Source organism: Bufo bufo, chromosome 4 (assembly GCF_905171765.1).
Source record: "Bufo bufo chromosome 4, aBufBuf1.1, whole genome shotgun sequence".
Taxonomy (NCBI): Eukaryota; Metazoa; Chordata; class Amphibia; order Anura; family Bufonidae; genus Bufo; species Bufo bufo.
This window is the reverse complement of record NC_053392.1, coordinates 407,375,648-407,619,440: the sequence shown is the minus strand read 5'-3', so window position 1 is coordinate 407,619,440 and position 243,793 is coordinate 407,375,648. Positions and strand designations below refer to the sequence as shown.

General features: G+C 43.9%; 1 protein-coding gene across 1 annotated transcript; it reads left to right on the top strand.

Annotated features, from left to right (window-relative positions):
- The first annotated feature begins 544 nt into the window (after positions 1-544).
- On the top strand, positions 545-224,383 carry C4H6orf118 (chromosome 4 C6orf118 homolog). The gene is made up of 10 exons (XM_040429291.1): positions 545-670; positions 57,945-58,644; positions 72,257-72,379; positions 85,170-85,229; positions 85,334-85,458; positions 111,232-111,296; positions 115,885-116,081; positions 167,980-168,033; positions 222,317-222,378; positions 223,376-224,383. Coding segments are annotated over exons 1-10 (1,437 nt in total). The 5' UTR covers positions 545-668; the 3' UTR covers positions 223,425-224,383.
- Positions 224,384-243,793: the final 19,410 nt, after the last annotated feature.

Sequence of the window (243,793 nt, the reverse complement as noted above, 5' to 3'; positions counted from 1 at the left end):
CATGCTCCTATTCACTTCTATGGGAGAGGCAGGGATTAGCGCTTGGTGGTGGATGGACACTGCGAAATCTGGGGTCCTCCAGCCACAGCGCTGCCGCTCTGTTCTCGATATAGGTGCGGGTCCCAGCCGTGGGGGCACATTATAGCGATATGCCCCCATTGTCTAAGATGGGAATACCCCTTTAATATCAGATTGGTGAGAGTCCAATTGCTGGCACCCCTGACACTCAGCTGTTAAGTGCAGCTGCCAGTCACAAAGCAGTGGACAGACAGAAGGTAGAATGCCCCTTCCTCTGTGTACTGCAGCTTTAAGACAAATGACTCTCATTGACACCTGGCTGATACTGTAACTGTGAGAAGGTTGCTCCCCCTGCTGGTAAAAGCCCATGTTACAGACGTAATAAGCTTCATACTATTCAGAGTATACTCCCAGCGCTTCCAGTAGCTGGCTCCAGCAGGACAGTATAATGTACTGGTCCGTGATCAGCGGCGCACAGCATGGACTGCACAACCGGAAGGAAGAGGGCGCCCGCTTCTGGTTACTTCATCACCATGACTACCGCGCAGTCAACTAGCTGCCAGCAGGGGAGGCTGCGTCCTGGTTGTCAGTGATTTCTTCCAGGGGAGACGTACGGTGCGGGCACTGCAGGATCGGGCACTGCCAGGCTAATGTAAGAACCTTAGTAGATTATATGGCAGCTGATCTGCTTCAACCACTGGGGGAGTTTGTTCTATGAGGGCTTCCTAAATGCAGACAGAGGCACTTCCTGCTGCCAGCACCCTGTGTTATTGGTGCACTTACAGCCCCTTTCTCATGGCATAATACGTGCGGAAATACACATGAGAAAATGCAATGTGAACATACATTAATATAATCACAAGGTTGCTTTAGCAAGCTGGAAATTTTAATAATTTTTATTATTTATATAGCGCTTTACACTTAGGGGTTTCAAGTGAAACATAACATAGCAGCAAACAGGTCAATAATTAAAACACAAGGAATGAGGGCCCTGCTCGCAAGAGCTTACAATCTATGGGGAGATAGAGGTGAGACAAAAGGTAACAAGTGCTTGATTTGTGCAATGGTCGGCCATCTTAAAACACTATAGGGGCAGATCTAAAGGCTGTATTAAACTGGCTGATGATCGGCCAGATAATCGCGTTAACAATGATCTGGCAGTGTAGTACTGCCACCAATTACCCGATGAATGAGGAAATGCTCGTTCATTGGGCAATCCAGGCTTTAAGCAGGTTTAAAAATCCTAGTTTGTCGGCCTAAAGCCTTATGCACACGACTGTTGTGTGTTTTGTGGTCCGAAAATTGCGGATCTGCAAAACACGGATGGCGTCTGTGTGCGTTCTGCAATTTGGGGAACGTCACGGACAGCCATTGATATAACTGCCTATTCTTGTTTCCGGACCACAGAATGGAGCAGCGTATGCGGACAGCACACGGAGTTCTGTCCGCATCTTTTGCCGCCCATTGAAGTGAAACCACGGTCGTGTGCATGAGGTCTAACATCGTGCCGTCTAATCACAATCTGCTGTCAGCAAACAACTAGTCAGTATGGGGACGAGCGATGGCATTAGCAATCACTCCTCCCCATATTCTGGAGGAGATCATTGCATGTAATAGCAGTAGTATTCTCCACTAATGAGCAGGCGATTGCCGGGAAGGAACGCTTCTTACCTGACAATCGCCTGCAAAATCTTTTAATGTAACACAGCCCTAAGGCCCCTTTCAGATGAGCAAGTGTCTCGCTGCAGACTCGCAGAGAGAGCACCCGGCCTGAACTTCCGGCACTTCTCGGGTCACATAGCATTAGGGATCGACCAATATTGATTTTTTAGGGCCGATACCGATAATTTGTCAACTTTCAGGCCGATAGCCGATAATTTATACCGATATTCTGGGTATTTTTATTTTTGAGGAAAAAAATTTTTTCCTACACAAATCTGCTGAAAATTTATGTTTATTGTTAATGTGTATTATTATTTTATTTTTTTTGTAAATCTTTTTCATTTATACTTAATATTTTTGTGTTTTTGTTTTGTTTTACTAACTTTTAGCCCCCTTAGGGACTAGAACCCTTGTCCTATTCACCCTGATAGATCTCTATCAGGGTGAATAGGAGCTCGCACTGTCCCTGCTGCTCTGTGCTTTGTGCACACAGCAGCATGGAGCTGACTATGGCAGCCAGGGCTTCAATAGCGTCCTGGCTGCCATGGTAACCGATCGGAGCCCCAGGCTTACACAGCTGGGGCTCCGATCGGAGGAGCAGGAGAGAGGGGATCCTGTGGCCACTGCCACCAATGATTAATACTGGGGGGGGGCACACTGCGCCACCAATGTTTTTACTATGGGGGTGGGGGGCGCACTGCGCCACTAATGATTAATACTGGGGGGCTTGGGGGGGGGGGGCGCACTGCGCCACCAATGTTTTTACTATTGGGGTGGGGGGCACACTGCGCCACCAATGATTAATACTAGGGGGCTTGAGGGGGGGGGGGGCGCACTGCGCCACCAATGAAGATACCTCTCTTTCACATACAGGAGGCGGGAGCTGGCTGCAGAATCACATAGCCGGCTCCCGACCTCTATGAGCGGTAGCTGCGATCCGCGGCACCTAAGGGGTTAACTACCGCGGACCGCAGCTGCTGTTCATAGAGGTCGGGAGCCGGCTATGTGATTCTGCAGCCAGCTCCCAGCTCCCACCTCCTGTATATGAATTAATGAAAGACTCATTTTCATTGGTGGCGCAGCGGCCACAGCCCCTCCCCTCCTCTTGTCTCCTCTCCTGCCATTGGCAGCAGCTGCATCACAGGGGGAGGAGACACTGCTTCCTTCTCCCCTGTGCTGCGGAGGGAACACAGAACGCGCTGAGAGCAGCGCGTTCTGTGTTCCCAATACGTTATCGGAATATCGGCAAAATAGATGCCGATACCGATAACGTTCAAAATCCTCAATATCGGCCGATAATATCGGTAAAACCGATAATCGGTCGATCCCTACATAGCATTATATTGATTTAACCCTTAGGCCCCTTTCACACGGGCGAGTTTTCTGCGCGGGTGCAATGCGTGAGGTGAACGCATTGCACCCGCACTGAATCCGGACCCATTCATTTCTATGGGGCTGTGCAGATGAACGGTGATTTTCACGCATCACTTGTGCGTTGCGTGAAAATCGCAGCATGCTCTATATTGTGCGTTTTTCACACAACGCAGGCCCCATAGAAGTGAATAGGGGTGCGTGAAAATCGCAAGCATCCGCAAGAAAGTGCGCATGCGGTGCAATTTTCACGCATTGTTGCTAGGTGACGTTCGGGATGCGGACCCGATCTTTATTATTTTCCCTTATAAAATGGTTATAAGGGAAAATAATAGCATTCTTAATACAGAATGCATAGTACAATAGGGATGGAGGGGTTAAAAAAAAAATTCAACTCACCTCATCCACTTGTTCGCGCAGCCCGGCTTGTCTTCTTTCTTCTTCTTTGAGGACCTGGGAGAAAAGGACCTTTGGTGACGTCACTGCGCTCATCACATGGTCCATCACATGATCCATCACCATGATGATGGGCCATGTGATGAGCGCAGTGACGTCACCAAAGGTCCTTTTCTCCCAGGTCCTCAAAGAAGAAGAAAGAAGACAAGCCGGGCTGCGCGAACAAGTGGATGAGGTGAGTTGAATTTTTTTTAACCCCTCCATCCCTAATTTACTTTGCATTCTGTATTAAGAATGCTATTATTTTCCCTTATAACCATGTTATAAGGGAAAATACTAAAATTTACACAACACCGATCCCAAACCTGAACTTCTGTGAAGAAGTCCGGGTTCGGGTCTGGGTACCAAACATGCCGATTTTTCTCACGCGCGTGCAAAACGCATTAAAACGCTTTGCACTCGCGCGGAAAAATTTTGCATTTTCCCGCAACTCACCCGTATCCTATCCGGCCCTCACACGAGACGCCCGTGTGAAAGAGGCCTTACAGTTCTGGAATGTATTGGATAGCAGTGACAGCATTATGCCAGTGTCATCTAATACATTCCAGAATTGTAAGGGTTACATAGCATCATAAATTAATATAATGCTATGTGACCCGGGCAGTGCTGGAAGTTTTGGCCGGGTGCTGTTATACTCACACTCCGAGTCCGCAGTGAGACACTTGCTCGTCTGCAAGGGGCCTAAGGGCTCATGCACACAAATGTATTTTCTGTCCATGTCCGTTCCGTTTTGCAGACCATATACGTAACCATTAATTTCAGTGGATCCACAAATAAAAGGAAGTTACTCCATGTGCATTCCGTTTGTGTATGTCCGTTCCACAAAAGAATAGAATATGTCCTATTATTGTCCGCATTATGGACAAGGATAGTACTGTTCTATTAGGGGCCAGCTGTTCCGTTCCGCAAAATACGGAATGCACACGGATGTAATCCGTATTTTTTGCGGATCCATTTTTTGTGGACTGCAAAATACATATGGTCGTGTGCATGAGCCCTAAGGCTGAATACAAAGGGTGTGCTGGATATCTGACATGGATCAGGTTCAGAAGAATGATTCTGAAGTGGGGGAGGTGGAGAATGAGGAGAGTTAATCATGGCATGTGATAGGATAAGAGGTGTCTTTAGGAAGCACCTAAAACTACTGTATTGAAGTTATGGATTAACCTAATTGCTTCTGGTAGGGCATTTCAGAGAAGTGGTGCAGCTCGGGAGAAGTCTTGGAGCGTGAGAGGTTCGGATTACAGTGGATGTTAGTCGTTAGTCATTGGAGGAAATTTATCAAAACTGGTGCGGAGGAAAACTGGCTTTGTTGCCCATAGCAACCAATCATAGAAACATAGAAACATAGAATGTGTCGGCAGATAAGAACCATTTGGCCCATCTAGTCTGCCCAATATACTGAGTACTATGGATAGCCCCTGGCCCTATCTTATATAAAGGATGGCCTTCTGACTATCCCATGCATGCTTAACCCTTTCATGACCAAGGGTCATTGATGCCCCAGTGTCCAGGTCAAAATTTACAAATCTGACATGCGTCACTTTATGTGGTAATAGCTTTGGAACACTTTTACTTATCCACGCCATTCTGAGATTGTTTTCTCGTGACACATTGTACTTCATGATAGTCATATATTTGAGTCAATATATTTCACCTTTATTTATGAAAAAATCCCAAATTTACCAAAAATTTGGAAAAATTCACAATTTTCCAAATTTCAATTTCTCTGCTTCTAAAACAGAAAGTCATACCTAATAAAATATTTATTACTTAACATTCCCCATATGTCTACTTTATGTTGGCATCATTTTGGAAATGTCATTTTATTTTTTTAGGACGTAGAAGGCTAGAAGTTTAGAAGCCATTCTTACAATTTTATAAGAAAATTTCCAAAACCCCACTTATTAAGGACCAGTTCAGGTCTGAAGTCACTTTGTGGGGCCTAATAGTGGAAACCCCCATAAATGACCCCATTGTAGAAACTACACACCCATCAAGGTTACTCAAAACTGATTTTAAAAACTTTATTAACCCTTTAGGCGTCTCCACAAGAATTAAAGGAAAATGGAGATGAAATTCTCTAAATTTCACTTTTTTGGCAGATTTTCCATTTTATATTTTTTTTTTCTTTAACACATCGATGGTTAACAGCCAAACAAAACTCTTTATTTAATTACCCTGATTCCGCGGTTTACAGAAACACCCCCACATGTGGTCGTAAACTTCTGTACGGGCACACGGCAGGCCGCAGAAGGAAAGGAATGCCATACGGTTTTTGGAAGGTAGATTGTGCTGGATTGGTTTTCTGAACGCCATATGTTTTTTATTTTTTGTGCCGATCGTCTTGTGCAGGGGCTCGTTTTTTGCAGAAAGTGTTGAGGTTTTTATTGTACCCATTTTTGGGTAAATAGGATTTTTTTTGATCATTCATTATTACACTTTATGGGGCAAGGTGACCCAAAAATTGGCTGTTTTGGAACAATTTTCATTTATTTATTTTTTACAGCGTTCATCTGAGGAGTTAGGCCATGTGATAGTTTTTATAGAGAAGATCGTTACGGACGTGGCAATACCTAATATGTATACTTTTTCTTATTTATTTAAGTTTTACACAATAATAGCATTTTTGAAACCCAAAAAATGATGTTTTAGTGTCTTTATAGTCTGAGAGCCATAGCTTTTTTATTTTTTGGGCGATTGTCTTAAATAGGGTATCATTTTTTACGGGATGAGGTGACGGTTTGATTGGTTCTATTTTGGGGGTCATAAGCCTTTTTGATCGCTTGCTGTTGCACTTTTTGTGATGTAAGGTGACAAAAATAGCTTTTTGGGCACTGTTTTTTAATTTTATTTTTATGGTGTTTATCGGACGGGGTCTATCATGTGATATATTTATAGAGATGGTCGTTACGGACGCGGTGACACCTAATATGTGTGTTTTATTTTTTCATTTTTTTATAGGAAAAGGCAATTTTCTTTTTTCTAATTATACATTTTTATTTATTTATTTTTACTTTTATTATTTTCACTTTTTTTTATCAGTTCCCTCTTGGATCTTGAAGATCCAGTGGGGCTGATAGTTGTACTATACTTTGCAATGCTCTTGCATTCCAAAGTATAGTACTTCCAGATTGCCTGTAGGTGGCAGCACTGGACCGCCTTTGTCATGGCAACCGGACGCTTTTGCAAAGCGTCCGGTATGCCATGGGCAACCATCGGGTGCTGCAATCACAGCGCTGCCGCCCCGATGGTGGAGAGAGGGAGCTCCCTCCCTCTGTTAACCCCATGGATCTATAGGGGTTACAGGAGAGTGTCAGCATAGAGCTGACACTCTCTGCTGATGGCGGCGGCTCAGTAATGCAGGGGGATCGGGGGAGGGCAGCACTGGAAAGGGGGGGGTTCGGGAGGCTGCCCACAATATCGAGGAAGGCTGGGGCAGGAGGGGCGGCTAGAAAATTAATGCAGGGGGCGGACCGCAATGCCATCAGCGCAGGAGAGGGGCACAGATCGTCGGGGCACAGATCGTCGGGGCACAGAGGGGCACTAAGGGCTTGGAGGGGCACAGATCGGGGGGCATGAGGAACACTATCGGCTTTCAGGCTCTGATCTGCAGAGCGCAGATCAGAGCCTGAAACCGGCATTTTAACACTGCCGCGATCCGATTGGTTTGTCTGCACAGACTAACCAATCGGATCGATTGCCGGCAAGGGGCCACTCTGATTGGCCCTTTGCTGGCATTACTAGACTGTATGCTGTCCGTGACAGCAGCAGGGCAGGGGCAGAAGCTTTAATCCAAGCGCTTTGCAGCGCTTGGATTTAAAGAGCTGCCATGACGTCTATACACTGGTAGCTGCACGGGGTATGTGCAGCTGTCACGTATATATACAGATTGCGGTCGTGAAGGGGTTAAACTCCTTCACTGTATTTGCAGCTACCACTTCTGCAGGAAGGCTATTCCATGCATCCACTACTCTCTCAGTAAAGTAATACTTCCTGATATTACTTTTAAACCTTTGCCCCTCTAATTTAAAACTATGTCCTCTTGTAGCAGTTTTTCTTCTTTTAAATATTCTCTCCTCTTTTTACCTTGTTGATTACCTTTATATATTTAAAAGTTTCTATCATATCCCTTCTGTCTCGTCTTTCTTCCAAGCTATACATGTTAAGGTCCTTTTAATCTTTCCTGGTAAGTTTTATCCTGCAATCCATGTACTAGTTTAGTAGCTCTTCTCTGAACTCTCTCCAAAGTATCAATATCCTTCTGGAGATATGGTCTCCAGTACTGCGCACAATACTCCAATGAGGTCTCACTAGTGCTCTGTAGAGCGGCATGAGCACCTCCTTCTTTCTACTGGTAATGCCTCTCCCTATACACCCAAGCATTCTGCTAGCATTTCCTGCTGCTCTATGACATTGTCTGCCTACCTTTTAAGTCTTCTGAAATAATGACCCCTAAATCCCTTTCCTCAGATACTGAGGTTAGGACTGTATCACTGATTTTATATTCTGCTCTTAGGTTTTTACGCCCCAGGTGCACTTATTTTGCACTTATCCACATTAAATTATTAGTTGCCAGATTTTTGACCATTCCTCTAGTTTTTCCCTAAATCCTTTTCCATTTGGTGTATCCCTCCAGGAACATCAACCCTGTTACAAATCTTTTGTGTCATCAGCAAAAGACACACCTTACCATCGAGGCCTTCTGCAATTTCGCTGATAAAGATTTTAAACAATATGGGTCCAGAACAGATCCCTGAGGTACCCCACTGGTAACAAGACCATGGTCTGAATATACTCCATTGACTACAACCCTCTATTGTCTGTCCCTCAGCCACTGCCTATCCATTCAACAATATGGGCGCTCCAAGCCCAAAGACTGCAATTTATTGATTAAGCCTTCTGTGTGGGACAGTATCGAAAGCCTTACAGAAGTCTAGATAAGCGATGTCGACTGCACCTCCGCCATCTATTGTTTAGTCACCCAATCAAAAAAATCTATACGATTAGTTTGACATGATCTCCCTGAAGTAAACCCATGCTGTTTTTCATCTTTCAATCCATGGGATTTTAGATGTTCCACAATCCTCTCCTTAAGTATGGTTTCCATTAATTTCCCCACTATTGATGTCAGGCTTACTAGCCTATAGTTGCCCGATTCCTCCCTACTACCTTTCTTGTGAATGGGCACAACATTTGCTAATTTCCAATCTTCTGGGCCGACTCCTGTTGCCAGTGATTGGTTAAATAAATCTGTTAATGGTTTTGCTAGTTCACCGCTGAGCTCTTTTAATAGCTTTGGGTGTATCCCATCAGGCCCCTGTGACTTATTTGTATTGATTTTAGACAGCTGACTTAGGACCTTTTCCTCTGTAAAGACACATGCATCAAAAGAATTAGTCTTCTTTCCTAACTGAGGTCCATTTCCTTAATTTTCCTTTGTAAAGACTGAACAGAAGTATTCATTGAGGCAGTCAGCTAGTTCTTTATCTTCTTCCATATACCTTCCTTCTTTTGTTTTTAATTTGGTAATTCCTTGTTTTAGTTTCCTTTTTTCATTTATGTATCTGAAGAATGCCTTATCGCCTTTTTTCCCTGACTGAGCTAATTTCTCTTCTGCCTGTGCTTTAGAAGCTCTTATAACTTGTTTGGCCTCTCTCTGCCTAATCTTGTAAATTAGCCTGTCATCCTCGTTTTTTTTTTTTTTTATAATTCCTAAATGCTATCTTTTGGTTTTTAATGATTTTGGCCACTTCTGCTGAGTACCACAGTGGTCTTTTCCTTTTTTTGCTTTTACTGACAAGCCTAATGCAATTTTCTGTTGCCTTCACTAGTGCCTTCAATAGTTGCCTTCAATTTTCTGTTGCCTTCAATGTGTGGGACTTGCTCGTCTGAAAGGTGCCTATGTCTTTGGAGGCTCCAGTCCTGGTTTTGGCTCACAATCACTGATAGAAATCACTGACGTGTGAACGAGGCATAAGGGTACTTTCACACTTGCGGAAATCTGGACGCAAACGGATGGCATTTGTCAGACGGATCCGGATGCAGATCCGTCTGACAAATACATTAAAATACCGGATCCGTCTCTCCGGTGTCATCCGGAAAAATGGATCCGATATATATTTTTTTTTACAGATTTAAAGGTCTGTGCATGCGCGGACCGGAAGAACGGATCAGTCAATGCGGCAATTTTAATCCGGAGAAGGCACGAATACATTTCAATGGAAATTAATGCCGGATCCGGTATTTTCTCCAGCCAAAAAACGTAAGAGGTACTGAACTGATGCATTTTGATGCATACTGAACGAAATGCTCTGCATTCAGAATGCATAAGGATAAAACTGATCCGTTTTTTTCTGGTATTGAGCCCCTAGGATAGAATCTCAATACCGGAAAAGAAAAACACTAGTGTGAAAGTACCCAAAGTCTTACTGAAAAGCTACGTCTGGTTGTACAGAATATTGTGGCTGCTTTTTGACTAGAATGCATTGGACAATTAGAGCTCCACCGCCCCCCCCCCCCCCAAAAAAATAAATAATTAAAGTAAAAATATTCCGCCCCCCTCCCCCCAAAAAAAATAAATAATTAAAGTAAAAATATTCAGCTTTGCAAGGCTGGATTTACATGTTTTTGTTGCAGTAAAAGAAATGTGACTAAAACATAGCAAAGAAACTCGTTACCGGACTGTTGTGGTTTTGTATTGTGGCAATTGTGTTTTTTTGTGGGTGAAATGCATTGATTCAAATCACAATCACATATTTAGCTTGGTGTATTATTGTTGTGTTTTTTTTTTTTTTTTTTTTTTTTTTGGCAACAAAAACGGCTGTGTGAACACCCACCCTCAGGTTATATGCCATGGTTTTCAATGCAGTTGCAATTTTTACTGGGGAAACTTCTAGGCAGCCGATCACATAAATCTACCCACGTGTCCATTATGGCCAATCAGCAACCTCCGCTGTGAACAGACACGTAGCAAAACATTACTGAATTTCTCCCATTGGCAGGGATACTCAACTGGCAGACCAGGGTTTGAATCTGGACCACAGATCCCTGCTGTCCTGACCTGGAGTAGGTACCTGCATATGCCACACAGCCTCCGGAATCATCCTGACATCCGGATCATATCATGAAGAAGGGAAATCCCTCCACTGCTGCAGCAGCACATAAGGCTGTGTTCACATCACATCAAACGGATGCATCTGTCACCATAGGGGTTCTTTTGTATATGTTAAACTCGGTACAAAAAAACAGCCCCAATAGCAGACTTTTGCCATGGGTTTTAGCTTCCTCTATGTTGTTAAAGGAAGACTGTCACCAGTGACCTCCCTATCCAACTGTCCGCATAGACACATAACTGTGGTTTACCTGATTTTTCTTAACAAGCAGATTAAGTCTTTGGTCCCTCCGTGTCACAGTTGCTTTTGTTGCACCCAGGCTCCACTCCTTTCTGTGGCCAGCCACTTCCTAACGTAGTGTCACGTAGGGTTGGGCGATATCACAATTATTCAGACGATAACGATATTAAGAAATTTATTGCGATAACGATATATATCGTGATAAATACCCATTTAGAAGAAAAAACACAAGGTGACATTATACTGTATGGGGGCAGCCACAGGGAGACATTATACTGTATAGGGGCAGCCACAAGGAGACGTTATACTGTATGGGGGCAGCCACAAGGAGACGTTATACTGTATGGGGGCAGCCACAAGGAGACATTATACTGTATGGGGGCAGCCACAAGGAGACATTATACTGTATGGGGCAGCCACAAGGAGACATTATACTGTATGGGGGCAGCCACAAGGAGACGTTATACTGTATGGGGGCAGCCACAAGGAGACATTATACTGTATGGGGGCAGCCACAAGGAGACGTTATACGGTATGGGGGCAGCCACAAGGAGACGTTATACTGTATGGGGGCAGCCACAAGGAGACGTTACTGTATGGGGGCAGCCACAGGGAGATGTTATGGGTATGGGGGCAGCCACAGGGAGACGTTATGGGTATGGGGGCAGCCACAGGGAGACATTATACTGTATGGGGGCAGCCACAGGGAGATGTTATGGGTATGGGGGCAGCCACAGGGAGACGTTATGGGTATGGGGGCAGCCACAGGGAGACATTATACTGTATGGGGGCAGCCACAAGGAGACATTATACTGTATGGGGGCAGCCACAAGGTGACGTTATACTGTATGGGGCAGCCACAAGGAGACGTTATACTGTATGGGGGCAGCCACAAGGAGACGTTATACTGTATGGGGGCAGCCACAGGGAGACATTATACTGTATGGGGGCAGCCACAAGGAGACATTATACTGTATGGGGGCAGCCACAAGGAGACATTATACTGTATGGGGCAGCCACAAGGAGATGTTATGGGTATGGGGGCAGCCACAGGGAGACGTTATACTGTATGGGGGCAGCCACAAGGAGACGTTATACTGTATGGGGGCAGCCACAAGGTGACGTTATACTGTATGGGGGCAGCCACAAGGTGACGTTATACTGTATGGGGGCAGCCACAAGGTGACGTTATACTGTATGGGGGCAGCCACAAGGTGACGTTATACTGTATGGGGGCAGCCACAAGGTGACGTTATACTGTATGGGGGCAGCCACAAGGTGACGTTATACTGTATGGGGGCAGCCACAAGGAGACATTATATTGTATGAACAAGTTTTGACCCCCCCTCAGTATAATAAGGTCATGTTGCACATGTATGGAGGACTCATTATTGCCTAATGCCTGCTATTATAGATCAGTGTGAAGACTGCAGCTTGCAGGCCGGAAGGAAGGACCAGGCCACAGGGCCGCAGAAGACAGACAGACATAGCACCTTTATGTATGACACCCACGCCGGTTCTATTCTATGTTTAAGATCTCTTCTCTCTCACTCCTCGCAGGCCAAACTCTGTGTGTGGGAGTTGGAGAGACTTTTCCCGCCTGGCTGTTGTGCTTGCCTCTGCTGTTATCCGATTCCGACGTCGGTGGGTGGAGACATGAATATGGGGAGCTAGGATGAGCCGGGGGCCGCTGCTGCGTGCAGTAATGTGGTTGTGAGTACTGTTATGCAGGATGCAGGGGCGGACGGACACAGATTTAGAAGCTGTCAACGCACATGTGACTACTTCTGACGTCACAAAATACTGCGATTATTAGGAAACAGCGATATCGCCATATTGCTGTCTCTTAATACTACGGTATATCGCTGACGGTCAGTTTACCACTCAACCCTAGTGTCACGTCTCTAACGTGACAGGTGTCCAGAAGATCTGGCTGCACGTGATGTGATCGGACAGCCTCTTTGGTTTCACTGGTTTCAATGGGTTGCTGGTAATGACCACCACCATCTTATCTCAGGTGTAGCTTAGTGGTCATTCCAACTCCCCTATTTAGTCTGGCTTCACCCATCATGCTATGTGGTTGTTAGTTCAGTTTGGTATTGAAAGTGCTGGTGTAGGTCCTCTTTTGAGTTCCTGCTCATCCATTTACTTCAGAAGTTAAGTGTTACTATTCCCCTTTATAGTAGTTGGTTTCCCCTCTTGTCTTTTGTTACTTAGGCCTCAAGGAGACGCTTGTTCTTTCAAGCCCATACACTACTCCAGGAAATTCAGGGGTTTTCCAGGGTCTCGGGTTCCAGTGTATGAACATTCCTACCCTCAAGGTCCGTTCATATGGATAGGAGTCAGGGCTACGATTAGGGTTTCCCATAGGGGGTGTCCGTTTCCCTTTCCCTAGCTTTGAGGCCTAGTTCCTTTTCCCTTCCTTCCTGTTGTCAGTGTGGTGTTCCTCCGACATCACTACGTGACATTATCAATCGCTGAAAACCGTCATTTTTGTTTGTGTTAGTATGGATTCTATCGCTGCACTGGCTAGACAATTGCTAGGTCTGTCTTGGAGCTAGCCGTCCACCGCACGCAGATCCAAGGATCACAGGCTGCTGGTGCCAGTAGTAGTTACCAGTCCTGAACCTAAGGTCTGCACTTCCGGACAGATTTTTTTTGGGGAAGCGATAATTTCATTTGGTTTCAGAGAGTCGTGTAAATTGTACTTAAGTTACGGACGCTCTCATCAGGGGATGAGAGTCAGAGTTGGTGTGATCGTTTCGTTTCTTAAAGGGGACGCTCAGTCTTGGGCTTTTTCTCTACTGACCGGATCACAGTCCACCGGTTGGTAGATACATTTTTCAGAGCTCTAGGTCTTATCTACGATGATCCGGATCGGATCTCTCTAGCCGAGACTAAGTTACGCGGTTTATGGCCAGGGAGAGCGTTCTGCAGTGATCTATTGCCTCAGAATTTAGGAGATGGGCTTAGGGTTGGGCGATATACGGGTATCACGATATACAGCGGTATTAAAAAACCGGTGGATATGGCGATATTGCTGTTTCCTAATTACCCGCAGTATTTTGTGACATTCATAGAAGCGGTCATGTGCGCTGACCGCTTCAAAATCCGCGGCCGCCCGCCCCAGCATGATCCATACCAATTGCTGCCAGCAGCGGTTACCCCGGCTCCTCCATGCAGGCTCCCATAATGCAGTCTCCGCCCACTGACGTCTGACGTCGGAATCAGATGACAGGCGAGGCTGCGCAGCGCAGGACAGGAGCGCCACCAACACTTATGCTTACAGCCTGCAATACACCCTCTAGTAGGAGATGATACACAAGATTAAAACCACTCGTTCTGGTACAGAATTAACCCTGTAATGTTTTTGTTGTTACTAGAAGTCAATTAACTAGTTACAGATACCCGAAATGGTGAAAAATGACATATAAAAGTATAACAATTAACTCCTTGTGGCCTCCTGGCTGTCCCCATACAGTATAATGTCTCCTTGTGGCTGCCTGGCTGTCCCCATACAGTAGAACGTCTTTCTTGTGGCTGCCTGGCTGCCCCCATACAGTATAATGTCTCCTTGTGGCTGCCCCCATACAGTATAACGTCTCCTTGTGGCTGCCCCTATACAGTGTAAGGTCTCCTTGTGGCTGCCCCCATACAGTGTAACGTCTCCTTGTGGCTGCCCCCATACAGTGTAACATCTCCTTGTGGCTGCCCCCATACAGTGTAACGTCTCCTTGTGTCTGCCCCCATACAGTAAAGAAAAGCCAAAAAAGGGGGTCAGTCAGCACTTACCAAACCGCAGTAGCACATTGCTATGGCAGGGAACAACATTAAAAGACAGAAACATGCAATGCGACAATAAACTGTAATATAAAGTACAAAATTGCGTAATAATAACAAGTGCTACACTATAAGTGCGAGATACTTGGCAAATCGTTTTGTACAAAATTATTTGAGTACAAAACGATTTGCCAAGTATCTCGCACTTATAGTGTAGCACTTGTTATTATTACGCAATTTTGTACTTTATATTACAGTTTATTGTCGCATTGCATGTTTCTGTCTTTTAATGTTGCCCCCATACAGTGTAATGTCTCCTTGTGGCCCCAAGTGTTTTTTTTCTTCTAAATGGGCATTTATCACAATATATCGCGATAAATTTCTTAATATCGTTATCGTGGGAATATTTCTGATATCGTCCAACCCTAGATGGGCTACGGATATGGAAGGGGACATTTTGTTAATGTGTGCCCTTACGTTTAGCGTCAAGGTGAAAAAATTAATTATTTTTTAATCCCCATCTTACTCTTGGTGGTGTGGATGGGAAGTCGGAGAACTTACTTTTCTAATTTACTGGTAGTACCCGTAGTGTACTACCAGAGTCCAAAACTGTGGGAATTGAGGTGTTTATTGACAGTGGGGCACAAGTGCATTAGAAAAAATATTTCGGTGTTTGCAATTGACTCCGCACCACTTTCTCAGAAGTGTTTGTTACAGATGGTGCAGGACATCCGTTTAAGAGTAGGAGATTTCCATCAGGAATCCATTTCGTGTTTTGTGCTGGAGGGTCTGCCTGTTCCGTTGGTCCTGGGTTTACCTTGGTTATGCAAACATAATCCTACCATTGACTGGCAAGCGAGACAGATTCTCAATTGGAATGATTATTGCATAGACAACTGTCTTAATACATCTCTTTCTGTCTTAACCACTAAGGCTCCATTCAGACGTCCGTAGAATGAGTCCGCATCCGTTCCGCAATTATGCGGAATGGGTGCAGACCCATTCATTCTCTATGGGGCCGGAAGAGATGCGGACAGCACACAGCGCGGCCCCGTTCTTCCGGGCCGCAGATCTGGAAAAATTAGAGCATGTCCAATAGGCATTTCTATGGGGTGCCGGCCTGGTGTATTGCGGATCCGCAATGCACTACAGACATCTGAATGGAGCTTAAGCTGTACCCACTTTTATTTCAGATTTTTGGATGTATTTTCTAAAAAGTGGTTGCCAGATTTACCCCACATCGGAATATGATTGTCCTATCAATCTTATTAACAGAGCGAAGTTGCCCAAATCTAGTTTATATAACCTTTCTGAACCCGAAAGAGGGGCCATGCGAGGGTATATTGCCGAAACTTTGGCTAAGGGACATATTAGACCTTCCAAATCCCCACTGGCGGCAGGGTTTTTCTTTGTAAAGAAGAAAGACGGAACTCTTAGGCCATGTCTGGACTTCTGTGAGCTCAATCGGATTACGGTCCGTGATCCGTATCCCCTTTCTTTGATTCCTGACTTGTTTAATCAGATTGTTGGTGCCAAGGTGTTCTCCAAGTTGGACTTAAGGGGGCATATAATCTGGTCAGGATCAAGGAAGGGGATGAATGGAAGACGGCGTTTAACACCCCAGAGGGTCATTTTGAGAATCTACTCATGCCATTTGGGTTAATTAATGCTCCTGCGGTTTTCCAGCATTTTGTTAATGATATCTTTCATCATCTGTTGGGTAGGTTTGTTGTGTATCTGGATGACCTAATTTATTCTCCAGACATGGAGACTCATCATGATCACGTGAGACAGGTGTTATTGATCCTAAGAGAGAATAAATTGTATGCTAAAGTGTGTATTGCAGTTCAGGAAGTAGAATTCTGGGTTACTTACTCTCTTCTTTAGGTTTTCGTATGGATCCAGTGAAGGTCCATGCTGTGTTGGACTAGGATCGACCCGAAATTCTGAAAGCGCTTATGCTGTTTTTGGGGTTCACAACTACTACCGTAAAATTCATTTTGAACTACTCGATTGTAGTTAAACTTTTTAACGAATCTGACTAGGAAGGTTTGGATGTCTGTCTGGTCTGATGAGGCATTTACAAGCCTTTTCAGCAGTGAAGGAATGTTTTGCTTCTGCTCCTATACTGGTGCAACCGGATGTGTCACAGCCATTCATTGTGGAAGTTGATGCATCCGAGGTAGGGGTAGGAGCAGTCTTGTCGCAGGGTCCTTCACCTAGTAAATGGCTCCCATGTGCATTCTTCTCTAAGAAGCTCTCAGCTGCAGAAAATAATTATGACGTGGGTAATATAGAATTGCTGGCCATTAAGTTGGCTTTTGAGGAATGGCGTCATTGGTTGGAAGGAGAAATTCATCCTATTACTGTGCTTACTGATCACAAAAATCTTGCTTACCTGTAGTCGGCTAAGCGACTGAACCCAAGGCAGGCCACATGGTCGTTGTTTTTTACCAGATTAAATTTCATTGTCACCTATCGCCCTGGGGTTAAGAACGTCAAGGCTGATGCTTTGTTGCGTAGCTTTCCTGGGGGGGGGGGGCTTTGGATGATTCGGAAGATCCTGGTCCGATATTGTCTGAAGGAGTAGCCCGACCTTGAGGCAGAAGTGTTGGGGTCCCAGGGAGATGCACCGGATTCTTGCCCTTTGGGGAAGTTGTTTGTTCCTTCTGAATTACGTCACAAGGTGTTCGAGTAACATGTCACAGGACACCGTAGGAGCAGATCAATTGTCGATCTCATCTCTTGTAGATTCTGATGGCCTGGGTTGCGTAAGTGTGTTGAGGACTATTTGTCAGCCTGTAGTACTTGTGCACGTGCTAAGGTGACACATACTCGGCCTTCCGGATCTTTACTTCCGTTGCCCATCCCGTCCCGGCCTTGGACTCATTTATCCATGGATTTTAGCATAGATTTACCGAATTCTTCAGAAAAACTGATTCTGGTGGTTGTTGATTGCTTTAGTAAAATGGCACACTATATAGTATTGCCAGGTCTACCTAATGCTAAAACTCTTGCACAGTGTTTGTCGATAACATTGTGAAATACATGGTATGCCTTCTGATGTGGTGTCTGATAGGGGACTCAGTTGTTTCCAAATTCGGGAATGCGTTTTGTACTTGTCTGGGGTACAATTGTCCTTCTGTTCGGCCTTTCACCATCAGTTGAACAGACAGACTGAACGCACTAATCAGAATCTGGAGACTTCCTTGAAATGTTTTGTCTCGAAGAATCAGGAGAATGGTCCTCATTTTTGTCTTTAGCGGAGTTTGCCATAAATAACCGTAGACAGGAGTCCACTGATAAGTCGCCGTTTTTTTGCGGCATATGGTTCCACCCGCAATTGGTACATTTATGGTACGAGACTTCTGATATACCTAAGAGGAGCAATTTTCCTTTGTCATCTATTTGGCGGAAAATTCTAAATAATCTGGAAAAGATGGCGACAAGTATAAATATATATTCAAGTTATATTTGCGCACATTAATAGGACAAGTTCTAGCTTTTAGTGTAATGGAAATATGGAAACGGAATGCACATGGAGTACATTCTTTTTTTTTTTGCGGAACGATTGAAATGAATGGTTCCGCATACAGACCACAAACGGAAACCGCAAAAACGGAACGGAAACAGAAAAAAAAATATAAGTTTGTGTGAAAGAGGTCTAATAGCAATCATGAACTGCTGTGTAACTTTCAATTAATACTAGGCAAAAGACGAAATGAATATACACCTGCCGAATTTTACATCTAAAAACAAACAAGCTTGATAAATGGGCCCTAGTATCTGTCTAGTTTTGTCTGGTCACTGTGGGGTTAACTCCCCAGTCGGTATAACTGTATGTATTCATATCTGCCTGAGTCTGCGGGGTTAACTCTCCATCTGTATCTGTCTTAAGGCTCATGCACACAAACGTATTTTCTTTCCGTGTCCGTTCCGTTTTTTTTTGCAGACCGTATGCGGAGCCATTCATTTCAATGGGTGTGCAAAAAAAAATTATGGAAGTTACTCCATGTGGGTTCTGTTTCCGTATGTCTGCATGTCCATTCCTCAAAAAAATAGAACATGTCCCATAATTGTCCATATAACGGACAAGGATAAGACTGTTCTATTAGCTGCCAGCTGTTCTGTTCCGCAAAATATGGAATGCACACGGAAGTCATCTGTATTTTTTGTGGATCTGTGTTTTGCGGATTGAAAAATATATACGGTCGTGTGCATGAGACCTTAGTCAACTGTTGCCTCACCTGTCTGTCACCAACTTGTCTGTTTCCCTATTTAGTTCCTGGGTTGTCTCAGGGATTAGCAAAGCGAGCTTTGGATCCAAGATCCAAAGTCGCTTCCCTCCAAACATTGTTTTAATGCTGTACGGAGTGTAGTTGGCCAGCTAAGACCTGTCCTAGGTTGCTAGTGTAGCTTATATGTGTATACAGCTAAACCTGCCAATAGCCTTAATACAGTTCCTATGTTTATGTGTTAAAGACAAAAGCAGAGTTTACTGTGATATCATGTTTTGGATGTCATATAACTGTTATATTTCACAGAAGCAGAAAAAGATAATATGCCTTTAAGATTCATTTGGTAATGTAAGGTAAACTCAATGACACAGCAGAAACAACAGAAAGCATAGTGTTAATCTGTTGTTACTGGGCAGAAGTCTAGACCAATCACAGCCAGCTTCTCATACAGCAAAAGTTTTCATTTAAAAAAAAAAAAAAAAAAAATTATTTAAATTTAATTTTCTTCAATGATAGTTACAAAAAAGCTATTAAACAGAGTGGAAGGAACAAAAATAAGCCAAAAATATAAAAAGAAAGACAAAGCTTATACACATATGCCAAAGATGTTAATATAATTTCAACATTATCATAGCCAGTAACATTCAATCCAACACTGGAAACTCAAGCCTAATACCTTTTAAGCCCCACTGTTCCCCCTCTTTCCCTCAGCTGCTGTCGCTGATAGCCCGGACCCCGTATCCCCCCCCCCCCCCGTATACTCCACCCTTCAAGCTGAACTAATCAATTCACCTCACTTCTGCAGAGCAGCATAATAACGCATGCCTCACCTACTCCGCCTCTCAACCTCCTCCTAGAGCTTTATTTGGGACATGGTCCGTCTCCACTCCTCAAGTACAGGGGAAATGGGGGAACCCCATCTCTTGACTATCAGCACCTTTGCAATCAAACAGCCCTTCAGCCAAGCTAATTGATGTACGGAAGGGTTAGGACTGTCAGGTATATAAACGCCCAAAATTGCCGAGATCATATCTGGTGCAGAGGATTGGGGAAGATCCCCCTGCAATGCTGTAAATACCTGCTCCCAAAAACGCTTTATCACACTGCATTCTCATAAAAGATGGATATATCCAACATTGCGTCTGCCGCACTTTCGACAGAAAAAAATCACGTCCTCGGTTATTAACAAATTTAGCCTGCATTTGCAGTGTATAGTATAACCTGTGAAGAATCTTAAACTGGATCAAACTATAGCTGGCTGCCGATACTACCTTTTTCATATTTTTAAAAATCTGTGACCAGGGGAGGGGGGAGATTTTCTAATTCCTGCTCCCATTTAGGTATACTTTTAAAAGGAAACACCGTGGACAGGGAATATCGCATTTTCTAGTAAATCTGTGCCATTTTAATCTTTTTCCCTGCATGAGAAAAACAATAATCAAAAAATGAATGTTGTGCAGTAATCATATATGTTTTGTTAAGTGTGCCGTCGTATGCATGTTTTAAACGTGCGTACATAAATAGATCTAAGAAAGTGTTTGTGAAGTTAAAGTCTCCTAAAACTTTAAAACGATCTACAACAAACAAAGGAGCCACTCTGGTAATACCCCTACAACTCCAATAAGTGTAATCGGTTATTTTCAAAAATTCCCCTAAATTCCGATTTTCCCACAACGGGGTAAAATAAAAAGCGTGTCACCTGCAAGGTCGTTTTCAATGTGTCCCAAACCTGTAGCATTCTCGCGATTGGGCATCTAGTGTCCAAGGTTCCAAAATGTGTGGTTTCTAAGTGCATAAAAATATTATCCAATGACCTACCTAATACCCTAGTTAAGTACTGCCCTAGTGCATTCTCTCCAGCATTACAACATCTTTGTAACTGCGCAGAGAAAAAATAGCCTTGAAAGAAAGGGAGTGATAGTCCCCCATCTGGCTCAGCCAGCCACAGATACCTCTGCTTTATGCGGACCCTCTTCCTCCCCCAAATTAGGTCATTTATTAGGACTTCCAATCTATAAAAAAAGCATAGTCTATCCAGATAGGGGAAGCACAGATCGGATACAAAACCAGCGGTAATATGATCATTTGTACTAATGCCAGACGATCGGTTTGCGATATTACCAATTTTTGCCAGGCTCTAATTTTCCCCTTTACTTTATCTATTACCGGGGAAAGATTTAACTCATAAAATCTACCTATGGGGACACCTATCTTTATCCCCAGATAATCCAGGGAATCATCTGTAGACAATATCCGAACCCCGGAGCCTCCGTCGGGAGCATTTCGATTTAGCGGGAGGAGTGAGGACTTAGCCCAGTTAATTAAATAACCAGACAGTTGACTAAACTCCTCTATCACCTGCATAACGTAGGGGACAGCATTCCAGCCCTGATCCAAAAAGAGTATGACGTCGTTGGCGTAAAGCCTGATTTTGTCACTCTCTCCCGATACCCCGAACCCCCGAATCTGACCGTCCAAACGAATCCTGCAAGCCAACGGCTCCATAAATAGCACGAATAATAAGGGAGAAAGGGGACATCCCTGTCTCGTGCCACGTTAAAGCTCAATACGTTGTGTATCGAGCTTCAAAACAGGGAAAGGCTGCCCCGGTCTTATAGACCATGTATGGCAAAAACACGGGGGTAATAAAAAATGCCTGGGTTTTGCTGGAATTGAGGTGATTCCACCTATGACACAAGGAGGTGATAGGCATCGTCTCCTGTTACAAAAGAAGCGCGATGGATAATTCACACAGATGCCATGGGACCCCTAGGTCTAAATGATCGGAATGATCTTAGTGTATTCATTTGAGATGTTATTGATTGCTTTGAATGAATTTCAATTGACTACGCACACAAGTGATGCCCATTTTGCGATTGAGAATCGTATACCCCTTATGGGGTTAATCTCACGCTCCTCCTTAAATAGGCTGGCACACCTGTGTGCGTCACACAGGTAGCCGGAAGAAGCACAAGCGTGCGAAACGGCCGTCGCTGCCGTACACCGCTTAGGCGGTTGTTGTTTCAAGTGAATGGTTGTCCACCCCAGCCCAATGTTGTGCACGTATCTTTAATCAAAATAAAGAATGGAACGATGATATTCTGCAATTGGCGAGTGCCGCTGATTTCTTCACTTCTTCATATGTGCTCAATAATGGAGGAATTAACCCCATCAATATTAACTCGGGCGATTGGTTGGGTGTATAACAGTTGAGTCATTGCAATGAAGGTAGACCCCAGTCAAAAGTGAGCCATAGTCCGCCACAAGAAGGACCACTCTACCCTGTCGAACGCTTTGGCAGCGTCCAAAGACAGGATAGAGTGGTCCGGTCCCCCCCCTACCGACAGGTTCAAATACGTCCCATACAGATTCGCCTGGATCTATCTCCCAGGTATAAATCCTGTTTGATTAGGATGAACCAGGGCTGCAATCACCCGTTTCAGACGGTGTGCTAAAAACTTTGAAAAGATCTTATAGTCAGTATTAAGGAGTGATATGGGACTATAAGATCCAACCTCACTACCATCCTTATCTTTTTTTTAAATTAAGATGATGATTGCCTCCCTAAAAGATGGAGGGAGAGAACCATATCTATGAGATTCACTTAACAACTGCAACAAAATAGGGAGGAGTACTTTAGCGTGATATCTATAAACTTCAAATGGCAAACCGTCCGCCCCGGGGGATGAGTTATGTTTAACTGACCGAAGAGCATCTTCCAATTCTGCCTGTTGTATGGGGTGATCGAGCATTCCAGTTTCCTGAGGTGAAAGAAAGGGCATTTCTAATTGGTCCAAATAGTCAACGATTTTAGAGGAACTACATACCGTTTCGGATCTATATATAGTAGACTAGTAGTTGGCAAATTCCTGTCTAATCAGATCCGGATCCTTCGCTATCTGGCCCTGATTATTCCTAATATACCTGATTTTGGTCCCACCCCTTTGATTGGCAACCAATGCGGCTAACAATTTACCTGTTTTTCCCTCCTCCCTAAAACGTCTCTGTCCTTGAAAAAAGAGTTTATGTTGGGCTTTATTTACCATAAAAGACCTATATTGTTGATTAGCTTCTTTCAGTTGTATACGGAGTGAATCCGTACCGTATTTAGTCAACGCACCCTGCAACCTCCTAACTGTCTCCCTCATTGCATTTTCCTGCTTATGGAACTCCGCTCGTTGTCTTTTTATTTTACTACAATAAAGGTCCCTAATGTAGGCCTTCAAAGCGTCCCATACAAAATGGATATGAGTGGAGCCCTCATTACGGTGCCAAAATTCAAGGATATCTTCGTTGATCAAATCCCGCTCACCAATAACCTCCAACCAATAAGGGTTCAGTCTAAAGGCTCTATTGGGACGCGTATTTAAAACCAAATTGAAGTCACCTACCTGCAACATCGGGCACGGGGATTTACTGCAAATGAACGTAGACAACAAAGATAGGACAGTGGATGCAAAAGGGGGAGGGATATAGACAAAAGCTAAGAGTCTCCTGTCCATTCCACTGACCATGGAGAAAAACATATCGACCCGCCCTATCCACCCGAACATCCAACGGGTGAAAATCAACCCCATGATGAATATACACACTCACACCCCTCGAATATGATGAGAGGCATGAGTGGTATTCCAGTTTCACCCATCGCCTCTTTAATTGGGGGAGCTTCTCAACCATTGCGTGTGTCTCCAATAAGGCCACTATTGCCGGGAGGTGCCGCGCCATAACATCAAACACCACTGTCCTTTTAATTCTGTCCCCCAGCCCTCGCACATTCCAACACAGGACCCTACGCGTCATTATAAGCTATCACAGGACGAAGCCTTCCGCAGACCGGCAGGAGAGCGGAGAGCGGTCCCCTAGGCCCAGCGACAGCATCTAACCCCCCCACCCCTTCCCCTTCCCTAATACCCATCCCCCACCCATATCCATTACCTAAACCCACCATTTGGCTCACAGAGAATATTATCCCCATCAACCTCTTCCACTATCGCCAACCCCGCTCCCAATCAAACCCCCCTCCTCACTCCACCACCATATAGCCAACGTGTAAAAGTACAAACGCCATCAAAATATAAATTAGAGATCCCAACAAGAGCTATAAACCAGTCAAATCAAGCCACTGTACCGCCTCTGTAGGTGTAGAGAAAAATTGCACAGAGTCGTTGTAAACAACCCTTAGTTTGGCCGGATACAGCATTGCGTACTTTATATGTGCAGAAATTAATCTTTTTTTCACGTCATAAAAAGAGCGCCTTTTATTTTGTGTCTCTCGACAAAAATCCGGGTATATTTGAATGTCATTACCATCAAAGCCAGTTTTGAGGATCTCTCTTTTGCGTCTAAGTACCCAATCCCGGTACTTGGAGCAAACTAATCTAGCTAATAGAGCTCTGGGGGGAGCACCTGGAGGGGGCTTCCTCAGAGGGATTCTATGCGCTCGCTCTACACAGAAGGTAGAAAGATCGTAATCTGATCCCAGTGTTTGCACCAGCCACTTTTGCACAAAGTCCGCTGGGTTCTATTGTTCCACCCCCTCAGGAAACCCCATCAGTCTTATGTTATTCCTCCGGGATCTATCCTCCAGATCTATCCGTTTATTTTTCAACCCAAGACATTCTTGCTCCACACCCTCAAGGTGTTTTTTTGTTAAACCCAACTCCTTATTCACAGCTGCTGTCTCCAGCTCCAAATCTTTCACTTTTACTCTTAATTTTGTAATTTCATCGCTAATTATAGTGATGTCCCCCTGTAGAGCCGCCATTGTGATTGTTAATTGAGATACAGTGCTATTAGTCATATTCACTGCCCCCAAAATTTCAGCTAATTTATTATTAACACAATCCAGGCACACAATCCTGTCAGCCTCCCTAGAATCCGCGGAAACCGACATTGAAGCGGCTGGCTTATTTCCCGCCGCCTCAAGGTGGCCTCCCGTTTTTTGGGACCCCCCATAGTTTTGGGCGTAGGTGACCACAAAAATTTATCTAAGCGTGCTTGGGGACTAGTCCTGGGGCCTCCTTTCGGGGGGGGGGGGGGGGGCTTACCCCCCCCCCCCCCTTCCCGATTTCTGAAACTTAGGGGGCATTATAACTAAGTGTAGTAGCACCCTATATCAAAAGGTGTGAGCGGAATTTACATTTGCTGATGCACAACCTAGAGAGAAGATGGAAATTCAATTCATGCAAAATAAGTCAAAAGCATACAACTGTAGCCATCTTTTCGGGGCATAATAGACAACCGCACATTACAGAAAAAGAATAGAGGTTAAACTGTGTAAAAACATAAGTGTTGTTATGAAAAATATGAACACTCCATTCAATCCAGGTTAATCAAAATTAATCAAAGTTAGTATCTGTTGAAGCGTATATTAGGATTTAAGGTTGAATAGTGGAAAAATAGTGGTCATGCATCCCACACTAAAGCAGGGCGACCCCTGCAGATCTCACCAATCTTCAGCCCTTTTCTCTCTGTTTTCAGGGAGGGGACAGCGTAAGAACTGCCAAACGGGCCTGAAAGGTTCCAATAATATACATCACTACAGTTCAATGTAGTGCAGGAAAACACAGGCAAAAACACTTAGGCATGAAGGTCTCTCCCTCTCTCACAAGGAGCCAATCTTCATCCCCATCAGAGGTAGTGCAGAGGTCAGGACGGCCTATTAATTGCGCAATTGGAACAAAACTGGAACAAAACCGGAGGCAAATACAAGGCCGTAACTGGGCTTGGGGCACTCTTGCTCACACCAAGTGCGCCCTTCAGCTCTTCCGCCCAGGACACTGGCACCCTCAGGGCCACACAGGTCCCCTACTCCGCACACCCACACCTCACACCAGTGTTTAAAGGGACTAAGCGAGTTTGCCCAATGTCTATGTCCTTGAACCGCCGCAGATTAACACTGCCCTGAGAGCAAATAGGCGCTGCATCTGAGTCCGGCAATATAAGCCCCCCTCTATGTCCAGACCACCACGAAGGCTCAGATCACGCTGGCACACGGGTCATGTGACCAATCCCACTTGCCTCCAAAAATGCTCCTGTAGTATGGTGACTCAAAAAGCCCTGATGTTAAATCTCCACCTCCTTAAACTACTATCCACGGTAGAGGATAAACGACTGAAACGCTGGAAAAGACATCAAATAAAGGGCCCAGACCAAGCTTCACCCAGACATCCGGCATCCATCAGAAGACTCACTGGTGGTAGACCTGCCATCAGCAGAAGGTCACCTGGGCATCTGGATCGGCATCGGCGAGCTGCAGCAGGGAAAAAGAGGCAGTGAAAAATCCCACACCCGCGCCAACCGTTCATCCGGCATCCGACATCCCACAAGGACAGGCAGTGGAGCGATGGAACAATCAAGGCAGCGGTAAGGCGGTGGGGCGATGGAGCGTCCAAGCAAGGAGCGAGGGGGCGGGGGCGCGGCACGTCCTACGCCATGCCGCTACGCTTTTGATACAGCAAGAGTTTTCACCAATCACATCTAGCCTCACAGACAGGCTGTCTGGGAATTCCCCCAGCTCCTGCTGCTGGAGTCATTATTCACCAGAGACAGGAGCTGAAGAGACATTCACTCCACTGAGAGCTGAGTTTTATGGGAATACGAGGCCAATATAGGTATTTAAAATAAGTTATATAATGTTCATATTGTTAGTATTGTGTTTAGAACTGTATACTGAGCATACTAATATATATGTGTTTACATACAGTTCCACGAATTGCAACCATACAAATTCAATTGCAAAGTACAAATACAAATTGCTAATTGCAAGCAACAGTTGCAAACTGTGAACTACTACAATTACCATACAAACATATTGCAATTCAAACTGCATACAACCATACCATATCATACTTAACCAATCTGCAAATAGTCACTGCTAACTGCATACTGCAATTGAACTATTCGACCTCAGATATACCTCTCAGAGAGATCATAAAGTGCTTAAAGGGATTTTGTCACCTCTTTTTACCCTATAAAGAGGCGGACCCGAACGGCTAGATCGCTGCTAGCATGTCCGCAATATACCTGTCCCATATCTCTGAGTGGTTTTATTGAGTGTAAAAAATGATTTTATATATATGTAAATCAGCCTGATAAGGAGCCCAAGGGGCTGTACTAACCGTTCTGGAGCCCAGCCATGCCCCCCTATGAAAGAGCCCAGCACCGCCTGTATCCACGAATCTCCTCCTTGCTCACGAAGTCAGATCGCCATAATCTTGCGATGTGCGAGCTCGCGCATGTGCAGCGCCGGCATAGTGTTCCTTCCCTGTGCTGGTATCAGCTTCAGGGAAGGAACTGCGCATGAGCGAGCTCGTGCACCATGAGATTACGGCGATCTGACTTTGTGAGCAAGGAGGAGATTCGTTGATACAGGCGGTGCTGGGCTCCTTCACAGGGGGGTGTGGCTGGGCTCCAGAATGATTAGTACAGCCCCTTGGGCTCCTTACCAGGCTGATTTACATATATATAAAATAATTTTATTACACTCAATAAAACCACTTAGAGATATGGGACAGGTATATTGCGGACATACGAGCTGCGATCTAGCCGTGCATGTCTGCATCTCTATAGGGTAAAAACAGGTGAAAGAATCCCTTTAAATAACTTAAAATGATAGTACAGATACTCGAGAGAAATATATCCACCATTTTATGACAAGATTGAACAGTTGAACCACCATCTTATGCATACCGCCATTTTGTGATCTCTTTTCAACACGTGTTTTGTACATGGACTATCTGTAGAACACATAGTGCAACAGCACTCTACAAACCAAATAAAGTACAAAGGTATATTGTATTGCAGATGCTATGCTAATAAATTAGAGATGCTTAGCAAATACATTTTGTACAAAATTATTTGAGCCCGTCTGCCGCACGCCAAGGCGATCTCTATAAGACGGGTCCTAACACTAAACCTCACCTGTTGGGTGCCATAACAGCGACCATGAAATTCAGGAAGTGTAGGTCCCACATGCATGCTGGGCCCCTTTTGGTTTATATTTCTATGGTGCCAAAATGGCCTCCAATGAATCCAGGGACTACAAATACCAGCATGCATGCTGAGCAAACTATGTACTCATGCTAATTAAAATCAGCCCATGACGCAAAACAGGCCACAGGAGTGCCCGACCAAATAGGAGTCAGCCACAACTCCCATACAAACTACAAAACAAGAAAAGGGGGGGGGGGGTCAGCACATCCCAATGCGCAGGTGCACGTTTGAAAATACATATAGAACACATAGTGCAACAGCACTCTACAAACCAAATAAAGTACAAAGGTATATTGTATTGCAGATGCTATGCTAATAAATGAGAGATGCTTAGCAAATACATTTTGTACAAAAATTTATGAGCCCCACTGCCGCACGCCAAGGCGATCTCTATAAGATGGGTCCTAACACTAAACCTCACCTGTTGGGTGCCATAACAGCGACCATGAAATTCAGGAAGTGTAGGTCCCACATGCATGCTGGGCCCCTTTTAGTTTATATTTCTATGGTGCCAAAATGGCCTCCAATGAATCCAGGGACTACAAATACCAGCATGCTGAGCAAACTATGTACTCATGCTAATTAAAATCAGCCCATAACGCAAAACAGGCCACATGGACTATCTGCTGCGGAGGCGGCAGTGTTATATATGAAGAAAAGTTGAAGTTAATAAAGAAGTTATTTGAAGCATTTGGTGTGCTCTTTTAACCTACTGTTTCCATAGAACGACGCTAGAGGAATTAGGCTACTTTCACACCTGCGTTCGGGTGTCTGCTTGTGAGCTCCGTTTGAAGGGGCTCACAAGCGGCCCCGAACGCATCCGTACTGCCCTAATGCATTCTGAGTGGACGTGGATCCGCTCAGAATGCATCAGTCTGGCAGCGTTCAGCCTCCGCTCAGCAAGCGGACACCTGAACGCTGCTTGCAGAGTTCGGGTGTCCGCCTGGCCGTGCGGAGGCAAACGGATCTGTCCAGACTTACAATGTAAGTCAATGGGGACGGATCCGTTTGAAGATGACACAATATGGCTCAATCTTCAAACGGATCCGTCCCCCATTGACTTTCAATGTAAAGTCTGGACGGATCCGTTCAGGCTACTTTCAGACTTAGATTTTTTTTTAAACTATAATGCAGACGGATCCGTTCTGAACGGATACAAACCTCTGCATTATAGGAGCGGATCCATCTGTGCAGACATCAGACGGACCCGCTCTGAACGGTAGTGTGAAAGTAGCCTTAGGCCTCTTTCACACTTGCGTTGTTGGGATCCGGCATGCACTTCCGTTGCCGGAGGTGCCTGCCGGATCCGGAAAAACGCAAGTGTACTGAAAGCATTTGAAGACGGAACCGTCTTCCAAATGCTTTCAGTGTTACTATGGCACCCAGGACGCTATTAAGGTCCTGGTTGCCATAGTAGTAGTGGGGAGCGGGGGAGCGGTATACTTACAGTCCGTGCGGCTCCCGGGGCGCTCCAGAATGACGTCAGAGCGCCCCATGCGCATGGATGACGTGATCCATGTGATCACGTGATCCATGCGCTTGGGGCGCCCTGACGTCACTCTGGAGCGCCCGGGGAGCCGCACGGACGGCAAGTACACTGCTCCCCCGCTCCCCACTACACTTACCATGGCTGTCAGGACTTTAGCGTCCCGGCAGCCATGGTAACCACTCTGAAAAAGCTAAATGTCGGCTCCGGCAATGCGCCGAAACGACGTTTAGCTTAAGGCCGGATCCGGATCAATGCCTTCCAATGGGCATTAATTCCGGATCCGGCCTTGCGGCAAGTGTTCCGGATTTTTGGCCGGAGCAAAAAGCGCAGCATGCTGCGGTATTTTTTCCGGCCAACAAACGTTCCGTACCGGAACTGAAGACATCCTGATGCATCCTGAACGGATTACTCTCCATTCAGAATGCATTAGGATAATCCTGATCAGGATTCTTCCGGCATAGAGCCCCGACGACGGAACTCTATGCCGGAAGACAAGAACGCAGGTGTGAAAGAGCCCTTACAGAGTAACAGACAGTCTGGTTAGACTAGAAGTCAGCGATATCAAAATTCATCTAATGCCACAGCGCAAAAGGCACTTCATAGTGCTGCACCTGCCACACAGAGATCCGTCTCCGTACAGCGTTAAAATGTATGCGCTCCAGCGAGGCAAAGTGAGTTATCACCAACGTCTCGCGGGACTTCGGTAAATAACTTCAGTATTTGGTTATTAAACTTGAAAATCATTTTAAAACAGGTATCCGAAGTTGGCTTTTGTACCGATTGGTACCTCAGTACAGAAACCAACTTCAGAACCAACGGATCTCCGTACAGCATTAAAGGGTAACTGTCATAATTTTTTTTATTTGCTAGTTTATTAGAGCTAGGCATGTATACCTGAGTTAGTCAGTCAATGATTGCCAAAAGATCTGTAATTGCCTTATAATTACAGCTTTCATTAATGTCCTCTGTCCCTTTCCACTGCTCCCTTAACTCCTTAAGGACCTCAGCCGCATATGTTTAGCAGAAGTCCGGTCCCGTGCTGCGGGCGCCATAGTGCTGGGTTTTTGCTATTTAATAGCAGAGACCCGCGGCACATGTATGTGATCGGCCATAAGGCTGATCGCATACATTTTACCCTTCAGATGCCGTGGTCAAATTTGACCACGGCATCTGATCAGTCCGTAAGCGCAAGTCGCTCGCTTCCGCTCCGGTAACAGCATTCCCCGACTGAGATCGGGGAACCTGTTACATCGCTGAAATATACCGAAGCTTTAAGCAGGCTTCGGTGTCTATTTCAGGAATATACCAATACAGGCCACTAGGTGGCAGCATTGTATTGGTATAGTGCAAATTAAGTGTTTAATGATGGCTATTTAGCCATCAAATAACACAATGGGCAATCTAATGATTGGCAGTTATTGTCACCCAAGGTTGCTAATATAAAAAATAAAAAGTTCAAATCACCCCCTTTCCTTAAAATAAAAATACCTAACCAATAAAAAAATAAACATCATGGTCATTGCCGCCTGCGAAAATGCCCATACAATTAAAATATAACAATATTAATGGCATAAGGCAAACGGCGTAATGGGGGAAAAAAAAATGGCCAATTTGCCATTTTTGTCACTTCAACTGCCCAATAATTTTTTTATAAAAAGTGATCAAAAAGTTACACACACTTCAAATTGGTATCACCGAAAATAACAGATCGTTACGCAAAAAATTAGCCCTCACACAGCCCCATAAACATAACTGCTAAAAAGTTATAGGGGTCAAAATATGGTTATAAAATGTATTTTTTTTTTCCTCAAAGGTTTTATTCCCCCCCGCAGTATTAAAACGCAAGAAAAATTATACAAGTGTGGTATCGTTGTAACCATACTGACCTGAAGAATGAAGATAACAGGTCAATTTTACTGTATAGTGTACAGTGTAAAAAAAATAAAATAAAAACCTTTATCAGAATTGCGTTTCCCCCCGCTTCCTACTGCATGGTATGCAACCGTAAATGGTGCCATTAGAAAGTACAACTTGTCCCGCAAAAAATAAGCCCTCATAAGGCTATGTAAATGGAAAAATAAAATAGTTAAGACTATGGGAAGGCGGGGAGTGAAAAACCGCGACGTAGAAGGGGTTTGTTGCGGGTGAGAGAGCAATGCCTTGCACGGCATCGGGACCTGTCTTCTACGGGTGCCGAGGAGATCCATCCTCAGGCTGGGTCTCCGGACCTAGGCAACCTGTTAGGCCTATTGCACACGACCGTATGTCTTTTTCAGTGTTTTGCGGTCCGTTTTAAACGGATCCGTTGTTCCGTTTTTTGTTTCCGTTGTGTTTCCGTTTCCGTTCCGTTTTTCCGTTCCGTGTTTCCGTATGGCAAATACAGTATACAGTAATTTCATAGAAAAAAATGGGCTGGGCATAACATTTTCAATAGATGGATCCGCAAAAAACGGAACGGATACGGAAGACATACGGATGCACTTCCGTATGCATTCCGTTTTTTTGCGGACCCATAGACTTTAATGGAGCCACGGAACGTGATTTGCGGCCAAATATAGGACATGTTCTATGTTAAAACGGAACGGAAAAACGGAAAAACGGAAACGGAATGCATACGGAGTACATTCCGTTTTTTTTGCGGACCCATTGAAATCAATGGTTCCGTATACAGACCGTATACGGACCGCAAAAAACGGCCAGTAAACGGGAAAAAAAAACGGCCGTGTGAAAGAGGCCTTAGTGTATTACTCTGTATAATATGCTAACAGGCAAGGCATTACAATACAGATGTATTGTAATGCATTGCAGAGGGGATTAGACCCCCAAAAGTTGAAGTCCCAGAGTGGGACAGAAATAAAGTTTAATAAAAAAGTTTAAAAAAGTGTTTTTAATTAAAACAAAATATAAAGTTTAACCCCTTAAGGACACGGCCATATTTCACCTTAAGGAGCAGGCCATTTTTTGCAAATCTGACCAGTGTCACTTTATGTGGTGATAACTTTAAAACGCTTTGACTTATCCAGGCCATTCTGAGGTTGTTTTTTCGTCACATAATCATGACACTGGTAAAATGAAGTAAAAAAAATATCATTTTTATTTATAAAAAAAAATACAAAATTTACCAAAATTTGGGGAAAAATTAGCAAATTTCCAAGTTCCAATTTCTCTACTTCTATAATACATAGTAATACCTCCAAAAAAAGTTATTACTTTACATTCCCCATATGTCTACTTCATGTTTGGATCATTTTGGGAATGCCATTTTAGTTTTTGGGGAAGTTACAAGACTTAGAAGTTTAGAAGCAGACCAGTTCAGGTCTGAAGTCACTTTGTGAGGCTTACATAATAGAAACCACCCAAAAATGACCCCATTCTATAAACTACACCCCTCAAGGTATTCAAAACTGATTTTACAAACTATGTTAACCCTTAAGGTGCTCCACAAGAGTTATTGGCAAATAGAGATGAAATTTCAGAATTTAAATTGTTTGCCAAATTTTCTGCTTTAATCAATTTTTTCCACTAACAAAGCAAGGGTTAACAGCCAAACAAAACATTATATTTATTGCCCTGACTCTGCGGTTTACAGAAACACCCCATATGTGGTCGTACACTACTGTACGGCCACACGGCAGGGAGTAGAGGGAAAGGAGCGCCGTGTGGTTTTTGGAAGGCAGATTTTGATGGACTGGTTTATTTACACCATGTCCCATTTGAAGCCCCCCTGATGCACCCCTACAGTAGAAACTCCCTAAAAGTTGCCCCATTTTGGAAACTATGGGATAAGGTGGCAGTTTTGTTGGGACTATTTTTAGGGTATATATGATTTTTAGTTGCTCTATATTAATTTTTTGTACCAAAAATTGAAATTCTAAAATTTCATCTCCATTTGCCATAAACTGTTGAGGAACACCTAAAAGGTTAATACAGTTTGTAAAAACAGTTTTGCATACCTTGAGCGGTGTAGTTTTATTAGATGGGGTCACTTTTATGGAGTTTCTACTCTAGGGGTGCATCAGGGATTCTTCAAATAGGACATGGTGTAAAAACAAAAAGGTCATAAAAATCTGCCTTCCAGAAACCATATGTCGTTCCTTTCCTTTTGCGCCCTGCCGTTTGGTCATACAGCAGTTTACAACCACATATGGGGCGTTTCTGTAAACTGCAGAATCAGGGTAATAAATATTAAGTTTTGTTTGGCTGTTAACCCTTGCTTTGTTACCGGAAAAAATGGATTACAATGGAAAATGTCCCAAAAATAGCTGTTTTGGCACCGTTTTAAATATTTTTTTTGGACTGTGTTAATCTGGGGGGTTAGGTCATGGGGTATAGAGGAGATTCTTATGGACGCGGCAATACCTTTATATGTCTACTTTTTTTATTTATTTTAGTTTTACTAAATATCATTTTTGGAAAAAAACATTTTTTTGGGTGTCTCAAGTCTGAGAACCATAGTGGCTAAATTGGGGAAGGGGATTATAAATTTAGTACTCCATGGAAGTTTGGTACTCCCTGAAGCAACCAATAATGCAGAGGCCCGGATGATTGGGGCACGTGTCACACTGAGTGTTGGTGTCCTTTCGTATCCTCCTTCTGTGACACACTCTGCACATTTTTTGGGTCCGTCCCTTCTTTCCAGTATGGGGAACCACACCTGGAAAGTGTTGGCGAGGGACGATCCGGGCGCCTCCAACTCCCAAGGTACTCCCGCCTGCTCTTTCCCGGTCAGAAAAGATCACAGCCTTGAGCACTGCCTCATAGAACTGAAGGAATTTCCCTGTGTTTCCAGCGCTCTGGGACAGTACAAAAGAGTTGTACAAGGCAACCTGCACCAAGTAGACCACAACTTTTTTGTACCATGCCCGGGCGTATGGCGTTATATGGCTTGAGGACTTAATCAGAGAGATCAACTCCTCCCATATAGTTGACGATACAATCGGGCTTGAGGACCGTTGCCGCGGTACCTCGCACAGGGACAGCAGTGATGCCGTTACCGTGAATTGTGGACAGTACAAGGACATCCCTCTTGTCCTTATATCTGACCAGCAGCAGGTTTCCACTGGTAAGGTACCTGGAGGGGGTAGGTAGGGAGGCCGCACTGATTTTTCTGCATGGTCCCACAAGCGGACGTGGATCTGGCGGCGAGGGACTGGAACAAGGGGATACCAGTATAAAAGTTATCCACTATCTGCATAATGCAGGCATTTCCGGATGGCCTTAAACCGGGTACGTGTAATGGCCATACTGTAGAGTGGGGTCTGGTAGAGGACGTCCCCACTCAAGTACTGCCTGACACTAGGTTTTTTGACTAGGCCCATGTGCAGCACGAGGCCCCAAAATGTCCTCCTCTCGGCTGCACTGACCGGAGTCCAGCCTCCGGCCCTAGCCAAAAGGGAGCCCGCATGTTAAGCAGCAAACTGTTGGGCGTACAGGTTTGTTTGCTCCACCTTCAGATTTACAAAGTGGTCACTGAAAAAAAGACTAAAGTAGTCGTATTCAGTGAAGCCCACTGTGGAAATCTGGATTCCTGGTTGGCCAACAAAATCACGAATCACAGGCTCAAAATGCTCTGGGGTACACCAGACAAGTTCACCGGCAGGGGGCTCAGGTGGACTGATCTGGTGGGCCAGAAAACTAGTATGAGCCCCAGAGCTGCTCATACTAGCGGGGGCCACAGGATCCCTTGCATGGAGGTCCCCTTGATCCGCCTGGCGGCGTTTCCGCCGCCTTGGGGGCTCATCATCATCGCTAGATGAAGAGGAGGATGCGGATGACAACAGGAAAGTGGGGTCATGCTCGTCCTCACTGGGGCTCTTGGACTCGGAGGCAATCAGAGCCGAGAATGTCCGGTGGGCCATAGGGGAGCATGTGTGTGTGCGTGTAAATCTTTATTCAGTGTGCGTGTGTGTGGGGGCACGGGTGTTCGTGAACTTTGCCCTACAGCTAAGAAAAACTAACAAAAAAAAAAATCTAAATAAGTGTAAAAAAAAAATATAAGAAAGTTACAAATGCGCTGTGGGGTGGGCGATGCGCTAACAGTGGCTGGACGCAAAGAGTTGCGGCCACAGTCAGAGCATGCAAAAAAAAAAAAATTGCGCCCAAAAAAAAAAGTGTGTGGGGAGAGGGGGGGGGGGGGGGGGGGCAAGCTGCAGCACCCCTGAGGGGGTCTAGGTTCACACAGTTAAGTGCAGTAGACCCTAGAAACCCGATCAAAGTGCTAAAAGTGCTTTAGAAAAAAAAAAAAAATTCCCCCTATCTATCCCTCACTATCTCTACCGAAATCCACCTATCCCTACCTGCCCCTACAGGCTACAGTGCCTGATGGCACAAAAAACGCACTTTTTTTAGGGCAGCACAGGCGGAGCTCCGCTCTCTCCCGCTCCACGGATCGGTATGAGCGGGGAGAGGAGCTCCGGCAATTCAAATTTGCCGCTCCGCCCACCCGCCCAGCCTCCCTGCCAGCCAATAGGATGCGATCCTGAGGGACGTACCAGGTACGGCATGATGTCCCCGCACTTTTTTTAGGGCAGCACAGGCGGAGCTCCGCTCTCTCCCGCTCCACGGATCGGTATGAGCGGGGAGAGGAGCTCCGGCAATTCAAATTTGCCGCTCCGCCCACCGGCCCAGCCTCCCTGCCAGCCAATAGGATGCGATCCTGAGGGACGTACCAGGTACGGCATGATGTCCCGGTACTTAAGGACACATGACGTACCGGTGCGTCATGTGTAGTTCCGATCACTGCCGCAGGGCGGGCGGTGATCGAAACCCGGTGCCTGCTGAAATCAATTAGCAGTCACCGTGGGACAATGCCCAGGGGGGTCCTGTGACGCCCCCGTGTCGGTGATGGCAGCAAACCGCAGATCAATTCAGGCTGGATCTCACAGGCTCGTCACCGGAAGGCAGCGCTGATGCCTAAGGAAGGCATCGCGCTGCCTTCCATGCCATTGGGCCCCCCCTAGAACCGAATGGGGACCCAATGGCACCACCTGCGGCCGCCACAACCGCAGGTAAAAGCCGCAAACCGCAGGTCTAAATTGACTTGCTGTTTGCTGCGATCGCCGATGCGGGGGGGTCACATTACCCCCCCCCCCCCCTGGCATTGTGATAGGACATCCTGTTCCGATTAACCCCTGCCGCGCCGCAATGTAGTTTTAAATTTAGGACGTACCGGTACGTCCTGGGTCCTTAAGGACTCGGCAAACATGGCGTATCGGTACGTCCTAAGTCCTTAAGGGGTTAAATCTTGTGGAACACCTAAATGGTTAACAAAGTTTATAAAATCAGTTTTGAGTAACTTGAGGTGTGTCGTTTCTACAATGGGGTCATTTATGGGGGCTTTCTACTATGTAAGCCTCACAAAGTGACTTCAACCCTGAAATGGTCCTTAAAAAGTGGGTTTAGGAAATGTAAACATTTTAAGAATTGCTTCTAAACTTCTAAGCTTTCTAACGTCCTAAAAAAAATATAATGACATTTACAAATTGATGCCAACATAAATTAGACATATGGGGAATTTAAGTAATAAATATTTTATGAGGTATCACTTTCTGTTTTAAAATCAGAGAAATAGAAATGTTGAAAATTTTGAATTTTTCCAAATTTTTGGTAAATTTGGGATTTTTATCATAAATAAAGGTGAAATATATTGACTCAAATTTATGACTATCATGAAGTCACGAGAAAACAATCTCAAAATGGCTTGGGTAAATAAGTGTTCCAAAGCTATTACACATAAAGTTAAATATGTCAAATTTGCAAAAAAATGACCTAGGCAGAAGGGCGAAAACTGGCCCGGGGTTAGAAGGGGTTAAACAGCCGTAACTAAGGGAAAAACTCAAGGAAAACAGTGGTATGTAAACAAACTGAAGATTGCTTTATGCATAATGCTGCTGCTGCAGCAGTAACATATGCTAAAATAGATTTTTTGATGAAAACATTACAGTTACCCTTTAAAACGAAGTTTGGAGCAAAGCGACTTCTTGGATGTGGGGCTCGCTTCACTCATCTCTAATCCAGACCCTAGGTGTGTGACAGGGCATAGTATTTCTGATGCCTGTTCAGCTTTTTTGTCTTTTGTCTGTTTCTGCTTTGTCTGTGTTTATGAACCTGGTCTTATGTTTTCCAGTATGTTCAGGGTTCCTGTTATTTTGTCTGAACAGTGTCCTATGATTGTATGTCTGTTCTGCTAGTCTGCCCGTGCTCTATAACTCATCCATACGTCACACACTGCATTACATACATTACACACATCCATACGTCACACACTGCATTACATACATTACACACATCCATACGTCATACACTGCATTACACACATCCATACGTCATACACTGCATTACACACATACATCACACACTGCACTACATACTGTACATTACACACATCCATACATTACACACTGCATTACATACATTACACGCATCCATACATCACACACTGCATTACATACATTACACACATTCATACGTCATACACTGCATTACAGACATTACACACATCCATACGTCACACACTGCATTACATACATTACACACATCCATACGTCACACACTGCATTACATACATTACACACATCCATACGTCATACACTGCATTACACACATCCATACGTCATACACTGCATTACACACATACATCACACACTGCACTACATACTGTACATTACACACATCCATACATTACACACTGCATTACATACATTACACGCATCCATACATCACACACTGCATTACATACATTACACACATTCATACGTCATACACTGCATTACAGACATTACACACATCCATACGTCATACACTGCATTACACACATACATCACACACTGCACTACATACTGTACATTACACACATCCATACATCACACACTGCACTACATGCATTACACACATCCATACATCACACTAGGGTTGTTTCAGGTATCGAACTTTCAATACCCAATCGATACTTTTAACCCGGTATTGATACAATACCGGGATTTGTCTTTTATCGATACTAAATTGTACTACTGCACAGCCTAGTATCGGAGAATATGGATCGTGCTGCTCCCAGCAGCACAGGGAAGAAGGAAGCAGTCTCTCCCTCCCCCCTGTGCTGCTGCCCTGCCTCCAATGAGAGCTCAGAGGGGTGGAGGAGGGGAGGGGCTGTGGCCACTGCGCCACCAATGATAACTTACGTTTAATACATTACAAATGCAGGCGGCAGAAACACATTGCCGGAACCCTGCCTCTGACAGGGCGCTGCGATCCGCGGCAGTTAACCCCTCAGGCGCGGCACCTGAGGGGTTAACTGCCGCTGATCGCAGCGCCCTGTCAGAGGTCGGGTGCCGGCAATGTGTTTCTGCTGCCGGCTGTATTTGGACACTGCTCAAAAAAATAAAGGGAACGCAAAAATAACACATCCTAAATCTGAGTTAATTAAATATTCTTCTGAAATACTTTGTTCTTTACATAGTTGAATGTGCTGACAACAAAATCACACAAAAATAAAAAAATGGAAATCAAATTTTTTAACCCATGGAGGTCTGGATTTGGAGTCACACTAAAAATTAAAGTGGAAAAACACACTACAGGCTGATCCAACTTTGATGTAATGTCCTTAAAACAAGTCAAAATGAGGCTCAGTAGTGTGTGTGGCCTCCACGTGCCTGTATGACCTCCCTACAATGCCTGTGCATGCTCCTGATGAGCTCCTGAGGGATCTCCTCCCAGACCTGGACTAAAGCATCTGCCAACTCCTGGACAGTCTGTGGTGCAACGTGACGTTGGTGGATAGAGCGAGACATGATGTCCCAGATGTGCTCAATTGGATTCAGGTCTGGGGAACGGGCGGGCCAGTCCATAGCATCAATGCCTTCGTCTTGCAGGAACTGCTGACACACTCCAGCCACATGAGGTCTAGCATTGTCTTGCATTAGGAGGAATCCAGGGCCAACCGCACCAGCATATGGTCTCACAAGGGGTCTGAGGATCTCATCTCGGTACCTAATGGCAGTCAGGCTACCTCTGGCGAGCACATGGAGGGCTATGCGGCCCTCCAAAGAAATGCCACCCCACACCATTACTGACCCAATGCCAAACCGGTCATGCTGGAGGATTTTGCAGGCAGCAGAACGTTCTCCACGGCGTCTCCAGACTCTGTCACGTCTGTCACCTCTGTCACGTCTGTCACATGTGCTCAGTGTGAACCTGCTTTCATCTGTGAAGAGCACAGGGCGCCAGTAGCGAATTTGCCAATCTTGGTGTTCTCTGGCAAATGCCAAACGTCCTGCACGGTGTTGGGCTTACAGCCCAACCCCCACCTGTGGAGGTCGGGCCCTCATATCACCCTCATGGAGTCTGTTTCTGACCGTTTGAGCAGACACATGCACATTTGTGGCCTGCTGGAGGTCATTTTGCAGGGCTCTGGCAGTGCTCCTCCTGTTCCTCCTTGCACAAAGGCTGAGGTAGCGGTCCTGCTGCTGGGTTGTTGCCCTCCTACGGCCTCCTCCACGTCTCCTGATGTACTGGCCTGTCTCCTGGTAGTGCCTCCATGCTCTGGACACTACGCTGACAGACACAGCAAACCTTCTTGGCACAGCTCGCATTGATGTGCCATCCTGGATAAGCTGCACTACCTGAGCCACTTGTGTGGGTTGTAGACTCCGTCTCATGCTACCACTAGAGTGAAAGCACCGGCAGCATTCAAAAGTGACCAAAACATCAGCCAGGAAGCATAGGAACTGAGAAATGGTCTGTGGTCACCACCTGCAGAACCACTCCTTTATTGGGGGTGTCTAATTGCCTATAATTTCCACCTGTTGTCTATCCCATTTGCACAACAGCATGTGAAATTGATTGTCACTCAGTGTTGCTTCCTAAGTGGACAGTTTGATTTCACAGAAGTGTGATTGACTTGGAGTTACATTGTGTTGTTTAAGTGTTCCCTTTATTTTTTTGAGCAGTGTATATTAAACGTTAATTATCATTGGTGGCGCAGTGCGCCCTCCCCCCAACCCCCTCGCTGACCCCAGTATTAAAAACATTGGTGGTGCAGTGCGCCCCCTCCCCAATATTAAAATATTAAAATCATTGGTGGCAGTGGCCACAGAGTCCCCTCACCTCCTCTTATTGGTGGCTCAGTGGCAGCTTCAGTGGCAGATCTGCCGGTTACCATGGCAGCCAGGACGTACACACAGCAGCAGGGAGAGTGTAAAGTCCTATTCACCCTAATAGAGCTCTATTAGGGTGAATAGGACAAGGGATTAAAAGATCCCACGTTCTAGCCACTAAGGTGGGAAATAGTGTGAAAAAACACACCAAAATATTAAGTATAAATCACCCCCTTTCCCAATTTTACATATAAAATATATAAACAATAAATAAATAGAATATTACATATTGCCATGTCCGAACAGTTCAAACTATATAAAATATTAAAAAATATCTCTTATGCGGTGAACGCCGTAAAAGAAAAAAAAGAAAAGAAAAACTGCATGATATATATTTTGTTTTTTTAGTCACCTTGTCCTCCCCCAAAATAGCATAGGACTGTTCGATTATGGGCCGCACGTTCGATAAAATACGGAATGCACGCAGCTTTCTTTGGCATTTTTTTTTTTTCGAGTGGCATCGAATGATATAGACTCAGAGTATCGCAATACTTTATGATATCGAAACCGAATCAAAATTTTGGTATCGGAACAACCCTACATCACACACTGCATTATATAATTACACACATACATACATACATCACACAATGCATTGTTACCTTGTAATACACATAAACTGGATGTCTCTCCAGGCTTGACTCTAGTTATCCACCACTCCGGAATCTACTTCAGCTCCACTGCCGCCATGTTTGCCTTTGTCCCTGAGCAAAGCTCACTGCTCCCCCCTACTCTCCAGTTACAGCAATGGCCTGGAAGCTAATGCCTCCTTCCATCAAGTACAGCTATTATTTCCACCATGATTATCCCTCCCTATCCGGCAGCCCGCCCAAACCAACCAATTACAAAGCTCTTTGCTGTACAGAGCTTTGTTATTGGATACATCATACACCAGCAGTATTGCTGTGCTGCTTGTGTGTTTACAGTGCATACTATGCTCATCAATGGCAGGGAAAAGCCTAGTGCGTATTGATATGTGTGAAACTTTTTTTAGGGAGTAAAAATACCTGAACAGGTGTCTATGACACTACAATTGTTCAGGCATTATTGCGATCTGTGTAAGGAACAGTTTATTGCTGCCAGAGGGGAAGATGTTATCTGTCAGTATAATAGTAGTTTGTACCGATAAACCACAAACTAGCACACGGCTTCACAGTTATGTAGAAAAAATACATCTTTAGTGAGTGCACATGATTAAAAAGAACAAGTACATGATATCGACAGTCAAAACCACTTGGAAGTGCATAATTACTGGTCACTTTTAAATAGTAAGAAAATATGAGCAGTAAATATAAAAAGTAAACACCACACTGTGGTGCTGCAAAAACACTTACAGCACAGTAAACAGACCCAGAGACAAACACCACCTCAACATTTTATTGGAAGACTAAAGTACTCGCTACACCCCTCGATAAATTCCTTGAGGGGAAGTTTCCAAAATGTGGTCACTTATTGGATGTTTGGCTGTAGGGGCTCTTCGAATGCCCTGAAATCATTCCAGGAAAATTTGCCCTCCAGAAGCCAAATGGCGCTCCTTCCCTTTTGAGCTCTGCTGTGTGCCCATGCAGTAGTTCATGACCACATATGGGGTATTGCCATATTCATAAAAAAAATATTTAACAAATTATGGGATGCTTTTTCTCCTTTTACTCCTTGTGAAAATCAAAAACTTCTTTTTCACAACCAAGTGTTTTTAAATTCTATGAAACTCCTGTTTGCTCAAAGCGCTCACTACACCCCTCAATACATTCCTTAAGCAGTGTAGTTTCCAACTGAGTGGCATCACTTTTGGGTTGTTTCCACTGTAGTGGTACCTCAGGGTCTCTTCAAATGCAGCACGGCATCCAAAAACTATTGTAGTAAAATCTGGAAGGGTGTAGTTTCTCAAATGGTGTTATTTATACAGTATGTGGTTTTTATTATGTAAGCCTCTCAAAGTCACTTTAGAAATGAATTGGTCCTTTAACCTCTTAAGGATACATGGAGTGCCTGTACGCCCTGTGTATTTCCAATCACCGCTGCGCAGGCACCCTGGGACAATGCCGAGGGGGGTCCTGTGACCCCCCCCCTTCCTTATCGGCGATCGCTGCAAACCGCAGGTCAATTCAGACCTGCGGTTTGCAGCGCTTTCGGAAGTTTCTGATCATCCCGCCTGCCCCCTCCCATTTCCAGGATGGCCGAGCGGTTAGCAAGCAGATTGTCAGCACATTGCTGACATTCTGCTTGAAACGGCTGACTTCTGTGCTGTGATATCAGCTGTTTAACCCCTTCCCATGCCGCAGTCTGTAAGGACCGCTGTATGGAAGGAGTTATCAGGGAGGGAGCTCCCTCCCTCTCCCATTGGGCCCTGCTGTGCCTTTTCAGCCCCCGATTCTTGACGGGATCACAGAACCGGACACCTTCACAGGCTCAGACTTTGTAAAGTGAAAAAGCAGTAGAGTACACTATATAGTGTACTGTACTGTATTATGCAGACATCAGACCCACTGGATCTTCGCGAACCAAGTGGGTCTGGGTAAAAAAAAATTAAAAAAAATTTGAAAAAAAATAAAATAAAACATTTATCACTGATTAAAAAATAAAATGCACTACACATATTAGGCATCACCGCGTCCGTAATAACCTGCTCTATAAAAATATCACATGACCTAACCCCTCAGGTGAATACTGTAAAAGGTGTAAAAAAGCCATTTTTTTGTCACCTTACATCACAAAAAGTGTAATAGCAAGCGATCAAAAAGTCATACACACCCCAAAATAGTGCCAATCAAACCGTCATCTCATCCTGCAAAAATCATACCCTACCCAAGATAATGGCCCAAAAACTGAAAAAACTATGGCTCTCGAACTATGGAGACACTAAAACATAAATAAAAAAAGTTGACATATTAGGTATCGCCACATCCGTAATAACCTGCTCTATAAAAATACCACATGATCTAACCTGTCAGATGAATGTTGTAAATAACAAAAAATAAAAACGGTGCCAAAACAGCTATTTCTTGATACCTTGCTTCACAAAAAGTGTAATATAGAGCAACCAAAAATCATATGTACCCTAAAATAGTACCAACAAAACTGCCACCCTATCCCGTAGTTTCCAAAATGGGGTCACTTTTTTGGAGTTTCTACTCTAGGGGTGCATTAGGGGGGCTTCAAATGGGACAAATGTGTAAAAAAAACTGTCCAGCAAAATCTGCCTTTCAAAAACCATATGTCATTCCTTTCCTTCGGCGCCCTGCCGTGTGCCCGTACAGCAGTTTACAACCACATATGGGGTGTTTCTGTAAACTACAGAATCGGGGCCATAAATATTGAGTTTTGTTTGGCTGTTAACCCTTGCTTTGTTACTGCAAAAAATTGATTAAAATGGAAAAATTGCTAAAAAAAAAAATCGAATTTCTGAAATGTTATCTCCAACTCTTGTGGAACACCTAAAGGGTTAACGACGTTTGTAAAATCAGTTTTGAATACCTTGAGGGGTGTAGTTTATAGAATGGGGTCATTTTTGGGTGGTTTCTATTATGTAAGCCTCACAAAGTGACTTCAGACCTGAACTGGTCCTTAAAAAGTGGGTTTTTGAAATTTTCTGAAAAATTTCAAGATTTGCTTCTAAACTTCTAAGTCTTGTAACATCCCCAAAAAATAAAATGGCAATCCCAAAATGATCCAAACATGAAGTAGACATATGGGGAATGTAAAGTAATAACTATTTTTGGAGGTATTACTATGCAGGGCTCCAGACTAAAAAAAATATCAAGGAGCCATTGGCTCCTAACCTGGAGCCAAATTAACATTTTTAGTCGACAAATTTAAAATACATATAATTACGGTATATTAAATAAAAAAAAACACATGTCTTACCTAGGGTTGTCACGATACCAAAATTTTGACTCTATGTCGATACCATAAAAAAGTATTGCGATACTCAATACCATGTGAAAAAAATAAAACGCCAAAAAAGCCGGGTGCATTCCACATTTTATGGAACGTCTGGACCATAATAGAACAGTCCTAACCTAATTTTTGTTGGGACAAGGTGACAAAAAAATGGCAAATTGCACGTTTATTTTTTATAATTTTTTTTTGTTACGGCGTTCACCGCGTAGGAGATATTTTAAAATATTTTAATAGTTCGCACTTTTTCAGGCGTAGCGATATGTAATTTTTTTTATTGTTCATATATTTTATATGTAAACCTGATGGGTTAATAGCGGCGGATTGCAGCTCGCAGTCATAGAGGCTGGGTGCCGGGTATGGGATATGTCTGGCACCCGCAGCCTGCGTTTGTATTAAGCAGAAACGATATTCATTGGTGGCGCAGTGGCCATAGCCCCTCCCCTCCCTGCTATCATCCCCCATTGGTGGCAGCAGCGACACAGGGGGAGGGACTGCCTCCGTCTCCCCTGTGCTGTTGAGAAGAACAATGCACACGCTGACAGCAGCGCGTGCCATGTCCGTTTGTGAAAGCGGCAGAGCAGCGGCGGGTCTAGGCGCAAATGGCGACAAGACTGCAAAGTCTTGTCGCCATTTAGCAATTATAAGTCGAATTTGCGACCATTTTGGTCGGCATCTGGAGCCCTGCTATGTATTATAGAAGTAAAGAAATAGAAACTTGGAAATTTGCAAATTTTTCCACATTTTTGGTTAAATTTGGTATTTTTTTATAAATAAAAAAGATTTTTTTTTTACTCCATTTTACCAGTGTTATGAAGTACAATATGTGACGAAAAAACAATCTCAGAATGGCCTGGATAAGTAAAAGTGTTTTAATGTTATTCACACATAAAGTGACACTGGTCAGATTTGCAAAAAATGGTCTAGTCCTTAAGGGGTTAATAAGTATGTTTAGAATTTTCTTGAATTTTTAAAAAATTGCTACAATTCAAAGCCTTCTTAAAATAAAATGATTTTTTTTTTAAATGATGCTTACATAAATTAGAAATATGATAAGTTTGTAAGGCTGAAACTCAGCCTGCATTTGTGGGAGGGGCTTGAGCCTTTATAAGCCCCTCTCATCCTCACCTGGTAGGCGTTCTGGTCTTGGAATTTCGTGTTGGACATTGACGTGTGTTTCTGCTTCGTTGTGCAAGTGGGTAAGTTTGTATTCCGATCGGGCATGCCGAGCAGGGGACAAGGGGACAGCGGCAGTCCTGCCAGCACACACACACTTCAGCAATCGGCGGGTGCATTCCAGCGTGGAACGCACGCGCTTCCTGTTCCTAGAGGCCGGCGAGTCGTCCTTCCGCCATGGGAACTGGCGGCACTGCGGCGGCGGTGTGCGTCCCACCGTGGAGCACACGCGGCCCTCTCATGGCTGGGACAGGCGGTGGCACGGTTCTGAAGGGGCACTTAGGACCACAAATGAAATTGTGCATTATTATTTTCAGTAACTTTAGTGGGTTGTGTCATGTTATATTAATGTTTTGAAGGAAATCCTCATCGGAACGCACGCGCCTCCGAGCGCAGGCAGCATGTTTGTCCCACCCCCTTGCCGGTTGCCGTGGCTACTGCAGGGGCGTGCGTTCCACCGTGGGGCGCACGCGCACAGTCGTCTAGGCTGGCGATGGGGGGGGGGGGGGGGGTGGACCAGCTTGACTGCCCTGCGGCATGGGTAGGCTGTCTGGTCGAGCACCGGTCCTGGGGGAGCGGCGTGCGTTCCACTGTGGAGCGCACGCGGCTCCTCCTCCTGCCTGCAAAACCCCTTCATGTAAAACTACTATCAGTGCGTCCAAACCATAGCATTAATCTTGTTGTAATGCTTAGGACCAGGTTCACTTGCGCATGGGCTCCACGTACTAGCGTCCCAGGTGGGGTGCCACAGGGTTTCTGCCATACTCTTGGGGGGCCATAAAAAAAAAAAAAGGGGGTTGTTCTCCTGTAGTAGTTAAAAAAAAAAAAATTATACACCACCGTAACCGCTAAGGTGGCCATCCTGTGCAGGATTCGCCCTGCTTCTTTTCACTTGCTTCTACCTGGTTGCGCCCAGGCCTGTCTCGTCTTCCTGGTGCGCCCAGGCCTGTCTCGTCTTCCTGGTACGCCCAGGCCACTGTTGTGTCATAGCCACTTAGATCTTTTTCACCAGGGCACAGTCGGGGATCTTGTCTTGTCACAGTGTCTCCCCTGGTTCGCCCAGGGTACGGTTCATCCCTGGTACGCCCAGGTCCTCATACATTTTCCTTCTCTGATACGTGGGTCGTGGCGCACCTTTCCGCTGGCTTGTCCTTGTTATCTTGTTCTGTCTAAGGGGCCATTCTCCGGCTGCTCCCCTAGTTGTTCTACGCTCTTTTCCCCTGACACAGGTTCTCCATGTCAGTCTGCCGCCCTTCGCGGGCCGCTGCTACGCGCAGCCTCTATCTCATGGCAACGTGCCATCACTCCTTTTACCCACCTGGTACGCTCAGGTGGTCTTCTTCTGTCAAATAACCGGTCAGATACGCTCAGATTGTTTACTTGACTTAGGGGTGCGCCCCATCCTGGCCAGTTCGCCTGGTTCTAACAGGTATGGGTTCATCCGTTATTCTGCACTCTCAAATTTCGCCTGTTGCTTTTATTTTCAGGATTTTCCCTATTCCCAGGTTCCTATCGCTCCTGTACAGGTAAGTTCGCACTGACTCCGTCAGCGTACCCCTCGGGTCAATGTTCAAGGTTTAATTGGTTTCTTCGTCTGTCCGGCTAGGTCAGCTTCTGCTAGTCCGTGTCATGGGTTCTTTTTCCGGTACGTGTTTTTCTCCGTCTTGCACCTCTTCGATCCCGTTACTCACCTTTTTTTTATTTTTTTTTATCGCCGTTTATGTTTCAACAGCTCCACCATGTCTCGGGCCTCGGATATGGATGACAGCCTATTTGTCTCCAGGTCGGTCATGTCGGGCCAAGGGGGTCCATCATCCTTAAGGAGTTGGACCATTCCGAAGTTGTTGGAGAGGCATCCCGCACTCATTCTGCCGTCACTTTGCTGGCCTCAGGGCACCCACCTGCGCAATGTGCCAGTCTATTTTTCACTCGTCTGAATGGTGCCCAAATAGCGCTCACCCGTCTCAGGACAGGGCTCTCCCGGGAACCTTCGGGTCTCTGCCGGCCAACCCCTCCACTGACAAGCTGGGCCGACCCATTGTCTACTTGGGAAGAAGTCAGACCTGCAACAATTTTAATTCAGGGGGTTGCTCCTATGCCAGTTGCAGATCTCTCCACGTGTGCTCCCTGTGTTTCAGAGCCCATCCGCGGTCCGCCTGTCCTAAAAAAGCAGCCAAAGGATCCCGACTAGCCGACATTAACGTGGACCTCTTGGCGGCTCTCCTTCGGGATCACCACGATCAGAACTTAGTGGCATTCCTGTTGGCAGGCTTCTGGCAGGGGTTCCACACAGGGCTCATTACTCTGCCACAGGTTCCCTGGGCGGGCAGGAACCTGCTGTCAGCCACCCTGGACCCACCAGCGACTAGCGAGTTGCTCCGGTCTGAGGTGGAAAAAGGTTTTCTCATGGGCCCTTTCCCGCTCATCCCCTTTGCATCTTGGTGCATCAACCCTATCGGCCTAGTGTCCAAGAAAAACACTAATAAAAAAAGGTTGATTTATGACCTGTCCGCCCCTCACGTTTCTGCGATTCCCAGCCTCAATTCCCTGATTCCATCGGAGGAATTCGCTATGCGGTACTCCTCCATAGACGATGCCATACGAGCCATTCTGTTGCATGGCAGGGGCGCTTGGTTGGCAAAGGTTGACATCGCCGATGCGTTCAAGCACCTTCCCATCCAACCTCAGTTGTGGCGGTTCTATGGCATCGAGTGGGCTTGCCAGTATTGTTTTGCCAACAGACTCACTTTCGGATCCAAAAGTAGCCCCTGGTTATTCGACCAGTTTGCCAAAGCGCTACATTGGATCTTGGTCCATCACGGTGGCCTTCAGTCGGTCATCCACTACCTAGATGACTTTCTGGTCGTGGAGGACCCGCAGGGCGGATCTGGCATTCTCGCCGTCCTCCTTGAGATGTTCCGGTCACCCAGTCTGGATGTTCCGGTCGCCCAGACCAAGACTGAGGGTCTCGTTCCTGGGCATCATCCTGGATTCTGTCAGCCTGCAGGCCGGCCTCCCGTTAGAGAAACTCGCTCAGTGCCGAGAGGTCATTTCCCACGCTGCCTCCTCTGGGTACCTCACTAGGGTCGAGTTACAATCTCTTCTGGGCAGGCTTAATTTCGCCTCTAGGATCATGCCCCAGGGGAGGACATTCGTGTCGAGGCTACTCCAGCTTCTTCCCTCGGCACCCGAACAGGACAGCGTCATCCATTTGGACGGCCAGGCAATGGCAGACCTGGCCATGTGGGAGTTGTTCCTCTCCCAGTGGAACGGCATATCCCTCTTCGTCCCTCCGTGGTCACCCTCCTTCCCGACTATCTTTTCAGATTCCGCTGCAACCTGCGGTTATGTAGCCATTTGGGGTCCCCATTGGCTGGTTGACCGTTGGCCCATGTCCATCCTGGAGAATGTCCATCCATGTCCATCCTGGACCGTTGGCCCATGTCCATCCGCACCTCAACCCTGTTGGAGTTATACCCCATTGTCACAGCTGCTCAGGCATCGGGTCATCTCTCGGCTAACTCGCCGGTGATGTTTGTCACGGACAATCAGGCCCTAGTCGACATCTTAGCCAAGGGTAGGGCTAAGTCCCAAAAGATCATGGCTCTATTGCGCCAGCTGGTATGGCTGGCCCTGTCACACAATTTCCATTTACATTGCAGCCACATTCCGGGTCAGCAAAACGTAGCGGCTGACGCGCTATCCCGGTTTAATTTAACCCTCTTTTTTCAGGTCATGCCGGAAGCCGATCCACTCAGATGTCCCACCCCGGCATTCAGTTCCCTGACAATGGGCTAAGTATGCTCGTTTCCTCGGCAAGAGACCTGGCGCAGCAGTCCCTCGCCCCAAATACAGCCAGGAACTATCTATCAGGCCTAAGAACCTACCAAGAGTTTTCAAATCTGCACCCGCAGGGTGGCCTGGTGGACATCCCATACATCATGGCCTTCATTATACCTGGTGGGCGTCCAACACCACGCCATGCTCCACAACCGGGGGGGGGAGGGGGGGAGGGGGGGGGGGCTCCATTTTTTCTGCACACGCGGTCAAGGCCACCTTGCGAGGGGTCCAGAAGGGTAGGGTCAATCCCCCGTCCCGTAGACAGGCCGTCACATTGGAGATGTTCCGGATGTTGTCTTCAGCCCTGGATGGTGCTCCTTTTGGGCCCTTCTCCAGCTTGGTCTTTAAAGTTGCTATGTACTTGGGCTTCTACAGGTTCCTTAGGCCAGGCGAATTCACTTGCAGTGCGGCAGGGCGTTGCAGTCTGTACAAGGAACAGCTGGTGCGGGACCAGGACCATTATACGCTTAAGTTAACATCCACTAAGACAAGCCAAACAGGTCCCCCGGTTGAGGTTAATTTTTTCCAGTCTGGCAATGAATGGTGCCCGGTACAAGTGTTTGGCCAGCTCATGCACGCCATCCATGATGCTCCCCCTCACAGCCCACTGCTACCGCATCTTAATGGCGCTCTCACCTCCATGCAATTCATCAGCCATATCCGTACTCTTGCCGCTGGCTTGGGGTTTGACCCCGGCTCTATATCTGGCCAGTCCTTCCGCATTGGAGCGGCTTCCGCGGCTTCCCGGCACAGGGTCCCCGCTCATGTCATCCGAAGGATGGGAAGGTGGCGCTCGTCTTGCTTCGCCAGGTATATACCTAACCCACAGGTTGAGATTTTGCAAGCTTTTCAGTCTCTGGTGTTATGAGGTAATAATAAATTCTTGAATTAACTATCTTGGTTTCCTTTTTGCCCCCTTATAGGCTGCTCTCGTACCCGGCTCCAGGCACAGCTCAGCCGGTTTAGGTTCAAGGCGGGCACGCATGCCCGAGTTTGTATTTTAGCCACGACCACAAGTTTGTAAGGCTGAAACTCAGCCTGCATTTGTGGGAGGGGCTTGAGCCTTTATAAGCCCCTCTCCCCCTCACCTGGTAGGCGTTCCGGTCTTGGACCCACCCACCCATTCCCCTTATTTCAAGGCTCCTCCTTTAGGGCAGCCCCCTTATAGGCTGCTCTCGTACCCGGCTCCAGGCACACCTCAGCCGGTTTAGGTTCAAGGCGGGCACGCATGCTCGAGTTCGTATTTTAGCCACGACCACAATTAATAATATATAACTATTTTAAGGGGTGTCACTATCTTACATAAAATGCAAAAAATAATTTGAAAATTGCACATTTTCCCTAACGCCTCCACAACGGCACTTATTGGAGGAGTGTCTCTGCCTCGGACAGGAAACAACGACGTAGAAGCAGAAGATTTAAGAACCTCCTCCCCTTTACCTAGTCAGTCGTTGTTTCCTGTCCGACGGAAGACGTGGAAGCCGCTCCTGTAGCAGGAGTATCTTTTCTTCCGCCCGGCCTCACCTCGGTCCTGGGGTTCTCCCCACTTTCATGTGGGAGGGCTGGAGCAGGGAACGGGCCCTCGGGGACGCATCGCCTCCCTTCCCGTTCCTTGGAGTAAGTCCTGGTTGCAGGCGTCCCCGGGCTCATGCGCGGTAGTTTCCATGAACTATCGCGGGATCCGGCGTATGACGTCAGCGGGTGAGATTCTCCTTGGGCAAGAGGATCTCGCGAGAAGGCGGAGCTCCAGGGCGCGGTTTTTAAAAAAGGAGTTCCTCATACACAGCGTCCTCGTGCTGCGCATAACGATGCAAAGCCCTGGAGATATGGACACCGCTAGGAAACCCGTGGATCCTTCAGCTTCTGCCCTCAGCCTGGTAAGCCTCCTCCCAGAGGAGAAATATGCTTATAAATGTGTGTTTCTTATTCTTACCTAAAGTATATACACACTTGGTGCCTGCTGCTTTCCACCACCGGTGATGGGTCTGGTCTCTTAAAACAGCAGTCACTACTGGTCTCTCTAAATATACCCCATTCTTTTATGTTGATCTTAGGCCAGAGAGACCGCGACCCTGAAACCGCCTGGTGGAGATTTGGCACAGAAAAAATGTGGCATTTGTCGCAAAGCACTCTCCTCCAAGTCAAAAAAACCTCTGTGCCCCAAGTGCACAGAAAAAATTGTCTCTGAGGAGTCCCCTTCCCTTCTTGAGTCCATGAGGGCAATAATTAAGGAAGAAGTAAATGCGGCAGTAGACCTAAGAATGCCGTCATCCCCAAGACCATCCACCTCTCAAAGATCCCTAACCTCTGACGCCGGATTTGAATGGGATGAAGGGGAGATCTTTTCTGAGGTAGTCTCCTCCTCTGAAGACGACTCGGGTAAACCCCTCTTTCTGCCGGAAGAGACAGATGGATTCTTAAAAATCATCCGAGCAACTATGAACATCGAGGAGGTGAAGGAGGCTCACTCTGTACAAGACCGAATGTACCAGGGATTAGGGGAAAGGAGGAAAAGAACCTTCCCCATTCATAATAACGTCAAGTCCCTTATTGCTAGGGAATGGATAGATCCAGAAAGAAGGGTTGCTGTATCGGGTGCTTTTAAACGCAAATACCCCTTTGATGATGCTGATTCTAACCTGTGGGAAAAAAACACAAAGGTAGATGCACCTGTAGCTCGGATCTCTAAAAGAACCTCGCTACCCTTTGAGGATACTGGCCTCCTCAGAGACCCCATGGACAAAAAGTGTGAGAGCCTCCTAAAGAAATCATGGGAGACTAACACAGCTATGCTGCGACCAAGTATAGCCTCCACCTGTACTGTGAGAACCCTCTCAGTATGGCTGAACCAGCTAGAGGATCACCTAGCGGCGGGTACCCCGCGAGAGGAAATCCTGGCTTCCCTACCAGCTCTAAAGAAGGCGTCTAATTTTCTTGCCGATGCATCCGCAGATTTAGTAAAGTTTTCTGCCCGGTCAGCAGCCTTATCTAATGCCACAAGAAGAGCTGTCTGGCTCCGCACCTGGTCAGGGGACGCAAGCTCAAAGAATCGCCTATGCTCCATCCCCTGTGAAGGCGATAGACTATTTGGGTCCACCTTGGATGATATTCTAGATCAAGCGGCGGACAAGAAGAAAGGCTTCCCTATAGAGAACCGCTATTTCCATCAGAGGCGCTCCTTTCGGAATCAGAAAGGAAAGCCCAAGGGAGATCCTAAGAAAAGAGAAAGTTCAAAGAGGTGGCAGCCCTCCAGAGGTAGGGGTAGAGGGTTTCTCTTTAACCCCGAGAATGCTTCATCCTCAAAACAATGAAGCTAAACATCAAGTGGGGGGCAGACTAATCTACTTTGCTGCCGTCTGGGAAAATATAGGAGCATCTCCCTGGGTAGTGGACACCCTAAGTCATGGCCTAAAGTTAGAGTTTCTGTCAATACCCACAGATCATTTCATGATCAACAAAATCCTGCCTCATCAAGAAAAACAATCTTGCCTAGAGTCAGAAATTACGTCACTCATTCAGAAAGGAGTAATCTGTCAGGTTCCTGCGGAAGAACAGGGAAAAGGGTTTTACTCCCCTCTCTTCTTAATCCAAAAGCCCAACAAGACCTATCGACTAATAATTAACTTAAAAGGTTTAAACAAGTTTATCGTTTACAAACGCTTCAAGATGGAGTCAGTGAGATCCACCATAAATGTCCTGCCCCAAGACTGCTTCATGGCGACCATGGACCTTCAGGACGCCTATTACCACGTCCCGATTGCTGTGGCCCATCAAAAGTATTTGAGAATCGCTATCTATTTAAATAACCGGCTCTGTCATTTTCAATTCATAGCCCTTCCCTTTGGGCTTTCCTCAGCCCCAAGGGTGTTTTCAAAAGTTATGTCTGATGTCGTCAAAGCCCTTCACCTAAGAGGCATCCAAATTATACCATACCTGGACGACTTCCTGGTAGTTGCTCCCTGTGAAGAGACCCTTCTGTCGCACCTAGCAGACGTTCAGAAATTTTTTACCACCCTAGGGTGGATAATAAATTTCAAGAAGTCAGACTTAAATCCAGCACAAAGCAAAACCTTTTTAGGGGTAACATTAGACTCCCATCGATTAATGTCTTTTCTTCCACAGATCAAACAGATCGGGCTCCAGGAAAAAGTCTCGCTTTTCTGCAGTCAAAGATCCACAACGATAAGGAACCTCATGACCATTCTAGGTATCCTTACATCCACGATCCAGTCAGTAAGGTGGGCCCAACACCACACAAGACCACTTCAGGCGTTCCTCCTATCTTCCTGGGATGGCACCTCCTCGGCCCTAGAAAAGCGAGTATTGATTCCGAAATCGGTAAAAACATCTCTTCTGTGGTGGAGAATCAGAAAACACCTTCAGACGGGTGTTTCCTGGAGACAAGTAGATCAAATGATCATAACCACAGACGCCAGCAGCATCGGCTGGGGGGGTCACTCAGGCGGGAAAGTGGTCCAAGGCACTTGGGGAGCGGATCTACTACAAGCCTCCTCCAACTTAAAAGAACTCTCAGCGGTATACAAAGTCATGGTCGCTCTTTTTACGCCTACATCACCAAAAAGTATAAAAGTCTTCTCAGACAATACTACAGCAGTCGCCTATTTAAACAAACAGGGAGGAACCAGGAGTCGCTCCCTAGCAGCCGTAAGCGAAAAAATCTTCTCCTGGGCAGAGAGCAACCTGATTTCCCTTACAGCCTTACATATCAGAGGAGAAGAAAATACTTTGGCCGACTTCCTCAGCCGTCAAACTCGGAGAGAAGGAGAGTGGTCCCTAAATCCACAAATATTTCACCAATTGTGTCTCAAGTGGGGGACTCCAGAAATAGATCTGTTTGCGACAAAGTCCAACAAACAGACCAAACAGTTCTGTTCCCTCTCCCAAAGGGACCAGCCACTATGGATAGATGCCCTATCCCGACCATGGCCAAACTGCCTTCTCTATGCCTTTCCTCCCTTCAGCCTAATAGCGAAGACTCTGATAAAGGTACAGGAAGAGAAGGCCAAGGTAATCTTTATAGCCCCTCACTGGCCGAGAAGATCCTGGTTCCCCTTGCTACTTCACCTTTCAGCAGGGGAGTCCTGGGTCCTCCCATCCATTCCGGATCTCCTTCATCAAGGCCCAGTAGATCACCCAAGCGTCAAAAATTTGAACCTGAGGGCCTGGAGACTGAACGCAACACTTTAAGAAAAAAGGGACTCTCGGATTCAGTTATCTCTACTCTTATGCTCAGCCGGAAACCCATAACATCCAGAATTTATATGCGGACCTGGAAAGCCTTTCAGAAATTTGCGGGTGACGCGATTTTGCCCAACATTCCTCAAATTCTGCAGTTCCTTCAAGCCGGACTTGACAAAGGCCTCAGGCCAGCAACCCTTAGAGTGCAGGTATCAGCCCTTAGTGTGTTTTTGGACGTCAAGTTGTCAGAATCCTCTTTAATAAAGCGTTTTCTCAAGGGCGCAACGAGAAAGACTCCTGTAGCCCGTCCTACCATTGCCCCCTGGGATCTTAACTTAGTACTGTCTGTACTAATGTCTCCCTCATTTGAGCCTATTGAAGATATATCCTTGAGACTTCTAACATTGAAGACAGTATTCCTTACGGCCATTACAACGGCTAGAAGAGTCGGGGAGATCCAAGCCTTTTCATATAAACCTCCTTATCTGACAATCTTCGATGATCGCATAATTCTGAAACATTGCCCAGCCTTCCTACCTAAGGTAGTGTCTAGATTTCACTGCGAACAAGAAATATCGCTGCCCTCGTTCTGTCCTTCACCAACCTCGGAAAAGGAGAAGAATTACCACAACTTGGATGTAAGAAGAGTGGTAATCTGCTACCTCAACAGAACTTCATCATTCAGGCACTCAGACCAACTGTTCTTACAGTACCAAGGGCCCAACAAAGGTCACGGGGCAAGCAAACCTACGATATCCAGATGGATAAAAAATATGATTCAGCTAGCTTACCTGCAGAAAGATCTCCAACCCCCGGTTGGAATAAGGGCTCACTCCACCAGAGCAGTATCATCCTCATGGGCGGAGGCAGCATCAGTACCATTAGAACAGATATGTAGAGCCGCAACCTGGGCCAATCCTATGACTTTTTTCAATCACTATAGGCTGGATATCCTTAAGAACCAGGACTTATCATTTGGGCGCAGGGTACTTTCTGCTGCTGTCCCTCCCTAGATCTTATTACTCTGTTAATCCTTCAATAAGTGCCGTTGTGGAGGCATTAGGGAAAATAAATAATTACTCTTACCAGTAATTGGTTTTTCCAATAGCCTCCACAACGGCACTGGGATTCCCTCCCTAAAATATTATTACATGGGTCTAAGTTTGTAAAGACTTGTTGTTTTCCTTCTAATGATGTAATTGTCCTTGGTTATTAATACATGATTTTTCTTGGCATCACTTCCGTGTCCTCTCTTATTGACTGACTAGGTAAAGGGGAGGAGGTTCTTAAATCTTCTGCTTCTACGTCGTTGTTTCCTGTCCGAGGCAGAGACACTCCTCCAATAAGTGCCGTTGTGGAGGCTATTGGAAAAACCAATTACCGGTAAGAGTAATTATTTATTTTTAAAAAAAAATTCTGTAATTTTGGGGTTTAAAAAATAAAATAAAGGTAAAACATATCGACCCAAATTTACCACTAATGTGAAGTACGTGTAACAAAAATACAATCTTCGAATTGCTTGGATAAATAAAAGCATTTTAAAGTTATTATCGCATAAAGTGACACGTCAGATTTGCAAAATTAGGCTGGGTCCTGAAAGGGTTAAGGCACACTGTGAAAGCTTAAAGAATTAAAATAAAAATTCCGCAATTACTGTTGTTTACTCATTCCCCCCTTACAAAAAAAACATAATTGAAAGTGACCAAAAAAGTAGTATGCAACCATAAATGATACAAATGAAAACATCAACTTACCCTGCTGTCACGGTGTGGTTCACTGTGACAGTTGTGTTGTGTGGGCTGGCTGCATGCTCTCTCACGTACTGGTTGCAGGCACCTGTGTATGCTGGTTGCTTAGGGCTGCATGCTGGCTGCGGTTTTGTGTGTGAACTGTTGCCTGTGTTTGTGTCTCCCCACATCCATATCTCTGTGGTTCTTGTCACTGGTGCCGTGCAGACTGGCTGCATGCACTTTGTGTACTGGCTGTGGGTGTTCCCATGTGTGCTGGTTCTGTGATGCGTGCTGGCGGCGGCCTTGTGTATGAGTAAGGATACTTTTGTGTTTGTATCACAGAGCAGTTCTGTCACTCGTTGTGTCAGCTGGCTGCCTGTAACCTCATACTGGCTTCAGTTATCCTGTGTATTGCAGCTATTTTTATCTGTGAGCTGTGGGGCTTGGGTTCAGTTCTGTCTTGTGCCTTGCTGGGTGTAGCCCCATGCTGCTGACTCAGGTTTTTTTGCAATTTGCCCTTCTGTGTGGTGTTGCCTGGTAAAGCATTGGTGTTGTAATATCCTTGTCCATGCCTTGCCTGATCTTCTGTACTTGTTCCGTGTCTTGAACCACTCTGCTCCATGTTTAGCCTAGCAGTGTTCTAACTGCATCTGATAGCTTGGCAGTGCTAAACTGCTTCTGATCCTGTCTGTTCTATGTCCAGTCTTGCAGTGCCTACTACTTTTTATCCAGTCTGTTCCACGTCTTGACTGCAGTGCTTTACTGCTTCTGTTCCTGTCCTGTGTATGTCCTGCCTTCGTGAGAGGGCTTCTGGGTTCTACAGAGGGAGGACATCTAGTCTGTGTGCAGCTCTGCCTGTGACCGCCATGCTCCCATTCCGCATGGGGTCCAGGCATCTGGTTGTGTGCTGGTTCCCATTTGTCGTCTGTTAAATGTCTTGAGTTGGTTTAGGTTCCAGTCCTGTTGTTGTCTGTGGTTCTCTGCAGGTTGCAGCCAAGTGTACCAGGACCTTTCTGGAGGTGCGACCAGTGAGCCCTCGGCCAAGTTCATCCCCACCACCAGGGGCTCTGTGAAGAACGGGGCTCGCTGGTTCTTCGCCCTCTGGGGTTTGCCTCTGGTCTACCGGTGCACTTGGTTCTGTGGTAGCAATACCACTATTGCATAACCTGCTTTTCCTTACTCTAATGTTAATTTATTACATGTTTAATAAAGTACTCTGTTGATCCTTGGTTTGTTTATGCCTGTCAACTGTTTGCAAGACGTCCCGGAGGTTTTGGGTCTTATATTATGACGATACCAAAGCAAATGTTAAAATATTTAAGGCTTTATTCACACGTCAGTGATTTTCATCAGTGGTTGTGAGCCAGAACCAGGAGTTGAGCCTTCTCAGACATAAAGTATAATGGAAAGATTTGCACCTATTCTATGGTTTTGACCTACTGTACATCTGGTTCTGGCTCACAATCACTGGTGCAGTGCAGTGACCAAACACTGACAGTGTAAAAGCTGCCGAAATGTTGCACATTGTTTATACTGCTCTCAAAATGTACAGATTCTTCACTATAAAACCCTGTGCATCTGTTCTCCAGGCCTGATGGTACATGTGTTTATCGGATCATAGATTCAGAAACTGCTAATATTATGTTAAAGACAAAGCAGCAAGCCAGAAACATTTCCCTTGATGTACTTTTGGATAGTGTGGAGCAAGCAAACAAGAAAGATTCTTGGGATTATACCGGTGGACATCTAAATCATAACCATATTTTTAAGCCACCCGTTCTAGAAGAGAAGTGTTTCTGGATAAGTGGAAAAAAGCCAGATCAGCAGAATGAAAAAGTTAAGAAAACGACCTCTATAAAATTTAAACTCAAGGCAAGTTTAGTAGATGAGGATCCAAAAGTCAAGTCATTTTGTGTAAATCCTTCAGTCATGAAACAAACTGGCCCATTCACTCCAATAAACACACCATTTGCAAGTTCTATTGTAGACTCTCGTTCCCAAACAACATTCCAAGATACTCCAGAACACACAGAATACAGAGAATCACCACCAAAGTTTAAAGAGCTTGAACTGCCTGAATTAAAATTACTGAGCTTTGGAGAACCACAGACATCCAAAGATAAAAGGAAGGAATATCGGTATCTTCCAGCCTACTTCATTGGTCTCACAAAATCTGACCAGTTTAATATGTTCTCACAGTATAACAGAGAGATTCTTCAAAAGCAAGACATATCAAAAGACTTCTACAAGAATGTTGCAGTTGAGTGTTATGAGAAGAAGCTAACCAAGGTATGAAAATAAATGTAATGAACTTAAAGCTCCATGAACACACACACACATTTTGTCTTGCATTATTTTTTGGGCTGTAAAAATGCCTAAATAACCACATGCAATTTTATTTTGCCACCTGTGTTTTTTGTTGTGTTTTTGCAATCAGTAGCCCAGATAGCCTAGTCCTATAAATGGCTTAAACTTAGGCTGAATGCACACGGCCGTGTTCCGCGGCTGTGAGCGGTCCGTGGTAACACGGCCTGGATTCCTGCTGACAGCAGGAGCGCACGCACGGCGTCATTGGTTGCTATGACGCAGTGCGCTTCATGCCGCCGCTGCACTACAGTAATACACTCGTATAGATCATACGAGTGTATTACTGTAGTGCAGCGGCAGCATGAAGCGCACGACATCATAGCAACCAATGACGCCGTGCGCTCCTGCTGTCAGCAGGAATCCAGGCCGACATACCACGGACCGCTTACTGCCTCGGAACACGGCCGTGTGCATTCGGCCTTAGAGTGTCTAATCCTACACCAGATGTATTACAGGGTCTAAGGCTGGAGGATAAATCTTATGCAGGGATATACACTTTTGTCTTGCTCTAAACCAACTAATGGTTGGCTTACATTGAGATGGAATTTTACTCCAGATTTGGGGCGCAATGTTGGAGAAAACCGCACATCTTAGGCCATGTTCTTTTCCACATAAGTGTACTTTCACACTAGCGTTATTCTTTTCCGGTATTGAAATCAGGTAAAGGGTCTCAATATCGGAAAAATCAGTTTTGTGTGCAAATGCATTCTGAATGGAAAGCAATCCGTTCAGTATGCATCAGGATGTTTTCCATCCCTTGTACGGTATTTGACCGGACAAAATACTGCAGCATGCTGCTGTATTTTTTTCCGGCCAAAATCCCGAAACACTACCGCACTTGCCCGATCCGGCATTAATTTCCTTTAAAATATATTAATGCCGGATCCGGTACCAAGTGTTCCGGAAATTGCCATATGGCCGGATCCGGTTTTTTGGTCTGCCCATGCGCAGTTCTTTCTAGCTTTAAAAATATTTAATACCGCATCCGTTATTCCGGATGATACCAGAAAGACGGATCCGGTATCTCAATGCATAAGTCTAACGGATCCAGAAAAAAAAGATATCCGTTTGCTTGCGGATTTCCGGATCCGGCAGGCAGTTTCTGCAACAGAACTGCCTGCCGGATTCTTCTAGCTAGTGTGAAAGTACCCTAAAGCACTCCCCCTTTCCTATATGTTCCACCTCTTTTCAAGCAGGTTGGAAAAAAAATGTAAAAACCCTAGTTGCGCTAAAATTGCACCAATTTATTGCACTTTTAGGCTACTTTCACACTAGCATTTTTACTGGATACGGCAGGGTTCAGCAAAAACGCTTCCGTTACTGATAATACAACCATCTGCATCCGTCATGAATGGATCCAGTTGTATTATCTTTAGCATATCTTTAACATTGCCAAGACGGATCCGGCATTACCCCCATTGAATGTCAATGGGGGACGGATCAGTTTTCTATTGTTTCAGAGAAAACAGATCTGTCCCCATTGACTTGCATTGGGGGTCATGCCGGATCCGTCTTGCTCCGCATCTCAAGACAGAAAGCAAAATACAACATGTTGCGGTTTTCTCTCCGGTCTGGGAACACAACTAAATGGAAGGGAATGCATTTTGGAGCACTATGTTCTGTTCAGTTTTGTCCCCATTGACAATGAATGGGAACAAAACTAAAGCATTTTTTTCCGGTATTGATCCCCTATGACGCATCTCAATACCGGAAAGCTAAAACGCTAGTGAGAAAGTAGCCCTAGACAGATTTCAGGTGTCTACACATTATCAAGTATGAGCTAATGCGTTTTTCCCCTTATAAGGCCTCTTGCACACGACCGTGTGTATTTTGCGGTCCGCAAAAAACGTATACCGCAAAAAAATACGGATGACATCTGTGTGCATTTCATATTTTGCGCAACTGAACAGTTGGCCCCTAATAGAAGAGTACTATCATTGTCCGTAATGCGGACAATAATAGGACATGTTCTATATTTTTGCGGAACGGAAATAGGGAATGCACACAGAGTAAATCCCGCTTTTTTTTTTTTTTGGCGGACCCATTTAAATGAATGGTTCCGTATACGGTCCGCAAAAAAACCCGAAACGGACATGGAAAGAAAATACGTTCGTTTGCAAGAGGCCTAAGGAAAATATCTGAAAAAGTGTCAAGAGCAAACAGCATGTCTCATTTTTGAAAAGAAGCCAGAAAAACAACAAAACAGAAAATGCCTCCAAAATATAAAAAATACAGGTACTAAAAACACAAGTGCAGAAAAACGCCAGTAAAATTCTAAAGAACCCTTAGAGAGCAGTATTTGAAGGGATTTTTTTTTTTTACGTATTTATCGCAAATTGAGGCATAACAAAGCACAATTTCTAAAATGGTTTCTGCCTCCGTTTTTGAAACTGCAATGTTTAATTTGCTGTAATTTTAGATAATCACCCAAAATTTTTGTAAAACGTAGACTTATAAATCTTATAGAAGAATCCAGCTAGACATATAAATCTTGTAGAAGAATCCAGCGCTGCAATAGTCCTTTTAAAATCAGAGCTTTATTCATGTCATATTTAAAAGTGCATGCAGGAAAGTCATATATCGCTTATGCATTTTGAGCAGTTACTGCCTAAGGCTACACAGGCAGTCAGGTTTTGATCAGGTTTTCAGATGCAGTTTTGAAGGAGAGATATGTAGTATCAGGGCAAATTCTACTTCTCCTCTTTTTTGAATATACAGCCAGGTCCATAAATATTGGGACATAACACAATTCTAAAATTTTTGGCTCTATACACCACCACAATGGATTTGAAATAAAACAAACAAGATGTGCTTTAACTGCAGACTGTCAGCTTTAATTTTAAGGATATTTACATCCAAATCAGGTGAAGGGTGTAGGAGTTACAACAGTTTGCATATGTGCCTCCCACTTGTTAAGAAACCAAAAGTAATGGGACAGTTGGCTTCTCAGCTGTTCCATGGCCAGGTGTGTGTTATTCCCTCATTATCCCAATTACAATGAGCAGATAAAAGGTCCAGAGTTTATTTCAAGTGTGCTATTTGCATTTGGAATCTGTTGCTGTCAACTCTCAAGATGAGATCCAAAGAGCTGTCCCTATCAGTGAAGCAAGCCATCATTAGGCTAAAAAAACAAAACAAACCCATCAGAGATATAGCAAAAACATTAGGTGTGGCCAAAACAACTGTTTGGAACATTCTTAAAAAGAAGGAACGCATCGGTGAGCTCAGCAACACCAAAAGACCCGAAAGACCGCGGAAAACAACTGTGGTGGATGACCAAAGAATTATTTCCCTGGTGAAGAAAACACCCTTCACAACAGTTGGCCAGATCAAGAACACTCTCCAGGAGGTAGGTGTATGTGTGTCAAAGTCAACAATCAAGAGAAGACTTCACCAGAGTGAATACAGAGGGTTCACCACAAGATGTAAACCATTGGTGAGCCTCAAAAACAGGAGACCAGATTAGAGTTTGCTGAATGACATCTAAAAAAGCCTTCACAGTTCTGGAACAACATCCTATGGACAGATGAGAGCAAGATCAACTTGTACCAGAGTGATGGGAAGAGAAGTGTATGGAGAAGGAAAGGAACTGCTCATGATCCTAAGCATATCACCTTATAAGTGAAGCATGGTAATGGTAGTGTCATGGCGTGGGCATGTATGGCTGCCAAAGGAACTGGTTCTCTTGTATTTATTGATGATCTGACTGCTGACAAAAGCAGCAGGATGAATTCTGAAGTGTTTCGGCCAATATTATCTGCTCATATTCAGCCAAATGCTTTAGAACTCATTGGACAGCGCTTCACAGTGCACATGAACAATGACCCAAAGCATACTGCAAAAGCAACCAAAGAGTTTTTTAAGGGAAAGAAGTGGAATGTTATGCAATGGCCAAGTCAATCACCTGACCTGAATCCGATTGAGCATGCATTTTACTTGCTGAAGACAAAACTGAAGGGAAAATGCCCCAAGAACAGGCAGGAACTCAAGACAGTTGCAGTAGAGGCCTGGCAGAGCATCACCAGGGATGAAACCCAGCGTCTGGTGATGTCTATGTTTTCCAGACTTCAGGCTGTAATTGACTGCAAAGGATTTGCAACCAAGCATTAAAAAGTGAAAGTTTGATTTATGATTATTATTCTGTCCCAATACTTTTGGTCCCTTAACAAGTGGGAGGCACATATGCAAACTGTTGTAATTCCTACACCGTTCACCTGATTTGGATGTAAATACCCTCAAATTAAAGCTGACAGTCTGCAGTTAAAGCACATCTTGTTCGTTTCATTTCAAATCCATTGTGGTGGTGTATAGAGCCAAAAATGTTAGAATTGTGTTGATGTCCCAATTTTTATGGCCTTGACTGTACGCCTGGTTTTGGCTTCAAAATGGCATCTGAAAACTGATCAAACCCTGATTGTGGATGGGCAGCCTTAAGGCTCGTTCACACGACCGTGTGAAGCCCGTACTGTGGACCGCAAATTGCGGTCCGCAATGCACGGGCACCGTCCATGGGGCAGGCGCATGCAGTACTTTTAGTCCGGCTGCCTCTCGGCGTGCGCTGCCATGCTACCGCCGGAACTCTGCCTCCACCCCCATTATAGTCAATGGGGATGGAGCGGCAGTTCGGTGGCACACGTGAACTAGCGGCAGGACGGATCCAACAGGCTGTTCACCTGCCAGAACAGCCTGCCGGAGTCCCCTGCCGCTAGTGTGAAACTAGCCTAAGAGTTCAAGAAGGGCCTGGATGTATTTCTGGAATGTAATAATATTACATGTTATAGTTACTAGAGATGGGTTGTTGATCCAGGGAGTTATTCTGATTGGAGTCAGGAAGGATTTTTGTCCTCTAAAAGGAGGAAAATTGGCTATTGACTCATGTTTTTTTACCTTGCTCGGGATCAACTTTCAGGATAACAGGCTGAACTGGGTGGGCCCATGTCTTTTTTCAGCCTTAGAAACGCCACTTTTTGGCGTATATCCTTCACAGATTCAGTCGTAAAGGGGATTTGTGACCAAATCTGTGACTTCTTCCCCTTCCACGCCATGTAGGCCAGTTCTAAAAACAAAAACAAAGAGGCATGGTGAGGGCGAGCTGGCCTTCTCATTTATCATTTTCTACCCCAGTTTTTGGTATAGAAAATTATCTAAATCTGCGCCAGTAAGGGAGCTAGTGTAAATTTAAGACTATTGTACGTCAGCTTTGCATGATCCTAAGTTATGTAGAAGCCGTTGCCTCTACATAACTTAGATGTATCAGCGCAGGGGAATTAAGACCGGCGTTTAAAACGCCGGTCTTAATAACTGACACCATATGTTACTATGTTAAACCCATTCATGGGAGTACATTGAGTTCACTTAGCATGTACTGTAGCGTGGCCATGTACAAATCTCAAATGCGTATGTGTATACTATCCCTCTAAATAAATTTCAGTGCCTTATGTCTCATTCACATGTCAATGATTGGACAGTGATTTCCATCAGTGATTTTGAGCCAAAATCGGGTGCGGCTCTAAAACACAGAACAGGTAGAGTTCTTGACATTATACCTTATGTTTGTGGAGGCTCCAATCCTGTATTTGGCTCACAATCACTGATGGAAATCACTGACCAAAACACTGACTTGTGAATGAGGCTTTAAATGCAAGAGATAAGCAGCAATCCCTGTATATGTGCCCTATGTTACACATATATTTTGAATAACTACATGTGTTGCAATATAAATATAATTTGTGCAAAATAAAAAAATAAGAACTGATTTTCATACCTTCTTATAAAAAAATAAACCTTTTCTTTAATACCCGAGGATATCTTGAATATATTTATTATCATCAGAAAATATAAAGACCCATTAGGCATCTTTTCTATATATGTAGTTTTAATAATAAATGATATCCTGCCTAAGCTTTAGTCCTTGCTAAAGCTTATCAAGCCTGTTTGGAAGAACATATTTTCATTCTTCTTGATCCCGGTGTGTAATATAGCGCACATATAAAGGATTTTTATTTTTTTGGTCATTTATCGGTAAGTAAATGGGATTTGTAATGGAATATACATATTGCAATTTCTTTAAGATTTGTATATGGCCAAGGTATATGCCTAGTGAGATCGACATACTCCCATGAATGGGCTTGGTTTCAACACACATTTGTTAAATTGATAACTAATTGATGCTTAAAAGCTATGTACACCTTTGGGCAATTTTTTTTATTGCATTTTACTCATTTTGAGCTAAAAAGATTTTCTTTAATTGGTCTTTATAAAAAATATGGAGCCCTTTTTTCTGTACATGTCTGAGATGCTCTTGTAGCAGGATCGGAAATTTATTTCTGCTCCGTCAGCCAGCTCACCTGACTGGCTCCTTATCTCTGCTCTTGGACGTTATAAACACTTATTATATTTCAAATGAAAAAAGATACTGGGCACTCTCTAGAATAAAAGGAACCTCACAATTTATTATCAATAGGACATATAAACATATAGACAATTCATTTAATACTATTAAAACACCATAACATAAAATCCGGATAAATATAATAAAATATGAAATATAAAACTAAATTCCTATTAATCTAAAAAATATTTAGGAATAAGACCGCCTCTGATTATTCGGGGATAAAAAGTCTTTTAAATAAATGTTCCTCCAACTTTGAGTTTGGGTATACTGTAGAAATATTCTTTAGGGTATTGATAGCCCAAATATAACTTCTCCTCCACAAATGAAATGAAATCTCAGATTTTCAATACAGTGATTTAGTTATGCGGCGTCCCGCTTTACTCACTGTTCAGTTAAAGCATTTCAACTGAACAGTGAGTAAAGCGGGACGCCGCATAACTAAATCACTGTATTGAAAATCTGAGATTTCATTTCATTTGTGGAGGAGAAGTTATATTTGGGCTATCAATACCCTAAAGAATATTTCTACAGTATACCCAAACTCAAAGTTGGAGGAACATTTATTTAAAAGACTTTTTATCCCCGAATAATCAGAGGCGGTCTTATTCCTAAATATTTTTTAGATTAATAGGAATTTAGTTTTATATTTCATATTTTATTATATTTATCCGGATTTTATGTTATGGTGTTTTAATAGTATTAAATGAATTGTCTATATGTTTATATGTCCTATTGATAATAAATTGTGAGGTTCCTTTTATTCTAGAGAGTGCCCAGTATCTTTTTTCATTTGAAATATAATAAGTGTTTATAACGTCCAAGAGCAGAGATAAGGAGCCAGTCAGGTGAGCTGGCTGACGGAGCAGAAATAAATTTCCGATCCTGCTACAAGAGCATCTCAGACATGTACAGAAAAAAGGGCTCCATATTTTTTATAAAGACCAATTAAAGAAAATCTTTTTAGCTCAAAATGAGTAAAATGCAATAAAAAAAATTGCCCAAAGGTGTATATTTTATTATATTTATCCGGATTTTATGTTATGGTGTTTTAATAGTATTAAATGAATTGTCTATATGTTTATATGTCCTATTGATAATAAATTGTGAGGTTCCTTTTATTCTAGAGAGTGCCCAGTATCTTTTTTCATTTGCACATTTTATCAAAGGAAGGGTGATTCCTTTTTACTGAGAGCACCTCTACCGTAATCTGCTTTGAATCCAGTGCGTCACCTCTCTTTATCTGTTTTACTTATTATATTTCAGTTCTTATTTTACTAATAAAAATGTGGCTTAGGGGGCATTTACACCAACAGATAATCTGACAGATTTTCTGAGCAATCATTGGTGAGATGGCCGTTTACACACACAGATCTTTTGTTATACACACCAACTATTGGTCTGATCGGACAGAAACTGGTCAGATAATCTGTTGGTTTAAATGCACACGTAAGTGTTTATGACCTCTTAGTAAATTAGAGATTAGGGACAAAGTGAAAAGTACAATTCACACAACTAGATAAACAGTCAACCCTTTGTGACAGAATGGCTCAATATTTTTTATAAAGACCAATTGAAAAAAAGATTTTTAGCCTAAAATGAGTAATATGCAATAAAACTAATTGCCTCCGAAGGTTTACATAACTTTTAAAGGAAATGTGCCTTTAGAAAACTACCTATTGTTTAAACCACATTTTTATGTTTAACATATTTTTAAATAATTTTTGGTGATGTTTGTAATTTTCCATGTTAATCTTTAAACAAAAAACATAAAATCCTATAGTTTTCACACAGGCCACTAAGGGTACTTTCACACTTGTGGCAGGACGGATCCGACAGGCTGTTCACCATGTCATATCCGTCCTGCGGCTATTTCGCCGTTCCGCCGCTCCGTCCCCATTGACTATAATGGGGACGGGGGCGGAGCTCCGGCGCAGCACGGCGGTGCACGGCGAAAGCCGCCGGACTAAAAAAACCTGACATGCAGTAATTTTAGTCCGGCGGCCTTTCGCCGTGCACAGCCGTGCTGCGCCGGAGCTCCGCCCCCGTCCCCATTATAGTCAATGGGGACGGAGCGGCGGTCCGGCGGCACGGCGAAAAAGCCGAAGGACGGATCTGACATGGTGAACAGCCTGTCGGATCCATCCTGCCGCAAGTGTGAAAGTACCCTAAGAATAATAATAGGCGCCACTTCTTGGTCTGTACAGATCACTTTACTTGTCAGTCATTCTAATCCTGCCTATAATGATATGACCTCTGTGTATAGATAAGACAGGACCCACAATTCACAATAGGTGATGACCTCTGCACAGGTTACAGAGCATGCCTAGAAAACTCTCCCATAGAAGTCAGTGAGATCCCCTCCTGACCATTGTGTCTATGGCCCATGTAGCTACCTTAACCCTTTTGACACATAATGCTGTACATGTACAGCATTATGCACCCTCATTTGTATGGAGGGGGCTGTTGTGGCGAGCCCACTCCATACGTGGTGGGTGCCTGCTGTATCATACAGCAGACATCCAACTGCAATGATGGGGAATGGCAATCCACACAAAATAAGCCCTCATATGGCTATGTGAACGGAAAAATAAAAAAGTTATGGCTATTGAGATGTGGGGAGGAAAAGTCAAAAATGTAAAAATGAAAATAGGCCCAGTTAAGGGGTTAAAGCAATTTTCTTAATGCTTTGTAAATGCTGTTAAGAACAGCTCAGCAAGATGGAAGCCCCCATAATCATGTTCAAGAAGTAGAATAAATATATCTGTAATCATAAAGGATCTCATTGTGTGCAAATGAGCCATCAACGAGCAAGAATCCCACCTGACAGATTTGTGGCAGAAATTTCTGTGACTATCCATTAGGCCTCATGCACACGACCGTTGCCTGTTTTGTGGTTTGCACATTGCCGTGCACGTTCCGTATTTTGAGGAACGGAATGGCCGGCCCATGATAAAACAGTCCTATCCTTGTCCGTAATGCGGACAGTAAAAGGACATGTTTTATTTTTATATGATACGGACACGGAATCATTTCCATTGAAGTGATGGTTCTACATATGGGCTGCAAAAAAACGGTACAGACACGGACAAAAAATAAGTTTGTGTGCATGAGCCCTTAATCTGGGTTTGCAGAAAACCACACACATGCTGTATAAATGAGCCCATACAGATGCATAGAATTGATTCTCCATTGCAAAAATTTCTGCAATAAATCTGCTGAATGTGAACACCCTAGACCAGTGTTTTCAAATAGAGGAAAAGCTTGTTGGACACTGTAAAGTACTCTAGCTGCTGTGAAACTGCAACTCCCAGCCTGCATACGGTACTTGTTTTGAATTAGCCAGAACTCCCATAAACATAACCTCTTCCGGACATAGGGCGTACAGGTACGCCCTGATGTCCCGGTACTTAATGACACAGGGCGTATTTACGATCACCGCCGCTCGGCAGTGCGGGCGGGAGGGCCGCGATCATCAGGGCGGTGCTGGGAGGGCCGGCAGGCACATGATTATTCGCCCGCCCCCTCTCTCAGGATGGCCGAGCGCTTTGTAGAGTGTCAGCACATTGCTGACACTCTGCTTGAAATGCCTAAAAGCAGGCGTTTAACCCCTTCCATGCCGCGGTCCATAGGGACCGCTGTATGGAAGAGGTTAACAGGGAGGGAGCTCCCTCCCTCTCCCAACGGGGGCTGCTGTGTCTTTTCAGCCCCCGATGGGAGAGGGAGGGGATCCCCCTCCCTCCCCATCACCCACTGCTCTGTGATGGTGACCATGGCAACCGGACACCTTCACAGGCTTCTGGATGTCCATGGTGCTGATCAGACTTCCGCTAAAGGCAGAAGTCTAATCAGACTTTGTAAAGTGAAAATACAGTACTGTACTGTATTATACAGCCATTAGACCCACTGGATCTTCAAGAACCAAGTGGGTCTGGGTAAAAAAAAAAAAAAAAGTGAAAAGAAAGTCAATATAAAAAAACACATTTATCACTGATTAAAAATTAGAAAAATAATATTCCCTACACATGTTTGATATCACCGCGTCCATAACGACCTGATCTATAAAACTGTCATGTTACTTTCCCCGCACGGTGAACGCCATAAAAAAATAAAATAAAAACTATGATGAAATTGAAATTTTGCCCACCTTACTTCCCAAAAAAGGTAATAAAAGTGATCAAAAAAGTCGTATGTACGCCAAAATAGTACCAATCAAACCATCACCTCATCCCGCAAAAAATGAGCCCCTACATGAGACAATGGCCCAAAAAATAAAAAAACTATGTCTTTCAGACTAAAACATGATTTTTTTTGTTTCAAAAATGCTTTGTTAACGTAAAAAAGAAATAGAAAAAATAGACATATTAGGTATCGCCGTGTCCATAAGAACCTGCTCTATAAAAATACCACATGACCTAAACCCTGAGGTGAACACCGTAAAAAAAAAAAAAAAGCCATTTTTTGTCACCTTACATCACAAAAAGTGTAGTAGCAAGTGATCAAAAAGTCATATGCACCCCAAAATAGTGCCAATCTAACCGTCATCTCATCCCGCAAAAATGATACCCAACCTGAGACAATCGCCTAAAAACTGAAAAAAACTATGGCTCTCAGACTATGGAGACACTTAAAACATGATTTTTTTAAATTTTTAAAAAATTTTTTTTTTTTGTGTAAAACCTAAATAAATAAAAAAGTATACATATTAGGTATCGCCACATCCGTAATGACCGGCTCTATAAAAATATCATATGACATAACCCCTCAGGTGAACACTGTCAAAAAAATAAAATAAAAACTGTGCTAAAAAAACATTTGTTTTGTCACCTTACGTCACTAAAAGTGCAACACCAAGCGATCAAAAAGGCGTATGCCCCCCACAATGGTTCTAATCTAACCATTACCTCATCCCCCAAAAAATGATACCCTACATAAGGCTACTTTCACACTTGCGGCAGAGAGATCCGGCAAGCAGTTCCGTCGCCGGAACTGCCTGCCGGATCAGGCAAAATGTATGCTAACTGATGGCATTAGTAAGACTGATCAGGATCCTGATCAGTCTTAAAAATGCCTGATCAGTCGAAAAAATGCATTGAAATGCCGGATCCGTCTTTCCGGTGTCATCCGGCAAAAACGGATCCGGCATTTATTTTTTCACCTTTTTTTCAGTCTGCGCATGCGCATACCGGAAGGACGGATCCGGCATTCCGGTATTCTGAATGCCGGATCCGGCACTAATACATTCCTATGGGAAAAAATGCCTGATCCGGCATTCAGGCAAGTCTTCAGTTTTTTTAGCCGGAGATAAAACCGTAGCATGCTACGGTTTTCTCTTTTGCCTGATCAGTCAAAACGACTGAACTGAAGACATCCTGATGCAAACTGAACGGATTACTCTCCATTCAGAATGCATGGGGACATACCTGATCAGTTCTTTTCCGGTATAGAGCCCCTGTGACGGAACTCTATGCCGGAAAAGAACAACGCAAGTGTGAAAGTTGCCTTAGACAATCACCCAAAAAAAAAACTATGGCTCTCAGACTATGGAGACACTAAAACATGTTTTTTTTTGTTTCAAAAATGATATTATTGTGTAAAACCTAAATAAATAAAAAAAGTTATACATATTAGCTATTGCCACGTCCGTAAGAACCTGCTCTATAAAAATACCACATGACCTAACCCTAATAAAAATAAAAACGGTGTAAAAAAAGCAATTTTTTTGTTACCTTACATCACAAAAAGTGTAATAGGAAGCGATCAAAAAGTCATATGCACCCCAAAATAGTGCCAATCTAACTGTCATCTCATCCTGCAAAAATGATACCCAACCTGAGACAATCGCCTAAAAACTGAAAAAACTATGGCTCTCAGACTAGATAAAACCTAAATAAAACCTAATGATAAAACCTAAATAAAAAAAAAGGTATACATATTAGGTATCGCCGCATCCGTAAGAACCTGCTCTAAAAAAATAGCACATGATATAACCTGTCCGATGAACGTTGTAAATAATAAAAAATAAAAACGGTGCCAAAACAGTTATTTTTTGGCAAATTTTCCATTTTAATCCTTTTTTTCCCATAACAAGGCAAGGGTTAACAGCCATACATCAGTTTGGGGCATTTCTGTCAACTACAGAATCAGGGCAATAAATATTGAGTTTTGTTTGGCTGTTAACCCTTGCTTTGTTACTGGAAAAAATGGATTAAAATGGCAAATTTGTAAAAAAAATTAAATTCTGAAATTTTATCTCCATTTTCCATAAAATCTTATGAAACGCCTAAAGGGTTAACAAAATTTGTAAAATCAGTTTTGAATACCTTTAGGGGTGTAGTTTCTAGAATGGGGTCATTTTTGGGTGGTTTCTATTATGTAAGCCTCACAAAGTGACTTCAGACCTGAACTGGTCCTTAAAAAGTGGGTTTCTTAAAATTTCGAAACTTCTAAGCCTTGTAACGTCCCCAAAAAATTTAATGTCATTCCCAAAATGATCCAAACATGAAGTAGACATATGGGGAATGTAAAGTAATAACTATTTTTGTAGGTATTACTATGTATTATAGAAGTAGAGAAAATGGTAAATTTGGTATTTTTTTAATAAATAAAAATGATTTTTTTTTTTTTACTCCATTTTACCAGTGTCATGAAGTACAATATGTGACGAAAAAACAGTCTCAGAATGGCTTGGATAAGTCAAATGGCTTGGATAAGTCAAAGCGTTTTAAAGTTATCACCACATTAAGTGACACTGGTCAGATTTGCAAAAAATGGCCTGGTCCTTAAGGTGAAATATGGCTGTGTCCTTAAGGAGTTAAATTAAACGTGCTCAGAAATCCACTGCCACTGTCACTGCCATGCTGAACATTGTGGATTCATACATTAGATATTACACCTGGTAGATGCGGAGTATGAACTAATTGACACACTTTGTAAATTCTGTAGATTTTGATTTTGTAATGTTTTAAGATTTGTATGCTACAAGAGGATAACATATTTAAATATATACTGTAGAGTTAATCTAATATAATGGTAGCCTTCTCATACTTTGCAGTTGTAGCTTTTTCTGCATGAATTGAAGAGTGAACATGCTGTAAAACATTATTTATCGTTTGTTCTTTCTTTTTGTTGTTGACAATTTAGGAACTTTTGAACATTGCACATATTAGGCCTCCTCATTTTGCCCGTTTACAGATCTTCAGTGAAACATTTGAAAAAATCTGGATATATTCTTCTATTTTTGGAAATATTTTAAGTGAAATTAAGGTAAGTTCATTAATAGTGAAACTGTTCACAAATGTTTATATATTATCCTGGCGAAGGGTATGTTCAAACAGGAAATTTTCCATGTGGGTTTGGCTCACAATTCACAGCACATTGTTTTCAGTGTGAAATCTGTCCTTTTCTAATTAATAGGACTCATGCGCAATACTTGCTGGGTATCAGATGGTTGCCTTAGTCTTGCTGGCATGCAGTAGCATTTTTCCACTCCCAATGCCATACTGGGCAGAACAAAGACAATAGACAACCTTTTTAAACTGCGTTTGTCAGCATGATCAACCCTGTTAAACCAGGCATATTGCCTGGTAAGATTGATGATGCTGATTAGATAGATTCATTTCTTTTGGTTCTAGGTTAAACCGTTGCCAAGATATCTTTACTTTTATTTATATGAAAATGTTTTATTTTGAGTACTGAGATGCTGGCCTGAGCGGTTGGAGCACCATCACTCCCACTCCTTTGTGCTCTGTACACTCGCCCTTCTCTTTGATTGACAGAGTTAGGGTCCATTCACACGTCCGTTGTTTCTTTCCTGATCTGTTCCGTTTTTTGCGGAACAGATCTGGACCAGTTCTGTACCCATTCATTTTCAATGGGTCCTGAAAAAAAATCAGACATTGAGCTGTCCGATTTTTTTCAGGACCCATTGAAAATGAATGGGTACAGAACTGGTCCAGATCTGTTCCGCAAAAAACGGAACAGATCAGGAAAGAAACAACGGACGTGTGAATGGACCCTTAGACCTATCATCTAGCCCTGTCTCCTCGTGCCTGTGCTGAGGCTCTCAAATAGTCATTTGTGGTCCAGCATTATTAAGGTGTACCCAGTCATTGCTGTCAGTGTGTTTTAGCAAAAGCATGCATTCTACTAGAAATACATGATTTTGCTAATGTGCTGTAGCAAATATGTGGGTGCTGGCACTTATTGGTGGCGGCTGACCCTCTGGAGAAGGGAGGCAGGGCTGTACTGGGAGGAGAGAATACTGATGTTTCGATCCTCCCAGCAGCTGTGCTCCTCTGCTGTCTGTGAAGCCGCCAGCAATGTTCATCTACCCTGAAGTGGAGGCACTGGTGGCTTGACAGACAGCACAGGAGTTCAGCTGCTGGGAGGATTGGGTCTCCCTTTGGTGCGCTTTCAATCTACTCTGTGCACCCTTGCTCCTCCTATTTCCTCTGCCAGCCTCTGCCTCTTCAGAGCTGGCAACAATGATGCAGGCGAAACCTGGTATTGTTAATCAACCAGGACGGAGAATCACTAGGCATTGATACTGGGGGACCCATGGCCTGAATGGCGCCGCCCCGCCCAAAGTGAACTGGCCTCCTAAATTGCATAAAAAGGTTTGTTATAAACAAACAAGTAGAAATTTGATTTGTGTTCAATTCACAGAATTTCTCAAAACAATAGATTTCTGTCCGAATTGATTCTACATGAATCAAATATGCTCCATTTGGCCTACATCTTGGTGTATGACACTCTGAGGTCTCCTAGGGCTCCGATTTATTTTATTTTATTTTTTATGTTTTCGATATCTCTTTAAAACATTTAATACATTTTTACTCTCTCTCTCTCTCTCTCTCTCTCTTTTCATAATGCGCCAAGATCCAGGGAGCTGTTCACTTGCTGTAGCAGCCTCAAGCCTTCCGAACGCTCCGAGGCCTGCCTCAACGATAGTCCTATGACGCCTGCCATAGTTGGTTTACATGTCCCTGAATTCCCTGACCCTCACACAGTACTGCTTCCTAAACCAAATAAGGACACTAGTACAATCATACCAACCCATATTCAAAATCATCACTAATCGCTTACAAACTCAGCACAGATGCTGAAAAAGTTTTTGATACTGTCTCTTGGGCATTTTTAATTATGAGTGCACTATACAGAAACTTTGACACTTTCCTACATTTTCTGATCTTTTTACAAACTGAACTTGTTTAACGATAAATTGCCTAAATTTGGACCTAATCATGTTATTTTAAGGAGCGTGGCATGGCTGCCCCTTGTAGCCCATGAAGTTTCATCTTTCATTAGACCTACCTACTAAGACTTCTACAAACAGATTCAATTTTCCAAGGCATGAAGCTCGGCTGTCTGGAATTTAGACTCTGCCTTTGCAGATGATGTCCTACTTTTCATCTTTAATCCTAGTCAAATACTAGGACATACTTTACAACTAATAACTACATATGGGATTTACTCAGGTTTTTCTAAACATAGATAAATTGGAGGCGATACTCCTGAGAGGACCTGAGTGTTCCCCTGGATGGCAAACCACTCTATCAAATGGATAGCTACCTCGTTAAGGTACCTGGGGGTACTTGTCACCAAAAATACCTACAAACTATAAGCCATTAAACATCACCTTCAACAACTGACTGCACTAATACTGCCCTGGATCAAATTCACCCTCTCTGTGGTAGAGGATGCAGGCCTTAACGAGCTATATAAAACCTATGCTACAATGTATATAAAAACTGCTTCTTTCTGGAATAACAAATGTGGGATTGGATACATGATTTATGTAACTTTATCACCATTGCCATTGAAAAACACTTAGCATTCCTATTATTATACCTTCTACATGCACCTCCAGTACCTTTTTGCCACATGACGTTTGATGTAACCCCCTCCTATCTCCACCAATAAAAGCATGGCAGACTGTTTGTCATAGCGCAACCCCCACCATTTTCTCCTATTGCCTTTTTTGGCTAACCCAAATTTTCAACAAGGCAGGCTGCCAGGTCTCTTTTCAGTTTGTAAGAAACGCATTGGATTAAGGTGCATCTGAGACATATTAACTCCTTCCTACACTCAAACACTGTCTTTCACAGAAGACTTGTCAAAGTTTGCTCTTTCTTCTTACACACTGTTCCACTTTTTTCAAGGGTTCAGTTATGCCCATAAAATCATCCGAAATGTCAAACCCTGTAATCAATACTTTAATTTTATGAAGACTCTTTTGGACTATTCCAAGCAGAAGCATTGTATGGTGACTTGGTTACAGCCCTTCCCTACTTTATCCACCAAGAACATAGCTGACTCTTTATAAAAAGCAAATCTTTATGTCCTGGTCGTATTAGGATATGGCAATCAAAATTGCGCATAAATCTTGTATCTCCCCACACCGCACATCTGCATGTCTGAGGTGTAATGCCTTACATGCAAAGCTATACCATTGCCTTTGCAAGGACTCCTCTATTAAATGTCCTCCCTCTGACCTCAGAATGGGCCATATTGGGCTACACTGACCATGCCACATATCCAAGTTCGAGAGCGGCCAAAATAACTGTTATTTATAATCTGTCTGGCCCCCAATTCCTCCAAAAATTAACCTTCATGTTCCGCATGGATTAACACTACTTTTCAAAAGGAACATAAGGTTAACCCTTTTTTTCACTTTGTTGAATTCCTTCATGCAAATCCTTTCATCAAAATTAAAGCAGAAACGACATAGAAACATAGAAACATAGAATGTGTCGGCAGATAAGAACCATTTGGCCCATCTAGTCTGCCCAATATATCTGAATACTATGGATAGCCCCTGGCCCTATCTTATATGAAGGATAGCCATATGCCTATCCCATGCACGCTTAAACCCCTTCACTGTATTTGCAGCTACCACTTCTGCAGGAAGGCTATTCCATGCATCCACTGCTCTCTCAGTAAAGTAATACTTCCTTATATTACTTTTAAACCTTTGCCCCTCTAATATAAAACTGTGTCCTCTTGTGGTAGTTTTTCTTCTTTTAAATATGCTCTCCTCCTTTACCGAGTTGATTCCCTTTATGTATTTAAAAGTTTCTATCATATCCCCTCTGTCTCTTCTTTCTTCCAAGCTATACATGTTAAGGTCCTTTAACCTTTCCTGGTAAGTTTTATCCTGCAATCCATGTACTAGTTTAGTAGCTCTTCTCTGAACTCTCTCTAGAGTATCTATATCCTTCTGGAGATATGGCCTCCAGTACTGCGCACAATACTCCAAGTGAGGTCTCACCAGTGTTCTGTACAGCGGCATAAGCACTTCACTCTTTCTACTGCTTATACCTCTCCAAATAATTACTCCTAAATCCCTTTCCTCAGATACTGAGGTCAGGACTGTGTCAAATATTCTATATTCTGCCCTTGGGTTTTTACGCCCTAGGTGCATTATCTTGCACTTATCCACATTAAATTTCAGTTGCCAGAGTTCTGACCATTCTTCTAGTTTTCCTAAATCCTTTTCCATTTGGCGTTTCCCTCCAGGAGCATCAACCCTGTTACATATCTTTGTGTCATCAGCAAAAAGACACACCTTCCCATCGAGGCCTTTTGCAATATCACTTATGAAGATATTAAACAAAATTGGTCCCAGTACAGATCCCTGTGGAACCCCACTGGTAACATGACCTTGTTTTGAATGTTCTCCATTGACTACAACCCTCTGTTGTCTGTCACTCAGCCACTGCCTAATCCACTCAACAATATGGGAGTCCATGCTCAATGACTGCAGTTTATTGATAAGTCTTCTATGTGGGACAGTGTCAAAAGCCTTACTAAAATCTAGATATGCGATGTCTACTGCACCTTCACCGTCTATTATTTTAGTCACCCAGTCAAAAAAATCTATAAGATTTGTTTGACATGATCTCCCTGAAGTAAACCCATGTTGTTTTTCATCTTGCAATCCATGGAATTTTAGATGTTCCACAATCCTATCCTTTAATAGGGGTTCCATTAATTTGCCTACTATTGATGTCAGACTCACTGGTCTATAGTTGCTCGATTCCTCCCTACTACCTTTCTTGTGAATGGGCACGACATTTGCTAATTTCCAATCTTCCGGGACGACTCCTGTTACTAATGATTGGTTAAATAAATCTGTTAACGGTTTTGCCAGCTCACCACTAAGCTCTTTTAATAATTTTGGGTGTATCTCATCAGGCCCCTGTGACTTATTTGTCTTCACCTTAGACAGCAAACTTAGAACATCTTACTCTGTAAATATACATGCATCAAATGATTTATTAGTCATCCTTTCTAGTGGAGGTCCTTCTCCTTTTTCTTTTGTAAAAACTGAACAGAAGTATTCATTAAGGCAGTCGGCTAGCCCTTTATTCTCTTTTACATACCTTCCGTCCTTTGTTTTTAATTAAGTTATTCCTTGTTTTAATTTCCTTTTTTCATTTATATATCTGAAGAATGTCTTATCCCCTTTTTTCATAGACTGAGCTAGTTTTTCAGGAATTGGCCCAGAAGTTGACATGATCATTTTCAGTTCACTATTGGTACTTGGAACCTCATCCTACATGTCTTCTGCATTATATTTAGTGTCTTTTGATTTATAGCACTTGCCAGAATTGGATCCACATGCTACAGAATTTTACTTCCCATAAATCCCTTTACCCCTTTCCCATCCTCAGAGGTATGTCTACAGGATCAGTGACTGAGGTTTTTCAATCCAGATTTATTCTGTAACTTTCATCTCCATCAAACAGAAGTGTCTTACATATTATGTTTTTTTTTTATCTGCTCTCTTATGTTTATGTTTAGAGACTTCTTGGGGATAGTTTGAAATCCCTAGTCTAATGTGTTTGTAATAAAACATGTTAAATCTGGTGACAGATCTCCTTAAACAAGGTACTATGCCTTTTTACAGTTCTAATAAGAATATTTTAGTAAACTGCATAAAAATGCCATTTCACACACATACAGTCAGGTCCATAAATATTGGGACATCGGCACAATTCTAACATTTTTGGCTCTATACACCACCACAATGGATTTGAAATGAAACGAACAAGATGTGCTTTAACTGCAGACTGTCAGCTTTAATTTGAGAGCATTTACATCCAAATCAGGTGAACGGTGTAGGAATTACAACAGTTTGCTTATGTGCCTACCACTTGTTAAGGAACCAAAAGTAATGGGACAATTGGCTTCTCAGCTGTTCCATGGCCAGGTGTGTGTTATTCCTTCATTATCCCAATTACAATGAGCAGACAAAAGGTCCAGAGTTCATTTCAAGTGTGCTATTTGCATTTGGAATCTGTTGCTTTCAACTCTCAAGATGAGATCCAAAGAGCTGTCACTATCAGTGAAGCAAGCCATCATTAGGTTAAAAAAACAAAACAAACCCATCAGAGAGAGATAGCAAAAACATTAGGCATGGCCAAAACAACTGTTTGGAACATTCTTAAAAAGAAGGAACGCACCGGTGAGCTCAGCAACACCAAAAGACCCGGAAGACCACGGAAAATAACTGTGGTCGATAACCTAAGAATTCTTTTCCTGGTGAAGAAAACACCCTTCACAACAGTTGGCCAGATTAAGAACACTTTCCAGGAGGTAGGTGTATGTGTGTCAAAGTCAACAATCAAGAGAAGACTTCACCAGAGTGAATACAGAGGGTTCACCACAAGATGTAAACCATTGGTGAGCCTCAAAAACAGGAAGGCCAGATTAGAGTTTGCCAAACGAAATCTAAAAAAGCGTTCACAGTTCTGGAACAACATTCTATGGACAGATGAGACCAAGATCAACTTGTACCAGGGTGATGGGAAGAGAAGAGTTTGTAGAAGGAAAGGAACTGCTCATGATCCTAAGCATACCACCTCATCAGTGAAGCATGGTGGTGGTAGTGTCATGGCATGGGCATGTATGGCTGCCAATGGAACTGGTTCTCTTGTATTTATTGATGATGTGACTGCTGACAAAAGCAGCAGGATGAATTCTGAAGTGTTTCGGGCAATATTATCTGCTCATATTCAGCCAAATGCTTTAGAACTCATTGGACGGCGCTTCACAGTGCAGATGGACAATGACCCAAAGCGTACTGCAAAAGCAACCAAAGAGTTTTTTAAGGTAAAGAAGAAGAATGTTATGCAATGGCCAAGTCAATCACCTGACCTGAATCCGATTGAGCATGCATTTCACTTGCTGAAGACAAAACTGAAGGGAAAATGCCCCAAGAACAATCAGAAACTGAAGACCGTTGCAGTAGAGGCCTGGCAGAGCATCACCAGGGATGAAGCCCAGCGTCTGGTGATGTCTATGCGTTCCAGACTTCAGGCTGTAATTGACTGCAAAGGATTTGCAACCAAGTATTAAAAAGTTAAAGTTTGATTTATGATTATTCTGTCCCATTACTTTTGGTCCCTTGACAAGTGGGAGTCACATATGCAAACTGTTGTAATTCCTACACCGTTCACCTGATTTGGATGTAAATACCCTCAAATGAAAGCTGACAGTCTGCAGTTAAAGCACATCTTGTTCGTTTCATTTCAAATCCATTGTGGTGGTGTATAGAGCCAAAAATGTTAGAATTGTGTCGATGTCCCAATATTTATGGACCTGACTGTATTTAAAACAATCCATAAAGAGGTCACCCCTTTAAACTTAAGTATGGCTTTATACTCTATTAAAAATATATATCGTGGCTCACCCGTATCTGTTTTACGGTTAAGGTGCTCTGTTTTTTGGATGATTCACCTATTCATCCTATGTAACATATGTGTATTCAAAATTCTAGATCACCAACCTCTTACATGCTCTCCTTCATATGCTTGTAGCTTGTCCTCAAATAATTGTGCTGGTGGTATTCATGATGCACATAATGGTCAGAGAGTGTAAAGCTGGTAACTTTTAATTGAAACATCAAAATTTGCAGGTCACCCCTGTCTCTGCTGGATATACAGTGAGGAACAGAAGAAGTATTTGAACACCCTGCGATTTTGCAAGTTCTCCCACTTAGAAATCATGGAAATGCATGGGTTATTGTTGGTTAACACAAGTTTTGGAACCAAACCTGGACCTTCATTAAGTACCTGATAAAGGTGACGGTTCATTGTTTGTGCGTAGTAATCAATAAAGGATGCTACTTACTACTTTAGTCTATACATGTATATCCAGCAGTACCAGAAGTGACCCACAAAGTTAAATTTCTTGATAACCTGTTACATGGGCGAATTCTGTTACTGATCCAGGCAGTGGGCTGTGCAGCTGATTAGGTGAGCAGATCACCAGCAGTTTGTGTGTGTCCACACATAGTGTACAGTCGTGGCCAAAAGTTTTGAGAATGACACAAATATTAGTTTTCACAAAGTTTGCTGCTAAACTGTTGTTTCAGTTGTTTCAGTTGTTTCTGTGATGTAGTGAAATATAATTACACACACTTCATACGTTTCAAAGGCTTTTATCGACAATTACATGACATTTAGGCCTCATGCACACGAACGTTTTTTTTCACGGTCCGCAAAAACAGGGTCCGTAGGTCCGTGATCCGTGACCGTTTTTTCGTCCGTGGGTCTTCCTTGATTTTTGGCGGATCCACGGACATGAAAAAAAAAGTCATTTTGGTGTCCGCCTGGCCGTGCGGAGCCAAACGGATCCGTCCTGAATTACAATGCAAGTCAATGGGGACGGATCCGTTTGACGTTGACACAATATGGTGCCATTTCAAACGGATCCGTCCCCATTGACTTTTAATGTAAAGTCCGGAGTCCCTTTTATACCATCAGATCGGAGTTTTCTCCAATCCGATGGTATATTTTAACTTGAAGCGTCCCCATCACCATGGGAACGCCTCTATGTTAGAATATACTGTCGGATATGAGTTAGATCGTGAAACCTCATTTCCGACAGTATATTCTAACACAGAGGCGTTCCCATGGTGATGGGGACGCTTCTAGTTAGAATATACTACAAACTGTGTACATGACTGCCCCCTGCTGCCTAGCAGCATCCGATCTCTTACAGGGGGCCATGATCAGCACAATTAACCCCTCAGGTGCCGCACCTGAAGGGGTTAATTGTACTATCATATCCCCCTGTAAGAGATCAGGGCTGCCAGGCAGCAGGGGGCAGACCCCCCCCCCCCCTCCCCAGTTTGAATATCATTGGTGGCCAGTGCGGCCCCCCCCCCCTTCCTCCCTCCATTGTAATAAATCGTTGGTGGCACAGTGTGCGCCCCCCCCCTTCCTCCCTCTATTGTAATAATTCGTTGGTGGCACAGTGTGCCCCCCCCCCCGCCCCCCCCTTCCTCCCTCTATTGTAATAATTCGTTAGTGGCACAGTGTGCGCCCCCCCCCCCCCTTCCTCCCTCTATTGTAATAAATCGTTGGTGGCAATTATTGGCCCCCCTCCCTCTATAGCATTAACAACATTGGTGGCCAGTGTGCGGCCTCCCATCTTGCGCCCCCCCCCCCCCCCCCCCGATCATTGGTGGCAGCGGGTTACTAGCAATAGTACAAGATTCATACTTACCTGGGAGCTGTGATGTTCGTGTCCGGCCGGGAGCTCCTCCTACTGGTAAGTGACGGTTCATTTAGCAATGCGCCGCACAGACCTGTCACTGTCACTTACCAGTAGGTGGAGCTCCCGGCCGGACACGAACATCGCAGCAGCAGGTAAGTATGACTCTTCAACTATTGTACTATTGCTAAGTAACCATGGCAACGAGGACTGTAGTAGCGTCCTGGTTGCCATGGTTACCGATCGGAGCCCCAGCGATTAAACTGGGACTCCGATCGGAACTCCGCTGCCACCAATGATGGGGGGGGGGGAGATGGGAGGCCGCACACTGGCCACCAACGTTGTTAATGCTATAGAGGGAGGGGGGGGGCAATGGGGGGCGCACACTGTGCCACCAACGATTTATTACAATAGAGGCAGGAAGGGGGGGGGGGGCGCACACTGTGCCACCAACGAATTATTACAATAGAGGGAGGGAGGGGGCGCACACTGTGCCACCAACGAATTATTACAATAGAGGGAGGGGGGGGGACCGCACTGGCCACCAATGATATTCAAACTGGGGAGGGGGGGAGGGTCTGCCCCCTGCTGCCTGGCAGCCCTGATCTCTTACAGGGGGATATGATAGTACAATTAACCCTTTCAGGTGCCGCACCTGAAGGGGTTAATTGTGCTGATCACGGCCCCCTGTAAGAGATCGGGTGCTGCCAGGCAGCAGGGGGCAGTCTTGTACACAGTTTGTAGTGTATTCTAACTAGAAGCGTCCCCATCACCATGGGAACGCTTCTGTGATAGAATATACTGTCGGTTCTGAGTTTTCACGAAGTGAAAACTCAGCTTTGAAAAAGCTTTATGCAGACGGATCTTCGGATCCGTCTGTATAAAAACTAAACTACGGCCACGGATCACGGACACGGATGCCAATCTTGTGTGCATCCGTGTTCTTTCACGGACCCATTGACTTGAATGGGTCCGTGAACCGTTGGCCGTGAAAAAAATAGGACAGGTCATATTTTTTTCACGGCCAGGAAACACGGATCACGGATGCGGCTGCAAAACGGTGCATTTTCCGATTTTTCAACGGACCCATTGAAAGTCAATGGGTCCGCGAAAAAAAACGGAAAACGGCACAACGGCCACGGGTGCACACAACGGTCGTGTGCATGAGGCCTTATGCAAAGAGTCAGTATTTGCAGTGTTGGCCCTTCTTCTTCAGGACCTCTGCAATTCGACTGGGCATGCTCTCAATCAACTTCTGGGCCAATTCCTGACTGATAGCAAACCATTCTTTCATAATCACTTCTTGGAGTTTGTCAGAATTAGTGGATTTTTGTTTGTCCACCCGCCTCTTGAGGATTGACCACAAGTTCTGAATGGGATTAAGATCTGGGGAGTTTCCAGGTCACGGACCCAAAATGTCAACGTTTTGGTCCCCGAGCCACTTACTTATCACTTTTGCCTTATGGCACGGTGCTCCATCGTGCTGGAAAATGCATTGTTCTTCACCAAACTGTTGTTGGATTGTTGGAAGAAGTTGCTGTTGGAGGGTGTTTTGGTACCATTCTTTATTCATGGCTGTGTTTTTGGGCAAAATTGTGAGTGAGCCCACTCCCTTGGATGAGAAGCAACCCCACACATGAATGGTCTCAGGATGCTTTACTGTTGGCATGACACAGGACTGATGGTAGCGTTCACCTTTTCTTCTCCGGACAAGCATTTTTCCAGTTGCCCCAAACAATCGGAAAGAGGCTTCATCGGAGAATATGACTTTGCCCCAGTCCTTAGCAGTCCATTCTCCATACTTTCTGCAGAAGATCAATCTGTCCCTGATGTTTTTTTTGGAGAGAAGTGGCTTCTTTGCTGGCCTTCTTGACACCAGGCCATCTTCCAAAAGTCTTCGCCTCACTGTGCGTGCAGATGCGCTCACACCTGCCTGCTGCCATTCCCGAGCAAGCTCTGCACTGGTGGCACTCCGATCCCGCAGCTGAATCCTCTTTAGGAGACGATCCTGGCGCTTGCTGGACTTTCTTGGACACCCTGAAGCCTTCTTAACAAGAATTGAACCTCTTTCCTTGAAGTTCTTGATGATCCTATAAATTGTTGATTGAGGTGCAATCTTAGTAGCCACAATATCCTTGCCTGTGAAGCCATTTTTATGCAACGCAATGATGGCTGCACGCGTTTCTTTGCAGGTCACCATGGTTAACAATGGAAGAACAATGATTTCAAGCATCACCCTCCTTTTAACATGTCAAGTCTGCCATTTTAACCCAATCAGCCTGACATAATGATCTCCAGCCTTGTGCTCATCAACATTCCCACCTGAGTTAACAAGACGATTACTGAAATGATCTCAGCAGGTCCTTTAATGACAGCAATGAAATGCAGTGGAAAGTTTTTTTTGGGATTAAGTTAATTTTCATGGCAAAGAAGGACTATGCAATTCATCTGATCACTCTTCATAACATTTTGGAGTATATGCAAATTGCTATTATAAAAACTTAAGCAGCAACTTTTCCAATTTCCAATATTTATGTAATTCTCGAAACTTTTGGCCACGACTGTACACTATGGTATGTCTTTTTCATTTCCTTCAAGTGATTAAGCCGGTAGCTTAGCCTGCTCGGGTCGGCCTCTTAAGAGCGAGATGTAATGTGTGTGATGTTGCATGCTGGAAAAGAGGAGCAGCCGCAGCAACATTAGAGCTTATGGCTCCTTCAACTCTTTCTTCAGCCAGTGCCTTCCACTGCACTACAGATGTGTGCGTCAGTTGTCTGCTAGATCTTTAAACTAGCAGACAGCCCACGAGCCACACAGCAGGGGCTTGCAAGCCACATGTTGGGGAGCCCTGAAGTACATAGATGATTATAATAGTAAAAGATAGCATATGACATACATAAACATTTTTCTTAATTATGCAGCTAATTTGCATAAAAAGCTTACCCAAAGCTTCACTTTTTGGCAATTTATTTTTCTTTTCAGTAGAACATGAAAACAAAGGCTTTTCTCATCTGTTTTGTCTCTCAGCCTGTTATGTTCTTGTCATATGGTCTGGCTGAAAAAACTCTCTCGCTGAATTTGGGAGATATGTCATTTTCCAGAACACATGCATACACTATTCTGTAGCTGTACAGACAATATAAAGGATCATCAGTGTATTTATGTATCTCTAGATACATTTCAATATGTGGCATTTTGCTCAAACAGAAAAAGTGGTGAAGGGACATCACAAATATATCAATACAAATGTGATGGAAAAAGTGGGTACTGCTTTGTTTTAGAACATTTTCTCTACTTAGAAAAGTGGCAGAAAACAATGCCACATCAAACCAATTGCACCCTGTTGATAAATCTACAGTGGGCTGCATAGAGGACAAATATAGGGGCATAGCATTGGGATGTTACACGGAGATAAAAAGTAAAGAAGAATTTACATATTACGGTATATTGACCTTTTAATCTTACATTTTTTTTCTTATTAATAATTTTCACTTTATCCTAGTTTTATTATTGTTTTGTTTTTATATTAATATACTATTTCTTTTATCAGGCTGTTTACGATTTATATGTTGACTGCTTGTTGGATGCTCAGTCTTCACCACAACATGAGGTAATAGCCATTGGATTGTACAGTATTTGCTACGAAAAAATGAAAGACAGACAATGATATTTGAAAATGTATTTTCTAGAAAAAAAAAATTCTCAATATTTTAGATTCTGATGTCTGAAATTGCTGGCATGAAGAAACGACCTGTGAAAACAGAGGATGTGGAAGAGGTCATGCAGAATGTGAGGGAACTTGAGCACCAGGCTTTTATTGCCTTAGAGCACAATGACCAGTGAGTAGAAATCTGACATACAAGTCAGAAGCATTTTTCCTGTCATTTTTCCACGTCATCAGAATCTTTCATCTGCAATTTTGCCCGTGATTTTAGATTTCTTTGAGTCTTCTTCAGTATATCTAAATATTTAGACAGTGCAAGGGTCTGAATTATGAATGACACATTAAAGTTAGAGATGAGCGAATTTCAGATTTTGCAATTCATTCATGCTTCGTTTACTGGTAAAGAGTGAATTGTGTTTATGGATTCCGTTACCACGGACAATTCTATAACTGAATGCATAACGGAATGCCTTTAGAGGCATTCCGTTATTCATTCCGTCATAATAGAAGTCTATGGGCTGCAAAATGGATCCATTCCGTTTCTGTTATGCAGGGGAGTCCTCTCCTGCATAACTGACACCGGACGGATCCGTTATGCTGGTTATAGACTTCTGTTATGACGGAATGAATAACGGAATGCCTCTAAAGTCATTCCATTATGCATTCCGTCATAGAATTGCGTTATGGTCCGTGGTAACGGAATCCATAACGCAATTCACCTTTTACCAGTAAACGAAGCCTGAATGAATTTCATAACCTGAAATTCGCTCATTTCTAATTAAAGTCAATGGGTCAATTCACATGTTCGACTTTATTCCTGGACCATTGGACTGTTTAATGTAAATCATAGCAAGCAATATTTTGGTCCGATTTTCACCTTAGAAACAAAACAGCACACTGTCACCATACGTGTGTGGTCAGTTTGACACGGATGGTTGCAAGAAGATTCTGGATGTCCATTGTTCAATTGAAAATGGATGACCTACTGATGCCACATGGATGGAAAAAATTGACAAATGGAATTGGCAAACATTGGCAAGTTTTACATTGCTTATCAGAATTATTAGCCCTAAATGCTGGTGAATAGATTTGAACAGACACCTGGTTGTTCGGGTTCGGCCGAACTTCACAAAAAAGTTTGAGTTCGGGATCCGAACTTGACCCCAAACCCCATTGAAATCAATGGGGACCCTTGAAGTCAATTGGGACCCGAACTTTGGAGCACTAAAATGGTTCTAAAAAAAGTAATGGAAAGGGTTAGTGGGCTGTAAATGGCAGCAGAATGTGGTTAAAAGCATGGCAAGTGCTCTGCAAATAAATGTGGATAGGGAAATGACTTCAAATAACATAAAATACGTAAAAATAAAAAATAATCATCTTGATCTAGTAGGAGGAGGTCCATATGGAGTAGGAGGTTGAGGAGGCGTTGGATGTGGCGGTGTAGGTGGAAGCGGTGGTGGAGGAGGAGGAGGTAGCCAACACCACTGGTTTTTGGTTTTGGTTTTTATTTTATTTATTTATTTTTTGTTTAAATTTGGGTAGGCCCAAAAACATTGGGAAATATAAAAAAGAAAACTAAGAGTAAGTGCGCTGGAGTACAAAAATGGCTGGGTGAGGCCGGTATACGTGTCTTTTCCGCACAAGGTACGGACAAGTCCTGTGGGATCCCTGCCTGGTTTATTTTAATGAACACGAGCTTGTCCACATTGGCTGTGGGCAGGCGGCAGCGCTTGTCTGTGATAACCCCCTCCCTCCTGCCGTGCTAAACAAATGTTCAGACAATACATTGGCTGCAGGGCAGGCCAGGACCTCCAAGGTGTAAAGGGCAAGCTCAGGCCATGTGCCCAATTTGGAGACCCAGAAGTTGAAGGGGGCAGACTCATCAGTCAGTACGTGTAGGCGTGTGCACACATACTGCTCCACCATGTCGCACGTCCCCGTGATGTCCACGATCCAATTGGATATCTTCTCTATCAACTTTCGATGTTCTTTTCTGCGCCTACCATGGTGATCACGGGTAGCGGGGAATAAGGGTTCCACGCCGGAGATGTAACGTGAGAAAGGGATACCACATCCAAGGGAGGTCAATGGCTGAAATGTGATTGAGCGGAAATGTGGGAGAAGTTATTAAAGCGGAAGGATCGAATGAAAGGAGGGGGCGCGCATCAATTAAAGACGAATTTAAAAAATTTAAGTCCCTGTCACTTATGCAGAGCAGGGGTTTTTCATCGGCAAAAATGGGTTAATGTCACCCACCAATGGAATAGACGATTTTTAAAAATTTCGGTCCCTGTCAACTATGCAGAGCAGGGGTTTATTCACAGCAAAAATGGTAAAGTGTCACCCAAGAATGTAACAGCCGCTTTTGTACCCTGCTCCCTCTTTTGCTGTGCTGGTGCCTCTGTGCGACCACCGCCTCTTCCTCCGAACTAGACGGGTCACTCGCATGACCTTGATTCCATGTGAGGTCTAGTACCTCATCATCCTCCTCATCATCTTCCACCCACTCTTTACCCCTGCCCTCCTTGTCGGTCTGCAGACTGCACAAAGCCGCAGCAGTTGGCACCTGTGTTTCGTCATCATCAGAGCAAGAAAACAAAACACGTCCCACGTGTTTTCTTGCACTACTATCTTCTTGGGGGCTCCAGGCTTCTCCTTTTGTAGATCCCTCGTGGTCCCGAGGCTGCAGACCGCCATATCCAGACGTCCAGGCTTGTTTGAAAATACCTACAATAGTGTTGTGCCTATATCCGCACAACCACACAAGGTGAGCCTTGCCAATTCTTTTTGTTCACCATTATACACCCACAGAATTACCCTATGGTGCGCCCATCTGTTTCTCTACAGATTTAAAACCAGCCTGCTACATCACATCGTCATCATCAGAGACGTGCTGCGGTGGTCTTCCCATGTCCTCGTCCTGAAACATAAGTGGTTGGGCATCAGTGCACTCAATCTCTTCCACTTCTGGCGCAGGGCTATGTGGATGGCCCACGGAAACCCTGCCAGCAGAATCATCAAAAAGCATAAGAGACTGCTGCATGACTTCTGGCTCAGACTGCTTGCCTGATTTGCAAGGGGGTGAGTTGAAAGACAGATGGCCATGGGATGTAGGTGCCAACTCTGATCTTGCAACAGGGGACTGGTTGGGGGACAATGCGAAGGAACTATATGCACTGTCAGCCCCCCAATCTACTATCGTCTGTACTTGTTCTGGCCTCACCATTCGTACTGTCCTAAATGCAGTGTAGGGCGTAAATGTACTTTCTAGAGCAAAAGATAATGTCACCGCCAGCTCTCTGAGAAGCTGTGGCAGACGTTCTTCTGTACCTCTTGCATGATGTTCTTTGTTTTGGTTTCACTTTGTCATCTCTTTTCCTTCTCCCAGCTGTCATCTATTTACTCTGTTTGCCTCCCTTTATATTCCCTCCCATATTGCCTCACTTTGCAGTTTATACTACTTCCTGGATTGTGTTCACTGCAGGAGGCTGCAACTGCTGGTTCCTCAGATAAGTCTTTTCCTTTATTTGTGTTTCTGTGCTGGCTTGATTCTAGGTGACCCTGACTCCCTCCGTATTAAGTGCAGGGAGACGGTGGTCGTGTCCTCTCACTATTATAGGGTTTTCAGGTGTCACTCAGTCTAGGTACGAGGGCATGCAATTATCTATCATAAAGATCTTTGCATGGGCAAAGCAGTCAGGGAGAGCTCTAGGGGTTTTATAGGGTTCACCCATATGTTCCTTAGTTTGGGATCAAGTCAGTCGGATGTTTATTTATAACTTCCAGTTTTCTGCAACACCATCCGTGACATTATAAACCGCCATAACTGTCTTAAGCATGGATCCGGTTTCAGCCTTGATTGACCGCCTCTTTCACTGGAGGTAGCAGATCTCCGTAAAACTGTGTCTCAGTTTCAGGTGACCGGTTCTGCTTGCGTTCATGGAGTTTGTTCCGAGCCTAAGATCTCTCTTCCGGATACGTTCTCCGGGGGTAGTGAGAATTTTGTTAGTTTTAGAGAGGCTTGCAAACTCCATTTTCGCCTACTTCCCCATTCCTCTGGTGATGAGGAGCAGAGGGTGGGGATCATCATCTCGCTGCTCAGGGATAACGCTCAGTCTTGGGCCTTTTCGCTGCCGGTGGGGGCACGGCTCCTCCGATCGGTGGATGAATTTTTTGTAGCCCTGGGGCAGATATATGATGACCCGGATCGTATTGCTCTGGCTGAATCTAAACTGCGTCTTTTATGCCAGGGTAAACAGTCCGCAGAGATATATTGTTCAGAATTTCGGAGATGGTCAGCTGATACTGGTTGGAATGATGCTGCACTCCGAAGTCAATTTTGCCATGGTCTTTCGGAGGGATTGAAAGATGCATTTGCCTTTCATGAGAGACCTGCCTCCTTGGAGTCTGCCATGTCTCGAGCTGTTCGTATTGACAGGCGTCTTAGAGAGAGAGGAGAGATCACTCCTTCCTGTCATATTCAGTTCAAGGACAGTGGGGCGGTCTCATTCAGTGCGCAGGGGCCTCAGCCTCTCTCAATCCCCTTTGAGGAGGAGGCCATGCAGCTGGGTTTGCTTGCCTCTGATAGTAGAGGATTCAGCTCTCAGAGGAGGGTTTGTTTCTGTTGTGGAGGTATAAATCATTTGGCAAAAGTTTGCCCCTCTAGGAGATTCAGGGAGTTTTCTGAGGGTAATAAAGAAACAAAAAGAAAAAACCCTCTAATAACTTTCCATCTGTTACTATTGGCAAGGTTGATGCGGACATTGAAGGTTTGCCGTTTGCGTGTAGTTCCCATTTTGTCTTACCTGCCAGGGTGGCGCTAGATAGCAAGAACATTGTTTGGGAGATTTTTGTACATAGTGGAGCGGCTGTTAATCTCCTTGATAATCAATTTGATATATCACATGGTTTCCAGGTATGCACTTTGGGAAAGGATATACCTGTTTTTGCTATCGATTCCGCTCCACTTTCTCAAAAATCGTTAAAGGGCATAGTTCACAATATCCGTTTGACTGTGGGTGATGCTCATGTTGAGGATATGTCATGTTTTGTCCTAAGCGGATTACCTACTCCTCTAGTGTTGGGGCTACCCTGGCTCACTAAACCTAACCCCACCATTGATTGGCAAGCAAGGCAAATAAATGGTTGGAGTGACTTTTGCAGAGAGAATTGCCTCACGGCGTCTCTTTCAGAGGTTTCTAACAAGACTGTACCATCTTTTCTCTCTGAATTTTCGGATGTGTTTTCAGAGAGTGGTTTCCAGGAGCTGCCCCCTCACCGGGAGTACGATTGCCCTATTAATCTCATCCCAGGCGCCAAGCTGCCAAAATCACGTTTATATAATCTCTCCCAACCTGAAAGAGTCGCTATGCGTACTTATACCTCTGAGAGCCTGAGAAAGGGACACATCCGACCCTCGAAGTCACCTTTTGCCGCTGTTTTTTTTTTTTTGTTAAGAAAAAAGATGGTTCTTTAAGACCATGTCTGGATTTCAGGGAGCTGAACTGTATCACAATTCGTGACCCTTATCCGATTCCTCTGATCCCGGACCTGTTTAACCAGATTGTTGGGGCTAAAGTTTTTTCTAAGTTGGATTTAAGAGGGGCATACAACCTAGTCAGGGTCAGGGAAGGGGATGAATGGAAGACGGCCTTCAATACCCCTGAGGGCCATTTCGAGAATTTGGTTATGCCCTTTGGTTTGATGAATGCTCCAGCCGTCTTCCAACATTTTGTGAACAGCATTTTTTATCATTTAATGGGGAAATTTGTACTGGTGTATCTAGATGACATTTAGATTTTTTCTCCTGATTTCAAAACTCATAGGGACCACCTACGTCAGGTCTTGCTCATTCTGCGGGAGAATAAATTGTACGCTAAACTGGAAAAATGTGTGTTTGCGGTTACAGAAATTCAATTTCTGGGTTTTCTTCTCTCCGCTTCTGGTTTTCGCATGGACCCTGAGAAGGTCCGCGCTGTGCTTGATTGGGAGCTTCCTGAGAATCAGAAGGCGCTGATACGGTTTTTGGGTTTTGCCAATTATTACAGGAAGTTAATTTTGAATTATTCCTCTGTTGTTAAGCCACTCACTGATATGACTAAAAAGGGGGTAGATTTTTCCTCCTGGTCGGTAGATGCGCTTAAGGCCTTTTCTAGTATCAAAGAGACTTTTGCTTCCATTCTCATCTTGGTACAACCTGATGTCTCTCTGCCTTTCATTGTTGAGGTGGACACTTCTGAGGTGGGTGTGGGTGCGGTCTTGTCTCAGGGTCCCTCTCCTGCCAAATGGCGACCGTGTGCCTTTTTCTCAAAGAAACTCTCCTCCGCAGAGAGAAATTACGATGTGGGAGATAGGGAGTTGTTGGCCATCAAATTAGCTTTTGAGGAATGGCGCCATTGGCTAGAGGGAGCCAGACACCCTATTACCGTGTTTACCGACCATAAGAATCTGGCCTACTTGGAATCAGCCAAGCGTCTGAACCCGAGACAGGCCAGATGGTCTTTATTCTTTTCTAGGTTTAATTTTGTTGTCACGTTCCGCCCTGGGGTTAAAAATGTGAAGGCTGATGCCCTGTCACGTTGTTTTCCGGGAGGGGGGAACTTTGAAGACCCGGGTCCCATTTTGGCTAAAGGGGTGGTCGTCTCTGCTCTTTATCCTGATTTGGAGGCAGAGGTTCAGGCAGCCCAGGCAGAGGCTCCTGATCTTTGTCCTCCTGGGAGGTTGTTTGTGCCTCTTGCTTTACGACACAAGGTTTTTAAGGAGCACCACGATACTGTCCTTGCTGGGCACCCGGGGAGTAGAGCCACAGTGGATCTCATTGCTCGGAGATTCTGGTGGCCGGCTCTTCGTAAGACGGTTGAGGGTTTTGTGGCAGCCTGCGAGACCTGCGCTTGTGCCAAGGTCCCTCATCCATGGGCATCGGGTTCTCTCCTCCCGTTACCCATTCCTTCCCGTCCTTGGACGCATCTGTCCATGGACTTCATTATGGACCTGTGATTCTGGTAGTAGTGGACCGTTTTAGCAAAATGGTGCATTTCATTGGCTTTCCTGGGTTACCCAATGCTAAAACGCTGGCGCAAGCATTTGTTGATCACATTGTCAAATTGCATGGCATTCCTTCAAACATAGTTTCTGATAGGGGCACGCAGTTTGTTTCCAGATTCTGGAAGGCCTTCTGTTCTTGCTTGGGGGTTCGGTTGTCGTTCTCTTTGACTTTTCACCCGCAGTCGAATGGCCAGACCGAACGCGTCAATCAGAATCTGGAGACATATCTGCGCTGTTTTGTGGCAGAGAATCAGGAGGATTGGTGTTCATTTTTGTCCCTTGCTGAGTTTGCTTTAAATAACCGTCGCCAGGAGTCCTCGGATAAGTTACCATTTTTTGGTGCATATGGGTTTCATCCGCAGTTTGGGACATTCTCTGGAGAGGGGTCTTCTGGTTTACCTGATGAGGAGAGATTTTCCTCGTCTTTGTCATTTATTTGGCAAAAGATTCAGGGTAATCTGAAGAGGATGAGTGAGAGATATAAGCGTGTGGTGGATAAGAGACGTGTGCCTGGTACGGACCTGAATGTGGGTGATCTGGTGTGGTTGTCTACAAAGAATATCAAACTGAAGGTTCACTCCTGGAAGTTGGGTCCTAAGTTTATTGGGCCTTACAAGATCTTGTCCGTCATCAATCCCGTTGCCTTTCGTCTTGATCTTCCCCAGACTTGGAAGATCCATAATGTTTTTCACAGGTCCCTATTAAAATCGTATGTCCAACCCACTGTACCCATCTCTTTGCCTCTTCCTCCGATTGTTGTTGATGGTAATCTTGAATTTCAGGTCTCTAGTATTGTGGATTCTCGCATTATCCGCGGTTCTCTCCAGTACCTCGTTCATTGGGAGGGTTATGGTCCTGAGGAGAGGATGTGGGTCCCAGTAGCGGACATTAAGGCCACTCGTCTTATCAGGGCTTTTCATAGGTCCCATCCTGAGAAGGTGGGCTCTGAGTGTCCGGAGTCCACTCGTAGAGGGAGGGGTACTGTCACTGCCAGCTCTCTGAGAAGCTGTGGCAGACGTTCTTCTGTACCTCTTGCATGATGTTCTTTGTTTTGGTTTCATTTTGTCATCTCTTTTCCTTCTCCCAGCTGTCATCTATTTACACTGTTTGCCTCCCTTTATATTCCCTCCCATACTGCCTCACTTTGCGGTTTATACTACTTCCTGGATTGTGTTCACTGCAGGAGGCTGCAACTGCTGGTTCCTCAGATAAGTCTTTTCCTTTATTTGTGTTTATGTGCTGGCTTGATTCTAGGTGACCCTGACTCCCTCCGTATTAAGTGCAGGGAGCCGGTGGTCGTGTCCCCTCACTATTATAGGGTTTTCAGGTGTCACTCAGTCTAGGTACGAGGGCATGCAATTATCTATCATAAAGATCTTTGCATGCGCAAAGCAGTCAGGGAGAGCTATAGGAGTTTTATAGGGTTCACCCATATGTTCCTTAGTTTGGGATCAAGTCAGTCAGATGTTTATTTATAACTTCCAGTTTTCTGCAACACTATCAGTGACAGATAAGCATTTGTCACCCAACAGTGTAACAGATAAATTAGTGAAATGCATTTCCCTGTCCACTATGTAGAGCAGGGGTATATCACAACCAAAAATTTGTGAATTTCACCCGACAATGTAACAGACAAATTAGTGAAATGTATTTTCCTGTCCACAATGTAGAGCAGGGGTATATCACAGCCAAAAATTTGGGATATGTCACCCAACAATGTATCAGACAAATTAGTGAAATGACTTAAATAAACATAAAATACGTAAAAATTAAAAATAATAATCTTGATCTAGTAGGTGGAGGTCCATATGGAGTAGGAGGTTGAGGAGGTAGCCAAGACTGTTTTTTGGTTTAATTTTTTATTTTATCTTTTTAAATTGGGGTACACCCCAAAACATTGGGAAATATTAAAAATACAACAATGAGAAAGTGTGCTGGAGTATAACAATGGCTGGGTAAGGCCGGTATACATGTCTATTCTGCACAAGGTACGGACAAGTCCTGTGGGATCCATGCCTGGTTCTGCTTGTATTTGACTCTGACAAATGCAGCAAAGGCCCCAGATGTAGGGTCTTGCACAAAATGGGTGTTTATTTTTTTAAACTAGAATATAACCGCAGTATCTAACGCTTGTATTGGACTGTCAGAAATGCAGGAAAGGCCCCAAATGTAGTGTCTTGAACAAAATGGGTGTTTTTAAAAAAAACTAGAATACAACTGCAGTATTTAAAGCTTGTATTGGACTGTCACAAATGCAGCAAAGGCCGCAAATGCAGTATCTAGCACAAAATGGGTGTTTTTTTTTTAAAACCTGAATATAACAGCAGTATTTAACGCTTGTATTGGACTGTCGCAAATGCAGCAAAGGCCGCAAAGGTACTTTATGGGAAAAAAAAGAAGATTTTTTCAACCACAATTAAACAGATGGATTTAACCGATTTTCTTTCTCTATTACAAATGCAGTGCAGGGCGCAAATGTACTTTTTTGCAAAAAAAAATATTATTTGTCCCCGCAGAATCTTACAGATGGATTTACTTGGATTGTACTTTATAGAAAAATAAGGGAATATGTCACCCCCTGGGTCCCTGAACTCACAGACTGATTCCCTATATTATTGTCCCTTCCCCTGGCACATATGCAGTGCATGTGCACTTAAAAAATGGGTATATGTTGCCCACTGAACTAAAAGAACAAGGTTAAATTATTGTCCCTGGCACATATGCAGTGCTGGTGCACTGAACTTGCACAAAATAGCCGCCGACACCCACCTAACTAACAGACGGATAAAACTTATTTTTTGTGTCACTGGACTCAGGGCAGGGTACAAAAATGTTGCACTGCGCCCACAAAACAAAATCGCAGTAGATCGCAGAGTTAATAACAAGTTGTGATAACAGATAGATTCTTTCCCATTCTCTCCCTCACAGCAGCAGCATCCTATCCCTACACTAGTAAGAGCAGAGTGATGTGCGGCGCTACGTGACTCCAGCTTATATAGAGGCTGGGTCACATGCTGCACTGGCCAATCACAGCCATGCCATTTGTAGGCATGGCTGTGATGGCTTCTGAGGGCACACTAGTTAAACGCTTGTTGATTGGCTGCCCTGCAGCCTTTCAAAAAGCGCCATTAAATTACCGAACACCGAACTCGAACCCGAACTTTTACTGAAAAAAGTTCCGGGTTCCAAAAATCCGAAAGTTCGGGTTCGCTCAACCCTACTGGTGAAGTGTAAGTATCTAGAAGAAAGCACATCACAGCCATAAATATGTAGACCACGTAGACTCACCAGGTGGGTTTCCTGAGTGTAGAGGTGCAGGGTGCCTATCCTTCATTCATTCAATGACTGACTACAAAATAATGGCAACCAGGTGTGTAACAAGCCATGAGACCCAGAGCAACTCAAAGTAGGGCACCTTTAGGGAGCATTTACACGACCGTATAAATGGATCCGCATCTGTTCCGCAAATTTCCGGAACGGGTACGGACCTATTCATTTTTTCCGTTCTGTGGCCCCGCAAAAAATATAGAGCATTTCCTATTCTTGTCCGCAATAGGCATTCTCTATATAGCGCTGGCCAGGTGCGGTCTGCAAAATGCGGAACGCACACGGCCGGTACCCGTGTTTTGCGGATACGCAACTTGCGGACCGTAAAACACTTACGGTCGTGTGAATGCTCCCTTAGCAGCGAGTCCTGAAATTGTAAGGTGTATTAATATTTTGGTTTCACTAATGCTGATGGATAATACATATTGAGATGTCAAAGTTCACTCGTAATAAACAGTGATGTCACAATACAGACGCAATGTACATATTTATATCACAGTGCTGAGATTACAAGTGACGTTACAGTACACAAATAAGCACAATGATATTGCAGTACAGAAAACACAGATAGTACAGATAATAAACTCAGTGGGGGAATTTATCAAGCCCTGCACTCTAGAATGTTGGCTTCAAATTGGGTTTTGCTTCTTTTTGGGCTTATTTGCACAAAAATGTTGCAACTTTTTGCATTTTTACACCACTCACTCCATTTTTTGGAAAGTGGGCAGGTTTAGCCTGTTAAGCTTATTAAAGCCAGATTTATCAACTACAACATTTTAAAGAGTCCCAAAAATTGTTGCAATCTTACTACAGTAAACTGGTGGCATAGAAAGTGGGGTAACAGATGTGTGAGACATAAAGATGCATAAAATTTATCAAATATCGTGCCACCTTTGATAAATTTTGAGGCAAATTTCAACAATGCATACTCCTGCAAAACTGACTTTAAAATTTCTCCTCATAATAACTTTCCCCCAGTGATGTCACAGTACAGAGACAATGCACACCGTGATGTCACCATTCAGGAGCAATGCACACCATGATATCATTGCAGAGGTATAATGCATATAAGGTCACTAGGTACACAGTGACATCACAACATAGGGAAAAAAAAATTTATGATGTCATATGCAGGTATAATATGTGGAACCTACATTCCCTGTATTTTATGGTGGCCAGTATGGCACTATAACAGGTAGTATTTAGTGTTAGTTTCCCGTCTTATAGAGATCGCCTTGACGCCGGCAGACTGGCCCAAATAATTTTGTACAAAATGTGTTTGTCAAGAATCTCAAATTTACAAAATAAGCGTTAGCACCAGAATATTTTCTATAACTATGGAATTTTTGTACTTTGTGCTTGCAGAGTGTTGACAGAGTGCTGTCTTTTTTCTTCGTATTTCTAGCCATGGCGACGTGCAGCTGCACATTGGGATGTACTGACTGACCCCCTTTTTCTTGCAATTGTACTGAGCTGGAGGTGTGGCTGACTCCAGTTAGTCTTGCACCCCTGACCAGCCTGTCTGCTCCATAGGCTGATTTTTATTAGGCCCCTTTCACACGTGCAAGTATTCCGCGCAGATGCGATGCGTGAGTTGAACGCATTGCACCCGCACTGAATCCCGACCCATTCATTTCTATGGGGCTGTTCACGTGAGCGGTGATTTTCACACATCACTTATGCGTTGCGTGAAAATCGCAGCATGCTCCTCTTTGTGCGTTTTTAACGTAACGCAGGCCCCATAGAAATGAATGGGGTTGCGTGAAAATCGCAAGCATCCGCAAGCAAGTGCGGATGCGGTGCAATTTTCACGCACGGTTGCTAGGAGATGATCTGGATGGAGACCCGATCATTATTATTTTCCCTTATAACATGGTTATAAGGGAAAATAATAGCATTCTGAATACAGAATGCATAGTAAAATAGCGCTGGAGGGGTTAAAAAAAAATATAAAAAAATTTAACTCACCTTAGTCCACTTGATCACGCAGCCCGGCTTCTCGTCTGTCTCCTTTGCTGAACAGGACCTGTGGTGAGCATTTATTGCAGGAACAGGACCTGTGGTGACGTCACTCCAGTCATCACATGGTCCATCACATGATCTTTTACCATGGTGATGGATCATGTGATGGATCATGTGATGACTGGAGTGACGTCACCACAGGTCCTGTTCCTGCAATGAATGCTCACCACAGGTCCTGTTCAGCAAAGAAGACAGAAGAGATGCCGACTGCGTGATCAAGTGGACTAAGGTGAGTTACATTTTTTTTTTTACATTTTTTTAACCCCTCCAGCGCTATTTTACTTTACATTCTGTATTCAAAATGCTATTATTTTCCCTTATAACCATGTTAGAAGGGAAAATAATACAATCTACAGAACACCGATCTCAAGCCCGAACTTCTGTGAAGAAGTTCGGGTTTGGGTACCAAACACGCGCGATTTTTCTCACGCGAGTGCAAAACGCATTACAATATTTTGCACTCGCGCAGAAAAATCGCGCGTGTTCCCGCAACGCACCCGCACATTTTCCCGCAACGCCCGTGTAAAAGGGGCCTTAGTGTAAGTATAAAGCTGTAGCCTGCTCTTACTGCACTCATTGGAAGCTTTTTGCCACCAGGGGAGGTATAGAGTGGACTCTGCATGCATTTTGGTACCTGCATTGCCTGGATTTAATGGAGGCCATTATGGCGCAAAAATTGTAAAAGGCAGAGTGTACCCAGCATGCATGTCGAACCTGCATTCCCTGTATTTCTTGGTGGCCAGTATGGTACATAACAGGTAGTATTTAGTGTTAGGTTACCATCTTATATACTGTTGATGCCGGCAGACAGGCCCAAATATTTTTGTACAAAATGTATTTGCCAAGAATCTCAAATTTACAAAATAAGTGTCAGCACCAGAATATTTTCTATAACTATGGCATTTTTGTACTTTATTTGTGCTCACAGAGTGCTGTTGCATTGTGTTTTTTTTTCTTCATATGCAGGTATAATGCACACATAATGTCACAGTGGTGGCATGATAGAAAAAGTGATGCACGCCACCCTGTATAACCTGTCTGCAAACTCTTTTTCTCTTCAGGAGATAGGCATCTAGCAAAAGCTGATGACTAGTGTGGCACACACATGGCAGTAGAATTTGGGGGACTGTGACAGATTTACCAAGAGTGCTGTCACATGTACAGGTTGTTGCGATACTGCCAGGAGCTGCAAGTCCCTGCATATTGCTACTGAAAGAGTAACCTCTTGCGGTTTGTTACCGTCCCTTGGTTTTTCTGAAAACTGCATGGTCGTTAACTTTTGTACGTTTTTGCAGTACAGTATGTTATCAGTTCTTTCATTAGTGATATATGCAGCCGTGTGGCTTTTGGCTGCATTGCGGGCACTGCTTGCACACACTGAGGCACATTTACTATAGTGTTTGTGCCTGGTCTAAAAAAATACACTCCGTGATAACTTTTAAAACAAAAAGACTGGCACTGACGTGCTTGTAGTATAATGATATCATTATTGTCACGTTATAACCCCATGTGACTAGTTTTGGCTATAACAGCGGTTCTCAGACATGAAATACGCCTGTCTAATTTTACACCTAAAAACAGGTGAGCTTGATAAATGTGCCCCACTATCTAAAATGTAGGCAGTGTAAATTTAGACTAGACCGTTTAAGGATGCCCCACATTTATCACAGGGGCTGACATTGGATAATCATTTTAGTGCATCTATAGACTGTCTAGTCTATGTTTATACCACTTATTAGTTTGCATAGTTTGCACCAGACTCTTTTCCTGCTAAGCCGTGCTCTCTTATTCACAAAGTCATTCTCATTTAACAGAGTCTAAAAAATGTCTAAAACACAGATGTATGCCAGAATTCTGTAAAATTGTGATTAGTAGATCTCTGTCACTATATTCAGTAACTCCAGTACTGACCAATATGTGGACTGTAAGCAATAAGTTACTGGATACACCATGGTATTAGATGTTGGATTCGATTTTGTGTTGTTATATATCATGAGATCTAAATCCTGTAATGTTGCAGGTGGATGGCGACAACAACACTTCAGGTAATGCAGTCTGCAATTCTTTACTGAATAACAGTAAGATACAACTTGAGTGTGTGCTGGTTATACCTCTATACCGCAAATGCTGCAGTATTTTCTCCGTCCAAAATTCCGGAACACTTGCCAGAATGCCAGATTCGACATTATTTTCCATTGAAATGCATTAATGCCGGATCCGGCCCCAAGTGTTCCGGAAAAACGGATCCAGATTTGACTACGACTGCGTTTCGTTGTTCAGTTTTTATCGCGCGGGTGCAATGTGTTTTGCACGCGCGTGATAAAAAACTGAATGTGGTACCCAGACCCGAACTTCTTCACTGAAGTTCAGGTTTGGGTTCAAGGTTGTGTAGATGTAATTATTTTCCCTTATAACATGGTTATAAGGGAAAATAATAGCATTCTTAATACAGAATGCTTAGTACAATAGGGCTGGAGGGGTTAAAAAAAAAATAATAATAATTTACCTCACCTTAATCCACTTGTTCGCGAAGCACGGCTTCTCTTCTTTCTTCTTTCTTCAGGACCTGGGTAAAGTACCTGTGGTGATGTCACTACGCTCATCACATGGTCCATCACATGACCCATCACCATGGTGATGTATCATGTGACGGACCATGTGATGAGCGCAGTGACGTCACCACAGGTCATTTTCTTCCTGCACAGCAAAGAAGAAGAAAGAAGAGAAGCCGGGTTGCGCGAACAAGTGGATTAAGGTGAGTTAAATTATTATTATTTTTTTTAACCCCTCCAGCCCTATTGTGCTAAGCATTCTGTATTAAGAATGCTATTATTTTCCCTTATAACCATGTTATAAGGGAAAATAATATAATGATCGGGTCCCCATCCCGATCATCTCCTAACAACCATGCTTGCGGATGCTTGCGATTTTCACGCAGCCCCATTCATTTCTATGGGGCCTGGGTTGCATGAAAAACGCACAAAGTAGAGCATGCTGCGATTTTCTTGCAATGCACATGTGATGCGTGAAAATTACCGCTCATGTGCACAGCCCCATAGAAATGAATGGGTCAGGATTCAGTGCGGGTGCAATGCGTTCATCTCACGCATTGCACCCGCGTGGAAATCTCGCCCGTGTGAAAGAGGCCTAAGAGTAACGAATTTACCCGTCTCTGGAATACCTGGATTTCCCAAAGAATGTAATCAAGTGTCCTTTTTCCAGGACGTCCTCCATGACGGCACCCACTGTTGGGACAGGAAGAGAGAGAGAGAGAGATTAAACGGCCCCTCCCCACCCCCTCTCTCCAGTGTTCTTCCTGTCCGTACGGGGATAGGGGGAGAGAGACGTCCCGACTATAGGGACAGGTTAGGTGTAGGGGGGAGTCTGGTCGGGGGGTTCTCCTGCCTCTCCTCTTTAGACTCGTGCAGCCCCCAAAACCAGTACCCCTCTGGGAAGTGGTCCCCTCGTTTGTCCCCATACCTGCTACATTCGGATGGCCGCGTGGGATCGGGGACGCCTATGCCGCTTCTCCTTCCGGGAGCTCTGGGCTCGGCAGCGGCTCCTGCGATCCCCTGCGCACGGTAGGCTGGGATCACCAATGCGCTCACGTGACCGGAAGTTCGGACCCGTCAAGCAAGATGGCAGCGCGCATCGCATGCTGGAGACCTCAGGAACAATGAGGTCTCGCATGTTTGGGGGTCGAATCTTCCAAGGAATGAGTCCCCCCGTGAAGAGCAGGAGGAGGCGGAGCGACGGGCGGACCGGTGAAAAAATAAAAATGGGGGAAACCTATTTAAGTCCCTGATGACAACCTGTGGAGGTTGCATCATGGAGGTCCAGGCGTCTGCCAAGCAGGAGGCTTGTTCAGACTCTCCCGTCCAGGTCTCTGTAAGTAGATTCCCTATCTTGGCTAAATAGGGATCTTTGTGGCACTTTGACACTAAATGCAAGTCTGTTCTTCGTTTCCCTTTTAGACTGGAAAGGAGTCAGGGCAAAAGTCTCATGGAGACCTAAAAAAGAAGGGGGAAAAGTGTGCAACCTGCCAGACAAAGCTTCTGGATTCATATAAAAAAATCCTTATGCCCAGAATGCTTATCAAAAATTCTTAAAGAGGACCTTTCACTTGTAAAAACAATGTGAACTAAGTATGCTGACATATAGAGCGGCGCCCGGGGATCTCACTGCACTTACTATTCTCCCCGGGCGCCGCTCTGTTCTCCCGCTATGCCCTCCGGTACCTTTGCTTTTTAAGTTATAGTAGGCGGTGTCTTCCCTTGTCCTGTGGGCGTCTCCTTCTCCTAGGCTGCAGCGCTGGCCAATCGCAGCGCACAGCTCACAGCCTGGGAGAAAAAAACCTCCCAGGCTGTGAGCTGTGCGCTGCGATTGGCCAGCGCTGCAGCCTAGGAGAAGGAGACGCCCACAGGACAAGGGAAGACACCGCCTACTATAACTTAAAGAGCAAAGGTACCGGAGGACATAACGGGAGAACGGAGCGGCGCCCGGGGATAATAGTAAGTGCAGTGAGATCCCCGGGTGCCGCTCTATATGTCAGCATACTTAGTTCACATTGTTTTTACAAGTGAAAGGTCCTCTTTAAAGAGGAGCATTCGTCTCTACTTTCTGAATTGAGAGCTATTGTGAGGGAAGAGGTGCAGACGGCAAGTTCTGGCCAGACCCCGAATCCGGTGCCATCTTCCCCTCCCTCCAAACGACCCAGAATTCTGCAAAACTCTGACTCTGAAGAGGAAGGGTTATACTGCTCGGACGAGATGGAAGATGAAGTCTCAGCTTTCTATCCTCTGGAGGAACAGAGAAGATTTTTCTTTTCATCCGAGGATTTAGACCCCCTCCTCACCGCTATAAGACAAACCATGGCGATTCAAGAGGAAGAACAGGTACGCTCTGTCGAAGATGAGATGTTTGGCGGCCTGAAGGTTAAGAAAAGGAAGGTTTTCCCGGTGAATAAAAACCTAAAAGATCTCATTACAGAGGAGTGGGCTGATGGAGAAAAGAAGCTCTATATGCCTAGGGAATTCAAAAGCAGACTGCGGTTTGATCCTACAGACACTAAACTTTGGGACGAGATCCCAAAAGTGGATATCCAGGTGGCAAAAGTGGTGAAAAAGACCTCAATTCCGTTTGAGGATTTGTCACAGCTGAGTGATCCCATGGATTGAAAAATGGACGGCTTACTGAAGAGGTCCTGGGAGTCAGCGGGGGCGACAATAAATACAAATATTGCAGCCACCTCCGTATCTAGAGCCTTAGTACTATGGATCAATCAGCTGGAGGACCATCTCAGAGCTAAGACCTCCAGAGATGACATCCTGGAGTCACTTCCCCTATTAAAAATGGCTTCAGGATTTCTAGCAGACGCCTCAGCGGAATCTATTAGATTCACAGCCAAAAAACAGTCTCAGACAATCACCGCCAGACGTGCCTTCTGGCTAAAATCTTGGTCTGGAGATATAGCGTCTAAAAATAGACTCTGTGCTATACCCTTCACAGGTTCCTTTGTGTTCGGCCCAGTCCTCGACTCCATCTTACAGAATGCAACAGATAATAAAGAAGGGTTCCCTGAGGAAAAGACAAAGAAACCGCAGCCCTTTCGTAAGGCCTCTAGTCAAAGTCAGACCAGGTCTTATAGAAGAAAAGAGAAATCGGGTAGATGGAGCTACCCCAAAGGGGGGAAAGGAAGGGGGTTCCTCTTCAACCCCAATACTAACATAGGGAAGCAATGACGCCAGCCCAGTGGGGGGGAGACTGCGACATTTCTGGCAAAACTGGAAACTGATTACCCAGAATCAGTGGATCCTGGATTCGATCAGAGACGGCTTCAGGATAGAGTTTCGAAGTCCTCCTCCCCAGACCTTCCAGTTAACACACTTCGAGTCTCCTCACCTTCAACATCCGCCTTGGTCAATCGTGCAAAGCATGTCAGGATCTTGTCGGACAATATAACAACGGTGTGTTATCTGAAAAGACAAGGCGGGACCAGATGCCCGTTGCTTCAGGGTCTAGCGGAGCTAGAAATTCCGGTCCATTTCAGCAACTCACCTGAAAGTATCCCAAAACTCCAGGGCAGACTTCCTAAGCCGTCGCAGAATCGACTCAGGAGAATGGAGTCTGAACAGACAAGTATTCCAACAGATCTGCCAGAAATGGGGCCTGCCAGAGATACTGTAGATCTCGTCGCATCATAGGGAAATTCACAGCTGGACTGTTTCTTTTCTCTAAGCCCCAGTGGAAATCCTGTGGCAGTGGATGCCCTGGCTTAGCATACGCCTTTCCCCCCATTGCTCCTGATCCCGGCAATCTTGAAAAAGATGAGATCCAGCTCTACGACTCTAATCCTAATAGCGCCAGACTGGCCCAAGAGAGCATGGTACCCTATCTTAAAAGAAATGTTGATCAGAGATCCGTTTCCCCTTCCATACAGACTGAGCCACAAACAAATTGCAACGCCAAACTTCGGTGAGAAAGTAGTAAATACAAACTTTACTAAAGGTAAAATATTACAATACAGTACATAGATAATTATTATAGACCGCAGCCATAACAAAATGGAGGACACAAAACCAAGGAGGAGGCTGAGGGGTCAGCACATGCGGGACACTGCGAACAGCATGAAAAAAGCAGACATCCACATTCACCTGTCTATAAGGTGCATGAAACTCCCGGACAAAACCAAGGAAAAAGGAAAGAGCAAAAGTGACATGTGAAGAAACATAAATGTAGTAAATACCCGCCGTGTGCTGGCTCCTCAGCCGCCGCGGAAGAAGCCAGCGTGTCTGGCGAAACGGCGTTGGGAGGCGGCGGCTGAGGAGCCAGCACACGGCGGTTATTTTATTTACGGCGGGTAAATTTACATTTATGTTTCTTCACATGTCACTTTTGCTCTTTCCTTTTTCCTTGGTTTTGTCTGGGAGATTCATGCACCTTATAGACAGGTGAATGTGGATAAGGTAATTTCAACTCTGCAACAGTGTCATAAACCCGTAACCTCTGCCATATATGCTAAAATATGGAAAAGGTTTTCATCCTGGTTATCCCAGACTCACCCAGGAACCGAAACACCATCAGTAGGTTACATACTAGATTTCCTTCAGAAAGGGTTTGATCTAGGTTTAAAACCCAGCACGCTCAAAGTTCAGATTTCGGCTTTAAGTTGTTATTTAGACATTCCCTTAGCAGACCATAGGTGGATCAAAAGATTCATCAAGGCAGTTTCCAGAATGCGGCCCACCCTGAGACAGACAATCCCCCTGTGGGATTTAAATGTGGTTCTAAATAGCCTGTGTAGCTCTCCCTTTGAACCCATTGACCAGATATCTAATAAGTTACTGTCCTTTAAAACGGTATACCTGCTAGCAATCAATACAGCCCATAGAATAGGCGAGATACAGGCCCTATCGATTACTGAGCCCTTTCTAAAAATTCTAGACGATAGAATAATTTTAAAAATGGATCAGTCCTTTTTACCTAAAGTTGTCTCAAGTTTTCACAGAGAACAGGAGATAATACACTGCTTGGACGTGAGGAGAACAGTTCTCGCCTACCTTGAACGGACAAAACCGTGGAGAAAATCAGCAAATCTATTTATCCAATTTGTGGGAAGAAATAAAGGATGCAAAGCTTCAAAGTCTTTACTTGCCCGGTGGATCAAGGAAACCATCAAAGAATCCTATAATCTACAGAACTTATTATGCCCCATATCGTTAAGAGCTCATTCGACCAAAGCCATGGCTACAACATGGGCAGAAAAGGCAGGGGCATCAATTGATCAGATCTGCAGAGCCGCGACCTGGTCTACTTCCTCAACCTTTGTCAAGCACTATAGACTAGACACAATGGCCAACCAGGACTTGGCTTTTGGCCGGAAGGTCCTACAGGCAGTGGTCCCCCCCTAAAGATTTCGGTCTAAGTTTAAGTTAGTTCTCCATGGGTGCTGTCATAGAGGACGTCCTGGAAACATATATTTAGTTTACCGGTAAATGGTTTTCCAGGAGTCCGGAATGACAGCACCCAGTATTAACCCCCCCCCTTGTACTTTTTTGTTGAAATGGCATTGATCTGACTTGTATACAATGTGAATTTAACATTGATGCTCAAAATAAATGAGTTGGATCATATCCGGTGTAGTAAGTTGTAAGAACACTGGAGAGAGTGGATGGGGAGGGGCCTTTTAATCTCTCTCTCTCTTCCTGTCCCAACAGTGACCAATAGGACATCCTCCATGGGTGCGGTCATTCCGGACTCCTGCCGCATACTGGATGTTTTTCCCTTTTCACACCATTCTTTGTAAACCCTAGAAATGGTTGTGCGTGAAAATCCCAGTAACTGAGCAGATTGTGAAATACTCAGACCGGCCCGTCTGGCATCAACAACCATGCCACGCTCAAAATTGCTTAAATCACCTTTCTTTCCCATTCTGACATTCAGTTTGGAGTTCAGGAGATTGTCTTGACCAGGACCACACCCCTAAATGCATTGAAGCAACTGCCATGTGATTGGTTGACTAGATAATTGCATTAATGAGAAATAAAACAGGTGTTCCTAATAATTCTTTAGGTGAGTGTATGTTTTTTTTCTTTCTTTCAGGGTGCCTTCTTTCCCATTGAGGGTAGTTGTGGTGGTTTGGGTACGGTTTAAAAGTTTTTCTTGATGTATTTGTTCTGGATATTTATTCCCTCTGTCTGGGGAAGGACAGTGGTTATGTAGTTCTTTTGAAAACTTGAAAACTAATTAAAAAAAATAATAATAATTTGTTGCACAGCCTGTTTTACGCCATGTTCGACAGTTGGGCAGGACAAGGGGGTGTCAGGGGACGGCCCAGCAAATTTACTAACATTTACGTCTGGAAATAGGCGTAAATGTTGGCGAAAGACTACTTCAGCCAGTCCAGACGCACAGACTATTGTAGATGCGCTTAATTTACGGATAAATTATCCGAACCTTACAGCAGCTAGTGTCTTTCCACTAACATTTTTCTTTATGACATTTTTCTCCTATGGAAAATTTTTGGTTACAATGCAATTTTTTTACACTGAATGCTGAATGCTGTGCTTTTGAAATAGGAAAGACAAATATTTGAATAAATGTTTTCTATTTCTCATAGACCTTCAGCTAACATCTTTGATCTAGCGTTTTTTGCAGCAAGAAATGTGGCTAAACCAAAAATGCTGAAAAGCGGCACAAAAAAATTACATATGAGCGCCTGAACACTGTGCGGATCATGCGTAAAAAATCGCAAAGTAATACAGTACCAGCAAAGTGTATGAGATCAGACAAATCTCATGTACACTTTGCTTTTTTTCCTTATGTGCAGAAATTGACCTGCTGTGTGGGTTTTGAAGTCTTCAGCATGTCAATTGTTGTTGCCTTTTTTTGTTGAGATTTCAGCTGTTTCAATGGAAATCGCTTCAAATCTGCATAAAAGCCACACAAAAAATACACCAAACTGCGATAAGTAGTGCATATTTATTGGTGTTTTTTGTGTGGTTGTGCAGACACCATAAGTTGTCTTTCAGACGAGTATGCGCAGTGTGAAAAACACGCCCCTGTGAGTGATTTCCCATTATGGACACTGCTTATTTCATTGGACCACACAGCATTATAATGGTTTATAATGCTGTGTGTTTCTGCCACACCTTGCATCTACTTAAGGGCTCATGCACACGACCATATGTATTTTGCGGTCCGCATAAATATTTTGTGGAACGGAACAGCTGGCCCCTAATAAAATAGTACTATCCTTGTCCGTAATGCGGTCATAAATAGGACATGTTCTATTTTTTCGCGGAATGGAAATACGGACATACAGAAACGGAATGCACATGGAGTAACTTCCGTTTTTTTGTGGACCCATTGAAATGAATGGTTGCACGTTCGATCTGCAAAAGAAAAACGGAATGGACACGGAAAGAAAATATGTTTGTGTGCATGAGCCCTAATTGTACTGCCAACATCATAAATCTTTATGATGCCGTGCAGTCCTGTGAAACGTGCAGTGTCTATAAAGGGAAATCACGTTCCCACATAGAGCGTGTTTCCTGCACTGGACATGATTGAAAGAGGACGGTGGCTATGGAAAAAACTTCCCCTGGCTGGAGTAGTTTTTACCAACATATACAGCTTTTTCCAGGGGTAAATGTTATAAAATTTGCGGTCCCTGACATAGCCTCCACCCCCTCCAACTACAGAACATGTAGTAAAACCGGCCGTGCAAATAAATATAGTCAGATGACTGATTTATAAAAGGGATTTGCGACTATTTTTACGACTGAAAAACTTGCAAGTCCCTTAAAGGGTTTCTATCACTTCGTATGCCATAATTAGCTCTCAGACACTAGCGATCCGCTAGTGTCTGCTCTGGCCAACCATCCTAATATAAGAGCTTTTTGGGCAGCCGTTTTGCTAAAAAAAGAACTTTTATAAATATGCTAATGAGCCTCTAGGTGCTATGTGGGCGTCATTAGCACCTAGAGGCTCCGTCTACCTTCATACACAGCCACCGCCCAGCGCGTCCCTCCAGCCCGCCCATCTCCTGATGAATGCGATCCTCCGTGTGACGCAACAGACGAATTCTCGCGCATGCGCCGTGCGCGGTTGTATTCGGCGCATGCGCAGAGAATGTCTGACCGCTTCCCTGCTCAGACATCTCCACTGCGCCTGCGCCGATGACGTCATAGTGCTCCAAGGAACAGGCGCAGTGGAGATGTCTGAGCAGGGAAGCGGTCAGACATTATCTGCGCATGCGCCGAATACAGCCGCGCACGGCGCATGCGCGAGAATTCGTCCGTTGCGTCACACGGAGGATCGCATTCATCAGGAGATGGGCGGGCTGGAGGGACGCGCTGGGCGGTGGCTGTGTATGAAGGTAGACGGAGCCTCTAGGTGCTAATGACGCCCACATAGCACCTAGAGGCTCATTAGCATATTTATAAAAGTTCTTTTTTTAGCAAAACGGCTGCCCAAAAAGCTCTTATATTAGGATGGTTGGCCAGAGCAGACACTAGCGGATCGCTAGTGTCTGAGAGCTAATTATGGCATACCAAGTGATAGAAACCCTTTAATAAATGACCCACATAGAGTCGCTTACAGCTGTCCTAACTTACAGGAGGTAGGGGAATTAACTCCAACATGTTATAATTATCCTCAGAGTTAGGCTACATTCACACGTCAGTATTTTTCTATATCAAGATTTTCGGTCCGTTTTTTGCGGATCCGTTGTTCCTGAAAATGTTTCCGTATGTCATCCGTTTTTTGCGAATCCGCAAAAAACGGAAACCTGTATAAATTTCAATAAGCAAATAAAGTTATTTGGATTTCTTTGAAAAAAAAAAAAAAAAATGTCATTTCCAGGAACGGAATCCGCATAAAACGGATGACATACGTAATGACATCCGAATGTCTTCCGTTTTTTGCGGATCCATTGACTTTGTATTGTACCAGTATCCGATTTTTGCGGAAAAGAATAGGACAAGTTTTATATTTAATCGGACATGCGGAACGGAACAACGGAAACGGACAGCACACATTGTGTTGTCCGATTTTTTCCAGGACCCATTGAAAATGAATGGGTCCAGAACTGGTCCTGATCTGTTCCGCAAAAAACGGAACAGATCAGGAAAGAAAAAACGGACGTGTGAATGGACCCTTATGCTTGGACTCTTAGTTTAGCAGGTAATAAAACCCAGTGGGAATATTTTGAAGTCCACTTTGCTTGAGTCTGCATTGATCTACGGTATTTTGCCCCCCCCCCCCCCCCATTGATCAAAGGTTGCACAGGTTTTGATAAATTTGCACACCTTTATAAAGAACACTTTTGTTTTATAATATTACTTCATTTATGCCACCCAGTACTGGACTAAGATTGCATTCTATTTTGCAACTTTTTTTAAAAAAAGTGATAAATCTGGAGTACACCTACTGAAAGGGGCTTTCCAGGATTTTGATATTGATAGTCTATTCTCAGAATAGGCCATTAATATCTAATTGACGGGAGTGAGCAAAACATTTTTGTCACAAATGAAATTATAAAAATCCCTCACCCCTTCCCGTATCTCTACAGCCACTTCCTAAAACCTGAACCCTAGAATCAATATAAATAACAAAAAAAATACTTAACTTTTTTTCTCAGCATAAAATCTTTCTGGGATTAATAGATCTGAGAGCAGTAGTCTGAGTAGTATGTACCTAACTTCCAGCAATTTTCCTGCTGGTTGCCGACAATTTATGTAGTTAAGAATTATTAAAAGGAACCTGTCAGCTACTTTATGCTGCCCTTTCTGAAAGCAGTATGTAGTGTTGACAGGCACGCTGATTTAAAGAGAACCTGTCACCACAAAATGCAGTGCAATCTGCCGGCAGCATGTTATAGAGCAGGAGGAGCTGAACCGATTGATATATAGTTTTGTGGGAAAATATTCAGTAAGAAATGTAATTAATATATTTAAACCTCATCTCTTTCTATACGTAAAGGAGTTGTGCAGACAGTATATTGACATATATCTTTAGGGTAGGTCATCAGTATCTGATCGGTGGGGGTACGACTCGCAGTGTAATCTTGAGGAGGAAATAGCGCTTGTAGGAGCACTGCCTCCTCTTCAAACAGCTGATTGGATGGGGTGCCTGGAGCTGGACCCCCACCGATCATATATTGATGACCTTTCCTGAGGATAGGTCATCAATATAAACTGCCTGCACAACTCCTTTAAGTCCACCCCCTTTACAGCTTTGTGACTGACAACTATGTATGTATACACACTTACACAGGGAATGCTATCAATCACTGATAACACCTCCATGTGTACAACTATCAGTGCCTGACAGCTATCTATGTATACACACTTACACAAAGAATACCATCAATCACTGATAACACCCCCATGTATAACTGAAGTCAGAAAGAGCAGAGATTTAAATGTATCAATTATAAGTTTTACAGAATCTTTTCTGAAAAAACTATATACCAATCTGCTGAGCTAGTTCTGATCTATAAAATGGTGCCTGCAAATTGCACTGCATTTTTTTTGGTGACAGGTCCTCTTCAGGGTAGGGCTACATGGCAACGTGTCGCATGTCAAGAAAGTTGTACGACATTGCACATAGTGATTGTCAATGGTGTCGCAATGTGACATACTGTGACACGAAGGTCGCAGAAAATTCAGACTTGATGGATTTTGAGTTACAGATCGCAAGTTGTGCGCAACTTTTACTCCAGTGACTAGTCACATGTAACACATGACTCGCCTGTGATTTGGTTGTGTTTTTACAGCCAAATCACAGTTCTAAAATAGTTGCACAACGGCAAGTTGCAAGTCGGACATATTTTTGCAGATGTCTGTGTGGCCACACCCTTTAACTGTGCTTGGTTGGTTTGCATAAATTTATTGTTTAATTATAAATTTCATTCATGCAGATTATGCTGCAGATTAGTTGCAGATTTTTTCCACTTCTGTGTTGATGCACCCTTATTAGTTTTAGGAATATTTTCTCTATTTAGTCTTTATGCAGACACTTTCTATAATCTGTTCTTGCTTCATATCTTCAGACTTAGAAATTATTTGAAGACTGAACTGAACAATGAGTTCATAAGTGAAACAGTGCCTGATGAAGGTGAGTCTGTCACATGAAAGAAGCTAAATATTCACTTTTGTGCAGGGAAAACTTTGCTTTTTTGGAATCCTCTCTTCTCATTCACACGTCAGTGATTCACGGCATAGACAGCACACGCACTCATTCATTTTAATGTGTGTATTCACATATCAGTTTTTTACCACGGTCCATGTTTTAGCTTGGAAGCATGTTCTATTTTGTATGTCACGCCCATTATTGTCTATGGGTCCGTGAAAACCTCGGATGACACACAGACCACACACGGATCTTTCCCAGGCACCATCATGGAGGCAACATTGACCACCCTTTCACTGATTTAGGCCTCCTTCACACGACCGTATGGCTTTTTCAGTATTTTGCTGTCCGCAAAAAACGGATACGCAAAAAATACGGGTGAAATCCGTGTGCATTCAGTTTTTTTACGGAGCAGAACATCTGGCCCCCAATAGAACACTACTATCCTTGTCTGTTATCCGGACAATAACAGGACATGTTCTATTTTTGAACGGAAATACTGAAAAGGAAGACATACGGAGTACCTTCAGTTTTTTTTTGCGGATCCATTGAAATGAATGGTTTCGTATACGGTCCGTTAATGGAACGCAAAAAAACAGAACGGAAGCATTTTGTGAATAAGGCTTTACAGACAGAAATTTCAGTTTAAGTATATGGTTTGTTCACCTTTTTTTAACCCATTAATGCCCAGCGCCGTACATGTACGGTGCGCTGATCAGGTGGGTGCATGAGCTTTTGTCACATTACATCACTAAAAGTGCAACACCAAGCGATCAAAAAGGCGTATGCCCCCCCAAAATAGTACCAATCTAACCGTTACCTCATCCAGCAAAAAATTCGCCCCTACCGAAGACAATAGCCCAAAAAATAAAAAAAAACTATGGCTCTCAGACTATGGAGATACTAAAACATGATTTTTTTTTTGTTTCAAAAATGATATTATTGTGTTAAATGTAAAAAAAATAAAAAAGTAGACATATTAGGTATTGCAGCATCCGTAACAGCCTGCTCCAAAAAAATACCACCTAACCCCTCAGGTGAACACTGTAAAAAAGATAAAATAAAAAAGGTATAGCATTTTTTTGTCACCTTACATCATAAAAAATGTAATAGCAAGTGATCAAAAAGTCATATGCACCCCAAAATAGTGCCAATCAAACAGTTATCTCTTCCCGCAAAAATGATACCCTACCTAAGAAAATTGCCGAAAAACTGAAAAAGCTGTGGCTCTCAGAATATGGAGACACTAAAACATGATTTTTTTTTTGTTTCAAAAATGATATTATTGTGTTAAACTTAAATAAATAAAAAAGTGGAAATATCGAGTATTGCCACGTCCATAAGGTACCCTACCTAAGACAATCGCTCAAAAATCGAGAAAACTATGGCTCTCAGACTATGGAGACACTAAAACATGAATTTTCTTATTTAAAAAATTGTGTAAAACTATTATAAATAAAAAAAGTAGACATATTAGGTATCGCCGTGTCCGTAACAACCGGCTCTATAAAAATACCACATGGTCTAACCTGTCAGATGAACGTTGTAAATAACAAAAAATTAAAACGGTGCAAAAACAGCTATTTTATGTTACCTTGCCTCACAAAAAGTGTAATATAGAGCAACCAAAAATCATATGTACCCTAAAATAGTACCAAAAAAAATGCCACCTTATCCTGTAGTTTCCAAAATGGGGTCACTTTTTTTGAGTTTCTACTCTAGGGGTGCATCAGGGGGCTTCAAATGGAACATAGTGTCAAAAAACTAGCCCAGCAAAATCTGCCTTCCAAAAACCATATGGCATTCCTTTCCTTCTGCGCAATGCCGTGTGCCCGTACAGCAGTTTACAACCACATATGGAGTGTTTCTGTAAACTACAGAATCAGGGCCATAAATATTGAGTTTTGTTTGGCTTTTTTGGAAAATCTGCCCAAAAAAAGTTTTTGGGCAGATTTTTCATCTCCAGTTACAGGAGAGATCAATAGTGAAAAAAAAATGTGAAGTTAAATGTCCCCTAGAGGTCTTGTGTGACCTTATGGGGGACGCAAAGTGTAAATTAAAAAAATAAAGTGTTAAAATAATTATTTTTTAAAGTTTCACATGTAAAAATAAAAAAATCCCCAAGTAAGGAATAAATTTTTTTTTTTTAAATAGAAAAAATAAATAAAAATTGACATATTTGGTATTGCCGCGTCCGTGATGGTCGGCTCTATATATATATCACATGATCCACCCAGTCCGATAAACACCACAAAAAATAAATAAATAAAAACTGTGTAAAAAAAAGACATTTTTGTCACCTTACATCACAAAAAGTGCAACACCAAGTGATTAAAAAGGCATATGTCCCACAAAATGGTACCAATAAAATTGTCACCTCATCTCGCAAAAAATGAGCCCCTACATAAGAAAATCGCTCAAAAAAAAAAAAAAAACTATAGCTCTCAGAACATGGACACATTTAAACATCATTTTTTTGTTCCAAAAATACTATTGTGTAAAACTTAAATAAATAACAAAAAGTATACATATTAGGTAGGTATCGCCACGTCCGTAACAATCTGCTCTATAAAAAAGTCACATGACCTAACCCCTCAGGTGAACACTGTCAAAATAAATAAATAAAAACTGTGCTAAAACTGTGGGTCACCTTGCCCCATAAAGTGTTATAATGAATGATCAAAAAATCACATGTACCCAAAAATAGTACCAATAAAACTGGCACCTTTTCCCCTAGTTTCCAAAATGGGGTCACTTTTTGGGAGTTTCTACTGTAAGGGTGCATCAGGGAGGCTTGAAATGGGACATGGCATCTAAAAACGAGTTCAGCAAAATCTGCCTTCCAAAAACCATGTGGCGCTCCTTTTCTTCTGTGCCCTGCCGTGTGACCTTACCTCAGTTTACGACCACATGTGGGGTGTTTCTGTAAACCGCAGAATCAGGGTAATAAATATTGCATTTTGTTTGGCTGTTAACTCTCGATGTGTTAAAGAAAAAAATTGATTAAAATGGAAAATCTGCCAAAAAAGTGAAATTTAAAAATTTGATCTCCATTTTCCTTTAATTCTTATGGAACACCTAAAGGGTTAACAAAGTTTATAAAATCAGTTTTAAGTAACTTGAGGGGTGTAGTTTCTACAATGGGGTAATTTTTGGGGGGATCCACTATGTAAGCACCACAAAGTGACTTCAGACCTGAACTGGTCCTTATAAAGTGGGTTTTTGCAATTTTCTTAAATTTTAAGAATTGCTTCTAAAATTCTAAGCCTTCTAAGGTCCTAAAAAAATACAATTACATTTACAAAATGATGCCAACATAAAGTAGACATATGGGGAATGTTAAGTAATAAATATTTTATGAGGTATCACTTTCTGTTTTAAAAGCAGAGAAATAGAAATTTTGAAAATTGCGAATTTTTCAACACAATTAGTAAATTTGGGATTGTTTTATAAATGAAGGTGAAATATATTGACTCAAATTTATGACTATCATGATGTACAATGTGTCACGAGAAAACAATCTCTGAATGGCTTGGATAAGTAAAAGCGTGCCAAAGCTATTACCACATAAAGTGACATGTCAGATTTGCAAAATTAGGCCTGGTCAGGAATGGGGCCCGGATGTGAAGTGGTTAACATGCTGTCTTAAGATCACTTCTCCCATGGACAGTTATTTGAAAAGGCCTCATTGCTTGGATGAGAGCCATGGCAAGTAATGTTGCGTCCATCAGTAACATGGCCTTTGTGCAGCTCATTCCTGTTCCAGTGAATTGGTTTAAGCTGCAAAACCAAGCACAGCAATTATACAATGTACAGCGCTGTTCTTGGTATAGTATGAAGAGCCCCTTCAAACTTCAGCTCATTGAAGGTGTTGGGAGTTGGACCCACCAATCAGATATTGATGACCTATCATGAGGATAGGTCATCGATATTTAATTTCTCGAAATATCCTTTAACTCATGCAGTACACAGTTCATTTTAGTGGTGATTCCAAAAATCCCATAATTGATATGATGTTGGAAACTGTCATTTGCTAGCCGAAATCAATAATTGCTTATATCTTCTTGTTCCTGAATATGATTTATATTTGCACCTAACAAGTAAAGTGATTGTTAATGGGGGGTTGTCTCATTTTACCAAATGGCATTTATCATGTAGAGAAAGTTAATACAAGGCACTTACTAATGTATTGTGATTGTCCATATTGTCTCCTTTGCTGGCTTGATTCATTTTTCCATCGCATTATATACGGCTCGTTTCATCTGTGCTGCAGCGGTGCCAGGGATGGGAGCTGCTGCACATGCGTGCCTATATGTGCTCCCATGTCCCAGCCACTAGAGAGTCTGGAGCTTTTTCCTGTAGTGTGCAAGCAAGACCGTCACTGCATTGCAGGGTTGTCATATTCCCTGGATATAAGCAATGTATAATGCGATAGAAAAATTTATAAAGCCAGCAAAAGAAGCAATATGGACAATCACAATACATTAGCAAGTGCCTTGTTTTAACTATGTCTACATGATAAATGCCATTCCTGAAGTGAGACAACCCCTTTAATATTTTTTGTTATCTTTAGCTTCTCAGTTACATTCAAGAGAAACAGATCCAACCAGTGAAAAATGTCATTCAAGTGAGACAGAGGTTTTTGTGGCAAAGAGAAATGAAGTACTCAAAACATTGCTGGAGGTGAAGGCTTTGGAGGAAGATATGGGAAAGAACCTAACCCATGCAGTAAATGTTGAAGCTGTGGAACAGTACATTAAAGACATGCAGGTAATTTAATCCTTTCTGGGCAAAAAAGTATTTTAAGGGTGATTTTTTTCATTTTACACTTTGAACACGTTTTCTTTGCACACAGATGGCACTTTATTGGTAACAAACAGAACCAGTATGTTTTGTTTATGTTTTATACAGTATATGGCAAATAGAAAGAATAGGCAAAAAAAACTCAGATTTATTTAATTTTTCTTTTTGTTATTTGATACAAGTTTAACCAGACAAGATTTTATGACAAAATGACTCTTGGACTCTGTGGGGCAGTTTTATCATTAGCTCAAGTCAGAATAATGGAGTGAAAAAGTCGCAAATCTTTGCGCAATCGCTAAAACGGCGCAAAAATTTTTGACATTTTTTCTGCTCTGCACTATGCTCACCAGTTTTCTGAAAGTGGGCGTGTTTTCTTATGTAAATTAATCTCCAGACATATTTACCATTGCGACTATTTAAAAAGTCGCAAAAAAAATGCGCAATTTCACTCCAGTGAGGACCATGCTCATCTTATGAGACTTTTTAATAGAACATGCGACTTTTCCGTAAAGACGTGGGACTTTTGTAAAGCTGCTTACTGACGGATAAACTGCTACCGTCAAACCACATTTATTACAGTCTTAAAGGGCCGATCATAAATCTGACTTGGCTAAAACTGACTTTAGCCATATGTGAAAGTGGAGTGAGCTGTCAGAGTCATGATAAATCTGGCCCTGTGTGTTTAGCAATACCAAAAATATTGTATTTGTGCATTTTTTTGCAATCTTTAACATAGCTATTATGCTAGAAAACAAATGTCTCCATTCTTTTGGCAGTAAGCATCCTGCATGCAGGTCCAATGGCTAAATATGACTCATTTTTAATGCTGGGTTTAGCATGTTTTGTGACTGAGAGGTAATCATAAAAAAAACAAAAAACAACTGTACTGCAACATTGTGTATTTAATGACAGCATGGGGGGATTTACCATGAGTGGAACTTTTGAAGTCCGTTTTGCAGGAGTCTGGCAGGAAAATGTTGACATGAACAACAGTTATATGGGGGGCACACGCAGGTCTGCCCCCAGTGCCGTAGCTAGAAATGACTGGGCCCCACAGCAAATTTTTGAATGGGGCCCCCCTCCCCCAGTAATTTTTTAGCAGCCCCTTCCTTTCATTTCGCTCTATTCCTGTGGCTAGTAAAGATCGCTCTCTCAGACCAGGGCTGCTGTTCCATCAGTTTTATACATTGTCTATACTGTCACTGTATCTAATTTCATTGTGTGATACTGTTGAGGGGGCCCTGACCAAATCCGTTAGTCCTCCTCCTCCTGGATGGGCCCCTTCTGGGTCAGGGCCCCAAAGCAGCCGCTTCCTCTGCTTCCCCTATAGTTACGCCCCTGTCTGGCCCCATAGAAGTGAAAGGGGCTTCAGTGAAAAACGCATTGCATCTGGATGCAGTCCGGGTGCAATGCGTTTTTCACTGATGGTTGCTAGGAGATGTTTGTAAACCTTCAGTTTGTTTTCACTTGAGTGAAAAATGCATCAAAACTGAATGCACCCGCTATGAAAAATCTGAACACGAATACAGACAAAACTGGCTGAACTTGTTTGCAAAATGGTGCGAGTTTCACTGAACGCTTCCTGACCCAATCTGTATCGTTCATGTAAAAGAGGCCTAATTGTGCAGGACATCGGATGATCATGGATGTGAGTGACACCAGTGTATTGACAGGCTAGAACCTCGCAGCATTGAATGTGTTATTACAGGTGCTGCATCTACTCCGTAACAGTGGAAGAATAACGCCTACATTGTTATCTCCCCATTCTCTCTGAGTATATTGGTAAGTCTGTATACAGGGGTATAAAGAAAGTAATACCTAATAGAACTGACTATACTGCACCATTACTGTTGATAGCTACCCATTGAGGAAGCTAATACTTACAGTCAATACACAGAGCAATATTGGGAGTAGCAGATATCAGACAGCCTCAGTATGTCCAGTCGTAATGTGACTTTGATTATGATGTCACCTAGTGGATGTAAAAATAAATAGTGTTTATAATAGTGTTTATAACAAAAATTGTAAAAAAAAAAAAAAATAATTCTATGAAAATGGATTATTTTTCGAATAATGTAATGAAAAAATAAAAAATATATATGTCATACCAGCACCACATTTGTAACTGCATCAAGAACAATGTAAAAAAATGCAAAAACTGACGGAAAAACTGTTTTTTTCCACCCCAGAAGAGTTAAAGTTAACTAATAATTTATATGTAACAAGAATGGTTACATTAAAAAAATGATGTCTCTCATAAAACAAGAGCTCATACGACTACAGCTATGGAACAATAAAGCTATGGCTCTTGGAGTGTGACAAGATAAACTATTTTTATGCTATTATTGTGTAGAAGTTGTAAAACTTAGAAAAATTGCCACAGTATTACTGACCCATAGAATGAAAGTAAAATGCTGCATGCTGAACATTTAAAATGCAAAAAACTATGACTTGCTGTTTTTTTTTCCCTCCTCCCACCCAAAAAGGTAAAACAAATAGCTACTGTATATATTTAAACACTCTTCAACTTGAAAAAAAACAACTTACAACTACAGTATGTTGATACCAAAATAAAAGTTATGTCTCTCACAACGCAAAATATAAAAAAAAGTCAAAATAAGCTTGGTAATGAAAGAGGGGTGGTTGTTTAACCCTCTGGTCATAAAGTTGTTAATAGGGAGAGTGGAGAAATTTTATGACAACTTCAGAATACTAATACCTATGAGAAATTGGATTCTGATCCTCAGTTCATGTTGATAAAGAAATAAGAGTTAGTTTTTTTAAAGGGTTTCTATCACTTCGTATGACATAATTAGCTGTCAGACACTAGCGATCTGCTAGTGTCTGCTCTGGCCAACCATCCTACTATAATCACTTGTGGGGCAGCGGTTTTGCTAAAAAACTAACTTTTATAAATATGCTAATGAGCCTCTAGGTGCTATGTGGGCGTCATTAGCACCTAGAGGCTCCGTCTACCTTCATACACAGCCGCCGCCCAGCGCGTCCCTCCAGCCCGCCCATGTCCTCCTCCGTGTGACGCAGTGGCCGAATTCTCGCGCATGCGCCGTGCGTGGCTGTATTCGGCGCATTTGAGATGTCTGAGCTCGGAGCAGTCAGACATTCAATGCGCATGCGCCGAATACAGCCGCGCATGCGCATTTAATGTCTGACCGCTCCGAGCTGAGATCTCAAATGCTCCGAATACAGCGGCGCACGGCGCATGCGCGAGAACTCGTCCGCTGCGTCACACGGAGGAGGACATGGGCGGGCTGGAGGGACGCGCTGGGCGGCGGCTGTGTATGAAGGTAGACGGAGCCTCTAGGTGCTAATGACGCCCACATAGCACCTAGAGGCTCATTAGCATATTTATAAAAGTTAGTTTTTTAGCAAAACCGCTGCCCCACAAGTGATTATAGTAGGATGGTTGGCCAGAGCAGACACTAGCAGATCGCTAGTGTCTGACAGCTAATTATGTCATACCAAGTGATAGAAACCCTTTAAACAGTTGATATATGAAATAAAATTAATAACATTTCCATTTCTCTAAGCACGTTTGCTACCAGTGTATCGTCATATGTGAAGGACATTATCAGATTTTGTTGCTCAAAAATAGGGATATTGATTCTCCTCCTAGTTTGATTTGTATATCCAGTAATGTGTGTTCTCTATATACATCAAAAGAGCAGGACCTCAGAGTGATGCCTTAGCTGGCCTTGGATTCTCCTCCTAGTTTGATTTGTATATCCAGTAATGTGTGTTCTCTATATACATCAAAAGAGCAGGACCTCAGAGTGATGCCTTAGCTGGCCTTGGATGTGCACCTGCATGGTATTCATCTCAAAGGGGATTCACTGTATTTGCCATTTGGGGAGGAATTATGGAGCAACTCACTGAACTCTGGTTTGAACAACATTTATGCATAACTCGAAAGCATGACTGGGTTTTCTCCTGGTACTCGAAAATTATTCTCCAGCGGGCCCTGGGACTGATGTGCTTTGCACGGGTATATTTCATCTATTTCATTTAATGTTTGTGTGTGAATTTAATAGATATCGACAGTGAAATCTACAATACCCCTCCCCCTTAACAGTGACCTCCATAGCCCCCCACCCCTTAACCACCTCCGGACCGCTGTACGCAGATTCGCGTTCCGGAGGTGGCAGCGCTGCGCACAATCACGCATATACGCGTCATCTCGCGAGACGCGAGATTTCGCTCAAAGCCGGCCCGCGCATGCGCATCGCGGGCCGGCAAAATTAAAAGAACAAGTTCGTCACCAGCCTGCCAGCAACGATCATTGGCTGGCAGGCTGGCGATTTTCAAAAAATCCAATCACAAGTCATATAACAGATCATATTAGTAAATATGATCTGTTATATGGCTTCTCTGCTCCTGTGCTGGTCCTTTTCGTCGGTTGGATCCAGCAGAGGAGCAGACTGAACTGTGAGTACACCAAACACTACACCTTAGCCCCAGATCACCCCCCTGCACCCCAATTAACCCTTTGATCACCCCTTTGATCGCCCCTGTCAATCACTAGTGAAAGGAAAAAAAGTGATCAGTGTAAACTGTCACTTTTTTTTTTTCACTGGTATTGACTGTTAGGTTTTAGGGATAGTTTAGGCCCCTTGGTTAGGTAGTTTAGCGTGAGTTAGCGCCCAGCCCACCGCACCGCAGTCACTTTTATTCGCTGATTAGCGTATCGCTAATCAGCATTTGTACTTTTATAGTATCTGTAAGTGATCAAAACTGATCACGGTCAGATCTATAATAGTATTAGTGTCACCTTAGCTCGCCCTCCACCCAAAACGCAGTGTTTGCCCGATCAGGCCTGATCGGTCGCCCACACGTGCGTTCACCCACGCCCGCCCCACCGCAGTGACAAAAAATATATATTTTTTTGATCACTGCACATTCATTTTACACGCACTGCGGCGATAAAAAAATCAGTTTTGATATTTTTTATCAACCGCAGCGGCCTCCGGTACTTAGCTAGCCTCCCCTTTGTAAGACAGGCTTGCTTTTTTTCTTGGGTAGTCTCAGGGAATACCCCTAAATTTAGTAGTCCAAAATGTCAAACAGGGGGTATTCTTCTGAAGAGGCCTACAGGATTCTGACCCAGTCGGATGAGGAGTGGGAACCCTCATCTGACGAATCTAGCGGGTCAGAATATGAACCTGTAGAAAGCAGTGGCTCTCTGACCCAAAGTTCGGACGAGGAGGTTGAGGTCCCTGGCAGCACCAGGCGTACCCGGCCCCGTGTCGCTAGACCACAGGTTACGCAGGATCCGCTTCAAGAGCAGCAGAGTGGGGCTGGCGCTGTCGGATCACGTGGTGAGGCATACACCAGCAGCGCAGCCCTCCCTGGACCTAGTACCAGCACTGCCGTACAACATGGTGACGTGGCGAGCACCAGAAGGGCAGTTGAAGCTGGTACGGTGGCACGTGCAGTAGTTACCCCGTCGCAGCCACCGCACAGACAGGCCCGTAGAGCCCCTAGAATCCCTGAGGTGCTGGCAAACCCTGATTGTCAGTCACCAACTTCAGCCGCACCTGTAGTTCCCCCTTTCACCGCCCAGTCTGGAGTTCGGGTTGAGACGGCTCAAATCGGTTCGGCCCTGGGATTTTTTGAGCTGTTCTTGACTGCGGAGCTCTTGGACTTAGTCGTGGCAGAGACAAACCGGTATGCCACACAATTTATATCCGCCAACCCGGGAAGCTTTTATGCCCAGCCTTTCCGGTGGAAACCAGTCCAAGTTTCCGAACTTAAAATTTTTTTGGGCCTTCTCCTCAACATGGGTCTAACTAAAAAGCATGAATTGCGGTCATATTGGTCCACGCACCCGATTCATCACATGCCCATGTTCTCTGCTGCTATGTCCAGGGCCCGATTTGAGGCCATCCTCCGTTTCCTGCATTTTAGCGACAACACCACCTCCCGTCCCAGAGGCCACCCAGCTTTTGACCGGCTCCACAAAATTCGGCCCCTCATAGACCATTTCAACCAGAAATTTGCAGATTTGTATACCCCCGAGCAAAACATCTGCGTAGACGAGTCCCTAATACATTTTACCGGGCGCCTTGGCTTCAAACAATACATCCCAAGCAAGCGTGCCCGGTATGGGGTCAAATTGTATAAGCTCTGTGAAAGGGCCACAGGCTATACCCACAAATTTCGGATCTATGAGGGAAAAGATCAGACCCTGGAGCCGGTCGGTTGCCCTGACTACCTGGGGAGCAGTGGGAAGACAGTCTGGGACTTGGTGTCACCCTTATTCGGCAAGAGGTACCATCTTTATGTGGACAATTTTTACACAAGTGTGGCCCTCTTTAGGCATTTGTTTCTAGAACGGATTTGCGCCTGTGGCACCGCGCGAACTAGTCGCGTTGGCTTCCCCCAACGGCTTGTAACCACCCGTCTTGCAAGGGGGGAGAGGGCTGCCTTGTGTAACGAAGAACTGCTCGCGGTGAAATGGAGAGACAAGCGTGACGTTTACATGCTCTCCTCCATTCACGCAGACACAACAATCCAAATTGAGCGAGCAACCCGTGTCATTGAAAAGCCCCTCTGTGTCCACGACTATAATGCGCTCATGGGAGGGGTGGACTTCAATGACCAGATGTTGTCTCCGTATTTAGTTTCCCGCAGAACCAGACGCTGGTATAAGAAGGTGTCTGTATATTTAATTCAATTGGCGCTGTACAATAGTTTTGTTCTCTACAGTAAGGCTGGGAGAACACGATCCTTCCTCAAATTCCAGGAAGAGATCATCGAGAACCTCCTTTACTCAGGAGGTTCCGTGGCCCCATCCACCAGTGTAGTTAGCCGTCTACACGAGCGACATTTCCCCAGTGTCGTTCCTGGTACCTCAACCCAACCGTCACCCCGAAAAAGATGTCGTGTCTGTAGCAGGAGTGGAATAAGGCGTGACACCCGCTATTTCTGTCCTGACTGTCCTGACCACCCTGCCCTATGCTTTGGTGAGTGTTTCCGGAAGTACCACACACAGGTACACCTAGCATAGGGATTGCATCTCACAGGACAGGCACACAGGGCTATTAGGGCCCTTTTACTCACAGCTGCTGCAAACCTCTCCTTTCACCTGGGATAAAGTGCATAACGTACTTTGCCACATCTTTGGGCGATTTGCGTTTTGCACATTGTCCCATGGGGAAGGAGAGGTTTGTTCTATAAAGGTAAAAAAAACTAAACAAAAAAAAAATTACCGGTAAGTAAAAAAGTTAAAAAAAAGTTAATATGTTCTGTTCTAAAGTTAATAAAGTTATTGCGTTGCGGCCTGGTTTTTTCGTTTTTTTTTTTTTTACCTTTCAGGTGGACCAACCGATCGACTAGCTGCAGCACTGATGTGCATTCGGACAGAAGCATTGCGCTGCTGTCAGATTACACGCAAGTCGGTGTATGCGGTGCTGCAAGACGAGATTTCTCCTCTGCAGTAAAAGATACGTTTGCCGAGGCATATGAGCTGAGGAGGTGGCGGTGTTCATATACTTTGGCAAACACTTTGTATATATAAAAAAAAAAATCCCGGCAATGATTTATTCATCCACATCGATTGATGTGAATGGAGAAATCGGGTTTGCCAGGGCATACGAGCTAAGTGGGTATGGATGTTGGGCGGAGCTCCTATGTCCTGGCAGACGCCTTTCCCCTCCTTTTTCTTTTTTTGGCAGAGATTTTTTCATCCACATTGATCGATGCGAATGAAGAAATCTGTGCCGTTCATTTTTTTCTTTCAGCCCAGAGGCTGAACGGAAAAAAAAAATCTCATTACCCGTATGCTCAATATAAGGAGAATAGCAGAAACTCCTAATGCTGGGCATACATGTAATGATTGCGGAGACCCTCAAATGCCAGGGCAGTACAAACACCCCACAAATAACACCATTTTGGAAAGAAGACACCCCAAGGTATTCGCTGAGGGGCATATTGACTCCATGAAAGATTAAAATTTTTGTCCCAAGTTAGCGGAAAGGGAGACTTTGTGAGAACAAAATCCAAAAAATCAATTTCCGCTAACTTGTGGCAAAAATTTTTTTTTTCTATGAACTCGCCATGCCCCTCATTGAATACCTTGGGGTGTCTTCTTTCCAAAATGGGGTCACATGTGGGGTATTTATACTGCCCTGGCATTTTAGGGGCCCCAAAGCGTGAGAAGAAGTCTGGTATCCAAATGTCTAAAAATGCCCTCCTAAAAGGAATTTGGGCACCTTTGCCCACCTAGGCTGCAAAAAAGTGTCACACATGTGGTATCTCCGTATTCAGGAGAAGTTGGGGAATATGTTTTGGGGTGTCATTTTACATATACCCATGCTGGGTGAGATAAATATCTTGGTCAAATGCCAACTTTGTATAAAAAAATGGGAAAAGTTGTCTTTTGCCAAGATATTTCTCTCACCCAGCATGGGTATATGTAAAATGACACCACAAAACACATTCCCCAACTTCTCCTGAATACGGCGATACCACATGTGTGACACTTTTTTGCAGCCTAGATGGGCAAAGGGGCCCACATTCCAAAGAGCACCTTTCGGATTTCACAGGTCATTTACCTACCTACCACACATTAGGGCCCCTGGAAAATGCCAGGGCAGTATAACTACCCCACAAGTGACCCCATTTTGGAAAGAAGACACCCCAAGGTATTCCGTGAGGGGCATGGCAAGTTCCTAGAATTTTTTATTTTTTGTCACAAGTTAGTGGAAAATGATGATTTTTTTTTTTTTTTCATACAAAGTCTCATATTCCACTAACTTGTGACAAAAAATAAAAACTTCCATGAACTCACTATGCCCATCAGCGAATACCTTGGGGTCTCTTCTTTCCAAAATGGGGTCACTTGTGGGGTAGTTATACTGCCCTGGCATTCTAGGGGCCCAAATGTGTGGTAAGGAGTTTGAAATCAAATTCTGTAAAAAATGGCCTGTGAAATCCGAAAGGTGCTCTTTGGAATATGGGCCCCTTTGCCCACCTAGGCTGCAAAAAAGTGTCACACATCTGGTATCTCTGTATTCAGGAGAAGTTGAGGAATGTGTTTTGGGGTGTCTTTTTACATATACCCATGCTGGGTGAGATAAATATCTTGGTCAAATGCCAACTTTGTATAAAAAAATGGGAAAAGTTGTCTTTTGCCAAGATATTTCTCTCACCCAGCATGGGTATATGTAAAATGACACCCCAAAACACATTCCCCAACTTCTCCTGAGTACGGAGATACCAGACGTGTGACACTTTTTTGCAGCCTAGGTGGGCAAAGGGGCCCATATTCCAAAGAGCACCTTTCGGATTTCACAGGTCATTTTTACAGAATTTGATTTCAAACTCCTTACCACACATTTGGGCCCCTAGAATGCCAGGGCAGTATAACTACCCCACAAGTGACCCCATTTTGGAAAGAAGACACCCCAAGGTATTCCGTGAGGGGCATGGCGAGTTCCTATAATTTTTTATTTTTTGTCACAAGTTAGTGGAAAATTATGATTTTTTTTTATTTTTTTTTCATACAAAGTCTCATATTCCACTAACTTGTGACAAAAAATAAAAACTTCCATGAACTCACTATGCCCATCAGCGAATACCTTGGGGTCTCTTCTTTCCAAAATGGGGTCACTTGTGGGGTAGTTATACTGCCCTGGCATTCTAGGGGCCCAAATGTGTGGTAAGGAGTTTGAAATCAAATTCTGTAAAAAACTGACCAGTGAAATCCGAAAGGTGCTCTTTGTAATATGGGCCCCTTTGCCCACCTAGGCTGCAAAAAAGTGTCACACATCTGGTATCTCCGTACTCAGGAGAAGTTGGGGAATGTGTTTTGGGGTGTCATTTTACATATACCCATGCTGGGTGAGAGAAATATCTTGGCAAAAGACAACTTTTCCCATTTTTTTATACAAAGTTGGCATTTGACCAAGATATTTATCTCACCCAGCATGGCTATATGTAAAAAGACACCCCAAAACACATTCCTCAACTTCTCCTGAATACAGAGATACCACATGTGTGACACTTTTTTGCAGCCTAGGTGGGCAAAGGGGCCCATATTCCAAAGAGCACCTTTCGGATTTCACTGGTCAGTTTTTACAGAATTTGATTTCAAACTCCTTACCACTCATTTGGGCCCCTAGAATGCCAGGGCAGTATAACTACCCCACAAGTGACCCTATTTTGGAAAGAAGAGACCCCAAGGTATTCGCTGATGTGCATAGTGAGTTCATGGAAGTTTTTATTTTTTGTCACAAGTTAGTGGAATATGAGACTTTGTATGAATAAAAAATAAAAATCATCATTTTCCACTAACTTGTGACAAAAAATAAAAAATTCTAGGAACTCGCCATGCCCCTCACGGAATACCTTGGGGTGTCTTCTTTCCAAAATGGGGTCACTTGTGGGGTAGTTTTACTGCCCTGGCATTCTAGGGGCCCAAATGTGTGGTAAGGAGTTTGAAATCAAATTCTGTAAAAAATGACCAGTGAAATCCGAAAGGTGCTCTTTGGAATATGGGCCCCTTTGCCCACCTAGGCTGCAAAAAAGTGTCACACATCTGGTATCTCTGTATTCAGGAGAAGTTGAGGAATGTGTTTTGGGGTGTCTTTTTACATATACCCATGCTGGGTGAGATAAATATCTTGGTCAAATGCCAACTTTGTATAAAAAAATGGGAAAAGTTGTCTTTTGCCAAGATATTTCTCTCACCCAGCATGGGTATATGTAAAATGACACCCCAAAACACATTCCCCAACTTCTCCTGAGTACGGAGATACCAGATGTGTGACACTTTTTTGCAGCCTAGGTGGGCAAAGGGGCCCATATTACAAAGAGCACCTTTCGGATTTCACTGGTCAGTTTTTAAAAAATTTGATTTCAAACTCCTTACCACACATTTGGGCCCCTAGAATGCCAGGGCAGTATAACTACCCCACAAGTGACCCCATTTTGGAAAGAAGAGACCCCAAGGTATTTCGTGATGGGCATAGTGAGTTCATAGAACTTTTTATTTTTTGTCACAAGTTAGTGGAATATGAGACTTTGCAAGAAAAAAAAAAAAAAAAAATCATAATTTTCTGCTAACTTGTGACAAAAAATAAAAAGTTCTATGAACTCACTATGCCCATCAACGAATACCTTAGGGTGTCTACTTTCCGAAATGGGGTCATTTGTGGGGTGTTTGTACTGTCTGGGCATTGTAGAACCTCAGGAAACATGACAGGTGCTCAGAAAGTCAGAGCTGCTGCAAAAAGCGGAAATTCACATTTTTGTACCATAGTTTGTAAACGCTATAACTTTTACCCAAACCATTTTTTTTTTACCCAAACATTTTTTTTTTATCAAAGACATGTAGAACAATAAATTTAGAGCAAAATTTATATATGGATCTCGTTTTTTTTGCAAAATTTTACAACTGAAATTGAAAAATGTCTTTTTTTTGCAAAAAAATCGTTAAATTTTGATTAATAACAAAAAAAGTAAAAATGTCAGCAGCAATGAAATACCACCAAATGAAAGCTCTATTAGTGAGAAGAAAAGGAGGTAAAATTCATCTGGGTGGTAAGTTGCATGACCGAGCAATAAACGGTGAAAGTAGTGTAGGTCAGAAGTGTAAAAAGTGGCCTGGTCTTTCAGGGTGTTTAAGCACTGGGGGCTGAGGTGGTTAACACTGACCCCCCCCCCCCCCCCACAGTGCCCCGCCTCCTTAAAACGGGACCTCCACAGCAGTCCACCCCCTTAACTTTGACCTTCAAAGTAGCCTGCCTCTTTAACAGTGAGTTCCACAGCACCCCACCTCTTGACAGTGACCTCCACAGGGGTCTTCCCCCTTAAGTGTAAGTGACCTCTACAGCACCCTCCCCTTAACATTGACCATAGGTTACAGTCCCCTTAACTATGACCTCCACCATTCCCAGCCCCCTTAACATAGACATCCACAGCGACTGCCCCTTTAATAGTCGTCTCCACAGTACCCTCCTCCCTTAAAAGTGACCTCCAGAGTGCCCGCCCCCTTAACAGTGACCTCCACAGTGGCCTGCCCCCTTAACAGTAACATTTCCAGCACCCTCCCCTTTAACAGTGACCTCCACAGCGGCTGCTCCTTTATTAGTGACCTCCACAGTCCCCTGCCCCCTTAACAGTGACCTCCACAGCAGCCGACGCTTTATTTGTGGCCTCCACCGTACCCTGTCTTGACAGTGATTTCCACAATAACCCGCCCCCTTAACAGTGACGTCCACAGAGCTCAGTTTCCCTTAAAATGTGACCTCCATAGCACCCCCGCCCCTTAAAACTTACCTTCATAGCAGACCATCCCCTTAACTGTGACCTCCACCATTCCCTGCCCCCTTAACAGAGCCAGCAGAGCGCTTGCCCCTTTAACAGTGACCTCCACAGCGGCTGCCTCTTTATTAGTGACCTCCACAGTACCCCATCTCCTTAAGTGATTTCCACAACACTCCCTTTTCCCTTAACAGTAGCCTCTACAGCAATCTGCCACTTAACACTAACCTCCATAGTGGACTGTCCCCTTAACTGTGACATTAATAACAGCCTGCCCCCTTAACTGTGACCTCCACAGCACTCCTTTCCCTTAGTGTCATTCACAGCACCCTACCCCTTTAAAGCTGACCTACAGCAGTGAAGAAAAATGGCTGGGTTGTTATGGAAACCTGGTGTAAAACTTTGTGTATGTGGAGACTAAGGACCTGCAAGCTTCTATTGGCTGATAAGGGTCATGTTGGGATATGAGAAGAAAGACCTGCAGGCTTCAGTTGGCTAATGTAGGTCATGTGATGGTGCCATATTTGCATATTTTGGGAATATTTTATGAACGGTATGTGCTAGAGCGTGGAGACCTGGTCTAAAACCTTCCCGGACACCTGATGTACCTGTGTGTCAAATTTTGTGATTGTAAAGGCGACAGTGCGGATTCCCTTAGCAGACATACATAATACACTTAGCTTCATATAAGAATACATCTTTATTAACCCCTTAGGGACCTATGACGTACCAGTACAGCATGGTTCCCGAGTCCTTAAGGACCCATGACGTACCGGTACGTCATCTATAGTTCCGTTCACCGGCAGGCGGTGATCGGAACACGGTGCCTGCTCAAATCATTGAGCAGGCACCATGGCTAAATGCGCAGGGGGGTCCCGTCAATTCAGACCTGCGGTTTGCGGCTTTTCAATGTTGCGGCGGCGGTGGTGCCATCGGGTCCCCATGGGGCTGTGGGGGGGACCCGATGGCATGGAAGGCAGCGCGCTGCCTTCCGGTGAAGAGCCTGTGAGATCCAGCCCCCTGGATCTCACAGGCCGGAAACTGTATGAGTAATACACACAGTATTACTCATACAGCCAATGCATTCCAATACAGAAGTATTGGAATGCATTGTAAAGTTCAAGTCCCAAAGTGGGACAAAAAATAAAGTGAAAAAAAAAGTTTAAAAAATAAAGTTTCCCCCCCAAAAAATTAAAAGTTTCAAGTAAAAATAAACAAAAACGTAATTTTCCCCAAATAAAGAAAAAAAAAAACACAATTAGACTTACCGGTAATTCCGTTTCCTTGAATCCACCATGACAGCCCACATTGAGATTGACTCTTGACCTCTGTAGGGGCAGGAACACATAGAGAGTTTAAGAACCCCCCACCCCTCCACCTCCTCAGTGCTTTACAATTACCCGAAAGGTGGAACAAAAGTAAAAGGATATTGATTCATACCCTTAAACTCCTATTTAATCATCTGCATGTATATGCAACTTATATATATATATATATATATATATATATATATATATATATATATATATATATAAAAAATATATATATATTTTTTTTTATATATTTATTTATTTATTTTTTGGGGAAGGGGAATAGTATGGGCCGTCATGGTGGATTCAAGGAAACGGAATCACCGGTAAGTCTAATTGCGGTTTTTCCATTTCATCCACCATGACGGCCCACATTGAAACATATCAGATAACTAAATGGGTGGGGATATCGCCTGTAAAACCTTCCGGCCGAAAAGAGCTTCATTCGAGTCCGGAAGATTAAGACGATAGTGTCTTACAAAAGTATTAGCGCTAGACCAGGTTGCGGCTTTACAGATCTGGTCCAGCGAGACCCCTCCTTTCTCGGCCCAAGAAGAGGCAGTGGCCCTAGTAGAATGGGCTTTAACATTACCAGGACTGGGCTTGTTCTGGATCTTGTAACAGCATTGAATAGTGGATCTGATCCATCTGGCTATGGAAGACCTGGCTAACTTCTTTCCTTTATTTTTTCCCGAAAACTGAATAAGAAGATTGTTATCCACCCTGAAATCTCTGGTAGAATCCAGGTAATGGACAACTATGTCCCTAACATCTAGGAGATGTAACCTATCGCTAGACCCTGTATGTTCGGACCTAGGGATAGAGGGTAGGAAGATCTCCTTCTCTAGATGGAAAGGAGAGACTACTTTAGGGAGAAAACCTGGGTTGAGAGTTAGACGGATGTGATCTTTGCTGATCTGGAGGTAGGGCTCTCTACAAGAAAGGGCCTGGATCTCTCCAATGCGTCTGGCTGAGGTGATAGCGATTAGAAAGGCAGTTTTTAGGGAAAGGTGTTTTAAAGAGATCTCCGACAATGGTACAAATGGAGGTTTTGTTAGGCCTTCTAGGACGATGTTAAGATCCCAAGTCGGAGCTCTGGATTTCAGAGAGGGTCTCAATCTTGAAACTGCTCTGAAGAACCTCCTGATCCATCTGTGGTTGGCCAGGCTGCAGTCGTAGAAGGAGCTGAGGGCAGAAATTTGGACCTTCAGAGTACTAGGTCTCAGGCCTAACTCAAGGCCGCACTGGAGAAAGTCCAAAATCCTGTTGATGGGAGGAGAGGTGGTGTCTGGGTGCTCAACTCCTAACCAGGAACAGTATTTCTTCCAGATCTTAAGGTAGATGGAGGAGGTCACCTTTTTCCTACTAGCCCTCAGAGTAAGTATCACCTTTTCCGAAAGCCCCCTGCTTCTTAATGTCTCGCTCTCAGGATCCAGGCTGACAGTTTGAATATACCTGGGTCTGGATGAAGAAGAGGGCCCTGAACTAGAATATCCCTCTGGAAGGGAATCTCCCACGGATCTTCCAGCGATAGCTGTTTTAGAGTGGAGAACCAACTTCTCTTTGGCCATAGAGGGGCTATTAGGATGAGAGTAGTTGGTTCCTCCAGGAGCTTATGGACAACCCGAGGTAGTAGCGGTATTGGGGGAAAGGCGTAGGCTAGTTTCCATTTCCATTGTATTGACAGGGCATCGATTGCCCATGGACTGTCTCCTGGGTTTAGGGAGCAGAAACATTTTACCTGCGCATTTCTTCTGGAGGCGAATAAGTCTACCTCTAGACAGCCCCATCTTTCCGAGATCTTTTGGAAGATATTCCTGTTCAGAGACCATTCTCCTGGATCTATTGTCTCTCTGCTCAGAAAGTCTGCTACTGCATTTTCGCAGCCCCTTAGGTGGATGGCGGACAGAGATAAAGCGTTCTCTTCTGCCCAAGAGAAGATTCTCTTTGCTATCTCGCCTAGAGGCTGTGACCTTGTCCCTCCTTGGTGACGCAGATAAGCCACCGTTGTGGTATTGTCTGACATTATTCTTAGGTGTCGCCCTTTTAGAAGACACTCTCCTTTTAATAATGCTTCCAGGACTGCGTATAGTTCTCGGTAGTTGGAGGATCTGTCTCTTATCTCGGTAGGCCAGGTACCCTGTAGAAGATGATCTCCTATCTTTGCTCCCCAGCCTCCGAGGCTTGCGTCCGTGATTACTTGAACAGCCGAATGGTTCCGCCACTGAAGGCCTCCTAGCAGTCTTCTTTTTACTTTCCACCAATCCAAGTCTGTTTTCACGGCCTGAGGGATCCGAAAAATCCTGTCTAGACTTACTTGTCTTCCGTCCCAAATGGTTAAGATCCAATTTTGGATTACTCTTGTGTGGCTTTGGCACCATGCCACCGAGGAAATGCAGGCGGTTAGGCTTCCCAGAAGACTCATGGCCTTTCTGATGGAGCAATTGCGAGCCCTCTGGAATGCTCTGATTTTCTCTGTCAGCGCAGTAGCCTTGTCCTGAGGGAGGAAGGTCATCAACAGGGACGAGTCCAATTCCACACCCAGGAACCTTATTCTCATGGATGGGGTTAGGGTGGATTTTTTTATATTTATAATCCAGCCGAGGTTTTTTAAGAATTCCGAGAATCTTTGGGTTGCCAGACGGTTCTCGGATTCTGTCTTGCCCAGAATGAAAAAGTCGTCGAGATATGGAATGATTGTGATTCCTTCCTGACGAAGGTAGGTCACCATCTCTACCACGACTTTTGTGAAGACCCTGGGGGCCGAGGAAATACCGAAAGGGAGGGCGACATATTGGAAGTGATGGATAGACCTGTCTGGTCCTCTTAGAGCGAATCTTAGATATTTTTGGGAGAGATGATGGATGGGGACATGGTAGTAAGCGTCCTTTAGATCGATTGACGACATGAACGCCCCTTTTGGAATCAGAGGGATTGTGGATGGGATGGTCTCCATCCTGAACCTCCTGTATAGAATAGACCTGTTTAGAGGTTTTAGGTTTATTATTGTGCGAAAGGATTAGTCTGGTTTTTTTTACTAAAAAGAGACTGGTATAAAATCCTCTCCTTTCCTCTGGGATAGGGACCTTTTGAATTACCCCTAGCTCTAAGAGGTCCTGGACGCCTTGCCAAATTTTCGGAAGATCTGATCTGCTCTGAGGTGTGATGCAGAATCTTCTCGGGGGGACTGATGTGAACTCTATCCTGTAACCCTGAGAGATTACGTTTAGCACCCAGGGATTTGAAGTTACCTGACTCCAGGAGGATAGAAAACCCATCAGTCGCCCCCCTACCCTGGCGTCATTGCTGTTTATTTTGTCTATTCTGGGGATTGACGATGAAGCCTCTTCCTCTCCCTCCTTTGGGATAGCTCCATCGGCCAGACTTCCCCTTCCCCCTGTAGGATCTCTGCTGGGATTGGTACTGACGAAAGGGCTTCTTTTTTGGTTCTTTGTCCTCTGGAAAACCCTTCTTCTTGTCTGCTGCTCCCTCTAGGATCTTATCCAGAGTGGGGCCGAAGACAAATTCCCCTGAAAAGGGGATAGAACAAAGCTTGGCCTTGGATGCCTTGTCTCCAGACCTGGCTTTCATCCATAAAGCCCGTCGGCCAGAAATGCTGTGGCGGAGCGGAGAAGGGGGAGAGAGTCCCTGATCTCTTCTCTTGGAGTCTTGTTTTTTAGATGTTCGTCCAGTTCTCCTAGCCATATATACATCGCTCTGGCGACGGAGGTAGCAGCAATATTAGTTTTTACCCCAAACATAGCTGACTCCCAGGATTTCTTTAGGAGGCCATCTGCCTTTCTATCCATAGGATCGCCTAGCTGAGAGGAATCCTCAAAGGGTAGGGCGGTCTTCTTTACTACCTTGGCCACTTGTAAATCGACCTTAGGCGTCTGGTTGTATATTTTGCTTTCAGACGGGTCAAAGCAGAGCCTATTCCTGAATTCTTTGGGAACACCAAGCCTCTTTTCTGGATCTGACCACTCCTCCAATATCATTTCTTTTATATTCTCATTGATGGGAAAAACAATAGAAGACCTGGATCTAAGACCCCCAAACATCTCATCCTGTACCGTACGGGGCCTAGGAGTATCTTCAATGCCCATAGTGGACCTGACTGCTCGTAGCAACTCCTCCATTTAATCAGCGGAAAAAAAGTATTTTTTATCCTCTTCCAGAATTTCCCCTTCCGACAAGGGTTCCTCATTAGGAAATTGTCTGGATGAGACAGAAGAAGAAATAACGGACACTTTGCGTTTCTTAGAAGGGATGGGGTTGCTGGAGGGGGTAGACAAGGTGGCTAAAGAGGACTTAATCTCGTCTGAAATAAAAGACTTCATTTCAGAGAGTATATCTGGTTGCTCTTCCTTCCAAATTTCCGTAGCGCAAGGTTTGCATAGCCTCTTTTTATAATTTTCAGGGAGACGCTTGGAACAAGCACAGCATTTTAAGAGCTTTGTTTTTGTTTTTAACTCCTTGCTGCCCTGCAGAAGGAAGCAACCAGATATCCCAGCATTAGTAATTCAGGCTAGAAAACTGAAATATACACCCCCCAGAAGGGGACTCACGGTACTGGTGGCAGAAGGGTCAGGACCTTCCTGGCGGGGAGCAGGTGTCGCAGACATCGCGGTGTAGCAGGCGAGGGGCCGAACGGAACCGCGGTCTTCTCTTTTAAAAATCCCGGTGTCTGACATCATCTAGCTGCGCCTTGTTGACGGCGTGGGCCTACGCCGCACCCGCCTACTAAGGGATACGTGCGTCGCCCGGCCCGCCCATAGAGACGCTCCATGCGCCGCACCTGCTCCCCCTGCCGGACACTGGCGCTCGGCCCTCCTCCAGAAGGAAAGGACGCCGAGCGCAGCGCGATGATTCCGTGAAGCCGGCACCTCCGACTGCTTCCACAAGGAGGGAAGGAAGTATGAAGGTATGGGGAGGACCACAGGCCTCGGCATAAGCCAAGACGAGGGTCCTCGATGCTCCTAGCTGGCCAGCCTTAGCCCCTGCCGCGGGAGGCCAGCTGGAGAACCTGTAAAGAAAATAAGGTTGTTTTATCCTCCATGTAGGAGGAACTCTTCACGTGTTGGCCCCTGTAGGGGCAGGAAAGCACTGAGGAGGTGGAGGGGTGGGGGGTTCTTAAACTCTCTATGTGTTCCTGCCCCTACAGAGGTCAAGGGTCAATCTCAATGTGGGCCGTCATGGTGGATGAAATGGAAAAATAGGGGGGAAAAAAAGTATACATATTAGGTATCGCCGTGTCCGTATGACCTAACCCCTCAGATGAACACCATAAAAAATAAAAGCTGTGCTAAATAAACAAAAAAAAATTTTCTGAAAATTTTTATTCTGAAATTTCATCTCCATGTGCCAATAACTCTTGTGGAACACCTAAAGGGTTAACGATGTTTGTAAAATCTGTTTTGAATACCTTGAGGGGTGTCGTTTCTTAGATGGGGTCACTTTTATGGCGTTTCTACTCTAGGGGTGCATCAGGGCGGCTTCAAATGGAACATGGTGTCAAAAAAACCAGTCCAGCAAAATCTGCCTTCCAAAAACCGTATGGCATTCCATTCCTTCTGCGCCCTGCCGTGTGCCTGTACAGTAGTTTACGACCACATATGGGGTGTTTCTGTAAACTACAGAATCAGGGCCATAAATATTGAGTTTGGTTTGGCTGTTAACCCTTGCTTTGTAACTGGAAAAAAAATAATAAAATAGAAAATCTGCCAAAAAAGTGAAATTTTGAAATTGTATCTCTATTCCATTAATTCTTGTGTAACACCTAAAGGGTTAACAAAGTTTGTAAAATTAGTTTTGAATACCTTGAGGGGTGTAGTTTATAGAATGGGGTCATTTTTGGGTGGTTTCTATTATTTAAGCATCGCAAAGTGACTTCAGACCTGAACTGGTCCCTAAAAACAGTTTTGTTGAAAATTTCAGAAAAATTTCAAGATTTGCTTCTAAACTTCTAAGCCTTGTAACATCCCCAAAAAAAAAAAAATATCCTTCCCAAAATGATCCAAACATGAAGTAGACATATGGGGAATGTAAAGTAACAACTATTTTTGGAGGTATTACTATATATTATAGAAGTAGAGAAATTGAAACTTGGAAATTTGCTATTTTTTTACAAATTTTTGGTAAATTTGGTATTTTTTTATAAATAAAAATGAATTTTTTTTACTTCATTTTACTGTCATGAAGTACAATATGTGACGAAAAAACAATCTCAGAATGGCCTGGATAAGTCAAAGCGTTTTAAAGTTATCAACACTTAAAGTGATACTGGTCAGATTTGCAAAAAATGGCCAAGTCCGTAAGGTGAAATAGGGCCGAGTCCTTAAGGGGTTAAATCATCCAAAAAGGACATCATATACATAATCATAAGCAATAATGATAAAACCTTGCAAAAAGTGCTATGAAATGGAAGAAAGCTGCTTCCAATGCCCCCAATGGTGTTTACATTAGGGATCGACCGATTATCGGTTTTACCGATATTATCGGCCGATATTCAGGATTTTGACAGTTATCGGTATCGGCATCTATTTTGCCGATATACCGATAACGTATTGGGAACACAGATCGCGCTGCTCTCAGCGCTCTCCGTGTTCCCTCAGCAGCACAGGGGAGAAGGAAGCAGTGTCTCCCTCCCCCTGTGCTGCCGCTGCCGCCAATTAGAGGAGAGAGGACAAAAGAAGGGGAGGGGCTATGGCCACCGCTCCACCAATGAAGATAAGTCTTTCATTAATTCATATACAGGAGGCGGGAGGTGGCTGCAGAATCACATAGCCGGTTCCCGACCTCTATGAGCAGTACCTGCGATCTGCGGTAGTTAACCCCTTAGGTGCCGCGGATCACAGCTAACGCTCATAGAGGTCGGGAGCCGACTATATGATTCTGCAGCCAGCTCCCGCCTCCTGTATATGAATGAATGAGAGATTTCTCTTCATTGGTGGCGCAGTGCGCCCCCCAAGCCCCCCAGTATTAATCATTGGTGGCGCAGTGCGCCCCCCAAGCCCCCCAGTATTAATCATTGGTGGCGCAGTGCGCCCCCCACCCCAGTATTAAAAATGTTGGTGGCGCAGTGCGCCCCCCCACCCAAGCCCCCCCCCCCCAGTATTAATCATTGGTGGCAGTGGCCACAGGATCACCTCTCCCCTGCTCCTCCGATCGGAGCCCCAGCAGTGTAAGCCTGGGGCTCCGATCGGTTACCATGGCAGCCAGGACGCTATTGAAGCCCTGGCTGCCATGGTAAGCTCCATGCTGCTGTGTGCACAAAGCACAGGGCAGCAGGTTCAGTGTGAGATCCTATTCACCCTGATAGAGATCTATCAGGGTGAATAGGACAAGGGTTCTAGTCCCTAAGGGGGCTAAAAGTTTGAAAAAAAACCCCACAAAAATATTAAGTATAAATGAAAAAGAAAGATTTACAACAAAAAAATAAAATACACGTTAACAATAAACATATTAATTTTCAGCAGATTTGTGTAGGAAATTATTATTTTTTTTTAATGAAAATTCCCTGAATATCGGTATAAATTATCGGCTATCGGCCTGAAAGTTCACAAATTATCGGTATCGGCCCTAAAAAATCAATATCGGTCGATCCTAGTAGTATAAATACATATACTGATTGCATATTAGCGGTGTGGAATATTTACTGTCTCCCCTACTGCAGCCAGCTTAATATACTGTTTAATTGGTGGATCAGGGTGTTATTTTCTATGTACGACTCATTCAGCCTGTTGGTATATACTGTATTTGGAACCCTGTGTTATTTACATCCACCATTGTGGGCAGCATATTTACCCCATTGACTCCAGTTTATGTGCGAAGGGCTTTCTTCCGTTTCATAGCGCTTTTCGCAAGGTTTTATCATTATTGCTTATGATTATGTATATGATGTCCTTTTTGGATGATTTAATAATGATGTATTCTTGTATTTTCATTTGTGTGGCTCAATTAATTATTTAGGAGTTTTTTTATATATGTTTCCACACATATTGTTTTGTATTTTGTTGAATTATTGGCGGTTGTTTACTCGGCTTCATATATTAAGAATCCTCTACTATATGCACGATGATTGCATACAGACAAAAGGTCCAACCTTTATACATAGAATAAATCCTTAGAAAAATTACCTCGGCTGAGTACATATAAAACTTAACTTTTACTTACAATAGTTCAAATAGAAGACCCCCCTGGTGCTCAAATCAACAGGGAAAATATTAGAAGTAGAAAAGAAGAGAAAAATATAAAAAATGTTCTTAGAACAGTAGCCGGTAATATATGGAATAGTCTTACCGATTCGTTGGAATGTTACTCAGGTAAGTATCTACCTTACAACAGTCCTAAATATTCATGTGGCGGGGTCCGTATAGATGCTGTGATTCTGCCAGGGACAAAACACTACTTAGTCCTCACATAAATGCCCTAAACAATTGGTTGGGATAGGGGCTGTGCAGTCCCTGCCTAGCATAAATACGGAGCACCTGCCCCAATAGGGACGACCCCGTCTGGAACCTTTCCCTTACAAGAGGCCTAGTCCCTCAACATATCCCTCACTCTCATGTCCCAACATTACATGTTTCGTCCTTTCCAGGGACTGATCAGGGGATAAGTATACAGTTGGAGGGAGAACTGAAAAACTATTTAAAAAAAAGGACAATAAACATAATAAACAGTACTGTCCCAATCTTAACAAATTACTTCACATAACAGTTCAAACATAGAAAGAAACTGACCGGTTTTGAAAATCAAAAGGTTCTATTTAATAGACCCTTCCTGATGTAGCAGGCATACAAAGATGACAGTGGTCGATGCCTGCAGGGGGCTTGGGGAAGTTTCACCCAAAGCCTGCGTCTCACCGCCAAATATCAAGGAGGGGAGCACGGAAGTATGCTCCCTCCAACCTTATTTAAAACCCCCCGGCTTGTGCGCCACAACCTGTCTCCTCCCATCCTGTGTGCGCCGGCTGGAGTGCAAGTGGAACGCAAGCTCAGTCGGCGCACCAGGAAGGAAGTGCTATAGGGCTACACGTGATTGGGAGGAGTCAACACGTGACCACGGGGCACTTCCGGGAGGCGGAGAAACAACACGATCAGCAAAGTAAACACATGATCGCGTGCACATCCGTAAATACACCGCCACAGTCTATTTAAGCTGATGGCAAATACATAAGTGCCAAAAAATTGCGAATACATGGATTTAAGAGGCTAGTAACCTTAGATATGGGCTTGAATCGACGGTGAGCACAGATAAATCACCCAGCCCTCATAATTAAAGATAGTAAACAAAAAGCTTTTTGGAGGCTGCAAAGAATAAAGGTAACAAAGCATCAATGACCCCTGCATATGTCCCGGGGCAACACCAAAACAGTACCTTTACAACAATAGGGGAACACAAATAAACAGACTCGGACCCCATAAAGTAGCATGGTCATTAAAAGAATATCAAAAACTGAAAGGGCAAAGGGCAACCAGGTATCAATAACCCTGCACATGTCAGCTAGTCAGGGACAAGGACACAACAAACCCTATATTTAAATGGGCCAGAACATACCCCAACTAAATTAGTAGACCGCGGATGGGCCCTAAATATAAAGGTGTATCAAGAAAGGGAGAACCAGATGTGTACATTTTACGGCCCCTAATCTTTTCGGTAGAGCCGAATACATATGCACGCATACAATCAGAAAAACAGTGGGACACTGGAGTGCCTGGTCTACTGAGACACAAATCAACGAAAATTAAGCTGTTCGTTTAAGCCACTAGTATACATTGTTTTTAGATAGTATATCTATTTGGCCTCGCATTGTAAAGTTTTTCTAATCCCTGTTTCCTCTTCTTCCTGTTGGTTTATTGAGGTCAATGCCCATAAATTCCAGGTAATCAAGATTACCATTATGCTCATTTATAATATGCCGGGATACTGATGTGTCCCTGTTGTTGATGACATTTCCAACATGTTCGCCAATTCTGCGCCTCAACTCTCTAACGGTCTTTCCAATGTATTCTTTCCCGCATTTACATGTTAATTTATAAATGACGCCCTTAGATTTACAGTTAATCATATTCTTGATTGTATAGGTTTTATTGGTGACATTACTTGTAAAGGTCTTTCCACAGCGTACAAATTTACAGGAAACGCATCCACCACATCTATAACAAGCAGGAATAGGTTTGTTGAGCCAAGTCCTAGCAGGAGAGGGGGGCACAAAATGGCTCTTGACCACCTTATCACGAATGCTCCTTCCCCTCCTATAGGTAATGCTGGGATAATTCCTCACCACAGTGCTAATATCTGGACCCATATGCAAGATGTGCCAATATTTGGAAATTATCTTTTTTCCACTAGGGGCTGCCTCATCAAAAGTACGCCTCATACCTCCCTTTTGTTTCCTTGCATGCACAATTCCTGTGCCCTCTCTTTTTTTGTACTCAGAAGGGAAATACGGTCTTGTGAACATGTCGATTGAAAGGCTGGCTTTATAAACGTGCATGGGGTAACCCATATCACGCAACCTATCTTTCAGATCTGCAGCTTGTTTAAGGAATTCAGAGTGTTTTGAGCAATTTCTTCTCAAGTGCAGATATTGCCCACACGGGATACCCTTCCTAAGTGGGTAGGGATGGCTACTCTCCCACCTAAGAATGGAATTTGTGGAAGTGGGTTTTCTGAAGATAGTTGTTTCTAGTGATCCATTCAAATTTTTGACTATACAGATGTCTAAAAAAGGTAACCTGGTTAAATGGCAATCTGACGTAAAGCAAAGGCCCATCCTATTGTTGTTCAGACTATTGGCCCAAGAAGTAATGGCCTCCTTGGTTCCCCTCTATATTACAAAGACGTTGTTAAAAAAATCTCGTCCACATCTTTATGTTCTCACTCCCTGGCAGGGTGTCATCTCCAAAAACTATCGTGCTCTCCCACCAGCCCAGGAGCAAATTTGCATATGATGGGGCACAAGAACTCCCCATCACAGTGCCCCTGAGCTGGTAATAAAAGTTTTTGGTTAATGAGAACTCCAAAAGCTGAATGACAAATTGGTTATGTGCTTGGGGTTGGCGACCACGGGTAGACAAAAAATGGGCAACAGCCAACAGGCCAAAGTCATGGGGGATAGATGAGTACAGAGCTTCAATGTCTATGCTCCCTAAAATAGAGCCTTCGTCAAGATGGATCCCCTCCAGCTGCTTAAGGAGGTCTCCTGTATCCCTCACATGAGAAGGGAGAACTGAAACAAATGGTGCCATTTGTACAGACCAAAAGTTTGGACACACCATCTCATTCAAAGAGTTTTCTTTATTTTCATGACTATGAAAATTGTAGATTCACACTGAAGGCATCAAAACTATGAATTAACACGTGGAATTATATACATAACAAACAAGTGTGAAATTGAAAATATGTCATATTCTAGGTTCTTCAAAGTAGCCACCTTTTGCTTTGATTACTGCTTTGCACACTCTTGGCATTCTCTTGATGAGCTTCAAGAGGTAGTCCCCTGAAATGGTTTTCACTTCACAGGTGTGCCCTGTCAGGTTTAATAAGTGGGATTTCTTGCCTTATAAATGGGGTTGGGACTATCAGTTGCATTGAGGAGAAGTCAGGTGGATACACAGCTGATAGTCCTACTGAATAGACTGTTAGAATTTGTATTATGGCAAGAAAATAGCAGCTAAGTAAAGAAAAACGAGTGGCCATCATTACTTTAAGAAATGAAGGTCAGTCAGTCAGCCGAAAAATTGGGAAAACTTTGAAAGTAAGGGCTATTTGACCATGAAGGAGAGTGATGGGGTGCTGCGCCAGATGACCTGGCCTCCACAGTCACCGGACCTGAACCCAATCGAGATGGTTTGGGGTGAGCTGGACCGCAGAGTGAAGGCAAAAGGGCCAACAAGTGCTAAGCATCTCTGGAAACTCCTTCAAGACTGTTAGAAGACCATTTCAGGGGACTACCTCTTGAAGCTCATCAAGAGAATGCCAAGAGTGTGCAAAGCAGTAATCAAAGCAAAAGGTGGCTACTTTGAAGAACCTAGAATATGACATATTTTCAGTTGTTTCACACTTGTTTGTTATGTATATAATTCCACATGTGTTAATTCATAGTTTTGTTGCCTTCATAGTCATGAAAATAAAGAAAACTCTTTGAATGACAAGGTGTGTCCAAACTTTTGGTCTGTACTGTACAGTAGGTGTTTGTGAGATTGTGTTTTCAGCACGACAGCGTCGCGCTGATACTCGGCGATGTGGTGCCGAGATCTCGCACTCACTGGGATAGCGACAGCACATCCCAGCAAGCGCGTCATAGAAGCGACGGGAGATCCGACTTGGATTCCCGCCAATTCTACACGTGTGCGGGGTTTGTTATGAATCCTGAGGGGGAAGTCCCCGCCGGATTTTAAATAAAAATCCGGCCTGGGTCCCGCCCTCAGGAGCATACCGGGCCCTTAGGTCTGTTATGGGTTGTAAGGAGAGCCCCCCCTACGCCGAAAAAAACGGCGTAGGGGTCCCCCTACAATCCATACCAGACCCGTATCCAAAGCACGCTACCCGGCCAGCCAGGAAGGGAGTGGGGACGAGCGAGCGCCCCCCCCCCCTCCTGAGCCGTACCAGGCTGCATGCCCTCAACATGGGGGGTTGGGTGCTCTGGGGCAGGGGGCGCACTGCGGCCCCCCCACCTCAGAGCACCCTGTCCCCATGTTGATGAGGACAGGGCCCCTTCCCGACAACCCTGGCCGTTGGTTGTCGGGGTATGCGGGCGGGAGGCTTATCGGAATCTGGGAGCCCCCTTTAATAAGGGGGCCCCCAGATACCGGCCCCCCACCCTAAGTGAATGAGTATGGGGTACATCGTACCCCTACCCATTCACCTGCAAGAAAAGTGGTAAAAACACAAATAAACCACACAGTGTATTAAAATATTTTATTTTTCTGCTCCGGAGGCCGCCCCCTGTCTTCTTTATTAGCTCTTTTACCAGGGGGGGGCTCTTCTTCTTCCGATATCCCGACGGGTCTTCTCCGCTATCCGGGGGGGTCTTCTCAACTCTCCGGGGTTCTCCTTCTGTCTTCTCCTTCTGTCTTGTTGTCTCCTTCTGTCTTCTGTCTCCGGGGGGGGCTCTTCTTCTTCCGATATCCCGACGGGTCTTCTCCGCTATCCGGGGGGGTCTTCTCAACTCTCCGGGGTTCTCCTTCTGTCTTCTCCTTCTGTCTTGTTGTCTCCTTCTGTCTTCTGTCTCCGGGGGGGGCTCTTCTTCTTCCGATATCCCGACGGGTCTTCTCCGCTATCCGGGGGGGTCTTCTCAACTCTCCGGGGTTCTCCTTCTGTCTTCTCCTTCTGTCTTGTTGTCTCGGCGCACCCCGATTCTTCGTCTTCTCTTCTTGTTTTCGCCTCTCTCTGTTGTTGACTCGGCGCACCCCGGTTCTTCGTCTCGCGAGACTCGGCGCACCCCGATTCTTCGTCTCGCGAGACTCGGCGCACCCCGATTCTTCGTCTCGCGAGACGAAGAACCGGGGTGCGCCGAGTCAACAACAGAGAGAGGCGAAAACAAGAAGAGAAGACGAAGAATCGGGGTGCGCCGAGACAACAAGACAGAAGGAGAAGACAGAAGGAGAACCCCGGAGAGTTGAGAAGACCCCCCCGGATAGCGGAGAAGACCCGTCGGGATGTCGGAAGAAGAAGAGCCCCCCCCGGAGACAGAAGACAGAAGGAGACAACAAGACAGAAGGAGAAGACAGAAGGAGAACCCCGGAGAGTTGAGAAGACCCCCCCGGATAGCGGAGAAGACCCGTCGGGATATCGGAAGAAGAAGAGCCCCCCCCTGGTAAAAGAGCTAATAAAGAAGACAGGGGGCGGCCTCCGGAGCAGAAAAATAAAATATTTTAATACACTGTGTGGTTTATTTGTGTTTTTACCACTTTTCTTACCCCATACTCATTCACTTAGGGTGGGGGGCCGGTATCTGGGGGCCCCCTTATTAAAGGGGGCTCCCAGATTCCGATAAGCCTCCCGCCCGCATACCCCGACAACCAACGGCCAGGGTTGTCGGGAAGGGGCCCTGTCCTCATCAACATGGGGACAGGGTGCTCTGAGGTGGGGGGGCCGCAGTGCGCCCCCTGCCCCAGAGCACCCAACCCCCCATGTTGAGGGCATGCAGCCTGGTACGGCTCAGGAGGGGGGGGGGGGGCGCTCGCTCGTCCCCACTCCCTTCCTGGCTGGCCGGGTAGCGTGCTTTGGATACGGGTCTGGTATGGATTGTAGGGGGACCCCTACGCCGTTTTTTTCGGCGTAGGGGGGGCTCTCCTTACAACCCATAACAGACCTAAGGGCCCGGTATGCTCCTGAGGGCGGGACCCAGGCCGGATTTTTATTTAAAATCCGGCGGGGACTTCCCCCTCAGGATTCATAACAAACGCCGCACACGTGTAGAATTGGCGGGAATCCAAGTCGGATCTCCCGTCGCTTCTATGACGCGCTTGCTCTCCATCGCGGCAAGCCAGCTCGGCGCTGGCTCCCGCGATGGGGCTCGTATGTGCTCAATCTCGCCGAGAAATACAGCGAGATTGACACAAAATCGGGTTCACCTACTGTATATCTTGACATTTTGGCTAAAACTACCCACTCCTGACACATAGAAACATAGAATGTGTCGGCAGATTAGAATCGTTTGGCCCATCTAGTCTGCCCAACATACTGAATACTATGAATAGCCCTTTGCCCTATCTTATATGAAGGATGGCCTTATGCCTAACCCATGCATGCTTAAAGGGAACCTGTCATGTGGATATTTGATTATAATCTAACTAATTATATACAATCATTAACTACTAAAAAGTGCCTTAGATGTATTCACTTACTGGTGTGACAGATGGTTACCTCATAATATACACACAAAGATGCCACATGCCGCATGCTAATGTGCTGATTTGAGTCCAGCGTGATGTCAGTGAGTCCAGCGTTTTTATAATTCAGAGCTATAGCCACTCCCCTGCCCACCTGCTACTGATTCATATGGAAAAAAAACTGTCAATCAGCAGCAGGTAGGCGGGGAGAGTCAAGAGCTCATGAATATTCAGGACTCAACATTATGAGCTGGAGTTTTCAATATAAGATGTTGGCAGATTGACTGGGTCAATTAAAGAAAGTGACCCAGCATTTTGCTAAGAGAATCAGTCACTTATTTATGTTGCCCTTAGTTAGGACACCATAAAACTGGTGACAGGTTCCCTTTAAACTCCTTTACTGTATTTGCAGCTACCACTTCTGCAGGAAGGCTATTCCATGCATCCACTACTCTCTCAGTAAAGTAATACTTCCTGATATTACTTTTAAACCTTTGCCCCTCTAATTTAAAACTGTCTTCTTGTAGCAGTTTTTCTTCTTTTAAATATTCTCTCCTCTTTTACCTTGTTGATTCCCTTTATGTATTTAAAAGTTTCTATCATATCCCCTCTGTCTCGTCTTTCTTCCAAGCTATACATGTTAAGGTCCTTTTAACCCCTTAAGGACTTAGGATGTACCGGTACGGCATGTTTCCCGAGTCCTTTAGGACCCATGACGTACCGGTACGTCATGTGTTGTTCCAATCACCGCCGCCCGGCGGTCCTGCGGTTTGCGGCTTTTACCTGTGCTTGCGGCGGTTATCGGGCGTGCCATCGGGTCCGCATGCGGCTGTAGGGGGGACCCGATGGCATGGAAGGCAGCGCGATGCCTAAGGAAGGCGGTGGTGCCATCGGGTCCCCATGGGGCGTGGGGGGGACCCGATGGCATGGAAGGCAGCGCTGCCTTCCGGTGACGAACCTGTGAGATCCAGCCCCCTGGATCTCACAGGCCGGAAGCTGTATGAGTAATACTGTGTGTATTGGAATGCATTGTAAAGGATTAGACCACCAAAAGTTCAAGTCCCAAAGTGGGACAAAAAATAAAGTGAAAAAATAAAGTTTTCCACCAAAAAAATTAAGTTTCAAGTAAAAATAAACAAAAACGTAATTTTCCCCAAATAATGTAAAAAACAATTTGGTAAAAAATAGGGGGGAAAAAAGTATACATATTAGGTATCGTCGCGTCCGTATCGACTGGCTCTATCAAAATATCACATGACCTAAACCCTCAGATGAACACCGTAAAAAAAAAAAAAAGCTGTGCTAAATAAAAAAAAATTGGTCACCTTACGTCACAAAAAGTACAACAGCAAGCGATCAAAAAGTCATATGCACCCCAAAATAGTGCCAATCAAACTGTCATCTCATCCCGCAAAAAATTAGACCCTACCTAAGATAATCGCCCAAAAACTGAAAAAAACTATGGCTCTCAGACTATGGAAACACTAAAACATGATTTTTTTTGCTTCAAAAAAGAAATCATTGTGTAAAACTTACATAAATAAAAAAAAAGTATACATATTAGGTATCGCCGCGTCCGTATCGACTGGCTCTCTAAAAATATCACATGACCTAACCCCTCAGATGAACACCTTAAAAAATGTTAAATAAAAACTGTGCTAAATAAACCATTTTGGCATCACCTTACATCACCTTACATCACAAAAAGTGTAATAGCAAGCAATAAAAATGTCACACGCACACCAAAATAATGCCAATAAAACCATCATCTCATCCCGCAAAATGCTTAAAAAAAGAAATCATTGTGTAAAACTTAAATAAAAAAAAGTATGAGGTGTTTCTGTAAACTACAGAATCTGGGCCATAAATATTGAGTTTGGTTTGGCTGTTAACCCTTGCTTTGTAACTGGAAAAAAATTCTTAAAATGGAAAATCGGCCAAAAAAGTGAAATTTTGAAATTGTATCTCTATTTTCCATTAATTCTTGTGGAACACCTAAAGGGTTAACAAAGTTTGTAAAATCAGTTTTGAATACCTTGAGCGGTGTAGTTTCTAGAATGGGGTAATTTTTGGGTGGTTTCTATTATGTAAGCCTCGCAAAGTGACTTCAGACCTGAACTGGTCCCTAAAAATTGGGTTTTTGAAAATTTCTGAAAAATTTCAAGATTTGCTTCTAAACTTCTAAGCCTTGTAACATCCCCAAAAAATAAAATATCATGCCCAAAATGATCCAAACATGAAGTAGATATATGGGGAATGTAAAGTAATAACTATTTTTGGAGGTATTACTATGTATTATAGAAGTAGAGAAATTGAAACTTTTGCAATTTTTTACAAATTTTTGATAAATTTTGTATTTTTTTATTAATAAAGAAAAATATAATTTTACTTCATTTTACCAGTATCATGAAGTACAATATGTGACGAAAAAACAATGTCAGAATGGCCTGGATAAGTCAAAGCATTTTAAAGTTATCACCACTTAAAGTGACACTGGTCAGATTTGCAAAAAATGGCCGGGTCTTTAACCACCTCCGGACCGCCTAACGCAGGATCACGTTCCGGAGGTGGCAGCCCTGCGCAGAGTCACGCATATATGCGTCATCTCGCGATGGCCGAGATTTCCTGTGAACGCGCGCACACAGGCGCGCGCGCTCACAGGAACGGAAGGTAAGAGAGTTGATCTCCAGCCTGCCAGCGGCGATCGTTCGCTGGCAGGCTGGAGATGTGTTTTTTTTAACCCCTAACAGGTATATTAGACGCTGTTTTGATAACAGCGTCTAATATACCTGCTACCTGGTCCTCTGGTGGTCCCATTTGTTTGGATCGACCACCAGAGGACACAGGTAGCTCAGTAAAGTCCCACCAAGCACCACTACACTACACTACACCCCCCCCCGTCACTTATTAACCCCTTATTAGCCCCTGATCACCCCTGATCACCCCATACAGACTCCCTGATCACCCCCCTGTCATTGATCACCCCCCTGTCATTGATTACCCCCCTGTAAAGCTCCATTCAGATGTCCGCATGATTTTTACGGATCCACTGATAGATGGATCGGATCCGCAAAACGCATCCGGACGTCTGAATGAAGCCTTACAGGGGCGTGATCAATGACTGTGGTTATCACCCCATATAGACTCCCTGATCACCCCCCCTGTCATTGATTACACCCCTGTCATTGATCAACCCCCTGTAAAGCTCCATTCAGACGTCCGCATGATTTTTACGGATCCACTGATAGATGGATCGGATCCGCAAAACGCATCCGGACGTCTGAATGAAGCCTTACAGGGGCGTGATCAATGACTGTGGTGATCACCCCATATAGACTCCCTGATCACCCCCCTGTAAAGCTCCATTCAGATGTCCGCATGATTTTTACGGATGCACTGATAGATGGATCCGATCCGCAAAACGCATCCGGATGTCTGAATGAAGCCTTACAGGGGCATGATCAATGACTGTGGTGATCACCCCATATAGACTCCCTGATCACCCCCCTGTAAAGCTCCATTCAGATGTCCGCATGATTTTTACGGATGCACTGATAGATGGATCCGATCCGCAAAACGCATCCGGACGTCTGAATGAAGCCTTACAGGGGCATGATCAATGACTGTGGTGATCACCCCATATAGACTCCCTGATCACCCCCCTGTAAAGCTCCATTCAGATGTCCGCATGATTTTTACGGATGCACTGATAGATGGATCCGATCCGCAAAACGCATCCGGACGTCTGAATGAAGCCTTACAGGGGCATGATCAATGACTGTGGTGATCACCCCATATAGACTCCCTGATCACCCCCCTGTCATTGATTACCCCCCTGTAAAGCTCCATTCAGATGTCCGCATGATTTTTACGGATGCACTGATAGATGGATCGGATCCGCAAAACGCATCCGGACGTCTGAATGAAGCCTTACAGGGGCGTGATCAATGACTGTGGTGATCACCCCATATAGACTCCCTGATCACCCCCCTGTCATTGATTACCCCCCTGTCATTGATTACCCCCCTGTAAAGCTCCATTCAGACGTCCGCATGATTTTTACGGATCCACTGATAGATGGATCGGATCCGCAAAACGCATCCGGACGTCTGAATGAAGCCTTACAGGGGCGTGATCAATGACTGTGGTGATCACCCCATATAGACTCCCTGATCACCCCCCTGTCATTGATCAACCCCCCTGTCATTGATCACCCCCCTGTCATTGATCACCCCCCTGTCATTGATCACCCCCCCTGTCATTGATCACCCCCCCTGTCATTGATCACCCCTCTGTAAGGCTCCATTCAGATATTTTTTTGGCCCAAGTTAGCGGAATTTATTATTTTTTTTCTTACAAAGTCTCATATTCCACTAACTTGTGTCAAAAAATAAAATCTCACATGAACTCACCATACCCCTCACGGAATCCAAATGCGTAAAAATTTTTAGACATTTATATTCCAGACTTCTTCTCACGCTTTAGGGCCCCTAGAATGCCAGGGCAGTATAAATACCCCACATGTGACCCCATTTCGGAAAGAAGACACCCCCAGGTATTCCGTGAGGGGCATATTGAGTCCATGAAAGATTGAAATTTTTTCCCAAGTTAGCGGAACGGGAGACTTTGTGAGAAAAAAATTAAAAATATCAATTTCCGCTAACTTGTGCCAAAAAAAAATAAATTCTATGAACTCGCCATGCCCCTCATTGAATACCTTGGGGTGTCTTCTTTCCAAAATGGGGTCACATGTGGGGTATTTATACTGCCCTGGCATTCTAGGGGCCCCAAAGCGTGAGAAGAAGTCTGGTATCCAAATGTCTAAAAATGACCTCCTAAAAGGAATTTGGGCACCTTTGCGCATCTAGGCTGCAAAAAAGTGTCACACATCTGGTATCGCCGTACTCAGGAGAAGTTGGGGAATGTGTTTTGGGGTGTCATTTTACATATACCCATGCTGGGTGAGAGAAATATCTTGGTCAAATGCCAACTTTGTATAAAAAAATGGGAAAAGTTGTCTTTTGCCAAGATATTTCTCTCACCCAGCATGGGTATATGTAAAATGACACCCCAAAACACATTCCCCAACTTCTCCTGAATACGGCGATACCACATGTGTGACACTTTTTTGCAGCCTAGGTGGGCAAAGGGGCCCATATTCCAAAGAGCACCTTTAGGATTTCACAGGTCATTTACCTACTTACCACACATTAGGGCCCCTGGAAAATGCCAGGGCAGTATAACTACCCCACAAGTGACCCCATTTTGGAAAGAAGACACCCCAAGGTATTCCGTGAGGGGCATGGCGAGTTCCTAGAATTTTTTATTTTTTGTCACAAGTTAGTGGAAAATGCTTATTTTTTTTTTTATTTTTTTTTTCATACAAAGTCTCATATTCCACTAACTTGTGACAAAAAATAAAAAGTTCCATGAACTCACTATGCCCATCAGCGAATACCTTGGGGTCTCTTCTTTCCAAAATGGGGTCACTTGTGGGGTAGTTATACTGCCCTGGCATTTTCCAGGGGCCCTAATGTGTGGTAAGTAGGTAAATGACCTGTGAAATCCGAAAGGTGCTCTTTTGAATATGGGCCCCTTTGCCCACCTAGGCTGCAAAAAAGTGTCACACATCTGGTATCTCCGTAATCGGGAGAAGTTGGGGAATGTGTTTTGGGGTGTCATTTTACATATACCCATGCTGGGTGAGAGAAATATCTTGGCAAAAGACAACTTTTCCCATTTTTTTATACAAAGTTGGCATTTGACCAAGATATTTATCTCACCCAGCATGGGTATATGTAAAAAGACACCCCAAAACACATTCCTCAACTTCTCCTGAATACAGAGATGCCAGATGTGTGACACTTTTTTGCAGCCTAGGTGGGCAAAGGGGCCCATATTCCAAAGAGCACCTTTCGGATTTCACAGGTCATTTACCTACTTACCACACATTTGGGCCCCTAGAATGCCAGGGCAGTATAACTACCCCACAAGTGACCCCATTTTGGAAAGAAGAGACCCCAAGGTATTCGCTGATGGGCATAGTGAGTTCATGGAAGTTTTTATTTTTTGTCACAAGTTTGTGGAATATGAGACTTTGTATGAAAAAAAAAAAAAAAATCATCATTTTCCACTAACTTGTGACAAAAAATAAAAAATTCTAGGAACTCGCCATGCCCCTCACGGAATACCTTGGGGTGTCTTCTTTCCAAAATGGGGTCACTTGTGGGGTAGTTATACTGCCCTGGTATTCTAGGGGCCCAAATGTGTGGTAAGGAGTTTGAAATCAAATTCAGGAAAAAATGAGGAGTGAAATCCGAAAGGTGCTCTTTGGAATATGGGCCCCTTTGCCCACCTAGGCTGCAAAAAAGTGTCAAACATCTGGTATCCCCGTACTCAGGAGAAGTTGAGGAATGTGTTTTGGGGTGTCTTTTTACATATACCCATGCTGGGTGAGATAAATATCTTGGTCAAATGACAACTTTGTATAAAAAAATGGGAAAAGTTGTCTTTTGCCAAGATATTTCTCTCACCCAGCATGGGTATATATAAAATGACACCCCAAAACACATTCCCCACCTTCTCCTGAGTACGGAGATACCAGATGTGTGACACTTTTTTGCAGCCTAGGTGGGCAAAGGGGCCCATATTCCAAAGAGCACCTTTCGGATTTCACAGGTCATTTTTTACAGAATTTGATTTCAAACTCCTTACCACACATTTGGGCCCCTAGAATGCCAGGGCAGTATAACTACCCCACAAGTGACCCCATTTTGGAAAGAAGAGACCCCAAGGTATTCGCTGATGGGCATAGTGAGTTCATAGAACTTTTTATTTTTTGTCACAAGTTAGTGGAATATGAGACTTTGTAAGAAAAAAAAAAAAAAATCATAATTTTCCGCTAACTTGTGACAAAAAATAAAAAGTTCTATGAACTCACTATGCCTATCAGCGAATACCTTAGGGTGTGTACTTTCAGAAATGGGGTCATTTGTGGGGTGTTTGTACTGTCTGGGCATTGTAGAACCTCAGGAAACATGACAGGTGCTCAGAAAGTCAGAGCTGCTTCAAAAAGCGGAAATTCACATTTTTGTACCATAGTTTGTAAACGCTATAACTTTTACCCAAACCATTTTTTTTTTACCCAAACATTTTTTTTTTATCAAAGACATGTAGAACTATAAATTTAGAGCAAAATTTCTATATGGATGTCGTTTTTTTTGCAAAATTTTACAACTGAAAGTGAAAAATGTCATGTTTTTGCAAAAAAATCGTTAAATTTCGATTAATAACAAAAAAAGTAAAAATGTCAGCAGCAATGAAATACCACCAAATGAAAGCTCTATTAGTGAGAAGAAAAGGAGGTAAAATTCATTTGGGTGGTAAGTTGCATGACCGAGCAATAAACGGTGAAAGTAGTGTAGGTCAGAAGTGTAAAAAGTGGCCTTGTCTTTCAGGGTGTTTAAGCACTGGGGGCTGAGGTGGTTAAGGTTAAAAAGGGCTGAGTCTTTAAGGGGTTAATCTTTCCTGGTAAGTTTTATCCTGCAATCCATGTACTGGTTTAGTAGCTCTTCTCTGAACTCTCTCCAAAGTATCAATATCCTTCTGGAGATATGGTCTCCAGTACTGTGCACAATAATCCAAATTAGGTCTCACTAGTGCTCTGTAGAGCGGCATGAGCACCTCCCTCTTTCTACTGGTAATGCCTCTCCCTATACACCCAAGCATTCTGCTAGCATTTCCTGCTGCTCTATGACATTGCCTACCTTTAAGTCTTTTGAAATAATGACCCCTAAATCCCTTTTCTCAGATACTGAGGTTAGGACTGTATCACTGATTTTATATTCTGCTCTTCGGTTTTTACGCCCCAGGTGCATTATCTTGCACTTATCAACATTAAATTTTAGTTGCCAGATTTTTGACCATTCCTCTTTCCTAAATCCTTTTCCATTTGGTGTATCCCTCTAGGAACATCAACCCTGTTACAAAGATTTGTGTCATCAGCAAAAAGACACCCCTTACCATCGAAGCCTTCTGCAATTTCGCTGATAAAGATATTAAACAATATCGGTCCCAGAACAGATCCCTGAGGTACCCCACTGGTAACAAGACCATGGTCTGAATATACTCCATTGACTACAACCCTCTGTTGTCTGTCCCCCAGCCACTGCCTAATCCATTCAACAATATGGGAGTTCAAGCACAAAGACTGCAATTTATTGATAAGCCTTCTATGTGGGACAGTTTCAAAAGCTTTACTAAAGTCTAGATAAGCCATGTCTACTGCACCTCCGCCATCTATTATTTTAGTCACCCAATCAAATAAATCAATAAGATTAGTTTGACATGATCTCCCTGCAGTAAATCCATGCTGTTTTTCATCTTTCAATCCATGGGATTTTAGATGTTCCACAATCCTCTCCTTAAGTATGGTTTCCATTAATTTCCCCACTATTGATGTCAGGCTTACTGGCCTATAGTTGCCCGATTCCTTCCTACTACCTTTCTTGTGAGTTAAATGGGCACAACATTTGCTAATTTTCAATCTTCTGGGATGACTCCTGTTACCAGCGATTGGTTAAATAAATATGTTAATGATTTTGCTAGTTCACCGCTAAGCTCTTTTATTAGCTTTGGGTGTATCCCATCAGGCCCATGTGACTTATTTGTATTCATTTTAGACAGCTGACTTAGAAGCTCTTCCTCTGTAAAGACAAATGCATCAAAAGATTCATTAGTCTAAATTTTCCTTTGTAAAAACTGAACAGAAGTATCCATTGAGGCAGTCAGCTAGTTCTTTATCTTCTTCCATATGCCTTCCTTCCTTTTGTTTTTAATTTGTTAATTCCTTGTTTTAATTTCCTTTTTTCATTTCTGTATCTGAAGAATGTCTTATCGCCTTTTTTCATTGACTGAGCTAATTTCTCTTCTGCCTGTGCTTTAGAAGCTCTTATAACTTGCTTGGCCTCTCTCTGCCTAATCTTATAAATTTGCCTGTCATCCTCGTATTTTTTTATTTTTATAATTACTAAATGCGCTCTTTTTGTTTTTAATGATTTTGGCCACTTCTGCTGAGTACCACAGTGGTCTCTTCCTTCCAACCCATCCTGTCAGTGGTCGCTGCAAAACGCTTGGATTAAAGCTTCTGCCCCTGCACTGCTGCTGTCACGGACAGCATACAGTGCATTAATGCCGGCAAGGGTCCAATCAGAGTGGTCCCTTGCCGGCAATCGATCCGATTGATTAGTCTGTGCAGACTAACCAATCGGATTGCGGCAGTGAAAAAATGCCTGTTCCAGGCTCTGATCTGCGCTCTGCAGATCAGAGCCTGAAATCAGGTAGTGTCCTCGTGTCCCCCAATCTGTGCCCCCTTCCTGTGCGCCTCCAACCCCCCCTGTCACCGCCTGCCCCTGATGCAGTTACCTCCGCCCCATCCATATCATGCAGACTGCCCCTGATGCGGTCCGCCCCCTCCCCGCCCCATACATTCATCCTGCCCCCATTTGTGCAGCCTCAATGCTGGCCGTACCTTCCCCCTCCCCCTTTCCAGTGCTGCCCTCTGCCCCCGATGCAATGCGGTCCCCCTGCTGTGTTTGATGGAGACGGCTGCATTCCTGAGCCGCCGCCATCAGCAGCGAGTGTCAGCTCTATGCTGACACTCTGCTGTAACCCCTTAGATCCCGCAGCAGCGGCATCCATAGGGTTAATAGAGGGAGGGGGCTCCCTCTCTCAACCATCGGGGCTGCCGTGCTATACCCGATGGTGGCCATGGCAATCGGACGCTTTGCAAAGGCGTCCGGTATTGCCACCTACAGGACATCTGATAGTATTATACTTTGCAATGCAAGAGCATTGCAAAGTATAGTACACCCATCAGCCCCACTGTATCTTCAAGATTTAAGAGGGACTTGACAAAAAAAGTGAAAATAATAACAGTAAATTAAAAAAATAAATTGCCTTTTCCTATAATAAATGAAAAAAAAAATACACATATTAGGTATCACCGCGTCCGTAACGACCGTCTCTATAAATATATCACATGATAGACCCCGTCCGATAAACACCATTAAAAAAAACGGTGTAAAAAAAGCCATTTTTGGCACCTTGTATCACAAAAAGTGCAACACCAAGCGATCAAGAAGGTGTATATCAAACAAAATGGTACCAATAAAACCATCACCTCATCCCGCAAAAAATGAGACCCTAAATAAGAAAATCGTTCAAAAAATCAAAAAAAATATAGTTCTTAGAACATTAAGACACTAAAACATTATTTTTTTATTTCAAATATGCTATTATTGTGTTAAAGTGAAATAAATAAAAAAAAGTGTACATATTAGGTATCGCAGCATCAGTAATAACCTGCTCGATAAAACTATCACATGACCTAACCCCTCAGGTGAACACCGTAAAAAACAAAACAAAACAAAAACAGTGCCAAAAAAGCAATTTTTGTCACCTTACATCACAAAAAGTGCAACAGCAAGCGTTCAAAAAGGCTTATGACCCCCGAAATAGTACCAATCAAACTGTCACCTCATCCCGCAAAAAATGATACCCTATTTAAGACAATCGCCCAAAAAATGGCTCTCAGACTATGGAGACACTAAAACATAATTTTTTTGGTTTCAGAAATGCTATTATTGTGTAAAACCTAAATAAATAAGAAAAAGTATACATATTAGGTATTGCCACGTCCGTAACGATCTGTTCTATAAAACTATCACATGACCTAACCCCTCAGATGAACGCTGTAAAAATAAATAAATTAAAAACTGTTCCAAAACAGCCAATTTTTTGGTCACCTTGCCCCATAACGTGTAATAATGAATGATCAAAAAATCCTATGTACCCAAAAATGGTACCAATAAAAACCTCAACACTTTCTGCAAAAAATGAGCCCCTGCACAAGACGATCGGCAGAAAAATAAAAAACATATGGCGTTCAGAAAATGCTTTATTATGTAAAACTGAAACAAACAAAGAAAGTAGACATATTTGATATCATTGCGTCCGTAATAACCTGCTCTATAAAAATAGCACATGATCTACCCTGTCAAATGAATCTTGTAAAAAAAATAAACGGTGCCAAAATTTTTCGGTTACCTTGCCTCACAAAAAACGTAATATAGAGCAATTAAAAATCATATTGTCACGGCTGTGTGTGAGCAACAATAGAAATACACAGTACAGAGCAACTGACTGGACCCAGAACTAGGGAGGATAAAGGGTGACCCCTGTCCGACCCTCAACGCTCTCCCTATTCTGCTAAAGCACATGCCCGGATCCCAATGGCGGAACGAGGCATGCCCACGTGCCTAAGACTAATGACCACTGTAACCCCTACAATAGTGGAAGGGGCACGGCCACCAGTGCCCTACTCAGTATATGGAGGGAACCGTGGCCACCTCAGATCCAGTCAGAAAACAAACAGGAACACAACAATGTCTGCAGACTTAGCTGAAGGTGTTGCAGCCACAGAGAAGACGGATCCAAGGACAGGCTGGCAATATCCGGAGTGCTAGCTGCAGCAGAACACAGATCCAGTGAACTGATAGCTACAAGTGAAGAAACTAAAGCAAGAGCTACAACTGAAGTGAGAACTATAATCCACATCCTATCATAGGAGGAGGGGTGATATAAAGAGAGGGAAATCAAACACATGAAAAACAGCTGTGGTGAAAGAAACCAAAAGTAAACAGAGTAGTGAGAACTCCTCCCAGCTCTAGTAGTGACATCATCACAGGGGTGGAGAAACAGAGCTGTGAGAACGTCCCAAAGCTCTGGTAGTGACAGTACCCCCCCCTCTACGGGTGGACTCCGGACACCCAGGACCCACCTTCTCAGGATGAGCCCTATGAAATGCCCTGATGAGGCGAGTGGCTTTAATGTCCGACACCGGAACCCACATCCTCTCCTCAGGACCATAACCCTTCCAATGAACGAGGTACTGAAGAGAACCGCGGACAATGCGAGAGTCCACAATTCTGGAAACCTCAAACTCCAGATTGCCATCAACCAAAATCGGAGGAGGAGGCAAAGAGGAGGGTACCGTGGGCTGGACATATGGTTTTAAGAGAGATCTGTGAAATACATTATGTATCTTCCAAACCCGTGGAAGATCAAGACGGAAGGCAACAGGATTGATGACTGACAAGATTTTATAAGGCCCAATAAACTTGGGACCCAATTTCCAGGAGGGAACCTTCAACTTAATGTTTCTAGTAGACAACCACACCAGATCACCCACATTCAGGTCCGGACCAGGCACACGTCCCTTATCAGCCACACGCTTATACTTCTCACTCATCTTTTTAAGATTACTCTGAATCTTTTGCCAAATGGTAGACAAAGACGAGGAAAATCTCTCCTCCTCAGGTAAACCAGAAAGAGCCCCTCCCGAGAATGTCCCAAACTGCGGATGGAACCCATATGCACCAAAGAATGGTGACTTATCAGAAGATTCCTGACGACGGTTGTTCAGAGCAAACTCAGCAAGAGGGAGAAATGAACACCAATCCTCCTGGTTCTCTGCCACAAAACAGCGCAAATATGTCTCCAGATTCTGATTGAGGCGCTCAGTCTGACCATTCGACTGCGGATGAAAAGCAGAAGAGAAGGACAGCCGAACCCCCAGGCGAGAACAGAAAGCCTTCCAGAACCTGGACACAAACTGCGTGCCTCTATCGGAAACAATATCAGAGGGAATGCCGTGCAATTTAACAATATGGTCAACAAAAGCTTGCGCCAACGTTTTAGCATTGGGTAAACCAGGGAAAGGTACGAAATGAGCCATCTTGCTAAAACGGTCCACCACCACCAGGATCACCGACTTCCCCGAGGAACGAGGAAGATCCGTGATAAAGTCCATGGACAGGTGTGTCCAAGGACGGGAAGGAATGGGTAACGGGAGAAGGGAACCTGAAGGCCGTGAACGAGGGACCTTAGCGCGAGCGCACGTCTCACAAGCAGCCACAAAACCCTCCACCGACTTACGAAGAGCCGGCCACCAAAATCTCCGAGCAATGAGATCTACCGTGGCTCTACTCCCGGGGTGACCAGCAAGAACCGTATCATGATGCTCCTTAAAGAGTTTGTGACGTAGCTCAGGAGGCACGAACAACTTCCCAGAAGGACAACGGACAGGTGTCTCAGTCTGGGCAGCCTGGACCTCGGCCTCCAAATCGGAATAAAGAGCAGAAACAACTACCCTCTCCGCCAAAATGGGACCCGGGTCCTCGGAGTTTCCTCCTCCCGGAAAACAGCGAGAGAGAGCATCAGCCTTCACATTTTTTATCCCAGGTCGGAATGTAACAACAAAATTGAATCTGGAGAAGAACAGAGACCATCTGGCCTGTCTCGGATTCATACGCCTGGCCGACTCCAAGTATGCCAGATTCTTATGGTCGGTAAAAACGGTGATAGGGTGCCTGGCCCCCTCCAACCAATGGCGCCATTCCTCGAAAGCCAACTTGATGGCCAACAACTCCCTATCTCCCACATCATAGTTTCTCTCTGCCGGGGAGAGTTTTTTAGAGAAAAAGGCACAGGGTCGCCACTTGGCAGGGGAAGGGCCCTGGGACAAAACCGCACCCACACCCACCTCGGAAGCATCCACCTCAACAATAAAAGGTAAGGAAACATCGGGATGCACCAAGACGGGAGCAGACGCAAAATTCTCTTTAATCTTAGAAAAGGCTGTAAGCGCCTCCTCCGACCAAGAGGAAAAATCGGCCCCCTTTTTTGTCATGTCAGTGAGGGGTTTGACAACAGAGGAATAATTCAAAATGAACTTTCTGTAATAGTTCGCAAAACCCAGAAAGCGCATCAATGCCTTCTGATTCTCAGGAAGCTCCCACTCAAGTACAGCACGGACCTTCTCGGGATCCATGCGAAAACCAGAAACAGAGAGGAGAAAACCCAGAAATTGAATCTCCGATACCATAAAAAGACATTTCTCCAGCTTGGCGTACAATTTATTTTCCCGCAGAATCTGCAAAACCTGAAAAAGATGATCCTGATGGGTCTGAACATCAGGGGAAAAAAATCAAAATATCATCAAGATACACCAATACAAATTTCCCCATTAAATGATAGAAAATACTATTAACAAAATGCTGAAAGACGGCCGGAGCATTCATCAGGCCGAAAGGCATAACGAGATTCTCGAAATGCCCGTCAGGGGTATTAAAGGCTGTTTTCCATTCATCCCCCTCTCTGACCCTGACCAGGTTGTACGCGCCTCTCAAATCCAATTTGGAAAACACCTTGGCCCCAACAATTTGATTGAAGAGGTCCGGGATCAGAGGAAGGGGATAGGGATCGCGAATCGTGATACGATTCAGCTCCCTAAAATCTAGGCAAGGTCTCAGAGAGCCATCTTTCTTTTTAACAAAAAAAAAACCCGCGGCCACAGGTGACTTTGAGGGACGAATATGCCCCTTTTCGAGACTCTCGGAGATGTAAGTTCGCATAGCGATTCTTTCCGGTTGTGAGAGATTGTAGAGGCGAGCTTTTGGCAGCTTGGCGCCGGGAATGAGGTTAATGGGACAGTCAAACTCCCGGTGAGGAGGTAGCTCCTGAACACCGCTCTCGGAAAACACGTCCGAGAAATCAGAGAGAAATGATGGCACCGTTTTAGTAGACAGCTCTGCAAAAGTCGCTGTGAGACAATTCTCTCTACAAAAATCACTCCACTCATTTATTTGCCTTCCTTGCCAATCAATAGTGGGGTTATGTCTAGTGAGCCAGGGTAACCCCAAAACTAGAGGAGACGGCAATCCGTTAAGGACAAAACAAGATATATCCTCCACATGAGTGTCACCTACAGCTAGCCGGATATTGTGAACAATGCCCTTCAGAGATCTCTGTGAGAGTGGAGCAGAGTCAATAGCAAAAACAGGTATATCTTTATCTAATGTGCAAACCTGAAAACCATGCATGGCTACAAATTGAGTGTCAATAAGATTGACGGCCGCTCCACTATCGACAAAAATCTCACAAGAAATGACTTTGCTCTCTAGCGCCACCCTGGCAGACAGGAGAAAACGGGAACTGCAGGTCAGAGGAAAAGCATCAAATCCTACATCAACTTTGCCCAAAGTAGCAGATGAAGCAGAACCTGATGATTTACCTTTTGAGATTTTTCTCTTATTATCGCTCTTAGTACGGTTTAAGAATCTCCTAGACGGACAAACATTTGCCAAATGACCTATGCCCCCACAACAAAAACAGACCATACTCTGAGGACTAAATCCTCTTTTATCAGGGGCAAGTCGAGCTAGCTGCATGGGCTCCTCCTCAGAGGGGAGCGAGACAGGATGAGGCCCCTGCACACTGAATGAGTCCGCACCACTGCCCCTAGACTGACAATGGTTGGACAGAGAGGTCTCGTTTCTTTCTCTTAGACGCCTGTCAAGGCGTACCGCCAATGACATGGCAGACTCTAAGGACGTTGGTCTCTCATGGAAAGCAAACGCATCTTTTAATCTCTCCGAGAGACCATGACAGAACTGACTCCGGAGTGCAGCATCATTCCAACCCGAATCAGCTGCCCATCTCCGAAATTCAGAACAATAAAGCTCCGCAGACCGTTTGTTCTGGCATAAAACACGTAGGTTACGTTCGGCCAGAGCAACACGATCCGGGTCATCATAAATCTGCCCCAGGGCCACAAAAAATCCCTCCACGGATCGAAGGGAGGGATCCCCTGATGGCAGCGAAAAAGCCCAAGTCTGAGCATTTCCCCTGAGCAGGGAAATGACAATCCTCACCCTCTGCTCCTGATTACCAGAAGAGTGAGAACACAAGCAAAAATGGAGTTTGCATGCCTCTCTGAAACGAACAAAATTCTCACTGCCCCCGGAGAACGTCTCCGGAAGTGAGACCTTTGGCTCGCAACAGACTCCATGAGCCGGAGCAGGGCCCAATGCTTGAAGCTGGGTCATAGATTGACGGAGATCCGCTACTTCCAAAGAAAGACCCTGCATGCGGTCAACCAGGTCAGAAAGCGGATCCATGTCAAAAAAGGACGGTTTTGGTGGATTATAATGTCACGGCTGTGTGTGAGCAACAATAGAAATACACAGTACAGAGCAACTGACTGGACCCAGAACTAGGGAGGATAAAGGGTGACCCCTGTCCGACCCTCAACGCTCTCCCTATTCTGCTAAAGCACATGCCCGCATCCCAATGGCGGAACGAGGCATGCCCACGTGCCTAAGACTAATGACCACTGTAACCCCTACAATAGTGGAAGGGGCACGGCCACCAGTGCCCTACTCAGTATATGGAGGGAACCGTGGCCACCTCAGATCCAGTCAGAAAACAAACAGGAACACAACAATGTCTGCAGACTTAGCTGAAGGTGTTGCAGCCACAGAGAAGACGGATCCAAGGACAGGCTGGCAATATCCGGAGTGCTAGCTGCAGCAGAACACAGATCCAGTGAACTGATAGCTACAAGTGAAGAAACTAAAGCAAGAGCTACAACTGAAGTGAGAACTATAATCCACATCCTATCATAGGAGGAGGGGTGATATAAAGAGAGGGAAATCAAACACATGAAAAACAGCTGTGGTGAAAGAAACCAAAAGTAAACAGAGTAGTGAGAACTCCTCCCAGCTCTAGTAGTGACATCATCACAGGGGTGGAGAAACAGAGCTGTGAGAACGTCCCAAAGCTCTGGTAGTGACACATATGTACCCCAAAATAGTACCAATCAAACTGGCACCTTATCCCCTAGTTTCCAAAGTAGGGTCACTTTTTGGGAGTTTCTACTGTATGGGTGCATCAGGAAGGCTTTAAATGGGACATGGCATCTAAAACCAGTCCAGCAAAATCTGCAGGCCAAAAACCATACGGCGCTCCTTTTCTTCTGCACCCTGCCGTGCGCCCTTACATCAGTTTACGACCACATGTGGGGTGTTTCTGTAAACCTGGGAATTAGTGTAATAAATATTGTGTTTTGTTTGGCTGTTAACCCTCAATGTGTTAAAGAAAAAAATTTAATAAAATGGAAAATCTGCCAAAAAAGTGAATTTTTTTCATTTCATCTTCATTTTCCTTTAATACTTGTGGAACATCTAAAGGGTTAACAAAGTTTGTAAAATCAGTTTTGAGTAACTTGAGGGGTGTAGTTTCTGAAAAGTGACTTCAGACCTGAACTGGTCCTTTTAAAAAGTGGGTTTTGAAAATTTTCTGAAAAATTTTAAGAATTGCTTCTAAACTTCTAAGCCTTCTAACGTCCTAAAAAAATAAAATGACATTTCCAAAATGATGCCAACATAAAGTATACATATGGGGAATGTTAAGTAATAAATATTTTATTAGGTATGACTTTCTGTTTTAGAAGCAGAGAAATAGAAATTTTGAAAATTGTGAATTTTTCAAAATATTTAGTAAATTTGGGATTTTTTCATAAATAAAGGTGAAATATATTGACTCAAATTTATGACTATTATGAAGTACAATGTGTCACGAGAAAACAGTCTCAGAATGGCTTAGATCAGTCTTCTCAATTATTTTCTGTCATCCCCCCCCCCTAGGAAGAAGAAAACATTTTGCGCCCCCCGCGCGACTGTAAATAGTATCATTTGTCTATAAAATTGTAATAAGTACACCTCTGCATAACACTGTATCCTTATTAACGTATAAGAGAATAAAAAAATAAGTTTGTAAAATACAAAGATTAAAAGCATAAAAATGAGCCACACTTACATCAGTTGTGGAGCAACTTTTCTGTACAGAGGACCGATTTCCGGGTCTAAAAGTCACACGGGCGGGTTTGGCCAATCAGGATAGAGCATCATCCAGGGTACTGCCTTCTAGTTCGTATACTTTTTTCTCCTCCATCCCCTGGTTACTATTTCTTTTCCCCTTTTCAGTTTTATTATCAGATTTTGTGTTTGTCCTACCTCCTCTCCTTGACCCCTGCTCTTTATGTTCTTTCTGTGCTTCAGCTCTTGTTTTCCCACCTGGTGATGCTGCGGATGTATCTTTGCGACTCTGCCTTGATGACATGCCAGCGTCCTGCTCTTTCTCCTCTGTGAGTGGCACTAGGAACCGGCGTATTGATTCCTGTATGTCTCCACGGGTCCTCTGCATGTGTCACGTGCGTTGGCGGTCACGTGGTCCTCCGCCTCGGGCTGCTACTGGGGCTGCGCTGGGACAATCTCCAGTGATCGCGCCGCGCTGCTCCCTCTCTCCAGCCGTAGAGTTGCTAGGCAACCGACGCCGTTTGGGACGCCGCTTGCGAGTGAGTCGGATAATCCGATCTGGACATCCAATATGACAGTGTTTGCCGAGGTCAAACGAGCCCCCCTTTACGGAGCCTTGCGCCCCCCCTGGGGCGCCCCACTATTTGAGAAGCACTGGCTTAGATAAATAAAAGTATTCCAAAGCTATTACCACATAAAGTGACGCATGTCAGGTTTGTAAATTTTTACCTGGACACTGGGGCATCAATGACCCTGGGTCATGAAAGGGTTAAACCACTTCAATTTCCATGCGAACAAATTAATGTCCACTATAATTTTAAATAAATTGAACCTTGCCGTGGGTACAAATGAAAGTCCTTTCTCAGGAATACTCACTTTTGAGGGGGTCAACATGTACTGCGATAGATTAATTATTTTGGGACCTGAACAAAGGCTGGACTGGGGGCGGGATACGACTGCTGTTGGGGTCGATTTCTCAGGGGATAGGAGGGTACTTTCTGCAAAAAAAAAAAAAGAATTACCCCTATTTTGTGTGTAACATCTATAATTTCCTCTTCCTCTGCCCCTTCATATAGCTTCATATATTAGATAATATTCATAGAAACATGGCAGTTCTCAATTGCCGTAAGTGAATGATGCCTACTTTCTGTAACCTAATTATAAAAGTGCATCTTTTTTGCATTCTCTTAAAAAGAAGAAAAACAAAACAAGGATCTCATGTTAAATTAAAATGTGCCGTGGCTGTCATCAGTACGCATACAATATGTGTAAGATGTGTAAAATTTCTGCTTCCATGCAGTAAGAATGAATGATGTATCACTGCGGGCAAACATATGGCTGCTAATTTAAACACTGCCAGACAGTTACTGTGTGACATTTACCCCCCCCCCCCTCCCCCATACCCACCCCCACGGAAACATGTCCTCGAACATTAACGTAAATAATTTGTCTAGTGAGAAAATTAGATTCCATAATGAAAGATAAGGTTAGGGTAAATACATTTGTCTTATGAAACTTGCCCCAATGTTATTGACGCCAAGTGATGTTTTCTCTCTATTTTCTAGTGATGTGGGAGCATTTTAATATACCGTACATCCTTATATATGTGGCTGATACCCATAGATACACTGTATTCGTCCTATCCAAACTTTGCAGATTTGCTGAAGATGCGACTTCTTATTATACCGTACATTACGGATGGACATTGCCGCTTTTCATACCGGGAGTGTCTAATGAAATATCGGCAACTCCCAATATTGCAGTGTACTTACTGTAAGTATGGGTAGCTATGCTACAGAAGTGCATGCGGTGGGCACTGTCCATCGTCTTTTATACTGATAGTTCATAAAACTATCTGTGATAGCACAGTGTTGTTAGTTCCATTAATTAGAATTAAACAGCCAGGTCCATAAATATTGAGACATCGACACAATTCTACGATTTTTGGCTCTATACAACCACCACAATGGATTTGAAATGAAACAAACAAGATGTGCTTTAACTGCAGACTGTCAGCTTTAATTTGAGGGTATTTGCATCCAAATCAGGTGAACGGTGTAGGAATTACAACAGTTTGCATATGTGCCCCCCACTTGTTAAGAGACCAAAAGTAATGGGACATATAATAATAATCATAAATCGAACTTTCACTTTTTAATACTTGGTTGCAAATCCTTTGCATTCAATTACAGCCTGAAGTCTGGAAAGCATAGACATCACCAGACGCTGGGTATTATCCCTGGTGATGCTCTGCCAGGCCTCTACTGCAACTGTCTTCAGTTCCTGCTTGTTCTTGGGGAATTTTCCCTTCAGTTTTGTCTTCAGCAAGTGAAATGCATGCTCAATCGGATTCAGGTCAGGTGATTGACTTGGCCATTGCATAATATTCCACTTCTTTCCCTTAAAAAACTCTTTGGTTGCTTTTGCAGTATTGTGAAGCACAGTCCAATGAGTTCTGAAGAATTTGGCTGAATATGAGCAGATAATATTGCCCAAAACACTTCAGAATTCATCCTGCTGCTTTTGTCAGCAGTCACATCATCAATAAATAGAACCAGTTCCATTGGCAGCCATACATGCCCACGCCATGACACTACCACCTCCATGCTTCACTGATGAGGTGGTATGCTTAGGATCATGAGCAGTTCCTTTCCTTCTCCATACTCTTCTCTTCCTATCACTCTGGTACAAGTTGATCTTGGTCTCATCTGTCCATAGGATGTTGTTCCAGAACTGTGAAGGCTTTTTTAGATGTCGTTTGGCAAACTCTAATCTGGCCTTCCTGATTTTGAGGCTGACCAATGGTTTACATCTTGTGGTGAACCCTCTGTATTCACTCTGGTGAAGTATTTTCTTGATTGTTGACTTTGACACACATACACCTACCTCCTGGAGAGTATTCTTGATCTGGCCAACTGTTGTGAAGGGTGTTTTCTTCACCAGGGAAATAATTCTTCGGTTATCCACCACAGTTGTTTTCCGTGGTCTTCCGGGTCTTTTGGTGTTGCTGAGCTCACCGGTGCGTTCCTTCGTTTTTAAGGATGTTCCAAACAGTTGTTTTGGCCACGCCTAATGTTTTTGCTATATCTCTGATGGGTTTTTGTTTTTTCAGCCTAATATTGGCTTGCTTCACTGATAGTGACAGCTCTTTGGATCTCATCTTGAGAGTTGACAGCAACAGATTCCAAATGCAAATAGCACACTTGAAATGAACTCTGGACCTTTTATCTGCTCATTGTAATTGGGATAATGAGGGAATAACACACACCTGGCCACGGAACAGCTGAGAAGCCAATTGTCCCATTACTTTTGGTTCCTTAACAAGTAGAAGGCACATATGCAAACTGTTGTAACTCCTACACCGTTCACCTGATTTGGATTTAAATACCTTCAAATTAAAGCTGACAGTCTGCAGTTAAAGCACATCTAGTTCGTTTTATTTCAAATCCATTGTGGTGGTGTATAGAGCCAAAAATCTTAGAATTGTGTCGATGTCCCAATATTTATGGACCTGACTGTATATGTTACTTATTCTATTACATACTTTATGCCCATGTAAGCAGGCTTCTCAATATACCCTACCGTAATGCCACTATAGAAGGTATAAGTTACAGACATGTCCATGCAGTGTCTGTAAATATAACATGTTCAATGCGGCCAAGTTTTAGCTTGTCAATGTCACATGCATCTGTTTTTCTTAGATTTTGAATGTACAACTTTTTTTTATAATGGTGGGACAAGCACTCCTGTTTTGTTTGTAAATGAAATTCAGGATTATAGTAAGTGTGAGTTTCCTTGTTACATTAGATTTTAGTATAACACTATATGTATGTTTGCATACTATACCTTGCGAGATACATTATTTGCCGCACTGTGTTGCAGGCAGAGTTTTTGAGCTCGTCAGTGCAACAGTTTGAACCATCGCTGTTTTCCTGTAAGCTACCATTTGCACTATAAAAATAGAGTTTGTAAAAATATAATGTTGCCATTGTCATTTTCTTAGGTTATCCCAGGTTTATCTTAAAGAGCTCTCTCACTTTAGCAAATTACATTTATCATGTAGCCAAAGTTAATACAAGGCACTTACTAATGTATTGTGATTGTCCGTATTGTCTCCTTTGCTGGATTTATTTACAAGGTGGACAAGAGCTCCTGTGATTTATTTTTCCATCACATTATTCATTGCTTGTATCTAGGGGTTAGGACCACCCTGCAATCCAGCAGCGGTGGCTGTGCTTACTCGCTATAGGAAAAGCTAGGTCTCTCTGGTGGCCAGGAATGTGGGAGCACGCATTGACATGAATGCACAGCAGCTCCTGTCCACCTTGTATCTGCTTTGCAGCAAAAACTGTAACCCCTGGAAATGGGCAGTGAATAATGTGATGGAAAAATAAATCAAATCAGCCAAGGTGGCAATATTGACAATCACAATACATTAGTAAGTACCTTGTATTAACTTTACATGATAAATGCCATGTGCTGAAGTGAGACAACCCTTTTAATACCCAAGACTCTTGATACTATTTAATATTAACATACTGCTCTCTGTGAACCTTGGGGTGTGTTTCAAAATGTGAATTCAAAAGATTTGAGAATAAATAAGCTTATGCAGGCCAAGTGAATAAATATATTTACTAAGTGTGATTAAATATAAGACAAATACAGACAAATTACATACATAATAGTAAAAATCATCACTTTATGGGGTAGGACTCCAGTCACCATTTTGTAACACATGGACGACTCCCCTGGGTTTACAAGAGATGGGGCAAATCAATACATCCTACCTAGAATGAAGTCTTCAATGGAGTGCAAACTAATGTATGTGTGTAACAGAGTTGATACCTTTTAACCCCTCATGCAGTGTGTAGCACACATGTCTCTGAGATAACCACTTCTCAGGAATGTGGCCTCAGCACAATGGGGGATGGGTATCATCTAACTATCCCTAACCCACTACATTACATGGGAGACTTTATTACACAGAATATTAAAGATAATATAAAAGAGACAATTTAAGGGGACAGAACCAATCGGTACTTCAAAATACCCTTACAACACAGGGTGAATTTAAAAAGTAAAATGTTTCTGGTATTTAGTTTATCCTTATGCATTGTCTTCATAGTACAGTTGCATGAAAAATTATCTGTAAAAATTATGTGCAAAAAAAATCAGTGTTTTATTTAGTTTTTACATATTAATTGTTTCTTAAAAAGAGGACTGGTTACCTCAGCTGGTGTGTCTGTTTAAATAACTACTTGCATGCCTCAAGCATTGACAATTCTGGTACAATTTTAAACTCTATGTTGTGCCATTCCTCTATTATTTCTGATGAGTAAGAAGCCATTGAATGAATTGCTAATTGGGTGTAACAAGTTCAGGGTATGTCCCTGCACAGTCTGACGCTGCCTATTTAGTGCTGCCAGTATCAGACTGTACAGCAGTACACCCCCAACTGGTAACACCCAATGGCAATTCATTTATAAATATGGAGAAGGAATAATAGAGGAATGGCATGACATAAGTCATAAGATAAGTTGCTCCAGAAATGTAATTAATTTGGAATACAATTATTTGCTAAAGGACATGTCAGAAAACATGACAGGTCCTTATTAAGCATTATGGTTATAGATCAGTTATGTAATTATTGCTTTTATATTATCGCATTATCACAATCTTTTTTTGGCACTATGCATCATTTATAATGTCATTTCAGACAGAAACCTTGAAACTTCAGTCATCAAATGATTTTCTTCACCGAGCAAATAAGGTATGTCTGTTTCCCATAAAGTAAGACTGAAAGTATTTTGACATTTAAAGGGGATTCCTTAATTGTTTGAAACACTGTATGTTGGACAGTTTGTTCCTATAGAGAGGTTTTTTTATTTTTTGCAGTCCAATATCCAAATTAACATTATCATGCGCTTGGTGAAGACCAATCAGACCAGCAGATGATTTGCAAAAACTAGCCCATAGAATTCTGAGATTTTTTTAGTTTAGATTGAACTCCTATTCCGGGAATTGAGCATACTTTGTCCAGTAAAAGAAACATATACCAATCCATAAACCTACCTCCATTTATACAGACACATATTTATTATTCTCAGCAAGGCGGCCTGAAACACAGCTGATCCGCTACAGCTGCCTTAAATTTTGGACATTCACATCCAGTTCTGTACAAACATTGACCTATTTTGAAAAACACAAAAAGGCGAGCCTATTCCTATAGTTGGGACTTTGAGACTATAACCTCTCACATAAAGTACCAGTTTTTTTGTGTAAAATTCATATCAAGTTAAATCACATCACATTGACATTAACACGAAATGCCATGGAATATATATACCGTAGGTGATACAATTGTTTTGGCCTCACTACACTTTCCCCTGATTCTGTTTTGTGTGGCCTGCAGGTAAACCAACTGTTAGGGAAGTGGATGTGCATATGCTGTGCCACTGAACTAATCTGGCACAGGGTCAGAACAAGGAATAAACAGAACATATGTCAGGCAGAGGGTAAAATTTGGAAACAGAGTTCAGTACACTGGCAGGTAAACGTGAGAAAAACGCTCCTTGGCAGTGAACTAAGTAACTAGAACCTATTGCTCAGGCACCTTCCAGCAGACAGATGACGACTAGGGGGTGCACATGCACTGGCCGTTTAAAAGTCTGATTGAGCATGACTATGTGCTCTACATGCAGCAGGAGGAGAGGCAGCAGAACACTGTCGGGAGGAGCTAGGCTGCACTGCTCTGGCAGCCTTACCTGTCAGATGGAAGCAAGCAGGGACCTGGTGGGTGCTTCGACGGACGTGCCCACGAGTTATGCTGAGACAGCAGTGGGCAGTGGTTTTGTCTTTCCTCTGCCTAAATGTAAACATGGTTGAACAGATAATCCTGAGTATCTTTCTGAAACTTATTCAATTTCCCCTGTGGTATCACAGAGATGGATTGTACATGAACCCGCACACATGTGACATTTCATGTTAAAGAAGATCTCTGGAAATAATGACATTTTGTTAAGTGCCAGCACCCTTCCTCTCTGAACACAAGGTTCGTACTTACCTGCTCCCCACTGCTCCACCCCTCTGAGCTGGCCATGTTATGTTGCCTTGACTTTTTAAATCCGTCACCTCATAGGCATGGTCACATGCTCGACTGTAGCCAGTAATTGGCTTCAGCGGTGACGTGACCACATGCACGTTTGAGAGCCAGCGTGGAGGACCGGAGACACAGGGAATAGGTAAGTATGAATATTCTCTTTACAGAGGCAGGCTATTGCTGGAGAACCCCTTTAACCTATTCCTGACGCAGTTATTTAGCATTTTCGTTTTTCATTCCCTGCCTTCCCAGAGCCGTAACTTTATTATTATTTTTTTTGTATGTTATTTTTTATTTGTACTTTCTAATGCCATCATTTTATATTGCATACAATGTAGTGGGAAGCTGGAAAAAAATCCAGATGGTGTGTAAATAGAAATAAAATGCATAGCTTGACATCAGAGTCACCAAGAAGGACCAGAGAGGTGGACAGCAGGTAAGTATGAATCTTCTGCTGACACTTGACAAAATGTCATTATTCCCGGAGAACGCCTTTAAGATCCCTTCTTCAGGCATGTGCTATGCACATTTACACCACCATTTATAAGTCACTAATCTAACCCTAATAATAAAAACATTAAAAGTTCATAATGTACAATATAAACATGCGCTTAAGGCATCATGCACACAACTGTAGGCGGCCTGTTCCCATATTGTGGCCCTCAAACAGCGTGTCCACAATATACGTGCACCGTATCACGGATGCGGACCCGTTCACTTGAATGGGTCCGCAATCCAGGAGATGTGGTGCAAAACGGAGATACCATACGTAGTGCTTCCATGGTACGTAGTGCTCAAGTGAATGGGTCCACTTCCACAGATGGCGGGCACATGGTCGGTGTCCGTACATATGGGCATGGCTGGCACATGGTCGTGTGCATGAGGCCTAAAGGACAAATGAACATTCAATGTTATTTATAATATATTGAGTGTTGATATTTCATCTATCTAATTTATGTTTATAGCTCAGGCTTTCTGAACAAATGCTACAGAGTAAAAATCCATTCAAAATAAAAGTGTTAATAGTTTATTTTTATCAATTTACAAAATGCAAAGTGAATGAAAAGGTTTACCTTCCAAACAGTATCAATTGTTCTATGTACATTTGTGCGGTTTTTGAAGGAACTCAGCAGGGAGGTTGTTTTGGGCATCTTGGAGAACTAATCACAGATCTTCTGTGGATATAGGCTTGTTCCCAGACAAACTTGATGTTAATATTAGTGCTGTGTGAGGGCCATATCATGACTGTTATGGTTCCTGTGGCCGATGCGGCCTCTGTGCCTCTGGGGGAACCAGATCAGCTGTGCAGCTCACTCTGACATTAGAGCCCTGGGTCAAAGATGAGTTTAATTGGGGATATTGAACGTCCAGACGTTCAACTGGCTCCTCTGCCCTATGTAGGGACTCGAGCGTGAAGGTGTCGTATGCACAGTATTTCAGGCCGGCAACTGCATGCTCAGATGCTGGTGATTTTCTTATCCTCTAGCTCCCGCTGCTCCAACTACTCTGATTGTTTTTTGATGTTCCCTGTTTGTGTGTTGTCCTTGCACTCGTACTGCCTACAGTGACCATGCAAGTAGGTAGGGATAGTGGGTCCTGGAAGTTTTAGGTCTGCACTATCCCTTTTTGTGTGTGACGGTAGTCGTCTTAGGCCTCCTGCACACGACAGTATTTTTTCACGGTCCGCAAAACGGGGTTCCATTGGTCCCTGATCCGTTTTTTCGTCCGTGGGTCTTCCTTGATTTTTGGAGGATCCACGGACATGAAAAATGAAAAAAAAATCTAACTCAAGTTTGCCATTGAAATGATAGGAAAAAACGGACACGGATCACGGACGCGGATGACAATCTTGTGTGCATCCGTGATTTTTCACAGACCCATTGACTTGAATGGGTCCGCGAACCGTTGACCGTGAAAAAAATAGGACAGGTCATATTTTTTTCACGGCCAGGAAACACGGATCACGGATGCGGCTGCCAAACGGTGCATTTTCCGATTTTTCCACGGACCCATTGAAAGTCAATGGGTCCGCGAAAAAAAACGGAAAACGGAACCACGGACGCGGATGCACACAACGGTCGTGTGCAGGAGGCCTTATCCTGACAATCACTCCCAAAACTACTTGTTCATCTTTATACCGAAGATAGTTTTTAAGGACATTGACTGTATGTTTGGGGTCATTGTCCTGCTGCAGAAAAAATTTGGAGCCAAACGGAAACCTCTGTAATGGTATTGCATGATTCTCTGCCCATATTTCTCAGCTTTGAGGACACCATTAATACTGACCAAATCTCTGACTCCATCTGCTGAAAACTTAGTACAGCAGATTAAACACACATACTTGGTGAAAGAGAAAATTATAAAGAAAGGAAAAGATATGTTAGCAAAAGTATCTCCTTCATTAATATACTAACCGCTACGGCAAAAAAAGTAGCAGGAGGAGGACGAGTAGCAGGAGGAGGACGAGAGAATGCAGAGCGCCACCTGCATATGCTCCTGAGAGAGATAACCAGACAAAGGCAGGGGTATATGCACAGCCCCATATACCTCTACCACAGGAGCCAGTTACTGGAATAAAGTAAGTGAGAGAAAGACGCAAGAGTTGTTTCTCATTTTCTCACTTATATTCTTTGATAACACTATATGCCACTTGTCGGCAGGACGCTAACAGTAACTATCTGGCCTATATAACTATAAAACTAAACGCTACTAGTTACTGGATGGACACAACGGAGCTCAGTTTCACTGGAATTGCTGTAAATTAACTGATATCAATAGCATTTAACCTGCTTACAGTATTTTAAGAAGATCAGTTACAGGAAATTATCAACTACGGGATACTTTGAGTAATAATGTTTACAGGATGCTAATTATCAAAGACTTTGATTATTGAATATATTCAAATTCATTATTTATTTGGTTATTGTTTGGTAACTACATATTTATCATGATTTATAGCCAGATTATATGAATTACATTTATATCCCACGATTGATATTTTGGGGACACTACATTACTAGTATTATGTGCAATAATGATTCATGTTATTTTTAATCTTTGCTTTATTTTATTAATTTTTATCTTTTATTTAATGTACGTAATTAGTTTTGGGTCTGTTATAATAAATTGTTTGCCTACATACACTGCGTGCATAATTATTAGGCAAATGAGTATTTTGACCACATCATCCTCTTTATGCATGTTGTCTTACTCCAAGCTGTATAGGCTCGAAAGCCTACTACCAATTAAGCATATTAGGTGATGTGCATCTCTGTAATGAGAAGGGGTGTGGTCTAATGACATCAAGACCCTATATTAGGTGTGCATAATTATTAGGCAACTTCCTTTCCTTTGGCAAAATGGGTCAAAAGAAGGACTTGACAGGCTCAGAAAAGTCAAAAATAGTGAGATATCTTGCAGAGGGATGCAGCACTCTTAAAATTGCAAAGCTTCTGAAGCGTGATCATCGAACAATCGTTTCATTCAAAATAGTCAACAGGGTCGCAAGAAGCGTGTGGAAAAACCAAGGCGCAAAATAACTGCCCATGAACTGAGAAAAGTCAAGCGTGCAGCTGCCAAGATGCCGCTTGCCACCAGTTTGGCCATATTTCAGAGCTGCAACATCACTGGAGTGCCCAAAAGCACAAGGTGTGCAATACTCAGAGACATGGCCAAGGTAAGAAAGGCTGAAAGACGACCACCACTGAACAAGACACACAAGCTGAAACGTCAAGACTGGGCCAAGAAATATCTCAAGACTGATTTTTCTAAGGTTTTATGGACTGATGAAATGAGAGTGAGTCTTGATGGGCCAGATGGATGGGCCCGTGGCTGGATTGGTAAAGGGCAGAGAGCTCCAGTCCGACTCAGACGCCAGCAAGGTGGAGGTGGAGTACTGGTTTGGGCTGGTATCATCAAAGATGAGCTTGTGGGGCCTTTTCGGGTTGAGGATGGAGTCAAGCTCAACTCCCAGTCCTACTGCCAGTTTCTGGAAGACACCTTCTTCAAGCAGTGGTACAGGAAGAAGTCTGCATCCTTCAAGAAAAACATGATTTTCATGCAGGACAATGCTCCATCACACGCGTCCAAGTACTCCACAGCGTGGCTGGCAAGAAAGGGTATAAAAGAAGAAAATCTAATGACATTGCCTCCTTGTTCACCTGATCTGAACCCCATTGAGAACCTGTGGTCCATCATCAAATGTGAGATTTACAAGGAGGGAAAACAGTACACCTCTCTGAACAGTGTCTGGGAGGCTGTGGTTGCTGCTGCACGCAATGTTGATGGTGAACAGATCAAAACACTGACAGAATCCATGGATGGCAGGCTTTTGAGTGTCCTTGCAAAGAAAGGTGGCTATATTGGTCACTGATTTGTTTTTGTTTTGTTTTTGAATGTCAGAAATGTATATTTGTGAATGTTGAGATGTTATATTGGTTTCACTGGTAAAAATAAATAATTGAAATGGGTATATATTTGTTTTTTGTTAAGTTGCCTAATAATTATGCACAGTAATAGTCACCTGCACACACAGATATCCCCCTAAAATAGCTAAAACTAAAAACAAACTAAAAACTACTTCCAAAAATATTCAGCTTTGATATTAATGAGTTTTTTGGGTTCATTGAGAACATGGTTGTTGTTCAATAATAAAATTAATCCTCAAAAATACAACTTGCCTAATAATTCTGCACTCCCTGTATATATCAGAAGGAGGAGTGCCTATCTTTTTTTTATTAATTAATTTACTATTTTTTTTTAAAGACACATCATGTTTACTTCCCTGTGAAATGAGAAGATTTCTAGAATTCTTCTTGGAATAATTGCGGCCAAAAAGCCATACTCTAGATGTGGAAACAATGCCAAGCGACTCAACTATACACTAAAACATAAGAACTTGAGTGCATAAATATGGCAGAAGGTGCCCAGGACTAATGAGTCAAAATTTGAAATATTTGTAATAGAATGTAGTTTTTTTTTTTGCCAGAGTGCTGGTGAATGGTACAATAAGTGTCCGCAGCCAACAGTGAAGCATGGTGGAGGTTCCTTGCAAGTTTGGGTCTGCGTTTCTGCACATGGAGTTGAGGATTTGGTCAGGATTAATGGTGTCATCAATACTGCGAAATACAGGCAGATACTTATAAATCATGCAATATCATCAGGGAGGTTCCTGACTGGCTCAAAACTTATTATGTAGCCGGACTACGGCCCCAAACATACAGTCAATATCCTTAAGAACTGCCTTTAGTGTAAAGAAGAACAAGGCGTCATGAAAGTGCTGAAATCTCACATATCTAATGTCACAGGAGAAGAAAAAATGGCACTGGATATGTTAAAAAAGGACACCACTATAGTTATCAAACCCTCAGATAAAGGGGGTAATGTGGTTGTCCTGGACGATGATAAATATGTTGAGATGTGCATGCGGATACTGGATGACAGGTCTTGCTATAAACGATTGGAACACAACCCAATGGAAGTGTTTAAACGTGAACTTAAGGGCATTTTAAGTAAGGCCATGCAACAGCATCTCATGGACAAGACAGAGTTTGCATTTCTGTTACCTGAATATCCTGTAACAGCAGCATTTTATAGTCTACCAAAGATCCACAAGGGGCTGAGCCCTTTAAAGGGTAGGCCCATTGTGTCAGGAATCAATGGTTTGACTGAGAAAATCAGTCTTTATGTAGATGAGGTGCTGAGGGCATTTGTCACGAACCTTCCATCCTATCAGAGATTCCATGGATGTCCTGAGACGACTTAATGATATCTACTGTGATCCAGGTACCCTACTGGCAAGCCTTGATGTAGAGGCTCTTTATAGCTTGATACCCCATGATAGGGGTTGCCAGGCTGTGTTTTTTTTTTTTTTAGCAGAAAGGGGATCACATCTGGCAAATCATAATGGGTTTGTGATTGTGGCTCAGAATAAATTCGAGCAACTCAATGTGTTTACATTTGATCGAAAGTTCTACCACCTGCTCAGGGGAGTGGCCATGGGAAGTCCATGTGCCCCGACGTATGCCAACCTCTACCTGGGCTGGTGGGAGAGAGAACATGTATTCAGCGAGACCATGGAACAGTGGACGTCGTCTATTGTCTTATGGCTCAGATTTATAGACGACATATTCATTCTCAATAAAAACGATCTGGGTCTATTTTTCACGAGCGAAATTGACAGTACTCAATTGACTTTCCTGGATCTTTCTATAAGCATTGATGGGTCCAGAAAAATCACCACTAAGATGTTCCGAAAACCCACGGCTACCAACACTTTGTTGAGGTGGGAGAGTGCACATCCCACCAAATTAAAGTATGGTATACCAAAAGGGCAATATTTGAGAGCTCGATGCAATTGCTCTGAGTGGGTGGATTTAAAAAAAGCATCCTCTGATTTACAAAAAAGATTCAGTCAGAGCTTGTACCCTGGTCCTTGTCTTGCGGAGGCATTTCAGCATGCCTCAGCGAGTAATAGAGATGATCTCCTGGTCCCTAAACAACGAACAACGGATAATAAAATCCGAATCATAGGTACATATGATTAGGCTAACAAGGAGGTCCGGAATATTATCAAGGAGAACTGGGGGATCCTGAAATCAGATCCGGTGATTGGACATCTTGTGGGTGAATCCCCACTTATTACGTACAGAAGAGGAAGTAATCTAAGAGATCAACTGTTGCATAGTCTGTATAGTCCCCCAGTACAGTCCACTTGGTTACCCAATAGACCACCCGGCACGTTTAAATGCGGTAAATGTGTTGCATGTAAAGCCATTAAAAAAAGCAATATAGTAAAATGCACCACAACAGGACGGGAATTTGTCATCAGGTCCTTCATTAATTGCAAAACGGTAGGGGTGGTCTATGTGGCTACATGTATCTGCCAAAAACAATATGTGGGTAAAACCAAGAGGGAATTTAGGAGATGGATTGGAGAACAATTGCTGAGCATCAGCAATGAGGATGATACTCCAATCGCCCAACATGTTATGGAATGCCACCCGGGAGTGAAACAATGTACAGGGTGGGCCATTTATATGGATGCACCTTAATAAAATGGGAATGGTTGGTGATATTAACTTCCTGTTTGTGGCACGTTAGTATATGTGAGGGGGGAAACTTTTCAAGATGGGTGGTGACCATGGCGGCCATTTTGAAGTCGGACATTTTGAATCCAACTTTTGTTTTTTTAATAGGAAGAGGGTCATGTGACACATCAAACTTATTGGGAATTTCACATGAAAAAAAATAGTGTGCTTGGTTTTAATGTAACTTTATTCTTTCATGAGTTATTTACAAGTTTCTCTTTGTTTACAGCCATTGACATGTCGCTGAGGTTAACACGTGAGGAGCGGATAGAAATTGTGTTGATGTCTGGTGAACGCAGTAACCGGGTCATTGCAGCAGATTTCAATGCAAGACACCCTACGAGACCACCCATCTCCCATGCTACAGTTAGCAAACTGCTTGCTAAGTTTTGTGAAACTGGTTCAGTGTTGGATTTGCCAAAATGTGGACGCATGAAATCTGTCTCTAATGAAGAAACATCAGTGGCTGTCCTAGCTTCATTCAGCAAGAGCCCACAGTGTAGCACCCGCCGCATGTCACTGGAGAGTGGCATTAGTCGAACATCCCTTCGGCGGATATTAGCTACTCACAAATGGCAGCCTTACAAACTCCAGCTACTGCAGCATCTCAATGAGGATGACCCAGATCGGCGCACTGAATTTGCAGAATGGGCAAAACAAAAATTGGAACAGGACCCTCAGTTTACGCAGAAGATTTTGTTCAGTGATGAGGCAAACTTTTATGTGAATGGTGAAGTTAACAAACAAAACCACCGCTATTGGTCTGACACTAACCCACATTGGATAGATCCCTCCAAGTCTGTTGGAACAAAAAAATTGATGGTATGGTGTGGTATATGGGGTACAAAGATAGTGGGGCCATTCTTCATCAATGGAAACCTCAAGGCCACTGGATATGCGAAATTGCTACATGATGATGTGTTTCCCTCTTTATGCACTGAAGCTGGCACGTTCCCTGAGCTTTTCCAGCAAGATGGTGCACCACCACATTATGGGTGTCAGGTCCGAGCATTCCTAGATGAACAGTTTCCTGGAAAGTGGATTGGTCGTCGTGGGCCAGTTGAATGGCCCCCAAGGTCTCCCGATCTGACCCCCTTAGACTTTTATCTTTGGGTTCATCTGAAGGCAATTGTCTATGCTGTGAAGTTACGAGATGTGCAGCACCTGAAACTACGGATACTGCAAGCCTGTGCTAGCATTTCTCCTGCGGTATTGCTATCAGTGTGTGAAGAGTGGGAGAAGAGGGTTGCATTGACAATCCAACACAATGGGCAGCACATTGAGCACATTTTATAATTGGTCAGAAACTTGTAAATAACTCATGAAAGAATAAAGTTACATTAAAACCAAGCACACCATTGTTTTTCTTGTGAAATTCCCAATAAGTTTGATGTGTCACATGACCCTCTTCCTATTGAAAAAACAAAAGTTGGATTCAAAATGGCCGACTTCAAAATGGCCACCATGGTTACCACCCATCTTGAAAAGTTTCCCCCCTCACATATACTAATGTGCCACAAACAGGAAGTTAATATCACCAACCATTCCCATTTTATTAAGGTGTATCCATATAAATGGCCCACCCTGTATATCCTTTCAGGGTATTGAACATGGTAGAGGCTCTCCGAGAGGTGGGGACATAGACAATTTGCTGCTGCGGAAAGAGGCGCAGTGGACATTTACATTAAGAACTGTAAAACCCTTTGGTCTGAACAACTTTATCTCCTATACATGTTTCATTTAAAAGGAGAATTCCCATGGATTTATCAAATTGGATACCCCAATGCTATAGGGATATGCACCACAGTGACCCACTGGTTGCTAATGGTGATCCCAGACATAAGCTGAGGTGTATATATAAAAACTTAAACATATCATATATATATCCCTTTAAAAGATTCTGGTTTATATGTGTTTTATGAGATGTAGATTATTACACCCTCGGGCATACCATATCTCCATCAAATATGTCACCAGTTATCTGGGTGACCTTGTTGTGGATTGGGGATATGGCCAATAGTAAATGTTAGGTTGTTGTGACTCCTTTTCTACTTACCTCCAGGGTGATGTTGTACCTCTCAGCACACCCTCTGATATGGTAGTCAATTTTTCTGCCAATGAAATAATACCCACGATAGCGGTCAGCATAATTAGAATGGGCATAGCGGAGTAAGATGATGTTTCACTCCCCTAAGTGACGTATCCGCATGCCGACGAGCTCCACCTAGTGGGAGTGGCTATCTTGATATGAGAGCAGCGTTGAGCGGCCCCGCTACGGCCGTAATAGAGCCAGAGGCTGTGTCTTTGTGTGCTGCACGCGCGCTAACAGGAGCGTGCAGCGTCCATTACCTGCAGGCAGAGTGACAGTTTCGCTGAACAGATGGGGCGAACTGCACTCATGCCGATATAATACTCTGCTCCTGAGGACATATCACTGTCACAAAAGTGATATAGAAACGCGTCGAGCAGACGCATGAGTAGGCAGGGATAGTTCAATGTTTATGTAAATGGCGATGGGATCCAACATAATATGGGATTGGAGAAGCAGGTTATAGGGTAGAGCTTTATCAAAATAGCTCTCACCTGCAGTGTATCCATCCTACTTCTCCATTTGCATATTTTGCTGGTGTGATACACTGTTGCAACAAAGTCAGCAGTTGCAACTTAGTGTACAGCTTTTGTTATATAAAAAAAAAAATAAAAACAAGTGTATTCAGCGCACCCTTAGCAACTATCCACAGTGTGTTTGGATATTTGGACAGGATACTATATATACACTCAGCTAAAGAATTATTAGGAACACCTGTTCTATTTCTCATTAATGCAATTATCTAGTCAACCAATCACATGGCAGTTGCTTCAATGCATTTAGGGGGGTGGTCCTGGTCAAGACAATCTCCTGAACTCCAAACTGAATGTCAGAATGGGAAAGAAAGGTGATTTAAGCAATTTTGAGCGTGGCATGGTTGTTGGTGCAGACGGGCCGGTCTGAGTATTTCACAATCTGCTCAGTTACTGGGATTTTAACGCACAACCATTTCTAGGGTTTACAAAGAATGGTGTGAAAAGGGAAAAACATCCAGTATGCGGCAGTCCTGTGGGCAAAAATGCCTTGTGGATGCTAGAGGTCAGAGGAGAATGGGCCGACTGATTCAAGCTGATAGAAGAGCAACGTTGACTGAAATAACCACTCGTTACAACCGAGGTATGCAGCAAAGCATTTGTGAAGCCACAACACGCACAACCTTGAGGCGGATGGGCTACAACAGCAGAAGACCCCACCGGGTACCACTCATCTCCACTACAAATAGGAAAAAGAGGCTACAATTTGCACGAGCTCATCAAAATTGGACTGTTGAAGACTGGAAAAATTTTGCCTGGTCTGATGAGTCTCGATTTCTGGTGAGACATTCAAATGGTAGATTCCGAATTTGGCGTAAACAGAATGAGAACATGTGTCCATCCTCTGATGGTGCATTATCCTACTGGAAGTAGCCATGTCACAAAGCTCGAATCATTTCAAATTGGTTGCTTGAACATGACAATGAGTTCACTGTACTAAAATGGCCCCCACAGTCACCAGATCTCAACCCAATAGAGCATCTTTGGGATGTGGTGGAACGGGAGCTTCGTGCCCTGGATGTGCATCCCTCAAATCTCCATCAACTGCAAGATGCTATCCTATCAATATGGGCCAACATTTCTAAAGAATGCTATCAGCACCTTGTTGAATCAATGCCACATAGAATTAAGGCAGTTCTGAAGGCAAAAGGGGGTCCAACACCTTATTAGTATGTTGTTCCTAATAATTCTTTAGGTGAGTGTTCAGTCACAAATGGTTAACTGTTTTTATAACTGTGTGACTGGTGCTTTTTACTTTCACTTTGTGCCAGTCATCTAATTTGTTCACAGAGGTTCTCAAATTCGCAGGTATGCACCCCTTTTGTCACGGGGTAGCGTCACGGGTATAAATATAGAGCGGAGGTGCACCCCCTGAGCTGCCACCCGGTCCCCTGTCCCTGCCTACTTGCACCACCCGCCCTAGGTGACGGGGCGCAACTGGGCGACAGTCCCTGACCTGAGTAAGTGCAAGCAGAGAGATAGAGACAGCAGGGAAGCGGACAGCCAATGAGAAGTAGTACTCGAGCGGACAGAGAGGTGGAACAAGCAATGTACCACCAAAAACGGAAGGGCAAGGCGGGTCAACTAGCCGGGGTCAGTTCAGGAGGTCACGTCAGTACTAGGGAGAAGACAGAGACAAATCTGAGAGCGGGCCGAGGTCAAAATCCGGGAGGTCACGTCAGTACAAGAGAAGAGGCAAAGACAAAATCCAAAAGCAGGCCGAGGTCAAAATCCGAGAGGTAGCGTCAAGGTTCAGGGAGCAGGCAGAAGAGGTGTCCGGAAGCAGATCAAGGGTCAAATCCAAAGGTAAGCTTAATAACAATAATAATACACAGCCTAAGGGACCAAAATCACAGGCAACCTGTAGCCAGCAGGGGAGTGAGGATCAGGTGACGTGGCCAGCGTCACATGACCGAAAGACAGACAAGTCGAGCACCGAGTGATCAGCTCGGCGCACAAGGCAGACCTAGGAGCAGGGAGCCTCCCAGCTAGCAAAGCCGCCCTGGGAACGAGGCCGAACACAGATCCTTGCTCCCGAAGCTAAGCAGCAGCGTCTGCGGCTGATGGGAGACCGAGTGCGCCTTCGGGGCCCCGTTACAGTACCCCCCCCTTTTACAGGGTGCCACCGGACCCAAGGCCTTGGGTACAAATCTCCCAGGATGCTCATCATGAAACTTCTTGATGAGCCTCTGGGTGTGGATCTTAGTAGCTGGTACCCAAGACCTCTCCTCGGGTCCATAGCTCTTCCAGTGGACCAGGTATTGAAAGGAGTTCCTAACCTTTCTAACATCAATAATTCTAGAGATGATGAATTCCTCCTGACCTTCAACCTCCACAGGTGGAGGAGGTTTTTTAACCGGAACCACTGGTGACACATATCTCTTAAGCAACGACTTGTATATGAAGGGAGTCGGGTAGCTTAAGTCTAAAGGACACTAGGTTAACAACCTCAATAATATTGTATGGTCCAATGAAACGCGGAGAGAATTTCCTAGAACACTGTTTCAAAGCAAGATTCTTAGTCGACAACCATACCTTATCGCCGAGTACAAAATTTACCCCCTTGGAACGTCTCTTATTGGCATGTTTACACTGGGTTTCCTAAGCCTTTTCCAGGTTCGTTTGAACCTGTGCCCAGACTGTGCACAGTCTAGAGGTAAAAGAATCTGCCTGCGGGTTGAGTGAGGATACAGAGGGATTAGAACAAAAGCGAGCATGCAAACCACTGTTACAAAAAAAAGGAGACACCCCCATGGAAGAATTAACTCGATTGTTAATAGCAAATTCTGCCAACGGGAGGTATCTCACCCATAATAGTTGATTATGTGATATATAGCACCTTAGAAAAAGCTCCACTGCCTGATTTAACCGTTCCGTCTGTCCATTGGTCTGTGGATGGAAAGCAGACGAAAAGGATAAAGAGATGTCGCATCTTCGACAAAAGGCCCTCCAGAAACCAGAAACAAACTGAACGCCTCTATCAGAGATGATATTCTCAGGGACACCATGCAGACGTACCACATGTTCAATAAACAAGGATGCTAAGGTCTTCGCATCAGGGAGCTTACTTAAAGGAACAAAGTGCACCATCTTGCTAAAACGGTCAACCACTACCCACACCACTGATTTCCCCTCAGAAGGGGGCAGATCAGAAATAAAATCCATGTAAATGTGGGACCATGGCTTGCAGGGAATGGGTAGTGGTTGTAGTTCACCAGCGGGATGTGTTCTCGGGGTCTTAGACCTGGCACAAACATCGCAAGCCAAAACATAAGACCGTACATCCTTAGACAAAGTGGGCCACCAGAAAGACCTCAGCAGCAATTCCTTAGTGGCAGCAATACCTGGATGACCAGAGAGCACGGAGTCATGACATTTACCCAATAATTGAAAACGAAAGCACTCAGGAACAAATAACTTATCTGCCGTTGTTTGTGGAGAAGCAAGTTGCTGAGCCCGTTGAATCTCAGAGGAAAGATCCACAGAAATTGCTGCCACAACGATTCTTGCCGGCAAGATGGGTTTTGGGGGGATTTCAGGTGGTTGGACGGCATTAAAACTCCCGGACAAGGCATCTGCCTTAATATTTCTACTTCCTGGTCTGAAAGTAACAGAAAAATTTAAACGAGTAAAAAACAGGTCCCATCTGGCTTGTCTAGGATTAAGGCGTTTGGCCGCCTCAAGAAACAATAAGTTCTTATGATCGGTGAGGACAGTAATACGGTGTCTAGCCCCTTCTAAAAAATGCCTCCATTCCTCAAATGCCCATTTTATGGCCAGTAATTTGCGGTTTCCAATATCGTAATTTCTCTCCGAAGGAGAGAACTTTCGAGAGAAAGCGCATGGCCTTAAATTAGTGAGGTTAGAAGACCCCTGAGAAAGGATGGCCCCCACACCATCCTCTGAGGCATCAACCTGCACCACAAAAGATTCCTCGTTATCGGGCTGAAGCAAGACTGGAGCCATCTGAAAACAATTTTTAAGGGTATCAAAGGCCCGACAGGCCTCTAACGACCAGTTAACCAGATCAGAACCTTTTTTAGTAAAGTCAGTAAGGGGCTTGGCAATAACAGAAAAATTCTTTATGAATTTACGGTAAAAATTGGCGAATCCTAAAAAGCGTTGGAGTGCCTTTAAGGAGGATGGTCTTACCCAGTCTTGGATAGCCTGAACTTTACTGGGATCCATTTTAAATGAATGAGGAGTAAGAATATAGCCGAGATAAGGAATCTCTTGAACTCCAAACACACATTTCTCTAATTTAACCGACAGATGATTCTCCCTGAGGATTTTAAGAACTAATCTGATGTGAGACACATGAGAATCCCAGTCAGGTGAAAAGACAAAAATATCTTTGAGATAAACAATCATAACTTTGCCGATGAGTTCTCTAAAAATGTCATTCATGAAATTCTGAAACACAGCTGGGGCATTGCAAAGACCGAATGGCATAACAAGATACTCAAAGTGTCCCTCTGGAGTATTAAAAGCAGTTTTCCAGTCATCTCCCTCCTTAATACGAACTAGGTTATAAGCTCCTCTCAAATCAAATTTTAAAAACCACGAAGCACCCAAAATCTGGTTAAACAAATCAGGAATCAACGGGATGGAATACTGATACCTAACAGTGATTTTATTCAAATTTCTATAGTCAATGCAGGGCCTGAGACCACCGTCCTTCTTTTTAACGAAAAAGAATCCTGCTCCCAGGTGAGAGGTGGAGGGCCTAATATGTCCCTTCTTGAGACTCTCCTGGATATAGTCTTTCATGGCCCTGCGCTCAGGACCGGAAAGATTATAAATCCGTCCTTTAGGAAAATTGGACTCGGGTGCCAAGTCGATAACACAGTCATAAGACCTATGGGGAGGGAAAGTATCTGTCTCAGTGGTGGAAAAAACATCTGAATAATCAGAAATAAAATGAGGAATAATATCTGATGAAACCCCAGCTTGAACTACGGTTAAGCAAGAACTACAGTTAGGCCCCCATCTCTCTAACTCGCCCGAACTCCAGTTAATGACCGGATTGTGTTGCTGAAGCCAGGGCATACCAAGGACTTCCTGAACAGGAAGATTCTCTAAAACAAAGAAAGAGCATTTCTCTGAGTGGCAGACCCCCACAGACAGGGTAACCTCCGGAGTATGCAGTTTTACCGTGCCCCCTAGCAGGGGGGTAGAATCGATGGCGACAACCTGGATTGGGGTGGACAATTCAAGTATAGGAATTCCCATTTGTTCAACAAATTTGCAATCAATAAAACTAAAAGCTGACCCTGAATCCACAAAGGCATTTCCTGACCCCTTTAAGACTCCAAAGTCAATAGAAACCGGCAACAATAATTTACTTCTTACCACCTCCGGGAGTACCTTGTCCTTCAGACTTGGATGACTTTCCAGCAGGCAGAGCTTTAGGACACTGACGGATCCAGTGGTCGGGATCCCCACAATAAAAACAAGAGCCCCAACTATGTCGTAGCTCTCTTTGCGTCATCCCGAGTTGCATGGGCTCGTCCGAGTGGGCCTCTATCTTGGGTTCAATGGGGGAAACCTCAGGTTGAAGAAGGGTATGAGGAGAAAATAAATGCTCTCGCTCGCTGTCTCTCTCTGATCCGTCTATCTAGTCTGATGGCTAGCGTCATGGTCTCCTCTAAAGAGTCAGGACAGGGATAACAAACCAACATGTCTTTTTTAACTTCTCAGTCAAGCCTGCCCTAAATTGACATTTGAGCGCTGGTTCGTTCCAACCCGAGGGAATGCACCACTTGCGGAACTGCATACAATAATCCTCCATGGGACGATTTTCCTGAGTGAGGGCCTTAAGATTGGATTCTGCCACAGAGGCTCGGTCTGGTTCAGAGGTCCACAGGCTCGCCTGGAAAAAGAGGTCCACAGAATTAAGACAAGGGGAATCCAGAGGCAAAGAAAAGACCCATTCCTGGGGGTCCCCTTGAAGCAGGGAGATGATAATACCAACCCTCTGTGGATCAGGACCAGAGGAGTGAGGACTTAGTCGAAAATAAAGTTTACAGCTTTCCTTGAAAGCTAAAAAACTTCGGCGGTCACCCGAAAACCGATCGGGTAATTTAATGTGTGGTTTCACCTGAACAGTGGGGGGAGCAAGAATGGGGGGAGTTCGGACGGTCTCCTGAACCTGTAGTCTCTCCCCAAGTTCCTGTACTATTTGAGCAAGACCCTGCACATGTTCGGTAAGGCTCTGTAGAGGGTCCATGCTAAATTAAAGCCTGTGATTCTGTCACGGGGTAGCGTCACGGGTATAAAGATAGAGCAGAGGTGCACCCCCTGAGCTGCCACCCGGTCCCCTGTCTCTGCCTACATGCACCACCCGCCCTAGGTGACGGGGCGCAACTGGGGGCGACAGTCCATGACCTAAGTAAGTGCAAGCAGAGAGATAGAGACAGCAGGGAAGTGGACAGCCAATGAGAGGTAGCACTCGAGTGGACAGAGAGGTGGAACAAGCAAGGTACCACCAAAAATGGAAGGGCGAGGCGGGTCAACTAGCCGTGGTCAGTCCAGGAGGTCACGTTAGTACTAGGGAGGAGACAGACAGATCCGAGAGCGGGCCGAGGTCAAAATCCAGGAGGTCACGTCAGTACAAGAGAAGAGGCAAAGACAAAATCCAAAAGCAAGCCGAGGTCAAAATCTGAGAAGTAGCGTCAAGGTTCAGGGAGCAGGCAGAAGAGGTGTCAGGAAGCAGATCAAGGGTCAAATCCAAAGGTAAGCTTAATAACAATAATAATACACAGCCTAAGGGACCAAAATCACATGCAACCTGTAGCCAGCAGGTTGCCTGTATTTATAGTGGGGAGTGAGGGTCAAGGCCGACCTAGGAGCAGGGAGCCTCCCAGCTAGCAAAGCCGCCCTGGGAACGAGGCCGAACACAGATCCTCGCTCCCGAAGCTAAGCAGCAGGTCTGCGGCTGATGGGAGACCGAGTGCGCCTTCAGCGCCCCATTACACCTTTATTCAGCAAATCAATATTCCAGCAAGAAGGGATGCTTAAAAATATAAAACAAAAAAGTTTTATTAATTATACATTTGAAGATAAAAGAAGGGAGGGGAAATAGCATAACGCACAGGGCAGGGGAATAAGCCTATCAGAGATTCACCGTGTATATAGCACGGCAGTGAAAACAATCCCTGAGCTCCACCCCTGACACCAAATGCTAACAGAAGTGAGCTATGGTCTTAAATGATATAATGAACCATGCCACCTACAAGTTACACATGTGTGGTTTGCAACAACATAGCAATATGTACCCCCCATGTACATAGCCACATGGACTCTATGCTAATGTTCAATCCAAAAGGGGATACACGCTGCTCAAACACTCTCGCTGGTGCCCCCAGCTGATTGGCAGCTATTGCAGACCACACACTAAAGAAAATAGAGCTGCCGGTTCTCAAGGAGCTCAACCTGTAACATCTTAACATCATTCCGAGAGCAGACTTAGAGCAATGTGCTGCAAAGATGCATTCCCCTTCTCTCATTAGGGGCAGCGTGCCGGCACTGGGACGGCCGTGAAGCGGCCGCCTATAATGGAATTATTTGTTGTCTATACCCCACATACCTGGAGGAGACTAGAACTTTTTTGTTTTATGTTTTTAAGCATCCCTTCTTGCTGGAATATTGATTCAGTCATCTAATTACCCTTATCTGTAAACTACTAAGAGGTCATAAACACTTATTTAAGCCACATTCTTATCAGTAACTGTTTATAAGGTCTCAGAGCAGAGATAAGAAGTCCATCTGCTCCTCAGATGACAGAAATTACAAAAAATCCACAGGCAGCTAGTAGAGCATATCCGCTATGTACACAAAAAAGGATTCTATATTGTTAATAAAGACCAATTGAAAAAAGATTTTTAGCTCAAAATAAGTATAATGCAATAATAAAAAAAAATTGCCCCCAAAGGTGTACATAGCCTTTAAGGATCTCTGGTACTTTTATAGGAGTATTGATGGATTCCAATTGTTCTGGTTAGAGATGAGCACATTTCTCAAAAATTTGATTCAGCTGGTTCGCCGAATATTCAGAAAAAATTTGGTTTGATCCAAATGTATTCATATCGCTTTAAAAAACGTCTATTTCCTGGCTGCAGAGAGCCGTAATAGTGGTGTAGAACACTGTGCCTCACAGTAACATGCATAGGGAGTCTGCTGTGGTAGTGAAACAATACTGTGAGTCAGTATGACACGTAGATGACAGGCGTCACTCTTAGAATCGCTGCTCGCTTCACTTATTTGGGCAGTTACGGGGCCAAAACTCACCAAATAACTCGAGTGTGAATTCAGCCTTACAGGTCAATGTTAGCGCCAGGTATAATGAACCGTTCAGAGCCCCAAGATCCTACTATAGTGTGAAAGAGCGCACTCCTTTTACACCAATTCACTGATTCCACATAGATTTTCTACAAAACCTGTTCTATTAAAAGCTTATACAAGTAGAGTAAGTTTGTGTTGACGTAACTGATTATTTTGTCCTTCCTCTGATCCATCAGAACAATAACTCCCAAAAAACGTTGATCAGTAATCCATCAGTATTGCTAAAGCTTAAAAAAAAAAAAAACAGGAGTGGATCCAAAACAGAGATGACACATGAATGGAATATTTGCATGTCTTCTATGTTTTGTAACCACTCCTGATTTTGGCTACCAAATCATAAGCCAATTCTGATGCAAAATAGGGACTATGTCATGCACGCCTTACAGCTGTTACATGGACAGGATCCATTGTGCATCTCATTTTTCCTTCCTTCTGACAGATCAGAAGAAGGGTCAAATAAATTATGTTAGCCAGGCCGAAAGGCAAAATAGTGGCCCAGTCATAAGGTGACGAGGGTGTTAACAGCATGAGAAGTCCACAGAGTGGCCCTATGACATAGTGGAGAGGGAAATGCAGCATAAGGAGACCACAGAGTGGCCCAATGACAGTGTGGAGGTGGCAGCAGCATCATCAGGAGGCCACAGAGTGGCACAATGACAGAGTGTGGAGATGGTGGCAGCATCAGGAGGAGGCCACAGGGTGGCACAATGACGGTGTGGAGGTGGCAGCAGCAGCATTAGGAGGCCACAGAGTGGCACAATGACAGTGTGGTGGTGGCAGCAGCAGCATGAGGAGACCACAGAGTGTGGAGGTGGCAGCATCAGGAGGAGGCCAGAGGGTGGCACAATGACAGTGTGGAGGTGGCAGCAGCATTAGGAGGCCAGAGTGGCAAGGTGACATAGTGTTGAGGTGGAAGCAGCATCAGGATACCACAGAGTGGCGAGGTGACAACATGTGGAGTTGGCAGCAGCATCAGTAAACCACAGTGGCAAGGTGACATAGTGTGGAGGTGGCAGCAGCATCAGGATACCACAGAGTGGCAAGGTGACAGAGTGTGGAGGTGGGTGGAAATACCAGTACCAGCTGAAGATGGTGGGTGACAGAAGGAGCACTTGGCATCAGATTGGGTGGCAGCATCCGAATAGTAACTGAGGCAGGCAGCCAAAAGAAACCGGTCTCTTTTGTCAAAGTGTTGGTGTGGTACCATTGATTATCTAGTCTGATGCATCAGACATTGGTGGGTGGAAATCCAGGCTGATCCACACCTTATTCATCTTGACAAAGGTAAGTCTCTCCACATTTTGGGTGTATAGGCGAGTTCTTCTTGGGGTAACTATGGCCCCTGCTGCACTAAACACCCGCTCTGATGCCACACTACTGGCCTGGCAGGACAGCTTTTCCAGGGCAAACTCTGCCAGTTGTGGCCACAAATACAGTTTGGCTGCCCTGTAGTCCAGCCGATCTTCAATGCCACTACCTGCTGGTTCAGGTTCTGCTCCAGGACTAGCTGCTGCTGGTTAGTAGTTTCTTCACTAGGTGGGTGAAGAAAGCTGCTCATCAGCGACTTTAGACTCAAGTTGCTGCTGATGGAGCTGGAACTGCTCCTACCCCACCCTGCCACAGCAGCCATGGCAGAGGAACGTGAGCGCAGAGGGCCCCTCCGGTCAGACCTGCGAGAGGATGGATGATAGCACATATATAGTCTCTATAGTAGTTCAGTTTGTTCTCCCTCTCAGCGGGTGTAAAAAAGGCCCCCATTTTGGACCGGTAGCGACAAGGTGGAGAGCCAGAAGTCATCCCTCTGCCGAATGGTGACAATTCGGCTGTCACTACGCAAGCAAGTGAGTATGCATCGGGCCATTTGTGCAAGTGACACGGAGGGACTCCCTGCTTCCACTGCATGCTGTCACGGTGTGTCTGGGTCCTCTGCCTCGTCTTCCTCATTGCCCTGTAGCTCCTCTGGCTGCTCCTCCTCTTCTTTCACTTATGTAGAAAAACCACCCATTTCGCTACACATTGCTTGTGCTACAATGTCCTCCTCCTCCAGTTCAGCCCCCAGAGGGCTCATAAGAGAGAGATCTAGGCGCCACGTCTCCAGTCCCCTGACCAGCCAGATTTACAGTGCCAGCATCTGTTCCAGGACATGAAGCAGTGGAATGACGTTGTTCATCCTGTAGTCTTCCCGACTGACAAATAAAGTGGCCACCTCAAAGGGCCTGAGCAAACGGCAGGTGTCACGCATGAGCTGCCACTGGCTGACATCAAAGTTACACAGGGGAGTACTCCTGTCCGCTTGGATCATCAAGAAATCGTTTATGGCCTTCCTCTGTTTGTATAATCGGTCCAACATATTCAGGGTGGAATTCCAACCGGTGGAAACGTCACATATCTGCCTATGTTGGGGGATGCCGTTCTGCCGCTGCAGCTCAAGGAGGCTGTACTTTGCGGTGTACGAGTGGCTGAAGTGCATGCAAAGACTCCTGGCCATTTTTAGGATGTCTAGGTGGAACTGCTTGACAACCAGATTGAACACGTGCCATGCAGGGCTGAGCCCTCCTTGATGCAGCACCGACACCATGTTCTTCATGTTCTTGGTCACCATGGTTCAAAGTTTAAGTTGCTGTGGAGAAAGCCAGGATTCGATTTCTTGATGAAGAACACAGAATAGTGTGACTCCTGTGTGACTCCATTCGCCCAGGCAAACTAGGTGCAGAACAGCGCGACACCTCCGTGCCCTGCACATGTGGTATGCTGGAGGGGCACTGTGAATTGTCCCTGCAGTGGAAGCTGAGGACACAATGGAGGAGGACATTGTCGCAGGACCACTGGCGTGAGAACGTGGAGGCAGAAGCGGCGTCACCTGGCATAGTTGCTGGTGTGGCTGTGCAGGAACCACATTCACCCAGTTGGCCGTAGTTACAGCTCCACACGTCAGCGCTGCCATGCACTTTGGCAGACACCGACAGGCTCGAGGACTGGCCCACCTTCTGTTCTACATACGTGTGCAGGGATGGTATTGCCTTTTTGGCGAAGAAATGACGGCTTGGAACTCTCCACCTCGGCTCGGCACAAGCCAATAGTTCTCTGAAAGGTGCAGAGTCCACCACGTGGAAAGGGAGGTACAGCAGCACCAGCAACTTGGCCAGGAGCATATTCAGCTTCTGCGCCATTTGATGAGTGCATACATACTGTTGTCTCTTGGCAATCGCTTCGGTGATCGAATGCTGACAGAATGACTGACGAGGTGTAGGAGGAGAAGTAGGAGCATCAGGACCAGCAGATGATGGGAAGGACAGACCACTTCCTTCGGCTGAGGTGGTGGAGCCTTGATTGCCTGAAATCGGGTGCGTGCCAGTGGGTGATGCAGCAGTTGCTGCGGCAGACTGGGCCACCACATTGGAGCCACGGTTCTCCCAGGCCACTTTATGGTGACGCTGCATATGTTGACGCAGGGCCATGGTGCCAACATTGGCACCCTGGCCACGCTTCACCTTCTGCCCACAGATGCTACAAATGGCTATGTTCATCTCCTCCGGCGGCTTAACAAAAAAAAACTGCCACACTATCGAGTAGGTGATTTTACCCCCCAACACTCCGCACTGACTGACTGCTACCGCCACTAAAACCGTGAACCCCTGCACTGCTTCTTTCTGGGCAGGTAGGCTCCTGCGAAGCGGGTGGTCTATCCTGTGCACGTTTGGCTCCCGACCTCCCACTGCTGCCACCCTGATGACTCCCGGCCATGCTAGCGACTTGCTGGCTCCGCTGCTGTCTCACGGGCAAGCTGCCACCCTCTTCTTCTGATGATGATGAAGCCACTTCGTCACCTGGCTCCCAAGTGCAATCAGCTACATCATCATTGAGTACTGTCTGCACGTCACTGATGTTCTCCTCAACTGTCTCTAGGTCAAGAGCCTGACCGCTCGCAACACCAGCTCCCACGCCACTCTCCTAATCACTACTTGCCCACCTACCGGAGGAAGCGGCGGATGTCTCCTTCACATCTTTGCTGGCCAGTAGCTGCTGACTGTCCTCTAGTAGGTTTTCCTTGCTGTATAGTGGAGCTGAGCCCACAATATAATACTTGTCTGGGTGAAGGAACAGAAAAGCACAGAGGCAGGTTGAGGAAAGGTGAGGGCACAGGGCCTGCTCCCGGTCCATGCCAACTAAGGGTTGTGTCTGACGAACCCACCGACTCTTGGCTGGCGGTGTCTGATGTCACTTGGGACGAAGTGGATGACCAGGTCAATCATTCAAGAACCGCTGGGTTGCTGGTCAAGACACGACCGCTAGATGACACCGGGAGCTCAGACCTCTCGCTGCAACCCCTGCTGCCACGCCCCCTTACTCTGCTGTGACCTGTGCCTGCGCCAGAAACATTTAGGCCTTTGCCACTCGGCCTGGCACTTCTCTGTCTGACATACTGTTAGATCAAATAAAAAAAAAAAGGAAATTAAAACACCCCAAAAAAGTCAGCAATTTTCTCACTTCACCACACAACGGCTAATAAGCCCTTTTTTTGCCACTAATGCACGCCAAAGAAGGCTTTAGAACATATAACTGCACCGCTGAACGTCAAATAGGCCCTTACTTTTTTCCACTGTGGGGATCCGCTCTGGTAGGCAGTGGTAGCGAGTGCAGTATAGAGGCATCACAGACCGGTCTTGGTGTAAAACACAATGCTTTGTTTATTCACACGGTGCATATTTGTGAAAGACGGTGCAGTTCATAGGGAGGGTGGTCACACACAGCAAAATAAAAGTTCAAACACAGCAAGTCCCTGCTGCAGGCTACTTGAGGCCTGTTTCCGTCACATAAAGCAAAGTCTATTTAAAGCCAGGAGTAATGTCACCTTTTCTCCTTGGTGAAGTAAGTCCACGGGTCCGGCTCCTAGCCACAGGACATGGATCCCTACTGGATTCAGCTGCGGGTCCCTGCACACTCCTTTACAGGCCTCAGCACGCAGCCCAGCTCACCTCCACTCCTCACTCTCACAGCCAGAGAACACAGAAGCTCCACACTGTGCACCACACCCTTGTTGCTGGTCAGGTTTTAACCCTTCCCTGCAAAACCTGGCCTGGACCGTGGGGAGACAGGCACCCGCCCGCATATCTGCCTGCTCCCAATAAGAGCCGGCCCGGATCCGTTGTTAACAGTGTAACCGCTGCAAAATGCACTTTTCCGGCTCTTACTCCAGCGGGGCCAGGACCCCCGCTGGCACGTACCTCCCGTTTACCACCACCCCAGGTACTCTCCTACATATCCCCCCCCTTTGTTCAATCCTGAAGGGTTGCACACCCTGTTCAATCCTGAGAGGTTGGACACACGTACAACAGTGTACCCGGGACAGGGCATCGGCATTCCCCTGTAAGCGGCCTGCCCTGTGTTCGACACTGAACTTAAAATTCTGGAGGGATAAGAACCATCTGGTGACCCGGGCACTCCCCTCCTTGGCCCGGCTCATCCACTGAAGAGGGGAATGGTCGGTCACCAGACGGAACCTTCTCTCTAACAGATAGTACCTAAGGGACTCGAGGGCCCACTTAATGGCCAGGCATTCTCTCTCTACCACGCTGTACCTGGTTTCCGCTGGGGTGAGTTTGCGACTCAGGAAGACAACAGGGTGTTCCTCCCCACTGATTTCCTGAGAGAGTACTGCCCCTAGGCCCACTCCAGAGGCGTCCGTCTGAACGACAAATTCCCGTGTGAAGTCTGGTGTCACCAAAATCGGGGACCCACACAGAGCCGACTTCAAACGGGAGAACGCCTCTTCCGCCTGCTCATCCCAGCGGACCATCACAGTCTTCCTCCCCTTTAAAAGTCTTGTCAATGGGGCCGCCACTGTGGCAAAGTTGGGGATAAAGCGCCTGTAATATCCTATCATCCCTAGGAACGAACGTACTTGCTTGGTGGTAAGAGGTCTGGGCCAGCTCTTGATCGCCTCAACCTTGTCTACCTGGGGTTTGACAACTCCCCGCCCAATCGCGTATCCCAGGTACCGGACCTCCTCGAACCCGATCGAACATTTTTTTGGGTTGGCCGTCAGTCTGGCTTTTCTAAGTGAATCGACTACGGCCTGTACCTTGGGCAGGTGACTCTCCCAGTCCTGGCTAAACACGATGATGTCGTCCAGATATGCCGAAGCATATGGACGATGGGGCCGTAGGATGACGTCCATCAATCGCTGGAAGGTGGCTGGAGCGCCATGTAGGCCAAAGGGCAAAACCTGAACTGAAATAACCCCTCGGGGGTGACAAAGGCAGTCTTCTCCTTTGCCGCCTCCGTGAGAGGCACCTGCCAATATCCTTTTGTGAGGTCGAGGACCGAGAAATAGCGAGCTTTCCCTAGCCGTTCTATGAGCTCGTCTACCCGGGGCATGGGGTAGGCATCGAATTTCGACACTTTGTTGAGCTTTCTAAAGTCATTGCAGAAGCGCAGAGTACCGTCAGGTTTTGGGATGAGGACTATGGGGCTGGCCCACTCGCTCCTTGACTCCTCAATCACCCCTAACCTCAACATCGACCTTACTTCTTCTGAAATGGCCTGTCGCCGGGCCTCCGGTACACGATACGGCTTTAACCGTACCCTGACGTGGGGCTCGGTGACGATGTCATGTCGGACTACCGAAGTTCGACCAGGAAGCTCAGAGAACACGTCCCTATTTCGACTCACCAACTCTTTGGCTTCCTGAGCTTGTTTGGTCGACAGACCACCCGCTATCTTTACCGCGGAGGTGCCCTCCGGGACCTCGGGTGGAGCTGGGATCTTCCCCGCAGACAAGACAGTGCTTGGGCCGTCCCCAATGAGACACTCCCTATCTCTCCACGATTTCAGTAAATTTACATGATATACCTGTTCTGGCTTCCGCCGGCCTGGCTGGGATATCTTGTAATTCACTGGCCCTACCTTCTCTTTCACCTCGTAGGGACCTTGCCACCGTGCCAAAAACTTACTGTCACCCGGGTTAAATGTCCGGACCTGGGCACTCCGGTTGTATACCCGGCTCTGTGCCAGTTGGGCGGCCTCCATGTGTTCCCGGACGATTGGTAGGACTGTCTCGATACGGTCCTGCATCTTTTCTATATGCGCTATAATACTCTTGTGTGGGGTGGACTGTTGCTCCCACGCCTCTTTAGCGATGTCCAGCAACCCTCTTGGCCGTCGACCGAACAATAGCTCGAAGGGCGAGAATCCCGTAGAGGCCTGGGGCACTTCTCGCACTGCGAACAATACATACGGCAGCAACAAGTCCCAATCCTTTCCGTCTTTGGCTACGGTTCTTTTAAGCATAGTTTTTAGGGTTTTGTTAAAGCGCTCCACTAGTCCGTCGGTTTGAGGATGGTATACGGACGTGTGTAACCGTTTAACCCCTAAAAGCTTGCAGAGCTCCCTCGTCACCTTAGACATGAAGGGTGTCCCCTGGTCGGTCAGGATCTCTTTTGGAATCCCCACTCTTGCGAACATGCCCATGAGTTCTTTAGCTATGAGCTTAGCTGAAGTATGACGTAGTGGGATCGCTTCAGGATATCTGGTGGCATAGTCTAAGACCACCAAGATATGCTGGTGCCCTCTGGCCGACTTGTTTATGGGGCCTACCAGATCCATCCCTATTCTTTCGAAGGGGACCTCAATGATGGGCATGGGTACTAGGGGACTGCGATAGTGGGGTTGGGGGCTCGTCATCTGACACACAGGACAGGATTGGCAAAACCTTTTGACCTCCTCATAAACCCCGGGCCAATAGAACCTTTGCAGAATCCGCTCTTGGGTTTTTTTTACGCCCAAATGTCCTCCCAGCACGTGGGAGTGGGCCAAGTCCAGTACCACACGGCGGTATGGCTGGGGTACCACCAGCTGCTCCACTACCTCGTGCTGCACTTTGTCCACCCTATACAGCAGGTCCTGGTTAAAAGCCAAATGGGGAAACATCGAGTCGGCCCCTGGGTGCTGAGCCACCCCATTTACCACTGTCACCCCTTCCCTCGCCCGCAATAATGTCGGATCCTGGAGCTGGGCGGTCCCGAACGTGTCACGGGATACCTCCAGGTCCGGGATGGACGGGGTTTCCACGGATTCGCCTGCCAACACCTCTAGGGGAAACCTATCGGGATGACACTCTACAGGTGATGTGGTGACCCCTACGGCTGGTATCCCCGCATCGGGATCCTCGGGCACTGGGCCAGATTGTCGTCTGTCCCTAAGGGAAGGCATATCGCTCTTCCATAGAGTCCAGAATAAAGGAAAATCCCTTCCCAGTATGGCGGCATAAGGGATTTGGCGTCCCACTCCGACGACATGCTGCACCTCTTTGCCCAACACGGACATGGTAACCCTGGCAGTGGGGTACTCCCGGCGATCCCCATGGATACAGACAATGGACAGGGTTTGCTTCTCTGGGAGTGTCTCAGACACTAAGGACTCATGCACTAGGGTTACCAGGCTCCCAGAGTCCAGCAAAGCATTAATCGGATGCCCATCGATCAAGACTTGGCACAGAGGTGGCATATCGGCGTCTGGCCAGGCATCTGCGGTACATACAGGCCAGGCAAAGAAAGAGGACCGGCGAGCGAACCCGCAGTCCATGGGTTCAGGTGTTTGAGGACAGTTCGCTGCCCTATGTCCCAGGCCGTGGCAGTGCCAACATTGAATCCCCGTGGTCCCTCCCCGGTCTCTCTTCCCTGGAGTAGGACTAGCCTTCCCCCCCCCCCTTTGTGGTTGGGTCCCTTTTTCCGGATCCCTAGCCTGAGAGGGAGCCTGACGGGATTCCCGTACCTGCGCTGAGTCCCGCACCAAGTCCTGGGTCGCCACATACCTCTCGACTAGGCTTACTAACTGATCCAGGTTGCCGGGGTCTCCCTGACCAACCCAGCGCTGTATGGCCCTTGGCAGGGTCCGCACCAAACGATCGACCACCACCCGTTCCACCATCTGCGAGGGGCTCAATGTCTCAGGCTGCAGCCATTTTTTTACTAGGTGTAACAGGTCATAGGCCTGGGACCGAGCAGGCCGGGACTCAGAGAAGGCCCACTGGTAGACTCGATGTGCACGCACATAGGTATTAACCCCAAGACGAGCTAACACCTCCCCCTTCAGCCTCTTATAGCTCTTGGCCTCCTCCTGACTGAGGTCGAAGTAGGCCTTTTGTGCGTCTCCCACTAAAAATGGTGCTACTACTTCGGCCCACTGTTCTGCAGGTAACCTTTCCTGTTCCGCAGTGCGTTCGAAGACCATCAGGAACGCCTCGATATCATCCTCGGGGCCCATCTTTCTTAACGCTGAGCGCACCTTATCCCGGGCAGCAGGTAGGACTGCGGTTCCCCCTGGGACGGCTTGTTGTTGTAACACACGCATGGACTCCTGCATAGTCGCCAGTTGCTGGGCCAGTAGACTATTCAACTGCCGCTGGTCTCTCAGGGCTTCCTCATGTCTCCGAGTAGCCTCCTCATTACTTTGCACCAAGTGTCTAATGGCTTCCTCCATCTTATCTGGAGCCACAAAACTTGCCGGCTTAATATATGACATACAGTTCAAACAACACAATTTTTCGGCCTCACTGCTGTTTGCCCGCTGAAGCCACCAATTGTGGGGATCCGCTCTGGTAGGCAGTGGTAGCGAGTGCAGTATAGAGGCATCACAGACCGGTCTTGGTGTAAAACACAATGCTTTGTTTATTCACACGGTGCATATTTGTGAAAGACGGTGCAGTTCATAGGGAGGGTGGTCACACACAGCAAAATAAAAGTTCAAACACAGCAAGTCCCTGCTGCAGGCTACTTGAGGCCTGTTTCCGTCACATAAAGCAAAGTCTATTTAAAGCCAGGAGTAATGTCACCTTTTCTCCTTGGTGAAGTAAGTCCACGGGTCCGGCTCCTAGCCACAGGACATGGATTCAGCTGCGGGTCCCTGCACACTCCTTTACAGGCCTCAGCACGCAGCCCAGCTCACCTCCACTCCTCACTCTCACAGCCAGAGAACACAGAAGCTCCACACTGTGCACCACACCCTTGTTGCTGGTCAGGTTTTAACCCTTCCCTGCAAAACCTGGCCTGGACCGTGGGGAGACAGGCACCCGCCCGCATATCTGCCTGCTCCCAATAAGAGCCGGCCCGGATCCGTTGTTAACAGCGTAACCACTGCAAAATGCACTTTTCCGGCTCTTACTCCAGCGGGGCCAGGACCCCCGCTGGCACGTACCTCCCGTTTACCACCACCCCAGGTACTCTCCTACACCACTTATACACGCCAAAAGGGGCTTTAGAACATATAACTGCACTGCTGAACGGCAAATATATATTTTTTTCTGCCACTAATACATGCCAAAAAGGGCTGTAATTTTCTCACTTCACTACACAACGGCAAATACTTTTTTTGTGTGCCACTAATACACGCCAAAAAGGGCTTAAGAACATATAAGTGCACTGCTGAAGCCCTTACTTTTTTCCACTTATACATGCCAAAAAGGGCTTTTGAACATATAACTGCACTTGCTGAAGCCCTTACTTTTTTCCACTTATACACGCCACAAAAGGCTTTAGAACATATAACTGCACCGCTGAACGCCAAATAATATATATATTTTTGCAACTAATAGATGCCAAAAAGGGTTGTAATGTTCTCACTTCACCACACAACGACTAATAAGCCCTTTTTTCCCACTAATACAAGCCAAAAAATGTTTTAGAACATATAACTGTACCGCACAAGGGCAAATAAGACGTAAAAATATTTCCTTGTAATAAACCCTGTTAATGGCTGTATCAAACAGCACTTGCACCCCAATAACAAGAACGGTTTGCTTGAATTACAGAGCTGTATAATCACAATTTGGATCCCCAGTCAGTGCTGCAAGGTGTAATAGGATTGTTCCTATTTCCCAGGCTGTAAACTCCCCTACTGAACCCTGTTCTGCTTCAATACTGTGGAATGATTCCTCCCTATCCTTTCCCTGAACTTCTATACAGCAAATTAAAAGTTTTAAAGTTTTTTCTACCACTGTCCCTAGCACCTGCTGATGTCTCTCCCTGTACTAAGTACACTGGAAAATGGCATAATCCAAGATGGCTGAGTCTATTTATAGGTCTGTGACATCACATGGCTGGCTGGCTGCTGATTGGCTGCATGCATGGCATTGTGAGTGATCCCTCGTTCCCAGAGTTCCTTGCTCCATGTCCTAACACATGCAGCTGACATTTTAGGAAAAAATGTGATTCGTTACCATGAAGCATGAGGAAATTCAGATTCGGTGCAAATCGAATAATTCCTGAAATTCGGATTGAATTCTACTTAGTCAGCTTCGATTCGCTCATCTCTAGTTCTGGTGAGATTTTGTGAAGATTAATATTGTCTAAGAAAGCATTTATTTGGTTTGTGTTGGCTGTTCTGACGCTACTTTATCTTTTAGGTTGTAAAGATGTTAGTAGTTAGTTAGTTAGTGGTGGGCGCGAATATTCGAATTGCGAATTTTAATCGCGAATATCGACACTTCGAGAATTTGCGAAGATTTTGAAAATAGTGCTATATATTCATATTCGCGAATATTCTAGATTTTTTTTCATCTGAACCCATGATCCCTCCCTGCTTCTTGCTTGTGGGCCAATGAGAAGGCTGCAATGTCTTTGTCTGAGCTTAGCAACATCCCTAGCAACCAATAGGAAAGTTGCCTACCCCTTACTACAGTCAGGTCCATAAATATTGGGACATTGACACAATTCTAACATTTTTGGTTCTATACACCACCACAATGGATTTGAAAGGAAACAAACAAGATGTGCTTTAACTGCAGACTGTCAGCTTTAATTTGAGGGTATTTACATCCAAATCAGGTGAACGGTGTAGGAATTACAACAGTTTGCATATGTGCCTCCCACTTGTTAAGGGACCAAAAGTAATGGGACAGAATAATAATCATAAATCAAACTTTCACTTTTTAATACTTGGTTGCAAATCCTTTGCAGTCAATTACAGCCTGAAGTCTGGAACGCATAGACATCACCAGACGCTGGGTTTTATCCCTGGTGATGCTCTGCCAGGCCTCTACTGCAACTGTCTTCAGTTTCTGCTTGTTTTTGGGGCATTTTCCCTTCAGTTTTGTCTTCAGCAAGTGAAATGCATGCTCAATCAGATTCAGGTCAGGTGATTGACTTGGCCATTGCATAACATTCCACTTCTTTCCCTTAAAAAACTCTTTGGTTGCTTTTGCAGTATGCTTTGGGTCATTGTCCATCTGCACTGTGAAGCGCTGTCCAATGAGTTCTGAAGCATTTGGCTGAATATGAGCAGATAATATTGCCCGAAACACCTCAGAATTCATCCTGCTGCTTTTTTCAGCAGTCACATCATCAATAAATACAAGAGAACCAGTTCCATTGGCAGCCATACATGCCCACGCCATGACACTACCACCACCATGCTTCACTGATGAGGTGGTATGCTTAGGATCATGAGCAGTTCCTTTCCTTCTCCATACTCTTCTCTTCCCATCACTCTGGTACAAGTTGATCTTGGTCTCATCTGTCCATAGGATGTTGTTCCAGAACTGTGAAGGCTTTTTTAGATGACGTTTGGCAAACTCTAATCTGGCCTTCCTGTTTGTGAGGCTCACCAATGGTTTACATCTTGTGGTGAACCCTCTATATTGACTCTGGTGAAGTCTTCTCTTGATTGTGGACTTTGACACACATACACCTACCTCCTGGAGAGTGTTCTTGATCTGGCCAACTGTTGTGAAGGGTGTTTTCTTCACCAGGGAAAGAATTCTTCGGTCATCCACCACAGTTGTTTTCCATGGTCTTCCATGTCTTTTGGTGTTGCTGAGCTCACCGATGCGTTCCTTCCTTTTAAGAATGTTCCAAACTGTTGTTTTGGCCACGCCTAATGTTTTTGCTATCTCTCTGATGGGTTTGTTTTGTTTTTTCAGCCTAATGGTGGCTTGTTTCACTGATAGTGACAGCTCTTTGATTCTCATCTTGAGAGTTGACAGCAACAGATTTCAAATGTAAATAGCACACTTGAAATGAACTCTGGACCTTTTATCTGCTCATTGTAATTGGGATAATGAGGGAATAACACACACCTGGCCATGGAACAACTGAGAAGCCAATTGTCCCATTACTTTTGGTTCCTTAACAAGTGGGAGGCACATATGCAAACTGTTGTAATTCCTACCCCGTTCACCTGATTTGGATGTAAATACCCTCAAATTAAAGCTGACAGTCTGCAGTTAAAGCACATCTTTTGTTCGTTTCATTTCAAATCCATTGTGGTTGTGTATAGAGCCAGAAATGTTACAATTGTGTCCATGTCCCAATATTTATGGACCTGACTGTATATAAGAACCTCCCCAGCAGCCATTTTCTGCAGTTTTTTGCAGCTCTGAGAGAGACAGCAGTGTCATTGCTGTGCTCTGTGCTTTGCTGAGTCATTACATTAGATAGTTAGTTAGCTTATATATATAATACAGATAGTTAGTGGAAGGTAGTGTAGGTTAGATCGTGATATAGTGTAGCTGATATGTTCCAGTGCAGGGTGTTGGGTAGTGTGATAGGTTCTGCTGTCCATACATACATGCTACAGACATATGTCACAAGTTCACAACAATACTTAGTGCACCAATCAGTAATATGTAGTCAGACCTGCTAAAATGTGAAGTTGCACCTATTGCGCCAAAATATGTGCATCATTATTTGCCGATTTGCACAATCGCGAATATATTGGAGCACTCTATCTGCATATAAAGCTATTGTAATATTCTGCCGTGCCGAACATTTTCTCCAGTCTCAGGAAACTTCTAGCAGCTTGAAAAATGTAGCAAAAGTGACCCACGCCTGTATTGTGAGTGCAATACACGCATATTACAGAAATGGTGAATTTGCGAATTTATGCCGAATATTCACCAAAATATTCACGAAATATTGTGAGTTCGAATATTGCCCCTGTCGCTCATCACTATTAGTAATAGGCTTTGAATATTCTCTTTGGACATAAGACCGTTATTAGTGAATCTGTGTTTAATTATTCTGGGTTTTTATACAAATCGTTTTACATTTTTAGTTAATTAAGAGCCAGTTTGTTTTTTTTGGGGTATTTTTGTCTTTTGATGGTGTGTTCAGATTTGTATAATGAGAGATTCCTTATGTGACGTTTTTTCTGTTTTAACAGGGGAGTATTTTTGCTTTGTGTCTTGGTGAATAGTAAAAATACCGTATTTTCTGGTGTATAAGATGACTGGGCGTATAAGACGACCCCCAACTTTTCCAGTTAAAATATAGGGTTTGGGCTATACTCGCCGTATAAGACTATGCAACCAGGGGTGTGTGGCTAGGCAGACGTTCGTTATGGCCGCATGAACGCATAGCTCCGGAACAATCCGACTTCGAGTAAGCCAGTTCCCCTCTCCCAATCCATAAAACCCCTGTCAATTGTGCCCCGCTCCCTTACTAAAAATACCCACGATGCCATGGGGGAAGAAGACCCAAGCCAAGCAGGGCATTCTGGACTTTTACTTTGATAATGGCGCGGACGCAGCGCTGCCTGCCTCAGCCGCCTGAAACCCATCCTCACCGCTCACTGTAGCGGCCCCGGCACCCTCCACTCCAGGGCAGTGTGAATACCACACGAGCGCAAACCACCCACGTCACTCACCCGCTTACCCAGCTCATGCTTCAGGAGGTTCAGTCAGAGCGGGTCCGGCCTGAGTCTCTTCACAGCAGGGACACGTGGAAGCGCAGAATGACAAGACTATTCGCTGTTGTGAGATCGTTAAAACTCAGATCTGATGGTATATTCTAACCCTGAGGCGTTCCCATGGTAATGGTGACGCCTCTGGGTTAGAATATACCATCGGATCTGAGTTTTCACGATCTCACAACAGCGAATAGTGTTGGTATAATGTCCAGTCTGGCTTGGAAGTGAGTACCGTAAGTTTCAGCACGCTGTATACTGGCTTATAAGATGACACCCGGCGTATAAGACGACCCCCGACTTTTGAGAAGATTTTCATGTGTTAAAAAGTCATCTTATACGCCGGAAAATATGGTATTCCCTTCAGTGGCGTTTTGTATCCACCGTACATTGACAGTGAGGTAGACCATATAAATTGTGAAAGGGTGAATCCTCCAATCTGTGCTCTAGAGGTAGTGTCTGTTGAGAGGTTTGACTCGCAGGATTAAATCTCCTCTTGATTTTGTTAACTCATTTAATTCTTTTGTAGGGGACTATTATGGGCATACAAATTGACTATGGTATAGTAATTATAGTTGATCATGCATACCTCAATTATATACCTGCTTTGTATATCAATATGTTGCTATATTGAGTGGCTAAGGTTGATTTGAAGGCAATCTGTACCCTCTATTTTATGTGAGTTTAATGTAATAAGAAAGTAAATTTTTTGGGAGGGTTGCTGTTTTTGGTCTCTAGGAGACATACAGTACATTTGGAAAGCCTTCACATGATTTCACTTTTTTTATGTTGTGGCATTGTGCAAAAATAAAAAAAAACTTCACATTTTCCCCCATCGTTCTGCACTTAAAACCCCATAATAGCAAAGTAAAAAATGTTCAAAATTTTTGCTAAATTATTGAAAAGGAAAAAATTATTGTCTTGTTGGAAGCTGTAACTTCGGCCTAGTCTGAGGTCCAGAGCACTCTGACTCAGGTATTTATTAAGAATACAGTACCTCTGTACTTTGCTACAATCAGCATTCCCTCAACTCTGACCAGTTGCCCTGTCCTAGCCACTGAAAAACACCCTTACAACATGATGCCACCACCATGCTCCACTCTAGGGATGGTATTGGGCAGTTGATCAGCAGTGCCTGGCTTCCTCCAGATATGACGCTTACAATTGAAGACAAAAAGTTCAATCTTGGTTTTATCAGACCAGAGAATCTTGTTTCTCATAGTCTGAGAGCTCTTTAGGTGCTTTTTGCAAACTTTCATGTCTCCTTTACGGAAGACAGGATTCTCTCTGGCCCAGATTGGTGGAGTGCTGCAGTGATGGCTGACCTTCTGGAAGTTTCTCCCTCTGCATACAAGATCTTTGTATCTCAGCCAGAGTGACCATTGGGTTCTTGGTGACCTCTCTTGCCAAGGCCCTTCTCTCATTACTTAGTTTGTTGGGGCAGCCAGCTCTAGGTAGAATCCTGGTTGTTCCAAACATTTCCATTTAAGAAGTATTGGTGTCCCTGTGTTTTGGGAACTTTTAGTGGAGCATAATTTTTTTTTTTGTACCCTTCTCCAGATCTGTGCCTCCACACAATCCTGTCTCTGATATTTACAGGCATTTCTTTCCTCCTCAAGTCTTTTTTTTTTGCTGTGATATGCATTGTCAGCTGTGAGATCTTATATAGTATATCTATTCGTGTCTTCCCAAATCATCGTCCAGTAAACTGAATTTACCACAGGTGTAGACTCCTGTCAAGGTGTATAAACATATTGAAAATGATCAAAAGAAATGGGTGGCCCGCAGAGCAAAAGTAAAGTGTCATAGTAAATGGTATGAAAGCTAAATAATTTAAGTTTTTCTTTTTTAATAAATGTGTAAAATTGTGTTCTATTTCTCATTATGGAGTATTGAGCGTAGATTGGGGGAAAACTTGTTTTCTTTTTACTTTTTTATTTTAGCACATGGCTGCAACATAAAAAAAATGTGAAAAAAGTTGAGGGGTCTGACTCTAAAGACTTTCCAAATGCACTGTATTACATCACTGTTATGTTTTCCTTTCTGCCACAGGAGGGCTCTCTTAAAGGAAATGCGTCACCAAAATTTTTTATCCCCCAGTTAAAACTAGATATTAACACATATCCTTTCTTTCTAATCTGCTTTCATTTTCTGATTGCATATTTATTTAATGTATTTTCTGAACAGGATTATGGGGGTTGCCATCTTGCCTGAGCTGTTCTTTTTTTTCAATCAAATCGTTTTTTATTGTTCAAATAAAATTGGTATATCACAATACATTTTGTATCACAATTTTCTTGGAGTTTTCTCCCCTCCGAATCACAAATATACACAATTATAAAAACATTATCATCTGTCCATATATTTGTTACATCTTCTACAATCATTGTACATAATGAATATACCAAGATATAGACAAATCATTTACAAAGTCATTTGACTGTTATAACCCCAACAGCACCCACCCCCCCTCCCCCACCAACTAACCCCCCCCCCCAGATCAGAGCATGAATTTCCAAGATCTTTTATATTACAACATGAGTGTGAGACAACCATTCATTCCACAACTTTTCAAACTTCGAGGGACATCCCCTCCTAACAAACACTCCCTTCTCTAATGTTAACATATCATTCACCTTTCTCACAAATTCATCCACCGTTGGCGGACTCCCCTGGATCCACCTAAAGGCAATCAATTTCCTGGCCACATACGGTAGTCTCCCAACTGCCACCTTAACCGCCTCTCCCCCACCAATCTCCTTCACATATCCCAGCAAACATATCTTAGGGTCCTTCTGCACCCTCAACTCCAGGTTACGATTAATCAAAGACAACACCTCATCCCAATATCTACTTAGCACTGGACAAGACCAAAGCATATGAAATAGATCTGCACCTTCCGCCATACATTTTGGACAATTGTCATCATTTCTAATCCCAATTTTCCGCAAAAATACTGGAGTTTTGTAAACTCTGTGGATGATAAATAGTTGTGACAACTTGCCCTGTTCACTTACAGACACTCTCGGAACTGCCTCCAATATATCTTCCCACTGTTCCTTTGGGATGTCCCCCAAATCCTTTTCCCATTTTCTCATCCTAGTAAGGGGGAATTCTACCAGAAATTTGTCTAAAAGCAGAGTATACACCTGTGATATCAAACCTCTCTTTCCTCCAGCTGGGAGAACCAGTTTATGGACCACATCCACTTTTGCAATAGTGCATCCCTTCCTTATCGTGACCTCATATGCGTGTCTCAGTTGCAGATATTGATAGAACCACACTTTGGGAATGTTGAATTCCTGCTGTAGACCTTGAAATGATTTAAATATACTAGTCTCAATCAATTGACCTATCCTCATTACTCCATGGGATTCCCAGTTTCGGACTCCTGATAGAGAAATGAATTCTGGCAACAGGTTATTGTTCCACAATGGGGAAAGCTCTCCTACCCCACCAACTCCCCTGATCAATTTCACCTTTGCCCACACTTTTTTCATAAGCTCAATAAGCGTCACTTTCTCTCTTCCCCCATGCATCCCTGCGCCCTCCAGAATACCCATAAGATCCCTACTACCCAACCAGTGTTGCAGTATCTTCCCCTTCACATCTGGTAGCTGAAATTCCATCCAACCCTTAAAGTGTTGACACTGAGAGGCTAAGAAATAAATCCAGGCGTTAGGGACAGCCAAGCCACCTTCAGACTTGGGATATTGCAGCGTCTCCAGCTTAATCCTAGCTTGACCATATTTCCAGATGAGATCTCTAAATATCGAATGTATTTTCCTAAATCTCTCCACTGGGATCCATACAGGTGCATTATTCAATATGTATAGTAACTGAGGCATCATTACCATTTTTAGGAGATTCACTCTACCCACTACTGACAAAAAGAGTCTACCCCATGTCCTAGCCTTAAGCCTGAAGGTATTTAGCAAAGGGGTTAAATTAAGCTCTTCAAAATCTAGCAGTCTAGGTGTTATATATAGCCCCAAATATTTAAACTTGCCCACCCAAGGAATCAAACTATCTGCCTGCACACCAGAGAGTGCCTGTCCGTCAACCGGCATCAAGGCGGACTTCTGCCAATTTATCCGGAGCCCAGAGAAGCCACCAAATCTATCTATTAAAGCCATGGCCGCATCCAGAGAGCCCCCAGTGTCACCCAAAAATAACATAGTGTCATCAGCATACATCGCCACTTTGTTTTGCGTCTCACCATATCTAAACCCCACAATATGAGGTGACAGGCGAATAAGGGCTGCAAGTGGTTCAATTGCTAACGCAAACAACAAGGGTGACAATGGGCACCCCTGTCTGGTGCCCCTGGACAAAGAAAAGCTATCTGACAGCCCCCCATTAGCTCTGATCCGTGCTTTTGGGCTTGAATACAACACTTTCACCCACTGAATAAATCGAGTACCAAAGCCCATGACTCTCAATGTTTCCCATAGGTAGTTCCATTCAACACTGTCAAATGCCTTAGCGGCGTCTAACGCAAGTAAGGCCCTATCTCCTCCATTATCTGCTGGAATATTCAGACTAGTATATACTCTACGGATATTTATAGCAGTCGATTTCCCAGGCATAAAGCCAGTTTGATCCGGGTGCACTATAGTAAGTATTACTCTGGACAGCCTGTTTGCCAACACCTTTGCCAGGAGCTTCACATCTGCTGTTAATAGCGAAATTGGTCTATAAGAATCAGGAACTTTGGGATCCTTCCCAGGCTTAGGAATAACTACTATGATAGCCTCCTGCATAGAATGTGGTAGCGAACCCGTCTCCAGAGAATATTCAAGAACCTTTAGTAATTCAGGGAGAAGTATCCCTTGCAATTTTTTATATACCTCCACTGGTATACCGTCTGCCCCCGGCGCCTTACCATTCGCCATCCCCCCAAGAGCTGCCTCCAACTCCTCCAGCGTGATCGGCTCTTCCAGTCTCTCTCTATCCTCCTCTGATAACACTGATAGCTGAGCCTCAGCCAGAAAGGCGGACAAGGCCTCCTCCGAGCTAGACGCCTTAGAAGCATAGAGAGAGACATAAAACCCTTTTAGAATATCTAATATCCCTTTTGTATCCTGGCTACTATTTCCGTTACCATCCATTAGCTCTTGTATACAAGAAGAACCCCTCTGTGCCTGAGAAACCACTGTGCCTGAGCTGTTCTTAACAGTATTTAGAAAGCATTAAAGAAAATTGCTTTACAGGAGCTACATATGCCATAGACAAAATGATCTAGAGAGGAACCTATGGGAGGGTTTTCCAGGGATGCTCTATGACCTGTGTGAGGCCTTTGTATAAGGAAAGAATACATAAACATTGACAATCACATATTGTAAGCAAAAACGAGTTTAACCTCTTAGGGACCGGGCTCATTTTCACCGTAAAGGGACACTGACAGGTCCGATAAGCATAATTATCTATATATATGCATGCACAGGTCTTCTAATGTGTATTAAAAACATATAAGTATAACCCCTGTCCACCTTATAAATACAGCAAACTCATGTTTTATAACCTGAAGTAATCGCTTTTCTTTCTGCCCAAGGGGCGGCGTTTCAGCTTCACTTCTGCCCAGCCAGCCGCCCCCAACCACCGTTTTGAAGCGCCGCCCAGCTCATCAATATTCACTTTGCTGGGCAGCTTCTGCTGTCCCCGACGTTCCGAGATCCGGCGCATGCCCAATAGAAAGCTGCAGGGATACTACATCGCAGCTCAGATAAGGTTGTGGGTGGGGCGGGGGGGGTGGGGGGGGGATCACCAGTCTGCGATGCTGCTGAATATCCTCTCAAGGGATTTTTTGGGGCCATATGGAGACATTTTCTCTATCCTGGAGACCGGGCATCCGGGAAAAAGAAAAAAACTGTGTTTAATCAGTGACACGTTAGATAAGGTTTGGAATAAAACTAAGAAGATATTGGGTGTAAGCAGCTCCACACTTTTTACTCCTCTTTGGCACAATCACAATTTAAAAGAGTTTAGGTTAATTGAAGATTATAAGTATTGGAATTCACTTGGTATTAACCGTCTAAACCAAATAACATCTCACGGAAGTATTATGCCTTTTGACGATTTAATAAAGGGTATAAATGTCACTTTTCTAGATAGATATAGATATGCACAAATTAGACACGCATACACGAACACCCAGGATAAAGATTCTTTGATCACCAGGGCAAACTCCTTCTTAGATTATTGTTTCAAATTTAGGGATACACAACTCACTCTTTCACAAATATATCGTAGATTTCGGGACTGCTTAGGAGAAATAACAACATTTAAAAGCAAGGGAGGATGGGAAGCTGAATTAGGCACAGGAAGTACTGTTGATTGGGATATAGTACATTGAAATATAAAAAAGGCATCGATATCCCAAAAATATAAATTAATCCAGTTCAGGATTGTACATCGCTTGTATTATTCCCCCACCTTCCTTGCCAAAATATATAGGGAAAGAAGGGATACGTGTTGGAAATGTTCGGCCGAAAATGCCGGTCTAGGTCACCTGTTATGGGATTGCCCAGAAATAAACAGATTTTGGACTAGAATTTATGAAGATCTACACAGCAGACATAAGATTAAATTGAATCGCTGTTTCACGCAGGCAATATTAGGTTTTTTCACCCATACGGATTTAACGCCCTATCAGATTAGAACCTCTCTGAAGAGTTTCACAGCCGCAAAGGCCTTGATTCTTAAATATTGGGGCACAAAAAACAGCCCTACTTATTCCGAGTGGAAGGCTCAGATAGATACCATTGATGCTTACAGAAGAATTGTAAGAAAAGCAGAGTAGTCCTGGAAGGGGCGTGTCTTTTGATGCTCTTTTTTTCTCTTTTTTTTTGCTCCAAAGAGCTTGGCTATTTGTGGTATTTGGGGATGACCATGAGTAGCAATATAATATTGTCGGATCCCGCTGCAGTGAATCAAGGGGTGGGGGGTGGGTATAACAGGGTCAAGTATGTGAATTGGTGTATGATTACCTGTATTTTTTTCTTAAACTATATGTAATGGAATTCACATTTTTGGTTCAGAAAAACAATAAAGAATTTTTAAAAAAAAATAAAAATAAAAGAAAGCTATGGGCATCGGACTCACTTTCAGCTTCTGCGCATGCGCCCGGCACCCATAGCTTTCTATTGGGCATGCGCGGGATCTCAGAACGTCGGGGACAGCAGAGGCCGCCCAGCGAAGTGAATATTGATGAGCTGGGCGGCGCTTCAAAACGGCGGTTGGAGGGCGGCTGGCTGGGCAGAAGTGAAGCTGAAACGCCGCCCCTTGGGCAGAAAGAAAAGCGATTACTTCAGGTTATAAAACATGAGTTTGCTGTATTTATAAGGTGGACAGGGGTTATACTTATGTTTTTAATACACATTAGAAGACCTGTGCATGCATATATATAGATAATTATGCTTATTGGGCCTGTCGGTGTCCCTTTAAGGACCAAGCCATTTTTTGCAAATCTGACAAGTGTTACTTTATGTGGTGATAACTTTAAAACTCTTTGACTTATCCAGGCCATTCTGAGATTATTTTTTCGTCACATATTGTACTTCATGACACTGGTAAAATGAAGTCCAAAAAATTCATTTTTATTTCTAAAAAAATACCAAATTTGCCAAAAATTTTGAAAAATTTTCAAATTTCCAAGTTTTAATTTCTCTACTTCTATAATACATAGTAATAACTACAAAAATAGTTATTACTTTACATTCCTCATATGTCTACTTCATGTTAGGATCATTTTGGGAATGACATTTTTATTTTTGGTGGACGTTACAAGGCTTAGAAGTTTAGAAGCAAATCTTGACATTTCTCAGAAATTTTCAAAGAACAAGTTTTTAAGGACCAGTTCAGGTCTGAAGTCACTTTGTGAGGCTTACATAATAGAAACCACCCAAAAATGATCCATTCTAGAAACTACACCCCTCAAGGTATTCAAAACTGATTTGACAAACTTTGTTAACCCTTTAGGTGTTACACAAGAATTAATGGAAAATAGAGATACAATTTAAAAATTTCCCTTTTTTGGCAGATTTTCCATTTTTATTAAATTTTTTTCCAGTTACAAAGCAAGGGTTAACAGCCAAACAAAACTCAATATTTATGGCCCTGATTCTGCAGTTTACAGAAACACCCCATATGTGGTCGTAAACTGCTGTACGGGCACACGGCAGGGCAAAAAAGGAAAGGAATGCCATATACGGTTTTTGGAAGGCAGACTTTGCTGGACTGTTTTTTTGAAACTATGTTCCATTTGAAGCCCCCCTGATGCACCCCTAGAGTAGAAACTCCAAAAAAGTTACCCCATTTTAGAAACTACGGATATGGTGGCAGTTTAGTTGGTACTAGTTTAGGGTACATATGATTTTTGGTTGCTCTATATTACACTTTTTGTGAGGCAAGGTAACAAGAAATAGCTGTTTTGGCACCGTTTTTATTTTTTGTCATTTACAGCATTCATCTGACAGGTTATATCATGTGGTATTTTTATAGACCATGTTGTCACGGACACGGCGATACCCAATATGTATACAATTTTTTTTATTTATGTAAGTTTTACACAATGATTTCATTTTTGAAACAACAAAAATCATGTTTTAGTGTCTCCATAGTCTGAGAGCTATAGTTTTTTCAGTTTTTGGGTGATTATTTTGGGTAGGGTATGATTTTTGTGAGATGAGATTACGGTTTGATTGGCACTATTTTGGGTTGTGTATGAGTTTTGATCACTTGCTATTACACTTTCTGTGATGTAAGGTGACAAAAAATGGCTTTTTTTACACCCTTTTTTTACAGTATTCACCTGAGGGGTTAGTTAATGTGATATTTTTATAGAGCAAGTTATTACGGACGCGGCGATACCTAATATGTATACTTTTTTTATTTATGTAAGTTTTACACAACGACTTCATTTTTGAAACAAAAAAAATCATGTTTTAGTGTTTCCATAATCTAAAGGCCATAGTTTTTTCAGTTTTTAGGCGATTATCTTGGGTAGGGTATGATTTTTGTGGGATGAGATGATTGTTTGATTGGCCCTATTTTGGGGTGCGTATGACTGTTTGATCGCTTGATATTACACTTTTTGTGATGTAAGGTGACAAAAAATTGCTTTTTTTACACCGTTTTTATTTTTATTTTTTTACGGTGTTCACCTGAGGGGTTAGGTCATGTGATATTTTTATAGAGCAGGTTCTTATGGACGCGGCGATACCTAATATGTATACTTTTTTCATTTACTTTTAAGTTTTACACAATGAAAGTTTTTTTTGTTTTTTTTTTTAATGATGTTTTAGTGTCTCCGTATTCTGAGCCATAGTTTTTTTTTTTTTTTTGGGCGATTGTCTTAGGTAGGGGCTAATTTTTTGCAGGATGAGGTGATGGTTAGATTGGTACTATTTTGGTGGGCATACGCCTTTTTGATCACTTAATTTAGCACAGTTTCTATTTTTTATGGTTTTTAGGGGTTAGGTCATGTGATATGTTTATAGAGCCGGTCGATACGAACGCGGCAATACCTAATATGTTTTTTCCACCCTAATTTTTACCACTTTTTTTTAACTTTATTTGGGGGAAATTACGTTTTTGTTTATTTCTACTTGAAACTTTTAATTTTTTGGGGGAAAACTTTATTTTTTCAACTTTTATTTTTACTTTATTTTTTGTCCCTATTTTGGACTTCATCTTTTGGGGGTCTAATCCCCTTTACAATGCATTCCAATACTTCTGGCACCGCGGCCGCCGCAACCTGTAAAAGCCGCAAACGCAAGTCTGGTTTGACCTGCGGTTTGCGGCGATTGCCGATACTGGGGGATGATGATTTGAGCAGGCACCTTGTTCTGATCACCGCCCACCGGGCGGCGGTGATCAGAACTACACATGGCGTACCAGTACGTCATGTGTCCTTAAGTACCGGGACATCATGCCGGAACGGTACGTCATGTGTCCGGAACAGGTTAAGAGTACTTTCACACTTGCGTTGTTGGATTACGAAAGGCAATTCCGTTGCCGGAACTGCCTGCCGGATCCGGAAATCCGTATGCAAACGGTTAGCATTTGTTTCCGGCTCCGACTGACAAATGCATTGACACACCGGATCCATTATTTATTTTTTCCACATTTTTAAAGGTCTGCGCATGCGCAGAACGGGAGATCGGATACGCTTTTCCGGAACACTTGGTACCGCATCCGGCATTAATACATTTCAATGTAAATTAATGCTGGATCCGGCATTCCGCCAAGTGTTCCGGAATTTTGGACAGAGAAAATACTGCAGCGTGCTGCAGTATTTTCTCTGCCCAAATACCGTAAGAGGGACTTAACTGAAGACATCCTGATGCATACTGAACGGAATGCTTTCCATTCAGAATGAATTAGGATAAAACTAAAGTGTTTTTTTCCGGTATTGAGCCCCTGTGATAGAACTTAATACCAGAAAACTTTAACGCTAGTGTGAAAGTACCCTAACCTCACTTATCTGAATGAGCACTAACTCTTGCTAGGTGCATGGCAACCTGTACTCTGTTACCACTGTGTTTATATGAGTTATACAGTCAGGTCCATAAATATTGGGACATCGACACAATTCTAAAAATTTTGGCTCTACATACCACCACAATGGATTTGAAATGAAACAAACAAGATGTGCAGACAGTCAGCTTTAATTTGAGGGTATTTACATCCAAATCAGGGGAACGGTGTAGGAATTACAACAGTTTGCATATGTGCCTCCCACTTGTTAAGGGACCAAAAGTAATGGGACAATTGGCTTCTCAGCTGTTCCATGGCCAGGTATGTGTTATTCCCTCATTGTCCCAATTACAATGAGCAGATAAAAGGTCCAGAGTTCATTTCAAGTGTGCTATTTGCATTTGGAATCTGTTGCTGTCAACTCTCAAGATGAGATCCAAAGAGCTGTCACTATCAGTGAAGCAAGCCATCATTAGGCTGAAAAAACAAAACAAACCCATCAGAGAGATAGCAAAAACAGTAGGCGTGGCCAAAATAACTGTTTGGAACATTCTTAAAAAGAAGGAACGCACCGGTGAGCTCAGCAACACCAAAAGACCCGGAAGACCACGGAAAACAACTGTAGTGGATGACCGAAGAATTCTTTCCCTGGTGAAGAAAACACCCTTCACAACAGTTGGCCAGATCAAGAATACTCTCCAGGAGGTAGGTGTATGTGTGTCAAAGTCAACAATCAAGAGAAGACTTCACCAGAGTGAATACAGAGGGCTCACCACAAGATGTAAACCATTGGTGAGCCTCAAAAACAGGAAGGCCAGATTAGAGTTTGCCAAACGACATCTAAAAAAGCCTTCACAGTTCTGGAACAACATCCTATGGGCAGATGAGACCAAGATCAACTTGTACCAGAGTGATGGGAAGAGAAGAGTATGGAGAAGGAAAGGAACTGCTCATGATCCTAAGTATACTACCTCATCAGTGAAGCATGGAGGTGGTAGTGTCATGGCGTGGGCATCTATGGCTGCAAATGGAACTTGTTCTCTTGTATTTATTGATGATGTGACTGCTGACAAAATCAGCAGGATGAATTCTGAAGTGTTTTGGGCAATATTATCTGCTCATATTTAGCTTCAGAACTCATTGGACGGCGCTTCACAGTGCAGTACAATGACCCAAAGCATACTGCAAAAGCAACCAAAGAGTTTTTTAAGGGAAAGAAGTGGAATGTTATGCAATGGTCAAAGTCAATCACCTGACCTGAATCCGATTGAGCATGCATTTCACATTGCTGAAGATAAAACTGAAAGGAAAATGCCCCAAGAACAAGCAGGAACTGAAGACAGTTGCAGTAGAGGCCTGGCAAAGCATCACCAAGGATGAAACCCAGCGTCTAGTGATGTCTATGCGTTCCAGACTTCAGGCTATAATTGACTGCAAAGGATTTGCAACCAAGTATTAAAAAGTGAAAGTTTGATTTATGATTATTATTCTGTCCCATTACTTCTGGTCCCTTAACAAGTGGGAGGCACATATGCAAACTGTTGTAATTCCTACACCATTCACCTGATTTGGATGTAAATACCCTCAAATTAAAGCTGATAGTCTGATGTTAAAGCACATCTTGTTCGTTTCATTTCAAATCCATTGTGGTGGTGTGTAGAGCCAAAAAATTTTGAATTGTGTCGATGTCCCAATATTTATGGACCTGACTGTATGCTGTTTTTTGAGTTTTACTATTTTCACGTAATGTCATGAGTGGATTGTGGAATGGCTTGTTGTGCGACATGCAGAGAAAGTAAATCTGACAAGCATGGTTCTCCACAGAATCTGATTCAATGTCCCCGATCTATACTGAGCTCATATTTGGTTACCTTTGGCAAAAGTAGTTTAGTGAGCTGTTGAATATAAGAGCATGGACCCAAGCCAAATACTGTCTAAGGGATTCCTCTGAGCATAATAATAATTCTCCTGTCCTATGTATTGTACTGAATAAGGACTTTTTACCTTTTGCGCCACCCCTATCTCCCCTTAGATTGTTAGCTCTTGTGCACTAGAGCCTCACTCTATTATTTGAAGTGTTAATTAAATTGGTATTATGTAATGACTGATTTTGTTTGTGCATGTACCCTGTCAAGTGTTGTGGGATATGTTGGTGCTATATAAATAAAGATTCTTACGTTCTCTCTACATGGTCCATATTGGACAAATTATTGGCCGATTTGGCTTTCAGTACGCTCTATATGCTGATGATACCCATTTATATAAGGGTAAGCCATGCCCACTGCGGTAGCGAATGGGAGCACGATTTTACCACAAAATCGTGCAGCCGTTGGCTGATGCTGGTGGGCATGGCTTTGCTTAATGTAGCCAGCCTCACCGTTGGGCCATACCTTACATTTTTCCTTTAAATCTCCCCTACTTAGAAAACAATGATTTCCTGTCATCATGTCCTCTCTCTATCAAAAACTGAGCTTCTTGTGTTCCAAAATCTGTTACTTAAACGTATAAGTCAGTTTTACTGTGTTCTACTACCATGACTCCTAGAGTGCACGTCTCCTATATTGGAGTTATGTTTGTCTAAGATCTGTCTTTCATTCAGTTGCTTGCTCATGTCATCTGCACCTCAAAAACATCTCCAGAATCCATCCTTTTCTTACTGTGAAGATGGAAAAAAATCATGATGTTGCTCTAATTCATTAGAGTCTTTATTATTGTAACGCATTACTAATCAGTCTTCTATTCACTAAACTGTCTCCTGCCCTATCTACCGTGTGTTAAAGGATAACTGTCGTATATATTTTTTTGGGGTATTGGAGTGTGGTGATTAATATCACCTTGGTGGCCCTATTTCAACTTTTCACTGTGTATACAATTACCCCTTAATTCCACATTTTTGTTCCCTGTACTGCCTACTTTTACCCCTGTGCTTAAAATAGGGTTGCTAGGCATGGTCAGTCTATCTGTTGAAGGACGGAGGACGCAGAAGCAGGCTGCGTGTAAGGTCACATTACTGACAGCCAGGGACTGTAAGTAAATGATTAAAGCCAGGTCCTCCCCAGCAGCTGATAACAGTGCCTGGGCTGTGTGCACTTCTCCCTGTCCCTGCGCTTGGCAGACGCTCCCTCACTCAGCAGACTTGGAGAATGCAGAGTTGAATCAGCGCACAACAGGGAAGGGAGATCTGCCATCTGCTCAGTGTATAAATGAAAGCAACATGTGGTAAGAGGACCCCTTTGTGCTGCAGGAGATTAAGCCTTTAGCTGGAGGGCTCTGGTTACTGACACTTTTGGGGGGCTATTGTTACTGGCTAGTGAGGGCAGGCGGGATTAGCCTCATGGTGAGGGCAGTGGCGGCCATCTTAACTGAATAGTGAAATTGCAGTTTTATGCAGACTGGTTGCTAAGGGCTGAATCTTATTAAATATGGGGTAAGTCAGTCTAATAGTAACTGATTCTGGAATATCATGTTATTAGTAACTACATATATGAAAATTGAAATTGGGGTCTAAATGTGACAGTTATCCTTTAAATGCAGCAGCCAGGCTATCCAGTTGCTACACTGATGTCTCCACCAAATGCCAGTCACCACCCTCCTTTCCCCTACAGTGTAGTAGAATACAATTTCATGATTTTCCTATTCCATGACGTAAAGTCATGATTTTATGAATGACACGGAGGCGAGTATTGCTTATCTCTCTCTTTACTGAATCTACCATAGCAGCAAAGAAAAAACATTGAGGACACAGAAAACCATGGCAACAGCCCCTCCCCTCAGTCCCAGTGTATATATGGTGTCTTCCCACTGTGATCCACCTCTTTCTTTGTGTACTGCCAGCATCCTAAACTGAGTCCAACTTGGTGAATGAACATCTTCTTGGCGAAAACATTCGGGACGACTGGAAAAACTTTCGTCGGTGACTCTCTTAACTGGAACAACAACATCATGTACGAGGAAGAACGGACCTCGGAATCAAAGAAGCGCTGGAGCATGCTCTTTAAGGCTTGACATCTTCAGCCTGTGGAAAAATGTTCAATAAAGAAGCATTGAGAAGCCGACAGGGATCATCATCACACATAAACATAGTCACTGGTTCAAAACAGAAGTCATAAATAGCCGAGGCAATACACAGATCACCAAAAAAGACCACCTGAAAAACCGGGGGGGGGGGGGGCAAGTAAGAGGGGTGGGGCAATACTCACCTTCTTGTCCTTCATAAAATCATGACTTTACGTCATGGAATTGGAAAATCATGAAATTTTATATCAGGACACGGAGGCTCCTATTGCAAGTTTAAAGTTGAGCCACGACAGAAGAGAAAGCATGAGACGGTGGCCGAAAATAGAATTCTCGGAAGGTGGAGACCGTAGACCAATCTGCCAATTTCATGACGTCCTCCAAATGGAAGTGGCCGCCGCGCTCCGAACTGAGTGCGCGGTTAAAATAGAAGTATCAATCCCAGAGAGGGACAAGATCCACTTAACCCACCGTGAGAGCGTAACGCTGGCAATGAAATAAACAGGTGAGGGGAAACTGAAGAACGCAAGTTTAGCGTGCGCGATTCGTATTCCTGCAGGCAAGCCACTGGACACAACTGCGGATAAGACACTGAACGGATGTTGGTTTTTGTACGACGGGAGATGTTAAACGTAACCCCTCCGGAGTAAACGAACGGGCGTCATGGTCTAAGGCCCGTACATCCGACACCCTTTTGCAAGAAATCAGGCAAAACAAGGTGACCAGCTTCGCTGATAACTGTTGCAACGACAATTGTCCGTTAGACGGCCAGTTAACGAAAAAATTTAGGACAGTTGACACATCCCAAGTCGCGGAAAAACTAGGTCTCGGTGGACGGGAGAGATGAGAGCCTTGGAGCAGTCTACAGACCAGAGGTCTAGAAGAGATTGCGGATCTGTAAAGATTAATAGTGCGGTACACTTTACCCTCTTCGAACAAGGACGACAGAAAAAGCAATACTGCAGTTACAGGTGCCTCAACGGGATCCAGATCCCGAGCGAAGCACCAACGAGTTCAGGTGTCCCAGGCTGCTCGATAGGCTAGTCTAGTTCCAGGAGCCCATGCACTCTCCAGTAAGAATCTAGTCGTCTCCGAAACGCCCGAGACGTCCCAGGGACCCCCGACACCCTGCAGGCGAGGAGTTGTAAGACTCCTTCCTGAAGTAACGGGTGAAGCTGACCCGCTGGCCCTCTGAGAAGGTAATGGTGAGCGGGCAGGAGGGCCGACTCGTCGACGAGCAGTTCTAACAGGTGGGGGAACCAGGACTTGGACTTCCAAAAGGGTAGAATCAGAACCAGTTCGGCTGATTGACACGGAATCTGGAGTAGAACCCTCCGGGTCCGGTCGCCAGCTGAAAAATCTGGGTAGTTGTGTGTTCAATCGTGACGCGAAGAGGTCGATGGAGAAGGGGCCCCATCGGGATGAAACGGCAGAGAAAATTGTCACATCTAATTTCCAATCGCTGGAGTCGGACATGAAATGTGAGCTCCAGTCTGCCCGAATAGTGTGGAGGCCCGAGAGGTATTCCGCGACCACCATGACGTCCCTGGCCAAAAAATTATCCCAGAAATCTTTTGCGAAGTGTGTAAGTACGGAGGAACACGTGCCGCCCATGCAATTGACGTATCGGACCGCCGACACATTGTCCATACGGAGCCTGATACAGGCCCTGACTATGCCGTTGACGAAGCTCCGTATCACCAAAGATCCTGCCAGGAGCTCCAAGGCGTTGATGTGGAGTCGTGATTCATCCAGAGACCAAGGGCCTCCAGTGGAGACGCCGTTGCAATGTGCCCCCCAGCCGTGAAGACTGGCATACTATTCTATAATGAGTCCTGCCATTCCACACCGAGAGATTATGGATCCACCACATCAACTCGTGTCTGGTCTCTACGTCCAAAGCGAGAGTGTCGGCATGTCGTTGCTACGCTCGATAGTGTATAGGTGCCGGAAATATCGCCTGAATGGACGATGCCAAGAGACCGATTATCCGCAGCAGATGTCTCAGGGACACCTGAGGCAACGTCAGGGAGTGTTTTAACTCCTTGCGAATAGCTCGGACTTTCGATTGGGGGAGACTGAGAGGTTGAGCGACAGAGTCTATGGTGAAGGCCAAAAACTCCATGGACGTGGAGGGGGTCAGGCAAGATTTGTCCTAGTTGATGATGAACCCCAGGCTGGAGATGAGCGTCGTGGACATTTCTAAGTGTTCCTGGAGGACGGAGGGACTGTGGGCCATGAACAGGATATCGTCCAGGTAAATAATTAATCGCACTCCCCGGCTGCAAAGCCAAGCCACTACTGGGCGCATCAGCTTGGTGAAACACCACAGGACGGAAGAGAGGCCGAAAGAGAGGCACGTGAACCGCCACATTTGATCGTTCCATAGATAACGTAGTAAATCTCTGGAACTGGGTGCCACAGGGACCGTCAGGTAGGCATCCTTGAGGTCTAGTTTGGCCATCCAATCCCCCGGGAGAAGCATGTCCCTCAGGAGATGGATGCCCTCCATTTTGAAGTGGCGATACTGGACAAACGTGGTCAAAGTCTTGAGATTGATAACAGGGCGCATTTGGCCCCCTTTCTTTTGAACTAAGAAGATGTTGCTGACAACTCCCGCGCGGCCCGTAGGGGCTAGTTCCATTGCCCCTTTCTGGTATAGTTCTGTCAGTTCCATGTGGACGAGTGATCGTGCTGGGCCGGACAACACCATGGGGTGCGGAGGAGGCAGACCCACTGGGTTGGCCACGAGATCTATCTCAAACCCTCTGACCGCGGACAAGACCCATGGGTCGGAGGTGACCCTTGTCCACGCATGTGAAAAAAGACAGAGTCTGCCCCGATGCAAATAACAGAAGAAAGTAGAGAAAGACGGGGATCGACCTGGTCCGCCCCGGAACGGGAAGAATGCGGGTTGGTGAAGAGGGTCTTGCAGAGATGCCCGGTACGCAAAGGAGCCTCTACCCGATCCTCTGGTATGGACGGAGGACCAGCCGGACAGACAGCCCCAGGAACTGCCGGCCCTGGCGGAGAAACGGTTCGGAAAAACCTTGCGCATAGACGTCTGCACCTTGTCGAGGGCCGTAAAGGCCCCTACATACTTGCCTAGCTCCTTAATAAAGGAGTCTCCAAACAGGAGCCATTGGGCATCTTTGCCCGCCTCAGATAGCGCCAAGTTGGCCAGCTTGGGCTCTATCTTAATTAAGATCGCTTTCCGCCTTTCTATGGCGAGAGACGTGTTGACATTTCCCGCTATACAGATGGCCCTCTAAATCCACCCCCTGAGCTCCTCAGGGTCCACCTGTTTACCGACCGCTTTAGCGGATTTGGCCATGTCAAAGATTTTCGTCAGAGGGCCTGTTATATCCAGAAGCTTGTCTTGGCATGCCCTCAGGGTGGAGTCTAAACCCTTGCAAGGGTTGAAACCCGTCTTTGCCAAGAACTGCACCATTTTTGGGTCCACCACTGGTGTTTCGCAAATATTGTGCAGGATTAATGGCCGTGGGTATTCAGCCCGTAGCTTGCTGCGGACGTTCTTATTGAGAGGCTTGTGAATCATGGCCTCCATATATTGTGCCACATGTGTGGCCGGGAGACATTCTGAGGCCTGGGGGTGGTGTAACGAGTCAGGATCAAACAGCGGCTCCCCTGCAGGATCCGTAAGGGAAACGGCAGACCCTGAAGCTACATCTGGGTAAGCGTCAGTAGGCGGCAGGCTCGGAGAGGGATCACCCTGTGAAGTCGGATCCACCACAATATCTGCCAAATCCTCCTCTGAACCATGCAGAGATTGCAACTGTGCCTCCTCCTCGGACTCCCTATCAGAGTCGGACTCAGGTTGTGACCGCGCCGATTTCCATAACCGCGCACGTTCTGCCTGGCGCGGACAGGCTCTCTTATGCGATCCAGGCGCGTTCTCAAGTGATGGAGCAAAACCATCAGTCATGTGAGTTCTGGAGGCAGAAGGAGGTGGTAACAGCGGTAAATTTAAACCCTGGTGTGCTGTATGAGGCTGGGCTACCAGAACCTGGGAGATGGAGTGTGTGAGGACGGAGGACATAGAGCCCATAGCCATCATTATGGCATTTGAAATCGATTGCTGTAGAGCTAGGGCTTGAGCCTCTGAAGCAGAGGGCTCCATAACTCTCCTGGGGGATGGGGACACCTGGCCCCTGGAAGAAGGGTCCTGTGAGGGCAGTGCAGGGGGTGTGTAAAACCTGAGGGCTGATGTGACATGTTATCTATGCTGATGGGGTTAAGTCACCCCGCAGAAAAACCAAGCCGGTGGTATAGATGGGAAAACACGAGGAGGAACCACAAAGGACCCCCTCACTGAATATTGGGGTACAATACAGAAAAAAACCTGGGAGCAGGCGTGGGCGCAAACCGTAGATCCGCAGGGCCGGAGGAGACTGCGGCCAAACTCCTGTAAGAAAGAGCGAGACGCAGGAAGACAAGGGGCATGGTTACCCGATGCGTAGGGAGAATAGAAAAAAACAGAGGAAACACAGAGGAAACAACTCCCCCCCCCTCCTCCCGAGATCCCGCGTGATCTTGCGAGATCTCGGGTCCGAAGGACAAGCAAAAGGACAAGCACTTTGCCGGCGGAGAAAATGGCGCCCGCGACCAGAAGAACCGCGAGGGGGAAGGAGAAGGCGCACGCTCCGGCAGGCAAGAAAAACAGAGAACACCAAGGCGCAACACTAACCCCCCGGCGCCCGGAGTCCTCACTCGGGGTAGGAGGGAAAAGACCGAGCCTCAGGGGAAGCGGAGCTGAGGGAAGAACCCTATATATGCCGGAACGCCCTCACAGCAATTGATAAGGAAAATTACATACACAAATAGACAGATATATATGTGAATATAGAATACAGAATATGAGAGCGTGAGCCACCCCAGACGGCGTCCCCAGGGTCGAGCTGCAAAATGGGTCTGCTATGACAGAGAACAAACAAAACACAAATGTACTTATGTGGTAGCAGCAAAGAAAGAAGAGGATCCCAGTGGGAAGATGCCATATATACACTGGGACCGAGGGGAGGGGCTGTTGCCATGGTTTTCTGTGTCCTCAATGTTTTTTCTTTGCTGCTATGGTAGATTCAGTAAAGAGAGAGATAAGCAATAGGAGCCTCCGTGTCCTGATATAAAATTGAAAATTATCACTAACCCACAAAGCTCTCTACTGTGCTGCAACTCCTTCCACTCCTCCCTTATATCTGTCTTCCACCCTACCAATGCTCTCTTCTACAATTGATCTAAGAATGACATCCTTCAAAATCCTTACTCCCATATCCAAGACTTTTCTCATGCTGGACCATTTCTCTAGAATGTTATACCCTGGGCAATCAGTTTTGAATATCCACAGTTTTAAGCATGCCCTAAAAACACTTTTTACGGCAGGCCTATCACATTCTCAGATTCCTTTCCTTTTTACTTTCCCCTTATACATTATTCTCCACAAGCCTTTCCCTGCATTTAGTAGTATCCCGTACACTCCATGCACCCTAGTGTGCTAAAAGGGGCTTCTTTCTTTAAGAAGCAGTGCCATGCGAGTCTGCAGGTCTACAGCCTGTGCACAGGTGTAGTACTGTTTTGATAGAAATGTGCCTTATCCTGGATAACGCCTTCAACATCTGTGCATACACAAATACTGGCTGGGTGACTGGCTAATGCAGATTTGTTACTGGTGCAGTATTCACACTTTTAGATTTTTTTTTTTTTTTTTACAGGACCTTGATTCTGAAATAAAACGAGGGCTAATGAAACAAAAACTTACTTTAGATAAACAAGAGTAAGTATGTCTTTGAATTACCAATGTTTTAGAGGGCATGTCTACAACATTTTATACCTTTTTGTATACCTTCTATACTGAATGAACATATATAACATTTTGAAAAATACGCATTGGAAAAATGCCAATTAAAACCTGACCAAAAATTTAACAGAAAGGTGTGGCTGAATCCAGCTTAAACCCCAGTCCTTACTGTTTCATATAAAATTGAAAGAGTTTTCTGACATTTTAATACTGATGAGCTATCCTCAGAATAGGTCATCAGTATCTTATCAGTAGGGGTCTGACACCCTTGGTAGCGCACTCAGCTCCATTCATTTGAATGGGGCTGAGTTGCTCCTAGGCCACTTGATGCAAGAACGTGTTGTCAATCGACCTAGGAAAAGCTGAGAGAAAGCCATGGTGCCCACAGGAGCGCTGCTGCCTTCTCAAACAGCTGATCTGCAGGGGTCCCAGGTGCTGGAAGGATAGGTCATCAGTATAAAAATCTCGGAAAACCCCTTTACATTAGAGAAGTATGCTTATCTTGTATGCTGGGAAAAACTGCTGACGTACATGCTAAATATATCTATAGGGCTCCATTCACTCAACAAAGGCAACAAAGTGTACTTTTGGCCCCCTTTGGACAGTTCCGCATTTGATATAGAGCAAAATAGGCATGGGATACCATAGTAAAGTATGCTATTCCATACAATAGTATACAATTAAGCAAATAATATACCACAGGTTTACATGGGCATGGGAGGCTATGGGTGACTTTCCCACTGGATGTATATGTTGGGATCTGTTCCTGGCATAAACATCAAATAAAAGCTGAAGACATGATGTGAGAGGAGTATTAGATAGTTGTTCCTAAAGCCCAGTGGTGTCTAAGAATGGTTCAAAATGATGGGGGAACATTTCTTTAGTATATGATAACCTCTGCACATTTGCTGTTTTTTCTGAAATATAAAAATGATAAGAGCATTTTTTTAAACAGTGTTCTCTTTTGTTTTAGAGAGATTAAGATCCTGATGGAGTTCTTCTTAAACCCACCAGATTTATGAAGCAAGCTACCATATAAATGTTCACATCGACGTGTAGTGAATGAATGAGTTTATCGTTTGTCCCATTTGTGTAATATTCTATTGCTTACAAGGTCTATGGAAAACAGAGGTTATGTTGTTGATTTTCAAAACAGTAGTTTCCTTAAACTGTGGTTCATTTTATTTTTATAGTGATTCTTCCAGTCAGAAAAAAATCTGGGTCTGTTGCAGCTTGGCCACTATAGTTGTGAATGATTAATGGTCATCCCATAGTATTGTATTAAAGGGGTTTTCCAGTCTTGCGCAATTTCGGGTGAATTGAATTTTGCCCCCACGGAGGCAATGCATTTTAATGCTGTACAGAGACAGGTCTCGTACAGCATTAAAACAAAGTGTTTGAATAAATTGACTTCGGACCTATTCATTACACAGTGTATGGAGATGCATAATATCATTCCGGTGCTGGAATTGTGAAGACAACTGATCTACAGGAGTCGGACCACCCACCATTTTGATATTGATCACCTATAGTAAGGATAGGACATCAATAAGGAAGTATAAAAACAAATTTCTGAAATCTGGTAGCATTGTCGCATACTAGAGCCTCTTGATGACAGTGTAGAAATCATAGCTGCTGCTACATACAGCCTTAGCAATTCTCCAGTGGGATCTGGGCAACATTTTAACACCATAAAGTAGGTTACTGGTGGCTCACCTGACCAATACAATGTGCAGGTGCTCTAAGTTTGGCTGATTCACCCAATCAGAAGAGGTTAGATATACATTTTGAATATAATAAACCGGCACTCTTCACCTGGTCAACACGCAGAGAGCAATAATTATTGCTCTCTGCGTGTTGACCAGGTGAAGAGTGCCGGTTTATTTTATTCAAAATTTAACACAATAAGGCTTTGTTCACATCAGCGTTCAGCCTTTCCGTTCTCCTACTCCGTTATAGGGGCAGGAAAAATGGAAAGGACGGATTCGGCACATAACTCAGCTGAACGGAGCCTACGGACCCCATAGACCCCCATAGACTATAATGGGGTCAGTTAGGTTTCCTCCCAGAGGAAGATTTTTGTAGCGGAGATAAAAAATCATGCATGCACTACTTTTGTCTCCGCTCCAAAATCATCTTCTGAGCGTAAACCTAACGGACACCATTATAGTCTATGGGGGTCTCCGTAGGCTCCGTTCGGCTCAGTTATGTGCCGAATCCGTCCTTTCCGTTTTTCCTGTCCCTATAATGGAGTAGGAGCACGGAAAGGCTGAACGCTGATGTGAACGAAGCCTTATATTTGTAAACTGCTAGATTTTAAAACATTAACAGCAAATCTTGCATCTTAACCCCTTCAGTACCAAGCGACTTTTTACCTTTAAATCCCAGTCCAATTTTTGATTATGTGTCACTTTATGTGGTAATAACTTTTACTTATTTAAGCCATTCTGAGATTATTTTCTCGTGACACATTGTACTTCATGACAGTGGTGAATTTGAGTCGATATACTTCACCTTTATTTATAAAATAATCCAAAATGTACCAAAAATTTTGAAAGATTTTTAATTTTCAAAATTTTAATTTCTCTACATTTAAGACAGTAATACCTCATAAAATAGTTATTAATCGACATTCCCCATATGTCTACTTTATGTTTTTTTTTTTTTTATATAAATATTTTTATTTTCCAGATTATAATATTAATACATAAAACAATATTAATCACGTCGATATGCCTAGCGTGGCAATCATATAAATCATTATGAAAAGTTCTTACACATCATCCTAAGAACACCCCCGCGATAATATGTAATAATAACTATAACAACCCCCCCCCCATTGGCTGCCGTCCACTCCATTTATTGATGTATAGAATAGTATCAGTCTTCATATAACTATATAGTTCTGCGTGTGCCTCTCCGTTTCCTTTCAATGCCCTCATATACTCTAATTTGATGAAGATATGAGCTCCACTCCCTTGCTGAGGGCGGGGAGACAGAGCCCCAATACCTTATCAATATAGCTTTAGCGACCATCAATCCCCGCATCCAAATCCGTCTGACCTGGGGCGGGATTCCCACTTCTGACCCATAATCTCCAAAGATCACTATCAAAATCCCCGGGTTATAATTCATTGAGCACTCCTTTTGTAGGGTAGAGAAAACATCATCCCAATATTTTCTTATTTTGCTGCAGCTCCAAAGCAAATGGACATAGTTTGCATTAACATAACCACATTTAGGGCAGCAGCAATCCCTGTCTTTATTTTGGGGGAATTTTCCTTGGGTTTTAGGCGTATAATACAGTCTATGGAGGATCTTGAATTGAATTAACCTATGCGCACTGGAAACTGTCGCCTTTCTCACATTCCTATAGATAGTAGACCACTGTAGTGGGGGGCAATTCAACTCTTGCTCCCACTTATCTGTGCTTTTGAAAGGTGTTACGGTTGCCAGTGCTATTCGGAGTTTCGCATAAAGTCTAGATAACTTCACCTTTTCATGCTTATGACTGTCACAAAAATGTCTACTTTATGTTGGCATAATTATGTCTACTTTATGTTGGCATAATTTTGTAAATGTCATTTTTTTCTTTTAGGACGTTCAAGGGCTTAGAATTTTGGAAGCAATTTTTCTAATTTCCACAATAATTAAAGGAAAATGGAGGTGAAATTTTAAAATAAAATTTTTTGGGTAGATTTTTTTTATGTTAATCTATTTTTTCTTGCAACACAACATGGGTTAACAGAAAAATAAAACACAATATATATTACTCTGATTCAGCAGTTTACCACCACATATGGGGTATTTATGTAAACTGCTCTATGGGCACGTGGCTGAGGTCAGAAGGAAAGGAGCGCCACATGGATTTTGGAGGCAGATTTTGCTAGAATGTTTTTTAGGCACCATTTTGTATTTGAAGAGACCCCGACATACCCCTACAGTGGAAACCCTGCCGGCAGCGATCATTGGCTGGCAGGCTGTAGATTTTTAAAAGATCCAATAAAATTAGTATATCAGACGCTATTTTGTAAATAGCGTCTGATATACCTGCTACCTGGTCCTCTGGTGGTCCCTGCTTGGATCGACCACCAGAGAACACAGGCAGCTCTGTAAGTAGCACCAATCACCACACATACACTACACCCGCCCCATCACTTATTAACCCCTGATCACCCCATATAGACTCCCTGATCACCCTCCTGTCATTGATCACCCCCCTGTAAGGGTCCCTCATCACCGCCAGGTAGTTAGCTACTTGTTAGGTAGTTAACGCCCAGCCCACCGCAACGCAGTCACTGATTAGTCGCTGATTAGCGTCATCGCTGTCGTTAATCAGCACTAGTACTATATAGTATCTGTAAGTGATCAAGTCTGATCACAATCACATCTATATAAGTACATTAGGATCACCTTAGGCTCTACAAAAAACACAGTGTTCGCCCGATCAGGCCTGATCTTGTGCGCACACTTGCGTTCAGTTCGCTCCACCGCAGTGAGCGAATATTTTTTTTTCTGATCACTGCAAAAACACTGTAAAATCGCTGCACCGCTATAAAGATCACTTTTGAGCTTTTTGGATCTTTATTAGCGATCGCAGCTTTACTTCGCAAGCACTCCTTTTTACTAGGCAGGTTTGCTCTTTTTCCTGGGTAGTCTCGGAGGAATACCCCCTAAATTTAGTTAGTCCAAAATGGCAAAAAAGGGGTATTCCACTGAAGAGGCCTACAGGATTCTGGCCCTGATGGATGAAAGCGATGGGGGCGCCTCACCCACTGAATCCAGTGGTTCAGAATGTGAACCTGTAGAGCCGGTCGAATGCCCTGACTACCTGGGGAGCAGTGGCAAAATTGTCTGGGACTTGGTGTCACCCTTACTCCACAAGGGGTACCAGTTATACGTGGACAATTTTTACACAAGTGTGGCCCTCTTTCGGCACTTACATCTAGTCGGAATTCAATGCTGTGGCACCACGCGACCTAGTCGCCGGGGCTTCCCCCAACGGCTCATTAATACCCGACTTGCACTGGGGGAGGGGGCTGCCATGTGAGACCAAGAACTGCTCGCGGTGAAGTGGAGGGACAAGAGGGACATTTACCTTTTGTCCACCATTCACGCAGACACGACAGTAGAAATTGAAAGGGCAACTGGAGTCATTGAGAAACCCCTCTCTGTCCACGACTATAACCTTCACATGGGAGGGGTGGACTTCAATGACCAGATGTTAGCTCCCTATTTAGTGTCCCGCCGCACCAGACGCTGGTATAAGAAGGTGTCTGTTTATTTAATTCAATTGGCTGTCTATAATAGTTTTGTTCTCTACAGTAAGGCTGGGAGAACAGGATCCTTCCTAAAATTCCAGGAAGAGATCATTTCGGAACTCCTGTATCCAGGAGGGTCCGTGCCCCAAGTCCCTGATGTAGGGAGCCGGCTACATGCCAGACACTTTCCGAGTGTCTATCCTGGTACCCCAACTCACCGTTCCCCAAGAAAAAGATGTTGTGTCTGTAGCAGGGCTGGAATAAGGCGTGACACCACCGTTTTTTGTCCTGACTGTCCTGACCAGCCTACCCTATGCATAGGGGAGTGTTTCCGCAAGTACCACACACAGGTACACTATTAGTGTAGGGATTGCGTGACACAGGACAGGCACACAGGGGTCTTAGGGCTCTTTCACACAGAGCTGCCACAAACCTCTCCTTTCACCTGGGACAAAGTGCATAATGTACTTCGCCACATCTCTGGGTGATTTGCGCTTTGCACATTGTCCCATGGGAAAGGAGAGGTTTATCCTCTAAAGGTAAAAAAAAAATTTAAAAAAATCACAGGTAAGCAAAAAAGTTAATGTTCTGTTTCAAATGTTCAATAAAGTTTATAAAAGTTAATGTTCTGTTTCAAATGTTATATAAAGTTAATGTTAATAAATTTATTGCGTTGCTGCCTGTTTTTTTTTTTTTTTTTTTTTTTACCTTCTAGGTGGACCAAGCGATCAACCAGCTGCAGCACTGATGTGCATTCTGACAGAAGCACTGCGCTGCTGTCAGATTACACAAAAGTCGGTGTATGCGGCGCTGCAAGACGAGATTTCTCCTCTGCAGTAAAAAAGATACGTTTGCCGAGGCTTATGAGCTGAGGGGCGGTGTTCTTATGCTTTGGCAAACAGTTTGTATAAAAAAATAAAAATTCTGGCAATGATTTATTCATCCACATCGATTGATGTGAATGGAGAAATCGGGTTTGCCAGGGCATACGAGCTGAGTGGGTTTGGATGTTGGGCGGAGCTCCTATGTCCTGGCAGACGCCTTTACCCTCTTTTTTTTTTTGCACATTTTTTGTCAGAGATTTTTTCATCCACATTGATCGATGCGAATGAAGAAATCTGTGCCGTTCATTTTTTCTTTCAGCCCATAGGCTGAATGGGAAAAAAAAAATCTCATTACCCGTATGCTCAATATAAGGAGAATAGCAGAAACTCCTAATGCTGGCCATACATGTAATGATTGTGGAGACCCTCAAATGCCAGGGCAGTACAAACACCCCACAAATGACCCAATTTTGGAAAGAAGACACCCCAAGGTATTCGCTGAGGGGCATATTGAGTCCATGAAAGATTGAACTTTTTCTCCCAAGTTAGCGGAAAGGGAGACTTTGTGAGAAAAAACAAAACAAAATCAATTTCTGCTAACTTGTGCCAAAAAAGAAAATTTTACATGAACTCGCCATGCCCCTCACGAAATACCTTGGGGTCTCTTCTTTCCAAAATGGGGTCACTTGTGGGGTATTTATACTGCCCTGGCATTTTAGGGGCCCTAAAGCGTGAGAAGTAGTTTGGAATCCAAATGCGTAAAAAATGCCCTGTGAAATCCTAAAGGTACTCATTGGAATTTGGGCTCCTTTGTGCACCTAGGCTGCAAAAAAGTGTCACACATGTGGTATCGCCGTACTCAGATGAAGTAGGGCAATGTGTTTTGGGGTGTTTTTTTTACATATACCTATACTGTGTGTGAGAAATATCTCTGTAAATTACAACTTTTTAATTTTTTTATACAAAGTTGTCAATTTACGGAGATATTTCTCTCACCCAGCATGGGTATATGTAAAAATACACCCCAAAACACATTGCCCTACTTCTTCTGAGTACTGCGATACCACATGTGTGACACTTTTTTGCAGCCTAGGTGCGTAAAGGGGCTGAAAGTCCAACGAGTACCTTTAGGTTTTACAGGGTTGCTCACAATTTAGCCCCGCCCAAAATGCCAGAACAGTAAACACACACCACAAATGACCACATTTGGGAAAGTAGACACCCCAAGGTATTCACTGGGAGGCATAGTGAGTCCGTGGGAGATTCTTTTTGCCAGAAGTTAGCAGAAATGGAAATTTTATTTATTTTATTTTTTTCTCAGAAAGTGTCATTTTCCGCTAACTTGTGAAAAAAAATTAAATCATACATAAACTCACCATGCCCCTCCGCGAATACTTTGGGGTGTCTTCTTTCTAAAATGGGGTCATTTGGGGGGTATTTATACTATCTTGGCATTCTAGCACCTCAAGAAACATGACAGGTGCTCAGAAAGTCAGAGCTGCTTCAAAATGCGGAAATTCACATTTTTGTACCATAGTTTGTAAACGCTATAACTTTTGCGCAAACTAATAAATATACACTTATTGGATTTTTTTTATCAAAGACATGTAGCACAATAAATTTTGACACAAACTTGTTTAGAAATGTAATTATATTTGAACAATTTAGCCAGAGAAAGTTAAAAATACACTTTTTTTTTTTAGAAAATTGCAGTCTATTTTGATTAATATCAGAAAAACAAAAATTCTCAGCAGCAATCAAATACCACCAAAAGAAAGCTGTGTTTGTGAGAAGAAAAGGAGGTAAAATTCATTTGGGTGCCAAGTTGCATGACCGAGCAATAAACCGTTAAAGTTGTGAAGTGCCGATTTGTAAAAAAGGGCCTGGTCACTAGGGGGGTATAAACCTGTGGTCCTAAAGTGGTTAAGAGGGTACTGAGCACTTTGACCCCTTAAGCATTTTAAGGAATTTGAAAACGCTTGGCTGTGAAAATTAAATGTTTTGTTTGTTTCAATAAAATGTTGTTTGAGCCCCAAATTTTTGATTGCCTCACAAAAAGTGCAACACCAAACAATCAAAAAGTCTTATGTACCACAAAATGGTGTCAATCAAACCGTCGTCTAATCCCGCAAAAATGAGCCCCTACCTAAGACAATTGCCCAAAAAATAAAAAAGATGTGGCTCTCAGAAAATGGCAACTCAAAAACAAGATTTTATGCTATTCAAAAATGCTTTCACTGTGTAAAACTTAAAAATAAAAATTATCGACATTTTGTATTGTCACGTCCGTAACAACCTGCTCTATAAAATTATCACGTGATATGCTCCCTCAGGTAAATGCTGTAAAAAAAACTTGATTGTTTGGTCGAAGACTTTTTGTGGAGCAAGGTGCCAAAAAATGGCTGTTTTGGCATAGTATTAATATTTATATTTTTTCACAGCCTTCACCTTAGGGGGCATATGGGATATTTTTATAGAGCAGGTTGTTACGGATGTGGCGATTCCTAATATGTCTATCGTTTAAATTTTTGTTAAGTTTTACACAGTAAAAGCATTTTTGAACAGAATAAAATCTTGTTTTTGTGTTACCATTTTCTGACAGCCATATTTTTGGGGCGATTGTCTTAGATAGGGGCTTATTTTTTGCGAGATGATATGACGGTTTGAGTGGTACCATTTTAGGCTACATACGCCTTTTTGATCGTTCAGTATTACACTTTTTGTGAGGCAAGGTGACCAGAAAATGGCTGTTTTGGTACTGTTTTTATTTTATTTTTTTACGGCGTTCACTTGACAGGGTGGATCATGTGATATTTTTATAGAGCCAGTCGATACGGACGAGGCGATACTGAATATGTCTACTTTTATTTTTTTTCTCAATTTTTAAAAAAAAAATTTTTACTTTATTTTGGGTAAAGGACACTTTTTTTTTTTTTTTTTACTTGAAACTTTTAATTTTTTATTGTGTAAAACAAATTTTTGTTATTTTACTTTATTTTTTGTCCCCCTCTGTGCCTTCAACTTTTGGGGATCTGATCCCCTGTACAGTCGTGGCCAAAAGTTTTGAGAATTACATAAATATTGGAAATTGGAAAAGTTGCTGCTTAAGTTTTTATAATAGCAATTTGCATATACTCCAGAATGTTATGAAGAGTGATCAGATGAATTGAATAGTCCTTCTTTGCCATAAAAATGAACTTAATCCCCAAAAAAAATTTCCACTGCATTTCATTGCTGTCATTAAAGGACCTGCTTGTTAACTCAGGTGAGAATGTTGACGAGCACAAGGCTGGAGATAATTATGTCAGGCTGATTGGGTTAAAATGGCAGACTTGACATGTTAAAAGGAGGGTGATGCTTGAAATCATTGTTCTTCCATTGTTAACCATGGTGACCTGCAAAGAAACGCGTGCAGCCATCATTGCGTTGCATAAAAATGGCTTCACAACCAAGGATATTGTGGCTACTAAGATTGCACCTCAATCAACAATTTATAGGATCATCAAGAACTTCAAGGAAAGAGGTTCAATTCTTGTTAAGAAGGCTTCAGGGCGTCCAAGAAAGTCCAGCAAGCGCCAGGATCGTCTCCTAAAGAGGATTCAGCTGCGGGATCGGAGTGCAACCAGTGCAGAGCTTGCTCAGGAATGGCAGCAGGCAGGTGCGAAGACTTTTGGAAGATGGCCTGGTGTCAAGAAGGGCAGCAAAGAAGCCACTTCTCTCCAAAAAAAACATCAGGGACAGATTGATCTTCTGCAGAAAGTATGGTGAATGGACTGCTGAGGACTGGGGCAAAGTCATATTATCCGATGAAGCCTCTTTCCGATTGTTTGGGGCATCTGGAAAAAGGCTTGTCCGGAGAAGAAAAGGTGAGCGCTACCATCAGTCCTGTGTCATGCCAACAGTAAAGCATCCTGAGACCATTCATTTGTAGGATTGTTCTCATCCAAGGGAGTGGGCTCACTCACAATTTTGCCCAAAAACACAGCCATGAATAAAAAATGGTACCAAAACACCCTCCAACAGCAACTTCTTCCAACAATCCAACAACAGTTTGGTGAAGAACAATGCATTTTCCAGCACGATGGAGCACCGTGCCATAAGGCAAAAGTGATAACTAAGTGGCTCGGGGACCAAAACGTTGACATTTTGGGTCCATGGCCTGGAAACTCCCCAGATCTTAATCCCATTGAGAACTTGTGGTCAATCCTCAAGAGGCGGGTGGACAAACAAAAATCCACTAATTCTGACAAACTCCAAGAAGTGATTATGAAAGAATGGGTTGCTATCAGTCAGGAATTGGCCCAGAAGTTGATTGAGAGCATGCCCAGTCGAGTTGCAGAGGTCCTGAAAAAGAAGGGCCAACACTGCAAATACTGACTCTTTGCATAAATGTCATGTAATTGTCGATAAAAGCTTTTGAAACGTATTAAGCGCGTGTAATTATATTTCACTACATCACAGAAACAACTGAAACAAATATCTAAAAGCAGTTTAGCAGCAAACTTTGTGAAAACTAAGATTTTTGTCATTCTCAAAACTTTTGGCCACGACTGTACAATGCATTACAATACATCTACTTACAGCCTGCTGTCCTGTACAGTAATACACTTAGAGCCTGCTTACTGTGAGATCCAGGGGGGCTGGATCTCACAGGCTAACAGGTAAGGCAGCCACGAGGCCTAAGGAAGGCATCAGGCTCCCTTCCCAGCCATCGTTTCCCCGTCACAGCAGCGTGGGGACGCGATGGACACCTGGGACCCTTCAGGATACTGCACTTGCCTCTGTCAGTGACTGCTGGACCCCTGCAGCTGATCGTTCAGTGCACCATAGCTGTATGGCGCTGGGATTTCAGACCCAGTTCCCAGCTCCGTAAATATATACGGCGCTGGTACCCTACAGGTTAAGGATGCAGCCTAGTATCGGCCATAAAAACTCATTGGAGGTCAATTACTAACAATGCTTATGCTAAAAAAGACCCGGTTTTGTGACTTTTTAACCCCCGTGTGACAATGTTTTGTAGCATACTGCTCTCGACACTGGTGAGTGGCAGTGTTGGTATGTCACAAATATTTAAATCGTTGAACTGATGTAAATGACGCTTGAAATCTACTCCAGTCAGGGGCTGGACAAGATTTTACTCCATGCTCACACGGACTGGCATAGGTTTGCACCTAATTTATGACAAAGCCTGTGCTACATCATAAATTGATCACATTTTCCAGCAGCACAAGGGGTTCATAAATAACCCCCATTCTGTTTGCAGAATTCCAAAACCCTTAGGCCTCTTTCACATGAATGATACGGATTGGCTCAATGTGCGTTCAGTGAAATATTGCACCATTTTGCAAGGAAGTTCAGTCAGTTTTGATTGCGTTCAGTGTTTCAGTTTTTATCCACTCGGGTGCAATCGGTTTTGATGCATTTTTCATGTGCGTGAATAAAACTGAAAGTTTACAAATAACATCTCCTAGCAACCAAAAGTGAAAAATGCAACACGAAACATAGGGGTGCAGAATATAGCACATGCTGCAATTCTCACGCAACGCAGAATTGATGGGTGAAATAAAACGCTCATGTACACAGACCCTTTAAAATGAATGGGTCAGGATTTATTGCGTGTGCTATGCGTTTACTTCATGCATCGCACCTTCACAGAAAACTCGCTCGTGTGAAAGGGGCCTTATGAGAAGATTTATCAAAACTGGTGTACAGTAGAACTGGCTTAGTTGCCCATAGCAACCAGTCAGATTCCATCTTTCATTTTTCAGTGCTCCTTTGTAAAACAAAAAGTGGAATCTGATTGGTTGCTTTGGGCAACTAAGCCAATTTTTCTTTACACTAGTTTTGATAATGTTTATTTTTAATTTTGTCAGTGGAGCTATGTATATGTGTATTTGTTTTTTGCACTATGACTGCAGTTGTCATTAGTACCAATTCTGGCCAATTCCAGGACTTTTTGATTACTTTTTATTTAAGTTTTTAAGAGGCGGGATAAACAAAAAAAAAAACACAACCATTTATTGTTTTTTTACATTATTTTGTAGCATGGGCCATTATGGATTCAGTGATACGAATTGTATAGTTTTTTTTATTATTTATATTTTTTCCATAGTAAGACATTTCAAAGAAGCTGGTCTATGATAAAGTACCAGCCAGTACCAAAGCCCAGTTCGGATTGCTATTTTAAATTGTTTTTTAAAACCATAATCTAGGAAACTGTTAGTTCCAGAAATGATATATGCTTTGTCCACTAGATGACACTAAAGTCACAGGAGAAATACTTTCTCAATTAAATCACTTTGACTGTTTCTGTGAGGATAAAACAAAGAAGAAACTCTTCACAAGCAATTATGCATCATTTCACATGTATAAAAAAAAACTGTATGCTATTTTACAGATCTGTCAAACCCATTAGTCCATATAATATACTGTGACTGTCAAAAGCTTTCATGATTCAAAACACACCTTGGAGTTCCCAATTAAAAGTTACATCAACTGTAATACAGTGGGTATAGTCTATATTATACGGTGTGTTGACTGTGATCTGATGTACCTAGGCAGTTCTTCTAGGAAATTTAAAACTGGAATATTAGAACATATTAATTATATAACTAATCCTTCCTGCCTGGGTACATTGAACGCAGCCAAACACTTTATATCTTTACATGACTGCAGTTTGAAGAGATTCCAAACATTTGCAATAGAGGTGGAGATATCAAAAAAATTATTCTACAGAGAGAAGCATTCTGGATCTTTAGGTTGAACACCAGATCTCCAATAGGATTAAACATGAGAAAAGACCTTATGTATTATTATTGATATATATTAAAACCAACTAATTATATTAGTATATATTATTAGTAGTATTATTTTTTTTCTTTTCTCACGTTTCCCTTGTGCAAACAAAAAGCAAATTCCATTATATGTTGTCAAAAGAGTACTAATATTTAATATTTATTACCACCTTAATTTTGACACTGTAAACTAAGGAAATTAATTGTATATTTGTTTCCTTTTTATTTTGTTCACATTGCGTTTTTTTCATCCTGTGTACTTAATTTTTGATAGGGACTATATATGAGTTGTAATTTTATGTGGATTCTATTTGTTATGTGTGGCAAGATAATGAGCATCCCTTAGTAGGGGGTTTGTATATTCCCACACCCAATTTGATCAAGGGTGTGAAGTGTATTTAAAACACCTGTGTTCAAAACACGTCAACCATGCTGTCCATGTGCGTCATATGCTACAAGAAGAAATAAAGTACAACTGAGTTTTATTTCAAGTGCTGGAACTATTTTCTTCTATTTTCCATAAATTATACAGTTTGAATAGAGATAGGATCCGCTTAACAGGAGAAGAGGAAGTTTATTGTCTAGAATATACACTCATCCAGTCCATAGAATTTGCATTTATCTTCTATATTAAATTTTTTGCGGGAGTATGGGAGAAATCAGATGCAAGGCGCATACCATTTAAACCTCTGGTCGTTTCGCATCCTGTGATGCAATCTCGAATGTAGAATCTTTCATATTTCAGTTGCTCTTATTTGCATTTTTACAGCCACTCACCAAGTGATTTACACCACTTAATAGGTGTAGTGAATGATATTGATTATCTTGTTACAAGGGCACTTGTCCAGGGGCTGTCACACCTGCTTTTTTTTTAGTCAGTTTTTGAAGTCAAAATCAGGAGTGGACCATAAACGGATAGAAAGTATTTAGGACGGGATTAATTCTCTTTTGTTGAATCCACTCCTGGTTTTGACTTTAACCGCATATAAACCTGAATCCTCAATGAGCTGGATAATTAACTAAACCCTATACTAGCAAGATAATTAGACGGCAAAAGAAAAATCAGTTAAAGTTGTCATGTTCAAAAAAAGGAAAAATGGGCAAGCGTAAGGATCTGAGTGACTGGATGAGAGGCAACTTGTGATGGTTGAGACAAGATCAGAGCATCTTGACCTACCTTGATGCAGAATAAGTACACCCCTTAATGGCAACAGTGTTCCTTAATGACTGTGGCCACTTTCAACAGAATGGTGTGCCCTGCCACTCTGTCAAAAATGTTCAGAAATAGTTTAAGGAACAAGTTCAAGGTGTTGACTAGACAGCTCAGCAAGTGAAGGCATCCAGTCCTGCTCATGTTCTAGTACAGGCTGCTGGCGACCTTTTTTAAATAATTCCCAGAGAACCCCTTTAACAGCTTTTAAAATTATATGCTTTACAGCAGCCTCCATGGGCCATAGACACAATGGATTGGACTTCACTGACTTCTATGGGAGAATTTTCTAGGCATGTTCTGTGACCTTTTGCATTGGTCAGGAGGGAGTGGATAACCTTTGATAATAATCACCTATTGTGAATGCTGAATCCTGTGTAGGTGATATCTGTCATTCTAATCCCAAGAGATGACTGCTGAAGTGATCTGTACAGACAAAGAACTGGTGCGTATTAGTAGGCTTAGTGGCCAGTGCAAAAACTGCAGGATTTTGTTTTTATTTTTATTTTATTTCGATGACACAGAAAATTAAATATAACCACTAACAATTCATTAAAAATATTTTTAACATAATTTAAATAGGTCATTTTCTGATGATGCATTCAAGTCTGGGTTGTGGTTCATGAACAGTTGCTTTTCCAGTAGTGGAAGCAGGACCTCTACACGGAGCAGCGGTGAAGGAATGAGATTGTCAGGGCTGACAGATATCCAGCCCTGCTAAGCAGCAGAAGGACGTGCATCGGCTCTTAAGGCAGGGCTCGACAAATCCCAGGCGCCAGGTCGCCATGGCGACCAGGAATTTAGTCCTGGCGCTTGGGTATTTGTCAGCCCGTTTTCAAAGGTGCCCGGGCGATGGGTGCGGAGCTGCCGTTCTGTCCGGAGGCAGCACCGTGTGAGTCAGCTCCGTCACAGCACACAATAGCAGAGACGCTGGCAGCAGGGAGGGGAGGGCCTCGGGAGGAGTGTAATCTGATCCTAGAGTGGAAGCTGCTTCTGCCAGCCCCTCCCCTCCCCGCCCACCAACCAATCAGAGCTGAGGCAAGGCAAGCACTAGCAGCTCTGAGTCACTGACACAAGTACAGGGAGTCTAAGTAAGAAAGAATCGAATGAGTCACAGGTTAAAAGAATCTGAAGATCCTACAGTTAGTGACTCATTCGATTCTTTGAGTTAAAAGAACAGTCAGTCAGACTCTAGAACAGGTTACACTGAGGCTCTCGCTGATGCTCTGCAGCAGTGATAAGATTAAGGGACCTGAGCAGAGATAAGAGAAGTGACAGGACACAGTTTAGATTACAGTTTGAATTAACCCTTTAGGATCAAATTGGCTTCTCAAGGAGATCTATATGTTAAAGGCATCCCTTCTTCTGTCTCATTCAGTAGCTATAGAACTAAGGCTACTTTCACACTTGCGGCAGGATGGATCTGGCAGGCTGTTCACCCTGTCGGATCCGTCCTTCCGCTGTTTCGCCGGACCACCGCTCCGTCCCCATTGACTATAATGGGGGCAGAGCTCTGGCGCAGCACGGCAGTGCATGGTAAAAGTACTGCATGTCCAACTTTTTAGTCCGGCGGCCTCTCACCGCGAACTGCCATGCTGCGCCGGAGCTCCACCCCCGTCCCCATTATAGTCAATAGGGTCTGGGGACGGAGTGGCGGTATATGTAACATGGTATACAGCATTATTGGGGGGGCTCTATGGAGAAGTGGGGGGCACCTACTAGGGGCTTTATGACGCGGCTCCGCCTGGCTCCTAACTTTTTTAGCTGGCTCCTAGAATCCAAGGAAATTTGTCAAGCCCTGTCTTAAGGAAGTGCTGCAGTGAAGAAGCAGCAAGCATGCTTTGGCCAGGGCTGAAAGGAAACTGTTGAGCGGATCCCAGAACAAACAGTACCTGCAAGGACAGAGCCCAGGACTGCAGCGGTGAATGGGAAGCACAAGCAGTAGATCACCGCTGAACACGATGCCCAGGACCGTGGCGGTAAGCAGGAGAAAAGCTGCGCACAGCAGCCGCTGTTACAGTATTCCTCAGGAATTAAAGCAAAATAGAAGAGAAATTTCAAAATTTCACTTTTTTGCTGATTTTCCATTTTATTCAATTTTTTCCTGTAACGCATCAAGGGTTAACAACAAAACCTCTATATTTATTACCCCATATGTGGTCATATACCGCTGTATGGGCACACGACAGGACGCAGAAGGCAAGGAGCGCCATATGATTTTTGGAGTGCAGATTTTGCTGGAATGGTCTCAGGTTACTATGTTGCATTTGAAGAGACTTTAAAGTACCCCCACAGTGAAAACCCCCAAAAAGTGACCACATTTTTAAACTACACCACCTAAGGAATTAAGGGTTAAGGGGTGTAGCGAGCACTTTGAGCCAACAGGCTTTCATAGAATGTATAACCCGTGGCTGTGAAAATGAAAAATATTTTTTTCTATTTTTTACAAGAAAATTATGCTTTAGGCCCAAACTTTCTTTTTCGCAATGGATAACAGGAGAATATCCCCCCACAATTTGCTACCTATTTTCTCCTGAATACAGTAATACCCCAATTGTGGTCTTAAACTTTTATTTGGGGATACGCCAGAGCTTAGAAGGGAAGTAGCGGCATCTGGATTTTCTAACATGGAATTTTCTGTCATGGATTTTAAGAGAGAAAACTTTTTTATTTTTTGTTGACTGAGCTGCGTGAGGGGTTATGTTTTGTGGGAAAAGCTGTAGTTTTTATTGGCACCATTTTGGGGTACATTTGGCTTTCTGGTAGCTTTTTATCAAGTTTTTGGGGAGGTGAACTCACAAAAAATGCTGTTTGGTGTCATTTTTCTATATTGTTTTACACCATTAACTTGATGGCGTATATCATAGGATAAATTTGTAGATCCGGTTGTTACGGACGCAACGATACCAAATACGAGGTATGTCTATTTTGTTTTATTTTTTTTTACGTTTTACACAATAAGAAACTTTTTTGTGTTTTTGTGTTGCAATTTTCTTAGAGCCATATTTTTTATATTTTTCTGGCTATGCTTGTGTGGGGGCTAATTTTTTGCAGGATGAGGTGATGTTTTTATTGCTACTATTTTGGGGTACATAGGACTTTTTGATCGATTAACATTATGTTTTTTGGGAGGTAAGGTAAATAAAAAAAAAAAGCTGTTTTGGCTAATGTTTATTTTTTCACGGCATTCACCTGATGGGGATTATGTGATATTTTTATAGCGCTGGCCATCACGAATGCGGCAATACCAAATATGTCTATGTTCTTTTTTTTTTTCTCTATTTTACTTTTTTTTTTAATGACTTATATTGGGGATTTTTTATTTTATTTTTACATGTGAAACTTTATACTTTTTTTATAAAGCACTTTATTTTATTTTTTTATTTTACAAATAAATATTTAACTTTTACTTTTTTTTTTTTTTTACTATTGATTTCTCCTGTAACTGGGGCTGATATAGTAGCCCCTGTTACAAGAGGAATACACCTCCCATATCGCTTCCTTGCTGTATACACAGTGCTCATTCAGCGCTGTGTATACACCGATCTAGAAGGCAGGAACCACCAGGAACGGTCCCTGCCTTCTCTCTGGGGTGCCCTGCTGTCACTGACAGCGGGCACCCCGCTCGGCAGCTGCATGATTAGCATGCAGCTGCAATCTCTGAATGGACGTTCCAAAACGTCCGATCAAAGATAAACCCAACCGCCCAGGATGTTTATAGTCAATGGGCGTTAGGGAAGTGGTTAAAACACATTCATATGGCACTTAAAATTTGTCAGTATGACATTGTGATGTGCTGCTGACAATATGAAAAGTGAATAGTAAAATGACAGATTATTTTTCACTGGGCCATTTCAAAGGCGCTTTTAACACGCACCAATCAACTTATAAATCAGTCATCTGCACCAGTTTTTGGCCTGACATCAGCCATAACAGTTGAGAGGGTTGTGGCCATTAGCAGGCACCACCAATACTTACTGAATGTACAATAAGTGACACATTTAGATCTCCACAAGAAGATCAACAAGCACCATCTGCCTGGAAAAGTCAAACAATTTTTTTATGCATTCCACCAAAAGTATAAATTAAACATATACTGTACTGTGCAAAAGTTTTAGGGTGTGGAGAAATTTTCAGCATAAATGGGGATTTGGTTAGGATTAATGGTGTCATCAAAGATGAGAAATACAGGCAGTACATGCAATACCATCAGGTGGAGGTGTCTGATTGGCTCAACATTTATTTTATAGCTGGACAACTAATCCAAACATATAGCCGGTGTCATTAAGAACTATCTTTAGTGTAATGAAGTCCTGGGAGTGATGATATGGCTTCCACTGAGTATGTCTGAGATTACATGAAAAGACAGAAGGATTTGAGCAAGCCTATATCCACAGAAGATCTGTGGTTAGATCTCTGACCTCCCTTCCAAGTTCTTTAAAAAAAATTGCGTGCAAGAGTACCTAGAAGAATTGATGCTGTTTTGAAGGCAAAGGGGCGGTCACACCAAATATTGATTTGACTTAGATTTCTCGTGTGCTCATTCACTTTGCATTTTGTTAATTGATAAAAATACACTATTAGCACTTCTATTTTTGAAAACATTCCTGCACTGCAGCATTTTTCCACAGCTGATTAAAACTTTTGCACAGTACTGTATACTACAAAATACATTCAGGAATTTTTAGGTAATTGCTTTGTCATGGTAAATCAGTGATTAGATTAGTAATGTTAGAAGGATTAGGAACTGATGAACAGAATGCCGGGACATACATATGAGATTGGGGGTTGCGGTTTCTCAACAAAGAGACACAGTGATGCATAGAGACTTATTTTCCAGGCAGTGCTCCAAATCAGAGACAGCCATCTGTAGACAGCACTGTTTTAGGGTCCATAAAGTAGAGAAATAATTAGGGTAGACTGTAGATCCATTAAAAATACTTTATTTGTGCAAGGTAAACTTCAATACAGCAGACCGTGGCGGCACACATTCCTCCCACACATAGTAGCGGCGATGGCCGTTTCGCGCAAACACGCGCTTCTTCGGGTTGATATCTGGTGGTTGTGGTGTGTGAATTCAAGAAGCTTATTAGCTGTGCGACCAGATTTCTTCTGTTTTTGTTGGTATGTTCATGGACTGTTTTAGGGTTCTTGCCCCTCATCAATACAGAGCAGGATACTAGATGGCTGGATGTCACACAGGTAAACTCCTGGAGACAGTAAGTATTGACAGAGATGAAAATGTGTGTGAGTTGAAATTTCAAATTTAAGACCAAAGTGTAGTATAGGGCTAGGACAGGGGTAGGCAACCTCCAGCATTACAGCTGTTGTGAAACTACAACTTGCATACTTGCTCTGCTCTTCTAAGAACTCTTGTAGAAATGAATGGAGCATGCTGAGAATTGTAGTTTCACAACAGCTGGAGTGCTGAAGGTTGCTGATCCCTGGGCTAAGATTTTCAATTGTATTCTTTGTATAGCAGGCAAAGGTAATGGGACTGACAGGGTGGCAAGAGAATAAAATTAGAGGTACTCTTCAGTTCGTTAGTTGGACACAGGGCAGTGATCATTTCTTTATGACCTATGATAACACATATGAAAACATACTGAAAGGTTTAATTATAATGTAAAATGTGACTTTGATCATTAAAGGTGTTTTAAGTTTATCTATATTTGAGGCTACGAAGGGATTTTATGTCTAATTAAAAGTTTTTCTCTGAAACCAAATGAATGTTAAAGGGAACCTGTCATCAACTTTATGCTGACGTCACTGAGGGCAGCATAAAATAGTGACAGAAATGCTGATTTCAGCGGTGTGTCACTCATGAGCTAAAAGTAAGTGGCTGCTGAAAACCAGCATCATAATCATTGCAGCACAGGCCTTGAACAGAGTCAAATCTACTTGAGAAGAGTCATGGTTATTCCTAATCTCCTGCACTCTCACCCATCTGCTGATGATTGGCAGTTCTCTCCTAGAGAGAAATGGAGACAACTAGGTAGAAGCAGGTGAACAGGGACAGCAAGAATTCATGAATAACCATGACTCTTCTCAGGTGGCCGTGACTCTCTTCCAGGCCCAGTCTGCAATGATTGTGATGTTAGTTCTTGGCAACAACTTTTAACTTTTAAATGACAGACTGCTGAAATCAACTCACCTGTCTCTACTTTATGCTGCCGTTAGTATGGGCAGAATAAAGTTGATGACAGGTTCCCTTTAAAGTCTATGTTTTGCAAGGACATTTAAATGGGTTTTGTACATTATAATGAGGTGTTTCTACATTTTTCTATGGTAGTTTTATGTTTCCTATTAGTCACTATAAACGTTTCTCTAAAGTGTACCTGCGGTAAACTTTAACGTTATCAAAACATGCATGTGATAAAAAGCATAGTAATATAATTTATTTTTTACATTTTTATAGCAATGAAAGTGTACAGTGCATGTTTTACAAATCAGAAAGTAGCGTTTGAAAACACTGGAAATAGTATAGCATCTCCAGACAGTTCAAATGTTGGGGTATGTGTGTGTGTGAAGGAGGGGTCGAATATCATAGTAGGTTGACAACTTGTGTTTTACACTAGATAGAACTTCATTCTGAATCTGTATATTTGCACATATGACATTAGGCCCAACCTGTTAATGACACGAATACTGATAAATTGTCAGTAGCAGTGTCTTCAGTGTGTTTGTAGAAAGGGAAGAGAATTTTATTGCGCCTCTCTGTCTTTTAGTTCCAGAGAAAAGACTTGCCAATAATTTCATAATTTGTGTGACTGTGTACATTAAGCCAAATGTCAGAAATACGGGATTCCAGCACCAGCTTCCCAACCAGAAATTGTAGTAGGAGGCTGCAGTTCTCTCTGGCTTCGGAAAGGCAAAACATTATCATTGAGAATAAAGAAGATGAAATTGTAGATAGGATGGGTCACTCGTTCTCTCAGTCAAAGCATGATGATGTGAGGGTGACTTCTGGTTCTGACACCATGCCTTGAAGCTAGCGGTTACAGCATTCCTCTTGCTCCTCCTCTTGCAGCCCCAGAGAAGCCTTTCAATCCTATCTTCTCTGTCTTCGCTGCCCTTTCCTAGTGGGGTGTCTTCGTTTTCTTCCTAAGAAGAGGCAACAGAACCCCACCACACGCTATAGCAGATAGTCAAGTCTCCCTGTTGTCTACTTGTGAGAGAGCAGTTAGCGTTTGAATTGCCCTGAGAAGGAGGTTCAGGAGGAGGCCATGGACCCCATGCATAGCTGTATTGGTAATAGTAGCACCCGTAGCCATGGTATGGCGGGGGGTAATAGTCCTATGA

Bases quoted from the DNA above. Each gene is read 5' to 3' on its own strand.
- C4H6orf118 (XM_040429291.1), top strand. The intron at 72,380-85,169 runs GTAAGTTCATTA...TTCTTTTATCAG, and splicing joins ATATTTTAAGTGAAATTAAG to GCTGTTTACGATTTATATGT. The intron at 222,379-223,375 runs GTAAGTATGTCT...CTTTTGTTTTAG, and splicing joins CTTACTTTAGATAAACAAGA to AGAGATTAAGATCCTGATGG.